General features: G+C 43.0%; 2 protein-coding genes, 3 long non-coding RNA genes, 5 other non-coding genes and 5 pseudogenes across 13 annotated transcripts; 7 read left to right on the top strand and 8 right to left on the bottom strand.

Moving 5' to 3' along the window:
- Positions 1-39258: 39258 nt before the first annotated feature.
- On the bottom strand, positions 39259-39422 carry LOC112130792 (U1 spliceosomal RNA). Its single transcript, XR_002912998.1, has one exon. It is a non-coding gene; the product is annotated as a U1 spliceosomal RNA (small nuclear RNA).
- A 16373-nt stretch (positions 39423-55795) lies between these two features.
- LOC129057814 (uncharacterized) lies at positions 55796-65961 on the bottom strand. Its single transcript, XM_054548799.1, has 5 exons — positions 65719-65961; positions 63016-63093; positions 61343-61398; positions 56772-56845; positions 55796-56289 (listed from the first exon to the last, which is right to left on the bottom strand). Exons 1-5 carry the CDS (start codon positions 65959-65961, stop codon positions 55796-55798), a joined length of 945 nt encoding a protein of 314 aa, XP_054404774.1.
- LOC112130802 (U1 spliceosomal RNA) lies at positions 65262-65425 on the bottom strand. Its single transcript, XR_002913009.2, has one exon. It is a non-coding gene; the product is annotated as a U1 spliceosomal RNA (small nuclear RNA).
- Positions 65962-82109: 16148 nt separating the features above from the next.
- Positions 82110-82278, top strand: LOC112130812 (U1 spliceosomal RNA). Its single transcript, XR_002913020.2, has one exon. It is a non-coding gene; the product is annotated as a U1 spliceosomal RNA (small nuclear RNA).
- A 2053-nt stretch (positions 82279-84331) lies between these two features.
- Positions 84332-95752, top strand: LOC129049432 (uncharacterized). Its single transcript, XR_008512495.1, has 3 exons — positions 84332-84566; positions 94692-94918; positions 95516-95752. It is a non-coding gene; the product is annotated as an uncharacterized LOC129049432 (long non-coding RNA).
- Positions 95753-114995: 19243 nt separating this feature from the next.
- LOC100434175 (neuroblastoma breakpoint family member 6-like protein) lies at positions 114996-120333 on the top strand. Its single transcript, XM_054528561.2, is given in 4 exon segments — positions 114996-115173; positions 115303-115304; positions 117427-117527; positions 120104-120333. Coding segments are annotated over 4 exon segments (474 nt in total). The 3' UTR covers positions 120297-120333.
- A 4291-nt stretch (positions 120334-124624) lies between these two features.
- On the top strand, positions 124625-152994 carry LOC129047434 (uncharacterized). Of its 2 annotated transcripts, XR_008512494.1 has the most exons (5): positions 124625-125441; positions 127587-127694; positions 128480-128598; positions 141636-141722; positions 152481-152994. It is a non-coding gene; the product is annotated as an uncharacterized LOC129047434 (long non-coding RNA). The 2 variants fall into 2 exon arrangements; XR_008512492.1 differs by lacking the exon at positions 141636-141722 and having other exon boundaries at positions 152481-152993.
- LOC100434558 (protein FAM91A1-like) lies at positions 134452-137301 on the top strand (annotated as a pseudogene).
- An 8351-nt stretch (positions 152995-161345) lies between the features above and the next one.
- Positions 161346-161419, bottom strand: TRNAN-GUU (transfer RNA asparagine (anticodon GUU)). The gene has a single exon. It is a non-coding gene; the product is annotated as a tRNA-Asn (tRNA).
- A 1837-nt stretch (positions 161420-163256) lies between these two features.
- Positions 163257-163328, bottom strand: TRNAE-UUC (transfer RNA glutamic acid (anticodon UUC)). Its single transcript has one exon. It is a non-coding gene; the product is annotated as a tRNA-Glu (tRNA).
- A 29-nt stretch (positions 163329-163357) lies between these two features.
- LOC112132565 (uncharacterized) lies at positions 163358-164064 on the bottom strand (annotated as a pseudogene).
- Positions 164065-168147: 4083 nt separating this feature from the next.
- On the top strand, positions 168148-219580 carry LOC100435674 (myomegalin-like; annotated as a pseudogene).
- Positions 219581-224174: 4594 nt separating this feature from the next.
- LOC100436043 (neuroblastoma breakpoint family member 3-like) lies at positions 224175-239548 on the bottom strand (annotated as a pseudogene).
- Positions 239549-244904: 5356 nt separating this feature from the next.
- Positions 244905-248593, top strand: LOC103889732 (profilin-1-like; annotated as a pseudogene).
- Positions 248594-260717: 12124 nt separating this feature from the next.
- LOC129049428 (uncharacterized) lies at positions 260718-274984 on the bottom strand. Of its 3 annotated transcripts, XR_008512488.2 has the most exons (9): positions 274475-274984; positions 273930-274075; positions 269457-269728; positions 265031-265177; positions 264777-264875; positions 263166-263307; positions 262617-262740; positions 261646-261703; positions 260718-261202 (listed from the first exon to the last, which is right to left on the bottom strand). It is a non-coding gene; the product is annotated as an uncharacterized LOC129049428 (long non-coding RNA). The 3 variants fall into 3 exon arrangements; XR_010141665.1 differs by having other exon boundaries at positions 262617-263307; XR_010141666.1 differs by having other exon boundaries at positions 260718-261703.
- Positions 274985-288358: the final 13374 nt, after the last annotated feature.

The raw sequence follows: 288358 nt of genomic DNA, 5'->3' as shown, positions 1-288358 counted from the left end.
TAGTTTGGAAACACTATTTTTGTAGAATCTGCAAAGGGTTATTTGGGAGCGTACAAGGCCTATGGTGAAAACGTAAATACCTTCAGATAGAAACTAGAAAGAACCTTTTGGAGAAACCGCTTTGTGATGTGTGTATTCTTCTCACAGACTTACAAGTTTCTTTTTAATGAACAGTTTAGAAAAACAGTTTTTGTAGAATCTGCAATGGGATATTTGAAAGCACTGTTAGGCCTATGGTGAAAACAGAAATAACTTCAGATATAAATTGGAAAGAAATTTTTTGAGAAACTGCTTTGTGATGTGGGCATTCATCTCACAGAGTTAAACTTTATTTTGACTGAGAAGGTTGGAAACACTGTTTTTGTAGAATCTGTGAAGGGACACTTGGAAGCACATTGAAGCTTATGGTGAAAAAGGAAATATCTTTGGATAAAAATCAGAAAGAAGCTTTTTGAGAAACTGCTTTGTGATGTGTGCTTTCATCTCACAGAGTTAAATTTCCTTTTGACTAAACAGTTTGGAAACACTGTATTTGCAAAATCTGTGAAGTGATATTAGGTAGCTCTAAAAAGCCTATGGTGAACAAGGAAATATCTCCAGATAAAAACCAGAAAGAAGTGTTATTTGATACTACTTTCAGAGGTGTGCATTCATTTCACAGGGTTAAATGCTTCTTTTGATGCAACACTTCAGAAACACTGTTTTTATAGAATCTGTGAAGGAATATTTGGGAGTTCATTGAGGCCTATGGAGGAAAAGGATATATCTTCAGAGAAGAACTAGACAGAAGCTATCTGAGAAACTGCTTTATGATGTATGCATTCACCTCACAGAGTTAAACCTCAGTTTTGATTGAGCAGTTTGGAAACACTGTTTTTGTAGAATCTGCAAAAGAATATTTGGGAGTGCACTGAGGCCTATGGTAAAAAAGGAAATGTTTTCAGATAAAAACTAGAAACTTTTTGAGAAAATGGTTTGTGATGTGTGCATTCAACTCACAGAGTTGAACCTGTTTTTTGATTGAGCAGTTTGGAAACACTGTTGTTGTAGAATTTCTGAAGAGATATTTGTGAGCCTGTTGAGGCCTATGGTGGAAAAGGAAATATCTTCAGAGAAGAACTAGACAGAAGTTTTCTGAGAAACTGCTTTGTGATGTGTGCATTCATCTCAGAGAGTTAAACTTTTCTCTTGATTGAGCAGTTTGGAAGACTGATTTTGTGGAATCTGCAAAGGGATATTTTGGAGCCCAATGAAGCCTATGGTGAAAAAGGAAATATCTTTGGATAAAAACTACAAAGAAGCTCTTTCAGATGCTGCTTTGTGCTGTATGTATTCATCTCACAAAGCTAAAATTTTCTTTGGTTCAGCAGTTTGAAAACTCTGTTATTGTATATTCTGTGAAGCGATTTTAGGTAGTGCAAAAAGGCCTATGGTGAACATGGAAATATCTTCAGATGCAAACTGGAAAGAAGCTTTTTGAGAAACTGCTTTGTGATTTTTGCATTCATCTCACAGTGTTAAACCTTTCTTTTGACAGACCAGTTTGGAAACACTGTTTTTGCAAAATGTGCAAAGCAATATTAGGTAGTGCAAAAAAGCCTGTGGTGAACAAGAAAATATCTTCAGATAAAAACTGGAAAGAAGCATTACGAGAAACTAGTTCCTGATGTGTGCATTCAACTCACAGAGTTAAGTCCTTTTTTTGATGGAACAGTTTGGAAACCCTGTTTTTGTAGAATCTGTAAAGGGATATTTGGGAGTGCATTGAGACCTAGCTCAAAAAGGGAATATCTTCAGAGAAGAAATAGACAGAAGATTTCTGAGAAACTGCTTTGTGATGTGTGCATTCATCTTAAAGAGTTGAATCTTTATTTTGACTGAGCAGTTGGGAAACACTGTTTTTGTAGAATCCACAAAGGTATATTTTGGAGTGCACTGAGGCATATGGTGAAAAAGGAAATATCTTCAGATAAAAACAAGAAAGAAATTTTTTGAGAATCAGCTTTGAGATGTGTGTGTTCAACTCAGAGTTCAACCTGTTTTTTGATAGAGCTGTTTGGAAAAACTGTTTTTGTAGAATCTGTGATGGTATATTTTGGAGGACGTTAAAGCCTTAGGTGATAAAGGAAATATCTTCAGATAAAAACTAGAAAGAAGCTTTTTCAGAAACTGTTTTGTGAAGTGTGCATTCATCTGACAAAGTTAAACCTTTCTTTTGACTGAGCAGTTTGGAAACACTGTTTTTGCAGAATCTGCCAAGGGATATTTGGGAGTTCATTGAGGCATATGGTGGAAAAGGAAATATCTTCAGATAAAAACTAGAAAGAAGCTTTTTGAGAAACTGCTTTGTGATGTGTACATTCATCTCACAGAGTTAAACCTTTCTTTTGATTTATCTGTTTGGAAACACTGTTTTTGCAGAATCTGTGAAGGAATATTTAGGAGTGCACAAGGCCTATGGTGAAAAAGGAAATAATTTCAGATAAATATTAGAAAGAAGTTTCTGAGAAACTGCTTTGTGAAGTGTGCATTCTTCTCATGTAATTAAACCTGTTTTTTGATTGAGTAGTTTGGAAACACTGATTTTTAGAATCTGCAAAGGCATATTTTGGAGCACACTGATGCCTATGGTGAAAAAGCAAATACGTTCAGATAAAAACTAGAAAGAAGCTTTTTGTGAAACTGTTTTGGGATGTATGCATTCATCTCACAGAGTTAAATATTTCTTTTGACTGAGCAGTTTGGAGACGCTGTTTTTGTATAATCTGTGTAGTGATGTTAGGACGTACAGAAATGCCTATGGTGAACATGTAAATATCTTCAGATAAAAACTGGAAAGAAGCGTTATGAGAAACTGCTTTCTGATGTGTGCATTCATCTCACAGAGTTAAATCTTCTTTTGATGGAGCAGTTTGGAAACACTGTTTTTGTAGAATGTGCAAAGTGATATTTGGGAGCACATTGAGGCCTATGGTGGAAAAGGAAATATCTTCAGAGAAGAACAAGAAAGAAGCTATCTGAGAAACAGCTTTGTGATGTGTGCATTCCTATAACAGAGTTAAGCCTTTATTTTGATTGATCAGTTTGGAAACACTGTTTTTGTAGAACCTGTGAGGGGATATTTGGGAGCACACTGAGGCCTATGGTGAAAAAGGAAATATCTACGGATAAAACTTGAAAGAAACTTTTTGTAAAACTGCTTTCTGATGTGTGAATTTATCTCACAGAGTTAAACCTTTCTGTTGATTGAGCAGTTTGGAAACTGTTTTTGGAAAACCTGTAAAGAGATATTAGGTAGCACAAAAAAGCCTATGGTGAAAAAGGAAACATCTTAATATAAAAACTGGAAAGAAGCATTATGAGAAACTGCTTTCTGATGCTTGCATTCATCTCACAGAGTTAAATCCTTCTTTTGAAGGAACAGTTCAGAAACACTGTTTTTATAGAATCTACAAAGAGATATTTGGCAGTGCACTGAAGTATATGGTGAAAAAGGAAATATCTTCAGATAAAATCTAGAAAGAAGCTCTTTGAGAAACTGCTTTGTGATGGATGCATTCATCTCACAGTGTTAAATGCTTCTTTTGACTGATCAGTTTGGCAACACTGTTTTTGGATAATCTGTGAAGCAACGTTTGGTAGCACAAAAATGCCTATGGTGAACAGGAAATATCTTCAGTTAAACACTGGAAAGAAGAGTTATGTGAAATATCTTTCTGATATGTGCATTCATCTCACAAAGTTAAATCCTTCGTTTGATGGAACAGTTCAAAAACACTGTTTTTATAGAATCTGTGAAAGGATGTTTGGGAGCACATTGAGGGCTATGGTGGAAAAGGAAATATCTTCAGAGAACTAGGCATAAGTTTTCTGAGAAACTGCTTTGTGATGTGTGCATTTGTCTCACAGAGCTAAACCATTCTTTTGTTTGAGCAGTTTGGAAACACTGTTCTTGTACAATCTGCGATGGGACATTTCAGAGTGCATTGATGCCTATGGTGAAAATGGCAATATATTCAGATAAAAACTAGACAGAAGTTTTTAAGAAACTCCTTTGTGATCTGTGCATTCATCTCACACATTTAAACCTTTCTTTTGATTGATCAGTTTGGAAACAGTGATTTTGTAGAATCTACAATGGGATATTTTGGAGCACATTGAAGCCTATAGTGAAAAAGGAAATATCTTTGGATAAAAACTAGAAAGAAGCTTTTTGAAAAACTGCTTTGTGATGTGTGCATTCATCTCACAGAGTTAAACTTTCTTTTGATTGATCAGTTTGGAAACACTGTGTAGAATCTGCAAAGGGGTATTTGGGAGCGCAAGAGGCCTATGGTGAAAAAGAAAGTAACTTCTGATAAAAACTAGAAATATGCATTCTGAGAAACTGCTTTGTGATGTGTGCATTCTTCTCACAGAATTAAACCTTTCTTTTTACTGAGCAGTTTGCAAACACCATTGTTGTATAATCTGCAAAGATATATTTCTGAGAGCCCTGAGGCCTATGTTAAAAACAATTATCTTTGGATAAAAACTAGAAAGAAGGTTTTTGAGAGACTGCTTTGTGATGTGTGCATTCATCTCACAGTGTTTAAACTTTCCATTGATTGAACAGTTTGGACACAGTGTTTCTGTAGAGTCTAAAATATCCAAAGGCATATTTTGGAGTGCATTGAAGCCTGTGGTGAAAAAGAAAATATCTTCTGATAAAAACTAGAAAAGAGCTTTATAAGAAACTGTTTTCTGATGTGTGAATTCATCTCTCAGAGTTAAACGTTACTTTTGCTTGATCAGTTTGGAAACACTGTATTTGTAGAATCCGTGAAGGGATATTTGAGAGCACATGAGGCCTATGGTGGAAAAGAAAATAACTTCAGATAAAAACCAGAAAGAATCTTTCTGAGAATCTGCTTTGTGATGTATGCACTCATCCCACAGAGTTAAATTTTCCTTTTCACTGAGAAGTTTGGAAACACGTTTTTGTATAATCTGCAAAGCAATTTTAGGTAGCGCAAAAAGGCCTATGGTGACCAGGAAATATCTTCAGATTAAAACTGGAAAGAAGCATAATGACAAACTGCTTTCTGATGTGTCTGTTCATCTCATGGAGTGAAATATTTCTTTTGATGGAACAGTTCAGAAACACTGTTGTTATATATTGTGCAAAGGGATATTATGGAGAGCATTGAAGCCTATGGTGAAAAAGGAAATATCTTCCGATAAAAACTAGAAAGAAGGTTTTTGAGAAATTCCTTTGTGATGGGTGCATTCAACTCACAGAGATAAAGCTGCTTTTTAATTGTGCATTTTGGAAACACAGCATTTGTAGAATCTTCAATGGTATATTTGGAAACGCAGTGATGCCTATGGTAAAAAAGGAAATATCTTTGGATAAAAACTATAAAGAAGCTTTTTCAGAAACTGCTTTGTGATGTGTGCATTCAACTCACAGCATTAAACCTGTTTTTTGATTGAGCAGTTTTGAAACACTGTTTGTAGAATCTGCGAAGGGAAATTTGGGAGCGCAATGAAACCTATGGTGAAAAAGGAAATAACTTCAGATAAAAACTAGAAAGAAGATTTCTAAGAAACTGCTTTGTGATGTGTGCATTCTCCTCACAGAGTTAAATGTTTTTTTTCATTGAGTAGTATGGAAATGCTGTTTTTGTAGAATCTGTAAAGGTATATTTTGGAGTGGACTGATGCCTATGGTGAAAAAGGAAATATTCGGATAAAAACTAGTAAGAAGTTTTTGAGAAACAGCTTTGTTATTTGTGCGTTCAACTCACAGCATTAAACCTGTTGCTTGATTGAGTAGTTTGGAAACATTGTTTTAGTACTATCTGTGGTGAGATATTTTGGAGTGCATTGAAGCCTATGGTGATAAAATACCTCCAGATAAAAAGTAGGAAGAAGATTTTTGAGAAACTGCTTTGTGATGTATGCATTCATCTCACAGAGTTAAACCATTCTTTTGACTAAGCAGTTTGGAAACACTGTCCTTTCAAAATCTGCAAAACGATATTGTGTATTGCAAAAAAGCCTAGGGTGAAAACAGAAATATCTTCACATAAAAACTGGAATGAAGCGTTATGAGAAACTGCTTTATGATGTGTGTGTTCATCTCACTGAGGTAAGTCCTTCTTTTGATGGAAGAGTTTGGAAACACTGTTTCTGTAGAATCTCTGAATTGATATTCAGGAGTGCTTTGAGGCCTATATTAGAAAAGGAAATATCTTCAGGGAAGAAGTAGACAGAAGCTATCTGAGAAAATGCTTTGTGATATGTGCATTCGTCTCACAGATTTAAAACTTTCTTTTGATTGAGCAATTTGGAAACACTGTTTTTGTAGAATCTGCAAAGGTATATTTGGGAGGATACTGAGATCTGTGGTTAAAAAGGAAATATCTTTGGATAAAAACTAGAAAGAAACTTTTTGAGAAACAGCTTTGTGATGTGTGCATTCAAATCATAAAGATAAAAATGATTTTTAGTTGAGCAGTTTGGAAACACTGTTTCTGTAGAATCTGCAGAGTGATATTTTGGAACATAATGAATCCTGGAATGAAAAAGAAAATATCTTTGGATACAAACTAGAAAGAAGCTTTTTGAGAAACTGCTTTGTGATGTGTGCCTTCATCTCACTGAGTTAAACCTTTCTTTTGACTCATCAGTTTGGAAAAACTGTTTTTGCAAAATCTGTGTAGTGATATTAAGTACCGCAAAAATCCCATGGTGAATAAAGAAATATCTTCAGATAAAAACTGGAAAGAAGCATTATGATAAACTGCTTTCTGATGTATGCACTCATCTCACAGAGATAAGCCTGGTTTTGATTAAGCAATTTGGAAACACTCTTTTTCTAGAATCTGTAATGGGATATTTGGCAGTTCATTGAAGCCTAGGGTGATAAAGGAAATATCTCTGGATAAAAACTAGAAAGAAGCTTTTTGATAAACTGATTTGTGATGGGTGCTTTCATTTCACAGAGTTACACATTTCTTTTGACTGAGCAGTTTAGAAACGCTGTTTTTGCAAAATCTGTGAAGTGATCATTGGTAGCACAAAAAAGCTCATGTTGTAAAAGGAAATATCTTCAGATAAAAACTGGAAAGAAATGTTATGAGAAACTGCTTTATGATATGTGCATTCATCTCACAGAGGTAAGTCCTTCTTATGATGGAACAGTTTGGAAACACTGTTTTAGTAGAATCTGCAAAGGGATATTTGGGAGCACATTGAGACCTAAGGTGGAAAAGGAAATATCTTCAAAAAGAATTACACAGAGGCTTTCTGAGAAACTGCTTTATGATGTGTGCATTCATCTCACAGAGTTAAACCTTTCTTTTGATTGAGCAGTTTGGAAACACTGTTTTTGTAGAATCTGAGAAGAGCTATTTGGGAGCACATGAAGCATATGGTGAAAAATTAAATAACTTCAGATGAAAGCTTGAAAGACGCTTTTTGAGAAACTGCTTTGTGATGTGTGCATTCATCTCACTGAGTTAAACCTTTCTTTTCATTGATCAGTTTGGATACAGTGTTTTCATAGAAACTGAGAGGGGATATTTGGGTGCACAGAAGGCCTATGATGAAAAAGGAAACAACTTCAGATAAAAACTAGAAAGAACCTTTCTGAGAAACTGCTTTGTGATGTGAGCATTCTTCTCACAGAGCTTAACGTTTATTTTGATTGAGTAGCTTGGAAACACTGTTTTTGTAGAATCTGCAAAGGGATTTTTGGAGCACACTGATATCTATGGTGAAAAAGGAAATATCTTCAGATAAAAACTAGATGGAAGCTTTTTGAAAATTGCTTTGTGATGTATGCAATCAACTCACAGATTTAAACCTTGTTTTTCATTGAGCAGCTTGGACACTCTGTTTTTGTAGCATCTGCAATGGGATATTTGGGAGAGCACTGAAGCCTATGGTGATAAAGGAAATATCCTCAGATAAAAACCATAAAGAAGCTTTTTGAGAAACTCCTTTGTGATGTGTGCATTCATCTCACAGAGTTAAACGTTTCTTTTGATTGAGCAGTTTGGAAGCAGGGGTTTTTTAGCATCTGCAAAGGGATATTTGGGAGCACATTGAGGCCTATGGTGGAAAAGGAAATATCTTCACAGAACTAGAAAGAAGCTATCTGACAAAGTGCTTTGTTATGTGTGCATTCATCTCACTGAGTTAAAGATTTCTTTGGATTAGGCAGTCAGGAAACACTGTTTTTGTATAATCTCCAAAGGTATATTTTGGAACACACTAAGGACTATGGTGAAAAGAGGAAATATCTTTGGATAAAAACTAGAAAAAAGTTTTTTGAGAAAATGGTTTGTCATGTGTGCATTCAACTCACAGAGTTAAACCTGTTTTTTGATTGGGCAGTTTGGAAACACAGTTTTTATAGAATTTGTGACTTGATATATGGGAGCCCATTGAAGCCAGTGGTGATAAGGAAAATATCTTTGGATAAAAACTAGAAAGAAGGTTTTTGACAAACTACTTTTGAATTTGTGCATTCATCTCACAGAGTTAAATCTTTCTTTTGATTGAGCAGTTTGGAAACACTGTTTTGCAATATCTATGAAGTGATATTATGTAGCAGAAAAAATCCTGTTGTGGAAAAGGAAATATCTTCAGATAAAAACTGTAAAGAACCCTTATGAGAAACTGATTTCTGATGTGTGCATTCATCTTACAGAGTTAATCCTTTTTTTTTGATTGAGCAGCTTGGAAACACTGTTTTTGTAGCATCTGCAAAAGTATATTTGGGATTGCCCTTAGGCCTACAGTGAAAAAGAAGTGTCTTCAGTTAAAAACTAGAAGGATTTAAGAAACTTCTTCATGATGGGTGCATTCATCTCAAAGAATTAATCCAGTTTTTTGATTGAGCAGTTTGGAATCACTGTTTTTGTATAATCTCGATGGGATATTTTGAAGCACACTGAAGCCTCTGGCAATAAAGGAAATATCTTCAGATAAAACTAGAAAGAAGCATTTTGAGTCACTGCTTTGTAATGTGTGCATTCATCTCACAGCCTTAAACATTTCCTTTGACTGAGCAGTTTGGAAACACAGTTTTTGTAGAATCTACTAAGGTACATTTGGGAGCACACTGAGGCCTATGGTGAAAAAGGAAATATTATTGGTCAGATAAAAACTAGAAAGATGATTTTTGAGAAACGGCTTTGTGAGGTGTGCATTCATCTCACAGAGTTAAAACTTTCTCTTGATTGATCGGTTTGGAAAGACTGTTTTTGTAGAATCCATGAAGGCATATTTCAGAGTGCAAGGGGCCTATGGTGAAAAAGGAAATATCTTCAGATAAAAAGTAGAAAGGAAACTGATTGGGGGTGTGTACATTCAACTCACAGAGTTAAACCTGTTGTTTGATTGAGCAGTTTGGACACACTGTTTTTTTAGAATCTACAACAGGATGTTTTGGAGGGCACCGATGCCTATGGTGAAAAAGGAAATACCTTTGGATAAAAACTAGAAAGAAGCTTTTTTAGAAATTGCTTTGTGATGTATGCATTCATCTCACAAAGTTAAACTTTTCTTTTGACTGAGCCTTTTGGAAACACTGTTTTTGCAGAATGTGTGAAGGGATATTTTGGAGCACATTGAGGCCTATGGTGAACAAGGAAACATCTTCAAATAAAAATGGAAAGAAGCGTTATGAGAAACTGCTTTCCAATGTATGCATTCAGGTTCACAGAGTTAAACTTTCCTTTGATGGAACAGTTCAGAAACACTGTTTTTATAGAAGCTGCGAAGCCATATTTGGGCACGCATTGAGGCTGTTGGTGGAAAAGGAAATATCTTCAGAGAAGGACTAGACAGAGGCTATCTGAGAAACTGCTTTGAAATGTGTGCATTCATCTCACAGAGTTAACCCTTTCTGTTGATTAAGCAGTTTGGAAACACTGTTTTGTAAATTCTGAAAAGGTACATTTGGGAGCACACTGATGTCTCAGGTGGAAAAGGAAATATCTTCAGATAAAAACTAGATAGAAGATTTTTGAGAAACTGCTTTGTGATGTTTGCATTCAACTCACAGAGTTAAAACTGTTTTTTGATTGAGCCATTTGGAAACACTGTTTTTGTAGAATCTGTGATGGGATATTTGGGAGTGCATTGAATCCTACGGTGATAAACGAAATATCTTTGGATAAAAACTAGAAAGAAGCTTTTTTAGAAACTGTTGAGATGTGTGCATTTATCTGACAGAGTTTAAACTTTCTTTTGACTAAGAAGTTTGGAAACCCTGTTTTTGCAAAATCTGCAATGCAATATTAGGGAGCCCAAAAAGGCCTATGGTGAAAAAGGAAAATTATTCAGATAAAAACTGGAAAGAAGCATTATGAGAAACTGCTTTGTGATGTGTGCATTCATCACCCAGAATTAAGTCCTTCTTTTGATGGAATACTTGGAAACACAGTATTTAAGAATCTCCAAAGGGATATTTTGGAGTGCATTGAAGCCTAGGGTGGAAAAGGAAATATCTTCAGACGAGAACTAGACAGAAGTTTTCTGAGAAACTTCTTTGAATTGTGTTCATTCATCTCACAAAGCTAAACCTTTCTTTCCATTGAGCAGTTTGGAAACATTGTTTTTGTAGAATCTGCAAAGGTATATTTAGGAGTGCATTGAAACCTATGGTGAAAAAGGAAATATCTTCAGTTAAAAACTAGAAAGAAACTTTTTGAGAAACTGTTTGTGTTGTGTGCATTCATCTCACAGAGTTAAATCTTTCCTTTGACTGATTAGTTTGGAAGCAATGTTTTTGTAGAATCTGTGACAGGATATATGGAAGCACACAAGGCCTATGGTGAAAAAGCAAATAACTTCAGATAAAAACTAGAAGTAAACTTTCTGAGAAACTGCTTTGTGATGTGTGCATTCTTCTCACAGAGTTAGAAGTTTCTTTTGATGGAGCAGTTTGGAAACACTGTTTTTGTAGAATCTGTAAAGGAATATTTGGGAGTGCAGTGATGAGTATGGTGAAAAGGAAATACCTTCAGATAAAAACTAGAAAGAAGCTTTTTGAGAAGCTGCTGTGTGATGTATGCATTCATCTCACAGAATTAAAGTTTTTTTTTGACTCAGCACTTTGGAACACTGTTTTTGTATAATCACACAGTGATTTTATGTAGCACAAAAAGCCTATGGTGAACAAGGAAATATCTGTAGATAAAAACATGAAAGAAGAATGATGAGAAGCTGCTTTCTGACGTGTGAATTCATCTCACAGATTTAAATCATCATTTGATGGAAGAGTTCAGAAACACTGTTTTTATAGAATCTGCAAAGGAATATTTGGGAGCACAATGAGGCATAAGGTGGAAAAGGAAATATCTTCAGAGAAGAACTAAACAAGCTATCTGAGAAACTGCTTGGTGATGTGTGCATTCATCTCACAAAGTTAAACCTTTCTTTTCACTGAGCAGGTTGGAAACTGTTTTTGTAGAATCTGCAAAGGTATATTGAGAGTGCACTGAGGCCTATGATGAAAAAGGAAATATCTTCAGATAAAAACTACAAAAAAACTTTTTGAGAAACTGCTTTGTGGTCTGTGCATTCACATCACAGAGTAAAACCTGTGTTTTGGTTAGCAGTTAGGAAACACTGTTTATGTAAAATCAGTGGCGGGATATTTGGAAGCTCATTCAAGCCTATGGTGATAAAGGAAATATGTTCAGATAAAAACTAGAAGGAAGCTTTTTGAGAAACTGCTTTGTGATGTGTTAATTCATCTCACAGAGTTAAACATTTCTTTTGACTGAGCAGTTTGGAAACCTTGTTTTGCAATATCAGTGAAGTGATGTTTTCTAGTGCAAAAAAAAGCCTATGTGAATGAGGAAAGATCTTAAGATAAAAACTGTAAAAAAGTGTTATGAGGAACTCCTTTCTGATGTGTGCATTCCTCTCACAGAGTTAAGTCCTTCTTTTGATGGAAGACTTTAGAAACCCTGTTATTGTAGAATGTGCAAAGGCATAATTAGGAGTGCATTGAGGCCTATATTGGAAAAGCAAATGACGTCAGAGAAGAACTAGACAGAAGCTTTCTAGAAACTGCTTTGTGATGTTGCATTCATCTCACAGAGTTAAACCTTTCCTTTGAAGGAGCAGATTGAAAACACTGTATTTTACTAAAAAGGCATATCTGGGAGTGCTTTCAGGCCTATGGTGAAAAGGGAAATATCTTCAGAAAAAACTAGTCAGAAGCTTTCTGAGAAAATCCTTTGTGATGTGTGCTTTCATCTCACAGAGTTAAACCTTCCTTTTGGTGGCGCAGTTTGGAAACACTGTTTTTGTGGAATCTATGAAGGGATATTTGGAAGCATATTCAGGCCTGAGGTGAAAAGAAATACCTTCAGATAAATCTAGAAAGAAACTTTCTGAGAAACTACTTCGTAATGTGCGCATTCATTTCACACAGTTCACTTTTTGTTTTTGATTTAACACTTTGTAAACACCATTTTTGTATAACGTGTGAATGGATATTTGGGAGTGCTTTGAGTCCTATGGTGAAAAGGAAATATCTTCAGAGAAAAACTAGAAACTTTCTGAGAAAGTACTTTGTGATGTGTGCATTCATCTCACAGTGTTAAACGTTTCTTTTGATGGAGCAATATTTTAACCCTGTTATTGTATAAATTGCAAAGGGATGTTTTGAAGCGAATTGAGTCCTATGGTGAAAATGGAAATATCTTTAGGAAAAACTAGAATGAATCTTTCTGAGAAACTGTTTTGTAATCTGAGCATTCATTGAAGCCTTTCTTTTGATGAAGCAGTTTGGAAACACTGCATTTGTAGAATCTGCAAAAGGACAATTGGGAGCACAATGAGGCATATTGTGAAAAAGGAAATATCTTCAGAGAAAAACTAGAAAGAAGCTTTCTGAGAAACTGCTTTGTGATATGTGCATTCATCTCACAGAGTTAAACCTTTCCTTTCATGGAGCAGTTTGGAATCATTGTTTTTGTAGAATCTGTGAAGGGATATTTGGGAGTGCTTTTAGGACTGTGGTGAAATGAGAAATATCTTCAGAGAAAAAATGGAAACTTTCTGAGAAACCTCTTTGTGATGTGTGCATTCATCTCACAGAGTTAAAACTTTCCTTTGAAGGAGCAGTTTGAAAACACTGTATTTGTAGAATCTGTGAAGCCATATTTGGGAGCGCTTTCAGGCCTATGGTGGAATGGGCAATACCTTCAGATAAAAGCTAGACAGAAGCTTTCTGAGAAACTGCTTTGTGATGTTTGCTTTCATCTCACAGAGTTAAACCTTTCTTTTGGTGCAGCAGTTTGGAAACACTGTTTTGGTAGAATCTGTGAAGGGATATTTAGGAGCTCATTGAGGCCTATGGTGAAAAGAAATATCTTCAGATAAATCTAGAAAGAAGCATTCTGAGAAACTTGTTTGTGATGTGTGCATTCATCTCATGGAGTTAAACTTTTCTTTTGATGCAGCAGTTTGTAAACCCTGTTTTCAGATAATCTGCGAATGGATATTTTGGAGCACGTTGAGTCCTATGGTGAAAAGGGAATATTTTCAGAGAAAAACTAGAAAGAAACATTCTGAGAAAGTACTTCATGATGTGTGCATTCATCTCAAGGAGTTAAAACTTTCTTTTAATGGAGGAATTTGTTAATCCTGTTTTTGTATAAGCTCCAAAGGGATATTTCGAAGCAAATTGAGTCCTATCGTGAAAAATGGAAATATCTTTAGGTAAAAACTAGTATGAATCTTTCTGAGAAATGGTTTTGTAATCAGAGCATTCATCTGACAGATTTAAATCTTTCTTTTAATGTAGCAGCTTGGAAACACCCTATTTACAGAATCTGCGAAGGGATATTTGGGAGCATATTGAGGCCTATTGTGAAAAAGAAAATATCTTCTGAGTAAAACTAGAAAGAAGCTTTCTGAGAAACTGAAAAGTGATGTGTGCATTCAGCCCATAGAGGTAAACCTTTCTTTTCTTTTCTTTTTTTTATTATTATTATTATACTTTAAGTTTTAGGGTACATGTGCACAATGTGTGGGTTAGTTACATATGTATACGTGTGCCATGCTGGTGTGCTGCACCCATTAACTCGTCATTTAGCATTAGGTATATCTCCTAATGCGATCCCTGTCCCCTCCCCCCACCCCACAACAGTCCCCAGAGTGTGATGTTCCCCTTCCTGTGTCCATGTGTTCTCATTGTTCAATTCCTGTCTATGAGTGAGAACATGCAGTGTTTGGTTTTTTGTCCTTGCGATAGTTTACTAAGAACGATGATTTCCAATTTCATCCATGTCCCTACAAAGAACATGAACTCATCATTTTTTGTGACTGCATAGTATTCCATGGTCTATATATGCCACATTTTCTTAATCCAGTCTATCATTGTTGGACATTTGGGTGAGCAGTTTGGAATCACCATTCCTGTAGAATCTGCAATGGGATATTTGGGAGCACATTAAGGCCTGTGGAGAAAAGAGAAACACCTTCAGAGAAAAACAATAAAGAAGCTTTCTGAGAAACTGCTGTGATGTGTACATTCACCTCACAGAGTTAAAACTTTCTTTTGAAGGAGCAGTTTGAAAACACTGTATTTGTAGGATCTGCAAAAGCATATTTGGGAACGCTTTTGGACCTATGGTGAAAAGGGAAATATCTTCAGATAAAAACTAGACAGAAGCTTTCTGAGAAACTGCTTTGTGAGATGTGCTTTCATCTCACAGAGTTAAACCTTTCTTTTGGTGGAGCACTTCAGAAACACTGTTTTTGTAGAATCTGTGAAGGGATATTTAGGAATGCATTGATGCCTATGGTGAAAAGAAATATCTTCAGATAAATCTAGAAAGAAACTTTTTGAGAAACTACTTTGTAATATGTTCATTCATCTCACAGAGTTAAACCTTTCTTTTGATGGAGCACTTTGTAAACACTGTTTTTGTGTTTACAAAACATTCATCTGACAGATTTCAACATTTCTTTTCATGGAGCAGTTTGGAAACCCTAAATTTGTAGAATCCGCAACAGGATATCTGGGAGTGCATTGAGGCCTATTGTGAAAAAGGAAATATCTTCAGAGAAAAACTAGAAAGAAGCTTTCTGAGAAACTGCTTTGTGATATGTCCATTAATCTCACAGAGTTAAACCTATCCTTTTGAGTAGTTTGAAAATACTATATTTTACTGTGCCCATATTTGGGAGTGCTTTCAGACAATGTACAATTCCTTTTATGAACTCTTGTAAGTGCTGCTGTATCTACCCATTGTTTTTGTTTTGTTTTGTTTTGTTTTGAGACAGGCTCTTTGTCTATTTCCCAGGCTGGAGTGCAGTAGCACGATCTCAGCTTACTGCAACCTCTGCCTCCTGGGTTCAAGTGATTCTCCTGCCACAGCCTCTCAAGTTGCTAGGACTACAGGCACATGCCACTGCACCCAGCTAATTTTGTATTTTTAGTACAGAAGGGGTTTCACTGTATTGGACAGGCTGGTCTCAAACTCCTGACCTCAGGTGATCCACCCACCTCAGCCATCCAAAGTGCTGGGATTACAGGCATAAGCCACCAAGCCCAGGTTCTACCCATGTTTAAATAAGGCTAATAGTGTCTTTGAACATATGTATCATCTAAAGTGATGTGATTATCTAGTACAACCTTAGCCAGTGAATGAATAGCTTTTTGTTGAGCTGTGAAAGAGGCTACAGTTTCATCAGCAATACTTTTTTCTGTCTTTCTTTCTGTTTCTTTCTTTCTCTTTCTTTCTTTTTTCTTTTTCTTTACTTTCTTTTTTTTTTTTTTTAAGACATGGTCTTGCTATGTTGCCCAGGCTAGATTGCAGTGGTGCAGCCTCGGCTCACTGCAGCCTCAACATCCATCACTCATGCAATCCTCCCACTTCAGCTTCCCAAGTAGCTGGGATTACACAGATGCACCATCACCCCCGGTAAACTTCTGTATTTTTTTAGTAGAGATGGGGTTTCACCATGTTGGCCAGGGTGGTCTTGAACTCCTGACCTCAGGTAATCTGCCCTCCTTGGCCCCCCGAAGTGCTGGGATTACAAGCGTGAGCCACCATGCCTGGTTCTTTTTTGAATGTTTGGAAGACTTCAGCTGTGAGGCCATTTGGTCCTGGGCTTCTCTTTGTTGGGAGGTTCTTCAGTCCTTTTAGTTGTTATTGGCCGTTCAGGCTTTTGGTTTCTTCTTGATTCAATTCTGGTCGGTTGTGTGTTTCTAAGAATTTATCCATTTAATCTAGGTTATTCAATTTGTTGGTATAGAGCTGTTAATAATAGTTTCTTATGATCCTTTTTACTTGTGAGGCTTCTGTTGTAATACCTCCACTTTCATTTCAGATGTTATTTGAGTCTTCTCTATTTTTTTCTTAGTTTAGCCAAGTGTTTGCTAATTTTACTTTTTCCAGAAAAACAACTTCGGTGTGAGAGGCCTACGTTGCATCACCACCGGAGGCCTGTAGTTCCCAATCAGCCTGGGAAGAATAGTAGGACGTTGTCTCTCCTAAAAAGAGAAAGAGAAAGGAAAAGGAAAAAAAAAAAAAAAACTAAACAATTCAGTTTTGTTTATTTTTCTGTAGTATTTCTATTCTTCAGTTGATTGACTTCTGCATTGATTTTTGTTTCCTTTCTTCAGTGAACTTCGGATTTATTTTGTTGTTTTTTCCTGGTTTCTTGAGGTGTAATGTTTATTTGAAGTCTTTCTTCTTTTTTAATGTATGCATTTATGGTTATAAACTTGACTCTTAGAGCTGTTTTTGCTGTTTCCAAAGATTTTGTTGTTTGTTTTCACTTTCGTTTGCCTCAATCAAATTTCTCTTTTGATTTGTTCTTTGATCAATCAGTTGTTCAGAGGTGTGTTGTTTAATTTCCAAGTATTTTTGAATTTTCCAGTTTTCCTTATGTAGTTAATTTTTAGTTTCATACCATTGTGGTCAGAAAAGATAATTGATTGGATTGGAATCATTGTTAATTTGTCTAAGATGTACTTTTCATTATTTTAATTAATGTATAATAGTTGTACACATTTTGGGGATACACATGATATTTTGATAAACGTATACAATTTGTAATGATCAAATCAGTGTAAGTAGTATATCTGTCACCTCAAAACTTTATCTTTTCTTTATGTTAGGAATATCCCAACTCCTCTCTTCTAGTTATTTTAAAATATACAAGAAGTTATTTTGAATTATAGTCTCCCTAATATACTATCAAATACTAGAACTTATTCCTTCTATTTAACTATATTTTATATGCATTAACTGATATCTTTTCTTCCTTCTCCCCATCTCCTCAGCCTCTTGTAACCACCAATACCACTAATTTTTATATATGATATGACACACAAATTCAATTTTTTCTACTTGTTTAATTTTATATGATTACAAATGTGTCACATCAATTGCTTAAAAAGAAAATCCTCAATCATTTGTTGAAATATTATGTATTTTTAAATACATTGCTTTTTCAAGATTGTCAAAAATCTGTTCTCAATGCATGTATTGGTTTATATTTGGACTCTATTTTCTTTTGATCCATTTAATTGATCACATACCAAAGCTCTGTTGTGGCCATTACAACTCTATGATTGTTCTTTAAATCAGGTGGAGTTAGCCCTCCGATTTTCTTCTTCATTATACAGGCATTTTGGTTATGCTAGTTCATGTTAATTTTAGAATCAGCTGACCATTTTCTACCAATGATGCATGCTGAAATTTTGAGTCAGATTGCATTGAATTCATAGATCAAATTAGGGGAAATGAACATCTCAACAATATTCTTACACATGAACAAACAATCTCTTTCCAGTTATTAGGCCTGCAGTATGTTCTCTGTGAAATATACTCTAATTTTTAGTCATATTCATATTTATGGATTTTATACACTTGACATTATTGTAAATGGTATTCCTTTTACATTTAAATTCTGCCATGCAATTGCATAAATACAATTTATTTTTGCATATTGATCTTATATCCTGCTAGAAACAAATGCTTTTCAGATTCAGGTTTGATCTGCCAGTGGCAATATCTTTGGAAACTTGCATATTTACCAGGAATGAAGAATCTTTCTCATTTCAATTGGAGCTTTATCACCAGCCCAAGGGAGAGGAAAGTCCTAAAGCATATCAAGTTCTGAGGTTGGAAAGAGTTGTACTTTGTAGATAAATGCATGTGAAATGTTCTGTATGTTTGCCAATAAGTTTTCATTAAGATTATTCATGCAGTTGATAAGGCTGCCCATTTGCACTTGTGTTTAGCTGCAATACTATAGTTGGAAAATTTAGAAGCCAATATTCTCCCTTAGTTTAAAATTTAATATTTGAGAATTTACTCCAGCATTATGTAGTGCCAGAAACTTTGGAATGATATGCAATGATATGTCCAGAAAATATGAGTTTGTACCTGATCTGTATTAGTTTTATTTCTGATGTGATCTACTATAAAATGAGACCTTTAAGAGCTTGAAAATAATTAATAATGGCATGCTGAGGAGATTAGTTTGTGAGATATTCAGTAGCCATAGGAAACAGTAGTTCCTACTCTGTATCTCAAGTGAGAGTCCACTCTTCAGTATGTCAGCTTCAAGACTCTGATCTGCAGTCGAATTTGCAGCCCCCTGCTGTGTCAGCTTCATTACTTCAAGGGAGGGTGAATGCCTCCAGTTCCTTAGGTCACAACTGACACATGTAGCACATTTTGGTACCTCTTCAGTTACTGACCTTTATGCCCACTCATGTCAGGCTTGCTCACCTGAGTGATTGACAAGATCACATTCCCAATGCATCAGATCACTGTGTCACAAAAAAAAAGCATTTATTTGTCATTATGTATTTCTCCTGAATTTCAACCTTGATAGGCTAACATGGTTCACAAACAGCTTTAAATTTGGTTTCTCAAATGTCTGTCTAATGGTTTACAAAAGTCCAGTTAATCAAATGAATTTATCTTACAGTCTGGTTTCTATTGTTCCATGCTGTGCCTCTATGACATAAACCAAGAGTCAGTATATAAAAAGATTTATTCCCACTGATTTATAACCAACCAACAAATAGTATGCCTGTTATATATAGTTCTGTGCATTGGGTTGCCAGTCTCCTTCCTTCTTTTACCTGATTTTTGTTGGAAGTGGAGATGATGCAATGTTATGGGTCACTTCTATTAGTGTCCCTGGACTACAGTTCTACCATCTATTTTTTAAGCTGTTTTGCCTTGTTATTATAAGATCTGCATATCTGTGAGCATCATTTATGTTATTAATAGTTAACATCTATGGTAGTCACTTCTTTGGTTAAGTCAGAGACTAAAATCTGAAAATTAGAAATTCATTCTTTATTTCAGGTGTGTGCATGCTGTTGTGTTGATCCCTCTCCTCTCCCAGAAAAGTCATTGTAGGCCCAAGTTGATGAAGGGACAGACTGTGAAAGAATGGATGCAGAGCATGGACTAAGTATGCAGTGCCCACTGAATCGAAAATGTTGCCGAAGTTGCTTTTCTGCGATTGTTTAACATTCCTCTGAGTCACCTTGTCTGCTGCTTAAAAACCCCAAGGCATTTTCTTTACTGTCTTGTGGCCATTGTTATAAACTCCACTCTGCTCTTCCTATGTCAACTACCACACAGTCTGTTTCATTGCATGGCCCTAAAGGCAGAGCCATTTTTCCAACTTTAAACACACTAAGGGTATCCTGTTTCTGCAAAACCGATGGATGTTAGTGGTTCTCTTTGTTGTTCTCGTTGCTGGTTTTTTTTTGTTGTTGTTGTTTTTTGACGAATGAGGCCATAATTGGAGTAATGTTAAAAATATTTTTTCCTCCAGAAGTTATTGGATGCTGCTATATACAATATTTTTTCTGTCAGTACACTATAATGTATCCCAGCTATGCATTTTATATTTTCTAAAACTTCATTTCTGAGAAGGCCCTTCATGAGTTTTTAAAAATTCATGGCCCACCCAGCAGCATTATTACGTCTTTTGGAGTCTAGCCTCATGGTCTTTCTGTTGATTTTCCTGCCGTCAACATGTAATCTGTGAAATGAAAAAAAGGGAGGGGATCCAGGCCAAGACTTGGTGACATTCACTTATGACAGTCGGCAGTCAGACACTGTGTGCAGAGATCCTCCAGATCCTGTTTGACCAGCATCTTTGGGAGGTTAAGAGCCCAGCCCTGTCAGAACCACTATTCATTATCATTGACCCTTTCACCAGAATGCACCTGTGGGTGTCGGCTACTGATTTTCTCACCTCCAGGCAACTCAGGCTGAGCTGGGAGCAGAAATCTTAAGCTCTTGTCACTAAGAACTCTTCTGTGCTTCCTCTGTATCACCCACCATAACTAGCATAATGCTTTACTCACAGGGGCTCAGGAAATGCATTTGTTGAGCTCAACAAATTGAGAATCCAAGTTGCTAGATAAGCAGAGATGTTATAGTGTAGAGAATTGGATAGGGTAAGCAGAGGAACAAAACAGGTTGCCATTTTGTTGTTGTTGTTGTTGATTCTAAGAGTACAAAAATTGTGACTGGCAACTGCTGGGGAATCCTAAGGCAGGACTTTAGTCCCTGACCCCCCTACATGCTCACTACATTCATGGAAGCTGCTTTACTCCTTTCCACCTTAGGTATTTAATCTATAATTAGAGGATAAAATACACAATTTCTAAATGCTAGTACTATGACTGATACAGAATTTATTTTGGACACAGGTGAATCTTGAAGTCTGCAAAGCATTTCAATTACCAAACAGAGGCCAGGCGCAGTGGTTCATACCTGTAATCCCAGCACTTTGGGAGGCTGAGGTGGGTGGATCACCTGAGGTAAAGAGTTTGAAACCAGCCAGGCCAATATGGTGAAAGCCCATCTCTACTGAAAATATAGAAAATTAGCTGGGCATGGTGGCATACACTTGTAATCCCAGCCACTCAGGAGGTTGAGGCAGGAGAATCACTTGAACCCGGAGGCAGAGGTTGCAGTGAGCCAAGATCATGCCATTGCACTCCAGCCTGGGCAAAAGGGGTGAAACTCCATCACAAATATGCATATATATATATATATATATATATATATATATATATATATACATACATACATATATGTGTGTGTGTATATATATATATATAACTAGACAGAAGATAGGTCATCTGTGATTACTATGTCAAGGACAATTTTAGAATACTTGTTAAACTCACCTCTTTCTTTTCACAGCTGGCCAGGACATAGTCAGTAGCTACTGATACCTTGAATACCTTGGCTGTGTTAACTGTTTTGACCCAACATGGAGCGAAGATGTTGGTTGTACCTTGAGATGCTGACATCTGGCTGAAGTCCAGGGTCACTGGCCCAGGACAGATTATTCAGCTGTTTGAAAAAAAAAACAGAAGAGAGACCAGGCCATCCACTGAGGTAATCTCCATGCAGCATGGACCACTGGTTCCAATGAACCCATCATCAGTATACTTCTCAGGAATCGCTGGTCACTAGACTCAGAATTCTGTGAAAGCTGAGATCATATCTTACTGATCTCTGTGTTCATGGTTTCCAGCTCGGGTCTAGCACTGAGGGAGTTCTCAGCAGAGTGTTCATCAATTATTGAATAAAAGCAATTGCAAACCTCCTCTCACCTGTATTCCTGTCCCAAATGTCCTGTCGGGGGTGCTGAGATTTCTCCCAGGATGCAGCAAATCCCTTTTCTTAGACCAGCCCTTGGCTTACACCATTCATGCCCCAGGATCCCTCTCTGTGGGACATTGGTGGAAAATGAGTCTGTTCTGAAGAAGTCCTCTTATGGTCTCCCCTGTCATTAGGAGTAATGTCTTCACCTAAACTCCCACTCTCTGGGTTGCCACAACACCCCAATGTGGGGGAACTTCCATATTTTCTTAAAATGCTATGTTTCTGTTCTTTCTCTCATGGGCTTGAGTTCCTTTGGGGAGACATTAATATCTGAATCCCAAGTGTTTAACACAGTGTAAAGAAAATTAAACACCCAATAAATATTTATGAGATATCATTTGGAAACCTCCTTCAACTGTAAGTACAGAATAATATTATAAGTATCACTGCTTTGTATACTAGCAAGGGACACTTACTCTGGCACCTGACCTAGGGCAGAGCTTTTTATGTAAGAATGGATGTCTCCAACCCTTCTCCCAGCATAGTTATTCCCTCTAACCCACACTGACCTGAAGAGCATCCACTGCTATGGCAGCCCCAATGTCGAGGCTCCTGGGTCTGGGACGGGGCTCATGGTCGCATATTCCCCCTCGTGGAGTTGCTGCTGCCCCTTACTATAAACCAGCTCTGATCCACCCTGTGGCTCTCCCTGGCCAGGGGCAGGAGACTCTTGTGGAGTAAATTTCTCTCTCAGTCCCCACTGCTCAGCTCAGGCTGCTCCTTGAGGGCTTGGATGACGATAGGCATTGCCCATTTCCCCTGAGTCTTCTATCCCAATTTGTCCTTATTCCCCCCTTCTTGGGTTTTCATTTACCAATGGCTTGTCCTTTGTGGGTTGTTCTCATCCCCTAAACCTGCTGACTTTCTTTCTTCCATCTGTTCCCTCAGTTCTGGGCTTCCACTGTGTGGACTCAGCTCAGGCTCCTGCAGGAGACACACAGAGTCAGGACTCAGCTCAGGCTCCTGCAGGAGACACACAGAGTCAGGTCTCAGCTGCAGGTCCTGGGTGGCATTAAAAACCATCTCAGTTCCACAGAGACTCAGAGAAAACCCAGTAGGAAGGGACCTCAGAGAGGAACAATAAGCCCCTACCTTACTGAGGAGGAAAGTGAAGACAAGAAAGACTCTCCCAGGCTCCCTCACCACATGGTGGCAACAGATTGACCACACAAGCCTTGGCTTCAGCCTCCAGGTCCAAAGCACCTAACTCACCCTCCAGGAACTCACTGCTGCATTTCAGAAAACTTTGGATCAAAAACAGCAATTTCCACTGTGAAAACAAAGTAAAAGGGTGTTTCCTTGGACAAACGCTTTATCACCGTTCTATAGTCCTAGTATTTATACTCGGTCAGTTATCATTCGCTGGCTGGTAGATTGGGGCAGGGAGCACATAAAGATTAAATAATGCTTAACACAAGCCTGCTTTCCCAGCCTGGGATCTCAGCTCCTCCGTTCTTCAGGGAATTTCCTCTGCTCTAACTGCGGGAGAGTCTCAGCCCTGATGTGGCTCATTTCTCCATGATGATACCTGTTATTTTCTTCCTCTCTTGGAGCTAAGAGAGGGCAGAGATTGGTTCTGGGTCTCCACAATTCTAGGCTTTCTCCTAAACCAGCCAGGTCAGCTGAAAGCAGTCATGACAGAGAGGTCAGGTCAGTGAAGAGAGTCCCAGGGGAGCAGGGGGTCACAAGGACAGCCCCTCATGGAGATGGTCAGGACCATGACATGGGCAACGTTTGACCAATTCTGCTGGTGATGATGTGTCAAGGATTAAGGAGAGGATGCTGCCATAAGGAGAAAGGGGAAGAGCAAAAGGAGCAGGAGAAGAAGGAAAATAAAATGATTTCTATAAAGGTAGAAAGAAATGAAGAGCCCAGAGGCAAGCCCTGTGTCACAGAGGGTTAGTTCCAGGTTGTGGATCCTAATCAAGAAATTCCTGCTGGACTTTGCTCAGCCCAATTTCTAAAAGGTTTTGGATCAGTGACTTTGTTACTTCCACATTCCCCCTTTGTGAACAAGAATCGCTAAAATCATTTTTCTATGTCTATCCCACCATTGCACACTGAGGGCAGATAAGCTGTTTGTTCAGTTTCACAGGTTGATAGAGGGAAGGGAATTATGTCAAGGAACTGGACTTAATGGACACCCTCAGAAGCCTCATTCACACTTGGTGTAGATGACTAAGATAAGATTTTAAACTTTTGATCTGATGTGGTCTACATAACATTTTTCACTTTGAACTAATGCTTTAATGACATGAAATTTGGAAACCTTAGGGGAGAGGGTGAATGTATTTTGCAAATGGGGGAATGTGAGTGTCTGACTGTGGTAGACAGAATTTCTGAAATGGCCCCCAAACATGCCACACCCTTGTCTCTAAAGCCTGTTAAGGTGATGAGACATCATTCCTGTGATTATGTTGTTATATGACAGTTATATGACTTTAAGATGGTGAGGTTACCTGTGTAAACTGGATCTAATCACATCACTGCAAACCTGCCAGTGGTTTCTCTAGCTGTCAGGAGAGGGTGATGTCAGAAAGAATGCGAGCTTGAGAAGAACTCCATGAGCTGTTATTGGTTGGAAAATGGAAAAGGCCAGGTGAGAAGGAATGCAGGTGGCCTCTGGAGTTAGAATGTCTCCTGGCTGACAGCATACAAAAAGAAAACCCAGTCTTTCAACCCCCCAAAAATGAATTCCTCCTGCACCTGAAGTGAACTTGGAGAAGTAGCCTGAGCTCCACATAATTACATAGCCAGACACACCTGGATTCAGCTTCCTAAAACCTTTATCAGAGAACCCAGCCTCTGTTCCAGACTTCTGTGGTTTCAATCTACTAGTTTGTTGCATGTGTTAATAGGCAGCAATAGAAAACTAGTACAGATGCCTATCTCTACTCTTGATTTAGTATTTCAGATACATAGATGCTAATCCCTCGAAGAGAAAAAAAAAAAAAGCAAAGAACTACAGCAAAAATCTTGCACTCACCTTTATGTCACTATTCTGGAGCCCTTGCAACCTGAAGAAGATAATAAGAGGCATTCCAAGCACGTGAGGAGTATCTCTAATGTTACCAACCAAATTTCTGAAAGAATAAAGATGGTACAATACTAACTCCACATAATCTTATGTGCAAATTCATCATCTATCTCTATTTCTCATAGCAGATTTTTTTTCTTTTTTAGCTCATTCATTTAGGCTTGCCAGATGAGGTTTGGTAGCAACTATCAGTTATCAGTAAAAATGAAACAACTCATGAAGAACAATGAACAGGACTATTATTATTAAGTTCCTCAAAAAAGTCCCTAAAATGCAATATTTCCTCTAAATGTCACAAAAGTAAGACAATGATTCACTATTAAAAATCCCAAACTAAGAAAGGTTGAAATTTAATGATGTCGGTTTTCCAAATTTTTATTTTGTTGGGGCCCAGTCATGGGCACCAGAGATTAGGAAATGACTGTGCAGAAGCTTGAGAAAATTTGGGGCAAGATTAAAATATTCTAAAATGTGACACTGCTGATGGCTGCACAATTCTACAAACCTCCTTAAATGATTACATTGTAGATTTAAAATTGGTGAGTTTTATTACAAGTAACTTTTTTTTTTTTGAGATAGAGTGTCACTCTGTTGTCCAGGCTGGAGTTCAATGGCGTGATCTTGGCTCACTGCAACCTCCGCCTCCTGGGTTCAAGTGATTCTCCTGGCTCAGCCTCCTTAATAGCTGGGATTATAGGCACATGCTACCATGCTTGGATAATTTTTGTATTTTTAGTAGAGACGGGGTTTCACCATGTTGGTCAGGCTCATCTCAAATTCCTGACCCTGTGATCCACTCACCTCAGCCTCCCAAAGTGCTGGGATTACAGGCATGAGCCATCGCACCTGGCCACAAGTAACTTTTTATATGAAATTTCCGGTTTCAATTCTGACATATAAAGAGGTGGGAAGTCACCATTTGTCCTCACAACAAGAATAAAGCTGAACAAACTGAAAACCAACAACTCTTCTTAGATGGCCAGAGAATTGAGGTCACTGCCACCCCGAAAACTAGAAAGACAGGCAAACACAAGGAGTCACAGCTTACCAGGAACAGAAGCGGCTGGAGCTAGCACCTGGGAGCAGCACTTAAATAGTATTGACAGATTACTGGAAGCTGAGGGTGGCCTGGCTTGAGCATTAAAAACTCTCTGAGAACCAGTCGTGGGGGGATCTCACACTTTCCTAAGTCTGACCACTAGAAACCCAACAAGGTTCTCATGGTGAAGATCAGAAAAAATCCCCGAGGATTGGCACTGCCAACTTCGGGACATATTGTAAAGCTACAGTAACCAAAACAGTATGGAGTTGGTGAAAAAAGGTAAAACAGACTCATAGATTAGTGGAACAGAAAACAGAGCCCAGAAATAGACCTACATAAATATAATAAACTGATCTTTGATAAAGGTGCAAAGGCAATTTAGCAGAGCAAGGATGGCCTTTTCAACAAATGGTGCTAGAACACCTGGACACCCACATGAATAAATAAATAAATGTACACACAGATCTTATAACTTTCACAAATGGATCTTATAACTACATGTAAGGTTCAAAACTACAGGACTCCTAAGAGATAACATGGGAGATAAGCTAGGTGACCTTGGGTTTGGTGCTGATTTCTTAGAAACAGCATTAAAAGCGCAATCCATGAAAGAAACAAAATTGAAAAGTTGAACTTCATTACAATTAAAACCTTCTGCTCTGTGAAAGACACTGTTAAGAGAATGAAAAAACAAGTCACAGACTGAGAGAAAATATTTGCAAAATACAGATCTGATGAAGGGCTGGTGTCCAAAATAAATGAAGAACTCTTCAAACTCAATAATAAGAAAGTGAACAACCCAATTTAAAAGTAGGCAAAAGATCTGAACACCTCACTGAAAAGATATACAGATAGCAAATAAGTATATGAAAGAGATACTCAAAGTCATTTGTCATTAGAAAATTGCATATGAAAACAATGAGATAACAGAACACAGCTATTAGAGTGGCTAAAATCTGTAAAAGGTGACAATCCCTAAAGCTGTCAAACAAACAGAGCTACAGGAACTCTCATTCATTGTTGGTGGAAATGCAAGATGGTACATTCACTTTGGAAAATAGTTTGGGAGTTTTTTTTTTCTTTTACAAAGCTAAACATAATCTTACCCTATAATCTTACAATGGTAGTTTGACCTACTTAGCCAAATGAGAGGAAAGCTTATGTTCACCCAAAAACCTGCACACAAGTATTTACAGCAGTTTTATTCATTATTGTCAAAAACTGGAAGTAACCAAGATGTCCTTCTCAACAAGTGAATGGATAAACAAATTGTGGTGTATCCATACAATGGAATATTAGTCAGTGATGAAAAGAAATGAGCTATCAAGCTATGAAAAGACATAAAGGAACATTCAATTCATAACACCTGAAATAAGCCAGTCTGAAAACCTACATACTGTATCATTCCAACTGTAAGAATTCCAACTCAGAATTCCAACATTCTGAGAAAGTCAAAAAGATAGAGATAGTGAAATGCTCAGTGGTTGCCAAGGGTGAAGGAGGGAAAGGAGGGATGAATTAGTGAGACACAAGGAGTTTTCAGCAGTGAAACTATTACACGATACTGTATTTGGGAGTCATGACACTGTAATTTTCAAAACCCAAAGAATTGTTTTAAAAAAATAAGATAAAAGACAAAACACTTAATGTAAACTATAGACTTCAGTTGATGATAATTATCAATATTCGTTCATCCAGTATAACAAATGTGCCACAATACTGCAAGATACTAATGGGGGAAATTGTGTATTGAAGGACAGGGAGGCACATGAGAACGTGCTATAGTAGCTGCTCAATTTATCTGTAAGCCTAGAACTGTACTATAAATTAATATCTATTAATTTTTCTAAGTTAGAATGTGAAAGCTCCAAATTCAATTTTTGGTGGCATCCTGACATCGTGTGGTTAATACTTGAGATGCACCAACCTGGAGTCAGAGCATTTGAAGATTTCAATGTCTGTGCCTTCACCCTCTGTGCCTGGGAATGCCCCTGGAATCCAGATGGCAGATCAGTTAGGTCGTAGTGGCATCAGCACTCCAGACAGTGTAGGTTCCAGTAAGGACGGGTGAAATCACCTTGGAGGGCAGAACTTGCTAAATAGTTGGAACCACAGATCAAAGGAGAAGGAGACAGGGAGGAACTGCAGGCTACAGAATGAGCTCTCTGACTGAAAGATAAAGGCAGCTTCAGAGATTTTGGCAAATTTTGTGAGAGAATTAAAAGTCAGAAAAAGAACTTAGATTACAGTGCAAAGTGGTCTATTTAAAAAGAAAGAGAAGGAAGGAAGGAAAGGAGGGAAAGAGGGAGGGAGGGATGGAGGAAGGGAGGGAACTTAGATGAAGACTAGAATATCTGCGAATGGGCTTAAACCATCAATGGTTTCCATTAATGACCACATGCTAACTAATTATACCACAGAGATACCATACTGTAACATCAAATACAGTTAGCATGGAGTGGGAAGGTGTTCCCCAACCTCTCCTTTCTCCTCTGAAGACACATTTTCTTCTGAAGAACAGAGATATTGAATCTTGCCTTTGGGTAAGTTTAGGCATCCACATGAATGAGCTGGGGCACCCGACACCAGATTACACCAGGCCACGACCTTCCCTGCTGCCCCTTGTCTGCTTCAGAGGCTGCCCCGCTGCAGATGGGGGTCTCAGCCCCAGGTCTGATGTTGTCCATTTGCCTTCTCACTGGGCTTCTTTCCTTGCACTGACTTCCACTCTCCAGAACCCAATGAGTGGCCATGGGAAAGACAAAAACTGGTCATGCCCCTTTCTCTCTGACACCTCTTGATGCCTGCAGAGGTGAGCTCCAGACCCACTCCATGAGTAGCGACTTGAGACTTGCTCACAATGATGTCCCTGTCCAAGAGCAGGGACTGGCACTTAATAGCCACACCATGAAAGCTCAGTGAAAGAAGGCATCCACCACAAGGCCCTGGAGGCTGAAGAATTCCACTGTGGTCCATAACATTTTAGTCCCAAAAGAGCCAGTTATGAGATGTGAAAGGCTTTTGAAATTGGCCATTCTTTTAAACCATTATGCTGGCAGCTGCACCAAGTTTCCCCATCCTAGACACATCTGGAGGGCACCATCTACAGCCATACCCACCTCTCCACATAGGACAGTGCAGCAGTGTTAGTTTGGGGGATGCCAGAGGGCAAGGAAGGGGTGAACCATGAAAGCTGAACAGGAGAAAGCAGGTGGAAGTGGGGCAGCAGGGTGGAAACAGAGAGAGAAAATAAAGATGGGGTAGAGAATGGGGGAACTCAGGGGGGAGAGAGAGAGAGAGAGAGGGAGAGAGAGAGACCTAGCCACTAAGGAAGGAAAAAGTCCAGAAGAGAACACTTGTCTTCTTAAGTAAAATAACTTACACCTAACCAGGTGCAAGGGCACTGCATGTTGTGGGTGGCATGCCCTGGTCATGCTGTGATGTTTAGGGGCCACGACATCTACCCTTTGAGTCCAAATTATCAAATAGGGAGGGGACTCTGTCCCTATCTAGCTGGCAATGCCTTGCGATTTTACCTTTTGGATCTGGCAGCTCTCCACATCTGCTCACTTTGTGGGAGGCAGCTCTTGACACACCAAATCAGGATGATTCAAAAATCAGAGCCTTGGAGACTTCACTGGAAGCCCTGGACAGTGGGAGCTGGTGGCATCCGGAGGGTGGAATCCAAGAGGTAGCAGTGCTGAGGCTCCCCACACCCTCAGGAGGATGGAAAGGGGCAATCTCTTGGTGAGCACCTACTTCCCCAGGAACCTCTGCCTAGATGGAAATGGGCCCCACACCTAGCTTTTCTCTGGACAGGCCCTAGCCCGGCATCCAGGGTACCGGCTGAGTCCTAGGCAATGCAAATGTCTGTGTGCTGACCTTGTGGTGGCTGGAAGGAAGCACCATGATCCTTGCACTTGGAACTGGAATTGCAAAGATGATGGCTCCTGCTGCTTTCAATTTCCTTGGACTTTGGCAATCAGATTTAGCCTTTTGGAATGTGAACATGACTGTTTTGGGTCACCCCAGGTATGGGGTGGCCTCGGATCTGCCGGTGCTCCCCAGGCCTCAAGGACTGGCTGATGTTCATCGTCTCGGTTGGTGTCACTGCACTCACACTCCCCAGCAAAGATCCCCCAAAGTGTCCTGACTAGAAACATATTCCTCAACTTCCTCTCAGCTCGTGGTAGCCATTCTTCTGTTAGTGTAGGCTGCGTGTGGGAGGCTGGTGGTGGGTAGGGTGGGAGCCTGGAGAAGGAAGAGGAATGGTAGCCAAAAAGGAGCAGAGAAGGAGGAGGAGGCAGGAAGTATGGAAAGCTGGAGGGAGCTGGGGAAAATGGGTGTGGGGGTAGTGTGAGGAAGACAGGGAGCAGGAGAGAGAGGGGATTGGAAACAGAAGAAGAGGAGGAGGAGAAAGAGGAGGAGAAGGCAGAATAAGAAGAGAGGAAATTCCAGCATATCCCAAATCTTGTTCTGGAAATGGTCATCAGTGCTCCATGGATAAAGGGAAAAGGAGAGTTGCAAAGAAAAAGAAAGAAACCCCAGTGGGTAGGGGGTCTCGGCAGAATGTTTATTTCAGGGCAGGAAACTCTGGCAACCCAGGCAGAACTATTGGCTTTAGTGGAGGCCTAAATATAGCTCTTCTCTGTCCCTAATCCCGAAAGGTGCTTAATCTCATTCTCTGAGCTAGAAACCTAAAGAGAAGGGCAGAGAGAGGTCAGTCTGGGGTGACTCCTCCTATTGTAGATTAAAAGTACTCAAGACCTGTGTGACAAACAGAAAAAAATACCTGCAAAGGAAATTCTGGTGACTATGGAGGCTGAGAATTCACTTGTCAAATACCCATAACTGAGAAAATTCCCAACAGCTGATTCCATGAGTTAAAGGTGAGTACTCTGGACTGTGAATCAAGCGATCCGAGTTCAAATCTCGGTGATACCTTGTTGTCTGCTGGCCTTTTACTCTGGAGCCAGAAGCCACTCTGGGAAGCAAACTCCCCCCTCAAAGACAAAGTGAAAGGGATGTGGTTTACATTTGCCTTTCGTACCAAGTCCTGGGTTAGAGAAAAGAAAGGAAGGTTTGGGTCCCGGGGAAGGAAGCTCTGCTACTGCAAATCCCCTAGTTGCTCTTGCTCCGGCCTCGCAATGCGTCCCCTGCGATGTCCCTCATCCTCTCCCTTTCCCTACTCAGGGGCCGGGGTCCCAGAAACCGGCTTCTCACAGAGGCCTGCTCCACAGGGAAATTGTCCAAACATCCCATCGGAGTCACCAATCCTGGTACCAGTTCTGGGCGAGGGTCCTGGCCCCCTGCAATCGGAGGCCCGAACCCCGCAGCCAGAGCCCCAGCAACCGAACAAGTCCCCGTCCCCTCTCAGGGCCTCCCTGGGCCTCGGGGTGAGAGATTTCCTACACTAAAAGGGCTTCCTCCCCTCAGTGCTAGACCCCGAGATTCCTTTCACTCGGGAAATCTCGTAATCGCATCCACTGTCTTTTGGTAAGTAAACGGTGGCGTGAGAAATTTTGATGGGGTTAGCTCAGTCATTGGTGATTATGTCTCAGTTTAGGGTCGACGGTTTGAGACCTAACTTAGGAGTAACACTGTTTTATTCAGATGGCCCATCCTCTTCTGAATGGTAATTTACTCTGTTCTTCATATTCAGATTTCCATGCCGAATTCCTAGCTCCTACGTCTCTATTGCGGGCCCTAAAAGTCGCTGTTTCACTAAGCTTTGGAACCCGACTCCAGGAAATCTCATTCTTTCATCCCAAAATTTCAGCCGGAAAGAGAAATCTGCGCGGCGGCCTCTTCAAGTGCCTGGCCCCGGAGCGCAGGTTCTGATCCTCGGTTACCGGGCAGGGCTCCCGCAGGACCACGTGTAAGAGGAGCCTGAGCAGCTCCGAGGATTGAGTGCGGGACGATGGGGGCTCCCCCTCGTCCTGCCAGTACCTTGCCCCAAGAAGAAGATGCCTTAGGACGCGACGATGAAAAATCTTTTCTTCTGCTTGGCAGAACATTTTGGATGCGGCTCATGGAGGGTCTTGAGAGCAAGCTAAGATGTCCCTCCAGGCGCTCAGGACCATCGCTCTGATTTTCATATTTTGCAAATACGAAAATTTTCGGCGGTTACGAAGGACTGAAAAACACCGCAGTCCTTGAGGGGCTCAGTTTGTAGGGCATGCGGAGGTGTGGGGGTGAGGGACGGGAGAGAGGTGCCTTGTTGGCTCCTTGGAGTGGACTGATAGTAAGGAAAACACACAAATTCCATTTCCCCTTGCAGGCTGGACTGCAGGGCCTGGGATGGAAAACTGGGCCGTCAAAGAGCAACAATATGTAGAGATTGGCTGCATGCATTGAAAGTTGTTATCCCTCACGCCTGTAATCCCAGCATTTTGGGAGGCCGAGGCGGGCGGATCACGAGGTCGGGAGATGGAGATCATCTTGGCCAACATGGTGAAACCCCGTCTCTGCTAAAATACAAAAATTAGCCTGGCGTCTTGGCGCCTGCCTGTAATCCCAGCGACTCCGGAGGCTGACACAGGGCAATCGCTTGAACCCGGGAGGCGGAGGTTGCAGTGAGCTGAAGCTGAGATTGTGCCACTGCACTCTAGCCTGGTGACAGAGCAAGACTCCGTCGCAAAAAAAAGAAAAGAAAGAAGGAAGGAAAGAAGAAAACAAAATTGTTATCCCTAGAGAGAACTGTAGGGGGGACCAGAACACTGCTGTCATTGCTGTTCACCACCAGCTTTAGAGCATATGTAACTGATAACAGTGTACAATGCATCAAAAATCCTTCCTGTTTACAACCAGTTATCACAACTAGCTACAGATTTCTTTGTTCCTTCTCCACTACCACTGCTTCACTTGACTAAACTTAAAGGAAAAAAAATTGTTTTTACATATGATATTGTTTAAATTGATCCTCAGCCCGTCCTCCTCAAGTAGCTGGGACCACAGGTGTACAACACGGTGTCTAGCTAATTTTGTAGAGACAGGGGTTTTGCCATGTTGGCCAGGCTGGTCTCGAACTCCTGGACTCAAGTGATCTGCCTGCCTAGGCCTCCCAAATTGCTGGGATTATGTGCTGGCCTCCATGCCCAGCCATCATTTGTATTTTGAATTTAAATATTTTATAGTCATAAGTATCACTCTTCAAAGATTCTGAGTTCTGTAGCATGTACATGGTGGGGTTCAGGACACACTATTCCAAAACATAACACCTTGGGGCATTGAATATTCTATGCTAAAGGAATTTGAGAAAACAACAGAAGCAGGAAGGTCACTGTCACCCTCCCCCTGCCCTTCTTCCCTAAAGCAGATCATAAGGCTCTCATGTGAGAGGTGCTCTCTCTGTACCCAGAGGAAATGTGCATTGTTGTGTCTGAAGACACAGTGACACAGAGTCTGAGCATACAGGCCTGGCTACATTTCCCCCAGTTTATTACCATTAGATCATACTCCTATCATCATATCTCACTTCTCTATGACTATCCACTAGTCATCAAATCTACCATTAAAAAAAAAACAACTTGAAGTTTAGGTGTTTCTTCAGGCCTTCATTTCCTTCGGAAGGCTCTTCTTCTGTCATGTAAAACTTACATTAAATAACTAGATATGCTCTTCTCTTGTTATCTGTCTTTTGCTGTAAGGTTCTCTGCAGTGAACCTAGGCTGGGTGAGGGAAAGTCATATTTCCTCCCTTACATGTACAAATGTCTTCCACTGTAAAACTGTAAAAATTTTATTGAGGCAGGTTTGAAGCAAGAAATTGAATCACTCTTCCCCTTTGGGTGAACTGAATAGATGAGCTAATAAACCCCCAGTTCCTCCCAGATAGAAATACTTCTCTAGCTCATTCCCTGAAGCTCCTTGAGGGTCAAACCTGCTGGAGACTGAGGGGCCTTCCTGGGACCTCCCAGCCCAGGAGATTACTGCTGTTGAGAGGATTGCTGCAGTCTTCCTGCGAGGGTGCACAGCCGCTGGAAAGTATCACTGCTATAACTTCAATACAACAAATTTTCATCACATCTGCTCTTTTTGTTTATTTTTTTTTTTTTGGAGATGGAGTCTCGCTCTATCACCCGGGCTAGAGTGCAGTGGCACAATGGCAGCTCACTGCAACCTCTGCCTCCTGGGTTCAAGTGATTCTTCTGCCTCAGCCTTCCAAGTAACTGGGATTACAGGCACACTGCCATGCCCTGCTAATTTTTGTATTTGTAGTAGAGATGGAGTTTCTCCATGATGGCCAGGCTAGTCTTGAACTCCTGTCCTCAGGTGCTCTGCCCACTCGACCTCCCAAAGTGCTGGAATTATAGGCATGAGCCCTTGCACCTGGCCACATCTGCTCTTTGGGCAGTGTTGCAGGCATAATACAAGAGCTAACATGCAAATAAGTAATATATGAACACTCATCAACTGTGCCTGACATGCCAAGTGCCACATGTCAGGCACAGCCAATGAGTGTGCATAATTACTTATTTAGTCTTTACCACAGGCCAAGGTCACACCATCATCTTCATCTCCCATATGAGACAACTGAGATGCAGAGATGTTAAGTTACCTGCCCAGGGTCACCCCGGTCAGATTTCTTTCACTGTCATACTTTTTCTATGTCAAGTTTTTCTCACTGTCATAATTTTTGCAAGAGCACTTTCATTAGGAGCAATATAAACACAGTGGTTCTGAGAATGTCTTCTGGTGCCAGGCTGCCTTCACTTCAAATTCCTGCTTTCACATCCTCCTTCCCTGGCTAAGTGACCCTGAGCACTGCATCTTGCTTCCAACCTCCATGCTTCCCTTGTTCATTCTTGGACATAAGCCAGGCTAAATATGAGAGGAGTTTAGTTCCAAGTCTAAGTGTGAAACAAAGATGACAGCCCTTTCCCGAGACAAACCTCTTCCTTTCTTGGGGATCAGACCTCCTTAGCAACGTTAACAAATTAGGCATGAGATTGGAAATTATGGCTCACGAGCCATGAAGCCAGAAGCCACAAGATTCCTAAGCTCCCCAATTGTGCCTATAGATAACAATAGATAACATCATTATTGTCAAACCTAAGATTGGTGTTCAAGGTATTTTTCAGACCCTGCCTTATGATGGACTAGCTGGCACACCCAGACCAATAAACTGGCTCATCTGGTCCTGTGGCCCCCACTCAGGGACTGACTCAGTGCAGGAAAATGAGCTCTGACTCCCTGTGATTTTCATCCCCAACCCAACCAATCAGCTTTCCCCATTCCCTAGCACCCTGCCCGCCAAACTATCCTAAAAAAAAAAAAAAAAAAAAAAAAGTGCCCTCTGAATTTGGGGGGAGACAGATTTAAGTAATAATAAACCTCTGTCCTGGTCACTTAGCTGTCTCTGCATTTATTAGATTCTTTCTCTATTGCAGGAAGCCTGCTGTTCTCCATTGGCTTTTCTGGGCAACCAGCAAGATAAACTCACCAGTTACATTAATAAAAGAGAAACACAAATGGTACATATGCTTGAAAAGAAACGTAAGTCTGTGTATTTTTTTTTGAAGAAACAGGAAAGGAGGAGGAATGATATGACAGGCAATACACTATCCTAAATATTTTCATGATTCTCCTGTCTTCCCCATATCTTTCTTATCCCAACAACTGCTCCCTAGAAACCTTCAACTTAAACACAGTCCTGCCAGAACTAGGTTTGTCCTTCCCTTGCATTTTCCTCTCACCTGCCCTACACCCCTTCCAAATCTGTTCTTTCACTTCCAGGTCATTGAGTTTTTCCATTTAAAAATATGAAAGATACAGAAAGAAGAAGATAACCAGTCATCCATATTCCCAACACCTGGAATTAAGTACTGTTCACATATGTACATATTTTTTCTTCCAAATCATTTTAAAGTTACTCTCATTTTTTTTTAAATTATACATGCTTAGCATAGACCATACCACCAATACAGAAAAGGTACAGATATGTAAAATTTCTGATCACCTTAAGTTCAAAATAACTTTTGTTAATATTAGGGCAACACTGATTGAGTCATGTTCTTCTGGTATATCTACAGAGAGAAGAATGTATATTTTAGCTAGACCGTCCCCCCCATGCCCCTGCAAAAGAAAAAACAGAACAATAAATAAAGATATATATGTATATATATAGAGAGAGGAGCTATATATTATATATATGCATATATATATATGCTTTTGTAATATTGAGCTTAGATTCTATTTTTATTTTACAAATATTCCATTTGGGCCAGGCGCGGTGGCTCACACCTGTAATCCTAGCACTTTGGGAAGCCAAGGCAGGCGGATCACGAGGTCAGGAGATCCAGACCATCCCGGCTAACACGGTGAAACCCCATCCCTACTAAAAATACAAAAAATTAGCCGGGCGCGATGGTGGGCACTTGTAGTCCCAGCTACTCGGAAGGCTGAGGTGAGAGAATGGCCTGAACCCAGGAGGCGGAGCTTGCAGTGAGCCGAGATGGCACCGCTGCACTCCAGCCTGGGCAACAGAGCGAGACTCAGTCTCAAAAAAAAAAACAAAAACAAAAACAAAAACAAAACAAAAACCAAATATTCCATTTACTAGTGCATGAATTTAACTGAAGACAAAGAGACAGAAACAGAAATGAAGGAATTCCTGAACTCTCAATCAAATTTAGAGGGACACTTTTCTAAAGGATTCCTCTAAAGCTAAACATACGTTAAATTAAGTAGAATCCATCATGATTTGCAGTGCTTTTTGTTTGTTTGTTTTGTTTTGTTTTGTTTTTGAGATGGAGTTCTTTTTTATTTTGTTTTTGTTTTTTTTTTCTCTGTTGCCCTGGAGAACAGAGCAGGCTGGAGTGCAGTGGCTCGATTTCAGCTCACTGCAACCTCCACCTCCCAGGTTCAAGCGATTCTCCTGCCTCAGCCTCCCAAGTAGCTGGGACTACAGATGCGTGCCACCACGTCCAGCTAATTTTTGTATTTTTAGTAGAGATGGGGTTTCACTATGTTGGCCAGGATGGACTCGATATCTTGAACTTGTGGTCTGCCTGCCTCAGCCTCCCAAAGTGCTGGGATTATAGGCATGAGGTACTGCACCTGGCCTTTTTCTTTTTTTTTTTTTTTTTTTTTTTTAGAGCAGCATCACTTACTCTGTCACTCAGGCTGGAGTATAGTGGCGCGATCTCCACATACTGCAACCTCCACTCCCTCCCAGGTTCAAGAGATTCTCCTGCCTCAGCCTCCCGAGTAGCTGGGATTACAGGCACCTGCCACCACACCCAGCTAATTTTTTTGTATTTTTAGTAGAGATGGGGTTTCCCCATGTTGGCCTGGCTGGTTTCAAACTCCTGACCTCAGGTGATCCGCCTGCCTCAGCTTCCCAAAGTGCAAGGATTACAGGCGTAAGCCACCATGTCTGGCCTGCAGTGGTTTTCTTACTACTTTTTACAATCAAATTGATTAAGGCATTGGTTGAATATGGTTCAATGCATCCATTTCAAGTTTCATGACATGTCTACTACTCCAGAAGGTCTTCTTGTGCCCTTTGCAGTCAGTCCCCTCTACTCCCTGACCCCAGCAATTAATGATGTATTTTCTGTCACTATACAGGTTAGTTTCACCTGTTCTAGAAATTCACCTTGATGGCACCACGCAGAATGCACTCTTTTCATCACTCAGCATGAGGTTTTTGAGATTCACCCACGTTATCTCATGTTTCCATAATTTGTCCCGTCTTACTGAGGGTAATATTCCATTGGATGAATATATCACAATAGATCCATTCACCTCTTGATACATATGAACCGTTTCCAGTTTGGAGACTATTGTAAACAAAGCTGCTAAGAACAACTTCTTTTTGTTAATATTTGTTCTGTAAATTCCATTTGTCGTTCTTTAGTATTAACTTATTTTGTAAAAGGATGTCACCTTCACAAGTGCAAAATTCATTCAAATGTTACAGAGACCTGAAGCAGAAGTCTACATAATTTCCTTTCTTATATTTCATAATTAAGGGGAAAAAATTTTATCTGGGATATTGTTTCCTATCAGCAAATCCTTAATGTAAGTCACACACCATGCTAGCTGTACTATTAGACTATCTTCTGTAATCTGTGCAATAACTCTAAGAATTACTTCAAATTATTATTTTCCTGTAACACTTTCCAACTTGAAGCCTAGCAAATTGAAGGACCTGGCCCAAGGTCAAACAGAAGGCAAGTGGCAGCGCCAGGACTGGAAGAAGGCCTTCCCAAAGGCAGACAGAAGCTCACGTCTTTGTCAGAACCTCGGTATTTCTGATGCGCCTGGAAGCCAATATGCAAGTCGTTCTCAGCCACTGGATTGGTGGGCTGCCTTTGCTCAGAAACTCCTCGATCAGAAATCCCAAGCGTATGTTAGTCCTGAAACAAGGGACATTTCTTAAAAATTCTAAAAACCCGTTCCTCATCAGTAACGCAATGAAAGTTGCTTTCGTCTTGGTTCATATATTTTATATTTGAGCAAGGCAATGTCCGCTGCTGGGGTTAGAAGTAAATGGCTCGTCTTCATCAAACTAGATCAGTCCGTAGCAAGTACGGCTTCCACTCGCAGTGTCCTGAACACTGGCTGGGCGTCTTTTGCGTTCTAGCCGGTTTTCTTTGGAGCTGCAGGTTTCTGCACTGCACCCAGGTCGGGATGGCAGAGGCTTCTCGGGACATGGGGATCTATGCATGCAGTCCCCGGGGTAGCCACCACAGGACGACATAGGCCTTCCTGCTGTGGTCCTCCTTGCCTTTTCCGTTTGGGCCAGGTAGTTTCTATTGACCAGGACATTACAGATCAGAAGTGGGTGGGGTCAGAAAACACACCCTGGGAGAGGCTGGCAAAATGCCCAGAACCGCCATCACTAGGCCTGGGGTTTTCTTCCGTAGTGGAATTCTCGTGTTCATGTAGCGCAGGGAGGATCGCAGCGCATTTCCGCCAAGACTGGTGAGACTGCGGTTCTGACCTGCGGGCCTCGATGAATTGCGTTAGGACACCTGGGCGCCGGCAGAGCCGTTCTCCTACACAAAGTAAGCGTGTTAAGTCTACAACCGAACGGGGACACTAAGATCCCCAAAGGCTCTGCTTTCATCCCAAAGAACAGTGCCCGTCTGCGTAGTTTCTACCTGGCTCTATGAGGTGAGAACACATTCCCCGCTAGCACAGAAATCCTGAAGCAGAGGCTGTGTAAAATGTGACAGGGGGCTAGGGAAAAACACGAAGATTTTCACAGAGCGTGAGACCCCAAGAGACTGGAGACCATGGATCAATTTCTGCAGTAAGCAGCCTTATGTACAAAGGGAAGAGCTATGCAGCCTTCGCGCTAGTTAACTTGTGATAAACAGGCTTACAATGGCTGACACTTGTTCCTTCTCCAGTGAGAAGGACAACGACATGCCACTTCCTGTTCCCCAGCCATCCAACTGTAAAAATAACATGACACCACCCATATTATGCAGTAGTAAAAGTATCCCTTCACATACAATCTGCTTTTTCCAGCACAAAATTCAGGGGAAAGCGCGAATGCAGTCCCCCACTACCACAAATTATGCAGTCGAGCTTCCCACATTTGGGGAAATCGTAGGGATCAGCACATCCGGAGTGCAATGGATAAGCCTCGCCCTGGGAAAACCACCTTCGCGATCATCGCATCTTCCCTGCCAGGTAAGTCTGAGATCATACACCTCCGCCCTGCCACAGCTCCATACGCCTCGCCCTTTACACGCACGGTCACTTCCCACTCGCATACCCCCACCGCCCCCCCCCACCCCCATACCACCCCGAGCCCTCCTAGCCCTGACACATAGCTGGGAATATCACGTCCAACCGGCGGTCCTGGACTTACTCCCACAGCAGAAGAAATCCTTCGAGGCGAAGCAGCAGCCCCTGAGCTGCCTCATCTACACAGGAATCGCCCTATCCGTGATGTCACCGACAGCGCCTTTCCCAGTCCCGCTCTGCTCTTCCGCTCCACCCTCTGCCACCTCAGCCGATCAACCCGCTGCCGGAGCCGGCGAAGGAAGTGACGCCTGCCTCTCCCTCTTTTCCCTCCCATCCCCGCCCTTGGTCTCTCCCAAAGAAGTAGGTTCTTAGTCTGTGATGCCAAGGACCCCTTTGACGGCCAGCTGGAGCCTGTGCGCTCTTCTTTAAATAATGGCTTTTAATGCGCAAACTAGAAAGTTTAGGATTACAAAGAAAACCGGTTCTTTTCACATAGGGTTATCCTTGTGTGTAGCATTCCGCTTGACATTGGAAGTCGTTCGATATCAGAGAGAAACTGTATCTATGAAGCTAGAGAGGCTGCTCAGATGACTGCAAACCAGCCATCCTTACTTCTTTTATCACTGCGAGTGTTATAAAGACGGTTGTCCAGTTTCATGAATCTTGCAGGGTTTTTTCAAATACAGCAATGTACAAAAATGTGCTGCCCCAGCAGAGCACACTGGACACTCAGGCATGGTGCTGGAGTTTGTCATCTCTTCCACTGCCTTCTCTAGACCTTAGCGCTTACCTCATGTTAACACTTTATATGCTGCAAAGACAGAAACAAAGTCATCCAAATTTGGCAAAAATATTTGGGGGAAATTTTATTTCAGGTGTTTAACTGATTACTTTTAATATGTAGGCTACAAAGCCAAACTCCGACAATACTCCACAGATTTATTAATGGTTTCCACCCCCGTCTCTGCAAATCTATCAGGCAAGTTTTTCCTGCCTTTTACTTTCATATAAACTGAGTCATACAGTGTGTAGTGGGTTTTGGGGGGAGTGTTACTGCCCAACAGGTTCACCTTGCCTGCTGCCTAGACAGAGCCAATTTTTCAATACAGGGGAATTGCAATAAAGAGCTGCACTTTTTATTTGGTGGTTGGGGGCCAGTGAGTTGAGAGTTCTGATTGGTCAGGTCAGAGATGAAATCACAGGGAGCTGAAGCTGTCCTCTTCGGCTGAGTCAGTTCCTGCGTGGGGGCGACAAGACCAGCTGAGCCAGGTTATCAGTCTAGCTGGTGTCAGCTGATCCACTGAGTGCAGGGTCGGCAAAATATCTCAAGCACTGATCTTAGGTTTTCCAATAATGGTGTGATCTCCAGGAACAATTTGGGGAGGTTTAGAATCTTGCAGCCAGAGGCTACATGACTCCTAAACCATAATTTCTAAACTCATGGCTAATTTGTTAGTCCTGCAAAGGCAGTCTAGTCCCCAGGCAGGAAGGGGGTTTGCTTTGGGAAAGGGATATTATCATCTTTGTTTCACAGCTAAACCATAAACTAATTTCCTCCCAAAGTTATTTTGGCCTGTGCCCATCAATCAACAAGGACAGCTTGGATGTTAGAAACAAGATGGAATCAGTTAGGTCAGATCTCTTTCACTGTGATAATTGTCCCAGTTTTAATTTTTGCAAAGGCGGTTTCAGAAGCAGAGGCATAGGTTTGACTTCTTTCACTCAGTCTTATGTCTATGAATTTTTCATGTTATTCATATGGTTATTTGTTTCTATGTGTATTCCTTTGTAGGAATATACATTAACTTATTTATTTATTCTACTGTTGTTGAACATGTTGACCTAAAAGAAAGAGGCTGAAGCACAAAATATAATCTAGAGTTTACTTGAGCCAACATGAAGACAGCTGCCTGGAAGGCTCACACCCAAGGAACCTTGGATCTGAGCTCCCTTTGGCCTTTGTCACAAGGAGGTGTTTAAAGGTCAAAAGCAGGGACACACAGTGGGCTGATAGAAAGGTGCCTGTCAGGAGTTCTCATTGGTTTACAGAAATAACATTGATTGGTGATTGGCTATATGTTGTTAAGTTATAGGGTATGGGGGTATAGTGATTGGTGTAGCATTATTAGGTTAATTTACAGCTACTTGAGGTGATGCAAGCAGTTTCTACAGATGAATACATAGCTCAGCGCAGCTCAAAAGGAAGGAGCGGAAAGTGGTTGCTGTCTCAATTTAACCTCTCTCTGGGCTTGATCATTTGAAAGTGCTCACCTTCCTCAGATAAAACATTTTTTAAAGACTTTCTTCTTGAAAGCATTGATGATCAAAAGCTCGGTCAAGGTGTCTGTCTTTGCCAGAAAGGCTTATTCCCGGATAGTCCTGTCCCAGGCAGGGGGCAGGGGAGGAAAGAAGCCACCTCACTGAGGAATTTTTAAGAATGCCCAAAAGTCCAGTTGAAAGGGCATTACAACCAAGCATGGTGGTTCACACCTGTAATCTCAGAACTTCAGGAGGCCAAGGTGGCTGGATTGCTTGAGTCCGGGAGTTCCAGACAAGCCTGGGCAACATGGTAAAACCCCATCTCTACAAAAAACTCAAAAAGTAGCCAGGTGTAGTGGCACACACCTTAATCCCAGCTACTCAGGAGGCTGAGGTAGGAGGATTGCTTGAGCCTGGGAGTTTGAGGCTGCACTGAGCTAAGATCACACCACTGCACTCCAGCCTGGGTGACAGAGTGAGACTCAGTCTCAGAAAAAAAGGAAAACAAAAAGGGCGTCATAAAGTGGCAAAAAAAAAAAAGAGAGAGAGAGAGAGAGAGGGGCCTCAGTTAAGTCTCAGCTTCTGTCACTTGTTGAATCATCTCTAGTCTTCAGAATACCATGAAATTAGTTTTCTCAGAAGTAAAATGATGAGAAATACATAACAATAATGACATTGCACTTCATCATTCCATGCCCTAAGACATTTATAGGGCCATGGATGGTGATCTTTTCAAGAGACAAAAATAAACGCTGGTGCAGAACAGGTAAGTGCGCTATAATTTGAGTACATCAGCTTTTGGGCATTAAAATCATGGGTCAGAAATTTAGAGCAAGAGGGCAGGTTGGATCCTGATAGCAGGAGGGACTGTTTTTCTTTTTTTTTTTCTCTCTTTTTTTTTTTTTTTGAGATGGAGTCTCGCTCTGTTGCCCAGGCTGGAGTGCAGTGGCACAATCTCGGCTTACTGCAAGCTCCGCCTCCCATGTTCACGCCATTCTCCTGCCTGAGCCTCCCCCGTAGCTGCGACTACAGGCACCTGCCACCACACCCGGCTAATTTTTTGTATTTTTAGTAGAGACGGGGTTTCACCGTGTTGGCCAGGATGGTCGCGATCTCCTGACCTCGTGATCCACCCGCCTCTGCCTCCCAGAGTGCTGGGATTACAGGCTTGAGCCAACCCGACTGGCCGAGTGTTTTTCTTTTAACTTTCCAGTAGCATCATGGTGTTTACCACTGTTATTTCAGAGTGAAGTGACAATTTTTTGTTTGGTTGGTTTTGTACTTTTTATTTTTATTATAATTACTTTTTAAGACAAGGACTCTGTCTTCCAGGCTGGAGTGCAGTGGCAAGATCACAGCTCAGTGCAGCCTTGACCTCTAGACCTCCAAGGCTCAAAATGGCTCAGCCTCCCAAGCAGCTGGGACTACAGGCACACATCACCACACCCAGTTTATTTATTTTTTGAGACAAGGTCTCACTCTGTTGTCCAGGCTGGAGTGCAGTGGCATCGTCAGGGTTCACTGCAGGCTCGATCCAACTCCTGAGCTCGAGTCATCCTCTCACCTCATTCTCCTGAGTAGCTGGACTACAGGTGGGCACCACCACACCCAGCTAATTTGTATATATTTTACAGAGTCAGTGTTTCACCATTTTGCCCAGGCTAGTCTCAAACTCCTGGGCTCAAGTGATCCTCCTGCCTTGGCCTCCCAAAGTGCTGGGATTACAGGCAGTTATTTTGACAATACGATTATGATGGTTAAACTGAGATGTGAGGCAGGAAGGTTAGGGTGAGTCAGATAGATTCGATAAACAGGTTTTGCTTGATATGACCCTGAGTTGCATCGTGAGTGCAATCAGGAGGAATACAGGTGAAATTTAGCACAGGATGTACCAGTGGTTCATTACGGTCAAAAGTGGTTTGTGGTTCTGAGTGGCAAACCTGGAACCTTGTCAAATTTCCCACAGCAGTAGTGATTTGTGAGATTCTGATCAGAGAATTATCCCTCCCTGCTGTAATCAAATTAATTAGGGACAGTAAAACAGAAATCTGATCATAGGTATTTTGCTATGTGTGTATGTATACATATATACACATACACGCAATAGGACCAGTGTGTCATATCTTAAGATAATATGCATATAGGGTGATTTTATGAAAACCACCAAGAGAGGACCCCTACAACTTAAAGGAGCCCTAATGGTGTATGTATTCCAGTCAACAGAAAGAGACTAACTCTTTCAGGTGCAGTGAGCACTGGAATTGTAACTGATTATACAGGCCAGTATCTTGGGTGAAAGCAGACTACCACAGATGTCAGCTACTTGCCATCTCTGTCAGAAAGATTGAGTTACCTTTAAGTGAAAATCTCCACTGACAGATGTCCACTCTGGCAGGGTTGCCTTTTACAAGAGAAACATGAATCCATGTGTCAACGCCCTTAAGTTTACTGGCACAGATTGGTCAGTAATACCTGTTGTGAGTCAGGTGCAGTGGCCCATGCCTGTGGTCCCAACTCTTTGGAAGGTTGAGGCAGAAGGATGGCTTGAGCCCAGGAGTTCAAGGCTATAATGAGTCATGATTGTGCCACCGTATTCTGCCTTGGGGAATAGAATGAGATCCCATCTCAAAAAAAATGTATAAAATAATAATAATACCTGATGTGGTCCCTTCCAACAGTCTTGGGGGGAATATTTTATTTGATGTTGTTTCTAGTAAACAACATCTCCAGGTTATAGGCCATGATTTTTAGTATTTTCATCTCCCAGGAGTTCATTATGAAAAGAATCCTTATTAATGTGGAGTTATTAGTAATTTTTGAGATATCTTAGCAGTAACGGAGAATGTCACCTTTAAAAAATGCAGATTCATAAGCGCCTTCATCTAACCGCTGCATGGGTCTTCCTGTTATTATTTCAAAGAGAGAGAGTGTGGACATTTTCCAGAACCAGTGGGAGATCCTTGGCCAAGAAAGGTTAAAAATTTCTGTTAGCTTTGCCAATTGAGTTTTTATTGTATCATTAGTACATTCCATCAGCCCAGAGGATTATGGGTGATAGGCACAATGGAAATGTTGGGACATAGGCAAAACGTTACAAATGGATCCAATTACCTGACCAATGAAGTGTGTTCCTCAGTTGCTACAGAGTTCAGATGGCACTTCCCATAAGGAATTACCTTTTCTTTTTTTTTTTTTTTTTGAGATGGAGACTTGTTCTATTGGAAGGCTGGAGTGCAGTGGTGAGATCTCAGCTCACTGCAACTTCCGCTTCCTGGATTCAAGCAACTCTCCTGCCTCAGCCTCCTGAGTAGTGGGACTACAGGTGCGCACCACCACGCCCGGCTAATTTTTGTATTTTTAGTAGAGATGGGGTTTCACCATGTTGGCCAGGATGGTTTCAATCTCTTGACCTCATGATCTGCCCGCCTTGGCCTCCCAAAGTGCTGGGATTACAGGGGTGAGCCACCATGCCCAGCCAGGAATTACCTTTTCTAATCACAATCTACCTACTACTTGGGCTGTGGCTCACTGGCATGGAAATGCTCACCCCAGTGAGCACACACAAATTAGCACCAGAAAGTATCTGTGACCCTGAGATGGAGACAGCTGGATAAAGTCTAACTGCCATGTCTCAAAGGGTCCTAATGTTAAAATGTCCCTGTGACCCATGAAGGGGCTTTCCAGGGTGATGCTTGGGACAAAGAGTACCACAAGAATAAACATTTTCTGCAATCATAGGCAATGATTTTCAATACCATTGCTTTCCCCATGCTAACATTTTATCTTATTTCCAATGAGTCAGCTTATGAAGTACTGTAAAAAGGGTAGTTGAAGTCTAAGGGGTGGATCAGTGTATCATTGGGCCCATACCATAAGCCTGTTTCTGGAAGAACCTTGTTCCCTTTATCCTTCCAGAGATCCCTCTCCTGCTTGGGAGCTCCCACTTATGCTTCTTTTTTTTTTTTTTTTCTGGGAGTCTCACTCTGTTACCCAGGCTGGAGTACAGTGGCGCAATCTCTACTCACTGCAACCTCCACCTCCCAGGTTCAAGCGAATCTCATGCCTCTCCCTCTCAAGTAGCAGGAATTGTAGGCATGTGTCACCACACTAGCTAATTTTTGTATTTTTAGTAGAGACAGGGTTTCACCATGTTGTCCAGGCTGGTCACAAACTCCTGACCTCAAGTGATCCACCAGCCTCGGCCACCCAAAATGCTGGGATTACAGGCATGAGCCACCTTGTCCAGCCCACTTGTACTTCTAATGAAGTCTTCAATGGGTCATAAGTCAGCAAGGTCATTTCGAGAAGTTCTGTGTCTGATGCCACCTTCAGAGCTGCATTCTTAGCTGCAGCATCAGGAAAATGATTGTCCTTGCTTTCCGGAATATCTAGTTTTGAATGACCAGGAATTTTGATAATGGCCGAAGATTTGGGTTTTCAAATTGCTTCTAAGAGGTCAGAGATTTATTAGGCATTTTTGATGGCTTGACCTGATGAAATCAGATATCTCTGTTGCTTCTAAAGCATTCCAAAATCATCACCTACTCCAAATGCATCTCTGCCATCAGTGTAAATGTTAGGCTGAGGTGGAAGGATTGATTGAGCCCAGGAGTTCATTCAGGTCCAGACTGGAAAACACAGCGAGATGTCCTCTCTACAAAAAAAAAAAAAAAAAAATCAAAGAATTAGCTGGGCATTGTGGCATGCACCTGTGGTCCCAGCTACTCGGGAGGCTGAGGTGGGAGGATTGCTAGAGCTGAGAGGTTGAGGATGTGGTGGGCCATGATGGAGCCACTGCACTCCAGCCTGGGTGACAGAGTGAGACCCTGTCTCAATCAATCAATAAATAAATCTCAACCATTTAAAATATCAATGACAGATTTATTTGGCCTTTTAAGTGCATTGCTGAATTCTCCAATCTACATATTGGGGAACGACCTGGGTAATGGCAACATGGAGGTATTTGGCCAAAATGCAAACCCTTTCATTGTCTGCTTTAGTCTGTTTTTAAAAATCCTCTAAATGATTATTCCAATTGGCCCTTTTTAACCATTTAGTGGCCCTGCCTTCTTACACCAGCATGTGAATTAATTGATAAAGATCAGAATATCCAGGCTCAAAAGTTTGGACAATTAAGTCAAATGTTCTCCCAAACCCTATAGGATTTTGGAGGCTGCTTTTGAATTAGAAAGGGAAAATTCATGTAAATTTTGATCAGGGAAGTTGGTTTTCTTTTTTTTTTTTTGATACAGAGTCTTGCTCTGTCACCCAGGCTGGAGTGCAGTGGCACAGTCTAGGCTCACTGCAACCTCCACTTCCCGAGTTCAACAGATTCTCCTGCCTCAGCCTCCTGAGTAGCTGGGATTGAAGTCATGTGCCACCATGACTGGCTAATTTTTGTATTTTTAGTATAGATGGGGTTTCACCATGTTGTCCAGGCTGGTCTCGAACTCCTGACCTTGTGATCCACCTGCCTAGTCCTCCCAACATGCTGGGATTACACGCATAAGCCACTGCACCCAGCCCAGGGAAGTCTTTTTATAATATTCTTAATTCACATTTTGGTGAAGCAGTATACAGAATGATAGGCTCCCCTCTTCCTGTGGGTTTTACCTTGAAAGGGGCTGTCAGAACAGAAGTTTCAGGGAAGGGGCCAGAGCCCTGGGGACTTCCCTCAGGTGATGGTGATGGAAGAACAGGTAAGGCAGGACCGGAGGGCTCAGGTAAGGGAGACTATGCAGATGCAGGGGCAAGAGGAGAAGGAGCAGTTGGAGGTGAAAGGGACAAAGCCTCCTCAATATTTCTCAATTCAGAAAACGTGTCGGATGACCTCCCTCAGCTTACTTCCTCACTGGAGGCAATTTTCTCAGTTCTTTTAGAAATTTCTGTATCATTGGAAGTAAGTCTCCCATTTAATTTGGTTCTAAAACCAAATTTTTTGGCCGGGCACAGTGGCTCATGCCTGTAATTCCAGCACTTTGGGAGGCCAAGGTGGGTGGATCAAGAGGTCATGAGATCGAGACCATCTTGGCCAACATGGTGAAACCCTGTCTCTACTAAAAATACAAAAATTACCTGGGCATGCTGGTGTGTGCCTGTAGTCCCAGCTATTTGGGAGGCTGAGGCAGGAGAATCGCTTGAACCTGGGAGACAGAGGTTGCAGTGAGCTGAGATCGTGCCACTGCACTCCAGCCTGGGTGACAGAGCGAGACTCTGTCAAAAAAAAAAAAAAAAAAAAATTTCCAATTGTGCACACTAATACATTATTTTAAGCATTTCAACAGATCCCAATTTTCTTCATTTTCTGCTTATGACTTTTCCTGGTTAGGTGGGTCCAGTTTCTTGGATATTTACAAGAGGATGCTTCATAAATGGTATACATAAACCCAGCTGGTGTTTCTAAAGGTGGTAGTTTCTTCACAGTGTGCTGAATTTTGAAGCTTGATTTCCCATAATTCAGGAGCTTTTCAGACGACCAAAGCCTGCGATGTGTTTTGGGTCACAGGGCGGTGCTTATGCAGTCACTCCAACAGATAACACCAGCATTGTGTATCACTGTCTCAGTGGTTCCCACTGTTTCTAACCACCAGGTGGCCACAGAGTGCATGTGCTATGGGGGACTCATCCCACATACATCCTCCCAGAAGAGCAGGAAAGGGGGTTGATAAAGCTATTCTTCTGATGGGGAGTGTCCTACAAGGCCACCTTCACATGGTGAGTAATGACCCTGACACCTCTACAATGTCCTCGGTCACTTGGAGCACCTGAATGGGTCAGTGGGAGCAGATCACTTCTTTTCTTCAGGGCAGGGGAACACACCTCGGTGCACTTTCCAGTTAAGAACTAACAGGAATTAGTCACAAATGAAAAGCTAAGTCCGAATGTTCAAAACAACATGTTACATAAAACGAAACTACCAGGGCCTACCTGCTAATATCTTGACCCAGAACTTCCTGCTGAGGAACAGAGGCAGAAAAGGCAGAAGCTCTCTGGGGAGCCCTTTGCCTGACTGTGACCCAAACCTTCTGTCCTGATGCAGAGGTGGAAAAGGCAGTTATTTCCCCCTGAAACTCAAATCTCTTACCCACAGGGTAAAGACAGAAAACCTCTGTTCTAGAAAGGGAGAGCTGGAAAGGACAATCAAGCAAACTCCAGGCCTTCAACCAAAGAGTGGGAATGTCCAGATTTCAGGAGGATTCACCACTTACTACTGCCCAGCTGTTTCTCTCAGAGTCAGAATTCGAGGGCTTCAGATCTGGCCAGGCACCCAGTCCAGGAGGAATGTGGTGTGATCTGAGAGATGAAAATACATGCACCCTTATAGACTAAGACAGACTGTAAGGTTAAGGAAACAAAAGTTAGCTACAGGTCAAGGGTTCAGGGCTCATTTGGCATGGCAACTTGCTGAATTCCTATGGCTACAGGAAAAACCACACTCTTGCTAAACTCCTTAACATTAGGAGCTAGCAAGCAAATTGTCAAAATCTTCCCAGCCCTTCTCAACTGGATTTACAACCCAGATCACTAGACCTCTGATGGGACAGAGGCGTGCCCTTCCATTCTTTCCTGATAGGCAACTGCAGACCTCAAGCCAGTTTCAGCCATGTTACAGGGACTGCACACAAACCGAATTCATGTCCAGTAGTTCACCTTTTGACATGAAAAGTCAATTTCTGCCTTATTTTAATGCTAAAATCCCTTCCCAATGTGAAGATGGGGTGCATGTTACATATATGTTTACCTGTTGCACATGAGCTTAATACTCCTCAGAAATGGTGTTTCCCCAAACGTGCTGAATATGTATAACTCCATTGTGTGATACACACCCTGTGAGGCACAAAAACCAACCTGCCCTCTCTCTCTCTGAAGAGAAAGTACCTCTTCAAAGACACACACTGGAGACTGTCTATTCCTGGACTGCAAACTTACATCACCAATAAAATTCTTACTACTATTTAGCCACCCTGGAGGCCTTTGAGAGGACAGTCAGATGGTCAGAGATGAGTCACTCTGAATCATGCTCCCAGGGCCAAAAACGTTGACATAGAAGGCAAGGGGCTTAAGCACAAAATATGATTTAAAGAGTTTGTTTGAGCCAATGTGAGTGTAGTTGCCCAGAAGGCTCAGACCCAAGCAATATTGGATATCGGTTCTATTTGGCCTTTGTTACAAGCAGGTTTGTAAAGACCAAAAAAGGAGTCAGGGAGTTGGCTGGTAGAAAGTTGCTTGTCAGGAACTCCCACTGGTTTACAGAAATAACATTGATTAGCTATACATTGTTCAGCTACAGGGAGTGAGAGATGGTGTCCAGTGCAGCATGTTTAGCTTACTTTATAGCTAACTGTGGCAATAGCAAGCAGTTTCAGTGGATGCATACATAGCTCAAAAGTGAAGAAGTGGCCGGTGATGGAGGCTCACGCCTGTAATTCCAACACTTTGGGAGGCCGAGGTAGGCGGATCACCTGAGGTTAGGAGTTTGAGACCAGCCTGGCCAACATGATGAAACCACATCTCTACTAAAAATACACACACACACACAAAAAAAATAGGCAGGCATGGTAGTTCGTGCCTTTAGTCCCAGCAACTCAGGAGGCTGTGGCAGGAGAATCGCTTGAACCTGACTGGAGGAGGTTGCAGTGGACCAAGATCCTGCCACTGCACTCCAGCCTGGGCAACCAAGTGAGACTCCATCTGAATACAATAAAAAAAATTCTTTTAAAACTTAAAAAAATTTAGAAAGCAGGAAGTAGGATGTGGTTGCTGTCTCATTTTAATGCCCAGGTCTGGGCATGCTAAGTTGAAAGCACTCATTTTCCTCACATGAAAAAGTTCTTTTCATTTCTTTTTTTTTTTTTTTTTTTTTGGAGACACACTCTCGCTTACTGTGCCACCCATGCTAAAATGAAATGGCATGATCTCTGGTCACTGCAACCTCCACCTCCAGGGATCCAGCAATTCTCATGCCTCAGCCTCCCCAGTAGCTGGGATTACAGGTGCCAGCCACCATGCCTGGCTAATTTTTGAATTTCAGTAGAGATGGGGTTTCACCATGGTGGCCAGGCTGGTCTTGAACTCCTGACCTCAGATGATCCACCCGCCTCAGCCTCCCAAAGTGCTGGGATTACAGGTGTGAGCCACCATGCCCAGCCAAAACCATTAATTTAATCTACAGCTAAATCTATTATTTTTTCATGTTACAAATTCAACAAGAAAAATTTTCCCTAATGAAACATCACATTTAAAGCATAAGTAGAAAAAAAAAATGTAATAGACAGTGTCTTGCTCTGTCATCCAGGTGAGAGTGCACTGGTGCAACCACAGCTGACCAGCCTGGAACTCTGGGCTCAGGGAGTCCTCCCAGCTCAGCCTGCCTTCTAATTTTTCAGAGACAGCATCTTGCCCTGTTGCCCAGGCTGGTCTCCAACTCCTTGCCTAAAGCAATCCTCCCACCTCAGCCTCCTGATTTTCTGGGATTACAGGTGTGAGTCAACCAGCCTGGCATTGCAGGAAAAAAAAAAAGTCAATAAATTATTCTTTATTTTATTTTATTTTGAGTTGAGGTCTTACTCTGTCACCCAGGCTGGAGTGCGGTGGTACAATCATAGTTCACTGCAGCCTGGATCTACTGGGCTCAAGTGATCCTCCTGCCTCAGCCTCCCAAGCAGCTGGGACTACAGACATGAGCCACTGTGCTGGCTAGTTTTTTAAAATTAGCTCACTTTTTTAAACTTGTAGAAACAGAGGTCTCACAGGCTGGTGCTTCCCAGGCTGGTATTGAACTCCTGGTTGCAATCCTTCTTCTCTTCTCAGCTGCCTAAATTGCTAAGATTACAGGTGTGAGCACCACACCCTGCTTAATTTTCATATTTTAATTTTATATACGTAATTATTACTGTCCTTAAGATAATTGGGGCAGTAATCTCTTTAAAGTTTTAGAGACTTAATTTATCTTTTCACTCCACTGGAAGAGTATGCCAATTGGTTTCATAAGAAAATATATTTATAAATTAGAAAATTTCTTTCCACCAATCTAGGGTGCATTCAAAAGCAAATAATTGCATTAAGTAACATCTTTTAAGGTGAAAACAGATGCAATGGTATCTATTAACAATGCTTATCAGTAAGGGAAACAAACTGAAAAAATGAACATCATTAGATCCTTGGAAAACCCTCACTGCTGAAAATCTGAGTGATTCGGTGATACCCTTTTGAGTCTGGCAGGGCATTCTCTCTCTGGAGCATATAAAAGTGAGTAAATCATTTCTTTTCATCCATTTTCATTAAGAGCTGAACTTCCTTAATTTTCTGGAGATTATTAAATTTGATTTGTGGCCAGGAGGAGTGGCTTATGCATGTAATCCTAGCACTTTGGGAGGCCAAGTGGGCAGATCTCTTGAGTTCAGGAGTTCGAGGCCAGCCTGGCCAACATTGTGAAACCCTATCTCTACTAAAAACACAAAAATTAGCCAGGCATGGTGTTGCATCCCTGTAATCCCAGCTACTCAGGAGGCTGATGCACAAGAATTGCTTGAACCCAGGAGGCCAAGGCTGCAGTGAGCCAAGATCATGCCACTGCACTCCAGCTTTGGTGACAGAGCTCAACTCTGTCTTAAGCAAAAAAATTTTGATTTGTATAGTTGTGAGAAGTGCTTATGTTGCTGACTCCATTGCTTATTTGTGATCATATAAATCTCTTTTCTCCTTTCTGTAGTGTGATTTAACCTTAATCCTTAAAGGACATGTATTTCAGCTGGTTAGAGTTTTTTAGCTGGTAGAAACCTGAGTATACGAATCAAAGAAAACTGCTCCTTACATGTCACAGACTTAGTTTTATTTCTGCACTAAGATTTCTTTTAGGTACAGTAATTTGTTAAAGCCAAGAGCTCCTATGAAAAGAAGTTCAGTGGTGGGGTTTTGGGGTGGGCATTTAGTAGTAAGATCATCTTTATAATAGAGATGCCACTGTTGAAGATATTGACAGCTATTGGGCCCCAAAAATTGTTACCAAATGTTGGAAAGACAAAATATGAGCAAGTTCTCATTGCTGCAGTCTCAAATATCAGGAAATACCATTATCCTCAGGACAATGAATAGACAATCAAAAGAGACTCACAGACTAGATCAGCTGTCATGCATCACCAAACAGGGACTGGATCCCTGTCAAACACCACTCAACAGAGATTGCCCTCAGAAATTCACTTCATAACATCAAAGCCAGACTGATGCCACTGATGGCAGAAGACAATGATGCGAGAAAGAGAGAGAGGGAGATAGAGAAAGGAAGGACTTGCCCAATGACCATACTTAGTATATAAAAGCAAAAGAGCTCAATTTCTGCTCATGAAAACAAGAATCAAGGGAACAAGAGCCAATATCTCTAAGGATCCAGGTCTGCACCAGGTTCCTGTTAGGTGCAGGATTCTGTTGGCTCCAATGATGGGTGTCAGACGGATTAATTTTTATGGACATAGCCTTTGAAAGAAATCAGTGGAGGAATGATACAGAGACACTTGTCTGCATGCTCATTCTCCATTAATATAGAAGGAAACTGGCATTAGATTGTTTTCATCAAATAAAAGTAAAATCAAGATTTATAAAGCAAAGAGGAAAGGGGAGGAGAAAAAAAATGACTGGGACTATTGTGATTTTGCTCCCTTTGGATAAGCAACTTGGCAGAAAGCTATCAAAGAGGTCACTATGACCTGTCTTCTCTGGACCAATGTGACTTGGTCATCACAGGGAACAATTACAGGCTGGGCACAGTGGCTCATGCCTGTAATATCAACACTTTGGGAGGCTGAGATGGGCGGATCACTTGAGCTCATGAGTTGGAGAGCAGCCTGAGCAACATGATGAAACTCTGTCTGCACAAAAAATACAAAATTTAGCTAGGCATGGTGGTGTATGCTAGTAGTCCCAGCTACTCAGGAGGCTGAGGTGGGAGGATCACCTGAGCCTGGGGAGATTGAGGCTGCAGTGACCCATGATTACACCACTGCACTCCAGCCTGGGTGACAGAGTAAGACCATGTCTCTCAATAAATAAATTAAATTTGAAAAAGAAACAGGGCCAGGCACGGTGGCTCACACATATAATCCCAGCACTCCGGGAGGACAAGATGGGAGTATCACTTGAGCTCAGGAGTTCGATACCAGCCTGGGCAACATAGTGAGACCTCATCTCTAAAAAATACATATTTTTAAATAAATATATATAATAAAATACATACTATATTTTATTATACATAATATATAATTGTATGTATTTATCTTATAATACTAATATGTATATATTTTATTATATATATAATAAACTAAAAAGCAACAATTACAGATATTGGAGGACTTTAAAATATCTCAGCTAGGTGCAGTGGTTCAGGCTGGTAATCCCAGCACTTTGGGAGACTGAGCCAGGAGGATCACTTGAGCCCAGGAAGCTGAGGCTACAGTGAACAATGATCGTGCCACTGCACTGCAACCTGGACAACAGAACAAGACCCTATCTCAAAAAATAGAATAAAATGTCTTAGAAGTTTAGCTGTCCATCCTATGCAACTGAATATCTGTGTGTAATGTCCACCATGTCCTTCTGTTCTACCTCCCCCTCACTTAAGCCAGAAGGGCATTTGTGCCCTTATTAGAATATCACTGGCACATGGCCGGGCGTGGTGGCTCATGACTGTAATACCAGCAAGTTGGGAGGCTGGTCAGGAGATGGAGACTAGCCTGGCCAACATGATGAAACTGTGTCTCTACTAAAAATACAAAAATTAGCCGGGCATGGTGGTGCAGGCTTGTAAGCTGAGATCACTCCACTGCACTCCAGCCTGGGTGACAGAGAAAAACTGTGTCTCCAAAAAAAAAAAAATGGAAAGAATATCATGGGCACATGTATAGAAAGTTTGTTAGGCCGGGTGCAGTGGTTCACACCTAAAATCCCAGCACATTGGGAGGCCGAGGCAGGCGAATCTCTTCAGCCCAGAAGTTGGAGTTCCTGGGGCCAACCTGGGCAACATAGCAAGACCCTATCTCTAAAAAAAAAAAAAGAAAACAAGTTGGATTTGATGGTGCACACCTGTAGTTCCAGCTATTCTGGAGGATCACTAGTGCCAGGGTGGCAGGGGCGGTGAGTTTGCAGTGAGCTGAGATCATGACACTGCACTCCATCTTGGGTGACGGAGTGACACCTAGTCTCAAAACAAAAAGTAGCAGAAGGGAGAAAATTTGATGTGTCAGCAAGTAAATCAAGAAAGGGACATTATTAGAGTTGAGAAATAAATTGGAATGTGATTTGGTACCTTTCCCACAGAAGATAAGTTTGCTGAATGTGCTGAAATTAGAAGCATTATATAAGGCCGGGTGCAGTGGCTCATGCCTGTAATCCTAGCACTTTGGGAGACCTTGGAGGTGCCTGAGCCCAGGAGTTTGGGGACCAGCACGGGCAACAATGAAACCCTTTCTCTACAAAAAATACAAAAGTTAGCTAGGCCTTTCGGATGCGACAACTGATTGTGCCACAGAGACACAATCCTAGTGGCTTAGGACTATGGGAAGATATAATCTCCCCCGTTTATCTAGTGATCGATAATGCATGAACGCTTTAAAAGCTGGAGCAGGCGGCCGGGCGCCGTGGCTCACACCTGTAATCCCAGCACTTTGGGAGGCCGAGGCGGGCGGATCACGAGATCAGCTGATCGAGACAATCCTGGCCAACAAGGTGAAACCTCTGTCTCCACTAAAATCCAAAACATTAGCCGGGCGGGGTAGGGCGCTCCTGTATTGTCAGCTACTCGGGAGGCTGAGGCAGGGGAATCGCTTGAACCCGGGAGGTGGAGGTTGCAGTGAGCCGAGATCGCGCCATTGCACTCCAGCTTGGGGACAGAGCAAGACTCTGTCTCAGAAAGAAAAAAAAATGGAGCAGGCGTCCTTCAGTGGGCTCTAACTACCAACCTTTAGATTAACAGCCGAACGCGCTAACCGATTGTGCCACAGAGACACGCAGTGTACCTTCTTCTGGGCGCTATAGGAAGGGTGCACTCACCAAACACTCCCCAACCCTCCCATCCTTAGAGCCCACCGGACAGTACAACTGTGCAAAGCTTTGGAAAACTGGAGAGATTAGAGCGGTGAATCGTGTTGGTCTCATTGGAGACCCGCAGGTTGGGAGATTCTGGAACCAGGACGACCTTGCCCCTCACCTGCATCAGAAGCCCCCGGAAAAGCCCCGGCCCCGACCCGGACCTGAACCGCCTGGAGGCCCAAGGGAACCTGAACGGCCGGTGGGCTCCCGGGATGGCTCTTCCCGTTCTTTGCGCCTCCCTCACCCAGTGAGGGAGCCTGTGCCCACCCTGCCCAGTCACTTTTGAGGCCACTGCGGAACTTCCGCTGCCATCTTCGGATCCTGTGTCCCGCACGGGGGCTCCACCAGGGCAGGGATCGTGGTGAGGATCGCTCATGGGTCCCCTCAAGGGGAGCAGGGTCTGGCACTCACCAGGGCGCACGACTAGGACTTGTTGAATTAATCCATTGTCGTCTTTAGCTTTTAGTCCTTTGAAGAGCCCTGAAAATGGAAATCATGAAATATTTTACCATGGAGAACTTTTGATTTGTTTTTTTGTTGTTGTTTTTGTTGTTTGTTTGTTTGTTTTGTTTTTGAGACAGGGTCTCGCTTGGTCGCCTAGGCTGGAGTGCAGTGGTGCAAACACGGCTCACTGCAGCCTTGACCTCCCGGGGCCATCGTCGCCTTTAGCTTTTAGTCCCTTGAAGAACCCCGAGAATAGAAATCATGAGATTTTTCCATGGGGATGTTCTTTTTTCAAAGCGTTTATTCACGTTGATTTCTAGGCATCCCCCGGGGAGGGAAACGGGCAGGGCCTCCAGTGCACCTTCTGCGCTGTGGAATCGCGGGGGCTCAACTGAGCAGTGGTAGGGTCCTGGGGCGGGAAGGCAGGAGCGGGGGAAGGGAAAAGCAAAAGCAGGGAAAGAAGCCGCGGAGCGGTGGAACAGACATCTAGACCTCCTAAAAGTCTCGTGCAGAGGCACAGGCTGGATCTTCTTTAGGTGAGAATTGTTTGTTGTTGTTGTTGTTGTTGTTGTTGAAGCAGAATGGGGAGCAACTGAGGGGAAAATTCAGAGAGAACATGGAAGAGCTCCAAACGCCAGGACCTATAACTCCCCAAGAATAATATCTTCCAGAAGAACTAGACAGAAAACTAGGCGTCTGGGAACCCTGAAATCCCTGGAGGAGTAGCATCATCATGACCCTCTGTGTTCCTTTCGGCAAAAGGACTTGCTTCGCTTGTTTGTACAATTGTTTGTGTTTGTTAAATAAATAAAACCCTTTTCATATATCTTTGAAAGTACATTGGCTCTATTATTGTAAGATTACAAATAATGCTGCAATCTTCATTCTTGTACACTTCTCATTGGCCACTGGTGTGTTTCTATAGGGTAGAGGCCTGGAGAGCAGTTGCTCCAGCATAGTGTTTACATATTTTTTATATCATTCCATTTTCTTTCCTTTTTTGGCTTATTAGCTGTAACTATTTCTTTCTTCTTGTCCACTGCTCCCTGACTTCTTTTCCTGCTTTTGCTTTTTCAGTGATGGCTTTAGGGTTTTCAGAATACATCTTTATCAGTGCCATCTAACGACATTCTACCTCCCCTTCTGGCTGTTATGCTAGTGTCGTCATGTAATTTGATTTTAGCCATGTTATAAACCCCAGAATCCATTATTATTGCTTTTGTTTAATTGGTCAAATTATTTTAAAAGATTTATATAATAAGAACATATATATTTAACTATGTACATACCAATTTCCAGTAGTCTCCATTTCTTTGTGTAGATCCAGATTTCTGTCTGGTATCTTTATTCTTAGGCCTGAAGGACTCCTTTTGCATTTCTTGTAGTGTGGGTTGCTGAATTCTTTTTTTTTTTTTTTCTTTTTTGAGATGGAGTCTCACCCTGTCACCCAGATTGGAGTGCAATGGTGCGATCTCAGCTCACTGCAATGTCTACCTCCCGAGTTCAAGTGATTCTCCTGCCTCAGCCTCCTGAGTAGCTGGGATTACAGGCACACCCCACCACACCCGGCTAATTTTTTGTATCTGTAGTAGAGACGGGTTTTCACCATGTTGGCCAGGCTGGGTTGGCCAGGCTGGTCTCGAACTCCTGACCTCATGATCCACCCACCTCAGTCTCCCAAAGTGCTGGGATTACAGGCATGAGCCACCGCACCTGGCTCTAATTCTTTCATTTTTTTTCTATGTCTTTAAACATCCTCATTTCAGTCACATTCTTGAAAGATTTTTCATTTTGGCATAGAATTCTAGGAAAACTTTATTTCTTTCAATGCTTTAGGATGTTGCCACTTTGCTTTTGTAAAACTGGCATAAAGTGGGCTTCCTGTACTTGTTATATAATTTTTGAAATGTGTATTTAAATTAATAACATTAAAATGGGCTGGACTACAGGGCGGGGTGGATCACGCCTGTAATCCCAGCACTTTGGGAGGCCAAGGTGGGCAGATCACGAGGTCAGGAGATTGAGACCATCCTGGCTAACACAGTGAAACCAAGTCTCTACTAAAAATACAAAAAACAGCCGGGCGCGGTGGCGGGTGCCTGTAGTCCCAGCTACTCCAGAGGCTGAGGCAGGAGAATGGGGTGAACCCGGGAGGAGGAGCTTGCAGTGAGCGGAGATTGTGCCACTGCACTCCAGCCTGGGCAACAGAGCAAGACTCTGTCTCAAAAAAAAAAAACAAAGGGCTGGAGGAGGTGGTGCATGCCTGTAGTCCCAGCACTTTGGGAGGGAGAGACAGGAGGATCCCTTGAGGCTCAGAGTTGGAGACCACTGTGGGCAAGATAGCAAGACCCTGTTGCTGTCTCACATATATATATATATGTATATATATGTGTGTATATATGTATATATGTGTATATATATATACAGTATATATGTGTATATATAGAATATATACACATATATATACTGTATATATATATACTATATATACACATATATACGTGTATATATATATACTATATATACTATATATACACATATATATACTGTATATATATACTATATATATATATGTACACACACACACACACACATACATAAATCAACGTCCTAGATTCATCTTAACTTCCACCAACAGTGCGCTTAAAGTAAAATGTGCCCAACCTGAGGGTCAAACCTACCTGCTAACGTGCAATTTGTGTTTGTGGGACATTCTCAACAGCATTTGCTTCCCTAGCATAGTGGTTTTCATGTTTTCCTCACACCTGAATGTCTTAAGTGCAAAACCTGTCAGAAATCATTTCCTTTGCCAAAAGATTCTAAAATACTTTTTTTTTTTTGAGATCAGCTCAGTGCAACTTCCACTTCCCATGTTCACAGGATTCTCCTGCCTCAGCTTCATGAGTAGCTGGGACTACAGGCCTGTGCCAACACACCCAGCTAATTTTTGTATTTTTAGTAGAGACAGTTTCACCATGTTGGCCAGGATGGTCTCAAACTCCTTACCTCAAGTAATCCGCCCACCTCAGCCTCCCAAAGTGTTGGGATTACAGGGGTAAGCCACTGCACCTGGCCTAAAATACTCTTACTCCAAGTAAAAGTGCATTAAAAACAAACTTCTCAGTTGCATCCCTGGAATCCGTAGAAAGCCCAAGAGAGACAATCAAGTGCTACAGGATCAAGCACTAAACAGGGGAGTACAAAGTGTGGCTTCCTCACTAGGAGTCAGGGCAAAGTTAACTGCCTTGGTTTCCAATGGAGCCCGGACCTTTGTTCACCTGCAATGGGAGGACGCAGCCCAGAGGAGGTGGACTTTCTCTTCATGGTGCCTTCAGATAGGAAATCTCCTAGGATTTCTTTCTTTCCCTTTGATCTACTCCCAATGCTCCCTTTCTGTTTCTTCAAGACCTTTTTTGGATCCCTACTGTGCAAGACCTAAGGAGCTGGTGCTCTTCCCTACCCTCCCTGCCTGGGTGTCTTCAGCATCCAAGCTCACCCAGAATGTTACTTCCTGCCAGAGACAGCAAGAAGACCAAGGAGGGCGGCAGGTGCAGTGGAACCACAGCATCACCGTGTACCTGTGCCTCATGGGCTCCGAGCAAATTGAATAAATGCCCCCTGAAGCTTTTCTGCAGGTCACAGGGAAGGGGAGGGTGGCTGCTGACCTGGCAAAGGAAGTGTCAAGAAGTGTCGGGAGGACCTGACTGTACCCCTGGACCTTGAAGACAGGCCTGGCTAGGCTGATTTTAATGGGTAGGCCAAAGGAAAAGGCTCAAGGGCAACCCAAACCCCAACCCTGAGATTACAGCTTTCAAATGTCTGATCATTCTGATGATGGTCAGTAGAATCCATCCCACCTTTATCAGGAGACTCCTTTGCCAAAATTCCAAGATCTGGGATTCCTGCTTGTTGCCACAGAGAAAGCCAATCACCGAGATGATTACAGCCAAGGAAGGCACTTTAATAGGGTGATGCAGTAGGGGAGATGAGAACTCAAGTCTCAAATCCATCTCCAAGACCAACCAAAACCAGAGGTTTTGATGGCAGGGAAGAAATGTAACAATGTGTAAGAAAACAGGAACTAGGGAGGAGCAAGGAAGCCATCATGATGAATGAGGGGTCCCAGCATCTCACTGTCTGGATGAATTTCAGTTCTTTGATAGCTTTTTTGACAGGCCTGAAGGTCTTTTCCTGAGGAAGGAACTCAGATAAAACAAATATTAAGTTTCAAGCTTTAAGACCATTTGTAGGTTTATCCAAACAAGCTACATATGGGACTGTTGGGTGGTTTTCAGATCAAGAAAGAAAAAGATTGTGCAGACCAAAGCACAGTTAACCAAAGAAAAAACAATTTTCTGACCAATAGGATGTATGGGGCCAGAGAATGACCAGCCTATAGAAGAACTGTTTTTTGTCCTGAGCATAAGGGAAGGACAAAGTTGCACCAGCTAAGGTGCAATTAAGCTGCAGATGGGCAAAAATCTGAATTTTGTTTCAGAGCCCTGGGGTCTTCCTCAAAAGTCTCCTTCCTTGAAAGAGGAACCCTGTCTTGGTTTCTGCATCTCTCTGAGTCCTTTTGGAGGTTGAGAATCCTGAGTTCTTGGTGGTTGGCCCCCTCTAATCCTGAGTTAGAAATGTAACCCAGTACCCAGGCCCCAGCTCCAGCGACCATTTCCCCCTACTTTGCTCCTAGCAAAGCCTATTTCTAGGTCAGTGGTGAGGTACAGGCAGGACAGGGCAACTTGTTCTGAGATTTTTTGCCCTGGAAGGCCTTGAGCACTGTGGTCCTGCAGAACCACTGTCTCCCTCTTTTGGAGAAAGCAGGGAGGAAATGACCTTTGTGGAGGGAATCGAGGGCTGCACCTGCATAGAGGAGCTGAGGCAAGCAGGGCAGTTCCAGTCTGTAAATGTAAAGGACATTTGTCATCCAAGAGGCTGGGCTGTTATTATTAATTTTGAATTTTGTCAAAACAAGCTACAGGGAAATTTTTCTTCTTACTTGTAAGAACCTTACAAGACCTTTCGTCTTATATTCCAGGGAGAATTGCTGCATATTACACAAACACATAGGTGAGACTGCCATTCTGACCTGCAGGCCTTGATGCCCTGGCACAGGGGCACCAGGGCACCAGCAAAGCCCTTCCCCTACAAAGAGCAAGCATGTTATGTCTACAACCCATCGGCACCAGTCCCAAGTACAATTTCTCCTTGGCTCTATGGACTGAGTACCCGTTCCCCCCAGCACAGAAATCCTACAGACTCCCATGAATGCTATAGTGAAAAGCAGGGTCTGGCTAGGTGTGATGGATCACACCTGTAATCCCAGCAGTTTAGAAGGCTGAGGCAGGATGGATCACTTTAGTCCAGGAGTTTGAGACCAACCTGGGCAACATGGTGAAACTTCAACTCTTAAAAAAACAAAACAAAACAACAACAACAAAACAAGAACAGAAACTAGCTGGCTATGGTGGCTTGTGCCTGTGCTACTCTAGAGGCTGAGGTGGAAGGATTGCTTGAACCAAGATGCCACCAGATACAGTGAGACCCTGTCTCAGGGAAAAAGACAAACAGAAAAAAGAGGCTGTGTAAGAGGTGACACTAGGGACAGAGGATAAACACTAAGGTTTTCAAGTAGTATTAGAAGCCAGTAGGCCTTGGGGACCATTGAGCAATCTACAAAGCAGGGAAGCCTAGATCCCTGAGCTCCACCTGCCAAGTACCACCACAGCTAACATGAGAGACCTCCCCCAGAGAGACTGAAATTTGCCTCCTGAGGAAACAAGTGACTATAGACATCTGTCCCAGGACAGTAAACAAGAAAACAAGGTCTCACAAAAACAAAAACAGCTGACCACACCATACAATCAGTGAGACCGAGCCTGTGACTATAGGTGAAAAAAAAAGGCTGTCTATTATTCATACCATGAAGGACCAGGGGAAAGTGTGAACACAGTCCCCTACTACTGTTGTGGGAATCAGGAGAACAGAGAGACCAATGGGTAAAACAGGAGGATTTTATTGAATGCACTCAGGCCCAGCAGATTAAAATCCAAAGGCTGAGCCCTGAACAAAGACAAGGCTTGACTTTTATACACATTTCTGAAAGGGGGTTGGCTAGTTTGAATGGCACAGTGGGAATTTAAAGGCACAAAACTCACGGGGCAGGCAAGAGGGCTTACAGAAGCAGAACAAAGGCAGCTAATCAAACTGTGACAGGTCTTGCAATGCAAGCATAGCTGGTGACCTTGCAGCTGTACTGAAGGGAAATCAGGAACTTAACAAAACTTGAATAAAGAGAAATGGTAAGGGGGAAAGAGAAGGTAGTAAAGGGATTTGTTGTTTTTTCCTCTTACCCTTGCTAGGGGCAGACTGTGTTGAGAGAGTCTCTGGAACTCATTCCTCAGGGCTCCAGCTTTTCAGACAGTATTATCAAGGATCTGCTAGGGCTCTATCTATTGCTGGCCTTGGAGTCAGTCAAGTACTGTGAAGCTCAATTATGCAGCTGAGCTTCACACATTAGGGGAGATAACAGAGAACAGCACATCTGGAATGCAATGGATGAGCCTCAACCTTAGGATGAACCACTACTGGTGACCATAGGATTTCCCCTATCAGGTAAGTGGCAGTCCCCATACCTCTGCCCCACCACAGCTCCATATGCCTCACCCTTTACACACACGGTCACTTGCCCTGAGAACCACTCCCACCAATCCCCAACCACCCCTAGCCCTCCTAGCCCTAACACACAGCTGGGACTCTCACATCCAGCCAGCAGTCCTGGACTTGCTCCAACAGCACGGGAAATCCTCCATGGCAAACAGCAGCCCTGTGCTGCCTCATCTACAGAGAAATGCCCTATCGGTGATGTCACCAACAGTGCCTTTCTTAATGTTCTGGAGATTATTAAATTTGATTTGTAGAGTTGTGAAAAGTGCTCATATTGCTGATTCCATTGCTTATATGTGATCATATAAATCTTTTCTCTCCTTTCTGTAGTGTGGTTTAAACTTAATCCTTAAAGGACATGTATTTGAATTTTTCAGATGGTTAGAAACCTGAATATACCAATCAAAGAAAACTGCTCCTTAAATGCTACAGATTTAGTTTCCTTCCTGTACTAAGATGTCTTTTAGATATAGTAAATTTTTTAAAGCCAAGAGCTCCTATGGAATGAAGTTGGATGAGAGGTGGGACATTGAGTAGTAAGATAACTCTTGTAACAGGGATGCCACTCTTGCAGATATTCACAACTATTGGGCCCATAAAATTTTTACCAAACATTGGAAAGACAAGATATGAACAACTTATCATTGCTGCAGTCTCAAATATCAGGAAATACCATTATTCTCAGGACAATAAATAGACAATAAAAAAGACTCACAGAGCAGATTAGCTGTCATGTATTACCAAACAGGGACTGCATCCTTGTCAACACCACCCAACAGAAATTGTCCGTAGAAATTCACTTCATAACATCAAAACCAAAAACCCACACTGATGGCAAAAAATAATGATGCAAAAATGAGAGAGAGAGAGAGAGAGAGACCTGTCCTATAGCCATACTTAGTGGGTAAAAGCCAAAGAGCTCAATTTCTGCTCATGATACTTAATAGAACAGATGGAACATGAGCCAATAACTCAGTGGGTTCAGATCTGCACCAAGTGCCTGTTGGATGCAGGATTCTACTGTCTCCAATAATATGTCTCAGATGGACTAGTTTTTTGTTGTTGTTGTTGTTTTGTTTTGTTTTGGGACAGTGCCTCGCTCTGTCACCCAGGCTGGGGTGCAATGGCATGATCTCAGCTCACTGCAACCTCCACCTCCTGGGTTCAAGCAATTCTCCTGCCTCAGCCTCCCCAGTAGTTGGGATTACAGACACACACTACCACATCCAGCTTTTATGCTTTTTTTTTTTTTTTTTTTTTTGTATTTTTGGTAGAGACAGAGTTTCACCATGTTGGTCAGGCTGGTCTCAAACTCCTGACCTCAGTTGATCAGAAGTAGGTGAGGTCAGTTCAAAACAGATGAATTTACAGTGCCATTTGAGAAGGGGTATTAAGGAATTTGCCAGGGTACTGACGTGTGTCAGGTGCAAACTGCAGGTTGAGAGAGAGCTAAGTATTTTCTGTCCATGAAGGTGATAAGCGAGGGCCTGAAGAAAGAGGGACCGGGGAGGACACTGGCTCCAGAAATAGGAAAGGGCTGCTTGGGGGTGGGAAGGATGGGTTGGGGTGCTGTCTAGAAAGTTGCCTGGCAATGGATGTAGGATGTGGAAGTGAGACATCAAACAAGAAGCTGCCATTTAAATAAAGTCTGAAGAAAGACTAGATATGTAAACGGTAGGAGATAGTAGGGAAACTGGACCCCGCTGCTCATAAAACTTCCCGCCTTATATTTCAGGGAGGATCGCAGCATATTTCGGCCAAGACAGGTGAGACTGCTGTTCTGACCTGCGGGCCTCGAGGAATTGCATTAGGGCACCTGGGCGCCGGTAAAGCCGTTCCCCTCCACAAAGTAAGCGTGTTATGTCTACAACCCAACGGGGACACTAAAAGCCCCAAAGGCCCTGCTTTCACCCCAAAGAACAGCGCCCCTCTGCATAGTTTTAGCTGGCTCTATGAGGTTAGAACACATTCCCCGCTAGCACAGAAATCCTATGAACTCCTGAGGGGCTGCGGTTAGAAGCAGAGGCTGTGTAAAACGTGACTCTGGGGGGATAGAGAAAAACACGAAGATTCTCACAGAGCTTGAGAATCCAAAACACTGGAGACCACGGACCAATCTCTGCAAAAAGCAGCTCTGCGTGGAAAAGGAAGAGCTGTGCGGCCTTCGTGCTAGTTTGCTTGTGTTTAAGGCTGACCCTCCCTATTTCTCCTCCGGCGGGGAAGAAACATCTTACTTTCTATTCCCCAGCCTTCCACTGTAAGAATAACACGACCAAGCCACAAACCAATGATACAAAAGAGTAACACTTAGAGCACAGCCTATTCTTGAAACTACAAAATACCAGAAGAAAGCACAAACGCAGTCCCCCACTACTACAAATTATGCAGTGGAATTTCCCACATTTGGGGAAATCGCATGGGTCAGCATATCCCGAGTGCAATGGACAAGCGTCGCTCTGGGAAAATCACCTTCATGTTCATGGTATCTTGTCTGCAACATAAATATGAGGTATCGCACCTCCGCCCCGCTACAGCCTCATACGCCTCACCCTTTACACTCACGGTCGCTTGCCCCGCGCACCCCTGAGCCATCCTAGCCCTGACACACAGCTGGGACTCTCAGTTCCGACCAGCGGTCCTGAACCCGCTCTCACGGCAGGGGAACTCCTTCGTGGCGAAGCAGCAGGTGGGGAAGCAGCAGCCCCTGCGCTGCCTCATCTACACAGAAGTCACCCTATCCGTGATGTCGCCAACAGTGCCTTTCCCAGTCCCCGTCTGTCTTTCTGCTACTCAGCCTACCAACCCAATGCTTGAGCCAGCAAGGGGAAGTGACATCTGCCTCTCTCTTTTTCCCTCCTGCTCCCGCATCTGTTCTCGCCCAAAGAACCTGGTCCTTAGCCTGCGTTGCAGAGCAAACTTTCGACGGCCGGATGGAGCCTGGGCACCCGTCTTCAAATAATGGCTTTTAATTCGCAGACTAGAACGTATAGGACTACAAAAGAAACCGGTTTTCTTCACATGTTTATCTTTGGGATGTAGCATTCCGGTTGAAATTGGAAGCCGTTCAATGTGAGAAAGAAACCATATTTATGAAAGTAAAGAGACTGCTCAGATGACTGCAAACCAGCCTTCCTTACTGGTTTTATCACTGGTAATGTTATAAAAACAGTTGTCCAGTTTCATGAATCCTGTAGTTTTTTTTTTTTTTTTTTGATGTTGTTTTTTTTTTCCCCAAATTCAGTATTGTAGAAAAATATGCTGATCCACAAGAGATGATTGGACACTCTCAAACGTGGTGTTGGACTTTATCATCTCTTGCACAGCCATCTCCAGACTTAGTGCATACCTCATGTTAGTTTTTTATATTCTGCAAAGACAAAACCAAAATAATCCAAATTTGACAAAAATACCTGGGATACATCTTATTTGAGATGTTTAACAAATGTCTGGATCATCTTTTCTTATATATTACGCAGGAAACACTGTGAAGTAAGCAAAGTTGGAATGCCCAAGTAAAAGACCATTTGAATATTTACAAGTAGATTTGAGACAGGAATAATACAGGGTGGTCACAGGATAACAAATTCTAGGCAGCAGATTTACATGACTTGAGGCTATGGGCTGATAAGATGCTGAAAAACCAGGGTGTGGACCAAGCTGGCTAAGACTGACTGGACCCAATGTGGTGCTGGATTTGATGTAGGTTTTACCTAGGCCCTCATTATATGCTCATTAACATAATAAATCTCACATCCACCAGTGCCATGTCAGTTCTGAGACTAATATTTGATATAAAAATGGATGGCACCACAGTTCCGAGAAATCTCCACCTTTACCCAGGAATTTTCATGACTATTCCACTCCTTGGTTAAAGAAACCTATCGAGATGAAACCCTAGAACCCATTGTTCTCTCTCGGGTATGCCTGAACGCCCCTTTCTTGAGTGTGTACTTTTTGCTTTGCAATAAATCTCTTCTTTCACTATTTGCTAACTCATCCTTGGCTTGATTCTCTAGATGGTGTCAAGAGCCTGGACACCACAGCTGGGGTTGAGATCCCACCAGTGTCTGGGGACCTTCCCCAGCCCACCAGTATCAGATTCTATTCCATTGCTCAAATCATGAAACATTGAATGGAAAGTTCTCCTTTGAAGACTATAAACCAAAGATTCTGTAGCATAGTGGCCAGTTAGACCACTGGAAGGCATGGCAAAATATTGAAAATGAGGGATTAGGTGATAGTGCAGTAACTGCTGAATGCAAAATACTTGATCCAGGCTCCATTCCCTGGAGACTGACTGGGAGACACATTGTCCAGGTAGTAGTGGAGAAATACTTTCTGGGTATCTGACCAGCCTTTGTGGAAAGAACTGGCACCATCCTGCAGATGTAACCACCTGATGGGTTCTTCCTGCCCACTGTACATACAAAATCAATTCATGGAGACCATGGCATTGCAGTAAAGAGTTTAACTGAAACAGGCCAGCCATGACATGTGGGGGACAGAGTTATTACTCAAATCAATCTCACTGAAGGCTTGGAGGTAAGGGGTTTTTCAAAGACACTTTGGTGGGGAAGAGGCTAGGGCTTGGGTGGTGCTGATTGTTGGGGATGAAATCATAGGGTTGTGGAAAATGGCCCTCCTACACTGAGCCAGCTTCTAGGTGGGGGCTAAGGGACTGGTTGATTTTTGGGCCAAATGGTGCCATCCAGTAGTCAGAAATGTAAAAGCCTGAAGAGACATCTCAAGAGGCCAATCTTAGGTTCTACAATAGTGATGTTCTTCACAGCAGTAATTGGGGAAGCTGCAAATCTTGTGACCTCTGCAATAATGGCTGGTAATTATTTAACGAGGCATACATCTTAGCAGAATTCAGGTCCCTTTCATCCTCCTGACTTGGTGGCCTTTCATTAGTGTTACAGGGGTAATTTAGTTTTGGGGAAGGTTATCATTTTAACCAACATTTTTGGCTGTCCCCAGTGTTTTTGGCACCAGGGACTGGTTTCCTGGAAGACAATTTTTCCATGGAAGGGGGTGGTGGATGGTTTCTGGATGAAACTGTTCCACCTCAGGTCATCAGGCATTAGTTAGAGTCTCATAAGGAGTGCACAATCTGGATCCTCACACGCGCAGTTCCCAATAGGGTCCAAGCTCCAATGAGCATGTAATGCTGATGCTGATCTGACAAGAGGCAGAGCTCAGGTGGTAATGCTTGAAAGCCTGCAGCTCACCTCCTGCTGTTTGGCTGGGTTCCTAACAGGCCATGGACCAGTACCTGTCTTGTGGCCCTGGGGGTTGGGGACCCCTGATTTAAACTATAAACCCAATTTTTCCCAAAAATAGCTTGGGAGAAATTGCACAGGAATGAGCAAAGACAGCTAGCCTGTGAGGCTAGAACCAAAGTGGAGTCAGCCATGTTAGATTTCTCTTATTGTCAAAATTTTGCAAAAGTAGTTTCTGAGGGACTACACAGGACACTTGTTAAAAGCATGAGATGGATTTTATTGTATGTACTACAGTAGGCAAGAGAGACCAGCAGAAAACCGAGCTCAACTCCAAATCAGCAAGAACAGTTGAAGATTTATAGCCAATCGGCAAGATAAGAAAGTCAGTGGATGGAAAATTACTAAGAGGAACTTGATTAGCTATCAAAGGTGGTTGGGAGGACTCTTGCTAAACTAGGCTCAACAATATTCTTTTCTAAAACTGGACTTGGCAGGCCAAGAACTAATAGAGAAAAGGGCTCAGAGGAACCTACTAAGGTTTGGTCAAAGATGGAGTCCTTGTCAACTCTACATTGAAGCTTCTGCAAATAAACGAAGACCAACCAAATGAAAAAAAAGGAAAGGCTATTTATTCTGAGCTTCCTATAGCAGGGAGTCAGCCACTGTTACTTGTGTTTTGGCAGAGACTTGAAGGCAGTCAGAAAAGTGGGAAAGCTTTTTAAAAAGAAAGGCTTCAGGTATGGTTCGACTGGAGGCTGTCAGCATGGTGAAGCTGTAGATAGATGAAAAAATCAAAATATTTTACCCCAGAATATATTTCGTTGGCATATTTTAAGATGGCTGTCAGAGAGCCAGCAAACAGAAGTAACTCTGCAAAACTGTCTTTTATAGGGGAAATTTACACCTGCAGAGAATCTGCATTAATCCAGCCTTCCCTTGTCAGGTGAGAAATACAAATAAGCCCTAGTCCCTACAACCAACTGAACAGACTCCCTCTTGGCTGACAGGACCGCAGAGAAACCTTGAAAGCTGTTTCTGGCTGTGGCAGGGTAGGAGGTCAGACACGCCCCCTTAAAACCCCTCCCCCACTAACTGCCGTTATGAGGCAGGGGAACAGCAGAGGGAGTTGGAAGTAGGATAAAAGGCAGAATGAGTAAAAGCAGAAACAGAAGCAAGGTGATGGGGTGGGAGAGCAAGAAGTAAGATAAAAGGCAGAAGTTGGGCAGCCAAAACAAAAAGTAAGATTTAAAAAAGCAAGCAAGGCCGGGCACAGCCGCTCACATCTGTAATGCCAGCAGTTTGGGAGGACAAGGCAGGTGGATCGCCTGAGGTCAGGAGTTCGACACCAGTCTGACCAACATAGTGAAACCCCTTCTCTACTAAAAATACAAAAAAAATAGTAAGGCATGGTGGTGCACTCCTGTAGTCCCAGCTACTCAGGTGGCTGAGACAGGAGAATTGCTTGAACCCAGGAGGCAGAGGTTGCAGTAAGCCAAGATCACACCACTGCACTCCAGACTGGACAACAGAGCAAGACCTTGTCTTAAAAAAAAAAAACTAGCAAGCAAGGACCCCATGGCCAGCAAGATCCAAACCAATAAAGGGGCAGCTCTTCAGAGATAGGCATGTGCATTAGAGAGAAAAAGTATCCTTAACATGACTTCATATGATAATCAGCTCATTAAAGCTCATGCATATGGACTGCATATCATGTCTGTACTTAAAATTATGGGATGGAGGCAACGTTCAAGCACACAGGGGCCAAAGTAACTAAGCAACCCACCTATCAATCAAATGGCAAACCCTGGCTAAAGACTAGGCATACTTGGCCTGGCGCGGTGGCTCATGCCTGTAATCCCAGCACTTTGTGAGGCTGAGGTGGGCGGATCATGAGGTCAGGAGATCGAGATCACCCTGGCTAACACGGTGAAACCCCATCTCTACTAAAAATACAAAAAAATTAGCTGGGTGTGGTGGCAGGCACCTGTAGTCCCAGCTGCTGGGGAGGCTGAGGCAGGAGAATGGTGTGAACCTGGGAGGCAGAGCATGCAGTGAGCCAGGATCGTGCCACTGCACTCCAGCCTGGGTGACAGAGCAAGACTCCATCTCAAAAAAAAAAAAAAAAAAAAGAAAAAGAAAAAAAGATTAGGCATCCTTGTGAAGAGAAGAAAAAAAAGCCACACATAAAAAGACCCAAAGTACACCAAACTACTACTGCTCTCATCTCCCAGAGGTCAGCCCACTCTCCCCACTCTGAGAGTGTTACTGTGCTTAATAAACTTGCTTTGCTTTGCTGCTTTGTGTGTGTCATGTAGAGTTCTTTGTTTGGGACACCAAAAGCCTGAAACTGCACGGTACCATCTGGTAAGAATTAGGCTTTTTTGGCCGGGCGCAGTGGCTCACGCCTGTAATCCCAGCACTTTGCGAGGCAGAGGCGGGCAGATCACGAGGTCAGGAAATCAAGACCATCCTGGCTAACACGGTAAAACCCCATCTCTACTAAAAATACAAAAAATTAGCCGGGCTTGGTGGCGGACACCTGTAGTCCCAGCTACTCAGGAGGCTGAGGCAGGAGAATGGCCTGAACCCGGGAGGCGGAGCTTGCAGTGAGCCAAGATCACGCCTGGCACGCACTCCTGCCTAGCGCGCACCCCCAAGCCCTCCTACCCCGTCACACAGCTGGGAGTCTCAGTTCCGACCAGCGGTCCTGAACCGCTCGCACAGCACGGTAACTCCTTCGTGGCGAAGCAGCATGTGGCGAAGCAGCAGCCCCTGCGCTGCCTCATCTACATAGAAATCGCCCTATCCCATTCTCAGTAAACTATCGCAAGAACAAAAAACCAAACACCGCATATTCTCACTCATAGGTGGGAATTGAACAATGAGAACACATGGACACAGGAAGGGGAACATCACACTTCGGGGACTGTTGTGGGGTGGGGGGAGGGGGGAAGGATAGCATTGGGAGATATACCTAATGCTAGATGACGAGTTGGTGGGTGCAGCGCACCAGCATGGCACATGTATACATATGTAACTTACCTGCACATTGCGCACACGTACCATAAAACCTAAAGTATAATAATAATAATAATAATAATAATAATAATAATAATAATAAAAGAAGAAAAAAGAAATTAAAAAAAAAAAAAAAAAGAAATCGCCCTATCAGTGATGTCTCCAACAGCGCGTTTCCCAGTCCCCTTCTGCTCTTCTGCCCTACTCTCTGCCAACTCAGCCGGTCAACCGGCTGCCAGAGCTGGCAGAGGAAGTGACGTCTGCTTCTTCCTCCTTTTTCTCCTGCCATTGTCCTTTGAGGAAGTTAGGAGAGACCCCGCACCTGGTCTCCCCCAAAGAGTGTGGTACTTGATCTGTGTCCTGCAGACAGCCCTTCTGGCGGCCAACAGGAAGCCTGTGCACCCTTCTTCAGATAATGTCTTTTAATGCACAGACTTGAACGTTTAGGATTACAAAGAAAAATAGTTGCTTTCAAACCTGTTTATCTTTGCGATGTAGCATTCCGCTTAAAGTTGAAAGCCATTCAATGTCAGAGAGAAAACGTATCTATGAAACCAGAGAGGTTGCTCAGATGGGTTACAAATGAGCCATCCTTACTGGTTTTACCACTAGAATTGTTACAAAGACAGCTGTCCAATTTTATGAATCTTCAAGGGTTTTTTTGTTGTTGTTATTTCAAATACAGTGTAATACAAAAATATGTGGCCCCCGCAGAGATGATTGGGCACTCTCAGGCATGGTGATGGGCTTTGTCATCTCTTCCACGGCCATCTCAGAACCTTAGTGCTTACCTCATATTAGTATTTTATATTCTCCAAAGACACAAAATAATCCCAATTTAACAAAACAAACAAACAAAAAAAAAAAAATCTAGGGTATGTCTTATTTGAGGCCCTTAACAAATGACTGGATCATCTCACTTGTGTATAACCAAGAAAACACTGTGAAGTAGAGCAAAATTGGAAAGCCCAAGTCAAAGACCATTTGAAAATTTCAAGTAGATTCTAGTCTGTTGCTCAAATCACAAAACATGAAATGGAGGGATCTCCTTTGGAGACCATAAAGTCTGTGACATGGTGGCCAGTTAGATTACTGGAAAACATGGCAAAATATTGAAAATGAGGGATTAGGTGAGAGTGTAGCAACTGAATACTAAATGCTTGATCCAGGTGCCATTCCCTGGATACTGACAGGGAGACGCATTGTCCAGGTAGTATTGGAAACATACTTTCTATAGGGTAAACCACAAATAAAATTCCAAGCCCCTCAGCTATTTGAATGCACCCCTCCTCTCAGCCAGGGTCATTCCAAAGTTAACCTGAAAAACTAGTTCAGACCATGATGAAAAGTAGGGGTCAGATATGCCTCATTATACCCTCCTTCCTTTGGAATTCAGGCTCAATTGACCAGCACATCTGACCAGGCACAACTGGCATTACAACAGAGATCTTAAGACTTTTTGTAGCAATAAGACACCAAATTCCAGCCTGACTCTAGTGTAGCATTACATGACAGATAGCAGGCCCTGAAAGAAATAAAAATATTTTACCCTAAAATATATTTTTTATCATATTTTGAAATGTCCCTACAAAGTTGTCTCTTGTGGGGAAAGTCTACATGCTATAGGGAATCCCTTTCCAGGTCTTTTCCCTAATCTAGGCACCTCTTTAAGTCTGATAAGAAATATTTATAATCAATTCTTTCTGAAGCCTGCTACCTGGAGGCTTCGTCTGCAAAATAAGAACAACCTCTTAACACAGAGACTCCTTCTATGGATTCCAGGTCTTTAGATAAACTCTTTCAAACAATTGCCAAAGTATCAGAAAATAATGGCTGGTAACTATTTAATTATGCATATATATTAGTAGAATTTAGGGGGTGGGCACAGTGGCTCATGCCTGTAATCCCAGCACTCCTTCAGGAGGCTGGCAGATTGCCTGAGTCCTGATTGAAACCAGCCTGAAACATGGTGAAACCCCATCTCTACCAAAAAAAAAAAAAAAAAAAAAAAAAATTAGCCAGGCATCGTGGTGAGCACCTGTGGTCCCAGCTACTCAGGAGGCTGAGTTGGGAGGATTACTTCCGCCTGGGAGGAGAAGGTTGCAGGGACCCAAGCTTGCAACACTGAACTTCAGCCTGGGTGACAGAGGAATGGGCCTTCACTAGACACTGAACCTGCTGGCAACTTGATCTTAGACTGACCATCCTCCATAACTGTGAGCAATAAATTTTTGTTGTTTATAAGTTACTCACTCTGTGGTATTTTGTTATAGCAGCACAACTGGATTAAGACATTAACCTGACCTTAAGAAATCATCTCAGATCAGTCTTGGCTTTGATGGGAAACAAGGGGCACACTCGGATGTGTGATTTAAAGAGAGTTTTGTTTTTGTTTTTTGTTTTTTGTTTTTTGAGAGGGAGTTTCACTCTGTCCCCCAGGCTGGAGTGCAGTGGCTCAATCTCAGCTCACTGCAAGCTCCACCTCCCGGGTTCATGCCATTCTCCTGCCTCGCCTCCCAAGTAGCTGGGACTACAGTCACCCGCCACCATGCCTGGCTAATTTTTTGTATTTTTAGTAGAGATGGCATTTCACTGTGTTGGCCAGGATGGTCTTGATCTCTTGACCTCGTGATCTGCCCACCTTGGCCTCCCAAAGTGCTGGGATTACAGGCGTGAGCCACTGCATCTGGCCTACAGAGAGTTTTATGAACAGAATATTTATAAATATATGGACAGGATCAAAATAACCCAACAAAGGACAGAGAGGCGCTCAGAATCTGGAATCAGCAGAGAAGTAGTATTGCCTCTAGGACTGAATTGTTGTATAAGTCTGCTCAGGTTGCCATAACAAAATACCATACACCAAGTGGCTTAAACTATAGAAATGTATTTCTCACACTTCTAGAAGTTGGGAAGTCCAAGATAAAGGTGCTAGCAAAGCGGATTTCTTTCTAAGATCTCTTGCTATGGCCTGTAAGTGGCTGTAGTTTCACTGTGTGCCCATGTGACCATTTCTTTGTGCACCGGGGGGAAGGCAGATGAGCAAGCTTTCTAGTGTCTCTTCTTATAATGGCATTAATCTCAGCATGAGGACCCCACTCTCATAACCTCTTTTAAACCTGATTACCTCTCAAAGGCCCCAGCTGCATAAACCATCACATTGGGGATTAGGGCTTCAACATTTAAGTATGGGAGTTGGTGTTCACAATTCAGTCAATTGGAATGGAAATTGAAATGGGAAAGGAAAACTATAGTTACTAGAGAGACCTACTGTCTTGGGTAGGATCACTGGACAGGACTACGGTCTTTGGAGAAATCAGTGAGTGACAACTGACAAAGATTCTTTCTGTGAAAATAAGTAATTTAAGATGTAAGTTGTTGGAACTCCAAATTATTTTGAGCCTTAAAAAAATGTGAGTATGGGCCAGACACCATAGCTCACACCTGTAATCCCAGTGCTTTGGGAGGCCAAGGCAGGCAGATCACCTGAGATCAGGAGTTCGAGACCAGCCTGACTAACATGGAGAAACCCCATCTCTACTAAAAATACAAAATTAGCTGGGTGTGGTGATGCATGCCTGTAATCCCAGCTACTCAGGAGGCTGAGGCAGGAGAATTGCATGAACCTGGGAGGCAGAGGTTGCAGTGAGCTGAGATCACACCATTGCACTCCAGGCTGGGCAACAAGAGTGAAACTCTGTCTCAAAAAAAAAAAAAAAAGAAAAGAAAATGTGAGTATGGAGTCTAAGTCACATGAGAGGCACCTGTAAACTAGGCAGTTGTAACGTTTGTTTCTCTGATTATACATTGGCCTTCTTCCTTACATGCATTGTTTTCTTTTTTTTTTCTTTTTTTTTGAGGTGGAGTCTTGCTCTGTGGTCCAGGCTGGAGTGCAGTGGCATGATCTCGGCTCACTGCAACCTCAGCCTCCCGGGTTCACACCATTCTCCTGCCTCAGCCTCCCTAGTAGCTGGGACTGTAGGTGCGTACCACCATGCCCAGGTAATTTTTTGTGTTTTTAGTAGAGACGGGGTTTCACCATGTTAGCCAGGATGGTCTCGATCTCCTCACCTTGTGATCCACACACCTCAGCCTCCCAAAGTGCTGGGATTACAGGCATGAGCCACTGCACCTGACCACATGCATTGCTTTCTAACATGTTATATAAATTACTGAAGGGTGCCAGGGAAGATTGCTTCCCTCTTCACTGCTGATTTTCATTATTGATTAACTTCCTTCTTACCTTGCTCTCATAAAGACTTCATGGCTGTTGCATTGTCTTAAGATGCAATGTTAAATACACTCCTTTAAATTGAAAAGGAAATGTGAGCCAGCTATAAAGAAAGAAAACAAGTAGTATGGAAAGAGAAAAAGGTCGGGCACAGTGGGGCTCATGCCTGTAATCCCAGCACTTTGGGAGGCTGAGGCGGGTGGATCACTTGAGGTCAGGAGTTTGAGACCAGCCTGGCTCACATGGTGAAATCCCATCTCTACTAAAAATACAAAAAATTAGCTGGGCATGGTGGTGGGCTCCTGTAATCCAGCTATTCAGGAGGCTGAGACAGGAGAATCACTTGAAACAAGGAGGCAGATGTTGCAGTGAGCCAAGATCATGCCACTGCACTCCAGCCTTAGTAACAGAGTGAGACTCCCTCTCAGAACAAAAAACAAAACAAAACAAAACAAAACAAAACAATTCTGCAACTAATTAATTTTTTGTAACTCTTAAAGCAGCCTTGTATAGAAAATGTTGTGATCCTATTAAATTTTTTTTCTTTCTATGTAAGCAAGAACTTGACTTTTGACTTTGCAGCACTGACCCCATTTCTCTGGACTCTGTGTGCCCTGATTGGCTATTCCCAGATTTTAGTTTGAATAAACTCTTTTTTAATTTTTACCATTAGTTCCCACAAGCAGAATGAATAAATTTTTAACACTGAATTCTGAACCTTTCAATTATTTCAGGTTGACATCTCCTTGGTCAAACTCTAATCAGGCTCTTCTGAGTCCTCTTCTCACTAGGCCTCAACTATTGAGCTTCTGTGTTCCTCTCTGCATTGTTCAATCTCAGCAAGAATCCTTCTCAGTCAATTTCACCAGAATTCCCCATCTTCAATAGCTGATCACTCATAATATCTAATAGGGCTCCTCATCCTTCACCATCTGCTAGGTGATGTCTGATCACCCTGCGTTCAGCAAGAATCCTATATGTTCGCTTAGCCATGTGGGAAACCCGAAATATGCCACCCCAAAATACACTCCTTTGGTATATTTTGAGATGGCTATTTAGAGGGGCTGCAGATGTTACTGAGGGGGTCTCACCCCAAAAAGGGACTCTTTCCTGTTTAGTATTGCAAAGCCAATGTATGAAACCAAGGGTGAGCGTCAAGCAGCGCAGGCTCTATTCAATCGCATTGGAGAAGTAGGAGCATAGCATGGAATTGGAGAAGTAGTATAGCTTGCAAATCACCTTCTGAGCTACTGAGAACCAGGAAGTTACAAATATAGAGGATCTTTAATGAAGGGAATGAGCAAGGTGAGGAATATTCATGCTTTTGTTAGGAAGGGATGGAGATTTTGCTAGAATCAAGGAGCCACTTCATTTCTGTCCTCTCTTGGTCTCTTCTGTTCATTGTCACAGTGATTGTCAACTGTCATGGGCTGATGGGAGTGCTATTTAGCATGGAAATTGGATTAAAATAAAGCTAGATGTTTTTCAGAGGTTGCGTAAGCTGCCATCATGGATTTCACCAACTTCGGCTGGTTTAGTCCCAAGAAGAAACTTCTGACCACAGACATCCTGTTTCTTAAAAATAAGCAGAGTTAAAGGTGAGTAGGAATTCAGCCATGTCACATAGGCACTGCAATGGGCAACAACATCTGGGTAGAGGTCCAGGTAAGTGATGTAGGCAGTGCAATAGGTAACACAGTCACAGAAATACCTATGAAAAGCTGTCCTTTTGTCAGGGAGATTAGCATGTGTAGAGGAAGTAAACATCAACTGCAAATAGGCTTTCTCTGAGACCTTCTTGTCTGCTTTATCTGGATCCAGGTAAGATTAACTCACAGGAAAAGGAAACAAAAGGTCTCATACTTTTAAAGGTCTGACAGAGAAGCTTTTTTTTTTTTTTTTGAAACGGGGTCTTACTCTGTCACACAGGCTGGAGTGCGCAGTGGTGCAATCTTGGCTCACTGCAACCTCTGCCTCCTGGGTTCAAGCGATTCTCATGCCTCACCCTCCCAAGTAGCTGGGATCACAGGTGCCCACCACCACACCAGGCTAATTTATTTATTATTTATTTGTTTATTTATTTATTTATTTATTTTTTGAATCAGAGTCTTGCTCTTTCAGCCAGGCTGGAGTGCAGTGGCGCGATCTCGGCTCACTGCAAGCTCTGCCTCCTGGGTGCACACCATTCTCCTGCCTCAGCCTCCCTAGTAGCTGGGACTACCTACAGGTGTCTGCCACCATGCCTGGCTAATTTTTTTGTATTTTCAGTAGAGACAGGGTTTCACTATGTTAGCCAGGATGGTCTTGATCTCTTGACCTCATGATCCAACTGCCTCATCCTCTCAAAGTGCTGGGATTACAAGCGTGAGCCACCGCACCCAGCCTGTATTTTTAGTACAGATGGGGTTTGCCATGTTGGCCCAGGCTGATCTTGAAATCCTGACCTCAAATAATCTGCTCACCTCAACCTCCCAAAGTGCTGGGATTACAGGCATGAGCCACCACATCTGATAGAGGGCTGCTTCTTGAGAGACTTCATCTGCATCACAACACAGCCTTTGCTCACCATGTCTTTCCTCCCCTCAACCTTCCATAACCTGTGGCCACCACCCCCTAAGAACTCTAAGCCTAGTTATTCCTTTATGTGCTGCATATAAACTTCAACCATATGGCCTTCTTTGAGGCATTTTTTTTTTTTTTTGAGACAGTGTTTTTCTTTTGTTGCCTAGGCTGGAGTGCAATGGTGTGATCTCAGCTCACCGCAACCTCTGCCTCCCAGATTCAAGTGATTCCCTGCCTCAGCCCCCTGAGTAGCTGGGATTACAGGCATGTGCCACCACACCTGGCTAATTGTGTATTTTTAGTAGAGACGGGGTTTCTCCATGTTGGTCAGGCTGGTCTTGAGCTCCTAACATCAGGTGATCGTGATCCACCCACTTTAGCCACCCAAAGTGCTGGGATTACAGGCATGACCCACTGTGCCTGGCCTGAGGCTCATATTTTTATGTGACTCTGTATTAGTCAGGGTTCTCTAGAGAGACAGAACTAATAGGATAGATATACAAAGGAGTTTATTAAGTATTACACTTAATTTTTTTGTCTTTTTTTTCTTCCTTTTTGTGGAGAATGGGGTCTTGCTATATTGCCCAGGCAGGTCTCAAGCTTCTGGGCTCAAGCTCTCCTCCAGCCCCTGCCTCCCTGAGAGCTGGGATTACAGGCATGAGCCACCGCGCCTGGCCAGGAGTTTATTAAGTGTTAATTTACACAATCACAAGGTCCCACAATAGGCTGTCTGCAAGCTTAAGGAGCAGGAGAGTCAGTTCAAGTCTCAAAACTGAAGAATTTGGAGTCTGATGTTCCACGGAAGGAAGCATCCAGCACAGGAGAAAGATGTAGGCTGGCAAGATAGGCCAGTCTTGCCTTCTCGTGTTTTTCTGCCTGCTTTGTATTCATTGGCAGCAGATTATATTGTGCCCACCAGATTTAGGGTGGTTCTGCCTTCCCCAGCCCACTGATTCAAATGTTAATCTCCTTTGGCAACACCCTCACAGACATGCCCAGGATCAATACTTTCATCCTTCAATCCAATCAAGTTTGTGAGAAACAAATTCACCCATCTAAACCCAAACAATGAACTCAGAGACCCAGAGAACAGCGGAAGTGAGACTTTTAATGATGTTCTTGCAAGATCGGGTGTTTGGCATGCAGGCACACCCAGCAGAGTTTCAACAAGCAATTTATGCCCTAGTGCACAGGTCCCTCCCCCAGTTCCTCATAGGCTGAGTACTAGCCTTCCACAATCTTCCTAGACATCACCTATTGATTGTTCTTCAAGTACATTCTTTAGGGTCTTTCTGCTGCATTTTATTGCACAAAGCGTCATGACTCTCAGGATTTTTCAAACATTTGACTTATGGCCCTAGTGGCTGCACTTAGCTAATAAGAAAGTGTACAATTAACTATGTTGCAAGCTAGCTTAAACTAAATTTCTTGGTGGAGTGGGGAAGGAGTAGATGAGGGGGTCCCCACCGATAGATGCCTGGCCACTGGGTGAAAGGGAAAGAAGGAAGGTGGAGGGGGTTGCTCAGTACATTCTGCTTCTTTATTTCTTTATCTCCAGGTAGCCTGCCTAAACCTATACCAAGCCACTTAGAATTGAAAATAGATCATCACATATAGGTTATTTTCTACAATTCCCTCCTTTTTCTTTTTACCCTTTTTAGTTTCATTTTCACTTAAATTGCTTTTTCAAACTGTTCCAGAATTGTTTATCTTTTTTTTTTTTTTTTTAGACGGAGTTTCGCTCTGTTGCCCAGGCTGCAGTGCAGTGGGATGATCTCAGCTCACTGCAACCTCCACTTCCCAGGTTCCAGTGATTCTCCTGCCTCAGCCTCCCAAGTAGCTGGGATTACAGGCGCACTGTAATTTTTGTATTTTTAGTAGAGAAGGGGTTTCACCATGTTGGCCAGGCTGGTCTTGAACTCCTAAACTGAGGTGATCATGATCACCCGCTTCAGCCTCCCAAAGTGCTGGGATTACATGCATGAGCCACCATGACAAGCCAGAAGTTGTTTACTTTCTTCCACATAGGAGGAGGAGTTTATTTGGTTTCTAATAATAGTAGGTTATTTTGTTGGAACATCAGGGGCATCTGTTTACTGAGAGTTGTTTTAATAAACCTTAGTGTTATATATATATATATATACACTATATATTACATATATATAATATATATTACATATATATTACATATATATAATATATATTACATATATATAATATATATTACATATATATTACATATATATAATATATATTACATATATATTATATATAATAGTAGTGTTAAACCCCTTACACAAGTAATGATGCAACATCCTATGTCAATGACAGAATCTGATAAGTTGGAAGAGTATACTGTAGAAGATACATACTTCACTTTTTTTTTTTTTAGATGGAGTCTTGCTCTGTCGCCCAGGTTGGAGTACAGTGGCGCGATCTCGGCTCACTGCAACCACCGCCTCCTGCGTTCAAGCAATTCTCCTGCCTCAGCCTCCCGAATAGCTGAGGTTACAGGCGCCCACCACCACCCCTGGCTAATTTTTGTATTTTTAGTAGAGACAGGGTTTCACCATGTTGGCCAGGCTGATCTTGAACTCCTGACCTTAGGTGATCTGCCAGCCGTGGCCTCCCAAAGTACTGGAATTACAGGCATGAGCCACCACCCTGACTCATGCTTCACTATTGAAACAAACATTTTTGTGTACAGAAGAAAAAAAAATCTCACAGTTAATAGTGTCAGAGATAGTGAAAATACGAAACAAGAACTGCTTACAAGAAAGGAGCACTCAGCGGACCAAACCACTGCCAGAGCCGGCGGGGAAGTGACTTATGCCTCTCCCTTCTTTACCTCCTGTCCCCTCCCCTTGTCTCCTGCAATGAAGCACCTACTTAATCTGTGTCCTGTGGAGGTCCCCTTTGGCGGCCAGCTGGAAGCCCATGCACCCTTCTTCAAATAATGGCTTTCAATGAGCAGACTAGAACGTTTAGGATTACAAAGGAAACCGATTCCTTTCAAACCTGATTATCTTTGTGATGTGGTACTGTGTGCATATCTTCTTTAAAATGCATTAAAGACCACTGCACTCCACCCTGGGCGACAAGAGGTGACTGTGTCTCAAAAAAACCAAAAACACTCCCCCCTCACCCCCAAAGCATTAGACGTCAAGGCTGGCAGGGATGTCTGTTCTCTTGAAAGTTCAATATAATTATTCAATACTTTAAATTCACTGTAGTTTCAATCCATTGGTATGGAAAGTGTTTTGAATTATTGTACTGATTTTTTTCTATCCTCTTTCTGAAATGCATGCTAATCGCGTTTGGACCTTGGACATCTGCCTTCCTGAACATTTCTCTCCTGTTTTTACATTCTTATTTTGGTTTGTGGGAAATATTCTTGACATTATCTTCAACTTAATTTTTGTTCTTGCTTCTACTATTTTAGTTTAATTTCCAAGTATTTTGATATTGAACTTTCAAGAGAACAGACATCCCTGCCAGCCTTGACGTCTAATGCTTGGGGGGAGGGGGAGTATTTTTGGTTTTTTTGAGACACAGTCACCTCTTGTCGCCCAGGGTGGAGTGCAGTGGCCTTTAATGCGTTTTAACGAAGATATGCACACAGTGCCACATCACAAAGATAACCAGGTTTGAAAGGAATCGGTTTCCTTTGTAATCCTAAGCGTTCTAGTCTGCTCATTGAAAGCCATTATTTAAAGAAGGGTGCACGGCCTTCCAGCTGGCCGCCAAAGGGGACCTCCACAGGACACAGATTAAGTAGCTGCTTCATTGCGGGAGACGAGGTGGGGACAGGAGGTAAAGAAGGGAGAGGCATAAGTCACTTCCCCCGCGGGTTCCGGCAGCGGGTTGGTCCGCTGGGTGGTGTTGGGTGAAGCGGAAGAGCAGATGGGGACCGGGAAGGCGTTGTCGGTGACATCACGGAGACGGCGATTTCTGTGTAGATAAGGCAGCGCAGGGTCTGCTGCTTCGCCACCTGCTGCTTCGCCACGAAAGAGTTCCCGTGCCGTGGGAGCAAGTCTGGGACCGCTGGTCGGACCCGAGAGTCGCAGCTGTGTGTCAGGGCTAGGATGGCTCCGAGATGCGCGTGAGGCAAGTGACCGTGCATGTAAAGGGTGAGGCATATGAGGCTGTGGCGGGGCGGAGGTGTGTGAACTCATTACATACCATGATCACGAAGGTTCTTTTTCCAGAGCGAAGCTTGCCCATTGGACTTTGGGATGTATTGACCCCTGCGATTTCTCCAAATGTGGGAAACGCGACTGCGTAATTTGTGGCAGTGGGGGACTGGGTTTGCGCTTTCTCCTGGATTGTTGTTTTAAGAGTAGATTTTGTTTGCTGTGGAAGCGTATACCAAGCGTTAGTATGAACTAATAAACAGATGTTTATTCCCGTCTGTAACTTATGCTCAAAGTAAAGATTTTTCCAGGTAGTGGTTGGTTCTCACGCTTGTAATCTCAGCAGTCTGTGCTGAGATGCCTTGATAACTTTATGTTAATACCGCTCTGGAGTTTGATGTCAGTGTGGGTAAATATGGCGGACCCGTCTCTACTAATCTCTTAACTTTTTTTTGTTCTATAGAAATAAAACTAAGCTTTTCTTTTCCCTATGGGAGCCCATTGTAAACATTTATCTACAGCAAACACTCCACTGGAGTGCATGGTGGGATCCCGGCTTACTGCAACCTCTGCCTCCTGCGTTCAAGCTATTCTCCTGCCTCGGCCAGCGAATACTCAGTCTCCTAAGTAACCGAGATTACAAGCGCAGGCCACCAGAAAATTAGGCCCGGCTAATTTTTTGAATTTTTAGTAGAGACAGGGTTTCACCATGTTAGCCAGGCTGGTCTTAAACTCCTGACCTCAAGTTATCCGCCGGCCTGGGCCTCCCAAAATGTTGGGATTACAGGCCTTAGCCACTGCGCCTGGCCTGTTCACAGACTTTACAGACACATTTTGTTTACAGGCTTTACAGGCACGGTTCAGTTGCAGTTAGCATATATTATATTTGGCCCAAGACAAGTGTCTTTTTTTTTTTTCCAGTGTGGCCCAAGGAAGCCAAATTTAGACAATCCTGCTCTAGAGGGTTTGATTCATGGTTCCACTGGGTTATGCTTATTGCCTATAATTCCATTTGATATTTTCCAAATTTGATTTTTTTAAAAGCGTTTTCCTGAAGCACCCTAAAGCTTTCCTAATAATATGGGAACATAAGCCCGATTGGATGTATCAAAACCCAGCTGGAATCCTGCAACTTCTAACCTTACTGTTAGATCAAGAAGCAAAACACCCACCAGTCCAAGGGTCAGGGAAGCTGAAGATCATGCCCAAGCTGTAACAATGCCCTTCCCAGTATACAAAAGCATGTAACAGCCACTCGAATTCTATCTTCCAAGTGTCTCCTGTTGCCCAGGCTAACCTAGAGCTATCTAAAGATGGCAAATCTAGGAAATGTGCATTCAGCTTAGCAAAACTGACACATTACAAATCCACCACAGGCCACTTCTTTTCAACGTGGCATCAATGTACACCTTCCTCCTCCTCCTTCTCTTTTCCTCCTCTTCCTCATCCTCATCCTCTTCTTTCTCTTCTTCTTCCTCCTTTTTCCTCCTTGTAAAACCATACTTAAGGTTCAAATAAAGACAATAGGAAAATCATACTTTTTCTCATTCAGTGAAAATATGCCAACCCTTTCCCCAACAGGATAAAGTCTTTTATTTGTCTTTGAATGATGTTCACTCCTTTTTTAGCTAGATCACATTCCATATTTGCTATCCTGTAACCTAAATATTGAGATTTCTAAAAGTTAATTATTAATGAATATGCTAGTTAGGATGATGGAAGAGAATTCTCAAGAAAAGTATTGGTTAATATATACCCAAATGTATTCATCTCAAAATAATGAATAAATACTCCTAACTATTACAAGTCCTCATTTCTGCAACTGTCACTGGCCCTAGCTGGTATTTGTAACTATCTTCACATCTTGCACTCACAGCCATTTCCTTTGGGCCTGGGCCAGTGGACATGAGCATGAGAAAGGCCAGAACCAGCGGTGCTCCTCACCGCACCATCCTCGGGTCTCCAGAGGTGGGATCCCAGGCAGGGACCTTTGCTGAATTCTAAACTAGCTCTGGGGATACAAGAACAGCTGCCTTTGAGAAACAGTTCAGGTCTCCATATTCCAGACTTCCTAGTAGGACTAAATGCTTAATGTTCACACGGGAATTCATGGTTCTCCTAAAACCCTGCGGTGGAGTGCCTTCCTTCACCGAGCATTTATTGGGCGCCTACTAGGTGCTAAGCTGGCTCTGGGCAAAGGGCTGCAGCCTGTGCAAACTCCAGGTCCCTGTCTGGTGGATCCCACCTCTGAGGGCCCGAGGGCGACGCGGTGAGAACACCACGGGTTCTGGTCCTTCCCATGCGCTCGTCCGCTGGCCCCAGGCCCGGTGGAAATGACTGTGAGCGCAAGGTGTGAGCGGGGCTAAGAATGGGAAAGCGAGTGACTTCCGCCGGAGAAGCTGCAGTTGTCGCCTACAGAGGGGCCAGCGAATTTTGAGACGGTGAAGAGCAGGCAGGGGAAGCAGTGAAGAGCAGACGGTGAGGAGCAGGCGGCCGTTTGGCCGTTGGAGTCCCCCAGCTGACTCTGCCCGGGTAGAACCTCCAAAGTGCCCAAAGACTCGACTCTTGGCTTCATTGTCTCCCGTGTTCTGGGTTTCTGGAGTGCGCGGAATTGGACGGGCCACAAATATATGAGATTATCTGCAGCCAGAGGTTAAAAAGCCATTTCTGGTATCAGCAAATGAGTTTAAGACACAAGCCATTAGGGTCTCTGTGGCGCAATCGGTTAGCGCGTTCGACTGTTAACTGAAATGTTGGTGGTGCAAGCCCACCCAGGGATGGCACCTTTTACTTAGGCAAGATTCACACTTTCTGTTTAAAGACTTTAATCCTGGGAATCCTCCAGACCTCTACTAGCTTTAAATCCGATGCCAAAATATGCTGCACGAAGGCTTAAGTTCCATAGAAGTTCCTAAAAATAGGAATATTTCAGCAAAAGTAATTTTTCAATAGAGCCTGAGCCTGGGGCTTCAGAGCTTACGCCATAGCCACTGCACCTATTTCATCACCTCCTGAAGCTGGGTTTTTACAATTGCACATTCCTGGAAATCCAAAACTCCCAATAGTTGAAAACAAGAAAACCCCAGTCTTCACTTGTGATGAAGCCTCAATTTCTGGGTTGAAATCTTGGTTCATTCATGACGTGACTTTTAAAACGTAAGTGTATTTTCTGTACCTCAATTTCTTCGTCTATAAAAAAGAGCAGCCGGGCGCGGTGGCTCACGCCTGTAATCCCAGCACTTTGGGAGGCTGAGGCGGGTGGATCACGAGGTCAGGAGTTCAAGACCAGCCTGGCCAAGAAGGTGAAACCCCGTATCTACTAAAAATACAAAAAATTAGCCGGGTGCAGTGGCAGGTGCCTGTAATCCCAGCTACTAGGGAGGCTGAGGCAGGAGAATCGCTTGAACTCGGACGGCAGAGGTTGCAGTGAGCTAAGATCATGCCACTGCACTCCAGCCTGACGACAGGGTGAGACTCCTTCTCAAAAAAAAAAAAAAAAAAGTGCTTTCCTTGGCCGGGCATGGTGGCTTACGCCTGTAATCGCAGCACTTTGGGAGGATGAGGAGGGCAGATCACCTGAGGTTAGGAGTTTGAGACCAGCCTGACCAACATGGTGAAAATACTCTACTAAAAATACAAAAATTAGCTGGGCATGGTGGCGGGTGCCTGTAATCCCAGCTACTCGGGAGGCTGAGGCAGGAGAATCACTTGAACCCGGGAGGCAGAGGTTGCAGTGAGCCAAGATTGTGCCACTGCACTCAAGCCTGGTGACAGAGCAGACTCCATCTCAAATAATAATAATAATAATAAATAAATAAACAATGCTTCCCTCATGGATTAATCTAACATTTGTGAATCCAAAAGTAAGTGAGACAGGTCTCAATAAATTTAGAAAGTTTACTTTGCAAAGTTAAGGTGGCACCCATGACAGCTTCAGGAGGTCCTGGCAACATGTGCCCAAGGTGGTTGGGTACAGCTTGCTTTTATTCATTTTAGGGAGACAGAATATATTGATCAATACATATAAGATTTACACTGCTTCAATCTGGAAGGGCGGGACAACTCAAAGGATGGGGGGCTTCCAGGTCATAGGCAGATTTAAAATTTTTCTGGTTAGCCATTGGTTGAAAGAGTTATTATTCCAGAAGGGAATTTCTGGGTAAGATAGGGGGTTGTGGAGACCAAGGTTTTATCATGCAGATGAAGCCTCCAGGTAGCAGGCTTCAGAGAGAATAGATTGTAAATGTTTCTTATCAGACTTAAGGTCTGTGTTGATGTTAATGCTGTTTGGATTTTCCTGAGTTCCAAAAGGAAGGAGAGTATAATGAGGCATGTCCAACTTCTTCCCATCATGGCCTGAACTAGTTTTTCAGGTTAACTGTGGAATGCCCTTGACCTAGAGGAGAGGTCCATTCAGATGGTTGGGGGGCCTTAGAATTTAATTTTTGGTTTACACATTTGATGAGAAATAAACATAAAGCATTTAAACACCTAATAAATGTTCATTAAATGTTAGCTGCTGTAACTATTTTCAGTGGCATCATCATCACCACTTTCATATTTTACCTCAGCCTTTTAAACAACTGCTTATCTTTTTATGGTATGGATGAGCCAGTGTATATTTAAATGGCCCTCAGCTAATGGACACAAAATTGTGTCTCATGCTTATTCTTATAAAAAATTACTCAGAGAACATCCTTATACAAATATCTTTCATCATTTGTGCAAGGATTTCTTAAAACAGACTTCTAGAAATGGACTTGCCTTGTCAAAATATTTGTGCCTTTCCAATTTTTCTAATTGATACTTAATTGACCTCTAAAGAAGTTGGGCCTAGTCATATTCCCACATCCTAAGAGAATGCTCCTTCCTTGGCCACACTATCTGACATTTAATAGCAGCACAAACTCTTCACTTTTGTTTGGGGAATGTTATTGCTTGCTGGTCTCACACACAGCCCTGAATCTTACAGGTAAGGAGCTGGTGCTACGCTGTTCTCCTTTGTTCTCCTGACCCCTGAGAATTCTGGGAAAGTGGTTCACAAGAGACTTGAGGTTAGATTCACCTGACTGTAAAAGTGCTGACAATGGGTGTTCCCACTGTTCCTGTGACAGGGAGCCCAGACTTCAGCTGCTGAACAAGAACTGAGACCTAACCCTCCAGAGTGGGACCTTTAATTTGGCACAGAGTTGGTCCTTAGCCAAATAAAAATTGAAAAGGGGAGATTTTAAATTTTCATCTAATTGAGACTTTATATAATGGATCTTTTTCTTATTTTATTGTGGCAACAAGAGGAGAGATTGCATTCTTGGGTTTTTATTGTGGAACTTAATAATACTGGCTATTCTACTGCTCTTGTGGAATTGTTTGGTCTATGCTGGTTCATGGTACTTGCTATGAAACACTGTCTGGTGAGCTGAATAGGCAAGTAGCTAAAGAAAATGTCATAAGAAACAGAAATAGGAGTTGAGTCCAATCTCTCTCCTGCACTGCAAGATTCTGTTGCAGTGGTCCCTACACCTATTGCCATAGCATGCCCCCGCCCCTCAAGTTTTCTTTAAAGCTAAGAAAATAGAAATAGAGGATGGATTCTCAAATAGATATAACTAGAGTTAAGTAAAGTCTTATTTTGATTCTTTCAGAGGTTTGGATATCATAGTTATCTCAGGCTGCTGTAACAAAATACCATCTACTGGGTGGCTTAAACATTTATTTCTCACAGTTCTGGAGGCTGAGATGTCCAGGATCAAGGTGCCAGCAGGTTTGGTTCTTGGTGTTAGTCCTCTTCCTAGTTTCTAGATAGTGATTTTTTTTTATATAGTATTTACCCTGGCAATAATAATCTTATTTTTCCATTTGGTTAGTTTTTCATGTATCTATTACTTAATACTAGCCAGTTTCTCCCCAGTTCTGTAAATCTCCCCTCAAGACATAGAAAGACACAATCATTTTGGTTGGTTTGCTTGCTTGTATGTTTCTTCAAGAAATTTTTCCTGGCTGGGCATGGTGGCTCATGCCTGTAATCCCAGCACTTTGGGAGGCCCAGGCAGGTGGATCACCTGAAGTCAGTAGTTCGAGACCAGCCTGGCCAGCGTGGTGAAACCCCGTCTTTAATAAATATATAAAAATCAGTCGGGCATGGTGGTGGGCGCCTGTACTCCCAGCTACTAGGGAAGCTGAGGCTGGCGGGCACCTGTAATCCCAGCTACTCGGGAAGCTGAGGCAGGAGAATCCCTTGAACCCCAGAGGCAGAGGTTGCAGTGAGCCGAGATCACGCCCTTGCACTCCAGCCTGGGCAAAAGAGCGGGACTCCTTCTCAAAAAATGAAAATGAATAAAAAATAAAAAAGAAGAAAGAAATTTTTCCTGGCACATTTCTATCTGTTACATTCTGCATGACTTGCTCTTCAGGCTTATCCCACAGCTGTTATCATAATATCTCTCTTTACTGCACCATCTTGGGATTTCCACTGCCTCTCTCTTTTGTTAGATCCCCTGCTTCATGGATCTCAAGGGGGTTCATTCCTCACTCACTTCTTCCTTTTGATGATGCATATCCTCCAAAACCTCCTATAAAGTGGTTACCTTAGAAATAAACTTTTTGAGACACTGCATGTCTGAAAATGTCTTTTATACCCATATATTTAATTGATATTTTACTAGATAGAGATACAAAAAGATAGGTTGAAATAATTTCTCTCTCAGATTTTTAAAGGCACTGCTTTGTGTGTGTGTGTGTGTGTGACAGAGTCTCACCTCACTCTGTTGCCCAGGCTGGAGTGCAGCGGTGGAATCTCAGCTCACTGCAACCTCCACCTCCTGGGTTCAAATGATTCTCCTGCCTCAGCCTCCCCAGTAGCTGGAACTACAGGCCCAGCTAATTTTTTTATTTTTGGTAAAGATGAGGTTTTGCCATGTTGGCCAAGCTGGTTTTGAGAGAGGAGACCACTCCTCATATTGTCTTATATTTAATTTCTTGTTTGCTGAAAAAGTGGAGGTTGAAAGAATGGGCAGAAGTGAAAATCACGGTCAGACAACCGGAAGCCACATTTTGGGCCTGGTTGTTAAAATTCAGCCCCTGACCTCACCACCTGTGCTATCTATAAATTCCAGACATTGTATAAAAAAGCATTATGAAACTCCCTTTTCTGTTCTGTTTCTGATTACCGGTACGTGCAGCCCCCAGTCACGCACCCCTCACTTGCTCAATCGATCATGACACCCCTCACACAGGCCCTTTAGAGTTGTGGGCCCTTAAAAGGGACAAGAATTACTTATTTGGGGAGCTCAGTTTCTAGGATGTGAGTCTACCGATGCTCCCAGCTGAAAAAAGCTCTTACCTTCCACAATCCGGTGTCTGAGGGATTTTGTCTACGACTCCTGCTACAGTTTCAAACTCCTGACCTCAAGTGATCTGCCTCCCTTTTCTTTGCAAAGTGCTGGGATTACAGGCCTGAGCCAAGGCTCCCAGCCCTTGTTGTTTACTGTTTTCCATAGTCATTTCTGAGAAAGAAAAAAGTAACCCTTTTCTGCTCTCATCTAGAGCTGGTCTGACAAACACTTAGGCCATGATGTTCCATGGTTAAAACTAAAAATTTCATAACACCAATATCAGGCAAAGTTACCCTCTCACTAACCTGAAAGAAATACTATTTCACAATCATATTTGAGCACAAACAGAACACTGTTCAAACCATAATATGATCAAACATCCCAGCTACTAATAGTGACTGTTAATTATTTTATTTTTTATTTTTTTGAGATAGAGCCTTGCTCTGTCACCAGGCTAGAGTGCAGTGGTGCAATCTCAGCTTACTGCAACCTCTGCCTCCTGGGTTCAAGCGATTCTCCTGCCTCAACCTTCCGAGTAGCTGGGACTACAGGTACCCACCACCACACCCAGCTAATTTTTGTATTTTTAGTAGTGACTGGATTTCACCATATAAGCCAGGCTGGTCTCAAACTCCTGACCTTGTGATCTGCCCCCCCTCAGCCTCCCAAAGTGTTGGGATTATAGGCATGAGCCACTGCACCCAGCCTTTATTTATTTATTTTTTTTCAGACAGTCTCTGTTGCCCAGGCTGGAGTGCAGGAGCTTCATCTCAGCTCACTGCAACCTCTGCATCCTGGGTTCAAGAGTTTCTTCTCCCTCAGCCTCCCAAGTAGCTGGAATTACAGGCAAGCCCAACCATGCTTGGCTAACTTTTGTAATGACTGTTGATTCTTTACCAATTATGTGTTTAGTCCTGCAACCTTTTCTCCCACTTTCTGGATAAAAATATCGAGATTCCCAAAAGAATTGTCCCACAATTTCCCCATAGTGTTTGCTGTCTCCTCTGTTGCAATGAGCCAATATACTCAGGTTTGACTATAGGTTTGTTCCTGATGGTTATACACTGGAGCACATCAACACCATAGAGAAGATGGATGCCATTCTGATTCTTCGTTATTTGCCTCAAACTGTTCTCCCATCTCCCCTCCCAAAAGCCTACAGAATCTTCTACTCATTCCTATTATTTTGAAACTTCTATTTTCATCCACCATGCTGGGTACTCAGTGTGCTCTTTCAATATAGGAATTTATATTTTAGAGGTATCATTCCAAAGATGTTTATGCATATAAAATTAAAGGTATATATTTATTTCCTGCAATTACCATCACCCTTTTGATACACTTTTGATGTATAATAAACCATCCCAAGCTTATTGACTTAGAATAACAATAATTGGCCCGGTGCGGTGGCTCATGCCTGTAATCCCAGCACTTTAGGAGGCCGAGGTGGGCAGATCACGAAGTCAGGAGATTGAGACCATCCTGGCTAACACAGTGAAACTCTGTCTCTACTAAAAATACAGAAAGTAGCGGGGCGTGGTGGCGGGTGCCTGTAGTCCCAAGCTACTTGGGAGGCTGAGGCAGGAGAATGGCGTGAACCTGGGAGGCGGAGCATGCAGTGAGCCGAGATAGCACCACTGCACTCCAGCCTGGGCTACAGAGTGAGACTCTGTCTCTTAAAAAATAAAAAGAGAATAACAATAATTTGTTATTTTTAGTGATTCTGTGAGTTGGCTTGGAAATTCTTCTGGTCCAAGCTGATTCATTTGGGGCTGGATGGTCTAGGATGGCCTCACACATCTGGGGTATAGCTGGATTGGTTGGAAAAAGTGGGATGCATGGATCTTTTTCTTCATGTGATCTCTACAGCAGGCTAGCTTGGGGGGATCTTCAGATCACGGCCTCAGGATTTCAAGTGAAGCAAAAAGCAGGTAATCCCCCCATGTGCAAGTCTCTCTTCTGCCAGGTTTGTGAAGGCACCAACATTTGCCCAAAGCAAGTCACATGGCCAATCCCAGATTCAAACAGAGGAGAAATAGATTCTCTTGATGAGAGAAGCTGCAAAATATAACCACTGTTTTTTTCAATCTATCACAGTATACCATACTGGATTATCAGTAGCTTCCTCATTTTTCTTTCTTTCTTTCTTTCTTTTTTCTTTTTGAGATGGAGTCTCACTCTGTCGCCCAGGCTGGAGGGCAATGGCGCCATCTCGGCTAACTGCAAGCTCCGCCTCCTGGGTTTAGCCGTTCTCCTGCCTCAGCCTCCCTAGTAGCTGGAACTACAGGCACCCGCCACTACGCCTGGCTAATTTTTTGTATTTTTAGTAGAGATGGGGTTTCACCGTGTTAGCCAGGATGATCTCGATCTCCTGATCTCATCATCTGCCCACCTCGGCCTCCCAAAGTGCTGAGATTACAGGCGTGAGCCACAGCACCTGGCCATGACACAAGTTTAAAAGAATAATTTTTGTTTGTTTGTTTCAGATGAGTCTCGCTCTTTTGCCAGGCTGGAGTACAGTGGCGTGATCTCGGCTCACTGCAACCTCCGCCTCCCGGAGTCCAGCGATTCTCCTGCCTCAGCCTGCTGAGTAGCTGGGATTACAGGTGCCCGCCACCACGCCCGGCTAATTTTTGTAATTTTTGGTAGAGAAGGGGTTTCACCAAGTTGTCCAGGATGGTCTCAATCTCTTGACCTCATGATCCGCCCTCCTGGGCCTCCCAAAGTGCCGGGACTACAGGCGTGAGCCACTGAGCCCGGCTAAAATAATAATTTCTATTTTATTGTTTTATTTTATTTTATTTTATTTTTTGAGATGGAATTTTGCTCTTTTGCCCAGGCTGAAGTGCAGTGGTGCGATCTCTGCTCACTGCAACCTCTGCCTTCTGGTTTTAAGCAATTCTCCTGCCTCAGCATCCCGAGTAGCTGGGATTACAGGCACCAGACACCATGCCCGGGTAATTTTTGTATTTTTAGTAGAGTTGGGGTTTCACCATGTTGGCCAGGCGGGTCTCGAACTCCTGACCTCATAATCGGCCCACCTCAGCCTCTCAAAGTGCTGGGATTACAGGCATGAGCCACCTTGCCCGGCCTAAAAGAATAATTTTAAAACATCTTTTTTTGGTCAGGCTTGGTGGCTCACAACTGTAATCCCAGGATTTTGGGAGGCCAAAGTGGGTGGATCACCTGAGGTCAGGAGTTTGAGACCAGCCTGGCCAATATGGTAAAACCCCATCTCTACTAAAAATACAAAAAACTTAGCCAGGGGTGGTGGTATGCTCAAGTGGTCCCAACTACTTGGGAGACTGAAATGGGAGAATCACTTGAACCTGGGAGGAGAAGGTTGTAGGGAGCCGAGATTGGGCCACTGCACTCCAGACAGGGCAAGAGAGAGAGACTCTGTCTCAAAAAAAAAAAAAAAATGGCAAGCAAGGACCCCATGGCCGGCAAGATCCAAACCAGTAAAGGAGCAGCTCCTCAGAGATAGGCATGTGCATTAGACAGAAAAAGTAGCCTTAACATGACTCCATATGATAATCAGCTCATTAGAACTCATGCATATGGACTATGTATCTTGCATGTACTTAAAATTATGGGAGGGAGGCAACGTGCAAGCACACAAGGGCCAAAGTAACTAAGCAACCCACCTATCAATCAAAAGGCAAACACTGGCTAAAGATTAGGCATCCCTGTGAAGAGAAGAAAAAAAAACCCCACATAAAAAGACCCAAAGTACACCGAACTAATACTGATCTCATCTCCCAAAGTTCAGCCCACTCTCCCCACTCCGAGAGTGTTACTGTGCTTAATAAACTTTTGCTTTGCTTTGCTTGGCTGCTTTGTGTGTATCATGTACAGTTCTTTGTTTGGGACACCAAGAGCCTGGACTGCACGGAACCATCTGGTAAGAATTAGGATTTTTTTTCCTAAGGGTTAACAAACCAACTCTTTGGAAAGACTTGCTTCACTACTGTTATCAACCAACGGCCTGATACTTTCCCTCCCTTTTGTGGTTTTGACAAAGCAAGCAAGCAGCATTCCCTCCTGATAAGAGACCACCAACCTAGGAATGATTCTGGCCAGACTACAGAGGTGTACAGTGAGGGTTTTCATGTCCTCTGCATCAGCTTTTTATGTCAGAGGGCCTCAAACTCCACTCTCAGATGATTGCTAATGCCACCATTTTATGAACGAAGCTCAATTGCACTTCTGCACATTTTTCCTCTTATAAATATTGATATTGGAATACTATTTGGTATTGCTCCCATGAAAGATACATTTGCAGAATGTACTCAAATTAGAAGCATTATATAAACACTATAATGTAGCAATGGCGCATCCAGTTCTCTACACTATAGAAATATCTGTGGTGTAGACATTTCCACAATGACCAAAGATATGTGTACAAGAATGGTGACTGCAGCATTCTTTGTTACCCTAAAACCATGAAACCAACCTCATCTTTTTTTTTTTGAGATACAGTCACACTCTGTTGTCCAGGCTGGAGTGTAGTGATCTCAGCTCACTGCAGCCTCCACCTCCCAAGTTCAAATGATTCTCCTGCCTCAGCCTCCCGAGTAGCTGGGATTACAGGTGCGTGCCACCACGCCTGGCTAACAAAAACATTTTGAAAAGGGTTAAATAAATAATGCACAAACTAAGGAAAAATACTGTTTTCAAAAATGATGGAGAGGATCACTATGATGATGAATGATTCCACTGGTCACATTATTGATAGAGCAATCAGTAAATCCAGGCACATCCTGGAGATACTACTGGACTCCTATTACTAAAATATGAAAAAACAGAGGCATGTAAATTACTCGTTTAATCGTATAACCGACTGAATTAGAATTTTATCACACCAGAAGTGGGTTCCTAGGTCTCTGTTTCAGGATTCTTCAGTTACACAGGGTAAACCCGCCATTTCAGGAGATATCCGGTTAAGAATCTGGTTGGGGAGCTGTGCTGGCCCTTGTCATGGATCAGTCACAAATTACTGGCTTGGGGCTGGCCCTTGACATGGATCAGTCATAAATTAGTGGCTTGATACTCTGGGAAGATAAAATCTCCCCATTTATGTAGCGGTTGACAACACATGCATGCTTTACATGTTCCAGTAAGCGTCCCTGGATGGGCTCAAACCACCAACCTTTCGGTTAACAGCCGAACAAGCTAACCGATTGCGCCACAGAAACAAGCACTGTTGACTCCACTGGGCGATATAGGAAGGGCGCACTCACTAAATTTCCTCCGTCCCTTCTATTCTCAGGGCCTGCCTGGCAGGACGACTGAGCAAGTCCTTGGAAAACCAGAGAGATAAGAGCGGTGAATCGTGCTGGTCACCTTGGACACCTGCGCGTTAGGAGATTCTGGAGCCAGGACAGCTGACTGGCCTTCGCCCGCCCTGCCCCTATCCTGCTTCAGAAGCCCCCAGAAATTACACCGTTGGCCACCCAGCCCGAGCCGCCTGGGGTCCCAAGGGAAGCTGAACACCAGGTGGGCTCCCGGGATGGTTCTTCCCGTTCTTTGCGCTGCCTTCACCTAGTGAGAGAGCCTATGCCCATCCTGCCCAGTCGCTTTCGGGGCCGCTGCGGAGCTTCCGCTGCCATCTTCGGATCCTGTGTTCCCCACGGGGGCTCCACCAGGGCAGGGATGGTGGTGAGGGTCGCTCGTGGGTCCCCTCGCAGGGAGCAGGGTCTGGCACTCAGCAGGGCACACGACTAGGACTTGTCGAATGAATCCATCGTCGCCTTTAGCTTTTAGTTCTTTGAAGAGCCCTGACAGTGGAAATCAAGAGATTTTTTTCCATGGGGAAGTTCTTTTTACAAAGCGTTGATTTCTCGGCGCCCCGCGGGGCGGGCAACTGGCAGGGCCTCCTGTGCACCTTCTGCGCTGTGGAGCCGCTGGGGCTCAGCTGGGCGGTGGTCAGGTCGTGGGGCAGTAGGGCGGGAGTGGGGGAAGGGAAAAGCGAAAGCTAGAAAAGAATCCGGGGAGTCGTGAACCAGACATCCAGACCTCCTGAAAGGCTAGTGCAGACGTACAGTCGGGATCTTCTCGAAGTGAGAATTGTTTTTGTTTGTTTTTCTATTGCAGCAGCATGGGGAAATAGAGAGAGAACCTAAAAGAGCCCCAAACTCGAGGATCTATTGCTCCCCAAGAATAACATCTTCCAGAACTAGACAGAAACTAGGCGTCTAGGAACCCTGAAATCCTTGGAGGAGTAGCATCATCCTGACCCTCTGTGCTCCCTTTGGCAAAGGACTTGCTTCCATTGTTTTTTTGTTCAATTGTCTGTTTGTTAAATAAATAAAACCCTTTTCATATATCTTTAAAATTACATTGATTCTATTGTTTTATGATTACAAGCAATGCTGCAGTCATCATTCTTGTACACTTCTCATTGGCCACTGGTGTATTTCTATAGGGTGGAGGCCTGGAGAGCAGTTGTTCCAGCATAGTGTTTACATAGCTTTTATTTCATTCCGTTTTCTTTCCTTTATTGCTTTATTAGCTATAACCCTTTTCAGTGGCTGCTTTAGGGTTTCTGGGATACATCTTTAATTTACCACATTCTGTTTTCAAGTATAATTATACCTCCCTTTCTGGCCTTTATCCTAGTGTTATGTATTTTTACTTTATGCATTATAAGCTTTGTGATTATCATTACTTTCATTTATTATGTCAAATATTCTTAAAAGATTTAAATTATAAGAAAATGTGTAGTACATGCTTTCTAAATGCCATTTCCAATATTCATTTTTATATAGGTCCACATTTTTATCTGGGATCCTTTTGCTTCTGCCTGAAGGACTCAAAATTTCTTGTAGCGTGAGTTGGTGAATTCTTTTAGTTTTTGTATGTTTTTCAATGCCCTTATTTCACTCACAGTTTTGAAATTTTATTTTTGCATAGAATTCTAGGTTAACTTTTTTTCTCTAGTACTTGAAAAATGTTGCCATTTATGAAACATTGTCATTATAATATCATCTTTCTTTCCTGTGTTTGTAAGAATGGCATAAAGCTGATTCTTGTGGTGGTTATATAGTTTTCAGAATGTGTATTTAAATTTAAAATATTAAATTTTACTAAAAATCTAAAAATATTCATCATGAATGTCCTAGATTCATCTTAAGTTCCACCAACAGTCCACTTAAAATGCGCCCAACCTGAGGGTCAAACCTACCTGCTGACGTGTAATTTGTGTTTGTGAGACATTTTCAACAGCATTTGCTTTCCCCAGACTAGTGATTTTCCTCACATCTGAATGTCTTCAGTGCAAAAGGAAATGTTTTTCTTCGCAAAAATACTTTCAAATATTCTTACTTCAAGTAAATTCATTAAAAACAAACTTCTCAGTTGCATCCCTAGAATCCATCGAAAGCCCGGGAGAGACAATCAAGTGCTTCAGGATCAAGAGCTAAACAGGGGAGGACAAAGCGTGGCTTCTTCACTAGGAGTCAAGCCAAAGTCAACTGATTTGGTCTCCAATGGAGATCGGAACTTGGTTCACCAGCGACCGGAGGATCCGGCCCAGAAGAGGGACTATCTCTTCATGGTGCCTTCAGATAGAAAATCTCCTAGGATTTCTTTCTTTCCCTTTGATCTACTTCCAACTCTCCCTTTCTATTTCTTCAAGACCTTTTTCGGATCCCTGCTGCGAAGGACCTACGGGGCCGGTGCCCTTCCCCACTGGTCCCTCTCTGCCTGGTGTCTTAGGAGCCCCGGCTCACCCTGAACATTACTGCCTGCCGGAGACAGCTACAGGACCAAGGAGCGAGGCCCTGTGGTCGGAACCACAGCGTCACTGGGCACCTGTGCCTCGCGGGCTCCTAGCAAATTGAATAAATGCCCCCTGAAGCTTCTCTGCAGGTCACAGGGAAGGGGAGGGTGGCTGCCGACACAGCAGAGAAGCTTCAAGAAGCGTCGGGAGGACCTGGCCCTACCCGTGGGCCTTGAAGACAGGCCTGGCCAGGCTGATTTTGTCCGGCAGGCTCAAAGAAAAGGTTCAAGGGTGGCCCAAACCTCAACCCCGAGATTAAGGCTCTTAAATGTCTGACGGTTTTGAGACTCTTCAGTAGAATCGATCCCGCCTGTATCAGGAGACTCCTTTGCCAAAATTCAGAGACCAAGAAAGAGAAAGATTGGGCAGATTAAGTCTGTAATTAACCAAACAGGAAACAGAATTTTTCTGACAAATTTGATGTGTGCTGTGAGAAAAAGACTAGCCTCTAGGAGAATCTGTTTTTTTGGCTTGAGTGTAGGGAAGAATGGAATTGCCACCAACAATGACGTGTTGAAACGGCAGGTTCATCAGGCTGTAGATGTGAAGGAATTAAAAATATTTTACCCCAAAATACATTTCTTTGACATATTCTGAGATGTCTATTCAGAAAGCCAGCTGCAGAAGTAGCCCTGCAAAGTTGTATTTTGTTGGGGATATTTGCATCCGTAGGGAATGTGCATTGATGCAGCCAAGTCTTTCCTTGCCCAGATCTAGGAAAGATTAAGTGAGAGTCTGATAGCTGTAAAGGTCTGAAAGAAATTTTAGGGTTTATTCTCTCTGAGAGCTGCTAACTGTAAGGTTTCATTTACATATTAAGACCACCTTTGCTAGCAAAGGCTCTTCTTCTCTCCCTCCCATGACCTGTCTTGCTCACAATAAATGGATATACCTCTGACTCTGATGGTACCTGGTTTTGGCCATGCTTTGAGCCTTCAGTCATTCTGTTACCTCGAGATGGTATATAAGCCTCTGCATCCCATTGTGGGTTTCATTCATGTCCGTGTGAAGAGACCACCAAACAGGCTTTGTTTGAGCAACAAGGCTGTTTATTTTACCTGGGTGCAGGCGGGCTGAGTCTGAAAAGAATCAGCGAAGGGAAATAGGGGTGGGGCCATTTTATAGGATTTGGGTAGGTAAAGGAAAATTACAGTCAAAGGGGGTTATTCTCTGGTGGGCAGGGGTGGGTTCACAAGGTGCTCAGTCGGGGAGCTTTCTGAGCCAGGATGAGCCAGGAGAAGGAATTTCACAAGGTAATGTCATCAGTTAAGGCAAGAATTGGCCATTTTCACTTCTTTTGTGGAATGTCATCTGAACAGGCCATTTAAATTTCACTTCTTTTGTGATTCTTCAGTTACTTCAGGCCATCTTGATGTCTACTTGCTGGTCACAGGGGATATAATGGCTTAGCTTGGTCTCAGAGGCCTGACATTCCTGTCTTCTTATATTAATAAGAAAAATAAAACAAAATAGTGTTGAAGTGTTGGGGCAACGAAAATTTTGGGGGGTAGTATGGAGTAATAATGGGTGATGTTTCTCAGGGCTGCTTCAAGTGGGATTAGGGGCAGTGTGGGAACCTAGAGTGGGAGAGGTTAAGCTGAAGGAAGATTTTGTGGTAACGGGTGATATGGTGGGGTTGTTAGAAGGGGCATTTTTCATATAGAATTATTGGTGATGGCCTGGATACAGTTTTGTATGAATTGAAAAAAGAATGGAATAAGACAAGGAGAAAAACAGGTGTTAAAGGACAAGAATTGGGAGGACCCAGGACATCCAATTAGAGAGTGCCCAAGGAGGTTCAGCATAGCCCTGCCGTCAAAGATTATTTATTTACTTTAAGAAGGAGTTAAGAGTGGCAATTTGGGGATAGCACCAGGAGCTATAAGCTGTGATGGCTTGGAGAAACAGTGTAAACTGGCAGTGTAAACAAGAGCAGGGCATTTATGAGTAGTTGAGAACGGTGAATAAGAGTAAGACTAGACAGAAGATAGTAGGGATGACAAGTTTTTTGGGGTGCAGTCCAAGTTGGTCTGGTGTCTGGAATGAGACTGGGGCCTAATAAAAAGGAACATCTATACAGGAGCTTAAATGGGCTGTACCCTGTAGCATTCCAAAGACAAGCCCGAATTCTGAGAAGGCAAGTGGTAAAAGTATTGTCCAGTCCTTTTTAAGTTGGTGGCTGGGCTTGGTGAAGTGTGTTTTTAAAAGAGCATTAGTCCGTTTTACCTTTCCTAAAGATTGAGGACCCTAAGGGGTATGAAGGTTTCACCGAATACCAAGAGCCTGAGAAACTGCTTGGGTGATTTGACTAATAAAGGCTGGTTAGCTATTGGACTGTATAGAGGTGGGAAGGCTAAACTGATGAATTATGTCTGACAAAAGGGAAGAAATGACTGTGGTGGCCTTCTCAGACCCTGTGGGAAAAGCCTCTACCCATCCAGTGAAAGTGTCAACCCAGACCAAGAGGTAGTTAAGTTTCCTGACTCTGAGGCATGTGAGTAAAGTCAATTTGCCAGTCCTGGGTGGGGGCAAATCCCCTAGCTTGATGTGTAGGAAAGGGAGGGGGCCTGAGAAATCCCTGAGGGGTAGTAGAATAGCAGATGGAACACTGGGAAGTGTTTCCTTGAGGATAGATTTCCACGATGGAAAGGAAATGAGAGGTTCTAAGAAAAGGGCAAGCGGCTTGTAACCTACATGGAGGAGGTTATGAAATGACGACAGAATAGAATGGGCCTGTGAAGCTGGAAGGAGATTTTTTCCTTGGTCTAAGAACCATTTGCCTTGTGTGGGAAGAGATTGATAGATGGAAGTTTCAGCAGGGGTGTATGTGGGAGTGGCCAGATGTGAAGGAGAAAAACTGCCCTGAGGGATAGAAGTTGGAATGCTAGCTGCTTTTTTTAGCTAACTTAACAGCCTAAGCATTGTCCTGAGTGATGGGATCTGATGCCTTTTGATGGCTGCTTTTTTAGCTACCTTATCAGCATAAGTGTTGTCCTGAGTGATGGGATCTAATGCCTTTTGATGGCCTTTGTAGTGAATGACTCCAGCTTCCTTTGGAAGTAAAGTGGCTTTGAGAAGCATTTTTATTAAAGAGGTATTAATGATGGAGGACCCTTGCACAGTGAGGAAATCTCTTTCAGCCCATATAACAGCGTGGTGGTGCAGAATATGGAAGGCATATTTAGAGTCAGTATAAATATTGATGCATAGTCCTTTTGCAAGAGTGAAGGCCTGAGTTAAGGCAACCAGTTTGGCTTGCTGAGAGGTAGTGGAGGGTGGCAGAGTGGTAGCCTCAGTGGTAGGTGTGGAAGATACTATAGCAAAACCTGCCTTTGCTGGTGAGTGGCGATTAGGCCTGGTGGAACTGCCATCAATAAACCAAGTGTGTTCAGGGTGAGGAACATGAAAGAATATGGGGAAATGGAGTGAATGTCAGGCAGATCAGAGAGATACAGTCATGGGGATCGGGTGTGGTATCAGGAATAATGTGGGAGACTGGATTGAAGTCTGGGCCAGGAGCAATGGTAATTGTGGGAGACTCAACAAAGTGTGAGTATAGCTAAAGGAGCTGGGGAGCAGAAAGTATATGCATCAGGTGGGAGGAAGAATATAGATTTTGGAAGTTATGAGAACTGTAGCGAGTGAGTTGAGCATAGTTTGTGATTTTTAGGGCCTCTAAAAGTATTAAGGCAGTGGTAGCCACTGCACACAGACATGAGGGCTAGGCTAAAACAGTGAGGTCAAGTTGTTTGGACAGAAAGCCAGACATGGTCCTGGCTCTTGTGTAAGAATTCTGACCCCACCAACCATGCCTAGGAAGGAAAGGAGTTGTTTTGTAGAAGGGATTAGGGTTTGGGAGATTAGCCAGACATGGTCAGCAGGGAGAGCACAAGTGTTTTTATGAGAATTATGCCGAGATAGGTAACAGATGAGGAAGAAATTTGGGCTTGACTGAAGTAATGGGGGCTGTCTGTGACACTTTGCAGCAGCACAGCCCAGGTAATTTGCTGAGCCTGATGGGTGTCAGGGTCAGTCCGAGTGAAAGCAAAGAGAGGCTGGGATGAAGGGTGCAAAGGAATGTAAAGAAAGCTTATTTGAGATCCAGAACAGAATAATGCATTGTGGAGGGAGGTATTGAGGACAGGAGAGAATATGTGTTTGGCACCATGGGGAGGATAGGCAAAACAATTTGCTTGATAAGGCACAGATCCTGAACTAACCTATAAGGCTAGTCTGGTTTTAGGATAGGTAAAATGGGGGAATTGTAAGGAGAGTTTATAGGCTTTAAAAGGCCATGCTGTAACAGGCAAGTGATAACAGGCTTTAATCCTTTTAAAGCATGCTGTGGGATGGGATATTGGTGTTGACTGGGGTAGGGGTGATTACGTTTTAATGAGATGGTAAGGGGTGCATGATCAGTTGCCAAGGAGGGAGTAGAGGTGTCCTATATTTGTGGCTTAAGGTGGGGAGATACAAGCGGAGGATGTGAAGGAGGCTTTGAACTGGGGGAAAAGGTGGCAATGAGGTGTGGTTGTAGCCCAGGAATACTCAGGGAAGCAGATAATTTAATTAAAATGTCTCAACCTAATAAGGGAGCTGGGCAGGTGGGGATAGCTAAAAAGGAGTGCATAAAAGAATATTGTCCAGGTTGGCACCAGAGTTGGGGAGTTTTAAGGGGTTTAGAAGCCTGGCAATCAATACCTACAACAGTTAAGGAGGCAAAGGAAACAGGCTATTGAAAAGAAGGTAATGTGGAGTTGGTAGCCTCTGTATTGATTAAGAAGGGGACGGACTTACCCTCCAGTGTAAGAGTTACCTAAAGCATCTGTGATGGTCCTGTAGGCTTTTGAGGTGATCGGGCAGTGTCAGTCTTCAGCCACTAAGCTGAGAAGATCTGGAAAGGAGTCAGTCAGAGAGCCTTGGGCCAGAGTTCCAGGGGCTCTAGGAGTGGCTGCCGGGTGAGTTGAACAATCTGATTTTCTGTGGGGTCCCACACAGATGTGACACAACTTAGGAGGAATCCTGGGCTGCGGGCATTCCTTGGCCCAGTGGCCAGATTTCCTGCACTTGTAGCAAGTTCCTGGGGGAGGCAGTCCTGGAGGAACCCCTGGCAGTTGTGGTTCAGGTGTTTGGAGTTCTTGTGTGCTGGAGATGTGGCTGGGGTTTGTCTGAGAGTGGAGGCAAGGAATTGCAACTCAGAAATACATTGCTACTTGGCTGCCTCTACTCTATTATTGTACACCTTGAAGGTGAGGTTAATTAAGTCCTGTTGTGGGGTTTGAGGGCCAGAATTTAATTTGTGGAGTTTTATTTAATGTCAGAAGTGGATTGGGTAATAAAATGTATATTGAGAATAAGGCGGCCTTTTGACCTTTTAGGGTCTAGGGCTGTAAAGCCTCTCAGGGTTGCTGCCGAATGATTCATGAACTAGGCTGGGTTTTTCATATTTGATGAAAAAGAGCTTAAATGCTAACTGATTTTGGGAGAGGTTGGATAAAGAAAAAGGAGCATTAACCTTGACTATGCCTTTAGTTCCAGCCACCTTTTTAAGAGGAAATTGCTGGGCCGGTGGGAGAGGACTAGTCGCAGAATGAAACTGTAAGTCAGACCGGGTGTGAGGAGGGGAGGTGATAAAAGGAATATAGGGTGGGGGAGCAGAGGCTGAGGAAGAATTGGGACCTAGCTCAGCCTGGTGAAGAGCAGCCTGGGGAGGATGGGAGAGGTCAGATGGGTCTGTAGAAAAGGAAGATTAGAAAGACTCAGTGATGCTTGGGGTTGGGACTGAGAGGACAGGCAGGACGGAAAGAAGGAGGACTTGGGATGAGTTGCATTGGGAACAGAGACTAGGGAGGGAACAATGTGTAAAAGAATGCCTGGATGTCAGGCACCTCAGACCATTTGCCCATTTTAAGACAAGAATTATATAGATCTTATAGGATGGAAACATCAAAAGTGCTGTTTTCTGGCTATTTGGAACCACTGTCAAGTTTGTATTGGGGTCAAGTGGCATTGTAGAAGAAAATAAGGCATTTAGGTTTTAGGTCAGGTGTGAGTTGAAGAGGTTTTAAGTTCTTGAGAACACAGGCTGAGGAGAAGAAGGATGAATGGAGGATGGAAGGTTGCCCATAGTGAATGAGGCAAGCCCAGAGAAAAGAGAGAGTAGAGACAAGGAGAGAAGGGGTGGGGGGTGCTTGCCCCCTACAAAAGCGGTACTTGCTGCTAAGAGTGAAGGACCAAGGCAGGCATCCCTGCAATGATTAAACACCAAGGGAAGGCTGCCTTCCTGAGTCCGTAACCAGCGCAGGAGTTTTGGGTTCACGGATAAAATGCATCTCCTTTGTCTACCAGAAAAGGAAAGGAACTGAAATTAAGAAAAAGGAAACATTGAAGTGTGGCGCCAAGATTGAAAGGAGAAAGAGGTTGAGGGATAGTAAGAGAGCTTGGAGAAGAGAGTAAAAAAAGGCTGCTTACTGGATTTAAAATTGGTGAGATGTTACTTGGGCTGGTTAGTCTGAGGACCAGAGGTCGTAGGTGGATCTTTCTCACGGAGCAAAGAGCAGGAAGACAAAGGATTGATCTCCCAAGGGAGGACCCCGATCTGAGTCACAGCACCAAAATTTCACTCGCATCCATGTGAAGAGACCACAAACAAGGCTTTGTGTGAGTGACAAGGCTGTTTATTTCACCTGGCTGCAGGCGGAATGAGGCCGAAAAGAAAGCGAAGGGAGATAGGGGTGGGGCCGTTTTGTAGGATTTGGGTATGTAAAGGAAAATTACAGTCAAAGGGGGTTGTTCTCTGGTGGGCAGGGGTGGGTTCACAAGGTGCTCAGTCGGGGAGCTGTCTAAGCCAGGATGAGCCAGGAGAAGGAATTTCACAAGGTAATGTCATCAGTTAAGGCAAGGATTGGCCATTTTCACTTCTTTTGTGGTGGAATGTCATCAGTTAAGGCAGGAATAGCCCATTTAAATTTCACTTCTTTTGTGATTCTTCAGTTACTTCAGGCCATCTGGATGTATACCTGCAGGTCACAGGGGATATGATGGCTTAGCTTGGGCTCAGAGGCCTTACAGTGGGTAGGATAGGTTAATCACTCTGTGGTGCTCCCCATGTACATGTTCATACATTTTATGCATTTTCTCAAATTAATCTGCCTTTTGTGACTTGATGAGGAGACCACCCCTCATATTGTCTCATGCCCAATTTCTGCCTCCAAAGAAAGAAAAAGTAAAAATTAAAAGGCAGAAATGAAATCCACAAGTAGACAGCCCAGTGCCACACCCTGGGCCTGGTAATTAAAGATCGACCCCTGACCTAATTGGTTATGTTATCTATAGATTACAGACATTGTATAGAAAAGCACTGTGAAAATCCCTACCCTGTTTTATTCTGATCTAATTACTGGTGCATGCAGCCCCCAGTCATGTACCCCCTGCTTGCTCAATCTATCACGACCCTCTCACACACACCTCTTTACAGTTGTGAGCCCTTAAAAGGGACAGGAATTGCTCACTCGGGGAGCTTGACTCTTGAGACAGGAGTCTTGCTGATGCCCCCCACCAAATAAACCCCTTCCTTCTTTGACTCAGTGACTGAGGAGTTTTGTGTGTGGCTTGTCCTGCTACAGAAGCTGCAGTGAAGAACCCAGGATCTGATCAGCTGTCTTAAGGGTAAGAATTTTTTTACCAGCCAGGCTCCCAGCCTCCTTCTCTGTCTGGAATCTGATCAAGTAGACAGTAAAAATCACTGTTTCTTTCTTTTCCCTCTCCAAAATCTTGATTAATTGGAGAAAAGGATTTATGTGACTAGTCTTGGGTGTAGTGACTCTGGTGTGCTTTTTGGTTCTTTGTGGTACCAATTCATATTGTTTAATCCCTTTCTTCCCAGAAATTGTCCGTTCCTTTGTCTTTGTCTCTAAGTGTTATTCTGTCATAAAAGGGGGTACTGGTTGAGGTTCCTTCTCATCTTATTTTATGTTCTTGAGAGCTTGACTTGTGACCAAGTTGGAGCACTTTCTCTTGGTTTCTGCTATCAGGTAAGAGGTGGTAATTTTCAAGTCATATTAGGTGGCCTGTATGAAAATGGCTGGGAACCCGAACAGTTTTTGTTTGGACTATGTCAAGCTCTTGGGGTTTGTCTTAAGAAGTCCCATCCCTTCGAGGCTTTTGCCATCTCAATTCTTGTGGCCTGGTTAGTCCTAGGAAAGCTCAATCCCAAGAGGGCCTACCTGATATCACAGATTCACAGGTCTCTGACTGGAAGCCCCCACAAATTTGTGGGTTACTGGAGGCAAACATCATCCTTAACCATCTGTGGCCTAATCCTTACATTGAACTTTTTTCTTGGAGGGGAATCTTTGGGATTGCCTCTTCTATGCCCATCCCAGGAAGTTAACCTGGAAAATGACATCCTGGGCTTTCCACAAAGAGTCTATTTGGTTGAATTGCTATTGGAATAATTATGCCATTGGATATTCTAGTTGCCAATGGCCTGAAGATGGATCCCTTAAATTAGACACCTGAATTTAAAAAAAAAAAAGATTTTAGAGATCTCTTATTTTGAAACAGTTGATAGGAAGATCAAATTAAAAGAAAGGCACATACTAGTGTCATGGCTACCCTTAAAAATTATCTTGACAATATTATGTGTTGTGTAGGGAAAAAAATTCTCTTGACTAAATTAAAGAGCAAAATTTGACACAAAACAAAGTTAAACTTCTTCATAAGCTCAAACTGCCTGCTCTGGATCCCTTCCAGGATTCACAGTAAAGTCTGCTCTACCTTGCAGTTCAGTACCTAAAGTTCTGTGCTTTTGCTGCCATAGCCTGGGTTCAATTTCCAGCCAGGGAACCAGTTTATTTTGGCTTGATATTTGTGTGACTTTTGACTTTTTGGAATACTCATTTATTGATTCTTTTCCTGTTCATGGGCAGCTTTTTTTTGTTCATTTGTTTGTTTGTTTATTAAGACAGAGTCTCACTCTATCACCCAGGCTGGAATGCAGTGGTGTGATCTCAGCTCACTGCAACCTCTGCCTCCCAGGTTCAAGTGATTCTCCCACTTCAGTCTCTCAAGTAGCTGGGGTTACAGTCACCCACCACCATGCCTGGCTAATTTTTGTATTTTTAGTAGAGACAGGGTTTTGCCATGTTGGCCAGGCTGGTCTTGAACTACTGACTTTTAGTGATCTGCCCACTTCAGCCTCCCAAAGTGTTGGGATTATAGATGTGAGCCACCACTCCTGGCCATTGGCAGCTTTTGATTTCCTGTCCTTCCAGCTTCCAAAGTTTCTGATAAGAAATCTGTTGATAATCTTGTTAAAGATTTCTTACATATGATTGGCTGCTTTTCTCTTACTGAGTTAAAGATTCTCTGTTTTTGACTTTTGAAAGTTTGATTATAGTGGCCGGGCATGGTGGCTCACACCTGTAATCCCAGGACTTTGGGAGGTCGAGGCGGGCAGAACACGAGGTCAGGAGATCAAGACCATCCTGGCTAACACGGTGAAACCCTGTCTCTACTAAAACTACAAAAAATTAGCCAGGCGTGGTGGCAGGCGCCTGTAGTCCCAGCTACTTCAGAGGCTGAGGCAGGAGAATGGCATGAACCTGGGAGGTGGAGTTTGCAGTGAGCCAAGATTGCGCCACTGAGCTCCAGCCTGGACGACAGAGCGAGACTCCATCTCAAAAAAAAAAAAAAAAAGAAAAGAAAGTTTGATTATAATGTGTTTTGGTATAGGTCTCTTTAAGTTTATCTTACCTGGAGTTTGTCTGGCTACTGTGTTTGTATTCATGTCTTTCATCAAATTTGGGAAATTTTCAGCCATTATTTCTTCAAATATTCTCTTTCCCTTCTCTCCCTCTTCTTTAGAAATTCTGCAATGCAAGGCTGGGTGCTATGCCTCATACCTGTAATATCAGCATTTTAGGAGGCCAAGGCAGGAGGATCCCCTGAGGTCAGGAGTTTGAGACCAGCCTGACCAACATGGAGAAACCCCATCTCTACTAAAAATACAAAATTAGCCAGACATGGTAGTGCATGCCTGCAATCCGAGCTACTCAGGAGGCTGAGGTAGGTAAATCACTTGAACCCAGGAGGCAGAGGTTGTGGTGAGTCGAGATCGCACCATTGCATTCCAGTCTGGGCAGCAAGAGTGAAACTCCATCCCCCAACTCCCCACCCCCAAAACAACAACAACAAAAAAGGAATTCCACAACGCATATATTGGTCCACTTGATGGTCAGTTAGGCTCTGTTCACTTTTCTTCAATCTTTTTTTATTTCTATTCCTCAAACTGGATGATTTCCATTGCCTTATCTTCGGGTTCACTGACTGTTTCTTCTGCCTGCTCAGCTTTCCTCAAATTTGTCTTTGAATCCCTCTAGTTAATTTTTTATTTCACTCATTTTATTTTTCAGATACAGCACTTTTTTTTCTTTCCTTTTTGATTTTCTATCCTTTATTTATATTTTCATTTTGTTCATGCGTCATTTTCTTGTCTTATGCTACATCTTCCTTCAGTTCTTTGGGCACCTTTAAGACAGCTGTTTCAAAGTCTGTCAAGTAGCACTTCCAGCAGGTTTTTTTTTCTCCCTTTCTCTTTAATTATTTATTATTTTTCTTTTCATTTGTTCCCCCATGGCCTGATCTTAACTTGACTATCAGGCATTTTTCAGTGAGAGTTTCTGTTGGTTCATTTTTTATTTTTATGTATGTTTGTTGTTGTTGTTGAAAACTGGACATTTTAATCTGCTAGTGTGGTTAACTCTAGAAATTAGATTCTCCTCCTTCCTCAGGGTTTGCTGTTTTTCTGTTATTGTTTTGTTTTTTTGATTATTGTAGGTTGTCTCTATGCCAAGGATCAGCCTGAGGTATAAGTTTATGGTCTTCACAGATGTTTTCTGAGCCTGAACCTTTCCCTGGGTGTGTGGTCACTCCCTAATTTTACCTATATATGCAGTTATTCTTGAATATTTTATCCTTTAATGTCTGGCTCCCAAAAGGGGAAAAAGAGAAAAATTGAGGGAGGGTGAAAAAAGGGTACCATCCCTTTAAACTTTCTGGAGGTTGCTTCAGCTTAGGGTGAGGACCTTGCTACAAATGGGGGAAGGTACAACAGTAGCTGCCAGACTCTTTGTCTCTGTGCTGCAATCAGCCATTAGAGAACAGAGCCCCAATGTAAGTGTGTGTGTGTGTGTGTGTGTGTGTGTTTTGAGATGGAGTCTTGCTCTGTCGCCCAGGCTAGAGTGCAGTGGCATGATCTCAGCTCACTGCAGCCCCCGCCTCCTGGGTCAAGTGATTCTTGTGCCCCAGCCTCCTGAGTAGCTGGGATATAGGTGCCTGCCACCACACCTGACTAATTTTAGTAGAGACAGAGTTTTACCATGTTGGCCAGGCTGGTCTTGAACTCCTGACCTCAAGTAATCCACCCACCTTGGTCTCCCAAAGTGCTAGAATTACAGGCATGAGCCACTGCACCTGGCCAGACCCCCAATATTTGGAGACAGCATCCTTTTTGCCCATTCTGGATCCTGAAAGATGTGTGCAGCTTACTGTAGGAACACAAGCTGACTGCCTTGAGGGTAGTGTTGGGTAGCTGCTATTGTGCTAAGGGCTGAAATTGACTGAAATTACCTACAATTTACCATCTGGGCCTTCCTCTGGAAGTTGCAAGCCTTCAGTAGGCTCCAGAGTTCTGACATATTTACATCAGACAGATCCTGCCGCTGCAGTTGTTGTGTAGATTCCAGGTGCTTCTCATTCCACCATCTTCCCAGGATACCCTCTGACCTTCTGGATTTTAAATTCAGTCAAGCTGTTCTGTAACAGCTGGGGTGAAAGCCAACAAAGATCCTGCTGAGAAAGCTCCCTGGAAAAAAAATGTTCAAAAGTAACACAAATATCAAACTGGAAAGAAATTGATTTAGGAACCGAACCCAGGTTGTCATGGTGAAAAAAGGGGCAGAACCTTAACTACTGAACTGCAGCCTGGGGTATGAGGTGACAACCATCATTTTTTTATCTTGATTTGGCTAGCAAAGGTGGCCTTGTTATATAAATAAAGACCCTCAGGTAGTCAAAACCTTTATTTTCTCTTTTTTTCTCTCTCTTTTTTTTTTTTTTTTTTGAGAAGGAGTCTCACTCTGTTGCCCAGGTTGGAATGCAGTGGTGGGATCAAGGCTTGCTGCAAGCTCCACCTCCCAAGTTCATGCCATTCTCCTGCCTCAGCCTCCTGGGTAGTTGGGACTACAGGTGCCAGCCACCACGCCTGGCTAATTTTTTTGTATTTTTAGTAGAGATGTATTTTTAGTAGAGTTTCACCATGTTAGCCAGGATGGTCTCAATTTCATGACATCATGATCTGCCTGCCTCAGCCTCCCAAAGTGCTGGGATTACAGGCGTGAGCCACCACGCCCAGTGAAAACCTTTACTTTCTTGATAGCTGCTTATTTATTTATTTATTTTCCCTGCTCTCCCTCTTTTTAATTTCTTATTATTTATTTATTTATTTTTCTGCAGTGATTTATCCAATTCAGAGGACTTGTCCTTGTAACTTGGAACTTTCCTTTGGATTTGATCAAGTCAGATAGAACTGGTCAAACCCAATGGGGAAAAGAAGGAAACAACAATAAAAACACAAACAAAAAACAAAAAACAGTTCAGAAAATTAATGATCACACAATTTATATGATTCCTTAGCACTCTAATGGTAAGAAGAAATTATGATCAGTTGGTTGTTAATCTTAACTTTAGTCATTTAGGAGAATTTCCAAGACAAAACCCAGATTCAGTTAGTTACCTAGGAATGGGGCCCAGGCTGAAGACTGATCTATACCATCCTAGAAGCAGGAAAAAACTCAAACTCTCCTTCCCTGTTAGAAGTGAACTGAAACCCCAGAAAGGAATTGCCTGCTCTCCATCATCATGGAAGCAGGAAAACTTGTCTTCATTGTTGGAAGCAAGTAAAACTCCAGAAATGAGTTGTACAGCAAAATAAACCTTGGATCTCAACCAAATTTTGGGAAGTCAGGGATTCTCTGGAGGGGGTGGATCTCTGAGGCCTCAGCAAATTGTCCTATTGGTTTGAGCAATAAAGATAGCTAAAGCTGATACCAAGTACAGATAGGAGATTTGTCAAAGTTCAGGGCACCTCTACTCAGAATTCCTTCATGGTTATCAATTGTGAACCAAAAAGTATGTGAGACAGGTCTGAATTGATTTAAAAAGCTTATTTTGGACTCTTACTCATAGGTAATTCTAGTCTTCATAGAGGTATAGCAGCCAGGTGCAAATTGTGGGAGCCTGGCAATAATTTTGGTATAACAGAGATTAAATAATTTATCTAAGCAATAGCTTGGCAAATTTGGGAGCCAAGTTGTAATCCTGGAAAGATTAATGCTTGGCCTGAGATGTAATAGCCACTCCTGCAGGTTGTCTTTTAATGTGGGAAGTAAGTTCTAGTGTGTTTCTGTAGTGTGGAAATTTTAGAAATAATATTCTTGTCACATTTGACAATATCCATGGCTGATCTAGACAAAATATCATACAGTCACTGTTTAGCCCTGATTTGCATATGAGGCTTTGTGCTGGTCATCTGGTAACTTTTCACTCAGTAGTGGGGATGAAGTAACTGAAACTCCAGAAAGAAGAGTTACTAGATACCTCAAAAATGATTAAGATATTAGAAGCCCTGGTCTTAGGGGTCCAAGGAGGAACAAGGTTTGTGGGTAATAATCTGTATATATCTGATAGGAAGCTACAAGTAGGAATCTTAGGACTTTGAGGTGGGTGAAGGTTAGAGCCTGGATTAATCAAGGGCCTGTGGCTTCTAACACCAACAGTTGCCTGTACTCAGCCACCTTCAGCAGTGCTATCTGGCTCCAGAGAGCCATAGCATTCCAGGAAAGGAGAGAAGGCTGCACAAAGCCCTGGTGTTTGTGTCGCCCCATCTAGACAGTCATAGTAGCATGCAGGGACAAAGTGAAAGAGAAGAGTAGGCAGAGACAATGTGAATCTATTCACCACATATTGTAAATGCATTTAAAATTATTGTTAGCCCATATTTGCAGGTAGCACTAATTATGAAGTTGTTGGACTGAGGACTTTATTTATTTGTGACTCTCACCATCATCAAAGTCAGCAATGAAGACTTTCTTCCTCACTGAATCACTGACATGTTTTGGATCTCTCTGACTTCCTAGTTTGCTGACCTCTGGCCTTTAGACCCAGACTCTGGCCTTTAGGCCCATGTTATTAGATTAGTCAACCTTTATAATCTCCCCATTTTAAGGTTAATTTAATTGTATCTGCAAAATCCCTTTGCCATACAGTGTAACATAATTATGTAATTAGCAACCATAAGAAAGCTGAAGTGACTTTTAAACCAACCCAATTGTCCCATAGAACTGATGTTAACGGTTTCTTTTGAATAAACATAGAAATTGACCCTTTCAGTCTTGAAATTTGAGAAAGTTACATTTGTATTATCTGAATTCCTTTCTCAGGAAACCAACCATCGCGCCTTCCAGATAGTATCAAAGAACTGAAATTTACCAGAGTACCACATCTGGACAATGAAATGTCAGACCCCTTATCCCATCATAATTGCCTAAGTGACCACCTGCTTCCTGTTGACCAATTCCTCTTTCTTACCTCTCCCTGATTCCTGTTTTCCTGCATGTAGTTCCATTTATTCCCTGCTATCTAAACCCTGAATTTTCATTGGTCAGGAAGATGGATTTGAGACTGATCTCCCATCTCCTAAGCTGCAGTACCTGATGAAAGCCTTCTTCCTTGGCAATGCTAGTTGGCTCACTGATTGGCTTTCTGTGCAGTGAACAGCAAGACTTGAATCAAACCTCTGGTGTTTCAGTAACAACTATCCTAACACCAGACAAAATAAACAAGAGACTTTAAGACAAAAAAAGTTACTAAAGACAATGAGGGCTATTTCATAATGATAAAAGGGTTAATCCATCAGGAAGAGAGTACAATTATAAATACACATGCATCTAACAGAGCCTCAAAACACAGGAAGCAAAAACTGACAGAATTGAAGGGAGAAATAGACAATTTAACAATAGTAGATGGAGATTTTAATACCACAACTTTCAATAATGGATAGAGCAACTATGCAGAAGATCAATAAAGAAATAAAAGATTTAAACAACATAACCTACCAGACATCTATAGAATACTCCACTGAACAAAAACAAAATACACTTCCTCTCAAGTACATATGGAATGTTCTAGAGAATAGACCATATGCTAGCCCTTAAAATAAATCTTAGTAAATTCAAAAGGACTAAATCATATAGCTTCTGATATATCTCATAAACAAATACTATCACACACTACTATCACACATGTAGGGTATGCAGTTTGTTGGTCCTGCTTCCTTCTGTTTGTCATCAATGTGGAGGTGACCATGGTTACATATGTGTAGGCCAGTAGCCCAGGAAAGTCAGGCAGCTGAAGGGAAAGGACAGATATTTCATAAGAGTCTCCCTATCTCTGTCTCAAAAAACCAGGGAGGAATTGATACATAGGAAGTGAAGAGGTAAATCAGGGGATGACTTCTCTTCTGCCTATCTATGCCTCTCTTTAAAACCTCAGTTTCTATCCCACTAAACCCCATTGCACAGGAATACTGTTGATCATCACCAACCACCACAGACTCATGAACTTGATTTTTACCATGCTCTGTCGGAGAATATAGCCTCAGGCCAATGGCTTTGGCTCAGTGCAAATCATTAGTGTTCTATAAAACTGCTTCAAACATATAAAATAGTAACAGTTTATAAGTCATTCCAAATTAGGAGGCAACTACATGTATTTAAAGAGATATACATAAATTATTTCAGTGATTGTGACAAATTGGAAAGAAAGCATGTGGAGTTAGAATGAAAATCATAAGTGACAAGCACAAAATATGTATATAGAGATTATAACACAAAGCAACCCACATATAGAAGAGGAGAGTGGGGTTAGGAATTATGAATATCAAGCTTGTCATCAAGTTAAGTGAAAAGCCAGCATGGGCCAGGTGTGGTGGCTTACACCTGTAATTCCAATACTTTGGGAGGCCAAGGTGTGAGAATAACTTGGGCTCAGGGGTTTGAGACCAGCCTGGTCAACATAGTGAGACCTCATCTACACACACACACACACACACACACACACATACACAATAGCTGAGTGTGTTGACATGTGCCTGTAGTCCTGGCTATTCAGGAGGCTGAGGCAGGGGGTCCTTTGAGCCTGGGAGTTTGATGCTGAAGTGAGCTGTGATCACCCCATTGCACTCCAGGTTGAGCAGCAGAGCTAGACCCTGTCTATTAAAAAAAAAGCAAAAAAACAAAATTAACATGCTTCCCCAGTGGGGGAAAAGATGCCAGTATAACATTGGTTTGAAGCAAGAAATATATTAAAACATTGACCAAAATCCTTTTCTTATTTATTTTGTTTTTATTTTTTGAGACAGGGTCTCACTTTGTCATCCAGAATGGAGTGCAGTGGCATGATCTTGGTTCACTACGGCAAAAAACACCTGGACCCAAGCTTGCAGTGAATGATCATGGCTCACTGCAAGCTCCACCTCCCAGGTTCATGCCATTCTCCTGCCTCAGCCTCCAAAGTAGCTGGGACTACAGGCACCCGACACCACGCCCGGCTAATTTTTTGTATTTTTAGTAGAGATGTGGTTTCACTGTGTTAGCCAGGATGGTCTCGATCTCCTGACCTCATGATCCACCCGCCTCAGCCTCCCAAAGTGCTGGGATTACAGGCATGAGCCACTGTGCCTGGCCCTATGCCTGGCTAATTTTTTAAATTTTTTTGTAGTGGCAGGGTTTCGCCGTGCTGCCCAGGTTGGTCTCAAACTCCTGAGCTCAAGTGATCCAACCACCTTGGTCTCCCAAAGTGGTGGGATTACAGGTGTGAACCACTGCACCTGGCCTCTAAATCCATATAAATCAATTATTCACACATCAAGCAGAATATTCAGCATTTTTTTTCTTATAAATGATGTGGAAAACTGGAGAACCAAAGAAGAACGCCAAGACTATCTAAAAGTGTTAAATTTTTCATTAGGAAGAAAATGACTTCATGACAGTCCTTAAGACAACCATAGAACTTGGGGAAATATGTATTCCTTGATATTTACTATGCATTTGCAATAATAAACAATGAAAATATGGTTGAATTTTAGAAAGAGATAGGCCTGTGGTATTGTCACAAGGGTATACAAATACTGAGAATGACTGCTGAGGCAGTGCTCTCCATTGGTGGTGACCTTCAGAAGAGACCTGTGTTTCCACATGGCCTAGACACCTGGAAGGCAGAGATCCTAACATTCCATGACATCCCCACCTTCTAATTCTGATTGTGACTCCAGACCATTACCTGGCACTGGGTCTTACCACTGGCATTCCTATCAGAGTCTGAACCACAGACAGTACCTTAGAGTCTAAGCTCAGGCACCTTGTGCCTTGTTTTTGTGGCTAAGGATTCTCAGAGTTGTGGGATGCTGAAGAAGTTTATCCCAAAAGTAAGTTATGAATCAGATCTGCTTTCTTTTGACTCATTTAACTCCTTTGTTTAATGTAAAGAAATTTTATTGAGGTATAATTTACATACTATAAAACTTACCCATTATAATTGTACAGTTCAATAATTTTTAGTAATTTACCCAAGTACTGTAACCATTACCATAATCAATGCATTTGTTTTTAATTTATTATTTGTCTGGGTTTATTCTCCCTAGGCTCTGATTCTACTTCCTCCACAGGCTTCATCATGGCAGTATCTCCCACCACTTGTTTTTGTCCAAGGGCAGAAATGAGCATCCTGGAAACCAATCAGTACTTGTGCTCTGAACTGGAAAAGTGCAAAGAGAACTTCGGAGACCTCACAGAGAAATTCCTGACATCCAAAGCTACTGCCTACTCCCTGGCCAATCACCTGCAGAAATATAGTAGTTCCCATAGGGGCATGGTCACCAAAGCCATAAATGATGTCCATCTTTCCTCTGTGAAATGAAACACTGCAGACTTTATTCTCTATCAAAATTAATTTTATCCTAACTACACTCCCAGAAAGGTAGAAGTGGGCATTTTATTCTCAATTTGCCAAGGACAGAAAAACTGAGGCACAAGGTGTAAAGTTTGCAGGGCGAGTGTAGTGAGGAATAGAGACTAAAACCTTGGTTTAGGCATGAAACTGTCTTTCCCCTCTCAGCAATGAATATCAGATTCTACAAACATGTAACATCACTGTTGGTTAAAAGATCTCAGGATTCAATTTAAAATTTTTAAGAGCACCCATTTGCAAAGCACTTTGCCAATAGTGCCACAGCACCAGGGATGAAAGAACTAATAGTATACCCTATCTGCCTTGAAGGAACTTTACCTATTCTCAACTGAGTCACAGATATGTGGAGATGTGAACTTCAATAGCAGACAAGGAGAAAAGTCTTTATGATACCTGGATCAAGATTCTCTTCCCACATAAGTTCAGATATGCCATTCCTCATGTTCTGGTTAGATAGAGGATATTTCCAGAAAAATGAGAGATTTTGTAACACCATTTCTGTCTCTCTCTCTCTGAGTATCAACTTTACGGACAGCAAGCAACTGCAGGTGGACGTCCAGAATCAGAGCTATGAGACATATGGCCAAAATGAGAACAAGGCCAAATGGAACAGACCACCATTCTCAGTAGAAGGCCAGGCCATGTTAGGGACTGGCCCTTTCCTCTCCACAGTTAGCTCTCACATTTTTAAATCCACTGTAAAATCCCAAACCTGTTACTATTAGGGAAGGGAAGCTGTAATGACAAGGAAACATGGGAACAAGGGCATAAGAGGAACAGAGATATTAGAAGAGGATTCTGGTAAACATTGAAATTGAGTTTGCTTTCCAATTTCTACAATTATTTTAAAATAAATCATTGTATAGGGGGTGGCTAAAAGTTGCATCTAACTTACTGTCATAGAAAAGTAAAGCCAAAAACCCACTTATTAAAGAAGTGAAAAGATGAGCTTTGGTGTGTGAAAAAGCTAGTTTTTTAAAAAAGAAAAACCTTCATTCATTATAATTGTAGGAAAAAATTTCTCAAGCTAGAGAATAAGAAAGATACTACCTAAGAACTTAGTATAAAGGTATTATTGTGCAGTGATTAAAGAGCATATACCCTAGGGCCAAATTTCCTGTGTTCAAATCTAACTTATCATCACTGTGCCTCAGTTTTCTCATCTGTAATGGTAACACAGTAGGAACTACCTCTTTGGATGGTGGTGATGATCATATGATGATAATTCTTAAAAACCTACTGCAATGGTACCATGACAAACACTATGTGTTGGTTCTCCCTTTAAAACACCACCTACTACCTTTTGGGCATATATCATGTGGATCTTTCTCCTCTATATAGAGTTTTACACAGCAGTATACAGATAAATGTTTAAATCTTTGAAATATTTTGGGATTGTTGAAACTCTTGAAACAGGAGGACCATCAGTCCTACAGTTCTTAGTATCTTCCCAAACACACAGGAAGTCATTATTTCATGCCCTTATGTTCACGTTTTACTTAAGAAGCTATAAGGCTTGGTGAATTGGCCTTAAGATTTGAAGTCATGGCTGGGTGCAGTGGCTCACTTACTGTAATCCCAGCACTTTGGGAAGCCAAGGTGAGTGGATCACTTGAGGTCAGGAGTTCAAGAGCAGCCTGGCCAACATGGTGAAGCCCTGTGTCTACTGAAAACACAAACACTAGCAGGGTGTGATGGGGCACACTTGTAATCTCAGCTACTTGGGAGGCTGAGGCAGGAGAATAACCCAGGAATCAGAGGTGCAGTGAGCAAAGATGGTGCCGCTGCCCTCCAGCCTGGGCAACAAAGTGAGATTCCATCTCAAAAAAAAAAAAGGAAGAAAAGAAAAAGATGTGGAGTCAGACCCCATGGGATGTGAATTCTGACTGCCTCATTCCAGTTGAATCATCTTGTCAAGTTACTTTATTGGCCTGTGGGCTTTTCTTTCCTCATCTCTAAAACAGGGAGTAGTTGAGAGACTGAGGATTAAAGATATGTAAATCCCAATGTAAAGCCTGGTACTGGGGATACTTGGATACTTTTATCCTTGAGATAGACCCTGCCTCCTGCCCTGCAGGCAGTGACCACAGCAGCATGTCCACCCTTCCATGATGCAGGCATGTCTGTCTTTTCTGAGTGTGAAGAGTGCAAAGACCTTATAGAATCTGTGCTGGAGGAGGAGCTGCAGTTTCAGGAGAGGGAGCTGGCCCAATTGCCAAGGCCAGCTGCAAGGCTCCGGTAAGGAGGTACCTCTGTGGGAAGTGTATAAATACTGTTTGAAGTGGGGCAGCTCAGGCAGGTAGAACAAAGAGCAAATTTGTGCATGGAGAAGGGCAGAAATGTGTGACGCAGGCACAGAACTAGATTAAGACACAATGAGGCTACAGTCTAGTTAGGTCTCTAGAGTTTTCTATTAAATAGCATATTAGTAAAATGGAGACAGCTGTCTGCACTGGAATACTAGCAATGTGGCTTCTATTCGTGTGTCCTTGGTCAAATTTACTTCACTTTTCTGCATGTCATTAACCTAGGCTACCTCATTTGTAAAGTGGAAATACTGACAGTATCTACCTTAGAGGGTTATGAAGATTAAATGCACAATTGCAAGTAGTTAAAACCATCTCTAACACATATAAAACTCTGAACAACTATTTTCTGCAAGTATTATATTTGTTCCCATTTATAGATGTGGTGATTGTCATTAACATTTCCTATAAGAGATATTTTCAAACTTTCCAAAGTGCCTTTCATGATAAGAATATTCCCCTTCCAAACTTTTAAAAAAAGTATTATACTAGGTGAAGTATTAACTGGTAGGGCTATTGGGTAGATAGATGATTGAGCAGCTGTTGTGTGGAAAATGAATTATTAATTCACTCAGGACCAGCATTGACTATCCTTAGAGGGTTTCAGACATAAGGTAGATTGTACCATTTGAAACTTCTTTTAATCCTGTGTTGAAATGAAATCATAGAAGTTCAAATGTGTAAAACTCACCAAAGCAGAGATATTTGATTGAAGGGGGGATAGGCCTGGAGCCCCTGTTTCTCCACAGTGTGTGTCTTTACTTCCCCTGACACTTTCTAGTAACTCTATGGAATAGAGTTTAAAAGAGGACCTGAAGATAACTACTTAGAAGAATAGCAGGGAGAAAATTCAAGCATTAGATGGGGTAGATGACTAAATGTTCAGTCCAGGTCTGGGATTACATGGCTCTGAACATTAACTGAATAACTACTTGTATGTGTACATACTACTGGGTGCTGTAAGTTGGGTAATAGGTGGCACTGTCTTTAGACTCACAGAGCTCACACTCTACATTGGAACCCATGTGTATTAGTCCATTCTGACACTGCTATAAACATGTATCTGAGACTGGGTGATTTATAAAGAAAAGAGGTTTAATCGGCTCATGGTTCTGTGGGCTGTACAGACTTCTGCTTCTGGGCAGGCCACAGAAAACTTACAATCATTGCAGAAGTCAAAGGGGAAGGAGGCATGGTCTTCAAATGGCCAGAACAGGAGAGAGAGAGAGAGCAAAGAGGGAGGTGCTACACTTTCAAACAACCAGACCCCATGAGAACTTACTCTCTATGACGAGAGCAGCAAGGGGGAAATCCACCTCCATGATCCAGTCACTTTCCAGCAGGTCCCTGGTTGGATTAGAGTCCAACATGAGATTTGAGTGGGGACACAGAGCCAAACCATATCACCATGAGAAATATTTAAACAATAATTAGAAAAAAAAGAAATCCCCATAGAGTAATGAAATTACTACTCAGAATTTTACTTTTTTTTTTTGAGATGGAGTCTTACCCTGTTGCCCAGGCTAGAGTGCAGTGGTGTGATCTCAGCTCACTGCAACCTGCACCTCCCAGGTTAAAGCGATCCTCCTAGGTCAGCCTCCCAAGCAGCTGAGAGTATAGGTGCACACCACCATGCCAGCTAATTTTTGTATTTTTAGTAGAGATGGGGTTTCACCATGTTGTCCAGGCTGGTCTCAAAACTCCTGACCTAAGGTCATCTGCCTGCCTCGGCCTCCCAAAGTGCTGAGATTACAGACGTGAGCCACTGCGCCCAGCCAGAACTTTAGTTTTAACTGCCTTCTTATTGATTATAGTCTATCTTCATGTCATTCAAAAGAATACTGCCCTTCTTGACCTTTTCACTGATTTTTCTTTTTAACTTTCAATTAATACCAGAGATACCTGTCCAACACTTTTTAACCTGGATTTTTTTTTTCTGCCAGTTACTGCATATGAAAATGTACCTGGGCTAAAGTGGGGAACCAAAGGGGCATCTTTTTAAAGGAAAATTAGTAAAATAACAGACAAACCCAAGGCTGTTTCTTCATTCCTTCTACCACAGGCAAGTCACACAACTTGTACAAGAATTCATCTTGGGCCAGGTGCAGTGGCTCATGCCTGTAATCCCAGAAGTTTTGGACACTGAGGTGCATGAATCATTTCAGGTCAGCAGTTCGAGACTAGCATGGCCAACATGGCAAAACCCCATCTCTACAAAAAATATACAAATTATCCTGGCATAGTGGTGGGCACCTGTAGTCCAAGCTACATGGAAGGCTGAGGCAAAAGTATTGCTTGAACCTGGGAGGTTGAGGTTGCAGTGAACAGGGATCATGTTACCGCATTCCAACCTGGGAGACAGAGTGAGACTCTGTCTCAAAAAAAAAAGAAAAAGAATTCAACTTGGGAGTTCCTTACAGGGATTCTAAGAGATCTCTCCTCTGAAACTTCTATAACCTATTATTCACTACATGCCTTCATACATTTTACTCTTCTTTCCCACCTTAGGATACATGATCCCTTAATTCAGGCTCAGGCTGAAGAACTGACCCACTTATGACAGAAGATACAGGAAGGGAGAGGTGTCTGCTACCTTTTCACCCAGCATGTAAAGAACACAGTCAAGTCTTTTGAGGACCTTCTCAGGAACACTGGCATTGCCTACTACCAGAGACAGAGATTCTGTGAGCAAATGGTGTGAGGAAGCCAGCTGACAGAGATCCTTGTCAGAAAACTTCCCACAGGTAAGTTGGCTACAGGCTCTGAAGACCCTTAGCTCCTCCCAAGTGCCCCAAAGTGGGGAGAAAAAATGCAAAGTTATCTCCACTGTAGATTTTATTTTAGTTTTGACTATGGTCCTTAATCTGCATTCTGTTGTTTCCTCTTTGGAGCACTCAGGTAATCACTTTTCATATTCTTTCAAGAGTCCTGAGTTTTGTTTTTTATTTAGAGACAGGGTGTTGCCTCTTGCCCAAGCTGGAGTGCAGTGACACGATCTTGGCTGACTGCAATCTCTGCCTCCTGGGCTCAACCAATCCTCCCACCTCAGCCTCCCAAGTAGCTGGGACTACAGGTGTGTGCCACCACGCCTGGCTAATTTTTGTCTTTTTTGTAGAGACAGGGTTTCTCCATGTTGCCCAGGCTGGTCTTGAACTACTGAGCTCAAGTGATCCACCTGCTGTGGCCTCCCAAAATGCTGGGATTACAGATATGAGCCACTGTGCCTGGCCTGAGAGTTCTTAGTTTCAATCAGTAAGAGAGATAGAGTATAGTGGATTACTTCATCTTGATGAGCATAAGAACTCACCTTCATTTCTGGAAGATATTTTCACTGGATGTAGGATTCTATTTGACAGTTTTTGTTTAAAAAAAGTGTTTGGAAAGGGATATTCCACTGTCTTCTGGCTTACATTGTTTCCAATCAGAAGTCTGCCATAATTCTTATTTTTGTTCCTCTGTACATAACACGTCATTTTTCTCTGGCCGCCATTGAGATTTTCTGTTTATCACTGGTTTGAAGCTGTTTGGTTAAGATAAGAACTTGTATAGTTTTATCTTTTAGATATTGTTTTACTTTATTTAGTTTCTTGCATGTTTATAGTTTATACTTTATTTAGTTTCTGCATGTTTATAGTTCTCATCAAATTTGAATAATAAAGACATATATATGTCTTATCTATGGCATATACAATATATTATATTTGGCATATATATACTAAATATACATAATGTATTTTCTATTCTTTCTCTCTATCCTCTCCTTCAAAGACTCCAGTTATATTTGCATTAGCTGCTTTGAAATTTTACGACAGCTGACTAATGGTCTGTTCATTTTTGTTGTATTTTTTTTTCTCTTTCTTTGTTTCTTTCTATTTCCATGTCTTGGAATTGACTAATCTTTCTTTAGCAGCATCTAATCTGCTATTAATCCTATCCAGTGTATTTTCATCTCAAACTTTATTTTTCATCTAAATTTAATTTATGTCTTTTTTTAAGGTCTTCTATGTAACTCTTCATCATTTCATATTTTCCTCTAGCTTCTTTATTTTATTTTATTCTATTTTTTGAGACAGAGTCAAACTCTGCTGCCCAGGCTGAAGTGCAGTGGTGAGATATAAGCTCACTGCAACCTTCACCTCCTGGGTTCAAGTGATTCCTGTGCCTCAGTCTCCTGAGTAGCTGGGTTTACAGGCAAGTGCCTCCACACCCAGCTAATTTTCATATTTTTCAGAGAGATGGGGTTTCACCACATTGGCCAGGCTGATCTCGAACTCCTGACCTCAGGTGACCCACCCGTCTTGGCCTGACAGAGTGCTGGGGTTATGAGCATGAGCCACCACACCAGCCTAGCTTCTTTAATACAAGTACAGTTATATTTGTTTCAATGTCCTTGTCTACAGATTCTGTCATCTGTGTCCTTTCTATTGTTTTTTAATTCTCACCTGGTGTGTCCTTTCTAAGTCAGTCTAAGTAGATTGATTTTTTTTCCCTTCTCATCATGGATTATAGTTTTCTGTCTCTCTGTATTCCTAACATTATTTGATTTGGGGTTAGACATTGTAAATTGTAACTTATTGAGTGCTGGACAGTTTTGCATTTTGTGTTAAAATTCTTTTAGCTTTGTTTTGGTATACAATAAAGTTACTTAAAAACAATTTTCATCTTTTCAAGCTGGCTTTTTAATTTTTTTAGGCAGGATAAGAGCAGCTATTAGTCAATGGCTATTTTTTTCCCACTATGGAGGCAATATGACTTTTAAGAAAATAGACCTTATTTTTTAGAGTAGTTTCAGATTCACAGCAAAATTGAGCAGGAAGTACAAAAAGTTCCCATATACCCCCTGCCTCCACACATGCATATCCTCCTAGACTATCAACATCTCTCTCCAGAATGGCACATTTGTTACAGTTGACAAACTTACATTGACATGTCATTATCACACAAAGTCCATAGTTTACATTGGGGGCAATAATCTTTTGAAGATTCTAAGCCAGTGATCTCCCACAGATTTGACACCAGGGACTGGTTGCATGAAAGACAATTTTTCCACACACAAGGTGGGGGTGAGGTGGTAGGGGTTGGGAATTGGGTGTTTTCAGTATGAAACTCTTCCACTTCAGATCATCAGGCACTAGTTAGAGTCTCATAAGGAGCATGCAGCATAGATCCCTGGCATGTACAGTTCACAATAGGGTTTGTGCTCCAATGCTAATCTAATGCCATTGCTGATCTGACAGAAGGCTGAGCTCAGGTTGTAATGCTTTCTCGCTGGCTGCTCACCTTCTGCTGTGCAGCCCCATTCCTAACAGGACATGGACCAGTGCTGGGGGTTGGAGACTCCTGTTCTAACCAATGCTCCCTCTATTAAAAGGGATTTTCACTCTAGCTGATGGAAACACCAAGTGTTGCAAGCTCTGCCAGAGCCACAGAGATTATTCCTTTTGGAAAGTTCTTTGTCTTGCTTTGCATAATTTCCTCAAATACATGTACTAATCAGTACTTAGCTGAAGATTGAAGACAGATATCCAAGGCATTCTATCTGTACAGTAACCTAGTCTCTAGTCTGTCATGTGATGTCTAGCCACCCTGACTTCTTCAAACTTACTACCAGGCTCTGCCTGGGTCCTCCCTCCCTGCTCTATAGTTGACAATCTCAAGCAGCAAACTGGAGCAATCATAGGGCTCACCTCTTTTATTTATTATAGTACTGCACTATATCCAATGTTGAAGCTAGAGTTTAAAATACTTTTTCCAGTTTCTTAGTTGTTTAAAGTGAAGGACAAATCAGGTCCCTATTACTCCAAATTAGCCAGAAGCAGAAGTCTCCATTCCATCTTCGTAGTCAGAAAGAAGAGTATGACAGAAGGCAGCTTGTTAGAATGGGAAGACCCATGGGCTAAGAATCAGCATTACGTAGGCTGTAGTCTAGGTACTAGACTAGTCTCAGCACTGTATTTACTAACTTTGTGCAATGATTGATCCTTCTTGAATTTCTGTTTCCTCATTTGTAAAGTGGGTCAAATCATAATTCCACAGCTGCTGTACAGATCAGTTGAAGTAGTATCTTAATGTTCATGAGTGTATTTCTCTTTCAGGGTTATTTATTTATTTATTTTCAGGTCCCAATAAACTGTCCAAATCTTTTGGGGTTAGTTCAGGCACTGTATATAGTAGAAGCTGGTGTTAGAAAAGTTGATTTATACTGGAATATTTTTCATAGAATCAACCCCAATGCTCACTAACAAACTGAGAAGAAAGAAAAAAGAATTACCCTCAAGAACATCTGAGGAAGCACAACAGGGACAGACTTGAAGGCATCTGAGCAGTCCTCTGGTTTTGGAGTAGAGATAGGACAAGGCTATTTGTCCTCTCAGAGACTGGAGCAGGTTCTCTGTGTGAGTAGCAATGGGACAAACAGTCATGGTCTGGCAACCAGCCTGTAGCAGGAAGGAAGGTTACAACTGGAGAAGTCCAAAGGGCAGCTAGGCAGCAAGTATTCTTTGAGCTGGGGAATAAAAGACATTTTAAACTTTTTGCTCTGCTTCAGGCAGCTGATGTCATAGTGATGATTCACCACATCAGGAACACCCTGTCCAGTGGGCCCAGGCAAGCCTGCCACGCCATTTCTCTAAAAACACAACCTGAGGCCTCCTGCAATAATTCTCACAAAGCATTCTGAACACATGTGTAAAGTGTTATGTCCCTGATCATATAGGCCCCATGTGTGCAATGTGTGAAATGGGACCTGCTTAATTTCTGAGTAGCTCTTTCTAATTTTGGTTTGCAGAAAATCACAATGGTAAGAGAATTCAAGACAGGAAAAAGCCACCAGCTCCCAGGTAACTCTAAATGATGAAGGGGCTGATAATGGACTGACCAAATATAGAGAGGATTCCAGAAGCAAGCACTCAAGAGGTGAAAGATCCCAGATCTAGAAAGCAGAAATGGCTGATTGTTCCTTTTTTTGTTGACTGATTGTACAATGTGTCCTTTTAAAAATGGTTCTCTGTTCTCTTTGCAGTTCTTGTATTGGTTCCTAGTTCCTAGTAATTTCTCACACTTAGTTAACTAGTCAGTCTTACCAAAAAGTAAACTAACCAGAAATCCCTGGTTTCTGTATCTTTAAAACCTATAAGGTTCCAAACCAAAGTGAGATGCCTATCTGGTTTCTGCACAGTTGTCCTGAATTATGTTGGCAGATATTTTATAGCCAGAAATTTACCTTGAAAACTAAATTGAAACCATACCAAGCATTTAGAGCTAGGGGTCTAAAATCTGCAAAAGCCCTGGGAGGTTGCATTGTCTCAAGAGCCAGCATTCAATGGACCACTCCACATCATATTAAATAAAATTTGGACACAGCATTTTGAAGCCAATAGTATGGGTCTCTGTGTCCCGTGTGCCCTGAGTGTACTTTAGAGTATTTGTTGAGTCTGCTGCCTTATCTGTGTGTTATGAGGTCAATGCACTGATGACTTGCTGTTTTCACTTCTATACTAACTCTAGGCACACTCTACTCCCAGTCAAAAGTGGATTGTATGCTTCCTCTTTGATGTGACGGTCACTTTGGTTTTGGTGCCTCTTCCATGAGCTTCAGATCAGAGCTAGTTAGGAAGCTGTGGTTCCAGGCTGCCTTGGTTTAATACCTTGTCTTGCCTACTCCACCAGGCTCAGGAGGGAGGTCCAGGAGGAAGAAATGGATGAAGTCCTGGAGGACTCACTAGATGAACAGTATTTGACTCATTCCAGCCACCATGACTTCCACCAGCTTCCCAGCAGCAATGCCTTCCTCTTTGATGCACAGGAAGACTCCTCTCCTCTGCATATCGGCAGAGAGTTCTCCTGTGTAAGAAAAATAAAGCTCCATCAATCTCTCAGTAGCTCCTACATTCTACATGCTCACCACCTCTGTCTAAACTGAGATGTTATTCTCTGCAGGCAGGCCCTAAACATTCACTTTTAAAAAGTGATTAGGCTGAACACAGCTCTGGGATCAAGTCTTGAGTACAGGTCCCTGGTGGGTCAGGTAATTTGCTCTATTCCTGTCCTCACCTCAGTCCCTCTGGCCCCAAATGGTATCTGCAAGCTGGTATACTCAAAGCAGGCCAAAATGGAGAGAGCAAAGAGATTATGGTAGACTCTCTGCCACTACTGCTGCACATGTACAAATCCATTTAACAGATCTTCTTCTTTAAAATGGGACATCTTATCTTTCCTGAAATATATATATATAGAGAGAGAGACAGACAGGGTCTCTTGCTCTGTCACCCAGGCTGGAGTGCAGTGGCATGATCTCGGCTTACCACAACCTACAACCCGGGGTCAAATGACCCTCCCATCTCAGCCTCCTGAGCAGCCGAGACCACAGATGCATGCCACCACTCCCGGCTATATTTTTGACTTTCTGGTAGAGACAGGGTCTTGCCTTGTTAACCAGGCTGGCCTCAAACTCCTGAGCTCAAGCAATTCACCCACCCCTGCCTCCCAAAGTGCAAGGATTACAGACGTGAGCCTTCCTGAAATATTCTTGATAATTATAGCTCCTGAACTGTTTTCCCAAGCTGTTCTAGCCATCCAAAGAATGTTGGCAGCCTTGTCCATATGTTTGGAGGTGCAATTATAATGGTTCCTGGGTTTCAAGCTCCAGTATCCATCTCCCCTCAGGTGCTTGCTTTCCCATAAGGTTCCATCTGACTACTAGAATATCAGGGGATTTCCATAAAGACAAGACTTTGATCTTGGCAACCCTTTGGTAAACAGCCAGGGTTCTCAATCTTTGTGCAGCACCAAGGTATTTTCAAGATCGCTGTTAGTTTAGTCTCAGTGTTGTAATTCAATCTAAATAAACAATGAGGCTATCTGCTGGAGAAAAGGCTGAATCTAAGAGTAATGCCACCAGCATGCCCTCTTCCCAGAATAACTCCATACTAGCCATTGGAGCTTCATTAGGTATATAAGAGCCCTTTGGATTGGTAGCCTCACTGGTGTGAGTATAGATTAAAACCTTGACCTATATCTCCTCTCCCTTACTTGAATGTTTGACTTTACTTTGGGGGCAAAAGTTTGGATTGTTAGGGGACTATATGCTATATATGCTCTCCTACACAATAGAAAGAGATTATATTAATTCACTCATTGAGCTTTCATAGTAATATAAACCATATTAGGCTTCTCATTTTGTCAGGGATGGGTATAAGTATATGGCTTTTATGACTCATACCATCCTCTGACAAAGGCATCCTTATTTCTCTCTCTAATTTCACAATAAGGTGCAGAAGAAGGTCTTTGCCATCTGTTAAAGATGTTCAGGACCAGGTACAGCACACCTATAATCCCAGCCATTTGGGAGGCCTAGGTGGGTGGATCACTTGAGGTCAGGAGTTCAAGACCAGCCAGGCCAACATGCTGAAACTACATCTCTACTAAAAATGCAAAAATTAGCCAAGCATACTGGTGCACACCTTTAGTCTCAGCCACTTGGGAGGCTGAAGCATGAGAATCCTTTGAACCTGGGAAACAGAAGTTGCACTGAGCCAAGATGGTGCCTCTGCACTCCAGCTTGAGTGACAGAATGAGACTCTATCAAAAAACAACAACAAAAAAAGATGTTCAGGAGAGAGATTTTGTAGAGAGGAAGATATTCCCTAGTACCTATAAGTCATCTCAAGGAGGTGGTCATACCTTTCCTAGTGCTAGAAAAGCCCTACTCACAGACCTTCAGCGTTTTTCTACCTCCTCTCAACCTGCCTTATACTTCCCATATCTCCATGTGGGAGGCATCCCTGTGGAGTTTGCTTAACACTTGGCCATGCTTTGTTTGAAACCTTAAAAGATCTTAAAGAAAGTTGCCTTATGTTCCCTGATGAGAAGATGAAGTTGGCAAAAGAATGGTGAAAGGCAGGGATCTTGATGAGAGACCCCTGACTACCCCTTTAGTGATCGGCATTCTTTATTTCCCATCTCATTCCATGTCCTGGTGGAATGGCTGCAGAAGATGAGATCCAGAGCCAGCGGCAGCACCTGAAGGAGACCCTTTTAATCAACAACTGCCTGTGAGAAAAGCTGGAACGTCATCTCAGCAGCTTTGATGAAAAAAATGGTAAGAGAGGCCCAAGTTGGCCTGCTTCTGGCAATATATATTTTTCTAAAGTCATGTGACTGGGGCAGTTTTATAGATTTCAAGCACTTTGACATACTTTACTTCACTTATTCATTACAAATGTCCCAGCTAGAGAGGTAGGGCAGCTACTATCATTCCTATTTATAGGTAAATAAATAGGCTTAAAGGTTTGCCTCCATCTAGGAAGTATCTACCTCTAAAATCATTCTTGTCATTCCTAGGCTGTCTGCTGTCTTCTGTCTGCTGCTGTACACTGCCTGCTGTCTCTCTGCTTCTTATGTGACTGGCATTCAGTAGAACCCAGGTTTCTGAGCACCTCATGTAGCAGAATGAGAGTCTCCTCTGCTGCCATCCTCATCAGCTTCCCTTATGTCTTGGTTACTCTTCATTTTACCACCCAAAGGTGGTTCTCTCCAACCCCCCTCCTCTTAGACTGTTCTCACACAGAGGCCATCATTTCATAACATTGTGCTGGGCCAGAAGAACCATAACCAGGTCCCTTCCCATACCAAAGCAGCAAATATTTCAGAAAAGCCTCCTTCATATTGCAGCCATTGGACATGATAATACATGTGATATGCTGGCATTTGTTGAGAATCATGAGAAAATTAAGCTTCTGCCCCATTACACTAAAGTTCCTGCCCTGAGTCCCCATGCTTTTCTCCCTAGGCTAGGATAGAGAGGAAGAACATGAAATGTGCAGAAAGCATTCTCTTAAGCAGACGTGTATAACTTGCCTAAATTGTAATTATTTCCTGGAACAGAATGCACCTCTAACCTCTACAGGCAGATCATAGATTCCATTTTCCAGCTGCATAATGAAAACAGAATTCTCAGAGAATACCAGAGACTTCCCCGACTTGCCTGAATCAAATTTCCAGAGGTAAGTGGTGAAAGGCCACAATATGAAGTCACTCTCAGATGGGTCCCTTCTCTTGTCACACTCCACTGTAGAAACAAAAGAGGAAGGGGAGGCCAGAGCTGCTCAAAACCTTATAACCCACAATTCTCATAGTCATTCTCAACTTAGAGAGGGCTGCTTTCTAGACGCACCCACTCCAGGCCCCCAGACTGCCAGTCTCCAGGAATAAGTAGCTCTGAGAAATAGAGTATTTCAGTGCAAGCCACACTCCACTATTGCAAATTGGAGAAGAGAAGGACAAATTTAAAAGGTGAAAAGATTTAAGAGAACAACATGGTGAAACCCCATCACTAATAAAAATACAAAAATTAGCTGGGCATGGTGTCACATGCCTGTAGTCCCAACTACTCAGGAGGCTGAGGCAGGAGAATCATTTCAACCTGGGAGGCGGAGGTTGCAGTGAGCCAAGATTGCATCACTGCACTCTAACCTGGGTGACAGAGCAAGACTCCATCTCAAAAAAAAAAAAAAAAAAAGCAAGAAAGAAAGAAAGAAGAAAACAATTATTTTAATTGAATACAATTCATCAAGATTAAATCAATTTTCCCCTAGAGTACTGAAAGAATAAGCAATCATAATTTAGATTCTAAGTTACTGGTCTTTCAGAAAGTGTGAAAACCAAAACGGTGCCATAAGCCAAAAAAGGAGCAAAAGTCCTAATTTTCAAACTGATGAAAATAAAGTACTAAAAAATTGAAATCATCATAGTTCATCTTGGTCCTTGGCAAAATACAAATTTATTGATTGAAATTATAATATCCTAGCTACCTTATTGTGCCTAGCCCTTACCACTGAGGAGAAAAACCAAATGCAAACAAAAGTATGTTCAAATTGGCAAAAATGTTTACAAACCTGCAAAATCTCTTCAGCCTATCCCTTAAACTCCAGACTTGGTATTTACTAAGCTCTGCTGTGTACAGTACCCACCTTAATATCCATTCTTGCACAAGTTCTATTAGGTATAAGCCAAGATCACATGGGATTTTTTTTTTTTTTTTTTTACCCTCTCATGCCTATGGTTTGCTTTTGCTTCCAAAGACCCTTCTGAGTAAGGACTGTCCTCAGACTCCTGGCGTCACTTAGTCACAAGCTTGCCTGAGGCTCAGAGCTGGCAATACCTGGGAGTTTATGTCAATCCCACAGCACCCAGCAACCCTGCCTGCAAAGTATTTACCCATGATTGACAGGTGCAGGTGTATGAAAGCCCAGCTCCTTGACTTGAGGGGTGCCTTTGTGGTGAATTAGCTTTGGGAAAAGGGAATCCAGAGGCCAACTTTGTAAAAATCCAGATAGGTAAATGGAAAGAAATCTTTGCCTTGGAAGTCCAATTGAGAAAGATACTGATTTACTTGAGACTGTGAAAAGAGAGACTAAAATCTTTACTTTCTCATGGGAAAGAAGCCTATGGTGAAACAGAAACAAAGAGAATGGTGGGAAATAGGGTGGGTCTACTCAGCAGCTTTAGACCATTCTGTCATATTATAAAGCCTGGTGAGGTTTTAACTAACACAAGTGCCAGGACTCTACACATAGAGATACTGATTTAAATGCTTCCAGGTCGGTGGAAGCCACTAGTAGTCTTAAAAAGCTCCCAAGTAATTTTCACATTTGGCTAGAGATGCAAAGGACCATCTATCTACTAGCATGCCAAGTGGCCAGCATAGGAGTGTCCCAAATGTGCAGCTACCTCATTGCAAAGGCTTAACACCACCCATTGATGGAATTTGCCTTCCTCTCTCCATGGTCTTGTTTGCATAGCACGGAGAAAAAGAGAAGAGAAAAAGAGGTAAATGGATAGATTGAGCCTATAATTTGCCTATGTATAGCAGTTTCTCAAACTTTTCTGACCACAAGATGCAGTGAGAAATATACAATTCTTTGTGATCAGTTTTAAAAAAATCTTTTACTATGTGTAATCCACCCTACCTAGTGTTTAAATAAAGCCTGTAGTAATAAGCAGTCCACTATATTGATTTCACAACCCATAAGTTGTTCAGAATTGCAATTAGAAAATTTTTACTTTGGGCCAGGTGTGGTGGCTTGTGCCTGTAATCCCAGCACTTTGGGAGGTTCACCTGAGGTCAGGAGTTTGAGACCAGCCTGACCAACATGGAGGAACCCCGTCTCTACTAAAAAAAACAAAAAAAAATTATCTCGGCATGGTGGTGCTTGCCTGTAATCACAGCTACTTGGGAGGCTGAGGCAGGAGAATTGCTTGAACCCTGGGGGTGGAGGTTGTGGTGAGCCCAGATTGCATCATTGCACTCCAGCCTGGGCAACAAGAGTGAAACTGTCTCAAAAAAAAAAAAAAAAGAAAAAGAAAGAAAGAAAAAAGAAAAAAAATTTTTTCATTTTTGCTCAGGCTTTTTATCAAGCAAAATCCAAAAAGAATATTTACTGTAAAAGAATATTGACTATAAACACCTTTCTATGAATCCTTATTTCTGTCCCAGCCACCAAGACCCAATAATCTCTAGAGCCCATTAGTGTTCTCCAGATTGAAGCCTTCCCTCTAACTGCTCCTAAACTCTGTGATGTAGTGGAAAAGTTTTGAGGCCTCGATTCACATCCCAGGTTTTTCACCTACAGATCATATGGCCTTAGCCTCTTGACACCATTTTCTCCTTATGCCAAAGATTGACCTGTACTTGGGTGGTATCTGAGCACCCTGTTGGCTTTGACATTCTAGGGCTCTTCCCTTGGCACCACTCTCTTATTTAAAAGGAATAGGATGTGGACTTAGGAGGGTTATTTCTCTGCAAACTATCCTCTCTTTCTTATGACAAGCTATTTTTGAATGTGCGTATTTGAGGTTAACAAAATCCCTTCCTGGGAGGTGTGAAAGATCTTTATTTCTCTCCAGAGGAGTATTATGGAGAGTCAGTTGATGCTGAGGAGGTGGTAGAGACCTAGCTAACTCATCTGCAGTGGCTTTGAGCAAGGCTATTGGAATCATAAGTTGGCTGGGGTCCTGTGTCCTACACCACAGGCCAGCTAGTTCATTTCAGGAGACTTTCTTTTCAATCTATTATTACTATCTTCTTCTAGACTGTAGTTCACTACCAGACATTATCCACTTAGCTGCATTCAGTTTGCACCTGGCCTGTATCACCACTTAGCTCTCACTCTACCCTCAGTTAGGTATCAACAAGACCTCACCAAAGATTATTGTTTCGTTGTATGTGTGTGTGTGTTTTTGTTTGTTTCACGTAACAACTAACGTTGGAACTACGAAAAGCTCTTCTCTACTTTTAACAAAGCTTAGTCACAAACAGTTTCCCAGTTGATGAGAAAAACTAAAACAACAGAACAACTGAAAGTCCAAATCTGAAAGCTCCATCTCTGAGAAGCAAATTTTACAGCCACTCCAGATTTGTATTCCAAATGGATAGTTTGATTGTAGAAATCACATCCCTTCAGCATGCAAATGTGATAACTGCCTAAGAGACAGCGATGCCTAGATACATAGATAATCCCCTTTCCCCCATCCTATGTATAACTGGAGTCAACAGCAGCTAGAGGAAAATGGCAAGGACTTGGAATCAAGATTAAGTTAGAATAACAGTGCTGTAGACTGTTTATCAGCTCTTCAGCATATGTCCATTTTCCTTGAAGGATGAGCATTTAGAAACCTCTGACAATAAAGTTTATTTTACACACATTCTCTTGCCTGATTTTTTTGGACAAATCACAATTATAAAACTTTCTTGCTCCAGCTAAAAGCAGGAAACTCAGTCACATATGTGTTCACCACATGTATACCACAGAATGGTAGCAGCCAGTCTGGTTGCATCACTTGATTCCAAAATTAAATGTTAGCACTCAGTAGTGAAACTACATGTATCTCCAACTCTGGAAGCCCCAGGCAAGATACTCCTGTTTCCTGCAAGGAAACAGATCTATAAGCAGGGCAGCAGTCTCACACATGTACATTCCTGGGAAACCCAAGGAAACAATGATAGTGATGCAGGACAGGCGAGCCCCAAAACTGCTTTGTAGCCTGAGAAATTTTTTGCAGACTGTAGGTTCCTTGGCTTTGCCAAGGAAAGAATTCAAGGGCAAGCCACTGGTGAGAGAAAGCAACCTTTATTGAACTGGTGCTGCTTTTTGCAGAGCAGGGCTAACTCATAGCTAGCAGCCCAGAATTGGTGCCTGTGGGCTGCTAGCTAGTTGTATTTAGACCCACTTTTAATTACATGCCAATTAAGAGGTAGGTTATTCAGAACTTTCTGGAAAGGGGGCAGGGAGTGTCCAGAACCATATAAAGTAACTTCCAGGCCATTGCCAAGGTGTGTTGCCATGACATTTGTAAACTGACCATGGTTCCAGTGGTAGCGTCTTTATGCTCATAAGCAGTGAGGGCAACTAGAGGTCACTTTCATCATCATCTGCTGGTTTCAGCAGGCTTGTTCATGGTGCCCTGTTTTGACCAGATCCTGCTCTCTTCAATGGGATTGTGACTGGAAAACAAGTCCTTCTGGTCTCTTATCTCTTTTCCCCATCTGAGATTATATACTCCTTAATCTTAAGGGGCTTGCAGAAGGGTGGAGGTTCATCTTCTGTAACTGATTCCTGCTGATGTTATGGGCATAGACCCTGCCTAGCATTGGAGAAGTAAATTCTCTGGATACCTGTTCTAAAAGGTCCAAAGGCAGGATGTCTTTATTTTCTGGGTCAGAAGAGGGGATGGGTTGAAAGCCTTGTGCCAGCATCATCTTTACATGGAATTATTGTAATCTAGAAGACACAAACTTTACAAGGAGGTTAAACAAGCAAGGACCAAAGATTAGTAATAACAAAATATCTGTTAAAGGTCCTAGGAAGGGTAAAAACCAAGTGTCTGCTGGTAGAGATTCCTTTATTGAATTCCATCAGCAGGGCAAAGCGGTAAGAGAGAAAACATTATAATTAGGAGTAAGAGAAAAACTTTCATGTTCATCCACAGCATCATGTTATTAATATTTATCTGTTCGTTTGCAAAACGATAGCTTTAAGTCTTCTGGGAGTTTGCACGTATAGGTCATGGGATCTTGCTCTGACATCTGTGAGGACTCATAAGAATCTTTGAGGCTGGGCACGATGGCTCATGCCTGTAATCCCAGCACTTTGGGAGGCTGAGGCAGGCATTTCACAACGTCAGGAGTTCAAGACCAGCATGGCCAACATGGTGAAACCTCGTCTCTACTAAAAGAACAAACAAACAAAAAAAAAATTAGCCAAGCATGGTGGCACGTGCCTGTAATCCCAGCTACTCAGGAGGCTGAGGCAGGAAGACTGCTTGAACCCAGAAGATGGAGGTTGCAGTGAGCCAAGATGGAGCCATTGCACTCCGGCCTGGGCAACAGAGCAAGACTTCATCTAAAAAAAAAAAAAAAAAATTAACTTTGGAGTTTAACAGCAGTGGGAGTGCTTAATAATGCCTGATAGGGTCCCTTCCCATTTTGGTTGTAATTGATTCTTCGGGGATCCTTCTTTCTAAGTTTTTAGTAAGAGTAAGTCTCCTGGTTGAATGGGGGAGTTAATCCTTTTCCTTGTGGGAGGTTACGTTTCATTTCCATATGATCGAAGGGCCTTTTGAACCCGGCCAAAGTTGATAATCTATGTGTCTCTTCATCAAACAGAAGGTCTAAAGATAAAAAGGGCCTTCCGAGCTGTTCAGGCGACCCAGTGCTCGGTTGGCCCGGACCGCGCTTAACTGTTGGGAGCCCAGGCCATGGGGCAGCCCGGGCCTTCTGCAGCATGAGGCGCCGGGACTCCCGTGGCGCTCCGCTGATGGGCTGCGGGAAGGCAGGCTGGAGGCTTAGTGTGGGTCGCGGTCGCGGCCCCCGCCGCCGGCCGTGGCGGCGGCATCATGAACATAGACGTGGAGTTCCACATCCGGCACAACTACCCCTGGAACAAGTTGCCGGCCAACGTGGGACAGTCATTAAGTGGAGATGGCTCATCATGGAGGTCTTCATCTTTGTCTTCACATCAAGTAGGCTGAGGAGGAGGAAATACAGGAAGTCTTGGTCTTGCTGTTCAGAGTGGCAGAGGAGAAAGAAAATCCCAGCCGTCTTGGAAATTCACAGAGAGAATATGAAAATCAGATTGTCCTGTACAGTATCTGCAATCAGTTATGATACAGAAACAACTTAAACCTGTCAAGAAAGATGAACGCAGATACTATGAGGAACTGCTAAACTACAGCCGAGATCATCTCATGCTGTACCCTTACCATCTATCGGATATTATGGTGAAGGGCTTGAGGATAACACCATTTTCATATTACACTGGGATTAGGGAGGATATTATGAACAGTGAGAAAAGTTATGATTCATTGCCCAATTTTACTGCTGCGGACTGTCTAAGGCTTCTTGACATAGGAAGAAACCAGTATATTGATCTCATGAATCAGTGTAGATCATCAAAAAAATTCTTCGGAAGGAAAACAGGCCGTGATCTTCTACCAATAAAGCAAGTGGAAATTGCCATAGAGATATGGTGGGTGGTGCAGGCTGGATATATCACAGAAGATGACATCAAGATATGCACTTTGCCTGAGAAATGTGCTATTGATAAGATCGTCGATTCAGGCCCTCAACTCTCTGGATCACTAGATTACAATGTAGTACATAGTTTGTATAACAAAGGATTTATTTATCTGGATGTACCAATGTCTGATGACAGTTGTATAGCAGTTGCACCTCTTGAAGGTTTTTAATGAATTGAGTGCTTATTTTGATTTTTTTTGAAACTCTACTCTATAAGATTTGTTTCAATAGATGAGCACACAAATGTGGCAGAGTTTGCAAATGTCCTTGAGATTGACTTATCCCTGGTTAAGAATGCTGTTTCAATGTATTGCCTATTGGGCTTTGCCCATAAGAAAGGACAAGTAATAAATTTGGATCAACTTCATTCATCATGGAAGAATGTTCCATCCATAAACAGATAAAAGAGTACCTTAGATCCATAGAAGATGCTCTTGTCATGGGATGGAGGGGAAAGTAGGAGGCCTGTACAAGAAGCTTCATCGGCGACTGACACTGATACAAATAGTCAAGAAGATCCAGCTGACATAGCCAGTGTAAAATGCCTGAGTCTGTCTACAGGACACACGAAGCGCATGACATTCCTGTTTGACTCCACTCTTATTGCCTTCTTAATGATGGGAAATCTTTCACCAGTTCAGAGCACTGGTGAAGGAGAAGCACAGAGATGTTTTGATCATGCACTTACTCTGAGAAATAAAATACTGTTTCTGCGTCATAACAAAGATCTAGTTGTGCAAACTGTACAGCCAGACCAACCCAATTATGGTTTTCCTCTGGATCTCTTACGCTGCGAAAGCCTTCTTGGTCTGGACCCTACAACTTGCAGCAGAGTTCTAAATAAAAATTACACGCTACTTGTTTCCATGGCTCCCCTCACCAATGAAATCCGGCCTGTCCGCAGCTGCACCCCTCAGCATATTGGACCAGCTATCCCAGAAGTCAGCTCTGTCTGGTTTAAACTGTACATTTATCATATCACTGGACAAGGACCACCATCCCTTTTCTTGTCCAAAGGTACAAGACCTCGAAAACTGCCAGATATATTTCAGAGTTATGGTCGATTGCTAATAACATCTTGGGGTCATGATCCTGGAGTAGTTCCTACCTCAAATGTGCTCCCGATGTTGAATGATGCTTTAACACATTCTGCAGTTTTAATTCAGGGGCATGGTCTGCATGGGATAGGAGAAACTGTCCATGTCCCATTTCCATTTGATGAAACAGAACTACAAGGAGAGTTCACTCTTGTCAATATGGGTGTTCATAAAGCATTGCAGATACTAAGGAACAGAGTGGACTTACAACGTCTCTGCGGATATGTCACCATGTTGAATGCTTCCAGCCAACTTGCAAATAGAAAACTCAGTGATGCTTCTGATGAGAGAGGAGAACCTGATTTAGATTCTGGCCCAGATGTAAATGGGAGTACAGAGTCATTTGAAATGGGCAGTGAGGAAGCAACTATAGATTCAGCAACAAAGCAAACCTCTGGAGCCACAACAGAAGCAGATTGGGTTCCTCTCAAGCTGTGCTTTGGAATTCCACTGTTCAGTTCCAAATTAAACCGGAAAGTTTGTTGGAAAATTGCTATACATGGCCTTTGCAGAAAAGAGAGGCTTCAAAACCTCTTACATTCCAGTAGAAAACTCTCTCTGCAAGTCCTTAACTTTGTTCACTCATTCCAGGAAGGTGCTTCAACACTGGATATTCACACAGAGCCCAGTTTTTCAAGTTTGCTTTCACAGTCATCGTATGCTGACATGGGTTTTCCACTTCCTGCAAAAAACTTAATATTTAAAGGTGGTGTCTTATCAGAAGGGAGTAGATGGTCACCTTCCTCACTTCTTATTGCTAATCTCCATTTGCAATAATTTGGTTACACTGTTTGTTGCTCACATTTTCTGCCTTTTTTCTTTCTTAACGTTAGCTTTATAGTGTCAGCCACCAAAAAGCATCCTGCTGCTGTGGAGCAATTCTTGCTTAACTAATATTAAAAGTTTGGGGAACATATTCATGTTTTCTGAAGTTTTGCTCATTATTGCACACTTTTTTGCAACAAAGTGCTTTTTAGCAGCCAGCACTGTATTTTTTACCTTGAGACAATCTACATTTCTTTTATAAAACTAAGTATATACTTTATAGGTTTTATGATGACTCTTATATTTATAAGCAATCACTATGAAAATTGCAATGATAATTTTATATGTTAGTTTATCAGACATAAATCTTGTTTAACTTTTTATTTTGTTACCTATACTTTGGGGGATCAGGGGAAGAGATGGCACTCTTCCTCTGAAAAGGCTTCTTGGTACTTAAAGTAGTAAAACTATAAAACAATAAACATCCAGTATTGAGAGGTGATATGATAGGGCATTATGAATTCCTAAGGGTGTCTAAATTACGTATGTCAGCTGGACATTGTAGAAGGTATGTAAATCAGCATAGTTATGTATAACTTAACCTTGGTTTATAAGGTCTTAACTCAGATTATGACTATTCATTGACATCTCATGAGAAGCTTTAGAAAACTTCCTATTGTTAAACACCATTTATATGTGGACTTCTGTTGTCACTGACTTGGGCTTTATATTTTCATAGAGTCTTTATTGAAAAAATAGAATTTATTTTCCACTCTTGTAGCTATAGCTGCTGCACATTTTCACCCTGATTTTTTTTTTTGTTTCTTACCTTTGATGTTTTCAAACCAACGATTGTGATTTTAGGTTAGAATTACATATTAGAAGCATTAAGACTATGTCTTTGGATCAGAATGCTTTAGTGATAAACCTACTTTGAAGACATACTCTTAAGCAATCTAGATCTTAAATTTATGTGAATACTTCTTTAGAAAATGATAAAGAAAAATGGAATTACTTCAAAGTATTTCTTGAGTCACTGATTCTTTTAGCATCTCAAATGTTAATTAGAATAATTGGAATCACTTTTTAGACTTTTCAAGTCATCATCCTTGGGAAGTTTTTGTAGTATTACAGTTCAGTTTAGCTCCTCTTATAGGGTAATGGTTTGCTGGTTTAAAACTGTAACCAAACAAACTGGTCAGACAACTTATATCTAAAACACTTAAAACGTTAGAAAGTTTGGGAATATTATAACCTAAGCATTTTTGCTGATAACTTTTTGTTATTTATAGACATTTGTGTATTTAACATACTTACTTCTGGAAATATATGCCTTTCCTAAAACTTAACCATACATCCACTACCATGGCCTATCTATAGAATTGAATATTTTGGACCATGTTATCTGTGGCACAGTCAGTGCTGTGTTTGAGGTAAATGCAGTAATGGTTAGTTTTCTACTTTGTCTTATAGAAGGTAGAAACCATGTGTAGTTATGTTTGTCTATAAAAGAAAAAATACTTATATTAAATAATTTCTTATGACTGTGACTTACTCACTTATTTTTCCAATAATTGATATTGTACATTCTTAGTGCCATTAGGTATTTATGTATGTAACTTTTACAGTTTTTCAGCTGAAAGTTGTATTTTTTTTAATCAGGGCTCTTTAATCTCATTTTAATTTCCTTTGTTTGAATGAACTGTAGTTATTTTCTTTATTCCTATATTAACCATCTAAACCAACTCTAATGACATGTACACTAATAAAGAATTGAACATTTGTAGTTGTTGGCAGTGAGCCCAGTTGCTGGTGAATTTAAAGCTTAAAATATGGGAGTGATTTGCTGCTATATTGCTTTTGAGAGATAAAGGAGGAAGAAATGGAACCTAATAGTGATCATGAATTTTAGGGAAAGTACTGAAAAACCATGGGGTTCCCTATGATTTCTTGTGTTGAAAGAGGCAAGAGTAATCATCTGATTCTGAGCTAAATACCTCTCATACTCTTAAGGAGGGAGAGTGCATTTTTAGAGCTTTTACCAAAATGTGAAAAGCTGATGTTTGCACTTTGCTTTGTGAATTTAGCTTCACTTTACTTGCACATTAAATCATGTAATTCTTAAATCTTACAAGTATTCATCCATTTCAACAAAAACATAAATTTCAAATGCAGACTTTGTTATTTGCCAAAAAAAGACTCATGAAAAATTTATCCAATTATTTTCCAAATAGTTAATTTCTTTTGGCTTTTTTCCATGTTCCTTCCTTTCTTTCCCCACTTCCTTAATGTAATTTAAACATTCTTTAGAAACCAAGAGAAAAAAAGAACAAATAACAAAAAAGACATAGAATTTAATATTGTACAATTTCACATCTAAAATGGGTTTGAAGAAACGCAACTTTACATCATTAAAAAATATGATCACCTGATTTCCTTTATTTCTTTTTTAAATTATGTAATCAGATGATTTTATATTTTGGGGGGGGCAGAATACTGGTTTCTTTTACTTGATGTTTTCAGTTTTCTCTGGCATTCAAGTTTCTTTTTTGTGTTCAGTGTTACAAATACAATTTGTACTTAAGAATTTTAAAATACCAAACTGGAAATGAGTACAGTGGATCATTTTCTGTTAGGATGTTAATATTATACAATGAAATCTATAAAGTGTTGTCAATTTGATTATTGAAACATATAACATGTTTACAAATAAACTGTGGTGTTGATGAAGTTAAAAAAAATGGGGGGCCTTCCATAAGTCATTTCAAATGGACTAAGCTTTAAAATTCCCTTTGGAGCCATCCTTACATGCAAAAGGGCTATGAGTAGGAGAAAAACTCAGGCCTCTGAGGTCCCCTGAAAGAGTTTTGCTAATGTCACAACTGGCTTTCTATGTTATCTGAAGATTGAGATCTCCATGAGGAGTGAAGATAGGTAACGCTTACGGCTGAGGCATTACCTCACTGGGTCACCTTAGCTGGAAAGGGAGGTCAGTTATCCCCTTGCAAACCTTTTGGTAATACAAATCTTGGGATGATTTGTTTAATAAGAATTTAGACACTTCCAGTTCTTTTCCTGTCCTTGTGGGGAAAGCTTCTATCCACCTGGCAAAAGTGTCTATAAATACTAGCAAATATTGTAGTCCCCTGTAAGGTGACATCTGGGTTAAATCTGTCTGCCAGTTTTTGCCATGGTATGTTCCTTGGTGTTTTACAGGTTTAAGCAGGGATTGGGGTATGGGGTGGCTTCCTGATTGGTAAATCTTTTCATAGTTTGGAACAGTCCCTTCCCCAAGAATATTTAGGAAACTAATTTGAATGGAAAATCCTGTCCCAAATGTGAGGAATCATGAAAATATTTAATTATTTCCCATTTGTCAGCCTCAGGAATAGAGTTTGTTCTTTTCTAGCAACCATCCAGAGGGGTCTCACTGGAAGCCTTTTACTCAGTCCCTTTAATTTCCTTAGGGGTATAGTATGGTGCCACTGACATGGATGGAATACCTGGTAGTAGCGCAGCAGCATGAAATAGCAGGGTTTCCTTAGCTGTGGCCTTAGCTGCGCTTTCCAAAAGGGAATTTCCTCTAATAAGAACAGTGTCTCCCTCTGGTGTCCCCTGCAGTGAATACTTATTATTTCTTTGGGAGTTGGACAGCATCTAAAAGTTCCAAGATCTGAGTAAATTTGTATGGGGGATCCCTTGGCTCATGATATTCCTCTTTCCTTTCCTATGGCTGCATGAGCATGAAGCAACAGGAGCCCATATTTAGAGTCAGTAAACACATTGACTCTTGAGGGTTTTTTGTTTTTTTTTTTTTTTGAAACGGAGTCTTGCTCTGTCGCCCAGGCTGGAGTGCAGTGGCATGATCTTGGCTCACTGCAAACTCTGCCTCTCAGGTTCAAGTGATTATCATGCCCCAGCCTCCCATGTAGCTGTGATTACAGGCACCCACCACCATACCCGGATAATTTTTGTATTTTTAGTAGAGACGGGATTTCGCCATGTTGGCCAGGCTGGTCTTGAACTCCCAACGTCAGGTGATCCACCCACCTCGGCCTGCCAAAGAGCTGGGATTACAGGCGCGAGCCACCACACCCAGCCTTAAGTCTTTTCACAGTTGGAAGGCCCTGATTAGAGCAGCTAATTCTGCTTTTTGAGCAGAGTCTGAGAAGGTAAACCCTTGGCCTCAGTGACTTCTTGTTAGCTAACCTTCCTTTCTTACTCCTTCATGAATAAAGCTATTTCCATCTCTAAACCACTCAACAGTCGGGTTAGACAACAGCTTGTCTTCAAGGTTGGGCCTTCTAGAGTAGATCTCTTCCATGGTTTCCACCCAGGAGTCAATGAGTTGGGGATCTGTTTCTTGGGACATGAGGTCCAGCAACAGAGTAGCAGGGCTTAAAAATCAGCATACTTTAAGGGTAACATCTAGGGTGTCAGGCAGAAGAGCCTGATATTTAAGTAACTGGCCCCATGTTAGCCATTGGTGTACTTTTGCCTTTAGGACCCTCTGTACTGTACTTCATGGGGTGGTGTGGGGTGGGGGTGGTATGGCATCTACTTTTTGTCCCAAGGTAAACTTACTGGCTTCTTCTACCAATAGAGTGATGGTAGCCACAGATCTCAAGCTTCCTGGTCACCTGGCTGCAACCTGGTCTAGCTGTTTAGAGAAATAAGCCACTGGTCCAAGGTAATTCCTAAGCCTTCGAGTTAGAACATCCAAAGCTGTCCCTTGTTATTCATCCACATAGAGGGTGAAAGGTTTTTCTAAGTTTGAGAGTCCTGAAGAAGGGGCTGTCCCTGGCTTTTCTTTTAAGGCTAAGAATGCCTTTTGACAGGTTCCATTCCAATTCAAACGTTTGTGACCAACCCCTTTTGGAGGTTCATAGAGTGGTTTTGCTATGAGCCCAAACCTGGGAATCCAAACCCAGCAGAATCCAGCTATTCTCAAAAAGGCTTCTTAATTTGAGGGACCTGGAGTGCCAGGATGGTCTCTTTTCATCCCTGGTTCAAGATCCTGGTCCCAGGAGTGAGCATGTGTCCCAAATATGTGACCCTTTGGACAGAAATTTGGGCCTTTGGGGGGACACCTGATACCCTTGTTTTGTTTCAAAATTAAGGACTTGAATCATATGTTTCTGAGTCTTCCCCTAGTAGGGCTGGAAATTAATAGGTGATACACATATGGTAAGAGGCATCCATTAATTTACTGTAGTTTCCTTACCTCTTTTGCCAATGCTTTGCCAAAGAGATGGGGACTATCCTAAAGCCTTGGGGACAGGACAGTCCAGGCAAGCTGAGATGCAGCATGAGTATCTGGATTAGTCCATTCAAATGCAAACATGTATTGGGTATCCAGATGTAAAAGTATGTAAAAGAAAACACCTTTTGAATTGAATACTATGAACCAATGAGCATCTTCAGGGACTTGAGTTATTATTGTATAAAATTAGGAAATATCAGGTGACTGGAACTACTGCCTCATTAACTGCCCTAAGATCCTGAACAAATCTATATTCCCCATTTGGCTTATAAACAGGAAAAATGAGGGTGTTACATTGTGACTGATAGGATTGTAATAATCCATACTTCATTATCAGGGGATGGATGCCCCTCAGAGCCAAAGGTCTAAAAGGATACTGGATTTTTTTTTTTTTTTTTTTTTTTTGAGACAGAGTCTTGCTCTGTTTTCCAGGCTGGAGTGCAGCGGCCCAAGGTTCACTGCAACATCTGCCTTCTGGGTTCGAACAATTCTCCTCCCACAGCCTTCTGAGTAGTTGGGATTACAGATGTGCACCACCATACCTAGCTAATTTTTGTGTTTTTAGTAGAGATGGGGTTTTGTCTTGTTGGCCAGGCTGGTCTCAAACTCCTAGCTTCAAGTGATATGCCTGCCTTGGCCTCCAAGTGTTCTGAGATTACAGGCATGAGCCACCACACATAAAAGGATATTTTTTTTCCCATAGATAATTAACACTGGGTTTCAAAATAACCTGGACTGGGAGAACATTTGCAGTTCTTCCAGGAACTACCATGTCACAAGCAGACGGGTCTACTTGAGAAGTAATATGTGGTGGAGGGAACGTCTTTTCTTTGTCTGTGTTAAGACATGAACTTAGAGCTAGGAGAGGTGTCCCTTCCCAGCCTGTGGCCTTCTCTTGAGGTGCTCCAAATTGAACTGCAGCCTGTTATTGGGAAAGTAAGTCTCTTCCCAGTAAAGGCATAAAGCACTCAAGACTAAGCAAAAATCTGTGGGAAAACATATGGTTCTCCACAGTGCAACTAAAAGAATGGGTGAATCTCCTCACTTTTAGCTGGTCACCAATCCTCATTACAGTACAGGAGTGGGAAGACAGCAGCCCCAAGGATGAAATCAGAACTGAGAAGGTGGCTCCCGTATCCAATAACTCAATATTTTTACCCACCAAGTCAAGAATTACCTGAGGCTCTTCTGTAGAGATGGCAAGGTGTCTGGTGGAAGCTGTAGGGAATCTTGGGCCCTGTCAGTCCTCTGTTCTCTTAGCCGTTAGGGGTCCGGGGATCTCAGACTCCCTTTGGAGACTGAGGCAGTCTTTCCTCCAGTGGCCCTCTTGCTTACAGAAGGCACACTGATTCCAGCCCAGGGGATGATGAGCTGGCTTTTGTCTGGGCATCCCAAAGCCACTCTTGCAACACTTTCTCAGGATGGGCAGCTCAAAAGCAGTAGGAGGCTGAAAGCAGCTGCAAACAATTGCACTTTTTGGCTATTTCCTTTGGTTTTCTCCTCTTCCTCTGCCCTGTCCCTATTGTTGTAAACTCCAAAGGCCATGTTTAAGAGTTGGCCCATGGAGTTTGGGGTCCCATTCCTGCCTTTTGCAACTTCCTCCTAATGTCAAGCATAGATTGAGTAATAAAATGCATGCCCAGAAGAGCCCACCCTTCCGGGGTGTCTGGGTCTACATTAGCATATTTCCTGAGTGCCTCAACCAAGCAGCCCTAAAACAGAATGGGATTTTCATCCTTCCACTGAGTTACTTCTCTATCCTTGTCATAATTAACTGGCTTAATCACACACCTTTTCATACTTTCTATTAAACAAGTTAGCATGTCATTTCTATGTTCAAGTTCTTGGGAACACTTCTGGTAATCCCACGGAGGGTGTGTATGTGGAACTGCATCTCCCCCTACATAAATGGCATGACCTTGGATATGAGCAGCTACCCTATCTGCATATTCACAGACCAGTACCCAGAATCCCTCACTTCTCCTCCAGTACAGCAAGTGGACAATAATATTTGCAAGTTGTGCCAAGTTAAATCAAAGGACACAATCAACTTAACAAAATCCTCTATAAACTTCCTTAGATCCTTCAAAAACCAGCCACATTTCTCCTTGAACAAAGCCAATTTAGACATAGGAAATGGCACATATACTCTGATTGTTCCCCTATCTCTGCTAGCTACCTCCCACAATGGACACAGATTCAATTTCAGGGGCTGATATAGCGCTCCACTCCTGGTGGTTCTGGTTGGGCTTACTTCCTTGGGCAGTGGGGGATATAGGCTGGAGCTAGCTCAATAAAAGGGAGGGTTTCCTGATGACATTGAGGTGGAATCCTGCACTGGAGAACTGGCAGGACCCCTTGCAGAACTGGGCAACTGAGAAGACCCTAGGGAGGGCATGGGCCTTCCAGGGGGTGCCACTAGGAAGGGAGCATCAAGGATATCCCGCGCAGTTTCTTGGTGCCTGGAAGTAACACGAGCCAGACACATCCAGCAGTTGACTCTTAAGTCAGAATTCTGGTAAGGGGCCATAGAAGCCTGGACATAAGGAATTTCTCCTCACTTTCCTTCCTTTTTACTGAATAAGTCCAATTGTAAAATAGTATGATAAGGTAAAGAACCAGTTTCAGGCCAAATTTCTTCTTCTCCCCAGAAAATTGTTTCTTTTTCTTTGAGCCATCTCATTTGAATTTGCTCCAATTGCTTTAAAGACACCCTAGTGGAGAGTCCTTTGGGATGCTCACTGTTGTCCCCATGTCTAACAAGGTTCTCTCCTACACCCAGAAGTTTTTCTGAGTCTCCCAAAAGCTCGGTTACTTTCCCTTTCAAATTCTCACCTCCTGCAGAGAAGATGTAAGTACAGGTAGCAAAGCGTTATGAAAGTAGATTATGAAATATGAATGTGAAGTAAAATGATGGGTCTGAATTCCACAGAGAGTGAAGAAAGCATTTTAGTTTGGGCAAAGAGGGGTTAAAAGAAACAAAGTGATCATGGAAGGGCAGAAGGGAAGGCATGAACAGTGTTGTTCGCTGAGGTGCCAGAAAATCTATCCAGCAGCCACAGAGACTGAAGAAAAATATTTGGGCAAAATGTTTGGGTGGCTGCTGCTTGCCTGCCACTATGGGTAGTTGTCACTTGGGTCAGGAGTCCAGGAACCCCTGGTTCCTGTGACCAAGAGTTCAATATGGGCTTGAGCAAGGTCCCATAGGAGGGGGCCTGGCTGTAATGGAAAATTGTAATCTTTTAATTTGAGGGCAGAGAAGATGACATCGACACTCCTCCACGGAGGGGCTCTAATCCACCATCCTATAGGGAATGTCAATGCTGAAAACCACAGAGCATCCAGGGAGAGGTCAACAGTGACAGTAGAACTCTCACCACAACAAAAAGCCAAAAACCCAGAAAACGCAAGTGTCAGCCAGTGAGGGTCCCCACACCAAATACTGAAACCCTACGGGGTAGCCAATGGTGAACCCCAAAGGCCAACTTGGGGGCCACTGAACAATGTGACTTTGGCATGTCGGGGTCAACACAGTAAGGGACTTTTCACAACCAAGTGTCCTGCCTTAAACACTTCTTGACTGTCCTGTCCTGTCCCGTGTCATGTCATGTCCCATCCCATCTTGTCTTGTCTTTGTGGTCACCAGACAATGCAAGGAAGGACAACCCCAAAATTGGGGCTTAGCCCAGGAGAGTTCTTGGCTTTGCCCAGGTAAGAATTCAAGGGCAACCCAGTGGTGAAAGAAAGCAACTTTTGTTAAACTGGTACTGCTTCTTGTGGAACAGGGCTAACCCATGTGCATTGTGTGGGTTGCTAGCTAGTTGTATTTATACCCACTTTTAATTAGATGCTAGTTAGGAGGTGGGTTATTCAGAACTTTCTGGAAAAGGGATGAGGAGTTTCCAGAACCATATAATGTAACTTCCTGGCCATTGCTATGGCATGTTGACATGGCATTTATTAACCGTCATGGCACTGGTAGGAGTGTCTTCATGCTAATGAGCAGTGAAGGCAACTAGAGGTAGCTTTTGTCTCCATCTGCTGGTTTTAGTCAGCTTCTTTACTGCACCCTGTTTGGACCGGATCCCTCTCTGATCAACCGGGCCACAACTGCAAAATAAGTCCTGCCACTTTCCTACCTCAGTAGAATCTCTGCCAAAGAATGATCTTGAAAGTTTGCTGTTTACTCATGATCTGGAAAAATCTTCCTGTATAAGCCAAATTCCCACCCTTGAGATTTCTGAAGGACCAACAAGTAAAAACAATATACCCCAATGGGACTGTTAGGTTTCAAATAACTTACTCTCCTTTGGATTTCTTTTTCTGAAAACAAATTCTTCATACACATTGACTTGTCTTTTGCAATCCAATGTAAAATGGGACATCTTCCAAAGCTTTGAAACATACAAATTAGCCTCAAACTTTCCTACCAGACTTCCAGGCTAGAAGGCTGATTCATGTAAGAAGGACTAAGAAGACATTTCACCCATATCCTGGGTAACAGGAGGGGATCCTTTAGATAAGTTTGTACACCAGACTGGTAACCTACACTTTCTTCTAGCAGTGAGAGGTACTGAGATCTGTCACCCCCTCCTGCAAGTCCGAGACCCAGAGAGAGCCAAATTCTAGCCTAGAACTCAGCCAGTTCTTCACAGACTCCCATGTTTTACGTTTTCCTCCACAATCATTTACTTTGAAAGATTTCAAACCTACAGAAAAGTTGGGAAAAAAAAGAACAGCTCTACACCGTTCCCCAAAGTTCAACAATTAACATTCCGGTACCTTTTTTCTCTGCCTACACACACCTACACACACATTCATATTTCATAGTAAATGCAGACCAAAAAAAAAAAACTTCACTTCATCCCTAAACAGTTCAGCATGTATTTCATCAGATTAAGGACTTTATCCTATATAATTATATTACAATTCAATTATCAAATCTAAGGATATTAACATTTATTCAATAATATTATCTAATATATAGTCCAGATAAAAATTTTCTAATTGTTTAGAAAATGTCACATCTATACGCATATATGTGCATGTATATAGATATTTATGCATATATAATGTGTACATGTGTGTCTGTATGTGTATATATAACACATATGCACATTACATATGCATAAATGTCTTAATTTAATGATATTTATATGCAACAATATCTTAAAGATATATACATATCGTTAGCTGGAAGCTGCCTCTATCCATATTTTAAAAGTTTCTCCATATTTAGTGAACTGTAACCTAACTGGATGTATAAACAACCTGTAACCGACTCTTGTGCCAATGACTGAGTTTTAGGCAATCAAAGGTGGCCAACTGTTCAAACTGGGTTCAAATAAGACAAACTCAGAGCTGTAGCCAATCCGATTATTTTTGTACCTCACTTCTGTTTTCTGTAAGTCACTTTCCCTTTTCCATCCATAAATCTTCTACCACATGGTAGCACTGGAGCCTCTCTGAAACTATTCTGGTTAAGGAGCTTTCTGATTCAGGAATTCTTCTTTGCTTAATTAAACACTCTGTGTGTGTGTGTGTGTGTGTGTGTGTGTGTATTTTATATTATATACACATGTAATATATATATGTATGTGTATGTATAGTATTTCTTTAAGAGAGTGAGAGAGAAGTGACTTGTGGTACTGATGTTGCTTCCCCAGGTTCCAAATAAAGTTCCTCAAGTTCCTCAATTGCACTTTACTTAACTAGAATTGTCCCTCCATTTCTTTGTTCTTGTTGCTAAGTTTTTGAAGTGGATAGGCTAGTTATCTTGTTCAATATCCTGCATTCTGGTCAAACTAAACATCTTTGGAAAGAACGGAATGTAGGAATTTGTGCTTCTTACCACTCAACTTGTCAGAAAGCAAGTGATGCAAGAACAAAATATTGTGAATATTTTTACATTGAAAGTATTAAAGAAAACTCAGCATCTGCCAGCAAGTTCATGGTGTGCCATGGTGGTATAGTGATTGGCACTTTGTGTTGTGAATGCAGAACCTTGATTCCAATCCGAAATGGCAGTGTGTGGCATCTTTTTGGGTAGAAACTGAGCTGTCTTTTGGGTTGCTTTCAATCCATGCACTGACTAAGTCCTTTAGCAGGATTTACCACTGACTCCTGCAATGCAGTGCAGTCAGGCAAAAAGGAGACCCCACATTGCACACATCTAGGGCCCAGGACATGCCCTATATCTCACCATGAAGCAGAAAATATCCCAAAGGGTAAAATGCCACCTTTCAATCCACCATGTTGATAGCTTCCACTAATGCAGCGGTGTGGTCATAACTGGTTTTTACTGTTTCTCACAATGGCTGCAAGCCTTATTTGTGACTAGAGAACAAGGTTTACCACTGACTTGCCAGCGTGATACAGCCAGGGCCATCAAAACACACCTGCACTAGGTCATTGGGAACTTTGGAGGTGCCTCACATCTGGGCATGTGTTGAACCACCCCACAAGGTGAAACGCCTCTTCTCAAGGAGACTTGTCTGTAGTTTCCACTAATGAAATTGTGTTGTCATAGCTGTTTTTCTGGTTGAGATATTAGGAGGGATTTTGTGAGGGGTGAGTGGGAATGAAAATGAGCTTTTACTGAGTTTAAAATAAAATCTAAACTCCTTGCCATGGTCTACACTGGCTTGTCTCCATCTTCCATCCTCCACCCCCCATGTTTATGCTAAAGAGCAGACTATTGAAATGTAATTCACACAGTGTAAAATTCAAACATATTAACTAGGACAGGTTATTAAATACTGACAAATGAAATCATCACCCAGATCAAGTTATAGAAAATTTCCATCATCCCAAAAAGGTCTGTAGAGGCCAGGCACAGTAGCTCATGCTTGTAATCCCAGCACTTGGGAGGCCGAGGTGGAAAGACTGACTGAGCCCAGCAATCTGAGACCAGCCTGGGCTACACGGCAAGACCCCCAACTCTATAAAAACTTTTTTTTCAAATTAAAAAAAAAATTTTTAAAGGTTCATAGAGTCCCTTTCCTGGCAATCCCACCCTTATCCCCTTCCCTTTCCAGGCAATCCCACCCTTCTCCCCTTAGTTAATTACTATTCTGACATTTATCATCATAGATTATGTTGCTCTCTTCTTGAAACTCACATAAATTCACTTTTTGTGTTATGCTTTTTCTTCATGTCTTTGAAATGCATCCATATTTTTCTATGTATCTAGTTTACTTGGGTGTTGCTGGTGAGTGTTATTCCAATATGTGAATACACCACAGTTGATGGACAATTTGGTTATTTCTAGTTTGGACTATTATGAAGAAGGCTGCTGTGCATGAATATTCTTGTACAAATCTATTTATCAACAAATATTCTGTGTTTTCTTAGATTTTGTATTTGTCTCTATTTGGCATCTATTCATCACAGGACAATTATAATAACTATATATTCTTATTTTCTTTATTTTTTTCTTAAAATAATTTATAGATGTATGCTTGGTATACTAAAAGCTGTACATATGTAATGAACACAACTTGCTGAGTTTGGATATAAGTATAGACACATTAAATCATCACCACAGGTCAGGCGTGGTGGCTCATGCCTGTAATCCCAGCACTTTGGGAGTCCGAGGTGGGTGGATCACGAGATCATGAGATTGAGGCCATCCTGACTAACATGATGAAACCCCACCTCTACTAAAAACATACAAAAAAAAATTAGTCGGGCGTGGTGGTGGTCGCCTGTAGTACCATCTGCTCGGGAGGCTGAGGCAGGAGAATGGTGTGAACCCAGGAGGCAGAGCTTGCAGTGAGCAGGGATCATGCCACTGCACTCCAGCCTGGGCAACAGAGTGAGACTCCATCTCAAAAAAAAAAAAATCATCACCACAATGTATACAATAAAACTATTTAGCTGGGCACAGGAGCTCACACCTATAATCCCAGCACTTTGGGAGGCCCAGGCTGGTGGATCACTTGACGTCAGGAGTTTGATACCAGCCTGCCCAACATGGTGAAATGCCGTCTCTACCAAAAATACAAAAATGGTCAGCATAGTGGCGCACACCTGTAATTTCAACTACTTGGGAGGCTGAGACACGAGAATCACTTGAACCTGGGAGATAGAGGTTGCAGTGAGCTGAGATCGCACCACTGCATTCCAACCTGGGCAGCAAAGGGAGACTCCATCTCAAAAAAAAAAAAAACTATTTACCACCTCCAAAAGTTCTCTCCTGACCTCTTTGCTTACTATTATTATTATTTTGTTTTATATTCTAATTGACACACAATAATTATTCATGTTTATAGGAGTACATATGATATTTTGATACATGCCTACAATGTGTAATGATCAAATCAGGATGTTTAGGATATCCATCATCTCAAACATTTTATCATTTCTCTGTGTTGGGAGCATTTGAAATTCTCTCTTCTTAGCTCCTTTGAAATGTACAATATACTGCTCGTAGCTGTAGTCACCCTACTGTGCTGTTTATTTTCTGAGATTCCACCTAACCCCTTGATGTTCCAACTGCTGTGGTTGTCTAAAACTTTGTCCTCTGTTCCTTTAATCTAGGAAGACAGTTTGGTTTTGTATTGTAATTTAGCTAATCCAAGTAAGGGGGAGCAAAGTTTGTTCTATAAACTAAAAATAAAATCCTAAGTCCCCCAACTGACTAAATGGAACCCCCATTGGCCAACGGGACCCTAGGCAAACCTTATAAACTGAGTCCCAGGCCAAGAAGGAACAGGAGGCCAGACAAGCCCCATTATATTCCCACCCTTTTGCAATTTAGACAAAACTGACCAACATTAATGTTATCACAGAGATCATAAGACTGACGGAATGGACTCTTTATGGCAATAAGACACCAAATTATAAATAGGACTTAGGACCATTCCAGGCAAGGATTGATTAACTCACACACCCCGTACATGCAAAGAATAAACTATGTTCTAACTGCCACAAGGCTTTTTTTCTAGCAGCTAAACAAGCACTGGCCTTGAGAATAGGGAGTGCTGAAGCACTTGCTGCTCACCCCTCACCAGATACTGAACCCCACTGTTCCACAAGCCAGAACTACAGCCTTGACTGACAAGAGACTGATTTCAGTAACTTTCTTCTGATGAGAAGACCAGCGACCATGGACTGGTTCTGTCAGTTTTACAGTATCTGTGCATTTGAGTGCCTTTGTGTCCTGAAAAGACCTTTGTGTTAGGGCCTGATTGTAATGCATTTAAATGCTAAGTATCCATAACAAGGTGAACAAGGTTGTATATTACATGAATGTTTGTTCAATAAGCATGCATCAGGACCCCCTTCATAAATATTCATGAATCCTCCTGTAACTTGTTGAATATGTTAGGCCAACCCATTCAACTTAAATTCCTGTCTTGCCCCTCCCTCCTTCAAAGTGCCCGCTCTGGGCTTCCTGCGATTCCCAGCCTGTCAGGATGACCACCTCACATGCTGTAATCCTTTATAAGAAATAAATTCTCCTCTGTAACCTCACAAATTGTATGGTTTTTCAGTTAACAGCTCTCTGCTGAAAGTTTGCAAAATGGGAAACTCACTACATGCCATTCTTCCACATGTCAGCCTGCTTTTTGTTCAGTCTTCCAGAACCTTCAAATTATATTTTTATATATATATATGAAATAAATTTTTCTAGTTTATAGTCATTATCTGTGGGAGAGTTGCTCTGGAAGCAGCAAACAGCCATTACCAGACACAGAACACATTCTGTCAGTAATGGCAGCCCAGCAAATAGGGCAGGAGCCCCACCCAGGTGTGGATTGATACATGGCTGTATAACCTTGAGCAAGCTGCTTAGTCGACCTCTGAAGTCAGTACTGCTGTATGAGAAATGGAGATATGAGAAGAACCAGGAGTGCTAGGGTGCCCAAGGGAGAAAAGAGTAGGTAACAAGATTTTTGGTCAGGAGCATGAGAAACAGGCAGAGGGTCGCCATTAACTCCCCTTCTTCACCAGAGTTTTCTGGCACCCAAGACTACAGAAATTCTCCTGCAACTGGGCCTTGGGGCACATCGCAACTTCCAGTAACAAGAGCTAAGATTGCCTGTTTTGGATGCCATAGAAAACATATATTCCCTGACAGGGAATTGAAACTGGGTCACGGAGGTGAAAGGGCTGAATCCTAACCAGTAGACCACCAGGGAAACACCAGCAAGTACTTTTCATTCCTCTTTCTTTCCAAAGGTTTCTCCAAAAGGTGAACCTGCCTGCAATGCCCAGGAAGCCTGCCAGATGCACAAGTCAAAACTGATCTAGAGAAGTATGCTGTGCTCCCTGAGAAGTGCGGAGCCACTGGAACCACAACCAGCTTCAGACAGGAGCCAATGAGGCCATCAAAACCCTCAACAGAGGCATCTGTGAGTTCATTTTAGTGGCTGCAGATACGACGCTGCTAGAGAGCATTCTGTACCTCCCACTGCTGTGTGAAGACAAGAATGTGCTGGGCCTGCCTGGAATGTTTGCACACTCCAGGCAGGCCCTGGGGCGGGCCTGTGGGGTCTCCAGTCCTGTCATAACCTGTTCTGTCACCATCAAAGAAGGCTCACAGCTGATCCAGTCCATTCAGCAGTCCATTGAAAGGCTCCTAATCTAAACCTGTGGCGTCTAAACCTGTGGCCTCTGCTGCACAATCTCTGCTGACTCCTCCCCCTGAGGTTATTTTCAGCTACTTTCTATTGCTATAAAATATTATAGTACTAAATCTGGTTTCTGGGGTTTTGTATAGTTTTTGTTCTGTTTTACAGGGTTGTTTTCCCCCTTCTCCCTGCCCACCCTCTCTCTGCCATCCTTCATCCTCTTATCCTCTCTATTGAAAAATGAACAAATGTTCAGAGCAGAGGAAGTTGAGTGGTGGCACCAACAAAGGCAGGAAGAGCCAGGAGAACATGATGGGAGTGGGGATACAGACCTGGTTCTAGCTGCCAGTCACTAACTTTCTACTGTGTGCAGGGTGCGATGCAAGTAAACACCACCCACTATATATCCCCTGTGCCTGGCATAGAGAATCATTCATACATGTTGAAATGATCGAGGGGTTTGCTTCTAGGGGATTATATATCATTTTGGGAGGAAGCAGGTCTTCTGTGAGGCTCTTTGGTTTATGTCCAAGTGTCATTTATTAATGTAGCCCTGCTGTTTGCTTTCAGTATGTATGTTCTTCCTCCACCTCACAATTGTGCCCCCGATAGTGGCCAGGCAGCAGCATACCAAAGAGATGTGCTGCAAGATTTCAGAGGTGGGTGAATGAGACACAGGAAAGTGGACTCAGGTCTTGAAAGATCCAGGAGTGGCCAGGGCAAAGAACATGAACTGGCGCTGGAATGAAGGATTCTGGGAAGGTTGTGGAGACCTGGCTGGTAGCTAGAGCAGAGATGATGCAATCCAAGGAAACATCTCTCTGGTGAATCAAGATTTCTTCAGTGGACGCTTAGTCCCAGCTCTGATAGTCCTACCCCTGTTTCCTGTCACAGTGCAGGTCATATGTATTCTTTATCACATGAGGAGATTGCTAATTAATGTGTCATTTATTTTGTGAGCATCCTAATAATTATATTCATATTCCAATTTAATAAAAAAAAAAACTGATCTAGAGATGCCCCTTTTCAAGGTGACAGCATGGCTCTGGAGAGATGGCCACAGGAACCATGGCAGTGGACCAGGTTGCTGGGAGAAGGCAAAAGGGGAGACACCCAAGCTGAGAAGGGGCTAAGCATCAGCCCCTGAGACCACCAACAGCAGGCCTGAGACCCATACAGGAAACCAGACACCCTGGATGAAATTTCTTTCAAGCAAGGCCCGTGGTCCCTGACAGAGCACCAGATTTTTCCCACTAAAACCTTTCGCATCTGCCCTGGTTCCATCTTAGTTGGAACTCTTTGTTCTCATCCTTGCAATACACAGAGGAAAAAAAATCACAGGTTTTTGATTGTTTTAAGATAAGGTCTTCCTCTGTCACCCAGGCTGGAGTGCAGTAGCGTGATCATGGCTCCCTGCAGCCTCAAACACCTGGGCTCAAGTGATTCTCCCATGTTAGCCTCTGGTGCAGCTGGGACCAAAGCTGCTCCACCACAGAGACATGGTTTTGCCGTTTTGCCCAGAATGGTCTCAAACTCCTGAGCTCATGGGATCAGCCTGCCTAGGCTTCCCAAAGTGCTGGGACTACAGGCATGAGACACCTTGCCCAGCCAACCAGAATTCTTTTTGATGCCGATATTTTACTCAGACTCCACATCTAGGTAGGAATTCATGTTTTCAAGTAGGGAGGTTGCTCTACACAATCCTGTCCTTTCCTGATCACTGAATTAGAGTAAATCACTGTCCTGAAGAAGGTACGCTTGGCAGAGTGGGTTGGCCTGTCTTTCCACCCTTTCTTGACTCTGCCCTCACCTTCAAGCCTCTTTCTGGCCTGTGTTCAAGGTCCAGAAACATGCTTAAGACCTCTCTGTGTGGCTCCTCTTGAAGAGTCAGGAAGCCCATACTTCCTGTTCAGCGGGCAGAGAAGCTTCAAGCCGCACAGTTTTGGGTATTCTAGGATCCCACAAGGCACAAATGTGCAGTGGCTCACGAAGTGAGTTTGTGGGTCTCCAGATACCTGCAGCCCTTTCTGCTCCTGTAGAGTAAAGGGCAATTGCCTTTTTTTTCTGTCCAGGAAGGACATCAAAATGTTCTGACTCAGAAAGACAGTGAGTCCTCTCCTCTGGGTCAGTGGGGAGGGAGAGAGAGAGAGATTTCAGAAGGAAGAAAGCAGAAAAAGATGTCACAAAATTGCCTAATCAAAAGTTACCATGATGCCTGCCTCATGTGGAGCTGGTCTCCCAGTCTCTAGTGAGGAGACATAGTCCAGTCCAGTCCCAGTCTCCAGTCTGAGCCAAAGCAGAACAAAGCTGGACACTGCAGCCTGACATCCAGCAAACATTTTGTCACTTTCCCCAGGGTGGGAGCCTTTGAACTTTGGATGTGAAGGAAACATGGTAACCACTGCAATAAGAAAAGCAACTGCTGGAGAAAATGGCACTTTATTCCCCAAACTTGTTTTTACACTCATGTCTAAGAAACACCTTAGAAACAACATCAACATCTTTCAGCAAAAGGAAATTCTGCCTGTTGACCTTTTGCTGTGAGACAAACTTGAAAACTTCACAGACACTGCCTTTCTCTGAAAACTGCCCTTACCTCTTTGTTATAATTCACTTCAAGACCTGTTGAGTAGGAACATTAAAATGGCAAACAAAAAGATTCAAGTATTATGAAAGAATGCAATAGAACTGCCCTTAAAAAAAAATCTCAAGATGGAGGTGGAGATCCTGCGATCACGAAATCTAAATAGGCTGCTCCTGTGTCCTTCAGTGGTGATGGCTCTGAAACCCTTGTGTTTTATAAACTTAGTGGCCTGGTCTTCAAATGAATTCAATGCAGGCCAAGAAGCACAGTTTGGCCTGGGTTGGATGTTCTACATTTTCAAGCAGTCAAATGCCTTGAGACACAGCATTTGCTACAGTACCTGCTAAAACTTGAACGTGTGAATAAATATAGCTTAAATTGAGTTGAATAAACTAAGCGAGAGTGGCAGTGAAGGATGCCCTTTGGAAGACTTCGAGGTGCTGAGGCTGAAGGGCTGGCAAGGAAATAGCATATGGGTCAGGCCCCTCGGCCTGGGGGAAGCGCTGGCAGGGAGGGTCCTTTGGTTCCTGGGAGGACCCGAAGCGTGATCGCCTGTCAAGAGCCAAGAGATCTGATGGCCAACGCTGGGGAAAAGGCTCCCAAGGCTCAGTCAGCAGCCCTGCAGGGGCGGCGTCCACACTCCTGTGCGGCACAGGGCACTCAGGGCTCCGACGCTCAAAACCCACCAGCTCCTGAAACTTCTGGGAGCCGGAGAGAGTCAGCTGGGAGAATCCCACACAAGGGCACTCCATTCCTGGAAACCCTGCATAAGATGCAGGATCCCAAAGCCAGATTGGGGGTCCCTAGGGTCTATGGTTTCAGGGCTAGGCATGGAACCATAAATGAGGGTTCAGCCTGTCTGCCTGAGGGATTGTGTTTCCTGGCGTCTTTTCCACTGAAATTTTGAAAAGCCATCGAATTTCTTATATTGGAAATTCTAGTAGTTAAAAACAGCAGGCGTTAACATTTTCAGGAATATGACTTCTGCCAGGAACTGAGGGGTTTCTGTGGTGTAGTGATTACATGTTCGCTTCACATGTGAAAGACCCCCAGTTTGAAATCGAGCGGCAACACCCTTGCTTTTCTGAAGGTTGGAAATCCGTAGGTGATTCTCAAGAAACATGAAAGGAATGCGATTACTAATCAACAAATCTGCTCACAGTGAACCACACCTCATTCCTTGTCCTGCTAGTCAGAGTGGTGAGGAGGGAAGGGCACATTTGTCACCGGGCAATCATTTCAGCAAGGGAGGTTGAGGGCAACACAACACTGTTAAGTTTTAGATCAGGAAATCTCACAAAGTTCTCTTCATTCTCTTCTAATGCCCGAATTTCTCCATGGGCTGACAATGAATAAGTGATTACATCTTTGATAGCTCAGGAGTTATTTCCTGGGGGTCCTGCCTGGCTGCCCTCCTTCTAGGAGCACAGTTGTGGAACAGGTTGATTTGCCTGAGAAAACCAATCTGAAGCTGCATCTGGACCTCAAGCCAAGGATATGGAGTCAATATTCCATATTCACACCAATGAAGAATAGATAGATAGATAGATAGATTTTTGTTATTGTTTTTCTTTTTGTTGTGTTTTTTTTTTTTTTTTTTGGAGATGGAATCTCACTGTTGCCCAGGCTGGAGCACAGTGATGCCATCCTGGCTCACTGCAACCTCTGTCTCCCAGGTTCAAGTGATTCTCCTGCCTCAGCCTCCCGAGTAGCTGGAATTACAGGTGTGCACCAACATGCTTGGCTAATTTTTGTATTTTTAGAAGAGATGGGGGTTTCACCATGTTGATCAGGCTGGCCTCAAACTCCATACCTCAGGTGATCCAGCCACTTCAGCCTCAGAAAGCACTGGGATTACAAGTGTGAGCCACTGTGCCCCACAAAAGTAATATTTTTAGGCTGAGCTCTGCAGCTCACACCTGTAATCCCCGCATTTTGGGAGATGGAGGTGGGTGGATCATCTGAGGTCAAGAGTTTGAGACCAGCCTGGCCAACAAGGTGAAACACCGTCTTTACTAAAAATACAAAAATTAGCCAGGCATGTTGGTATGTGCCTGTAATCCCAGCTACTCCAGAGGCTGAGACAGGAGAATCACTTGAACCCAGGAGGGAGAGGTTGCAGTGAGCTATCATGCCACTGCACTCCAGCCTGGGTGACACAGCGAGACTCTGTCTCGAATATTTTTATATTAACAATGCTTACATTTCCCTACCCCCAAATAACCTTTCTCAGAAAACTGCAATTGCCCAAACCACTCTCCACAGGCTTCAGGAACCAACAGTTTTAATAGACACAATTCCTGATGTCTGGTGTACAGGTCCCGGAAGGCTCTCACCCACTTTCCCACCCTTGTCTCCTGCTTTTGCCTTCTATTCTCCTTGACAGGTTTGGGGTCACTGCATCCAGGGCTTGCTTTGCCTTCTTTTCTCTGGAGGGAGCGCTTAGGCACTTAGGTGCCAGACTGCTGCTTGGAACCACTGAGTGACCAGCATTGGTGTAGCTGCAGGCCAAGGCATCTGAACCGTCAGGGATCTGCCTTTTACCCAGGTCAAAGGTCCAAGGACTCTCCTCACAGATTTCTGCCAGCCCACTCCAGATATACACATCTTCCTGCAGGTTCAGTTTCTGCTCAAGGCCCAGCACAAATGTCATGGATCAACTGTGACTTTATGATTTTTTGCCAGGACTTCATGGATCCACCAGGAGTATAGACAAATGTGAAAAGATTACTAGTTCAAAGGTTATAAACCCATAGAAACACACCAGAATTTACCTCCCACTCTGGAAGGTGAGTGGGGTGGCTGTATGGGTTGTTGCTGCACTTCAGGCCAAGCACTAATTCCTTCGGTATCACAACCCCGCCCCCAAGGCAGACACGTTGATGAGGAGAAAATGTATTACTATCTTTTATTCAAAAAACACCAGTGGGGCTGGGTGCAGTGGCTCACGCCTGTAATCCCAGCAGCAGAGGCGGGTGGATCACCTAGGGTCAGGAGTTTGAGACCAGCCTGTCCAACGTGGTGAAACCCTGTCTCTACTAAACACACAAAAATTAGCTAGGTGGGGTGGTGGGTGCCTGTAATCCCAGCTACTGGGGAGGTTGAGTCAGGAGAATCGCTTGAACCTGGGAGTCGGGGGTTGCAGTGAGCCGAGGTTTCACTCCAGCCTGAGTGATAGAGTGAGACTCCTCAAAAAAAAAAAAAAAAAAAAAAGGCCAATGGGATTTTTCTTTCCCACATTTCCTCAGCTCACACTGGCCCTGCTCCTGGCTGCTCAATCTCTATGTAGACCAGGCTCACTAGGTGAGTAATAAAGACTCCAACAGATGCAACAAATGAGGTTATGTTGACAGTGAGAAACTGCATGTTTTGGCCAGAAACTGAACCTAGGGAAGAGGAACAAATTCCACCTGAATCACTAATGCTGTTAGTTTAAAAAAGTCTGCTTAGCTTATGATACATTCAATACTTCTAGATCTGATTTTGTTCACCATTCACATTAGGCATAGGGTTCATTTTCCAGACTCCTTTACAGACATGCAAATCAGCTGGTTCAAACTGAATGCAATGGCTCAATTGTTTTCAGTTGAAAACCCTGAACCCCTTCATTTTTCTGGAGTTCCATCTGGGATGGACGGGAATGCCAGCCTGCTGCAGAATTGTTTCCAGGCTAGGCACAAAGAAAAGGATTGGTGGCAGACTCCCTGAATTGAGGAAGTGAAGCTAAGTGTCTGGGGAGAGCAAGAAAGAGTTCATAGTACAAAGATCCAGTGAGGAGAGAGCTGAGCAGAGAGAGAATCTGGGCATATGTACAGTTTCTGCCACCAGTATTCAGCGGAGCACTAGCCAGTGCATGATTGTGAAAAGAGTAGCTGACTACTGTCAGGGAAAGAAGCATCCAAGAAAATCATGGAATTGCATCTGATACTCACATAGCGCAGAAAACAGTATCTGTTCACACCAGCCAGACTGGAATTATGCATAATTCATAAAGCTTTCATAATGGGATATAATCAGCCTTGGCCTGAGCACTACTCCTGAACCACATAAAAGTTCATAAAAACAAGATCCAAAAATGTTTACAGGTCATTTAGGTGCACCCCAGAAAAAATTCAAGATGATTTATAGGAATTATAAAATATAACTTCCTGCTCACAAGGGAAAAAAGAAGGAATTTAAAAATAGCTAGTATGCAAGAAGGTAAACTTCACAATGTCCAGTATCCAATTAAAGAATTCCAACTATGCAAAGAGCCAAGAAATGATGACCCATAAAGAGGGGAAATAATCAGTTAATCAAAATTGAACCAGACCTAACATAATGTTAGAATTAACAGAGAGGACAGCCAGGCATGGTGGTTCACGCCTGTAATCCCAGCACTTTGAAAGGCCAAGGCAGGCAGATCACTTGAGGTCAGGAGTTCCAGACCAGCCTGGTCAACATGATGAAACCCCATCTCCAGTAAAAATACAAAAATTAGCTAGGCATGGTGGTGCATGACTCTAATCCCAGCTACTCGGGAGGTAGAGGCAGGAGAATTGCTTGAACCTGGGAAGATGTTGTGGTGAGCTGAGATCATGCCATTGCACTCCAGCCTGGGCAACGAGAGTGAGACTGTCTCAAAAAAAAAGAAAAAATAAATGAACACAGAGGGCTTTAAAACAGTTATTATGACAATATTCTACGGGTCCAAAGAATTAAGCAGAGGTATCAAACATATAAAAATGGTCAGAATCAAACTTTAGAGATTAAAAATTACAACATCTGAGATAATAAATTCACTGGATACAATTAACAGCGGATTAGACACTGCAGAAAAAAATATTAAGAAACAAAAAACCATGAATGATTGAAATATCTAAAATACAACCCATGGTAACAATTTTTTTTTTAAATGAACACAGCATCAGTGAATGATAGCGCAAGTTTAAGACATCTAATAGACAAGTTAAAGGAGTCCTCCAGGCAGAAGGAAACTGACACAGGATGAAAATCTGGATGTACAAAAAAAAAAAAAAGAACACTAGAAATGACATCTACATAGACAAATATATAATTTTAACATCTGACTGTTTAGCCCGGCCTGGTGGCTCACACCTGTAATCCTAGCACTTTGGGAGGCTGAGGTGGGTGGATCACTTGAGGTCAGGAGTTCGACACCAGCCTGGCCAATATGGTGACCGCTCCCCGCCCCCCACCCCGGCACTCTACTAAAAATACAAAAATTAGTCTGGCGTGTTGGCCCACGCCTGTAATCCCTGCTACTCAGGAGTCTGAGTCAGAAGAATCACTTGAACCGGGGAAGCAGAGGTTGCAGTGAGCTAAGATTGTGCCGCTGCACTCCAGCCTGCCCGATAGAGAGAGACTCGTCTTAAAAACAACAACAAAAACACATCTGACTCCTTAAACAAAAGTAATAAAGATGGATTGTAAGGTTTATAACACGTGTAAAGTAAAATGCATGACAATAGCATAAACGCAGGGAGAGGAGTAATGTGAAGAGGTATGATACCAGTTGAAGGCAGACTGTGATGGGTTAACTTTTGTGGAAAGCAAGGCAGAATTTTTGAAGTTTCTTTCTTCATATACTTTCAGGTTCCCATACAAACAACCTAGTTTATTCTGGAGGGATCTTATTTTATAGGAGGCTTGGAGGGGGACCTTTTGCTTTGTGTCCTCGTGGGATGCACAAGACACAAGGATAATGGAAGAGCTTTTCACTTTTAAATATAGTGATGGGCCTGAGGAGAAACAACTGCAGTTTGTTTTTTTTTTTTTAATGAGATGGGATTCTCACTGGTCTTGAACTTCTGAGCTCAGGCGAGGTTTCCCCTCTTTTAATAGGCGTGAGCCACCGCACCTGGCCACAGCTACCAACATTTAAAATCACGTCCCTGGGTGGGCTCGAACCACCAACTTTCCGGTTAACAGCCGAACGCGCTAACCAATTGTGCCACAGAGACAACCTCGGTTGGTTGCTTTCATCTCAACATAGATTAAGCAATCACTAAACTCTAGAGGTTGCCATTCGCTTTCTGCAGGACAAGTGTGCAGACTACAAAGCTTCGGAAAACCGGAGAGGCTGAGTCGACTAATCCTGTTGTTGCACGTTTGAAACGCGTGCATTGCCTGACTCTGAAACCAGAAGGGCGGCCGAATGGCCTTCACCCTCCGTTAACCCTCGCCTGCTTCAGAAGCCAGTGCCTCTGGAAATGCCTGGATCTGCGACCCCAGCCTGCGCGTAGTAGGGCCCAAGGGAAGCTGAATGCCCCGACGGCTCTCATGGTAGCTCTTTCTGTTTTTTGCGCCGCCTTCAGACAATCATCTACTCCACTTGCTCTCCCCTCACTCAACACGGCTTCAGTAGATGGGGTCGGTGGGGCGGGAGCGGGAAAGAGGCAGGGGAGTCAAAAGGGAAAACGTGAAAAGGAGGAGGGAGAAAGCAGGGGAGACCAGGACGAGACAGTGGGACAGCCCAGGATGTCCGTGCAGAGGGCACCGGCTGGATGCAGAGAAGATGGGATAGGTATCAGAATGGAGAGGGAAACGGGGAGAAGAAGTGAGAGAAAATCACAAGAACCTGTAACTGTCCAAGAATAAAGAAGTAAAAATCGCATAAATGTTTTTACATTAAAAAAAATAGTAATAATCGGGGGATCGGGCGCGGTGGCTCACGCCTGTAATCCCAACACTTTGGGAGGCCGAGGTGGGTGGATCACTCACCTGAAGTCAGAAGTTCGAGACCAGCTGGGCCAACATGGTGAAAGCTGTCTCTACTAAAAATACAAAAATTAGCTGGGTGTGGAGGCACAAGCTTATAGTCCCAGCTACTCGGGAGACTGAGGCAGGAGAATCGCTTGAACCTGAGAGGCGGAGGTAGCAGTCAGCCGAGATGGCACCACTGCCCTCCAGCCTTGGCGACATAGTGAAATTCTGTCTCTCAAAAAAATATATGCAAATAAATAAAAGAGGGGTGGGGAATCAAAACAACTGCAGTAGGTGTGGGGCGCGTTGGGATTCTATAGTGGTTAGTACTCTGCGTTGTGCCTGCAGCAACCTCTGAATGGAAAACGGGGAGTGTGCCCAACTGCTTGGTAGAGTGTAGACATTGTGCTATTTGAACTGTGGTACCATCGCTTCGACGTCCTAGTGCTGATTTTTACACCTGCCTTTTCTGCTTAGGGCACCGGCCACAGTTTTCCATTTGTGCCCACTCCACCTGCTGTCTTTGTTGGGTCAGTGAACATCGCCTCCCTCTACCGCTCAATCAGCAAACCAGACCGCCCTCGAGGACCTCACCCGCAGTTCACCCTCCTCCCAACTTCGCGGGCGTAGCCTCCAGTCGCCTCTTCCGAAGGCCTAACGAGCATGTTAGCTGTGAACGAAGGTGAGGAGTCTCCGCTGACTAGCTGGTGCCCGTGTCCAGGGCACGCCCAACCGCCACGACTTGGCTTGGCCTCTCTCTTAGTTATTCGCAGCTCAGCCTGATAGGCGCCTGCGGGACGGCGACGGCAAAAAGGGTGGGCTTATTAGGTGCAGCTCCACAGGGGCTGGCATCTCTGCACGGCTGTGTACACTTGAACGAAACGCTCAGTCGCTCTCTAAAGCCGCTTCTGCGGACGACGGACACGGAGATAAATAGGAGCCGTATGTCGTGAGAGGTGATCCACCACGACTTACCCTCCTTCTCCCCGGGTTTGCACCTCTCTGTGGAGACCATTCTGCATCTGGCCCTTGGAGCAGGCCAACTGACAGCGTAGTAAAGGGAGATTCCTGCGGGAGGGCGGCCAGTGCAAATCGCTCCCTGAGCGGGAATCGAACCCGGGCCGCAGCAGTGAAAGCGCCGAATCCTAACCACTAGACCACCAGGGAGATGAGGAGGGTTACTTTCTCTCCTTTCTTCAGTCTGAATGGACAGTTTCCCTGCGCTCTGGGAGGACTTGGGCCTTGTGAGTGTCGCTCTTTGCTCCTGGAGTCCTCTCACAAGGCTGTTCCCTCCCTGCTTTCTTCAAAAACAGCCTGCAGGCGACACACCGAGGGCTCCTGGAGGGACACCAAGGCCATGAGTCCCGAGTCCTGGAGCGAGTTGCAGCGACCCGGCCGCAGCTCACCACTGGCCTAAAGATGCGCCTATGCGAGGCGGCAGCAACTGACAAGACCGTCGCGGGTCGCCAGGTCCAGAGCCGCGCACCAGGTTGCCAGAAGGAGGCAGGAGCCGGGAGGCACCCGGGGTGAAACGGAGGCACCCTCTGCATCATAAAGGAACCAGACCCTGGCACCCTCAACATCATAAGGAATCAGAGGGATGCGGAAACCGAGACGGGCTGGATGGGAAACTCTTCTCAGGAAGGCTCCGGACCCCTCACCTGGTCTCCGACCTTCCCCTGCAACCTGTGACACCATTTTCCCATCTTAGGCGATGGCAACGCTACCCTTCCGTTTGCTCCGGGCAAAACTTTGAGAGTTCCCTCTGATGCTGGAATTTTTTCCTCAGATCCAAGATCCAATTGGTCACCAATTCGTGATTTCCCATCGGCCAAGTGCGCGGGCATTGATCTACACGCGAGTTTCTCCACCTCCGCGGAATGGCTACTTCGGGGTAGGGGAGGGGCCCTCCCGCGGTGGATTGCAAGGTGTTAGGCAGCATCCTCGCCTCCGCTGACTAAATACATGCCAGGGGCTTAACATTCTCCCTCCCTGTTTCCCCCAATCGTGGCCTAGTGTCCCAGCGGGGATGGGAGACGCGTGTGAGGGCGAAGTTGCCGCCTGTTGAGAACCATTGCTGCCCACGGTCCTGCCCTCTGAATTTGTGTGGAGGACTCTCCAGGTGAAGGCTCAAGGGTGGATCCAGCTCGAGACACCCTCGCTCGCCCTCACAGTCGGACCTTAAGATTTGAGGCTTTTAATATCTCCACATCATGAGATTCGAAACCTTTAGGTCTTTTCTTCTGTTCTGTTCTCCAAATCAGCCTCTTCCGAGCCTGTTGACAAGGGCCAGCCAGGCAGAGGGCTGGGCTCGCTCAACGAGGCTCCTCTCGCCCCTCCTGGAGCTTCAGGCCTCTTTCGGTTGCAGAAAAGCTTTACGGGCCAATTCGTTCGGCATCCCCGGGGGCAGGTGAGCGGTGCACGAGGAAGAAGAGGGTTTGACTGCGGTTCTCCACCCCCCGGCGCCCAACCTCACCCCAGTGCGCGCGCTCTTCCAGGCTCCTGCTAGTCCCACTCGCCGGGAGTTAGGTCTCGGGTCAGCCTGAACTGCCGAGACGCCCAGGCCCGGAAGGACACGAAGGGGAAACCAGCTGCTCACTTCGGTCTTGTCCGGAAGGGATCCCTTTCTGACGGGAAAGAAGGGCGGCGAGAATAGACTCCTTACCGTAGTAAGATACTATATTATAAACAAAACCTAAGGCCATGCCTGGCAAGGTTAAGTCATGCACCCCTGAACTTATAAAATAAACTATGTTCTAATTGTCACAGTTTTTTTTTTTTCTTCTTCCTTTTTCTCTCTAGCTAAACAAGCACTGAGCTTGAAATAAGCAATGGTGAAGCACTTGCAGCTCACCCATTTACCATAAACTGACTGAGCCCTCCCTACACAAGCCAAAACTACCTCTTTGATTGGACAAGAGACTGCTTTCAGTAACTTTCTCTTGATAAGAGACCACTGGCTGTGGACTGCTTCTGGACAGTTTACAGAGGCTATGCACTTGATTGTCTTTGTGTCCCTGCTTCACTTTTTGAAGCATAGGGCCTAATTATAATGTATTTAAATGTTGTCTCCACCCCAAAGTGAACATGGATTGCATGTAACAGGCATGTTTGCTCAGCATGCATGCAGCAGGATCCCTTCACGAATATTCAGAGCTCCTCCTATTCCCTGTTGAATATGTATATGTGGCCAACCAGATCAACATAAATCCCTGTTCCCCCCACCCCTCCCTGGAAACCTACTTTTCGGGTTTCAGCAGGAGGGTATGCCTCCCAGTCTGTCAGAATGGCCACCTTGCAGGCTGTAATCCTTTATAAAAAATAAAATCTCCTTTCTAAATTTATAAATTGTGTGATTTTTCAGTTGACAGCTTTCAGTTGTCAGTCAAGTCACTGACTGGGAAAAGTCATTTGCAATATATTTATTTGAAAAATGACTCAATTCCTGAATATATAAGAGAACTTTCATAAATCAGTAATATAGAGCTAAGCCAAATAAAATCGGGCAAAATATTCAAATAGGCCTTTGCAAAGGAGAATTTCTTATATGCTGGAAGCCATAAGAAAATATGCTTCATAGTATTGCTCATTAGGCAAGTACAAATAACTTCCACACTGAGATACCACTAACCACTCACGAGTGTATGGCTATTTTTTTTTTTTTTTCTGAGACAGGGTCTCACTCTGTCACCCGAGCTGAAGTGCAATGGTGTGATCTTGACTCACTGCAACCTCCCCCTCCTGAGTAGCTGGAACTACAGGTGTATGCCACCATGCCTGGGTAATTTTTGTATTTTCTGCAGATGGGGTTTTGCTATGTTGGCCAGACTGGTCAGAGAGCATAGCTACATTTAACAAAGTTAGTACACCAAATGCTAACAAGAATTTGGTGCCACTTCAACTGTCATTGCTGGTGAAAAACATTCTAGAAGACTGGCAATTTATACTAATGTTAAACTTACACTCAGGTCATGACCCAGCAATTGAAGTACTTCCATGAATCTCAAGTGCACAAAAAGACTGCTATAAGAATATTCATCACAAGAATTCAATAACACCAAAATTGAGAAGTGACCTATGAAACTACTTGGATATGTCTCATGAGCATAACGAATATAACTGCAGAAAAAAAGGCCAGATACAAAAGATATGTCCATTCACTCATGTGAACTTTAAGAACAGGCAATTGTAACCTATGGGAATAGACATCAGAATAGTGATTAACTAAGATGACACAGGGTGGGAATTGCCTGGAAAGGGGCTCTAACAGGCCTTTCTCAGATGATGGCAATTTTCTGTAACTTGAGCTGGGTGGTGATTACATTTACCAAAATTAAACAAATTGCACTAAAGATTTGTGCACTTTATGTGAACTGTAGTTTATTTACTGTTCTCATTGCTTGAACCCAGGAGATGGAGGTTGCAGTGAGCCAAGATTGAGCCATGGCACTCCAGCCTGGGTGACAGAACAAGACTACATCTCAAAAACAAGAATAATAGTAATAATTTACTGTTCTCATAAAAATTAACGGATGAGGAATGGAGGCAAGCCAGTGTAGACCATGACAACTAGTTTAGATTTTATTGTAAACTCATTAAAAGCTCATTCTAATTTTATGTTTTTAAAAAATCCAACTGATACAGCCGTTTTCCCTACCAAAAAAGACTATAACCGCATTATTTCATCAGTGGAAACTACAGACAACGGGCCCTTGACAGGCGGCATCTTCACCTATGGGAATTTTTTCTGCTCCATTGTGAGACAAAGAGCATGTCCAAGTTTTCATTTTGGCCAGGCCACCCCCTAGTTTATGCACTGTGGGCTAAACTCCAGAAGCTGGCCCCCTTCTGGGCCAGCGGTTTACTCTGCTCTCTGGAGGCTTCTAGGATTAAAGGCAAAGCAAACGACAGATCTTGTAGCTACAATCACAGGATAGAAAACACTCCTGTGACTCAGATTAGAACCTAGGTTGCGGCAACCACAGCTACAAGTATTAACCACTACATGACCACAAAGCCTGCGGACAACCATTGTACTTCTTATTTTTTTTAATGTAAAAACACTCACACTATTTTCTCTGCTTTATTCTTGGATGTCTGCAGATTTTCGTGCTTTTCTCTCTTTCATGTGTTTCTCCTTTTCTCTCTCCTCATTCTGCTACATAATTTTAAAAAACCTCATCTCTCAGGATCCAGCCACTGCCTCTACAACAAGCCTCCTGGGAGGTCTCGTTGTCCCAATAACACTGCCTTCTTCTGCTCCTTTTTTTTTTCTTTTCTTTTTTTTTTTTTTTGACGGAATATCGCTCTGTCACCCAGGCTGGAGTGCAGTAGCCTGATCTTGGCTCACTGCAACCTCTGCCTCCGGGGTTCAAGCGATTCTCCTGCTTCAGCCTTCCAAGTAGCTGGAATAGCAGGTGCATGCCACCACATTCGGCGCATTTTTGTATTGTTAGTAGAGATGGGATTTCTCCATGTTAGCCAGACTGGTCTTGAACCCTTGACCTCAAGCTATCTATCCGCCTCTGCCTCACAAAGTGCTGGGATTACACGCGTGAGCCACCGTGCCCGGCCAAATTTCAGGCCAACACCTGTTGATACACATTGCCAGACACACGGAATCTCTCGCCGAACACCGATGGGCCCACAAAACACGCGGAGGCTGCAGTTGCTGAGGATGCTAGCAAATTCGGTTCACGGTGTCTGGGGTACAGTCCCAAGGGTCTACTGGCCACCTCTGTGCAAGGACCAGTCTCTGCCACTCCCCTCATCTCCACGCAGATTCTTCCCCACACACCTCTCTTTTCTTTGGGCCGCTGAGGCCTCTTGGACCTCTGAGGTGACTGCCCCGTCCCCAGCTTCTCTCCTTCCAGGAGCTTCATTTCTTGATCCTCTCCATAGTGGCTCAGCGGTAAGCCCAAGGTCCAGCACGCAAATCAGAAACCTGATGGTTCTTTGGGTTTGCAGGGATCCGCCCAGAGAATAGATGAAAGTTAACAGGTACCAATATCAAAACTGCAGTGACTCATCAGAAACACTTCGTGCTTGCCACTTTGCTGAGCGGTTTGCTGAGTCCAACAACTGCACGGGTCCTGGGTTAGTCTCCTGAATGTCTTTTGCCCCTACTTTGGTAAGTGTTGTCGTCACTTTACCTTGTGGTAGCCAAGCCCCTAAGTGCACTATCACTTTACCTTGTGGTAGCCAAGCCCCTAAGTGCGCTATTAGCTCACGCAGTATAATTTTGCAGGGAAGACGGGTAAAGAGCCATAGTGAAGTGAAGAACTCCTATTGCATTGGCCGGGAATTGAACCGGCTCTCCCGCGTCGGAGGCGAGAATTCTACCACTGAACCACCAATACCTCTCTCTAGCAACTCGCTGGAGGGTTACTGAAAAGAGTACCCAGAAAGACTTAGAAAGTTCCAAGTGGCCTTTTCAAGTGTCGACTAAAACCTAACAAAGACATCCAAGCCAAATGTTTTTATAGGAAACTTTTACTAAACAAAGTTATAAATATCAAAATAGCTCATTTGTCGGATCAAACTCTTAACTCTGAAAAAGGTCTTTCTACCTGCATTACAAACCCCTATAATAAAACATCATAAATTCATTCATTTTTTTTTTTTTTGTCTTCTAATTCTAAATCTTCAATTGTCAACCTCAAACTGCTGCCTTAGTGGTTCTGAGAAGGTAACCTAACTGGTAGTTTAGGTAAGTAAAGTTCAAATCCAGGGAGCAAATCAGCAGAAGCAGAATTAGAAGAAAGAGGAAATAAAAGGACAGAATCAAGGTAGAGATAATGAAGAAACAAAGGTTGGTTCACTGAGTTAGTCTTTTGTCGCTGTTTTTTTGGCAAAAGAGTAATGATTGGTCTTGTAATCATTATAATACTATTATTTGTCTGCTTCAAGATGTATGAAGCATTTGAAGGAAATGTGATATAAAAGGATTAATAATGCCTGCAGTCAATATTTCATTGTTAGGGAGAATCCAATTTCCTAAGTTAATATGCTTTGATGTATTAGCTATGTAAGTAGTAGACTAATTTAAGGAAATATTGACGGTCAAAATATTAACATACTAGTCTTTTGATGAAGTTCAACTAGTAGAGATTTATTTCCTCAGTTTCCTGGAGAGATTAAACTGAAAAGAAAAATCCAGAGTTTGCCCCACCTGTTGGGATTGGGAGTCATTATGACTTTTTCAAAGATAGGAGCTGTGTGTGACATGGAATCATGCTTCTTCTCTAGCTGAGAAGCCAAGCTAGGTCCAGGTTGAGTCATAAACTTGAGCCCAACAAGGAAATCACCCTTCACATTGACCTCGCAGCACAGCATCTCCCAAAGAGTAGTGCACTGTCCTGGGTGTTTCAACGATCACTAAAACCTGTTTCTAGCCCTGCCTAGCACACTTAGGCTTGCAGACAGCTACCTTCTCCTTCTGTCCTCGCATGGTGGGGAGAGAGAGCACTTTGGTCTTTCTTCCATTTCTTATAATGACACTGATCTCATCATGGAGATCCCATGGTCATGACCTCATCTAACTGGTGAGGACCACCATCCATCCTATTTGCCAAGCCAGATCTTTCTTTGGATAAACTCTCTCATTTTCACAACACAACAATTTCAGTTCAATTCAAAAAATAGTGTTTAAGTTTATTGGATACTCCACCAGCTTACTGCCAGTTTATTACCACACTTTTCCATCTATCAGCTCTTGTGTTCACTAACATAAACAGACAAAAAACTGGACTCCCAGCCAGGTGCGGTGGCTCAAGACTGTAATCCCAGCACTTTCAGAGGCTGAGGTGGGCGGATCATGAGGTCACGAGATTGAGACCATCCTGACTAACACGGTGAAACCCCGTCTCTACTAAGACTACAAAAAAAAAAAATCACCTGTGGAACTTAAGTAAAATGTGGATTCATAGGCCTTAGCTCTACAGCTTTTTAAACAAGCACCTTATGGGATTCTGCTGTTGGTATTTCTCAGGTCTGCAGCTAGTACAGCAGGGATTGAATGACTTCCCTGTTAGACCCTGAGCTAGCCTTACCATATATGCAATTTCATTTAAGCATCTGCTAACTCCACTAGGTAAATGTTATCATCCTTATTTTACATAAAAGGAAACTGAGGCTCAAAGAAGTTAAGTGAATAGACTTGTTATAGCCATGTTTGCCTTCACTCAAACCTAGTATGAGTTTGTTGTTGTGGAAAGAATTTATCTGGAATGTCTTGGTGAAAATTAGCTGTTTGGTCAATTTTATTTCTTCAACAAATATGAATGATTTATGTGGTAGGCACTTGCGTAGGCACTGGGGATACGGGGTGAATAGGACAGACACAGTCCTGCTCTCAAGAAGGTTATCTCTATTATGTGAGCCAGACATAAAGCAAACAATTATCTAAGTACATTTTGACTGTATTAATAGTCCTGATTAATGTTATTTATTTATTCTGTATTCCTAAGTCCCAATGGTTTGAAACTGACTGATGATAAATAATAGAACTGCAAAATTTATAACAATAAATTTGTTTAAAAAAAGGTCTTATTTTTTAACAGTGTAAGTACTCTTGTTTATTCCAGAGGCTACTAAAAATTAGAACATATGAGGCTGTGTGGCACAAGTAAAGAAAACTAGCCTGCATGTCTTGAGACCAAGGTTTCTAGTGATGGTGCTGCCACCAAGAAGCTGTGGAAGTTTGGGCAAGTCTCTTACTCTTCCTGAGCTGTGGCTTTCTTGTATATAAAATTAGGGAGCAGTTGTAGGTCTCAGGTTACTTCATGCTCTGGGGTATGTCTGAGTTTATTGTGGGCTGAGATGTCGGTAAGAGGTACTATCAGGAACTGTTGTCAGGACCAGACCTAGCCCTCAATTATGTGTTTCCTGCAGGAACACCATGCTGAGACTTTGCCTTGAGAACGCAGAGCTGAAAGAGCAGATGGGAGAAGCAATGTCTGATGGATGGGAGATCAAGGAAGACAAGGAGAAGGGCAAGGTGATGGTTGAGACTGTGGTAGCCAAAGACGGTCTGAGTGAGAGTAGCCTTCAGGATGAGTTCAGAAAGCTCCAGGGAAAACTGAAGAATGCCTACAATATCATCAGCCTCCTCAAAGAACAACTTGTGCTGAGTAGCAAGGGAGGGAATAGTAAACTTACTCCAGAGCTCCTTGTGCATCTGAGCAGCACCACCGACAGAATAAACACAGAACTGGTTGGTTCTCCTGGGAAGCACCAACACCAAGAGGAGGGGAATGTGACTGTGAGGCCTTGCCCCAGACCCCAGAGCCTTGACCTTGGGGCTACCTTCACAGTGGATGCCCACCAAGTAAGTGTGGGCTTAGATGGAATGGAAAACAATTGGAGAAGGGCTCAATATGTCAGTGTTTACCATAAAAGTTTCTCCCATGTGAATCAGGAGGTACCAAGAGAAGGGTCTCTTTGTACCACAAACAATAGTAATAATATTCTGCCTACATTCAGATTTTAGAAAGACTTTTATAACATAAATATTTCTTGAGTACTTAATTTTTCAGATAACACACTAGGCATTGGCATGGGGCAATAAAACCAATGGCTGCCCTTGAGATACTTAATATGGTAAGGAAAGATGGCACACAAACAGGTAATTTTAACAGGATGTTGTAACTGCTGTAACACAGGGATGCATCAGTTTATGAGGCAGCCCAGACAAGTGGTATGTAATAACATCCCTTCCTTATCACTGCCATTTTTTTGTCAAAGCTCATCACAAGTGTCTGTTCCTGGGCCTCAGACAGATTATTGGGATCCTCTCTAGGCAAGGAGCTATGCTGAAGATTCAGTAAAATGGAGAATACAGAGATTCTGAGAGAATCAGTGGGACACAATGTGAGGGGAGATGTGTGGAGGGTTCCACTCCTTCTCTTTTTGACCACCGAGAAAACATTTCCTGAGAGCTCCTCTGTAGACTTGACTGGCACTGTGCTGTGTGCTGTGGATACAGATCTGAAGAAAACATTATCCCAGCGCTCCAGGAGCTCCATCTGGAAAGCAAGTCACTGCCAAATGGTATCAGAAGTTCTGTGACAGACCTGAGTAAAGTCCACAGGGTTCAGAAGGGGCGGTGGTCATCACTGCATGGGGGTGACCTCAGACTGTCCTGATCCCTTTCACAGTTGGATAACTGGTCCCAGCCTCATGACCCTGGGCCTCAGTCAGCGTTTAGCCTACCAGGGTCCACCCAGCACCTGCGCTCCCTGCTGTCACAATGCAAACAATGCTATCAAGATCTCCAGGAGAAGCTGTTGCTATCAGAAGCCACTGTCTTTGCTCAGGCTAATGAGCTGGAGAAATACAGTTATACTTAGTAAGTAAATATGACTTACTAGTAAAGAACTAGCCTGTGTGTCTTATAAGTTCTGTATGTTCTATACAAACATAACGTGGTTATTGAGCACATGAAGTATGGCTAGTGCAACTTGGACATTTGGTTTTATTTAATTTTAGTTAATTTAATATAAAGTGGTCCTATGTGGCTACTAAGTACCTTATTGGACAGTACAGGTCTAGGGTCTTGGGACTCTAAATTAGTTTAGCTCCATTCAACATTTATTGAACCCCTGCAGATAAAGCACTTGCCAGCTTCAATGGGGCTGCTAGAGATGATAGTGTACAATCCCTGACTTACAGATATCTGGTCCCCATTAAAGCCTGGGTTATCAGAAGGGGAGATTATCAATGGCAAATGGAGGCTCCTCTTGTGGAAAGAAATTCTGCTTCCTGGAGCTTGTGGTCCGTTCTCCCACCAGTTCAGAGAAGATTCTCTCCCACTGTGAATCTGCCCTCCCTGCCCCAAAAGGTTAGGTTATGTGCCATTGAGTCTGAGGGCATATGTGGGAAATTCAGACATTCTGTAACACCTGCTGTCTCTTCCCAAGCAGGTGAATCCTTGGTGAAGCAGGACAGCAAGCAGGTCCAGGTGGACCTCCAGGACCTGGGCTATGAGACTTGTGGCTGAAGCAAGAATGAGGCTGAACGGGAGGAAACCACCAGTCCCTGTAAGAGCACAGGATGTGGGGCTCACCCCTCCCTGGAGTCAGCTGTCACATTTGGGTGCTGTTGGCCAATTCCACACCTGACAAGTAGCAGGGAAGAGGAGGACAGGAGGTTAATAGGAGAACTCTTGCCCAAAATGAGGCTGAGTATAAGCTTGAATTTCTACAATTAGTTTTTGGCATACTGCTAATAACAATAATAATAATAATATAAAGTTCCATCCAACTGATTATTATAGAAATACTAAGGCCTACTTAGAGACCAGATGAGGTTTTGGAAACATGCAAACCCTAAGTTAAAAATAATTTTGTTTTGCATTATAAAAAGACTACAACTATAGGGCCACCCAGCACATTGAAAACCAGAAGAGAAGAAAAACACAATCTCTCTCATTCTTGAGGCAGTGTAGTGTGGCAGTTAAGAGAAAAGATCCTGGGGCCAGACTGGTTGGTTCAAATCCCAATTTGTAAACTTTCCTATGCCCCAGTTTCTTCATATGTTAAAATAGTAATAAAGGAACTACCTACCCCGTCAGGTACTAATGTCAATTAAATGGGTAAATTCTCATAAAATGCTTTAGAACAGTGCCTGGCATCTGGTAAAATGCCATGGATTAGTTCTCATTCTGACTACCACTGCCCTAATACACTGATGTTAACATGCTGATATATTTATTCAAAGTCTTATTTTCCTATGGCTATTTTTTCACACAGTTGTAACCCAATACACTTTTAAATTATAGTAAAATTTAGAGAGCATTTAACTTTCAGCATGCAGGAATAGCTTGTCCTACATACTTGTGGCCATCCTAAATAGATAAGTCCATGTGAATGTCTTAAAAAACATCAGTGTGTGTGGAAGGAACACAGGACATTGGAGGATTTGAATTCTGTCTTTGCCATGTGCTAGTTTGAGTGATCTAGAAGAAGCTAGTTTACCACCTCCCTTTAAGTTTTGGTTTCCCCAGTCAGTAAAATAGAAAGTGATGAAACCTAACTTGTAAGTATAAAGAGGATAAGAAAATTTGTATTTGAATGCCTACTACAGTGTCAGGGTTGAATAAAGTACCACTTCAACTTTTCCCTAGTGATTATTGTCCACATGACCAAACCTGCCTCCTCTCAAAGGCAGTGGCCACAACAGCACATCCAACTTTTATTTAGGAAGACATCTTTGTCTTTTTTCGGAGTGTGAGGAGCACAACAGCCTCAAGGAAATGGTCCTGATGGAGGGGCTGTGCTCTGAGCAGGGGCACCAGGGCTTAACGCTGGCTAATTCCTCTGAGAGGAAGCCATTGGAGAACCAGCTAAGGAAGCAGGAAGACTTCTGGGTATATGGAAAGTCAGAAAACATCTCGGTCCTATGAAATGACATCAAAGATCTGAAGGTCCAGCTGCAGAATGCCAACAAGGTCATTCAAAACCTCAAGGGCTGGGTCCGGTCTCTCTCGGTTACAAGTGATTATTCATCTAGTCTGGAAAGACCTCAGAAGCTGAGAGCTGTTGGCACCCTGGAGGGGTCTTCACTTCATAGTGTCCCTGAAGAGGATGAGGTGTGGCTGTCTGATGGCACTGGGGCTTTCTACTCAACAGGGCTTCAGGCCAAAAAGGACCTGGAGAATCTCATCCAGAGAGTACCCCAGCTGTAGGCCCAGCTCCCAAAAAATGGACTAGAAGGGAAGCTGGCTGAGGAGCTGAGATCAGCCTCGTGGCCTAGGTAAGGATGGCACTGTTTGGGCACTTTTTTGATTGAAAATGTGTAAGTTCATGCTTGGCATAGGGTAGCTCAGGCAGTTGGAAGAAAGAACATGTCTGGGTATTCACAAGGACACTGATTTAAATGGTAGATGTAGGTCTGCAGAAAAGACAGGTAGGCAAACAGGAGGGCATAGGATGATGTCTCAGTATCTGGGAGATACCAGGTCTCAGGGATTTCCTCTTAGGGATATATTAGTAAAGTAATAGTATACATGGTATAGTATAGTAGTAATACTGGAATCAGACTGCCTAGCTCTCATGCTTACTACCCAGGCAACCTTCTTAACCTTTCTGAGACTTTGTCCTTACCTATTAAATGAGGATGATAAGAGAACCCACCTCAAAGGGTGGATATTAGGTTTACATGAATTAATACAAGTGCTGGCCAGGCGTGGTGGCTCATGCCTGTAATCCCAGCACTTTGGGAGGCCGAGGCCGGAAGAACACCTGAGGTCAGGAGTTCAAGACCAGCATACCCAACATGATGAAATGCTGTCTCTACTAAAAATACAAAAATTAGCTGGACATAGTGGCACATGCCTGTAATCCCAGCCACTCGGGAGGCTAAGGTAGGAGAATCACTTGAACCTGGGAGGTGAAGGTTGCAGTGAGCCGAGATGGCACCACTGCATTTCAGCCTGGGTGACAGAGCAAGGCTCTGTCTCAAAAAAAAAAAAAAAAAAAAAAATACTTAATACAAGTGCTTAGAGTAGTGCCTAGTATATATTAAGCTCTCAATGCTATTTGCCATAGTTATAAGTGTTATTGATACTTTGTGTTGAAAACACAGACATTCATCTTGGTGTGTCCTGGTTATCTATTGCTAAGTAATAACCACTCTAAAACTTAGTGACTTCAAACAACACTTTATTATGCTTCATGGTTCTATGGTTTGACTGGGCTCAGCTGGGTGGTTCTCACCTAGGGTCTCTTGTTTTGGGTCCCATCAGTTGATGGTATGAGAGTTTATGTGATGGCCGTCATTGCAAAATACAGTCAGCCACAGTATCATAACATAGAAGAAATTCAGGCATCAGGTGGTGGTTAAAACAGAAGACATGAAAGGTTCTCTCTAGACTTAGGATGAAATGATTCTAATTATTCATTGAGTAACAGCTGTGAATCTCTGTGATACTGATGCTGTAAGGGATTAAAATGAAGAACTATCTTTATTCTCACAGACTTTGTGATTTATCTAGGGACACATAATTTATATATATTATTAATATATAATATATTATAATTAATTAATTAATATATATAAATAATATGTCCCTAGATAAATCATAACAGTTGAAGAACAGTGGCATGGTAAATTTTGTTGTTGTTGTTTTGTTTTGTTTTGATACAGAGTCTCACTCTGTCACCCAGGCTGGAGCGCAGTGGCGCCATCTCAGCTCACTACAATTTCTACCTCCCAGGTTTAAGCAATTCTCCTGCCTCAGCCTCCCCAGTAGCTGGGATTACAGGCATGCTCCACCATGCCCAGCTAATTTTTTGTGTGTTTTTAGTAGAGGAGGGTTCACCATATTGATCAGGTTGGTCTCGAACTCCTGACCTTGAGATCTGCCTGCCTCAGCCTCTCAAAGTTCCGGGATTACAGGCGTAAGCCACCACACCTGGCCCATACTAAGTTTTTTAATGCAATACTTTATCAAGGTAGAATTTACTCTTAAATACCTCCTATGGCTTATGTGCCAGAATTCAGCTTGGGGGAGTTCCTTAGAGATGTTCTCATAGAAATCTCTACAGAAGCCCCCATAACTCCATAACTTAGCATCCACTCTTTCCATACTTACTCTTTCCTCTTCTGTCCTGCATTAGGAAATATGATTCCCTGATTCAAGATCAGGCCTGGGAACTGTCTCACCTACAGCAAAAAATACGAGAAGAGAGAGGTATTTGTTATCTTATCACCTGGCATGCAAAAGATACAGTAAAATCTTCTGAGGATCTCCTAAGGAGCAATGACATTGACTACTACTTGGGACAGAGCTTCCGGGAGCAACTCACCCAGGGAAGCCAGCTGACAGAGAGGCTCACCAGCAAACTCAGCACCAGTAAGTTGGCCACAGGGCTTTGGAATACTGTCAGTCACCCCCACAGTTCCAGCCCCTGGTGGCCACCACATCTCCACTGCAACTTTTTAACCTAGGGTCCTGTTTCTATTTCATTTCCTGGGGCTAATACAGGATCAAGACTGCTCAGTGGGGAGCATGGAGAGGAACACACAGGGCTGGACATGCCATGGTTACAACTATAGAAACTTCACCACTCGTGGAATGTGACCTGCGGGGCAGGGGCAGCATCTATGTGATGCTAAGAGGGAGTAGGGGACATGAGATGGAAGGGCCTTGTTATAGGAGGAAGAACCCTGAACTAAGAATTGCAAGACCCAAGCTCTAGCCTGGATGCTGCCACCAACCAGCTAAACGCCTTATCCTTGTGGTGTCTCCATTTATGGCATGGCAGTGTACGTGAAGGTACTCCATATATGGATAAAGTGCCATGCTCTTTTATACATGGTTTAGGCACTGGCTGCAGTAGTTCAAGGGCTACATTGGTTATTATTGGGGTCCTCTACTCAGAATTTCCAGAGAATATCCAAAGGAGTAAAGTAGGATCAGACTTGGGAGCCACCTAGCCCACCTCTTGGTGGCAGATGCAGAGGTGGGGCAGGGCTTCTTATCATCTCCTCAGAGACCAGTGCAGGCTCTGCATGAAAGCTGTGGTGGGGCATATGCATTGGGGAGCTAGTCTGCACCAGGACACGGAGGCTGGAGTGTCCCACAGGGCAGCTGGGCAAGGGCCTCATGATTAATGGAACAAAAGACATTTTAAATGTTTTACCCTGATTTAGGGCAGAGGAAGTCATGACGGTGACCTGCAGGTCAGGGACAGTGGGGTCACTTCTCTAGAGACACAAGCTGAGGTCTCCCAGAATAACTGTTCTGGATGCACATATGAAATGCTCACTACTCTGTCTCCAGATAGGCTCCTGCGTTTGTAATGCGGGAAGTGGGACCAGCCTAATTTCTTATTGTTTCTTTCTAAATTTGGTTTGCAGAGGATCACAAAAGTGAGAAAGATCAAGCTGGACTTGAGCCACTGGCCCTCAGGTAATTCAGAGGGTAATCTGGGAAAGAGATTGGGACTGAGGCCCAAAGGGTCAAGGGTGGCGGCAACTCCACAAATCAAGGAGAATAAAGGAAAGTGCTGAATGTATTGAATTCATGCATTCATTGAACAACTCACTGTTGTTTTTAACTAAATTCTTTCTTCCCTTTTGGTTTAATCACATTGGCACATTAATTCTCCAGGCTTAGTAACCTAAAAACAGTCTGAGCTAAAAGTGAACTAACTAGGTTTCACGAGTCTTCTGCCCCACTAAGGGTCCCACTTTCCTGCTGTATGTTTAATAAGTAGAATGAGCTTTTTGCAAAGTTGGCCTGCCCCAAGTTGGGTTGACAGTTAGTTTAATAGTCACTCAATTGCCCTTGGGGAAAAAAGGAATTATATAACAGGACCTGGTGAAAGAGACCTAGATGGTGTAGATCACCAGGAGGCTGGAGTGCCTCAGGACCCAGTTCTCAGTGAGTTGCTTCATATAATGATCAATGAAATATGGGCTCAGAGTCCATTGTAGCCACTAGTTGGGGTTCTTTGTGTCATGCTTGTGTCTCAGACTACATAAATGCTTCTGAAAATATCTGTAGTGAAGGACACAGTGCTATTTTTTGTTTTGTTTTTATTTCTAATCCATCATAGAAACATACATGGTCTGAATTCAGTTAACTACATGATTCCATTTATCACGCTCTTGGATATTGGAACAATGGTTTGCTCTGCGTTTCTCAATGCTTGCTTTCAATTTTTATAATTGTCTTGTTGGAGATGGTAACAAACAGTTCACAGGCTGCAACTGTTCCAGGGATCATACTTTAAGCAACAGTGCCTTAAAAGGTGGGCTAGCTATGTCTTTGCTTGTCCTCAGCATATTATGTGGCCAAAGCACTGGGTAGCTATTCTTTCTCCATCTACACCCCACCTATGCTCCATCACTAAGCAGAGGTGGGTTATTTCCATTATTCTCTGCAGGCATGGTCCCCTTGGCTTACTTGGATTTTCCTATGAGCCACAGTCAGGACAGGTTGGTTTGGGTGAACTTGGTTTTACCTGTTGTCCCCCTTCTCCCCACCAGGCTCAGCAGGGAGCTGCAGGAGAAGGAGAAAGTGATTGAAGTCCTGCAGGCCAAGGTGGATGCTCGGTCCCTCACACCCTCCAGCAGCCATGCTTTGTCTGACTCCCAATGCTCTCCCAGCAGCGCCTTTTTCCTGTCTGATGAGCTGGAAGCCTGCTCTGACATGGACACAGCCAGCGAGTACACACACTATGAAGAGAAGAAAGCTTCTCCCACTCACTCAGGTAGCCTCCACTTTCCAGGTGGTACCATCTTTGTCTAGACTGAGTGGAGACCTCAGGAAACAGGCCTTATAGCTCCACCATGGTGTGTATCAGGCTGAGCATGGCTGTGGGGCCAAGTGCCATGCACAAGAACCAGTGGATCAGGATCTTTGCTCTGCTTCTGACTCTACAAGTTACCTCTGTCACCCTGGCCTCCATGGGCGTGTACATGCTGTTGGGAACAAGGTGAACCATTGTGGGGAGAGTGAGAAGATCACAGCCGACTCTTCTTCCTCAGTGACTCTGTCGGATAGATCTTCTTTAAGATGGAAAACCTCCTTCATCTCTCCTACAATGATCTTGCTACTTATTCCTGAGCAGTGTTCCCTAAATATATGTGGGTGTCCACAAATGCTGCTAGTCTTGCCTGATAATTTTGGCGTTGCCATTTTCATGTTCCAGAGCTCAGAGCACCACTGTCATCCCTAAGGTGATTTACCTCACTATAGGATCTGTCTGCAAGCAAGAAAATTAACACTGCTAACCGTGCTTGTGCTTGGTTCTTTCCCTGAAAGCAAGACTCTAGCCCTGGTACCCCTGGCTAAATATAAGGCCAGGATTCCAGTTCTCTGTAGAACATCAAACATTTTCTTTCATTCATGGGTTTTATAGATTCCATCCATCATTCGAGTCATTCTGCTGTATTGTCTTCTAAACCATCATCAACCAGTGCATCTCTGGGGGTTAAGGCCGAATCCAGCAGCAACCCCATCAGCTTGCCAACTCCCCAGAATCCCCCCAAGGAGGCCAACCAGGCCCATTCATGTATGCAACAGCCAATGGGACAGAAGCTTCATCTCCTCTTTCTCTGCTGCCTGTTTGATTTTTCTTCAAGGACAGAGGTTTGGACTGTTAGGGGCCTAAATGCATCAAAACCTAGACAGAATCAAGAAACCACCCTCATTCACCAATTGTGTCTGATTTAAGAAAATATTTTAGAAAATAAGTAATCCACATGAGGTTTTGATCCGCACACCAGCTTTGACCAGTAGTTGGCTTACCATTTAAAAAGAAACATTTTTATTGGTTTTCTCTCATTTTATCCTGGGAGCAAAGAGGAAAAATGTTTCTCCCAGGATTACAACAGCCATAGGATGAAAAGAAATTCACACCTACTGATCCACTGTATGTGTTACCCATTAAATCTCCATGGAGATGCTCTCCAAGAGATAGTGCTACTTATTTCATAGCCAAGGATGCTGAGAACAGCCTCAGACAAGGTTCTGTTCATAGTACATTACCATTAATGGATGTATGAATGGATTGGCAGTCCTTGATATGTACATAGTGCATATCTTGGGGGCAGTTAAAAGGGTGCATTTCATTTACAAGTCCAGCTTAGTTGCCAGAGGGTACACTGCTCATTCACAGCCCTGTACCAGGGATGGCAAGGAAAAGGCAAACCTTGTCTTCACCTCCTACCTCCTACCATAGCTGGCTGGCTGCCTTCAGTGTGGTTTGTTGTGAGGTTTGACTTGAGTAGAGGTGCTCCCAGAAAGCACAATGCTTTTTTCTGCTGCCTTCATTTCCCTGAGGGCAATTCAACCAAAATCTTAAGGAAGAGGAACTGTTCCAAAGCTTCCTAAGCCTGGTTTCAAAGTTTCTAGGCCAGAGTGGGCAGCAGCTGGACCAGAATCATGAAGAAAAGCTGTGCTTCCAGAATTGTAGACATCTGCTTAAATGTTTTGGGTTCGAACAGAGCAGAAGATGAAGAATGGAGGATTTAAAAATCAGAATGCCTCCTCAAAGAATGCCTGGGCTGTGTTACCTGGCAATTTGAGTGTATTTGCAGTTTTGATCTGAAATGGTGTCAGCACCATTGGGTTTTGTTTTAGGATGTAATCATTGTCTTCTACATCAGACATTCTCTATGGGTCAGCCTTGGTTTCTGCCCCCCCTCCATTTGCTACCTGCCCTTTAATTGCTTTTAGGGAAGAGGAAAAAATTTCAAACATTGAAACTTGACAGGGCTTCTAAAGATCTATCCGACAGCGTCACCAAGGAAAAAGAGTCTGCCGTGATCTTCTCACTCTCCCCACAATGGCTCACCTTGTACCCCACAGCAAGTACATGCCTATGGAGGCCAGGGTGACAGAGGTAACTTATAGAGTCAGGAGCAGAGCAAAGATCCTGATCCACTGGTTCTTGTGCATGGCACTTGGCCCCACAAGGTTTCTAAAAACCTGTCTGTAGGTGGGCTGCCTAAAGATCACCAGGGAAGACTTCTTTTTTAATACAAATTTCCTGTTCCAAGAATTTATAATTCTGTAAGTCTACATTAAGGCCTAGACAGAATCCAGAAGGCCTAAAGAATCTACATATATTAAGAGTTTTTGCTATGTGATTTAAATGCCCAGAAGGTTATGCAAGCCATTTTGTCTAAGCCACTCTACCAAGGCATCTATTTTTAATTTGGTGATTGAACATGTTGATTTGGAATTCTGAAGTTTGTTTCCATCAGAGTCCTGAACTGCATGCACTAGTAATGAAAATTTCCCCACAGCCTTTGTTCATCTCTCTCCTACTCAGGATGGGACCTGATACCATCAGAGAGGAGTTCTAGGTGGAGAAAGAGTCTTGTCCCAAGGCCAAGGACTGATACACACTGGGAGCAAAGCCCCAGGGGCCCTTGAGAGCATTCAGGCTCTCTGACTTATCCATGCCCAGGGTTGCTGGCATGGGGCTCAATAATGCCACCTTACCTTCTTTAGCCAATTGCTTTCAAGATGAACGCAGAGGTTGTATGCAGGATAGCCCCGGCAGGGGAGAAGACAGAAGGTCAGCCAGGCCAGCCTCTCTGGTAGCAATGGTCACTCTTGGCTGTCTCATCCTGTACCACACTAGGTAATAGCCACTCTGCAGGGTGATGTCTGGTTCTCAATCTTTTGCTCATTCTTTTCTCTCATTTTGATGATGTGTCTCTTTTCTCCCTAACTTTCTGTTTCTAGGCATTTTCACTCCACACCCAAGCTGACTAGCCTTCCTCAGGCACCATTGCCCTCAGCTCCATCCAGCTTCCTGCCTTTCAGCCCACTGGCCCTCCACTCCTTGGCTGCTGTGAGACACCAGTGGTCTCCTTGGCTGAGGCTCAGCAGGAGCTGCAGAAGCAGTTAGGAGAAAGTGAGAACTTCTGCATTTGTGTGCTTGTGAATGGCAGCCCCACACTGTGTTGCTCTGCATGGATTGGGCTGGATGGCAGGGTTTAAAAAAACAAAATGGGTACATATTACAAAGGGAAGACTGAGGGAAAGCTCTGCTTGCTTATTTTTTGGAAATGCATTTCCTGTTATTTCTCTGATGTGTGTGTCTCATCAGTTAACATGTAGACATGTTCACGAGGCTCTAGACCTGGTGCTCTCACACTGTAGACAGTGTAGGATACCACCAAGTATGCTGAATCCCTGACAGACTGGTGGACTACTCATTGGTAGGGGATGGGAGAGAGATGTTATGCTTTGCCTATGCAGGATGAAGTGGCCAAGAAAAAGATGGCCACATTCAGTGGGCTCCTTTGTGTGGCTATTACAGTTTTCTGCTGTGAAATGCTGTTAATCAAGTTCAGTTCCTAACATCATTAGGTTGGAGCAAAAAGGGTAATGGTAGAGGGATTCAGAAGAGGAAATGATGAGCCCCTTTTTCTACTGCACAGGGTTCATCCCTGCCCTGGGACAGGTGACACATAGGCAGCTTAGAACCACAGTGCCAGCTATGGCATCTGACTGTGAATCCTATCTTCTGACTCCCAAAGATAATTGACCTTATGTAGTTATGTAGACTGTGGACAGTCATCTTTTAGAAAATGCTTTGATATATTTGTAGGCTGGATGCTCATCATAAATTTAGTGTGCTGATGTTCATTGGTAGCTTAGAAAAAAATGACAAACCTTCACATGAATTTGCTCTCTCATAGCACCTTAAGCACAACAGTTAGAAAGCAGTTTGAATGAACTTAAACTCACTTGTCAGGCACTTTTTGTGCCTGTAAAGAAGCTTAGGTGAGCCAGAGACTGATAGGGTCACCATGCCAGCAGTTTCTAGTGATGCAAGACAACAGCCAAGAATTTGCATCCCCCTCCCTGTAGCCCCAAATGTCATGTGGACAAGGCTATTTCTTTCCTTCTTCCTTTTTTATTTTTATTTTTTTTTTTTGAGACAGGGTCTCACTTTGTCACCCAGACTGAAGTGCAGTGGCATGATCTTGGCTCATTGCAGCCTCGACCTCCTGGACTCAAGCGACTCTCCCACCTCAGCCCCCCAAGAAGTTGGGATTACAGGTGTGTGTCACCACACCTGGCTAATTTTTGTATTTTTTGTAGAGATGGGGTTTTGCCATATTGCCAAGACTGGTCTAGAGCTCCTGAGCTCAAGTGATCAGCCCACCTCAGTTTCCAAAAGTGCTGGGATTACAGGCATGAGCCACTGCACCCAGCCTAGCCTATTTATTTTGTCAACCCAGCAAATGGATACTTTGTCTAGTGCAGGGAACTCTAAAGCTCAGGGAAGTGAAGTTACTTGTTCAAGGTCACTAGTAAGTGGGAGAGATGGGCTTGAATCTGGACTTCTGCTCCAGGTTTCATGTTTCTGTTATACCTTTTCTACTTAGGATGGCTTTGTCATCATCCTGCTTAGAGTATGGGGCTGAGCTCAGCTGATCAAACTCTGGGGAATCCTTGCAACAACTTTTTCCCTCTCTTTAGAGACCACTAGGAGGTGCTGGTGTTTCTGACCTAAAACTTGTTACTTTAGCAGTTGTGGCACCAGCAATGGATGGGCAAAAATGTGCCCCAAGACAAATGGCAAGAGTATTTTCTAGCTTCCATTTCTTCCCCTTGCCTCCTTTTCCTTTATCTATCCACATTTGTCCATTTGTCTTTGCCCAAAGGGAAGGATGGAAGGAGAGCACTGTCCATGAAAAAGGGTCTATTGTTTTGAGTTAAATTTGAATTACATCAAGTCTGAGGCCATTGACTGGAGTTCAAATGGTCCCAGCCTAGATGAGGAAGATTGTAGCCCTTTCTTTCTCCACCTGAAGTCAAGGTCCTCTCCAAGGGACCATTGCTTATCCAAGCTCACTGTTTGCTTTGAGCCAATTTTCCATGTGGACAGAGGTGCATGGTGGCCTCTCAGGTCCCTGGGTTAAAATCTTGTGCAAGACTGTATGGTATCTTTGCATGGTTTAGAGCATGTACTGTGTATTGTGTGGCCAATGGACTGGAACACGAGAATACCGATCATTGTTACTGATAGACTTAAAACCTCACATGGCCTTGATTAAAAAGTAAGCTGACTATCTACAATCACTGATTTCTTCCTTTGCCTTGTGTTTGGATGGGGTTGAAGGCAGTTTGAAAGAGGCAGGAAATCATGTATTTGTTGCATCCCTTCAAAAATGTAGCTGCTTAAATTTTTAATCTTCTTCCTTAACTAAGTGATCCTGATGAACATCTAGTATTTTGCAAATTGGAGGAGAGACTCATCACAAGACTTCTCAAACTTCTGCCTATTAGAATCACCTAGAATACATTTAAAACATCCATTATTCAAGATGTATCCCATATTGATTATGGCAAAATCTCTGGAATCCAGGAATCAGTATATGTTTCCATACTTTCTCAGGAGATTCCAATATGTACCAAAATTTGAGAACCAGCTACAAATGGGGCTAAAAGCTGGCAACTGGCAATTACACTAACCCCTCTGAGGAGTTTGGCTTGGTTGGAAGAAACAATGACCTCACTCCTGTTGCTTAGGAGGAGCTACCTGTCTATTCTGTTGCCCATGTTCATAATCCCTGAAAGAAAGCATGCTTCTGAATTTTCTCCTAAATTGCATCTCTGCCCACCTCTTTCCCTATCTCCTCTATGCTGGGCTTCTTTTTACAGAGAAGTGGAGACGAAGGGGCTCAAGGGAAAGGCCTATGATTTCAAAAGGTCTATGAAAGTACCAGCCTATGAAATGAAAGTCCTACCTGCCTCTGTGGAAAAGTATTCAATGATTCTTTAGACAGGAGTGATGACATTTTGCAGCTCTTTGAGTCAAGTTGGATGGGATCCAAATAAATACTTGCCTTACATAGGCCCTTCCCCAGCCTCAGCAAAGAGTTCTTCAGTCTGGAGGAATTAGAGCCACCATATCCAGCTTGACATCATGTCCCCTTTCTCTTCTGAAAAATTCCAAGGTGGAACTGGCATATTGACTGGTTAGTTTCAGGGGAAGGCAAGTACATGTAGACAAACAAACATTCATGTTCACAGGTAAGCTCAATCCTGTATGCCATTGCACTCACAACTTGTAACTGTGGGAGTGAATCCTACTTTTAGAACTTTCCTTGTTGTCTGTCATGAAGGATTGTAGTAGAAGCCAGGAGCAGGGCCACTGGACTTTTCCATTGTGTATACTGATGACTTTAAGATACTTTATTCTCTACCTCTTGTGTCTCCTGCTAGGAAATACAAAAAGTGAGAATTACAACCTCTAGGTTACAAGCCTTAGTCTAATTGGTATACCACAGTGAACTGGGATCTCTGACATTCCACAGGTCTCCTTTTAGTCTCTATTCTTAGTAATCACACACTTCCTTGCAAATCCTTCCCTTCTGACACCCCATTTGCTTCTTACTCATGTTTCTTTCTGCCCAGATGCCAGCACTATTCCTCCTGCTTCCACAGCTACATTGCTGAGCAAAGACTTGGAAGCTGGCTCTTCCCACTACCTCAACTCTGCCAGCCTGACTCTTCTCCAAGAAGCACCATAGAACTGGGAAGAATCCTGGAGCCTGGATACCAGGGCAGCAGTGGCCAGTGGGACATGATGAGGCCTCAGAAAGGGAGTGTATCTGGGGACCTCAGGCTCCTCTGTGTACCAGCTTAACTCCAAACCCCCAGGTAAAGCACAAAGTGGAGATGGCAGCCTTTGAAAAGAAGTCTCATTCAGAGTCTACTCTTTTCCTACCCAGGCAGGACTGTTTCATCCCTCCTCCATCCCTGGCTCACAGAGTGGGGAGTATAAAATGCAAGACCTGGATCAGGGCTCAGTCCTTTCCATGTACATTTCTTCATTCTCCTGCCCAGGGCCTCAGAGCTCTGTAGGGATATGGGAAAGTCAGGGAGCCACCTCTTGTGCTCTCATACTCATGTCCTTCTGTCTCTCTGCAGCCTGGCCTCTTTGCAGCCCACTCTCTTAGACCCCTCCAGAATGCCAGGCATAGATGGGACTTTGTTCCATCAGTCAGGAGTTGTCACAGGAAAGGATGCAAGGGTGCAGCTCCCCAACCCTGCACATATATCCTGTGAACAAAATTCAGTCACAGCAAGTGGAGAGGTATAGCTAAGCTCATAAATGCTGGGATGCCACTCATTTCCAACAGTAAGACAATCATAATTTTCAGGAAAAGACTGAGCCCAAAGCAAAATGGTTCAGTTAATATCTGATGTAAGCATCCCTCTGACTTTTCTGCATCTTTGTCCTTTGTTTGGCAGGGGGAGGGGGGTGGTGTCATCCCCTGTCTAATCTGTCTTCAGATCTCTAGATCCTTCCAGGCTATTCTTTCATCTTCCATATTAAAAGTGATTTCAGGGAAGCATTCAGTGTCAGTCATTAACCACATAGGGTGAGCGTAAGATCACATACTTTTACTTTAGGCCTTCTTTCTAAGGGTGGGAGGAAGGGCTTTGTCCCTTGCTAAAGAATGCTCACTCATGTGTCAGTAAGAAGAAAGGTAGAGTGAGGTCTCACCTATCATCCTCATAGTCACACCCAGGAGGTGGCCATACCTTTCCAGCTGCTAGGCAGGTCTTGTCCAGAGCCCTCAGTTATTTTTCTAAAACATGTGGAACTCTCACAAGACCCCTGTGTGGGAGGAGGCCCATGGAGATTTTTTAGCAAGTGACTGTTATGTGTTTGAAAGCACATTGACTGTTTAAACAAAACTACCATTCCTTTGGGTGCCCATATGAAAGCACACAGTTGGCAGAAGACTAGTGATATTTACAGGTCTTGCTGCAAGGCCCCTGGCTAAGCCCCACACCCATCAGTAACCAGGATTCTCCATCTCCACCTCTCTCCATGTCCTGTTGGTTTGGCTACAGGGGCTGACCTGCTGGAAGAGCATCTTGGTGAAATCCAGAACTTGTGCCAGCACCTGGAGGAATCCATCTGCATCAGTGACCACCTACGGGAGCAACTGGAACACCAGCTGAGCTCTACTGCCCATTGAAGCAGTAGGAGAGGCCCAAACATTCCTGTTTCTGGCTCTATTTAGGGACCTTTAGGCAGAGCTTCACAGATATTCTTTACTTCACTTGCTCCTTATAAACAGTCCAGCAAGGGAGGTGGGCAAGTACCGTTATCCCTACTTTCTGAATATATCTGAGTTTAGAGAGTAACTCTCTTTAAGGCAGAACTAGGTCTGGTCCCCAGAGTCACCTGACTTCTCACCCCATACTTAATCTGCTTATATACTGCCTGCTGCTGTCTGTGCCTTTGTTGTGTGATTGATAAGTGGTGGAGCCAGGTCTGTAAGGGTCCTCCCAACTCCACCCCTGGCCACTTTACTGAGGTGGCCTTTCTCCTTATACTCTCCTTCCAAGCTACTGTCACATGGAGGCCAGTCTTTCCATATGTTTTTATCCTGCCTATACCATAGCAACAGCTGTTTAGGGAGATTGAGACTCCTGCACCATTGCAGTTATGGCACATGATGATGCACGCAAAGAATCCACTAAGAAGAGGCACACAGAAAACATGTACCCAGCCCTCCATGCTTCATTCAGGGCCAGGCCTTGAGTCCTTGGGGTTTTCTGCTAGGTTGGGGCAGTATCTTTGAGAGATAAAGAATTGGAAACTTTTGGAAGCTTCTGTTACCTGAATGTGTACTTTCTGGGACAGGATCCACTTCTAACTTCTACAGTCAGGGCCTGGAGTCCATACCTCAGCTCTGCAATGAGAACAGAGTCCTCAGGAAAGAAAATCGAAGACTTCAGGCCAACTGAGTCATATTTCCAAAGGTACGTGTTCAAAACCCACAAACTGTGGTCACTCTTAAGTTTCGTTCTTCCCTGGCCACACTAATCACCAACTGGAGAAGCAAATAGAAGAAGGTAGGGATAACAGAGCTACTCAGATCGACCAACCCAAACTCACAGCTGTTCTCAGTCTACAGAAGGCTGCTTTCTAAGATGTCCCAACTATGGGCCCCTCAGACTCCTAGTCCCCAGGAGTAAAGAGCTCTAGGAAATCCATCATTTCTGTACAACCCACCTGCATATATCCAGAGTCACCAGCTATCAATCTGGATACCAGTCTGGTATCTGTTCTACCTCCCTTTACTCACAACTGATTTGGAACCAATAAAGGAGGGAGTGCAAATGCCTATCTTCCCTCTCAAGTTTCTCCAGACTTCATTGCAGCAGCGTGTGTCGCTCCTGGCCCTGCTCTGCCAACCCTCTGCCTCCTCACCACATCCCTCACTCATAGACTCAGGGCTCCTCTCTGATCAGTACTCCTATGACTCCATGCCAAGTGGCACCAGCAAATGCCCCCCAGCACTTTCCCAGCCCTAGCCAGGGGGCACTCACAGGTGGGCATCATTTCTTGTGTGGCTGGGAGACAGCTGACCTTGGTGTCCGTCTACTTGATCAGATCAATGTATTATCAATAACAAAGTATTTTTATTCACAAATATTCATTGAACCACCATAAAAAGACTGAGAGTAGTATCCAAAAGGATTAATCGCAGAATGAAGGAATGCTTGCGGAAAAGGAAAAAGCCACCAAGAGATATTTCTAAATTAGCCACCTAAATTAATTAATTAATTAAATTAATTGATTTCTATATTAGCAAGAAAATTTGAAAGGAAAGATCACTGCTGGGGGACGATAACAAAAGTTAACAGATAAGAAAGAGGGCAGAACTACTAAGCTACCATTGCATGCTTGGAGAGAATAGAAGAGACCCCACAGGTGAGAAGACAGTAAGAGATTTAAATGGGTACAATTTGTCAGGCTCAGGTGAATCTTTCCCAAGAGGACTTACTGAGCCTGCAGCTGTATTTTTAGAGTCTCTTCAATAATCTTTGACAACTTGTGAAGATCAGAGAAGTGCTGCAAGTTCAAAAAAGAACAAATATCCCAGTTTTCAAAATAATGAAAATGATATATTCCAAAAAGAAATCTTGATGTTGATCTTTGTCAAAATTCAAGAATGGATTATTGAACAGATGGTATGTGAGCACTTGGAAAATGGTGAACATTAGAAACCAGAATTTCTCTAAGAGCAAGGTAGGAGAGATTAAGTGGGATGAAAGGTTTTGCAAAGAGAGAGATGCACCATTCTCCAGGCTGTGGGGGATGTTGAGCCAGCATGATCTTCCCCACCAACATAAGGCCTTCCTTCCCTGCTCCTTAGCTGTTTGTCAGGGCGGATGTGCTTGGGGTCATCTTCCTGCTGAGGTCTGACCCCATGATAATAAATCAATCATCCATGTTCCTCTCACCAGAGCACTTCCAGGAAACAGAAAGCCTGAGGGAGGCTCTGCTGTCCTCTCGATCCCACCTTCAAGAGCTGGAAAAGGAGCTGGACCACCAGAAGGTGGAAAGGCAGCAGCTTTTGGAAGACTTGAGGAAGAAGCGGCAAGAGTTCTTGCATTTCAGGGAGGATCGTCTTTCCCTCCAGGAAAATGACTCCAGGTAAGAGGGGACCCATTGACAGAGTAGATAGAATTCTTCATTCTTACATTCATTCTTACATTCATTCTTACATTAGAAGAAGGGATATTGGCAAGAAAATTGATGTCCTCTTTTGGAAACCTCAATGTTCCCTCTGCTATTCCTGATTTTTGTGTGTCAGTTGTTGGATGGGAAGGCTTCTGCTTTGAACAGAAGAAAGTTCTTCTCTGGGAATGCCTTGTCACTCCCAAGTTGAGAGAGTAAAACTCCATTATAGAAATCTTCAGTATATCAGAGACACGACAAAGAAGGGTTCCCATGCTTCCAATTAGGTATAGGACATTAGTCTCACCATCACCTAGGAAGCTTCTGTACTGGCTGTGATGCTAGGTCCCAGCATAAGCCCTGTAACTGCTTGTCAGAATACAAAGAGCACTATAAGAGCAGTAAGGAGACTGTGCTGGTGTATCTGTTCTGCTCTGAACTAATGTAGGTAATGGTGTGTTTTCAAGCAAAATTACTTGACCTCCCTCAGCCACCATTTCCACACCTGCAAAATAAAAGTGATGGTCTTCATGACCCCCTGAGTTGACATCTGGGGCTCAGATGTAACCCTACCCATAACCCTTTATGAACCCCTGGGTTGACATCTGGCTCTCAGCTTATTGCTCCTGTGTGACTGAGTGGCCCTGCCATTTCAGTGGGCCTTGCCACTCCCTGGTCAAACTGCAGCACAAGCTGGTCCTCCTGCAGCAACAGTGTAAAGAGAAACAGCAGCTTTTTGAGTTCCTCCAGTCAGAGCTACAAATCCATGAGGCACTTTATGGCAATTCCAAGAAGGGGCCGAAAGGTATGTGTTCTTCTCCCCTTACCCCATGAACTTTTTGCCCTTGCATAGGATGCTAGTGAGCTCTTTCCACTGGGAGTTGTGGAGATCATGGGAAGTTACAGAGTTCTGTCTCAGAAACCCCCACCCAAGCCTGGGGCTCCCAGTAGGAACTCTCATGCACAAAGCCCAAGGGACAGGTTGGTAGCATGAGCAAGATCCAGCCTGATCATTCTTAATTACTTTAAGAAAATCTGGACATTCCTATTCTAGACATTCCTATCTGTGTCTAGATTATAACTTTTTTTTTTTTTTTTTGAAATAGAGTCTCGCTCTGTCACCTAGGCTGGAGTGCAGTGGCATGATCTCGGCTCACTGCAAGCTCTGCCTCCCAGGTTCTGGCCATCCTCCTGCCTCAGACTCCTGAGTAGCTGGGACTACAGGTGCCCACCACCACGCCCAGCTAATTTTTTGTATTTTTAGTAGAGACGGGGTTTCACCATGTTAGCTAGGATTGTCTTGATCTCCTGATGTCATGATCTGCCCACCTCGGCCTCCCAAAGTGCTGGGATTACAGGCGTGAGCCACCGCGCCTGGTGATTATAACATTTTTTAAAGCAAAAGAACTGTCCTAATGATATCATTTGAAAAGGCCTTTAATATTGTCAGTGATACATACTGACAACCCATTCAGCCCAGTGTAGCAGGCAGTATGCTCCCACCTTGACCCTTTCCCTACTGACATCTGGCTCTCAGCTTATTGCCCTTTCATTTAACTTTCATAAATCCTGATTTAGTTTCCTGATTTTCTAAAGAGAAGGTGAACTGGAATTTGAAGAAATACAGGGGCTTACCAGACTCAGTGAATAGCTTAAGTACAAAGTCATGGTGAGTGTTGAGTCAGTGGGGACCAGCCTGCTCACAGGAGAAAATTAAAAGACACGAAAACAAAAAAACCTTATAGAAATACCACTAATAGGACCTAAATTTCAATCCTGGATTTAAATATTAAGGACATTTATTGAACACTTTGCTGCCTGCTGAAATAATAATCTAATATTTGGGAATTTTGATATATTTCTTCATTCTTCTTTAAATGGAGAAAAGTACTCATAACATAATGTTAATAAGTCACAGCAGGCTGGGACAGAGGGCTGACATCAATGTCATGAAATTAAGCAAAGATAAAAAGCAAAATCCTGAGCTCGATTAAAAATATCAGTGGTAGAAATATAGGACGAGTGTCGAAATATATGACAGGCAGCCATTCATGGACTTCAGGGTTTGGGGTTTGGTAGAAACATGTTCACACAAGTACGGCATAGGCAAAATGATGCTAGAAATACCAGCTCAAAATAACACTACAGTAGTGTAAGTGTGATGTTCACTTGTGGAGACTATGTCTAAAATATTGTTAGATTATGGGGCACCATCTTTGAAAAGGGCATTGACACACTAGGGAACATAATGAAGACAGGGTGCACAATGGTGTGGACCAGAAATCTTGAACTGGTCAAAGAAACTAAAGAAATTTAGGCTTTCAAAAGATCTTGAGGACATGAGAACTGGCTTCAGATATTTGAAGAACTGTCAGGTGAAAAAGAACTCATGTATTTTATGTCCCTCCAGAGGGCTAAACAAAGAGTGAAGGGCAGTGGAATTTAGATTGGAATTATCATAAATCCTGATTTAGTTTCCTGATTTTCTAAAGACAAGGTGAACTGGAACTTGAAGAAATACAGAGGGGCTCACCAGGCTGGGAGAATAGCTTAAGTACAAAGTCATGGTGAGTGATGGGTCAGTGGGACCAGCCTGCACACAGGAGAAGCTTGGGGTTTGGGGAGTGAGAAGTCAGGATGGTGGAGCAGAGTCATCAAATCTTGAAAGCCCACAGGTCAGGGGGAAAGTTGACATTCTGTATACTAGATAATGAAACTAAGTCTGTTCTTTTTCAAAGAAGATAAACATATGATGAAAACAGAGCTTTAAGAAGTTAAGTCTCAGGGGATGTCCTGGAGGTGGGAGACATTAGAATCTGGGAAACCTATTGGATGGGTCTAGTGATATTCTGGCACATTAAGAGATGACAGTCTAATATAAGGTGCTATTGGGAAGATGAAAGGGTATAGATAGATTTAAAAAACATCTCTTTAAAAAATAAGCGAAATTTAATGAGAACTTGGATCGAGAAAGAGAGAGAGAAACATCACAAAACTTTGGGCAAAATTCAAGAGTAGATTATTTACCAAAGTCTCTAAAACTACTTCATCCTGAGCTACCTTTCCTTTCATGCTTTTCTCCCTGCCTTTTAGGACTCATTTCAAAGCTACAACCACTAAAGCTCCATAATCTCTTATCTGTAATTTCAAAATCCAGTAAGATCTACAAATTAAATTTTTCAAATAGTCATTTAGTGACAAAATCTAGATGAACTGACAAGAGGATATTCATAAGTCTTTATTTATCTACTTGGAATATTCACATAGCTCATTGCAGAAATAGTTATATGTTTGATTAAGGACTGCGGCTCACCTGCAACTGGGTACATGTTATATATGATATATGCACCCTGTTGCCTTGCTAAAAACTAAAACAAAATTTACCTTTTGAGATACATTTGGCCTTAAGGCTTTCAGATAAGGGATTGTGGCCTTATAGAATATTTCTTAGATCTCTTCATCCCCAATACAAAGAAATAAACTACATGTGGTGAATGGAGGTAAATATATATACACGTATATATTTATATATACGTGTGTATATGTGTGTGTACATATATGTACATGTAGATATACATATATACACATATATAGTATGTATATGCACACAACATATATATATACACACTATATATAGGTGTTTATATGAACACACACATACATATATACATACATACATATATACATGTATACATATATACATGTATACATATGTACATATATACTTGTATACATATATATATATATATATATATATACATACACACACACAGAGAGAGAGAGAGAAGTTGAAAAACTCACTTAGTTATCATCCCTGGTCTAAGGTGCCCAACTCATATCCTCACATGCTACCAAAAGGCCTCCTCCTTCTCCTCTTTCATTTTTGAGAGTGCCGACTGTCAAATCTCTTTCTCCTTCATCCCCTACCCTTCTCTAGCTCAGTGCTGACCTTCTACCTTGGAGGATCCTATACTTTAGCCTACAGGACTAAGGTTACTATGGAGATGAAATATGGACTTATCCTCATCTTCCAATCAAATGCTCTATAGGTGCATGTGTGTAACTTAAACCACAGGGAAGTTTCAGACTGGATGTGTGCCAGCTCAGTGCCATCCCCAGACCACACACAGAAATGGTGACATCTCCATCATAGATGGGTTGCATGAGACTCAGATGATAGTGGGGTCCTTGGCAGAAAAGAATGTCACAGGGGAGGGTTCTGACAAGTGCTTGGAAATACTTGGGTCAATGTTACCAGACTCCTCTTCTCTCTTAGCTTACAGCCTGGATGCCTGTCACCAAATCCCTTTGAGCAGTGACCTGAGCCACCTAGTGACAGAGGTACAGGCTCTGAGAGGGCAGCTGGAGCAAAGCATTCAGGGGAACAATTGTCTGTGACTGCAGCTGCAACAGCAGCTGGATAGCGGTGCTGGCAAAGCCAGCCTCAGCCCCTCCTCCGTTAACCAGAACTTCCCAGCCAGCACTGACCCTGGAAACAAACAGCTGCTCCTCCAAGGTAGGAAGGAAAAGGGACTTAGAAAGCCCTCAGCCAGTGGGGAGATCACCAGGATGTCTGCAGCAGAAGGTGCAATCTGCCTGGTCTATGCTCCTTATGGTCAGGTTGAAATCAGAGTTGCTCTAGTCTAGCAGCCTGAGTGAAAGCGTGGGATTTAGGCCAGACCAGGCTCCAGATTCTGAGTTTACCACTTAAAGGTCATTTGATTTGGGCAAGGTGTTTAAAGTCTCAGAGGTTTAGGCCTTAGTTTCCTTATATTTAAGATGAGGATAATAATAATATATACCTTATATGATTTTGAGCATTAAATGAAATCGCTTACAAATGCTTGGCACACTAAGAATTGCTCAATAATTAGCAGCTGTATATGTTCGTATCTTTTTCTTGGATTTGCTTAGTGCTTTAGTATTAGCCAAGTGTTTTCACATATAGAATTTCATCTGAAGTAAAGCAGGTTTTGCTGTCTCTGTTTCACACAAGAAAACTTAGGTCTTGAGATATTAACAGACAAGCAAGGGTTTAGAGAGGTTATAGACAAAGCCAGGATCAGAACCAGATGTTGTGATTTTCAGTCTGTGTTCCTTCCAGCTCACTGTGTTCTGTCTCAGTATTGCCGATCTTCCCAGATTCTCTAGTCCCCCTTTCCCTCACAGGTGGGCAACTCAGTGTGTGGCAAAATGTTCCTGCCCTTACAGGGCTCTGGGGAAGTTCTGGATGGTGGGCAATTTATTTCGGGTGGCCATCGTTCACTTTCTCTACCCCATCCCTTGCCTGCCTTTTCATATAGGCATGTTTGACCAGGTCCCCCTTCTCTTCTCGATATCCCTCATCAATCTCACTTCTCCCAGTTTTAATTGAAATGTCAATGGTGTCCCCCTAGTCTTAAATCATTCAATTTCTACTTCCTCTGTCTTTTTTTCCTTTTGATACACCATTTAGTACACCATCTCACCTCCTTGGCCATACCTTCAATTTTATTCAAATCAGGAACCACTTCTGTTCGGTTTCTCCAAAGCTGAGCTTTCACTCTCCTGCCAGCTATTTCTTGGTCATGTTAATCTTTATTTTTCTCTGGTTCTTGTAGATGCTTATTTATCTGACAGTAACCTTATTTGTCAAATGAAGGTGACAATAACATGATTATGCTGTTTTGGCAATTCAATGAAAAAACACATGTGGGCCGCCACGCAAACCGCCTGGCTGCCAGGAACTTCTCAGATTACATTAGGTGGACGCCTTGCCCTCCTCTGGGCTGTGCTGATGGTTGTGGTGTTCAGTTATGTCTCCAACTCTTCCTTCTAACCAGACCTTCCCTTCTCACTGGCTTCCCATACAGCAGCCAAGACTCAGCCCCACTGGCACAGTCCCTGCCTCTCTTTCTCTAGCACCCCCGAGGCCTGAGCCAGAAAGCAGGCACTGGGCAACACTTGCCTGAGCAGGACCTTTTCTACCTTCTTTGTGGTATTTTCCTATTCCTCCACCATAGGGTTGCTTTTTAGTCTCCAGCAAGACAACGTTAACCCACCAAGCCTTCCATCTCCGTTATTCTCACACAAGTACATTTTTTTCAGTATTACCTCAATAGAATGATGGCTAGAATGTTGAATTTAGTCCCCCATGAATCCATTCATTATTTGATTCTACATTTTAATATGTACTATGTATATTTATACATATTACATTTAGTTACAAGGCATCATATTAGATACCACACACAGATTATACTCAAGACTTGGTTTATAAAAATACACCTAATAATTTTTCAAAGTAGAGGTTACTTTCTCATGGAACATCCCTCAATTAAAGGAATATCTTTTTGTTCTGAAGAATGGAAACATTCTGAACTCAGTGACTCGTGAGTTTTTGCTTTTGCTTGTGGGGTATGCATAATTCTGTAAGAGGAGAGTCCTGCCACCTTAGGCCTCAGTAGGGATGGCTAGGTGTGCATGTGCTTCACGTGCAGTGTGTTCCAGGGCTCCTGAAAACTGTGGTTGCCTTTACTCCCTAGATTCAGCTCTGTCCCCTCCAGTCTGGGATGTTGGTATGAATTCCCCAGCTCTGGTCCTCCCCAGCTCTGCTTCCTCTACTCCTGGCTCAGAAACAGCCATAATCAACAGAACAAATGCTAAATATGGCAACTAAAGGGCCCAGGGACTGATGATGGAAAGTGATTATGCAAATAACTTTTTGTTGTCTCTAAACATATTATCTGTATTTAGAGAGTTTTCTCTGCATGCCCCAAGGCCTTTAGCCCAACTCACTGTGCCTTCTGTGGCTGCCTTTCTCATCATTATTCATCCTCCAATAGTTTTCCTATTGCTGTTTTTGCTTCATTGCACCATATCTCTCCATTCTTGAAAATGTTCTCTGTATCCAGCTTGATTTCCTTGTCTGTGTCTTCTCTACCCAGAAACTTATTATTTATTATGATTTGTCCTATTTCATTTGCCAATAAGGAAAAAATTGTCCCTGGAAAATTTGTCATTAAGATATAATGTAAGAAAGATAATAAAAATATGGAAGCCAGAAGATCTCTATGGACTTTACCCCACCCTTGCATATTCCAAGGCTTCCTTTCTTGCTCCCAGCTTCTTCCTTTTCTTGTTCCCTACCTCTTTTGAGTTGGAGCAAACTGAGGATAACATTATGAATAACAGAAGATTCCATTGTGTTGTCATTTTATTTTTCAGGCTTGGATTTGGATACTTCTCCAGTAATGAAGACCGCTCCCAAGATGGAGGGTGATGCTACTGATGGCTCCTTTGCCAATAAGCATGGCCACCATGTCATTGGCCACATGGATGACTACAGTGCCCTAAGACAGCAGGTTGCAGAGGGCAAGCTGCTGGACAAAAAGATAGTGTCTCTTGTGAGATCAGCATGCAGCTTCCCTGGCCTTGATGCCCAAGGCACAGAGGTAATCACACCTGTAGCTTTAGGTGCACTCCTTCCTTGTGCTCTTTATTCCTTCGATGTTAACTCCTTCACCCACTATCTTTGTTTTTTTTTCATGCTTTGCCTTCCTCTTCCATGTATAGCAGCCAGGCCCTTTCTTCTCTATCTCCTATTTTCACTGTAAGTTCTGCTCTGTTCCAGATGTAGCTGACTGGATATTTCCCCTCAGCCCCACAGAAACACGTGGCATTGCCTAGCAGCCTTTGGTAGCTTATTATCTACCACAGTCATGCAGGCACATGACCATCTGTGGGCAGAGTTGACTCAATGGGATGGACAGAAACTGAAGGATTTACAGGTGTATGGCCCCCATATGTGGAAGATGTGAGAAGTCTAGCAGCCATGGCATCTCCTTGTGCAGACTGCATAGGGGGAGGGAAGGCAGGCAGCAAAGCTTATAAGAGCACCTTGCCAGTGAGAGAGACCAGGCACCAGTGGCTGTGCTGTCTGAGCTGCTGGGGACCCATGGATGCATAGGAGCAGCCCTGCCTCCACGGAACCCCACACTAGAGGGCAAGACACACACCCAAGTAGATAAGCACAGTAAGGGGCTACAGGCACAGTATGAGAAGTCATCCCTGTGCTGTGAGAGTGCTGAGGCAAATGTGGTCATTTATCTCAGGCAAGGAAGGTAACAGGTTCATAGAGGACATAGCAAGTGGGGTGAGTTTTGAAAGCCTTGTGGGTTCTGCAGGTGGAGAAAGGCATGCCCGGTAAAGGGAGCAGCACCTTAGTTCTGAGAGCTGCAAATGTTTGTGCGAGGGCTTCACAGGTTCAAGCAGGCCCATGTTCTGTGCCTTACTCACAAAGAAAGCTTGAGCCCATGCAGGGGGAAGAAAGTAATATCTCCACTTCTGTGGTGTTACCTTTCCCCAGGTGTTTGGCAGCAAAGGCATTCATGAGCTTCAGAGCAGCACCAGTGCCCTGCACCATGCCCTAGAGGAGTCAGCTTCCCTCCTCACCATGTTCTGGAGAGTGGCCCTGCCAAGCACCCACATCCCTGTGTTGCCTGGCAAAGTGGAAAGATGTCAGTGTCCTTTCTTGGTTCAAACCCTGTTCTCCTGCCCTCCACTACTGTTCTGTCTCCTCAGTGTCACAGCTTTTCCAGAAAATCAGGAACCACACAGTGAGTTGGGATAGACAGGAACTTAGAGGAGTGTCCCTGGAGGGACATCTCTGGCCCATGGTGGCTGCTTTCATTGCAGCTCTAAATACATCCCAATCCCTGCCAGCCCCCTGGCCCCTGGATAAGAAATCAAAGAAGAATAGGAAGGGGTGTGGAGAAGGTGGAGACATCATAACCCTGGCAATCCATAATTGTTCAATTTCTTTAACTCTCTGAAATTTGGCTGAGATGAAATTCAGTGAAAGCTTCAGCACCCATCTCCCACCCCTCAGGTCCCATGGTCAAATGATCACAGAATGCCCCCATGAGACTGAGACTTTTTAGCCACTTCCTGGAATCCCTGCATATCACTTAAGCTGGCATCTCTGGACCAGGCCTGGGGAAATTCAGCCACCCCTCAGGATCTGCTCAGAGCTCAGGCTAACTCTGATTGGCAGACCCTCATGTAGGTAGTTTCAGGATCCCCTCCCCAGGGATTCTAACTCCAGATCAATGTCACCGATACCTTTTGGATCCAACTATGCTAATTCCAGGGAGAGGGTGTTTTGCCATCTTCATGTTGGCACAAATATTTACAAACTTGCAAACTTGCCTGAGTCCAGATCTCTCTCCCCGGCATAACATTTCTGAACTCTCAATCTTACCTGTGAAGGGAGAGTGACAGAACTGATATCAGGATTAAAGCAAGGTCCTCTTCAGGTCTGGGAGTTTTATACTAGCCTGAAGTGAGGTTCTCTTAAGCTACAGGTGTGTAGGCCTGTGCTAGTCTGCATAGGGAATTCCAGAGTCTCAATACTCCTGCTTAATGGCCTCATCCTTAACTGTCCTCAGCTGGAAGTATTCGAGGCTGTGAAGGAGGAAATCCATTTCAGGAGAGTGAAGAAGATTGTAGAATCCTTCTTTTCACTGGAAAGAGCCACAAAGCACAAGGCACTTTAGGCCTTCTGCCTGTTCAGTAAGAGTCTGTTCCCCTTATCCAGGGAGAATCGACAGAAAGGGAACTTCTGTAACTGAGAACCAAAGTATCCAAACAGGAGTGGCTCCTTCAAAGCATAGCTGAGCATCTGAAGACCACCAACCAGCAGAAGGAGAGCATGGAGCAGTTCATCATCAGCCAGCATAGGTTCCCTGAGAGGGAATGGGGGAAGAAACAGGCAGTCTTCCCAATGCCCCACTTGTGCTGCAGATGAGCAGTGACCAGGGGGGCTTGCAGATGTTGGGAGTGGAGACTGATTTGATGTCCCCAAACCTCCTGTGCCATGAGCAATTGTGGATACAGAGGAGGGGAGGATGGGGTGGATAGCAGGAGACTCCAAGCTGAATGGCCAGAAAGAAATAAATGCTTTAGAATTCTCATGCTAAGCAAGTAGGGTTAATTTCTGCTGGTGATTTCTACTCTGTGGTGCTCTTTTGTTGTTTCAGTAACCAGAACACACGATGTTTTAAAGAAGGCAAGCACTAACTTAGAGGTAGGGAAACTACTGCACCAGTCAGAGGCACCAAGCCTGTCCCCAACCTGTCACCATCCATTAGCATATTTTGTAGGTGACCCTTGGGCCTGCTTTGGCCTTCCAGGAGAAGATTTTGGGTCCACTTGCAAGATCACAGGTCCTCAGTGAGCATCCTGCTAGTTTCTGTTCCCATCACTCTCCCACCCCATCAGCTCCTGCCCCAGTATCTTGGTTCACTCTCACATTGTCATCATCTCTCCTTTTTACTCCAATTTTTCTTCTTTGATGCCAAGTCAGGAGACTGGAGAAATGCAATTCAGCTCACTCTCAAAGTCATTAGACATTCAGAAGTCTGCCTCTGAATGAGCTTTTGGTAGAGGGATCTTGAGGCCAGTTATGTGGTCTACTCTTCATGAAAAAGTAAAAGCAATTTGCAACCTAATAAACTGATTTCACTGCACACTCCTGTGTTAAGAACAGCAATTTGATTTTGATATATCTTTAAGTAACATGACAAAAGAGATCTGTTGGGTCTCATTGGTCTAAAAGAGAATTTGTTAATAAATAACAACTGAATCTTAAGGGGAAAAATGTTATATATGTACCAGATATTATCTACATTTACTTAAAACACTAAGTGTTAACCATTCCCTAGGAAGTGCTTTGAAGAAAAACTTGAGGTATATGAATGGTTTAAAAATCAGAAACTAAACCTTTTAACATGGATTTCAAAGCTTTGCCATAAGCAATTGAGCATATTCCTAGAAATGTTTCTAAACCGTAACCTGAGAGAATGTTGATCTCCATAGTGTGAAAATGACTTGGGCCAGTTTAACTTGCTCTTTTTTTTTTTTTTTTTTCACTAACTCCCTTTTGTTTTTCTCTGATAATTCTTGTCTTTCCTAGGCCTCTTTAGAGCAACACTTACAGGATTGCCTCTGTAAAGCCTTATTCTTGTCCCTGGAAAGGTAACCCAAAAAGTCTCTCATATCCACTAAAAGGTAACCCAAAAGTCTATAGTATCCACTGGCTTTCTCCAGTGTGGAAGCTTTCCCCTCCACCTCCCATAGATCACTGGAAAGGACCTGAGGCCTTGGTTCTAATCCCTGGCTTATCACTAACTGCTGTGTGGCTTTGGCTTGTCCTTTAATCTCTATGAGACTGCTGCACCCTCATCTGCCAAAGATGGAACTGGACTTAGTTGAGCTCTGAGGTCCCTGTGGACTTGCCCCTCCACACCCTCATTATGGCAACTGGACATAAACTTAACAGAGGACTTCCCTGCAAAATGTCCTCTTCTTCCTACAACAGGCTGTTTCTATATGTGCATGTTTCATGCTAAGCACTTCTTTCTTGGGTGGAGATGGCAAAGGCCTCTTTCTGCTGAGACAAAGTGATTTGGAGAGTCACCTGGCCCCTGAAGAGGGAGTGGTAGGATCCAGCCACCTAGTGTGCAGTGAATTGGAGCAGGGATCTCAGCACACAAGGAGGTGGGGAGGCTCCCCTTAACCTCGGGCACCTGTTGCTCTTCCAGACTGCAGTGCACGTTCTTAGCTCATCCTCTTAACTGGCTCTCACCGTGCTCCTGTCTTTGGTCACCCTGTAGCTCTCACTCCAGCTTCAGGTAGCCATCAGTAGGGCCTGGCAATATACACTGATTTGGTTTGTTTTATTTTTGTCTGCAGGTGAAATCCCTAAGAGCTCTGCCATGTACTCCTTGTGACCCTTGCCTTCCAGGAACCATGCAAGAAGCTCTCCACCAGAAGTCCTTAAAACAGCAGGAAAGGTGGGCCTGTCCCCCTTTTGTGCAGCTACCTATCTGCTGAGGAGCTTCTGGGCCTCATTCCTCCAAGTCCACTGGAGGGTCCAGAAGAGGGGGTCAGAGATGTATCCTGGTGGAGCTGGGAGAAAGCCAGAAAGCCTTTCTGACAGCTATGGAATACCATTAGCCAAGGTCCACTTGGCCCAGCACTAAGCAAAAGATGCATAGTTTGCATAGAAGGTTTTGTGATACTGCTTCTCAACAGCCCCAGCAGCTTGGGAACTAGCAACAGCACATTTCTTGCCTCATCAGCTGTCCTGAGATGGAAAACTCAGTGGATATAGGACCCTGATTCTGATGAATGGGGCACATGGTCCCAATGCTGGCGTTCCTCTGGCAGGTTCTAAAAGCACACTACTGAGCAGCATTGCCCTGCTGGACACTGCTGGTGGGGGCTCAGTGAGCACTACTCACAGATCCACACCTGACCCTGTTGGGTTAAGTCAGACTGGGCCTTGGTCTGCACTGTAGCACTTGCGTTCTTTGAGTTCACATCACGAATGTGGTGACTTCCCAGATACCATCTCAGGCTTAACCTAGCACATCCTATTTCTTTTCTTCCATGATATCCAAATTAGATGGACCTCACTTCAAATACGCTGTCCCATTTTGTCACCCTGTCTTACCTCAGAGAAATTGGGGACTGATGGCCAGACCAATTCTGTTGAAATTCTTGCATACAGCAAACCTGTGCTGATTTTTAAGTGGCATGGGAGAGGCCACCAGCCACAGTAAAGCCTAGTCTGTGTCTTCACAGTGTTGAAAGAATGTGCTTGTGTGTATAAATGTATGATATAGATTTATATATGTTGCCATCGCCATATATTGAAGGCCAGCATAACTGGTGGACAGGGTAGGTGAGAGAAAATGAAAGTCTTTTTGGTGATTATTAAAGCAAAATGTGTATAAAGAAATAAATAGTTTTTCTTTCACTGCTTTGTTTCCCATTTCTGCACCAATCCCTTGACAGTATAAAGAACTGGAAAGAGAAAATGGGAAAGACAAACTGTGTTTAAGAAGTGCATAGTCTAATGCTTGAACTCTGACTTTAAAAGATTAAGGCTTTCCTTCTTTGTCATTTTGTAAGAATCCCCAGTCTGAAAATATGAAAGAATGATTCTTAAACTGGTGTACCTTAGAAGCAGCTGTGAAGATTACAGGAACTACCTCCTGGTCTCCAATCCCAGGAGATTTAGTTGGTGTGAGCCCTAGGATCTGCATTTTTTAAATATAAGCACCCCAGGTGATTCCATTACATGTGGGCTGCAGATCACAGTTTAAAAAAACAGTGTTCTATAACATTGAATCAAAACTAAAACTACATTTAAGAATCTTAAATCAAAATATGTCATTCCATTAACATTTGTAAAAAAATTTTAAAATATTCCTTGGGAAAAGTTCCTAGCTACATGCTTTTGATCCCCAAGATTAAAATAAAGCTATCACTTCACAATTATTTACTAGAAGCATTTAAAAAATAAACAGGTAGAAGGTGGAGTAAGATGGTAGAATAGAATTCTCCAGCAATGGTCTCTCTGAAGGAACACCAAATTGAACAACTATCTATGTAAGAAAACAATTTCACAAGGGCTAACCAGGTGAGAGATCATAGCAGCTGGTTTTAACATGATAACAAGAAAAGATGCATTGAAGAAGGGAGGACGGACAGTTTTGCATTGCCTATGACACCTCTCCCCCAACCACAGGAAATGCATCTCCGAGAGAGAATCTAATGGCTTGGGGACAAGGAGGAAAGTGTGGGACTTTATACTGAAACTTAGTACCAGTCTTGCCATAGTGACACACGGCACTGGACAGAACCCCACAGCACTTGATTCCAGGCTGGTGCCCACAAAAGAAGCATTTAGACCCACTCTGGGCCACAAGGGAATCAGATGCCCCAGCAGGAAGAACCTACCAAAGTTCTGGCTGGCTTTATCTCTGGAAATTTATTGGGCTACAAATAAATTTCAGTGGCAGCCAGGCTGTAGTTCAGAGGTGACAGCATGCTGGCAGCCCTCACAGCCCTCGCTCATTCTCGGTGCCTCCTCGGCCTCGGTGCCCATTCTGGCCGCACTTGAGGAGCCCTTTGGCCCGCCACTGCACCATGGGAGCCCTTCTCTGGGCTGGCCCAGGCAGGAGCTGGCTCCCTCGGCTTGCGGGGAGGTGTGGAGGGAGAGGCATGGGTGGAAACCGAGGTTGCGTGAGGCACTTGTGGGCCAGCTGGAGTTCCGGGTGAGCGTGGGCTTGGCGGCCCCGCAATCAGAGCGGGGCTTAGCACCCTGGGCAGCAGCTGCGGAGGGTGCGCTGGGTGCCCCAGCAGTGCTGGCCCACCAGCGCTTTGCTCGATTTCTCCCCCGGCCTTAGCTGCCTCCCGGCGGGGCAGGGCTCGGGACCTGCAGCCCTCCATGCCTGAGTTCCCCACAATGGGCTCCTGTGTGGCCTGAGCCTCCCCGAGGAGTGCCGCCTCTGGCTCCATGGTGGCCAGTCCCATCAACCGCCCAAGGGCTGAGAAGTGCGGGTGCACGGCGTGGGACTGGCAGGCAGCTCCACCTGCGGCCCTGGTGCGAGATCCACTGGGTGAAGCCAGCTGGGCTCCTGAGTCTAATGGGGACTTGGGAGAACCTTTATGTCTAGCTAAGGGATTGTGAATACACCAATCAGCACTCTGTATCTAGCTCAAGGTTTGTAAATGCACCAATCAGCATCCTGTGTCTAGCTCAGGGTTTGTGGATGCACTCTGTATCTAGCTAATCTGGCGGGGCCTTGGAGAATCTTTATGTCTAGCTAAGGGATTGTGAATGCACCAATCAGCACTCTGTGTCTAGCTCAGGGTTTGTAAATACACCAATCTACACTCTGTATCTAGCTTATCTAGTGGGGACGTGGAGAACTTTTGTGTCTAGCTCAGGGATTGTAAACGCACCAATCAGCACCCTGTCAAAACGAACCAATCAGCTCTCTGTAAAACAGACCAATCGGCTCTCTGCAAAATGGACCAATCAGCAGGATGTGGGTGGGGCCAGATAAGGGACTAAAAGCAGGCTGCCCAGCCAGCAGCAGCAACTGGCTCGGGTCCCCTTCCACACTGTGGAAGGTTTGTTCTTTTGCTCTTTGCAATAAATGTAGCTGCTGCTCACTCTTTGGGTCCACACTGCCTTTATGAGCTGTGACACTCACTGCAAAGGTCTGCAGCTTCACTCCTGAGCCAGCGAGACCACCAACCCACCAGAAGGAAGAAACCCCGAACACATCTGAACATCAGAAGGAACAAACTCTGGACATGCCACCTTTAAGAACTGTAATACCCACTGTGAGGGTCCGTGGCTTCATTCTTGAAGTCAGTGAGACCAAGAACCCACCAATTCCGGACACATAGTGGCCGCACTCCTTGGGCAAGCCCTGATGCTGCATAGGTCTGGAAGACCCTGGACTTGAGGTGTAAGCCAGTATGAGGGCAGCAGGGCAGCAGCTATGGGAATGCCTGTATCACCCCTCCCCACACTCCAGGCAGTGCAGCCTGAAGAGGGATTCCTTTTGCTTGGGGGAAAGAAAGGGAAGTAAGCTAGAGGCTTTACCTGGGAATGTAGAGAACAATCCCTGAACTTCCCCAAGTCCACAGGGCTGGGGACCTAGGAATCTATAAGAATTGCAGTGTACCTGGGCTTAGGGTGCCCTGTAGTACAAGAGTGGCTGCAGTGATCACCAGCTTAGGGAACTCATCAGCCCACTTTGAATTCCTGGAAGGTCCTCTGAAGGACAGGTACAACCAAGACCTGACTGCAAAGGCTGGAATAAATACCATATTCTTCAATGCCCAGGTATTGACCAACATCTACAGTATCAATAACATTTAAGTCAATATGACCTCAACAAATGGACCAAGAAAGGCACCCAGTGACCAACCCTGGAGAGATGGAGATGTGTAACCTCTCAGGGAATTCAGAATAGCTATTTTGAGAAAGCTCAATGAACTTCAAGAAAACACAGAGAAACAATTCAGAAATATATCAGAAATTTAACAAGGATACTGAAGTAATAGAAAAAAATCAAACAAATCCTGGAGCTGGAAAATGCGTTAGTGGGTCTCAGTAGAACTGATCAAGCAGAAGAAAGAATTAGTGAGCATGAAAACAAGCTATTTGAAAATACAGTCAGAGGAGGAAAAAGAAAAGAATGAGAAGGAACACAGAATGCTTAAGAGATCTAGAAGAGGGCCTCAAAAGAGAAAATCAAAGATTCATTGGCCTTAAAGAGAGGGTTGAGAAGGAGCAAAGAGTAGAACCCTTACTCAAAGAAATAATCTTTTCAAAAAAATACTTTAAGTTCTAGGGTACATGTGCACGATGTGCAGGTTTGTTACATAGGTATACATGTGCCATGTTGGTTTGCTGCACACATCAACTCGTCATTTACAGTAGGTATTTCTGCTAATGCTATCCCTCCCCCAGCCCCACACCCCACAACAGGCCCCACTGTGTGATGTTCCCCTCCCTGTGTCCATGTGTTCTCATTGGTCAACTCCAACTTAAGAGTGAGAACATGCGGAGTTTGGTTTGCTGCCCTTCTGATATTTTCCTGAGAGTGATGGTTTCCAGCTTCATCCATGTCCCTGCAAAGGACATGAACTCATCCTTTTTATGGCTGCATAGTATTCCTTGGTGTATATGTGCCACATTTTCTTTATCTAGTCTATTATTGATGGACATTTTGGTTGGTTCCAAGTCTTTGCTTTGTGAATAGTGCCACAATGAACATAGGTGTGCATGTGTCTTTATAGTAGCATGGTTTATAATCTTTAGGGTATATACCCAGTAATGGGATTGCTGGTGGATCAAATGGTATTTCTAGTTCTAGGCCCTTGAGGAATCACCATACTGTCTTCCACAATGGTTGAACTAATTTATACTCCTACCAACAGTGTAAAAGCATTCCAATTTCTCCACATCCTCTCCAGCATCTGTTGTTTCCTGACTTTTTAATGATCATCATTCTAACTGGCATGAGTGGTATCTCATTGTGGTTTTGATTTGCATTTCTCAGATGACCAGTGATGATGAGCATTTTTTCATATGTCCGTTGGCTGCATAAATGTCTTCTTTTGAGAAGTGTCTGTTCATATCCTTTGCCCACTTTTTGATGGGGTTGTTTTTTTCTTGTAAATTTGTTTAAGTTCTTTGTAGATTCTGGATATTAGCCCTTTGTCAGATGGATAGATTGCAAACATTTTCTCCCATTCTGTAGGTTGCCTGTTCAGTCTGATGATAGTTTCCTTTGCTGTGCAGAATCTCTTTAGTTTAATTGGATCCCATTTGTCTATTTTGACTTTTGTTGCCATTGCTTTTGGTGTTTTAATCATGAAGCCTTTGCCCATGCCTGTGTCCTGAATGGTATTGCCTAGGTTTTCTTCTAGGGTTTGTATGGTGTTACATCTTACATTTAAGTCTTTAATCCATCTTCAGTTAATTTTTGTGTAAGGTGTAAGGAAGGTATCCAGTTTCAGCTTTCTACATATAGCTAGCCAGTTTCCCCAGCACCATTCATTAAATAGGGAATCCTTTCCCCATTGCTTGTTTTTGTCAGGTTTGTCAAAGATCAGATGGTTGTAGATGGGTGCTGTTATTTCTGAGGGCTCTGTTCTGTTCCATTGGTCTATATCTCTGTTTTGGTACCAGTACCATGCTGTTTTGGTTACTGTAGCCTTGTAGTAGAGTTTGAAGTCAGGTAGCATGATGCCTCCAGCTTTGTTCTATTGGCTTACGATTGTCTTGGCTATGGGAGCTATTTTTTGGCTCCATATGAAGTTTAAAGTAGTTTTTTTTCCAATTCTGTGAAGAAAGTCATCAGTAGCTTGATGGGGATAGCAATGAATCTATAAATTACCTTGGGTGGTATGGCCATTTTCACAATATTGATTCTTCCTATCCATGAGCATGGAATGTTCTTCCATTTGTTTGTGTCCTCTTTTATTTCGTTGAGCAGTGGTTTGTAGTTCTCCTTGAAGACGTCCTTCACATCCATTGTAAGTTGGATTCCTAGATATTTTATTCTCTTTGAAGCAATTGTGAATGGGAGTTCACTCATGATTTGGCTCTCTGTTTGTCTGTTCTTGATGTATACGAATGCTTGTAATTTTTGCACATTGATTTTTGTATCCTGAGATTTTGCTGAAGTTTCTTATCAGCTTAAGGAGATTTTGGGCTGAGATGATGGGGTTTTCTAAATACACAATCATGTCATGTGCAAACAGAGACAGTTTGGCTTCCTCTTTTCCTAATTGAATACCCTTTATTTCTTTCTCTTGCCTGATTGGCCTGGCCAGAACTTCCAATACTACATTGAATAGGAGTGGTGAGAGAGGGCATTGTTGTCTTGTGCTGGTTTTCAAGGGGAATGCATCCAGTTTTTGCCCACTCAGTATGATATTGGCTGTGGGTTTGTCATAAATAGCTCTTATTATTTTCAGATATATTCAATCAATACCTAGTTTATTGAGAGTTTTTAGCATGAAAGGCTGTTGAATTTTGTTGAAGGCCTTTTCTGCATCATTTGAGATAATCATGTAGTTTTTGTCATTGGTTCTGTTTATGTGATGGATTACGTTTATTGATTTGTGTATGTTGAACCAGCCTTGCATCCCAGGGATGAAGCCGACTTGATAATGGTGGATAAGCTTTTTGAAGTGCTGCTGGATTCAGTTTGCCAGTATTTTATTGAGGATTTTCACATCGATGTTCATTAGGGATATTGGCCTAAAATTATCTTTTTTTGTTTTGTCTCTGCCAGGCTTTGGTATCAGGATGATGCTGGCCTCATAAAATGAGTTAGGGAGGATTCCTTCTTTTTCTATTGACTGGAATAGTTTCAGAAGGAATGGTTCCAGCTCCTCTTTGTACCTCTGGTAGAATTTGGCTGGGAATCTATCTGGTCCTGGAATGTTTTTGCTTGGTAGGCTATTAATTATTGCCTCAATTTCAGAACCTGTTATTGGTCTATTCCAGGATTGAGTTCTTCCTGGTTTAGTCTTGTGAGAGTGTACGAGCCCAGGAATTTATCCATTTCTTCTAGGTTTTCTAGTTTATTTGCATAGAGGTGTTTATAGTATTCTCTGATGGTAGTTTGTATTTCTGTGGGATCGGTGGTGATATCCCCTTTTTCATTTTTTATTGTGTCTATTTGATTCTTGTCTCTTTTCTCTTTATGAATCTTTCTAGGGGTCTATTTTGTTGATCTTTTCAAAAAACCAGCTCCTGGATTCATTGATTTTTTGAAGGGTTTTTTGTGTCTCTGTCTCCTTCAGTTCTGCTCTGACCTTAGTTATTTCTTGTTTTCTGCTAGTTTTGAAAGTGTTTGCTCTTGCTTCTCTAGTTCTTTTAATTGTGATGTCATTGTGCTGATTTTAGATCTTTCCTGCTTTCTCCTGGGGGCATTTAGTGCTATAAATTTCCCTCTACACACTGCTTCAAATGTGTCCCACAGATTCTGGTATGTTGTGTCTTTGTTCTCATTGGTTCCAAAGAACATCTTTATTTCTCCCTTCATTTCGCTATTTACCCAGTAGTCATTCATGAGTAGGTTGTTCTGTTTCCATGTAGTTGTGCAGTTTTGAGGGAGTTTCTTAATCCTGAGTTCTAATTTTATTGTGCTGTGGTCTGAGAGACAGATTGTTGTGATTTCTATTCTTTTACATTCACTGAGGAGTGTTTTACTTCCAATTATGTGGTCAATTTTAGAATAAATGTGATGTGGTGCTGAGAAGAATTTATATTCTGCTGATTTGGGGTGGAGAGTTCTGTAGATGTCTATTAGGTCCACTTGGTCCAGAGCTGAGTTCAAGTCCTGGATATCCTTGTTAAGATTCTGTCTTGTTGATCTGTCTAATATTAACAGTGGCATGTTAAAATCTCCCATTATGATTGTGTGGGAGTCTAAGTCTCTTTTTAGGTCTCTAAGAACTTGCTTTATGAATCTGGGTGCTCCTGTATTGCGTGCATAAATATTTAGGATAGTTAGCTCTTCTTGCCGAATTTATCCCTTTACCATTATGTAATGGCCTTCTTTGTCTCTTTTGAGCTTTGTTTTTTAAAGTCTATTTTATCAGAGACCAGGATTGCAACCCCTGCTTTTTTTTTTTTTGCTTTCCATTTGCTTGGTAGATCTTCCTCCATCCCTTTATTTTGAGCCTATGTGTGTCTTTGCACGTGAGATGGGTCTCCTGAATACAGCACACTGATGGGTCTTGACTCTATCCAATTTGCCAGTCTGTGTCTTTTAATTGGGGCATTTAGCCTATTTACATTTCAGGTTAATATTGTTATGGGTGAATTTGATCCTGTCATTATGATGCTAGCTGGTTATTTCACCCATTAGTTGATGCAGTTTCTTCATAGCGTAGATGGTCTTTACAATTTGGCATGTTTTTGCAGTGGCTGGTACTGGTTGTTCCTTTCCATGTTTAGTGCTCCCTTCAGGAGCTCTTGTAAGGCAGGCCTGATGGTGACAAAATCTCTCAGCATTTGCTTGTCTGTAAAGTATTTTATTTCTCCTTCACTTATGAAGCTTTGTTTGGCTGGATATGAAATTCTGGGTTGAAAATTCTTTTCTTTAAGAATGTTGAATATTGGCCCCCACTCTCTTCTGGCTTGTACAGTTTCTGCTGAGAGATCCACTGTTAGTCCGATGAGCTTCCCTTTGTGGGTAACCCTACATTTCTCTCTGGCTGCCCTTAACATTTTTTCCTTTGTTTCAACTTTGGTGAATCTGACAATTATGTGTCTTGGGGTTGCTTTTGTCAATGAGTATCTTTGTGGTGTTCTCTGTATTTCCTGGATTTGAATGTTGGCCTGCCTTGCTAGGTTTGGGACGTTCTCCTGAATAATATCCTGAAGAGTGTTTTCTAACTTGGTTCCATTCTCCCCATCACTTTCAGATACACAAATCAAATGTAGATTTGGTCTTTTCACATAGTCCATATTTCTTGGAGGCTTTGTTCATTTCTTTGTACTCTTTTTTCTCGAATCTTGTCTTCTTGCTTTATTTCATTAATTTGGTCTTCAATCACTGATATCCTTTATTTTGCTTGATCCAATTGGCTATTGAAATTTGTGTATGCTTCACGAGGTTCTCGTACTGTGGTTTTCAGCTCCTTCAGGTCATTTAAGCTCTTCTCTACACTGCTTATTCTAGTTAGCCATTCATCTAACCTTCTTTCAATGTTTTCAGCTTCCTTGCAATAGATTAGAACATGCTCCTTTAGCCCAGAGAAGTTTGTTATTACCGACCTTCTGAAGCCTACTTCTGTTATGTTGTCAAACTCATTCTCCATCCAGTTTTGTTCCCTTGTTGGTGAGGATTTGTGTTCCTTTGGAGGAGAAAAGGCATTCTGATTTTTGGAATTTTCAGCCTTTCTGCTCTGGTTTCTCTGCATCTTTGTGGTTTTATCTACTACTTTGGTCTTTGATGTTGGTGACCTATGGATGGGGTTTTGGTGTCGATGTCCTTTTTGTTGATGTTGATGCTATTCTTTTCTATTGGTTAATTTTCCTTCTAACAGGCAGGACTCTCAGCTGCAGGTCTGTTGGAGTTTGCTGGAGGTCCACTCCAGACCATGTTTGCCTGGGTGTCACCAGCTGAGGCTGCAGAATAGCAAATATTGCTGCCTGATCCTTCCTCTGGAAGCCTCATCTCAGAGGGACACCCACCTGTGTGAGGTGTCTGTTGGCCCCTACTGGGAGGAGTCTCCCAGTCAGTCTATATGGAAGTCAGGGACCCACTTGAGGAGGCTGTCTGTCTGTTATCAGAGCTCGAATGCCATGCTAGGATAACCACTGCTCTCTTCAGAGCTGTCAGGCAGGGACGTTTAAGTCTGCAGAAGCTGTCTGCTGCTTTTTATTCAGAGGTACTTTGCCCCCAGAGGTGAAATCTAGAGAGGCAGTATGCCTTGCTGAGCTGTGGTGGGCTCTGCCCATTTCAAGCTTCCCTACCCCTTTGTTTACACTGTGACCATACAACCACCTACTCAAGCCTCAGCAGTGGCAGAACCCCCTCCCCCTGCCGTGCTTCACTGTATCAGGTTGATCTCAGACTGCAGCACTAGCAGTAAGCAAGGCCTCATGGGTGCAGGACCCACTGAGCCAGGCAGGGGAGGAAATCTCCTGGTCTGTCAGTTGTGAAGACAGTGGAAAATGCACAGTATTTGGTCAGAAATGTATGGCTTCTCCAGGTACAGTCACTCACAGTTTCCTTTGGCTAGGAAAAAGAAATCTGCCAACCCCTTGTGCTTCCCAGGTGAGGCAATGCCCCACCTTGGTTTGTCCTCCATGGGCTGCACCCACTGTCCAACCAGTCCCAATGAGATGAACCAGGTACCTCAGTTGGAAATGCAGAAATCACCCGTCTTCAGCCTCACTCTCACTGGAAGCTGCAGACTGGAGCTGTTCCTATTCGGCCATCTTGGAAGCAACCCTCTTTTTTTTTTTTTTTTTTTTTGTATTTTTGGTAGAGACAGGGTTTCACCATATTGCTCAGGCTGGTTTCAAACTCCTGAGGTCAAGCCATTCATTAAAACAAACCTATATTTGTTTCATCTGAGTTTCTTTCTCAGGAAAGGACTCTCAGGCCTCTCAGAAAGCATCATAGACCTGAAACTCAGCTGATCACAGCCTCTAGACAATAAGATGTCAGAACCCTCACTCATCATGAGTGCTTCCTCACCACTCCCTAGTTCCTCTTTTCCCACACACAGTTACATTTCTTCCCTGCTATAAAAACCCCTAACTTTAGTCGATCAGGGAGATAGATTTGAGACTAATCTCCCATCTCCTCAGCTGCAGCACCTGATTAAAGCCTTCTTCCTCAGCAATACTCAATGTCTCAATGATTGGCTTTCTGTGTGCTGAGCAGCAGGACCTACACTGAACCCCTGGGGTTTTGGTAAAAATACATGTACCCTTTTAGAAACTGCAATTTATGGGTTGTGGTATGTTGAGAAATTGGAATGGCGTCAACTTGGCCAATTCTGAGAAAACACACTGTGCTTAAGTGTCAGGGCCCTGCCTCCTGACCTCGACAGTATGTGGTTGATTTTGAGTCACAGCAGGGGTGTATGGCCTGGTTTGAGTGCTTTATAGAAATGTAAATTATGACTGATTTCTTTGTATTTTAAATCCAACAAATCTCCATTTCTGGTGAGAAAATCTTGGCAATACCGACTGAAAAAAGGCATAGAAATATATGAAGAAGAAAATAAAAGACTCCCTGCCTCCCAATCCCACTTGCTTGGTGTCAGCCATTATTTGTTACATGGAGGAAGGTGGCAAGGCACCCAGGAAGTCCCAAGTCCTGTTCTGACAGTCATCTGGCCTCCCTGGATAAAGGGAAAAGAGGGAAGGTAAAAAGAATATAACACTACAGTTTGCAGAAATTTCCCCTTGGTACAGGAAATGCTGGTAAACTGAGAGAGTATGTTTTCCAGGAGGGAGGCCTCAAAGGGCTCTTCTCTGGCCCTAAGCCCAAACTGGATTTTGCCTCATTTTCTGAGGTGCAAATGAAATGATAAAACTTGATCAAAGGAGAGGGCAGAGAGAAAGAAAGAGGACGACTCCTGTCTCGCAGGTCCACCTTCCTTGGTGCTGCTTGAGGGATCAGAAGAAATGCCTTAACATAGGTGCATGAGAACTATGGCTGCTAAGTGTGAACTTAGTTACCTCCAGTTATAAGCTAGTGTGATGTTCCATGGTGTAATGGTGAGGGCTTTGGACTCTGAATACAGTGATCAGAGTTCAAGTCTCAGTGGGACCTTTCCGTATAGTTCCAGTGAGGTTCCTCTCTATTGCTCCCTAAGTGGAATGGGGGAAATTGCCCCAATCGTGGTCATGGACCCTCCAGGCCACTGGCTATATGCAATTGGAGTCCTGGACCCAGTGACCCAGCAAGAACCCTCCCCTCTCAGGGTGACCCTGGGCCTCCAGGTCAGAGGTCTCCTCCACTAAAAAGGCTGCCTCCCCTCAATCCTAGACCCCGAGTTTTCTTTTACTCATGTCACTGGGCCACTGCCCTGTGTCTCTTTGGAAGAAATTACCTACATGAAAAACTTTACTTCCAGGATTCCCTAATTCCTTCATCCCATAGGATGGTGCAGTTTTTAATCTCCTGATATTGGGTCCAGTTCTAATGCGCACGTTGCTTTTTGTTTTCATGGGATCCCCTCCAACCAGTTACCAGTGGATTCCTGTCTTGGGGTCTCTGTGGATGGCAACTAGATGCTGCTCTTGTCTGAACTCCTGACACCTCTCTCCAAGGAATTGCCTCCCTTAGCCTCCTAAATCAGTCAACATTTAGATTTGAGCCTGGAATCCTGGCATCTGTGGAGAACAGAGGTTCCTCATCCCTGGCCAGCTCTCCCACAGTGAAGGGGGGAGGAGGAAAGCAGCTGTAAGGGGCAAGTCTGGGGCCCTGGGCAACCCCCTTCTTCCTGCCCAGACTCTGCTCCAAGGAGAAGTTGCCTTAGGACCAGATCAGATGGAAACTCTTTTGTTCTCTTCTCATCAACAGAAAAATTTAGACAAGAACTCTGGAGGACCTTCCTAGCTCATACAAATGGTGTGGCCAAGTCTCTCCAGTTTTGGAAATGTCCAAGGTTACCAAGTGTTTTGAGGGCTCACTTTGGAGCCTCTGAAAAGGAGGGGTTAGGGCCCACAGAAGGTACCTGAGGGATGCAGGGGAGAGAGGGGAAAAAGCAGACAGAAGGGAGGAGAGAAGGAGGGAGGGGGAGAAAGGGTGTGTGAGGGCCAGGAGCCAGGATTCACCCTGACAGTTCAGTGACTGCTCCCTGCCCCCAAGGTTCCCACTGTGGCACCTTCCAGCAGGTGGTTTCCATCTTTTATTTATATCCTAAGAACTTGGCTTTACGGAACAGTCCCACCCTATTTTTCTAGCATGAGTCCTGGCAAAGTTTCTTTTCATCGTTTGGGGGATGAGATGGGGGTATATAGGTTTGCAAGTGACTAGGAGCTAAGTCAGGACCTTGTGAAGCTGCTCAGAGTTAACTGTCTAGTAGCCTCCTTTCCCCCTTCCCTTGCAGGATGATTGCCTGCAAGACAGGACCTGGAGGAGGCCAGGGCACCCAAGGCCACAGAAACACCCAGGGATGAGTCCCAGCTAGAGATGCCTTGGCTGAGCTCACTGTGCACTTCCAGGGCTCACAGGGGTCTGTCCAGGAGGCTAAGCAAGGGGACCAGGGAGGTTATGCAGAAGGCTTCTGCACAGCAAGGCAGACATTCTTCTTGGAGCCCCCAACCCAAATCAGGTCTTCCACCTCCTCTTCCTAAAGACCCTTTACTGCAGCTATTCTCTTACTAGAACTACAAGTTTATAGGACATAGATTTCAGTGCTCTCATCTAGCCAACCATCTTCAGGTGCCAATGCCCAAGGTAACCTCCCTCCCTACCAAGACCTGACTCAGGACCTTACCTTAAGGAGAAGATGTCCTGTTCTTTCTTTCCCACAAGAACTGCCCTGGCCCAGACTCCATTTCTGTCTGGTGACCAGGACAGTCCCCTCGCCAGTCTCACAGGTTGGGGAGGGCAGATTCTCCTCAGCTCCCTGCCCCTGAGAGACCCCAAGAGTCTTGTGTGGCTTCAGCCCACAGAGGGATATCCATGGCCCACATCTCTCAAAACTCTCCCCTCCCACTCTGAATCCACCCTCTACTGCATGCTCCCCTCACAGAACAGACATGTTTGTTTGTTTGTTTTGCCTGTCCTTGTTTTGCCTGTCCTTGTTTTGCCTACCCATATCCCAGATTGACTTTTCTGTCTTAGAACTACCTTTCCCTCTTTGGACAATGTTTTCCTGGTACTACACATGAAGATATCCCGCTCTCCCCTGTTCAAGGAGAGAGTGCCTGACCTAAGCTGGGCCCATCAGATCCAGTACTTACCTGGAATAGGGAAAAGATGGGGAGAGTGACCAAAGATTACAAAAATCTCTGAAGCTTATCCACTTGAGAGAGAGACCCTGAAGATACTGGCCTTTCATTCCTGCTATGTATATCCAATGTGACTGAACTCTGAATAACATATACAAGTTATAACAATGTAGTAATTGACCCAGCAAACTAGGACATAAGCACGCTAGAGGGTAAGGTAGTGAGAGGCATGTTTGGGGGTGGTGGTGATGAGCAAGTATGTGAAGGAGAGATAGTGCCTAAACTTGAAAATCAAAAAGTAATAATATATATTTAGACATAAGGAGATAAATAACTAAATAATTGCTTCTATGTGATGAAACTCTGGGAGTACACAAAGGGACTACTGTTGTACTAAACAAATTTTCAAGTATAAATAACTTTGATAAAGTATCCAAATAAAAAAATTCCTTTCTCATATATGTATGTGTATATATATATACATACACATATATATTTGCATTCTTTTTATTTTGAATATAAATTTTTATACAGTCATATTAATCCCTCTTTTCATTTAAGGATTTGAGTTTGATGTCATGCATACAATGTGATCCCACTGTATGACTACAGAAATGTTGGCAAAGTAAGTTCAGAGGAAATGGTAGGCAAATACTTCCCAGTTTTGGCCAGAAGATGGAGAAGAAAAGAATTCTCATAAAATGTTAAAAGTATGACTTGTTATATCTTCTTTTCACAGTAATTTAGACAGAAATTAGCAAAATCAGAAATGCATAAATACTTTGGTCTGACAGTTCCATCTCCAGGTGTCTACGGAGAAATAGACAAGCGATGCATGACAGATACATGTGTCAGTCTGGTCCCTGCAGTTGTGTTTGTAATAATACACATTGGAGCAATTTCATGGCCACCGGTTAGAGAATGTTTGAAGAATGATCCATTCATATCAAGAAGGACATTTCAAAGATCTAAGCCTGATGGAAATGCTGGAGGCCATGACGCTGATAGGAGCTCAAGCGTGTTGACCAATTACTACGTGACAAGCATTGGCTCCACGCTCATTTAAACTTTGAACAACCTCAGTGTTCTGATTTAGCCTATTGGACAGCAAATTTGACAGAAATGGAGGCATAGAAAATTAATGTGTTTAACTTCAAACCCTGGCAGATTAGGTTTTTCACCCAGAGCCTGTGGCTTCACCATAGTTGTGATTCAGGTTCCATCATTTTCCACTTTAGGAATTTCCAGTATTCCAAATATGAGAAGCTGAGAAAACAAACAAACTCAAAACGCTAAAAACCAGGATAAGTAAGGGTAGATGTTTGTTGGGTGTGGTTTAAAAATGGACTTTTTTTGCCTCAAGCAACAAAGAGGAGCCTTGGAAAATAGACAAGAGACAAGAAGAAGAGAAGATTTAAGAGATATTTGGTCCAAGGAAGAGATTCTTCAGATGGAAGGTCATGTCAGCTAGAAACATTAATGTGACTGGATAGGCTCAAACCACTGACTTTTCAGTCAACATCTGACAGCACTAACCTAGTGTTCTAGAGACACTGCTTATTAAACAGTGAAAGCTGCTTCTCAATTGTGTCATCCATAATTGTCAAATATTGCCATTTAGTAGCATAAGGAAGTATTCTCTGTTGCCAGGCTAGAGTACCCATAACTCTTCTGTTTTGTTGAACATTCTTCCCCACCACAAACCCTCTTTAGAAGACCGGGGGCTCCTAAAATATTGAGGCTGAGAGTCCTGTCCTTGTGAATGTTTGGGCATTGACCCAGGGCCAAATCAGTGGGAGACTCCTCCACGCATATGCCAAGTTCCCAGGTGACAACTGCAGTCTCTGGATCTGAGGTCATCCACTTTCCCATTCCTAGCTCACCTCGCCCATCGTGAAGCCTGGTTAGTATTATGAAAGACCCGAGTGGGCAGGTGCCCGCAACAAAGACAGAACCTGCCGTGTGCCCATCTTGCTGATCCCTCCATCCTTCTAGACAAAGGCTTCATGAGCCAGGGACCTTGGGTTTGCTCACAAGACAGCCCCTCACCTAGTATGCATTAGTTCATTATGTATATGTATATGTATATGTATATGTATATGTATATGTATATGTATATGTATGTGTACATGTATATGTCCTCAGGTTGTATTCCTTAAATATATATATGTAATTCCTTAAATATATAATTTTAATACAAAATTTTTAAAAGATTCCTTTAATACACATTTACAATAATATCAAGAAATATAAACTATATAGCAAAGATGTGAAAGCCAGCCAGGCTCTCAATAGCATCAAGAAATGTAAACTACATAGGAAAGATGTGAAAGCCAGCCAGGTTTGGCTTCAAATCCCAACACTTTGGAAGGCTGTGGCAGGAGGGTCACTTGAGCTCAGAAGCTTGAAACTAGCCTAGGCAACATAGTGAGAATTCATCTGTATTGAAAATCAGAAAAATTATCCCGCTGTGGTGGTATGAGCCTGTAGTCCCAGGAACTCAGTGGATGAGGCCCTAGGATGTCATAGTCCTGAGAATTCCATGCTACAGTGAGCTGTGATTGTGCCACTGTACTCCAGCCTGAGTAAGATCGTGTCTAGAAACAAAAGAAGAAAAAAAAAAGATGTGAAAGCCTATATATTGAAGACTAGCAAGTATTGCTGAGAGCACTTAAAGACCTTTGGAATACAGAATGCTCCTTCTTACATTTCAAGATTGCTTTTGTTTTGGGGGGACACTTCCTATTTTTTAAGAATATGAAGTTCTTCTTAGGCATTCCTGTAAAAAAGGCTACTTTTTGATAGGATTGTATTGAATCTGTGGATTGCTATTCATTGTATTTTTATCTTAACCATGTTACAACTTCCAACCAATGGACACAAGATATCTTTCCATTTATTTAGCTCTTCCTTAATCTCCATGAGCAATGTTCTGTAGCTGTCTGTGTACAAGTACTGCACCTCCTTGAAAAAAATTATTCCCAGGCATATTATCCTTACAGGTGCTATTATAAATGAAGTAATTGTGTCAATTTTCTTCTCAGATTGTTCATTGCTAACACAACTGATTGCTTGCTGAAAGTTTGCTGAATTCACTTACTAAGTCTGGTAGTGTATGTGTGTGTGTGTGTGTGTGTGTGTGTGTGTGGTCTCTGTGTGCATGTATGTGTGTTTGCATTTGTATGTATTATTTGGGATTTTCTATACATAGGATCACACCATCTGCAAATTGAGATCATTTTGTTTTCTGTTCAAAAATATGTTTTCTCATGTTTATTTTTGAAAGATAATTTGGCCAGGTGTAGAATTGTAGACTTCAGTTTTTTCTTTTTTTAAGTACTTTATTGCAAACTTCTTGTTTGTAAAGTTTCCTATGAGAAATCTTATGTCATCCTTATATTTAGTGCTCTGTATGTAACATGTTCTTTCCCCTTTTATTCCTTTTAAGATTTCCTTTTCATCACTGTTTTGATGGATTTGATTAAGGTGTTCCTTTGTGAAGTTTTCTTCATGTTTCTTCTTCTTAGAATAATCGTATTTCTGTAATATTTGAAGTTTATAGTTTCCATGGAGCTTCTAAATCTTTCATCCAGTATGTTTTAAATATCTTTGTTTCTCTTCTCCACTACACGCCCTTCAGGGATTCAATTTAGCCTTACACTAGGATGTTTAACGTTTTTATGCTGATGGTCTTTTTATGTTTTCAAGTCATTTGTTACAGTGTGTTTCATTTATGTTAGTTTCAACTTCTATTCCATCTAGTTCAATAATCTTCTCTTCTGCAATGTTTAATCCAGTGCCTTCTTCCATTTCAGACTGTAAATCATGGTTTTTATCCACAGAATTTGATATTTAAAAAATCTCCAACTGCTCCATTTAATTAAAATATAATTATACTAACTGCTCTAATGTCCTTTTCTTCTATTTCCAACATGTGTCAGTTTCAACTAGATTATTAGATTCTTCATTATGTGTTATGTTTTCCTGCTTCTTTGGCTGCTTGATATTCTTTTATTTTGGTTTATTTTTTTTTGGTGGGGGGAATGGAGTTTCACTCTCATTGCCCAGGCTGGAGTGCAATGGTGTGATCTTGGCTCACTGCAACCTCCGCCTCCCAGGTACACAAGCGATTTACCTGTCTCAGCCTCCCAAGTAGCTCAGATTACAGGCACACTCCATCATGTCCGGCTAATTTTTTTGATTTAGTAGAGATGGGGTTTCACCATGCTAGTAAGGCTGGTCATGAACTCCTGACCTCAGGTGATCCACCTGGCTGTTTTATATTCTAAGATTTGATGCTGCAGCTTTGGTGTCAATGCTCAAATGTGCCCAAAGACACCACTCGACCTCAGTGTCTATGCACACCCAAGCTTTTGTGACAGGACAGGTAGAGAGGGCAGAGATGAGTGTGCTACAACATGCTGGTAGAGGGCACCTCAATTTTGCTTGGGGCTTTCCTATGCTTCATACAAAAATGTGTCTTCCTTAATTTTTCCCATAAGAACCACCCTACTTCATGCCCTGTCATTCTGTCAAAACACCAGGACAGTCCTCTCACCAGTCTCAACCACCCAATGGATTGACAAATGTCCAAATATGATTCAGTGGAGAAGGCATTCTCTTGTCAACAAATTGTGTAGAAACAACTGGACATGCATATCCCCAAAGGAAAAAAATTCACCTGAACCTCAATACCAACTCAAAAACTAACTCAAAACGGATTATGCAACTAAATATAAACTAGAAAACTAGAAAAAGTATAGCAGAAAATATAAGAAAATCTTCATGACACAGAGTTAGGCAAAAGTGTTCTTTGTTATCAATAAACACAAACCATTAAAGAAAACATTGATAACTTCAACTTTATAAAAATTAAAAGTTTTTGCTCAACACAAGACAGTAATAAGAGAACAAATATAAGCTGCAGATTGGGAGAAAAACAGTGGAAATCACAAATATGACAAAGGGCATGTGTGATAGTTACTGGTACTTGTCACTGTGACTGAGCACCATGGTACCGGGACATTTGGCCAAACATGATTCTGGTTGTGTTCCAGAGAGTGTTTCGGATACGATTAACATTGGGATGGGCAGAATAAGTGAAGCAGATTACCCTCCTTAATGGGGGTGGGACTCATACAATCAGTCAAATGCCAGGAGAGAATTAAGAGGCCTAATGGAAAACAAATGCTTTCCTGGGTATCCAGCTTTCCTTGCATCTTTGGAATTTCAGCCTCCATAATCTCAGAAGCAAATTCATATATATATACACACACACATATACATTTCATAGGTATGTGGCTAAGATTGTATTTTTAAAAGTTCAGCCATGAGATGCTTGGTGAAGCCAGCCAATGAATAAGGGTGTGTTCTATTATACGATTCAGTCTTCTTTTGTGCACAATTGAAGTTCTGCATTTGAAGTAGGAGGATGGGAGAGAGTAAGTCCACCTAGGATGATAACAGCTGAATTTCTCAACATACACTTCAAAGCCCTAGAGGTTAACTTAGAGAGTCAAAAATTCCACCCATAATCCTGCCCCTACACACTAAGGTTAGGGAACACTGTGGCTCTCAGGTGACTTTATTTAGCCAGGTCTGGGAGCCACACAACAGCAGAGGGAGCAGAAAACACTATGCAAATGGAGGCCAGGACAGCAGTGAGGGCCTGTTAATGACAGAATACAGGTAAGACTATCCTCAGAAGCAAGTGTGGAGAAACACACATCATGCCTGAGACCTGGTGGATTAAAGCACTGGCTACTGGGGAATTGAAAGGCAGGGGCTTCACCATGCAGAGGACCAGAAGTGCCAATCTTGGAAGTGCAGAACTGCTGGGAGATGGGGAGGAGTGGACCATGGAAGTATCCTCTGGAGACTCGTGGTGAAGAGAACAAATGAATGAAGTAACTGGCAGAAATTAGAGTTCCTGGTAGAACAAAATAGAATCCCACAATGAGAACATACACCATGTATGTCCCCCAAGGAAGACAATGTTTCCTAAAAACTCAAGAAAAATCATTTTGGGCAAGCACCTTACATCCAGTAATGTGATCCATGTTTTAAGACCGTGAGAAAAGATTATTAAACATGGTAAACTCAGTGAGACCCAATTCCCTCAGGAGGACTCTGTTAAGGATGAGTACCACTCAGCAAGTGATGACTGTGACATTCACTTTTGAATAGCTCATGAGCATTAATATATTTAATTGTGGATCTAAACTAAAAACCAAGGTGGGGACAAGATGACAATCACAGAATGTCACTGGTATGTGTTAAGTTCAAATACTATGATGAGAAGTAGCAGGCAAAGAAGGTAGGAAAAAGAAAACACATTCTGTAACTGTCATATGGAAATATTTGATGCTGAAAGTTATAGCTTAAAATGTATAAACCAAATATTAGAAGTGTGTCTAGTTCAAAGGGGGGAAAACTATCAAAAACATTTTTAGCACAATATTAAACATGAGCTCTACAACCCTTCCTAAATGCCAGAGGCATACGCAGACACACACACACACACATTCACAAAGAATATAAATAATTGGAACCAAGAAAAGTAGTAAATACATTCTGCTACATACGGTAAACATAGCCTACAATGTGGAAGAGATTAGAAAATAAACAGGGAAATGAAAATGTTTTTATTAATTCACATCAGTACCCATGAAAAACAATCAGCATAATAAAAGATTATAACACTGAATGTAAAAAACAATCCAGCAGTCCAGACTGATAGGCAAAAGTTTTTAATTGTATAGATTAAAATTAACTTTGGACAAAAGTTAAAGCTCAGGCAGAGAATTTTTTTTCAACAACAGACACTAGCAAAAACAAAGGCACAGTAAAAATTGAGACAGAAAATTTCCAGTGTAGAGATATGAATCTAATGATAGACATAGGCAGGGATGATTAATAAATGATAAAATGTTTAGAGGATGATCATTAGAATACAGGACATTTATACTTTCAAAAACCACTTTCCCAAATACTTCATTATAAGTAAGGTGTCTCTAAAAGGGGCAGATCTCCTAGACCCCTCCTTAACCAAGTAACCAGTCCTGATGTCATGATAATGGTGATGGACAAACTAGACCTCCTCTGCCCGCAGATGGGCTGAGGTTGGAAACTCACAGCATTGACTCTGCAGTGTTCCTGGCAAAAGGTTTAGGCTGAATTTAATCATGAAGACATTTTCAGACAGCTTCAGAATGTAGACCATTGAGCCAGATGGCTGACCTGTCCTCTACAAAAAAGTCCATCTCACCACAATCAATGACAACAACAAAAAGATGAGGAAATATTTGGGGTTCAAAATAACTAAAGAAATGTAGCTACATTATCTTTTTACTTTTTTTTGAACCCAAAATGTCTCTTCTCCTTTTTGTTGTGTGATTCGTGGTGACATGGACTGTGTGAAGGAGACAGGTCAGTTGTCCTGCTCAGTGCTCTACATTATGCAGTTGTCTGGTGATTACCTCCTATGAAACTCAGGCTAAGCGTTTTCTGCAAGAACATGGCATTGTTCACATTCTGCACCGGCAGATTCCGAGGTAACATGCTGTCTCCTGCCAGTGGCTCCTGACTCCTGTTCTCTACAGGATAGGAATTGAGAGGAGCATGGCTACAGCCTCTCAATGCTGTTTGTCCATCTAGCTGTGGTCTTTCTAAGTATTGATATCAATTGGAGGCTGAAGGACTGTAGCTTCTCTCACCAAAGGAGCCTACTGGGCTACAATTGTCAAGAGCAGTCAGTGGTTCTGAAATACAATCCTCAGCCAAGGATCCCTCCTCTGTTACAGATGGATCAGCTAAAAGAAACCGGTACTGAAGATACAAAGAATGGGGTTAGGTTCACTGAAACTAGGGTAACACCTTTGGATGAGCTAAACACAAAGATGACACTGACCTTGAGCAGGTATAGAAGGTCAGAGACATGCCTGCAAAATGAAATCCCTGAGGAGTTTTGTAGCTATCCAGAGATATGTGGTTCAATTTAGAATGTCTGACAGATCACTCCTGGCATGTGCTGCATAGTTATGTGAACATGTCACACCTAACTTGGGTCCAATGTCTTCAGACTTAGCACAGGTTGCCACTGGCATGGTCTGAGAATAGGAATAGAGCCATGCCCACTGACCCATCCTATGCCTGGGCTTCGAAATGGAACTATAGTTTCATTCAAATCTACATGTGCCCATAGGTCCTGCCTGCAGCAATGACATCTCTCAGTTTAGTAAGGGCTGCTTAGTGCGGGAATATGACTCCCATCTGGAAGACCAGGTGGAGTCTTATCACCATCAAAGTAAAAAACCTATTGTCCAGGTCAAGGGCCAAGCTGCCGTGCTGTTTCTTAAATGACTAAAAGGCACTTCTCTGGTGCTGGAATGAGTCAGGTAGTTCAAAGTTAGTTGGAGGAGTCGAATAACATCTATCCAGTGAGTCCTGCAAGACTTCAGGCCCTTCCACTTCCATCAGCACCCCATTGAGCCTGGAAAAGGAGACAAAACTAAAGAAGCAGCCAGGGAAAATCAGACACCACAGAGCCCCAACTAGATTTCAGGGGTAACATAAGGAAGTGGTTAAAAAAGAAAAAGGATAGATCCATTAATGAGGTAAAAATTTATTGCCTTTATGTTGAGATAGAACAGGGACTGGTAGAAAACAATGAAAGAGAAAGACAGAGAGAGAGAGACAGACAGAGAGAGATAGAGAGAGAAAGTGAGCTCAGTGAATTGGCCAGGTGACACACTGATAAGGGAGTAAAAGGACATTCTGAGTTAGTGCCCTCATGACACACAGCAAAAGAGTGAGCTCTTTAGTTTTCCATAAAACGTGCTCAAAATTTGATGCAGTCACCGTGAAAGTACAGCTTTTGAGGTATGGTTAACCTATGGTACATTAGTAAATGATAAGGGGAGGAAGAAATGAAAACCTAAATGTCTACTACAGTGAAAACCAACGGCAATGACAGTAGGAGTAATTCAGCCTTCATTGAAAACATGAAATTAAACATACCCTGTTTTCCCTGGATCTGTCGTCTCCAGGTGTTAACACAGAATTAAGCGTCCACAATTGCTAAAAGTTACCTGGGGCATGGTGGGTTCTGATCTTCTTCCTCTTCTTGGTATTTTTCAATTTCTGAAATAAATTCAGACATGGACAGACACATTAAGCTGATTCCCCTACACACATAACAATCCACTGTCTAATCCTCACACAGGGACTTCAGGCTCCTCAGCATAAGAATAGGACACTGTGGAGATATATTTCAGGAGGCCTGAAGGCTGCTCATGATAGAGATTCCTTGATTTTTGTCCCAGAAACTAAGGGTAAAATGTCCCTATTCTGGTAGATCGTTATCACAATATCATTTGTCCCAAATTTGTGCAAATGGTTATGCCATATCTTTCCAATCAATTTAAAGCAAATGCCCTCAAATGATTTCTAGGAGAAAAACTGCAATAATCAGCCCTGTTTCATCAAATACTCAGGTTGTTCATGGTTGTGAGGATTTTGACTGAAAAAGGAAATCTACAAACCCTTGAGTCAAAATCATAGTTCTCTGAATTTGTCACATCTGCCCAGGTCCAATGTCTTCAGAGTAGAATCAGAGTGCCACAGGCATGGCCTGAGATGAGGAAGAGAGCCATGCTCACTGACCCATCCCATGTCTGGGCTTCCAGGTAGAACTAGAGTTTCATTCAACCTATGTGCCTATAGGTCCTCACTGCAGCAATGATATCTCTCAGCTCAGTAACGGCCACTTGGAGCAGGAATATGAACTCTATATGGAAGACTCAGTGGATCCTTATTGCCTTCATAGAAAGATACTTACCATCCACATCAAGAGAAAAGCCAACATGTTGTTCCTCCAATGAGGAAAAGGAACTTCCATAGGGCTGGCATGAGTCAGGCAGTTCAAGACAACTAGAAGGAGTCAAATAACATCTATCCAGTGAGTCCTGCAAAATTTCAGACTCTACTACCTCCAGCAGCTCTCTGCTGAGCTGCAAAAGTAGAAAAAGTAAAGAATAAGCCAGGGAAAATCAGACACAACACAGCCCCAACTAGATTTCACGGGTAGCATAAGGAAGTGGTTAAAAAAGAAAAAGAATAGATCCGTTAAAGAGGTAAAAATTATTGCCTTCATGTTGGGTCAGAACAGGGCCAAATGGAAAAGGATGAAAGAGAAAGACAGACAGAGAGACAGAGAGAGAGACAGACAGAGCTCAATGAATTGTCCAGGTGACACACTGATGAGGGAGTAACAGGACACTCTGAGTTAGTGTCCTCAGGACACACAGCATACAGTGATCATGAAAAGAATGCACTCAATAATTTTCCATAAAATGTACTCAACTTTCCATGCAGTCACCATGAGAATACAACTTTTGAAATATGGTCGACGTACCATAGGTTCGTAAATGATAAGGGGAGGAAGAAATGGAAACCTAAATATCTACTGCAATGAAAACAAACAGCAATGTTAGTAGGAATAATTCAGGCTTGGTTGAACAGATGTAGTCGATATTGTCGGCCCGCTCTGTCTTCCCTGAACAAAGAGTCTCCAGGTGTCAACACAGAAGTAGCTGTTCACAATTGTTCAAAGTTACCTGGGGTATGGTGGGCCTTGGTCTTCTTCATCTTCTTGGTCCTTTTTAATTCCTACAATAAATTCAGACAGGGATAGACAAAATAGGCCAATTCATCTACATCCATAACAGTCCACTGTCTAATCCCCACACAGGGACTTCAGGATCCTCAGCATGAGAACAGGACAATGGGAGAGATATACTTCAGGAGGCCTGAAAGCCGGTCATGATAGAGATTCTTCAGTTGCATCTCAGAACCAAGGGTGAAATACCACTATTCTGGTAGATCATTATCCTAAAATCATTTATCCCAAGTTTGTGGAAACAGTTATGCCTTATTGTTCCCATCATTTCAAAGAAAATGCCCCAGATGATTTCTAGGAGGAAAACTGCAGTATTCAGCCCTGTCTCATCAAACGCCCAGCTCGTTCGTGGTTGCAAGACACTGAAATTAGAATGAAGGAGAAAATCTACAAACCCTTGAGTCCAAATCATAGTTCTGTGAATTTTTCACATCTGCCTGGGTCCAATGAGCTGAGAGTGGGCTCAGGTTGCCACAGGCATGGCTGGAGACTAGGAATAGAGCCATGCTCACTGACCCATTTCATGTCTGGGCTTCCAACTGAAACTACATTTCATTACAAGCTATATGCGCCCATAGGTCCTGCCTGTGGCAATGACATCTCTCGGATCAGTAAGGGCCACTTAGAACAGGAATATCACCCCTATCTGGAAGACCTGGTGGAGGCTTATCACCTTCATAGTAATGTACTCACTATCCACATCAAGAGCCAAGCCAAGGTGCTGTTCCTCCAATGAGTAAAAGGCACTTCTGTAGGGCTGGCATGAGTCAGACCGTTCAAGATAACCGGAAGGAGTTGAATAACATCTATCCAGTGAGTCCTGCAAGATCTCAGGCTCTTTCTTGTCCAGCAGCTCCCTGCTGAGTCTGGAAAAGTAGGAAAAAGTAAAGAATAAGGCAGAGGAAATCAGAAACCACACAGCCCCAGCTAGATTTCATGGGTAACATAAGGAAGTGTTTTTTTAAAAAAAAAGAACAGATCCAGTAATGAGGTAACAAATTATTGCCTTTATGTTGGGATAGACCTGGGTCAGGTATAAATGGATGAAAGAGGAAGAGAGAGAGAGACACACACACACACACACACATGCACACACACACACATGCACACACACACATGCACACACACACACACACATGCACACACACAGAGAGAGACAGAGATATAGTGAGCTCAGTGGATTGGTCAGGTGACACACTGATGAGGGAATCAAAGGACACTCTGTATTTGTGCCCTCAGGACACACAGCAAACAGTGATCATGAAAAGAGTGGGCTTAATAACTTTGCACAAAATGTGCTCAAGTTTCCCTGCAGTCACTATGAGAATACAGCTTTTGAGGTATGGTCAACCTTCACTAGGTTAGTAAATGATAAGGGTAGGAAGAAATGAAAACCTAAACATTTAATGTAATGAGAACCAAAAGCAATGTCAGTAGGCATAATTCAGACTTGTCTGACAAGATGAAATCATTTTTTTCAGCATGTACTGTTTTCCCTGGACTTGGCATCTCCAGGTGTCAACACCAAATTAACTGTCCACAATTTCTCAGACTCACCTGGGATCTGTTGCCTCTTGGTCCTCCTTTTTCACTTGATCACAACGATGTCCTGCAAATAAATTCAGATGGGGCCTCTTACATTAAGCAGTTCTTCCTTGCACACAGAAACCTTCCTCTGTCCAATCCGAACACAGGGACTTCAGTCTTCTCAGTGTGAGAACAGGAGACTTTGAGAGAAATATACCAGGAGGCCTGAGATCAAGTCTTGAGAGAACTGACTTGGTTCCTTTCTTGAGCCTTGGGCAAAATTCCCCTGTTTTGGAACGTTATCTTCCCAATGCGCTCTGTCCTAGGTTTGTGTACACAAATGAGCAATATTTCTCCCAATAGAGTTTAGCCAAATAGTTCTAACACCTTGTAGGAGAGATACGGCAATATTCAGGCTTCTCTCATCAAATACCCAGGACTTGATAGCTTACGAGATTGTGGACACTGAGATTTGATGGAGGGGTGCAATGTACCAGCTCTTGAGTCAAAATGAGACTTGGTTCTACACAGAAGCATCAGCTATTATGTCTTTTGTGGGTGAAAAGTCAGCCATTTATCTAGAAAACATACCAGCAAGATGATGGACAGATGAGCTAAAACAAGCCAACTTAGAAGACACAGAAAATGGGGATAAATTCTGTGAAATCTGGGTCACATCTTCCACTGAGAGGTAGAGAAGAGTGACACTGGCCTTAGGCAGGTAAAGAACTGCACAGACATGCTTTGGGAACAAAACTCATAAGGAATTTCATAGCTGGCAAGAGACATTTAATTCAGATGAGCTGATCTGACAGACAACTCCTGGGCATGTGCTGCATAGCTTGGTGTGAGTTTGCCACACCTGCCTTGAGTTCAGTGTCCTGACAGTCGATCCAGGGTGGCATGGGCATGGCCTGAGACTAGGAAGAGAGCCAAGCTCACTGACCCATCCCATGCCTGTGCTTCAGACTAGACTCCAGAGTGATTGAAATCTACATTGATATATAGGTTCAGCCCACAGTGATGGCAACTCTCAGCCCAACCAGGGGCACAAGGCCCAAAGATTATGGGGTCTACCTGGGACATGAACTGGAGCTTTATCACCTTCACAATGGAGTACTCACTGCCTATGACAAGAGCCAAGCCAACTCGCTGTTCCTCTAATGAGTGAAAGGTGCTCCTGTAAGACTGGTACGAGGCTGACTTGTCAGGAGGAATTGAGAGAGTCTAATAACCTTCATCCCAGGACTCCTGAGGGGCTTCCTCCTCTTCAGACTCCTGCAGATTCCTGACGAGCCAGGCAGGACAGGGATGACAGAAGATTTAACCAACAGAGATTAGACAACAAAACCTCCCAGATGTTATGATGGGAGACAGAATGGAGTGGTCACAGAAACCAAAGACATTTTTCCTTCAAGAGAAATAAAACTATCCTTCTAAATGCAGGGTAGAGGGTGTCTGCTCTGGGGACAGAGCAAAAATGGGCAGCACGTGCTCGGTACATTTGCCACAGATAAGCCAATGTAGGGCACCCAGACTCTCCCTGTAAACTACCATCATGACTTGCAGCACAGAGAACTAACACTGGGCTTCAACTACTTTGCATAAATTGGATTGAATTTTACATGCAGCATTCAAGTGAACAGAGCTCTTGAGGCAGTGCAGACACAGATCTTGTTTATTAAGGGCCCCATTTTTCCAATATTTTGATATAATACATTTATTTTTTCAATTTCTTTTCTTGCACAAATACTAGCAAACATACTAACAAAAAATGGGCAGAAAGCATATATACATCTCTCCCTGGATTTAAACACTCGGGAGAGAACAGGCAACACCAAGAAATCCCTGTTTGAGGGTCTGGAGTGGACTTCCAGCAAACTCCAACAGACCTGCAGCTGAGGGACCTGACTGTTAGAAGGAAAACTAACAAACAGAAAGGAATAGTATCAACATCAACAAAAAGAACATCCACACCAAAACCCCATCTGTAGGTCACCATCATCAAAGACCAAAGGTAGATAAAATGACAAAGATCGGGAGAAACCAGAGGAGAAAAGCTGAAAATTCTAAAAACCAGAGCACCACTTCTCCTCCAAAGGATTGCAGCTCCTTGCCAGCAGTGGAACAAAGCAGGGTGGAGAATGACTTTGATGAGTTGACAGAAGTAGGCTTCAAAAAGTCAGTAATAACAAACCTCTCTGAGCTAAAGGAGGATGTGTGAACTCATTGCAAGGTAGTTAAAACCTTGAAAAAAATTAGATGAATGGCTAACTAGAATAAACAGTAGGGAAAACCTTAAATGACCTGATGGAGCTGAAAACCATAGCACGAGAACTACGTGATGCATGCACAGGATAAGTAGCTGATTCGATGAAGTGGAAGAAAGGGCATCAGTGATTGAAGACCAAATTAATGAAATGAAGTGAGAAGAGAATTTTAGAGAAAAAAAGAGTAAAAAGAAATGAACAAAGCCTCCAAGAAATATGGGACTATGTGAAAAGACCAAATCTACATTTGATTGGTGTACCTGAAAGTGACAGGGAGAATGGAACCAAGCTGAAAAACACTTTTCAGGATATTATCCAGGAGAACTTCTCCAACCTAGCAAGGCAGGCCAACATTCAAATTCAGGAAATACAGAGAAAACCACAAAGATACTCCTCGAGAAAAGCAACTCCAAGACACGTAATTGTCAGATTCACCAAAGTTGAAACAAAGGAAAAAATGTTAAGGGCAGCCAGAGAGAAAGGTCGGGTTACCCACAAAGGAAGCCCATCAGACTAACAGCAGATCTCTCAGCAGAAACAATACAAGCTAAAAGAGAGTGGGGGCCAGTATTCAACATTCTTAAAGAAAAGAATTTTCAACTCAGAATTTCATATCCAGTCAAACAAAGCTTCACAAGCGAAGGAGAAACAAAATGCTTTACAGACAAGCAAATGCTGAGAGATTTTGTCACCACCAGGCCTGCCTTACAAGAGCTCCTGAAGGAAGCACTAAACATGGAAAGGAACAACCAGTACCAGCCACTGCAAAAACATGCCAAATTGTAAAGACCATCAATGCTAGGAAGAAAGTGCATCAACTAACAGGCAAAATAACCAGCTAACATAAAAATGACAGGATCAGATTCACACATAACAATATTAACCTGAAATGTAAATGGGCTAAATGCCCCAATTAAAAAACACAGACTGGCAAATTGGATAAAGAGTCAAGACGCATCAGTGTGCTGTATTCAGGAGACCCATCGCATGTGCAAAGACACACATAGACTCAAAATAAAAGGATGGAGGAAGATCTACCAAGCAAATAGAAAGCAAAGAAAAGTAGGGGTTGCAATCCTAGTCTCTGATAAAACAGACTTTAAACCAACAAGGATCAAAAGAGACAAAGAAGGCCATTACATAAGAGTAAAGGGATCCATTCAACAAGAGGAGCTAACTATCCTAAATACATATGTACCCAATACAGGAGCACCCAGATTCATAAAGCAAGTTCTTAGAGACCTAAAAAGAGACTTAGACTCCCACACAATCATAATGGGAGAATTTAACACCCCACTGGCAATATTAGACAGATCAATGAGACAGAAGCTTAACAAGGATATCCAGGACTTGAACTCAGCTCTGCACCAAGAAGACCTAATAGACACCTACGGAACTCTCCACCCCACATCAACAGAATATACATTCTTCTCAGCACCACAACACACTTATTCCAAAATTAACCACATAGATGGAAGTAAAGCACTCCTCAGCAAATGTAAAAGCATAGAAATCACAACAAACTGTCTCTCAGACCACAGTGCAATCAAATAGAACTCGGGATTAAGAAACTCACTCAAAACTGTGCAACTACATGGAAACTGGACAAATCTGCTCCTGAATGACTACTGGCTAAATAACGAAATGAAGGTGGAAACAAAGATGTTCTTTGAAACCAATGAGAACAAAGACACAATGTATCAGAATCTCTGGGACACATTTAAAGCAGTGTGTAGAGGGAAATGTATCACACTAAATACCCATAAGAGAAAGCAGGAAAGATCTAAAATGGACACCCTAACATCACAATTAAAAGAACTAAAGAAGCAAGAGCAAACAAACTCAAAAACTAGCAGAAGACAAGAAATAACTAAGATCAGAGCAGAACTGCAGGAGACAGAGACACAAAAAAAAACCCTTCAAAAAATCAATGAATCCAGGAGCTTGTTTTGTGAAAAGATCAGCAAGAAATCCCTGTTTGGCTAGTTCACCTGGCTCATCTGATTGCAAGTTCCTATCTTGACAGGACTACAAAATTAAAACCAATACAAGGGCCACAAATAACGCACAACATTGTTAATAAGGACAATTTGTAGTTGGGTGAAAAGAAGAAATAGTTCTATACATCACTTCCCCTTTTTCTCTAAATCTACAATCTCCCGGTGTCACTATTGAATTAACAGCCCACAATTCCACAGCATTACCTGGGAGACACTGGCCCTTTTTCTTCCTCTTTCTCATCATCACTTTCATTTTCTGTAAATAAATTCAGAGAAGCAGGTCACATTAAGCAATTCACACTTCACATATAACCAAATAAGTGTTCAGTCATAGCACAAGGACATAACTATTCTCAGTGCAAGAATATGGATTCTGATAGGAATATTCTAGGGTGCCCTAGATTAAGTCTGATGAGAAGTAGATGACCCTGCTTTCCAGACCCACAGGCCAAAATCTTCCTCTATGGGTAGACCATAATGCCATATTCCCTGGCTGAGTCTATGCAAAGCAAAACAAAACTTTTCCCCAAAATATCTCCAAAAATTGCTCAAACAATTTTCTAGGAGTGTTGCTGCAATACTGACTTATATCCCCAGGTAACACGGACATTAAATGTTTAGAGGCGTCTATACATGAAACTTGACTGATAGATAAATTTGAATAGCTCTTGCTTTACAAAGAATCTGTGATTTGGGAGGCCGAGGCAGGTGAATCATTTGAGGTCATAAGTTCAAGACCAGCCTGGCCAATATGGGGAAACCCCATCTCTACTAAAAATACAAAAACTAGCCATATGTGGTGGTGTGCACCTGTGGTCCCAGCTACTCAGGAGGCTGAGGCAGGAGAATCACTTGAATCTGGGAGGCGGAGGTTGCACCAAGCCAAGATGGTGCCACTGCACTCCAGCCTGGGTGAGAGAGCAAAACTCCAAAGCAAAAAATAAAAAAATAAAAAAAAAAGAATCTATGATGCTACAAAGAAACATTGGATCAGCCATTGCATTGATGGGGTGGAGAACCAGGGTCCAGCCTTGCTTTATGGAAATATATCAGCAAAGTAAAGAAGAAAGTTTCCTTCCCGATTTCAAGATGACTGTGCAAAGTAGCTAGGTAAGCTGACTTAAAGGAGATCGAGATTAAAGCTGAGAGCAGTGAAGCCTGCAGAACAATATTTTCAAATACACAGGAAAAGCTGCCAGCTTCCTTAAAAAGGCATAGAAACTCTGTGTACATTGTTTAGGGACAGATGACCTAATCACAGGTGACAAGAGATACTGAGTCGAAGCTAGGAGGCCTGACAGATATTTCCTGTGCTCCTCCTGCACTCAGGTGACTATGAGATTGTCACACTTGCTTGGGGTCCAGTAACTTGATACTGGGGACTGGCAGACAAAGGCATGACATGAGCTGAGAAGGACACAAAAAATCCCTGATATCTGTGTTTAGAATCCAATCGTAGTTTTTTATTCAAACCAATTTGTGTATATAGAGCCTGTCTTCAGAGTTTGTCTTCCTCAGCCTAGAAAGAGGTATGAGACGCAAGGAAAATAGAGGCTACCTGGGAAAATGTGTACAGCATCCTCTCATTCATCATGAGAGGATGAGTCAGTGAGAGTTGGATCGACTTTGTCTTCCTCAAATGTGATTTTGTTGTTCCTGTGAGGCTGGTTGGAGTCACAAGGGCCGTGGCCATTTGAACAAGTGATGGCACATTCCTCCAGCGAGTCCTCAGGGACTTCCTTTTCTTCAGCCTTCTGCACCTCCCTGATGAGCCAGGTGGGATCGAGATGACAGAAGATTAAACGCAGAGGGATTGGACCCCAGGGAGTCCTAGCTGGTTTTGACAGGAGGCATAAGAGAGTGGTCCCAGAAAGCAAACAGGAGGTTCCCTTTAAGAGGGAACAGGCAAACCTCTTCTCTCTGCAACAGAGCATGGCTGCCAAAGGAGCCAGAGAGGAAGAGAGCAGCTGGTGTTCACTGCACTGGACAGATAGGAGCTGAGGTGGATGAAGACTCAGCTATCCCTGTATGGTACAGACATGACACTTGGCACACATAGAGAAACACGACAGATGCCACACTCTGTGTCTAAGCTGGGTTGAATTTAACATACTATGGCCAAGGGAATGCAGGCTTTTGGCCCACTGTAGATGCCAGAGAGGGTGTGCCTCCTAGACCTTTTTCATATGTTACCACCCATTACTTGCTCCTGAGTATTCAGTGTTACCTGGGGACACATGATTCCTGTACTTTCTCAGCCTCCTCAACTTCAACATCTTCATCCTCATCTTCATCATTTTCTGTAAATACAGAAGTGTTCATTCAGATATTTCCCACTTCACACTCTGCAAGCACAGTCAGCCCAATGTACACAGAGACATGAACACCTAGGCATGGGTTACCGTTCAACTGAAAGCTCTCATGTTTTATCTTTAACAAAATGCCCTGGAACGGTTTCCTGATCCATCAGGCAATGCATTTCTGATCTGGAGGGCCACCATCAAGATGTGGCCAAATATTGAAAAGATTTTTTGCTCCACATATCACTGGAGGCTTGTGCAGCCTCTCTCTGGACTTCGGCGACTGTTTCCCCCATCCCACCACAGATCTGATTCCCAAGCACAGGCTTGGTGTCCTGTCACCGTTCGCATTTTGAACCTAATTCTTTCTCTTAGGAGAGGACAAGCTTGTCCCACAGTGCGCTATGCATCAGGAGACTTCGCAGGCCCTCCACGTGGCTTCTGCATTTGACATTCTCTCCATGGGGAGTGCTCCAGTCTGAAGCACTTCCTACCACCAAAAGCCCCTACATGAAGTGCCTTCTCCAACATGACAAGGTGAGGAGCTTCATCTCATTTTGAAAAGCAGTAGTAAGTGTTCCCACATTTGGATGCTTCAGTCCCTAGCAAGAGACAATCTGTCTGCCTTTGCAGATGGAGAGAGACAAACTTGGGAAGGATAAATCACTCACTCACTGACAGTTACTAAGAACATTGCTGAAGAGACAGCATGGGAACCTTCATTCTTAGTCCAGAGCTCTTTTCACTCTAACAAGCGCCCTCCAGTCACAGCCTCCTTCCTGTCCTTTAAAACTAGATAGTTGCTGCCTCTTGCTCTAAAGATCACCTTCCATCAAGGAAGGAGGGACAATTGCAATACTGTGACCTCCAACCCCATGGGTTTCCCATCTCTATTCTTACCCAGGAAGTCCTCGTCATGTCATGGCCACGTATGTTTAGTGGAAAAAAACACCACCGATACAACTGTCATTGAAAGTATGGAGGTCTGGAGTCTCTCATAAGCCTGGGGTTTTGGGTCATCAGGGCCTATGGCCACCTTACCTGGGATGAGCTTTTGGACAAGGTGCTGTGCCAGCCTACACCCCTCAGCCAGCTGTTCTTGGAGGTACTGCCCCTGGGAGTTGTCCAGCTCATCCGGAGTGAGGAGGGACTGGAGATGCTGATTCAATGAGTGGGAGGCATCTCTCCCTTCCTGTAACTTCTCCCGTAACGGGGTCATCTCTCATTCCTGAGAGTGGACTGGGACTTTGTATCGCCTAAGGTTACATAGTAGAGAAATTTTTTTTTTTTGAGAGATTCTTTAAGAATCTTTAGGAAGATTTTTTTGAAAGCAAATTATAGTAATTAAAGAAAAAAGAAACCCTAGTAGTAAATGTGACAAAGGATATAATCAGAAAATTTATAATGGAAAAAAGTTTCATTCATTCATTCATCTTTTTTTTTTTTTTTTTTTTACATATGTATACATGTGCCATGCTGGTGTGCTGCACCCACTAACTCGTCATCTAGCATTAGGTATATCTCCCAATGCTATCCCTCCCCCCTCCCCCCACCCCACAACAGTCCCCGAAGTGTGATGTTCCCCTTCCTGTGTCCATGTGTTCTCATTGTTCAATTCCCACCTATAAGTGAGAATATGCGGTGTTTGGTTTTTTGTTCTTGTGATAGTTTACTGAGAATGATGATTTCCAATTTCATCCATGTCCCTACAAAGGACATGAACTCATCATTTTTTATGGCTGCATAGTATTCCATGATGTATATGTGCCACATTTTCTTAATCCAGTCTATCATTGTTGGACATTTGGGTTGGTTCCAAGTCTTTGCTATTGTGAATAATGCCGCAATAAACATATGTGTGCATGTGTCTTTATAGCAGCATGATTTATAGTCCTTAGGGTATATGCCCAGTAATGGGATGGCTGGGTCAAATGGAATTTCTAGTTCTAGATCCCTGAGTAGAGAAAATTTAACAGTGGAATTGGATAAGTGATCAGTTCTAATATTATGACAGAGATTTCTGAGACAATGTCCTCAAGGAGACCTCCAAGCAGAAGGTCAGCATATGTTTAAAGAAATGTCTGTGGCCAAGAGAAAGAATAAAAAATGGTTTACAGCCTTCCTCTATATCAGAGAGGGCTCCTGTAAGATCCTCGATGACATTCCATTCATCTTTCTCTTCTGTAAACAAAAGTAGGTGTCTTCCTAATTCAGTTTCAAAACAACATCCTTTCAGTTCCTTACTCTGGCCAGGGACATCTCCATGTGAAAATACACATAGTGTATCTTGCGGCGACTAGATACAAAGCCATGTACAGAAATAAGGCCAGGTACAGATGGGGAGAATTGAAGAGACGAAAGAAGAAAACAATGACAGGGTCCAGAAGGCAACATTGATTGAGTGAAAGAATGAGAAGGAGCAGTCAGGAGGTGATTCTCACTAAGGGTAAGTGGGGTGGTGATGGCACATGATTTTGAGTATACTGAATGCTGCTGGGTGGTTCCCACTCCTTTGGTTAATTTTGTGTTATGCAAATTTCCCCTCAACAATTACTTGTTTGAAAAAGAGAAAACAAGGCTCTGAGAAACAACTGCAACCCATAATTTATTATTATCCTTGTTCTCTGTTTGATAAATATTTGGGTGTCAAGAGCCTACCATGGCAATTCCTGCCTTTCCCCTGGCCCAGCTTAGTTCTTACTTCTCCCCGCTGAGCGGCTGTACTTCAGAGATTTACACATCTGCCCACCTGCCTGCCCCCACCAGGCCCCCTCACCTGAGCTCCTCAGCTTGCCCGAGCTGCTCTGCAAGCTTCTCCTCCTTGAACTGCAGCTCATTCCTCAGCATAGATTTTATGTGGTCTTTGCACTCTTCACATTCTGAGAAAAGACAGACATGCCTGCCTCAGTGGAAGGCTGGACATGCTGCTGTGGTCACTGCCTACAGGGCAGGAGCCAGGTCCATCCCAAGGACAAAACTGTCCCCAGTACCAGGCTCTAGGCAGGGATTGCCACATATTTATTCTTCAGTCTCCTGACTTTCTGGCATCTGATCCTCCAAAATTTAGGGACGAAGAAAGAGAAACTCAAGGGCACATCAAGGAAGTTGACAAGATGATTCAACCACAATGAAGTGGAGTCAGAATTCACAGCCACAGAGGTTTGACTCTGAATGCGGGGCCACTTTCCCAAGCCTTGCAGCCTCTCCTCTAAAACACTGCACTGGGGCATGAAGTAGTGATTTCTTGTACAGTCAGGAAGGCCCCCCAGGACTATGGGACTGATGGTTTCCCTTTTACTGGGAATTTCAAGGACAAATATGTCAAAGATTTTTAAAATCTTTGATTTTTAAATCATATCTTCAGATATGATTTTAAGAATCACATCTGAAGCATAAAGTATGAGGCATAAGACCATAAGGCCATGAAGGGAATATGCCCAAATGCTAATAAAGTTTGTGTTAATTTAGAAACAGTGGAATGAAGAACTAATTGATAGTGTTTACTCTGCACCAATAAATGTTCTAGGAGATTGGCAAGAAATAGCTCATGTAATTCATTGCAGCAATTTACAGAGGTAGGTATTATTGTCGTACCCTGTGAACAGATGAGGAAACTGAGGAACAGACTGAGGGACAGATAAGACAAGCAACTTGGATGGAGCCCAGGAGACAGGCCCAGGGTCCCTGCTCTGCACACTGTACTTCTACTTCCACACAGTCTCGGGTGCGATCCTCTTTGGGAACAACAGCCTGTGCCCCAGGAAGAAGGACTTCCCTCTCAACAGGGTACTCTCTACTTTTTTTAAATTATAGATTTATTTATCTATTTATTTATTTATTTATTTATTTTGACGAGTCTTGCCTTGTCACCCAGGCTCAAGAGCAATGGTATGATCTTGGCTCATTGCAACCTCTGCCTCCTAGGTTCAAAGGATTCTCCTGCCTCAGCCTCCTGAGTAGCGGGGATTACAGGTGCCGCCACCACGCCCAGCTAATTTTTGTATTTTTAGTAGAGACGGGGTTTCTCCATCTTGCCCAGGCTAGTCTCAAACTACTGACTTCGTGATCTGCCCAAGTCAGCCTCCCAAAGTGCTGGGACTACAGGAGTGAGCCACAGTGCACGGCCTCTACTCCCTGCTCTTGATGCTGTCACTTATATATACCACATGTTCTATTAGGAGCAGACTGCTCTTGAAGCCCTTCAGAGCGGGTACTGGGTACTATCACCAAGTTTCCCTCAGGGTCACTAGAACAGAACTTTGCCTATTGGGCCTCAACAGAAGCTTGAACTGAATAAAAGTTCACTTGTCCAGACATTTAGAACAACAGACTAGATGTTATTTGTCTGCAGGATTTTATATAGTACAGAGAGGATTCTTGAAAACATGATTTAGCCTCTTGGAGAAAACAGGTCATTTTGTGCCTGTGTCAGAAATCAACAACTGGGATTTTAACTCTAGTCCCACCCCCAGCTGACTGCAAACATGGAAAGTTGCTAAATACTTTGGTACCTCTGTCTTCCAACTTTAACAAAATGTTAAAATACCCATTTCTATTTTCTTAGATGTACGGGAAGAATGAAATTATTTTTGATGGAGACAGCATTTAGTTCCTCAGAGAGAAGATAGGACATCATTCATCACTTTTGGGATGGTGAGCCTATAGAATTTATGGTATTTGTTCTGCTGGTTGGCCAGGAGTAGGCCACTTGAGTTACAAGAAATTTCTCTTTGATGTTTCTGAACTGCTGTTTGTTCTCTGCCAGCTGGGGGCACAATTTCTCATTGATTTCTAGAATGTTCTTTTCTGCCTTCTCACTAGACCAAGGGACGGCAGATATCACCATGCTGATGTTTGTGGCAGAAGAGGTGGAGCCAAGGACTGGGGAGAAGAAATCCAAACACATGATAGGTTAAAAACTGGTGAAATCCAATAGGTTTAATCAGGACTGAGGGATGTCAGTAACTGAAATTCTTAACTTACTATTGAGAAAAACGTGATCACTCCCCACAGCACTTTAGGATCCTTCACCACAAAAACAAGGTTCGAGGTGCCTGAACTCAGAGCTGAAGGCACTCATTACCAGTAGGTCAGACTCTGACAAGAGTAAGGAATATTGTGGTCAGCATGCCAGGTAACAGTCTGCAGTTGCAATAACAGAATTAGAAGATGAGGGTGTCATGGAATCTTAGAAGCTCTGCGTTGTAATTGCCCAGGCTTTGCTGAAACACAGGCACCCTGGTCTCACCTGAGGGTCACCACCAATGGGGATTATTCCTTCAGCATTCACTCTCAGTATTCGTGTACCCTTGTGACAATGCCACAGACTCATCTCTTTCCCAATACATCTAAGCATATTCCTCACTGTTTATCTCTTGTCTGTACAACATCATCAAGGCAGAAACAGTTTCCCAACAGGTTATATTTTCTTAATGGTAGTCATGAAGTCACCCCACCTGCTCTAAGTTAAAACAGATCTTAAGGATTTTCCACAAGTCTAAGGTATCAAACTTTTAGCCTGCCCTGATGTCCTCTGGGTCTTCTGCAGTTTTTTCTGTATCCACTAGAAAGTGAATGAATAATTCATTTTTTAAAAATGTTTTCTTTCCTGTCTCAGTATTCTTCTTGCTGCATCCAATTGTTACGTTGATTTCTTTTTTTCTTACTGGGGCACCATCCTGGCTTTTCATTACACTCTAGACAAGTATGACATCCCTACCTCCAAAACTCTTCCTCTATATGGGGTGATTTGTTTTTTAATGTCACTGAGCACTACGTTTTATACTTGTCACTTATGGATGTCATTCTAGTGCCACAAGAGCTCTTTTCAAGGTATCAAGTGATCAAAATCATTTATATAGGGATCTCCTGAAAACATGTGTGACCATCTATCTTGGGAATTTTTGTAAACCTGATGCTATTTTGTTGTTTCCGTTTTGTTTTCCCATATACTGAAAAGAACAGGGCCACAAGCAGTTCTTATGGAATATGGTTTGATATATATTTTGTTGAGTTGGACTAATACCATTGATTTTTGGTTGCATTCCACTAACTGAACATGGCAAGATCAAGGTTATGGTCAGGGTTGCTTGCTGATCCTCACTGTTGCTGTGCAGTAGAAGGTGAGTTTGAGGTGAGAGGCATGAGTAGGAAAGAGTGATCCCCTGAACCACCTCCTCACTTTCTCAGCTTTCATCCCACCTAGGTTTTGTGAGCCTGGAACTTGGGAGACTGTTCTGTAGCCCAGGTCTCCTAAGATTGGCTGCTGGACTTGCCTGAGTTGAGGGTGCAGTGGGTGTGACCCTGGGCTTCCCAGAATTCATGTGGAAGTGAAGGAAGGAAGACTGGATCAATCCCATTTGAAAGCATCCCTCTCTGCAGCCTGCACCATCCTCCAATGACACTGTAAGGACACTGCTTTGAGATGTATCAAAGGCTTTAAGTCAATGTATTTTCTGGGGTCTGGGAGACCTGACATTCTGTTTCAGAATGAAAATCTGTCAAGTTTATTCATTTTACAAATGATAAAACTGCAGGTTCACAAAGTTACATGGCTTACATGAGGTCACACAGGGATGAGTTTTCAGCACTGCCAATAAAAGCAATCACAATAATTATTCAGTAATTATTCATAGAATCCATATAATTCAGTAAACATTCACATAATTATTTAGTAATTATTCATTGACCAATTCATACAAGGCATTTTGCTCAAAACTGTGCTCATATTTGGACATTGTATCTTCACCATAATCCTTAAGGTAATGCTATTATCCATAAGTAACAGGTAAGAAACCTGAAGAAGAGGGATAGCAAATCATGTATTTGGCCATATTTCCATTTTTTGGTTTTTGTGATGCTGGAAGAATGACCAGAATGAGTCATGGGAAGAGTATTCATTCCTGTATTATTTTCCAGGACAGAGGTGTGCCCTCCTAGAGTACTGGGGCCAAAATTCAGAAGTGTCTGTAACCTTGCTTTAACAGTATGGGAAATAACCTCTATCACCTGGAATTTCCCTGGAACTTTGGAATGTACAAGAGAAGTATGAGACTTGGGTCTTCCTTTGGCTGTGTTTAATTCACTCTTCTATGGAAGATCAATGATTCTCACTAAGACTTCTGCCTTTTTATAACCACAATATATGTTTTATGGAGAATATTTTATACTTCGCTCTATTTAGAAAGAATAAATATGAGCAATTGTTTAGGTTTTATGTCATGGACTTAATATTTTTCTGATTTCTGTTTTGAGATTAAATTCTCATGTAAATAGAAAAATACTTATTATTTCTTATAAGGCCAAGTTTGTTATTAGTTTGAGTTTTTGAAAATGAAGCACAAACTTTTGATTTTATCTTTGTCCCCAACAGCGCCACTCATTGTCTATCATTATGACCTGGACTTGCCCCTGCACTTAACCTAATCCTGCTGAGCCATCTCCATGCACTGTCCAATTCCATCAGTGATTCTGGCTCCTCCCAACGCTCCCTGAAATGGATGCAGGGATCAGGACATCAGACACATTCCAGACACAAAGGCAACCCAGACTGTAGAGCGGGCAGCTGTGTTCCCACTCCCCTAATGTTCCAGTGATGTCCTAAAACTGAAAGGAACACTTTCCCTTTTTAAGGTTGTGTTCTTCATGTCTCAATGCCTCTGATCTAGTGAACACAACTGTCCTGTAAGTGAAAGAACTTGCTAAATTTCTGGATTCTTGTTAGGTGGCTAGAATAGGTTTATAAGACTTCCTTACTTACCCATGACTGATAAAGTCTGAATTCTTAGCAGTATGATTCTTTTTCTTGTAAGATGAGCAGCTTAGGAAAGATTGGTCATGTTGCTCTGCAAAAAGAGGTAAACAATTTCTACTCAAAGCATGCTTGAATGTGAAGCTAGGGCTTCCGTTCTTCCAAAGTTGGACTGTCACTGCCTCAGGCATGTGTCCCGAAGTGCTTGTGTCTCTGCTGTACTCAAAATAAAGTTTAAATGGAGCCCAGCAAGCCAGATCTCCTTTACTTCTAGGTTCCCACAACAGTTTCTCCTCTGCTTTAGAGAATGCATTGAAAATATTCTTGTTCTGGTGTTGTGTTTTGGCTTTGGAATGATGTGATGCAGCTCAGTGGGTCCTACACCCAAGTTGATCGGAGTAAGAAACACCTGGGAAAGTCAGCGCAAATACAAGTTCATTGTCCTCCTTGCAGGGATTTGGATTCAGAGGGCTCAGGTGGGGCCTGGAATGTGTCTGTTAACGTGACTCAGATGTGCAATTTGGGGACCCACTGATAGCATCGACCTTACAGTTTATGGGATGATTCTGTTTTGCTGATGAAAAAACTGAGGCATAAAGAGTCTGTAACTTTCCCAAGTTCCCTTTGCTGTAAGTCCTGGAGCCAGATCTCAGGTGGAGCAGCCTCTTCCCCATCACCTTCCCACATTTTCAGCTGGGTTAGTTCTTTCCAAGTATGTGTTTCTCTCCCCTATATCTCATTTCTGAAAAAAGGAAAATTTCTGGAATGTAATTCTTTCATCTAATACATTTCCTCACAACTTGCTGCCAGCATCATATTCTGGCCACTTACTGTTAAAGTGAGATTCCCTTTTTTTTTTCTTTTTTGAGACAAGGTCTTGCTCTGTCATCCAGGCTGGAGTACACTGGTGATTATAGATCACTGCAACCTCGAACTCCTGGGCTCAAGCGATCCTCCTGCCTCAGCTTTCCAAGTAGTTGGAACTCTAGGCACACATCACCATTTCTGGCTAATCTTTTATTTTTCATAGAGACAAGGTCTTGCTCTGTTGCTCAGGCTGGTTTTGAACTTCTGGCCTCAAGTGATCCTCCCACCTAGGCCTCCAAAAGTGCTGGGATTACAGGAGTGAGTCACCGAGCCTGGCCCCTGAAATGCTTTTTTTTTTTAATTTTTTTTTTTTAATGAAAATACAGGACATGGAGATGTGGAAAGACACCTTGCTTTATTACTGTTATTATTATTTCTACAGTATAATTCACATATCACAAAATTCACCATTTTTAAGCATACATTTCAGTGTCTTTTACCATATTCCAAAGTTTCACAACCATCACCACTACCTAATTCCACAATATTTTCATAATGCCAAAAGCATGCCTGTATGGGCAGTCACTCTCCAATTCCCCCCTTCTTGCGGTCTCTGACAACCACTAATCTACTTTCTCTATACATAGATGTACTTGTTCTGGGCACTTCCTCTATATGGAATAACAAAGTGTAGTGTTTTCATCTGGTTCTTAGCATATTGTTCTCAAGTTTCATCCTTTTTAGCCTGCATTAGTACTTCAACTTTTTTATGGCCAAATAATATTCCACTACATGGTTATACCACATTTTGTTTATTCATCAACTGATAGTGGTTTCAGATGTTTCCACTTAACTATTATGAATAATGCTGCTATCAACACCTTTATACATGTTTTTGAGTGAACACCTGTTTTTCATTTTCTTGGTTGTAAACCTAGGAGTGCAATTGCTGCATCATATGTCACTTTATGTTTAACTTTTTTTTATGTTTAACTTTTTGAGGAACTCACACACTGTTTACCAACTTCAGTAGCTATGCCATTTTACATTCCCAATAGTAATATATGAGAATTCCATATTCTCAATAACTTTCCAAACATGTGTTATCTTTGTTTTTTTCCTAAGTCATACTAGTGGGTGTGAAGTGGTATCTCATTTTGGTTTAAAATTACATTTTCCTAATGAAAAACATTGAACATCTTTGCATGTGCTTCTTGGCCATTTGTGTGTTTCCTTTAGAGAAATCTCTACTCACAGCTTTTTTCCCATTGTTAAATTTGGTTGTCATTTATTGCTCAGTTATGTGAATTTCTTATATACTCTAGGTACTAGACTCGTGTCAAATACATAATTTGGAAATAGTTCTCCCATTATGTGGATTATCTTTTCACTTCCTTGACAGTGTCCTTTGAAGCATGTAAGATTTTTATTTTAATGAAGTCCATTTATCTATTTTTGGGTTGTTTGTGCCTACTTAAAAAATGTCTAATCCAAAGTCACAAAGATTTGTACATATGTTTTCTTCAAGACATCGTTTTTAGAATGAGAACTTTCCTGGCTTTTAGTGGAGGGCAGACATTGTTTATGCCTCCTGTCCATTACCGATGTTTCTCCTGATTGTTATTCATATGCTCACCACCCCTCCATGGAGCATCCCATGGCCTGTGACAGAACTCTGGGGACTGATATCCTTCCACTGACTTCGGCGCCGGTGAGAGCCCTGGTCATGTGATTCAGCTTAGACTTAACCCGACCCAGTTGCACATATTCCTCAGGGCCTTCAGAGTTGAAGTCGAGAGGCTCTCTGAGAACGCTTGCCAGCCCATGCTCTTTTAAGGCTGGAGCAAACTTCCTCCATCTATTCCAGACAGAGGGGACTGCAGGGGTAGGAGTCAGTCAAGACATCTCTGGTGTTAGAAAGTAGAGCTGTTTCAGGGTTTGGGGAAGGTTGTTCAATTGAACTAGGTCCTCTTTGTTTTTACTGTATGTGTGACTTCTTTCTAGAAAAAAAGGAAGAATATTTATGTTAGAACATTTTGTCTATTCTTTGTCAATTGTTTGTCTACAATTTTAACCCGGATAAAGGAGAGCTCAGTGTAAATGTATTCTTAAAAACTAATTATGGTTCACGTCCACTACCATGCGATCATATTTAAATCTATGAACTATCCTGTTACTTGGGTATTATCCTGCTCCTGAAGAGAAAACAAACTCAGAAAGATTGCAAAATTTCACTAGGTCACAAAACTAGTGAGGAGAGGAATAAGAATTAGAAACCAGTTCCTTTTGGCCTTCAAAGCTAACCATGTACCATTAGATCAAACTGATTTACATACTTTTGCTGGAATTAGTCTCAGAGTTCATGGTTCTTGCTTGATTTTCCCAAGGAAACTGTGCCATTTTAATATCATTTCACACTTTGAAATTTAAACTTTTTTATTATACTTTTTTGTCTTTGTTCTGTTCCATTTCTTTTGATTTCTTCTCAATGGATCCCTCTTATTTATATGCTAAATATCTGTTACCTATTTTCTGTCAATTTTCACATTTTTGAGTGTTTGTTTTCTCTCTGTTGTATGCTAACAGTTCTTCACTGAGATATAATTTGCATAGAGAATACCGCAAAAAACCTAAAAGTACAGCTTTATAAATTTTAATATAATTATACATTGTATAATAACACCCAGTTAAAGACAAAGAACATGTTCCCCCATGCCACAAGGTTCTTATGTGGTCCTTGCCTGTCAATACTCATCCCCCAAATGAAGAATATATTCTGAATGTTGTCACTGCCTTAGTCCCTTTGTGTTGCTGGAAAGGAATACCAGTGGCTGGGTAATTTATAAAGAAAAGAGGTGCATTTTGCTCATGGTTCTACAGGCTGCACAAGAAGCATGGCACCCGCATCTGCTCCTAATGAGGGCCTGAAGCTGGTGAAAGCCAGCAGGTGAAAAGGAACCAGTGTGTGCAGAGATCATATGGTGAGAGAGGAAGCAAAAGAAAGTGAGTAAGGTGAGAGGCACTTTTTAATAACCAGCTTCTACAGGAACTAAGAGAGTGAGAATTCACTCACTACCTTCTCCCAGGGTGGGGATTAATCTATTCATGAGGGATACACTCCTGTGACCTAAACACCTCCCATTAACCCCCACCTCCAACACTGGGGACCACATTTAAACATGTGATTTGGAAGGGACCAATATTTAAACTATAGAAGTCACCAAAGATTAATTTTGCTTATTCGTGTGCTTCATGAAAATGGAATCATTTTGGCCAGTCCTGGTGGTTCACGCCTGTAATACCAAGACTGCGAGGCTGAGGTGGGCAGATCACCTGAGGTCAGGAGTTCAAGACCAGCCTGGCCAACATGGCAAAACCCTGTCTCTACTGAAAATACAAAAATTAGCCAGGCGTGGTGGCAGGTGTCTTTAATCCCTGCTACTTGGGAGGCTGAGGCAGGGAAAGTTTGTTGAACCTGGGAGGCAGACCCAAGATCGGGCCACTGCACTCCAGCCTGGGGAACAGAGTGAGACTCCATCTCAAAAAAATTAAAAAATTGAATCGTTTAGCATGTTCTCTTGTTTTGACTTCTCTTACTCAGGTGGTTATATATGCCACTAGTTTGTTTGATTGTGTTTTTCCCTCATTTCATTTTGTTTTGGCCAAGTAATATCCTATTGATTGTATGATTATCACACAATTTGATATCCATTTTTCTGATGGGAGACAGGTTTACTTGTTGGCTGCTGTGCACAAGTAACGATGAATATTCTCATACAATTATTTCTGTGAAGATACATAATTATTTTCCAGGGTATCTATAGCTAGGGATAGAGTTGCTTGGTGAATGTGTAGAAAATGGACACAGAGTTTTGCAAAGTAATTGTATTATTTTACATTTCTATGAAAGATGTAGGCCATTTCCAGTTGCTCTACATTCCCACACACTTAATATTTTCAGTCTTTTATATATAGCCATTCTACAAGTGTGTAGTGATATCCTGTTTTGGTTTTCTCAGGCCTAATGTTCATTTAGATATCTTCTTATGGAAAATATCTTCTCAAATTTTTATGTTTGTTGATATACTGGGGTGTTTGTCATTTTCTTTGTAATCTATAGCAATTCTTTATATATTTTGAATGAGTCCACTTATATATACATTTTTTTTGCTATATTACATTGCAAACAATTATTCCTGATCTACAGATAGCTTTTAAGTTGTTAACAACATAATAAGTAGAAGGTTTTTAAAAATGAAGTGCAATTCGCTTGATTTCTTATTGTGGTGAGTGCTACAGTATCTAGTCTAAGAAATATTTTCCTATGTCAAGTTCATGAAACTATTTCCTATTTTTCCTTTACATGATTTCTAATTTTAACTTCCACATCTTAAGTTAATTTCAATGTATGATGGAGAGTGGTTGTTAATATTAACTTTTTAAAACAACAAATATTATTTCACTCAAAATCGTTTTACTTAAAAGTCTTTCATTTCCCAATGAAGGGCATTGGTGTCTTTGTTTTTAAAACATTTAGAAGAGGCGGTGGCAGCATGTTCTGACTCATGGGTGGGAATTGAACAATGAGAACACTCGGACACAGGGCAGGGAATATCACACACCAGGGCCTGTCGTGGGATGGGGGGCTGGTGGAGGGATAGCATTAGGAGAAATACTTAATGTAAATGATGAGTTAATGGGTGCAGCAAACTAACATGGCAAATGTACACCTATGTAACAAACCTGCACGTTGTGCACATGTACCCTAGCACTTAAAGTATAATAAATAAATGAATAAATATATATTTTTAAAAAGTGGCACTGCGAAGGCTGCTGCACAGCTAGCAGAGCCGTGGTGAGGAGGGCAGCGCCTGCCCCGAGCTCTCCGCCTCCCCTGCCCGCCAGCCCAGGCGGCCCCAGCAGCAGTGACCAGAGGAGCCCCTGCAGCAACGCAATGGCCAGGTGGATGCCTCCATCTACAGCCTTGTGGCGGACGGGACCTGTTAGGTCATGACCATCATGGGCAACAAGGACTTGCCCTCCAACTGGGCTGCCGTCTCAGGGAAAACCTTCGTCAACATCACCCCAGCTGAGGTTGGTGTCCTGGTTGGCAAAGACTGGTCAAGCTTTTTCATGAATGGGCTGACACTGGGGGGCCAGAAATATACTGTGGTCCCGGACTCACTGCTGCAGGATGGGGAATTGACCGTGGATCTTCATATGAAGAGCGTCAGTGGAGCCCGCACCTTCAATGTCACTGTCACCATGACTGCCAAGACGCTAGGCCTGCTAATGGGCAAAGAAGGAGTCCACGGTAGTTTCACCATTTCATAACAAAGAAATGTTATGAAATGGCCTCCCAACTTCAGCGTTCCCAATACTGACCTCCTTTGTTCCTTCCCCTCCACCACTCCCTACAGCTTTGCCCCACTTTCCTTCTCATACACACACCATTTTAATTTCGGGGACCATTACCCCACACACCTTATTGCTGCCAAAACAACATGGGCTGGGGGCCAGGGATAGATGGACAGACACCTTCCCCTACCTATACCCCTCTTGTGTGTGGTTGGAAAACTTTTTTCTTTTGAGGGATTTTTTGTGAATAAAAAAGATTCTACTAAAAAAAAATAACTGTACATATGTTTGAATGTATAGTTTGAATCTGTATTCTTTTACTTTGATATATTTATGAATACTTACAACAGTACTACCATTTTTAAATTACTTTAAAATCAGGTTTGAAATCTAGCAAAGTGCTCCAACTTATTGCTTCTTTAAGACCAACTTGCCTATTATAGGTTCTTTGATTTTCAAATACATTTTAAAATTAGCTTTTAAATTTCTCTAAAATCTCCTACTAGAAATATTAATCAGAATTGTGTTGATGTAATATGCTAATAAAATTGAGTCTTCCAATCAATGAACATATCTATTTCTCTATTTAGTCTTCTTTAATTTTTCTCACCAATTGCTTTTAGGGGCCTTGTACCTGCTTCATTGCATGTATTCTTAAGCATGGAATGATTCTGGCTATTAATCTCTATTACGTTTTATTGAATTGCATTTTCTAGCTGCTAATTGCTAGTACGGAGAAATTAAGGTGATGAAATCAACTTTATAAATGTTTAATTTAGGTACAACAGACTGCACCACTTTAAAATGCATAATTCAATGCATGTTTACAAATGTATACACTAATGGAACTACTGCCACAACCAAGATAGAGGAATTTATGCCCCAAAGTTTCTTGTACCCCTTTGCAGTTCATCAGTCTTTCAACCTTCGTACCCAAGGAGCCGCTGTCACTTCAGGTCCATTTGCATTTTTAACCATTTTCTATAAATGAAATTATACCTGCATTCTTTTGTATCTGCCTTCTTTCATGCATCAACGTAATTTTAAAATCCATCCATATGAGTATTTGCATCAACAGTTAATGCCTTGTAATTGCTGAGTAGTATTCCTTCATGTGGCTATACCATGTTTGTTTATACTTTCACTTGTTATTGGACATTTCTATCATTCCATGTTTGGGCTATTATGAAGAAACTATCATGAGCATCCATACGTGGCAGGCCAGATCTCACTAACACAGGCCTCCCTAACAATTGTTTCAGTACCGACTGAGTGGTTCAGTTAAATATTAAGAGGAAGGAGAAAAAAAAGCCAGTGCCCTTATACAAAGGCTGGAATGTAATAAAAGCCCACCAAGAGTTTTGCCTAGGCTTTTCCCGGACCTTAAAGCATGACAAAATAATGAAGGCATTCTTAACAGAAGTCATTTAGTATTAAATAAGTTTTATTGGGGGTCTGAAGAAACTCCCCAGGCCTCCAGAAACAAGTTTATTGGAGGTCTGAAGGAATTCCCCAAACCTCTGTGATTTAGCAGGAGACAAGATAAGGGTCCCCAGCACCTAGACCCATTTAGATTAAGTGAATTTACTGAGGCTCCAGAAGAAGGTCTTCAGGACTCAGACCTTAGTTATAGATTAAAAGAAGTTAATCACTTATGTATTTAGATGAATGCACACTTCCACATACACATATAGCTTAGAAGGTACATAAGCTCAGGAAAACTTTGTAATTTTGAGTTGGTTTGGTGATAATTTCCAGGCCTTTTCCCTGTAACCAGTTGCAGAAGTAAAAACTCTCTTCCTACCCAGTTCATCAGCATTTCATTACTGGGACACAAGAAATAGCAGCCTGCCCCTCAGTTTGGTCTGGAAACACACACACAGATCATTGTGCAGACACAGTGTGTAAGTTCCTAGGAATGGAATGACTGTCCATCTGATTGGTACATGTTTAACCTTTAAGAAACTGTTAGATTTTCAGAGTCATACCATTTTTCATTCTTACAAGTATAAGACTTCCAAGTGCTTTATATCCTCACCAACATGTGCTATTTTCAGCCTTTTTAATTTTAGCCATTCTCATGGATATGTAATGGTATCTCATTGTTTTATTGATTGATCTCCCTGATGACTAAACAGTAGAGCATCTTTTCCTATGTTAATTGACCATTCATGTATCTTCTTTTCCGAAGTATCCAAGTCTTTTGAGAAATTATTTCATTGTGGAGGGAGGAGCCAAGATGGCCGAATAGGAACAGCTCCGGTCTACAGCTCCCAGGGCGAGCGACGCAGAAGACGGGTGATTTCTGCATTTCCATCTGAGGTACCGTGTTCATCTCACTAGGGAGTGCCAGACAGTGGGCGCAGGTCAGTGGGTGAGCGCACCATGCGCCAGCCGAAGCAGGGGTGAGGCATTGCCTCACTCGGGAAGCGCAAGGGGTCAGGGAGTTCCCCTTCCAGGGGTGACAGACGGCACCTGGAAAATCGGGCCACTCCCACCCGAATACTGTGCTTTTCCGATGGGCTTAGGAAACGGTGCCCCAGGAGAGTATAGCCCGCACCTGGCTCAGAGGGTCCTACACCCACGGAGTCTTGCTGATTGCTAGCACAGCAGTCTGAGATCAAACAGCAAGTCGGCAGCGAGGCCAGGGGAGGGGCGCCCACCATTGCCCAGGCTCGCTTAGGTAAACAAAGCAGCCTGGAAGCTTGAACTGGGTGGAGCCCACCACAGCTCAAGGAGGCCTGCCTGCCTCTGTAGGCTCCACCTCTGGGGGCAGGGCACAGACAAACAAAAAGACAGCAGTAACCTCTGCAGACTTAAATGTCCCTGTCTGACAGCTGTGAGAAGAGCAGTGGTTCTCCCAGCACGCAGCTGGAGATCTGAGAACGGGCTGACTGCCTCCTCAAGTGGGTCCCTGACCCCTGACCCCCGAGCAGCCTAACTGGGAGGCACCCCCCAGCAGGGGCAGACTGACACCTCACACGGCCGGCCAGGTACTCCAACAGACCTGCAGCTGAGGGTTCTGTCTGTTAGAAGGAAAACTAACAGAAAGGACATCCACACCAAAAACCCATCTGTACATCACCATCATCAAAGACCAAAAGTAGATAAAACCACAAAGATGGGGAAAAAACAGAGCAGAAAAACTGGAAACTCTAAAAACCAGAGTACCTCTCCTCCTCCAAAGGAATGCAGTTCCTCACCAGCAACGGAACAAAGCTGGACGGAGAATGACTTTGACGAGCTGAGAGAAGGCTTCAGACGATCAAATTACTCCGAGCTACGGGAGGATATTCAAACCAAAGGCAAAGAAGTTGAAAACTTTGAAAAAAATTTAGAAGAATGTATAACTAGAATAACCAATACAGAGAAGTGCTTAAAGGAGCTGATGGAGCTGAAAACCAAGGCTCGAGAATTACGTGAAGAATGCAGAAGCCTCAGGAGCCGATGCGATCAAATGGAAGAAAGGGTATCAGCCCTGGAAGATGAAATGAATGAAATGAAGCGAGAAGGGAAGTTTAGAGAAAAAAGAATAAAAAGAAATGAGCAAAGCCTCCAAGAGATGTGGGACTATGTGAAAAGACCAAATCTACGTCTGATTGGTGTACCTGAAAGTGATGGGGAGAATGGAAACAAGTTGGAAAACACTCTGCAGGATATTATCCAGGAGAACTTCCCCAATCTAGCAAGGCGGCCAACATTCAGATTCAGGAAATACAGAGAACGCCACAAAGATACTCCTCGAGAAGAGCAACTCCAAGACACATAATTGTCAGATTCACCAAAGTTGAAATGAAGGAAAAAATGTTAAGGGCAGCCAGAGAGAAAGGTCGGGTTACCATCAAAGGGAAGCCCATCAGACTAACAGCGGATCTCTCGGCAGAAACCCTACAAGCCAGAAGAGAGTGGGGGCCAATATTCAACATTCTTAAAGAAAAGAATTTTCAACCCAGAATTTCATATCCTGCCAAACTAAGCTTCATAAGTGAAGGAGAAATAAAATACTTTACAGACAAGCAAATGCTGAGAGATTTTGTCACCACCAGTCCTGCCCTAAAAGAGCTCCTGAAGGAAGTGCTAAACATGGAAACGCACAACCGGTACCAGCCACTGCAAAATCATACCGAAATGTAAAGACCATCGAGACTAGGAAGAGACTGCATCAACTAATGAGCAAAATATCCAGCTAACATCATAATGACAGGATCAAATTCACACATAACAATATTAACTTTAAATGTAAATGGACTAAATGCTCCAATTAAAAGACACAGACTGGCAAATTGGATAAAGACTCAAGACCCATCAGTGTGCTGTATTCAGGAAACCCATCTCACGTGCAGAGACACACATAGGCTCAAAATAAAAGGATGGAGGAAGATCTACCAAGCAAATGGAAAACAAAAAAAGGCAGGGGTTGCAATCCTAGTCTCTGATAAAACAGACTTTAAACCAACAAAGATCAAAAGAGACAAAGAAGGCCATTACATAATGGTAAAGGGATTAATTCAACAAGAAGAGCTAACTATCCTAAATATATATGCACCCAATACAGGAGCACCCAGATTCATAAAGCAAGTCCTGAGTGACCTACAAAGAGACTTAGACTCCCACACATTAATAATGGGAGACTTTAACACCCCACTGTCAACATTAGACAGATCAACATGACAGAAAGTCAACAAGGATACCCAGGAATTGAACTCAGCTCTGCACCAAGCAGACCTAATAGACATCTACAGAACTCTCCACCCCAAATCAACAGAATATACATTTTTTTAGCACCACACCACACCTATTCCAAAATTGACCATATACTTGGAAGTAAAGCTCTCCTCAATAAATGTAAAAGAACAGAAATTGTAACAAACTGTCTCTCAGATCACAGTGCAATCAAGCTAGAACTCAGGATTAAGAATCTCACTCAAAACCGCTCAAGTACATGGAAACTGAACAACCTGCTCCTGAATGACTACTGGGTACATAACGAAATGAAGGCAGAAATAAAGATGTTCTTTGAAACCAACGAGAACCAAGACACAACATACCAGAATCTCTGGGATGCATTCAAAGCAGTGTGTAGAGGGAAATTTATAGCACTAAATGCCCACAAGAGAAAGCAGGAAAGATCCAAAATTGACACTCTAACATCACAATTAAAAGAACTAGAAAAACAAGAGCAAACACATTCAAAAGCTAGCAGAAGGCAAGAAATAACTAAAATCAGAGCAGAACTGAAGGAAATAGAGACACAAAAAACCCTTCAAAAAATCAATGAATCCAGGAGCTGGTTTTTTGAAAGGATCAACAAAATTGATAGACCGCTAGCAAGATTAATAAAGAAAAAAAGAGAGAAGAATCAAATAGATGCAATAAAAAATGATAAAGGGGATATCACCACCGATCCCACAGAAATACAAAGTACCATCAGAGAATATTAGAAACACCTCTATGCAAATAAACTAGAAAATCTAGAAGAAATGGATAAATTCCTCAACACATACACCCTCCCAAGACTAAACCAGGAAGAAGTTGAATCTCTGAATAGACCAATAACAGGAGCTGAAATTGTGGCAATAATCAATAGCTTACCAACCAAAAAAAGTCCAGGACCAGATGGGTTCACAGCCGAATTCTACCAGAGGTACAAGGATGAGCTGGTACCATTCCTTCTGAAACTATTCCAATCAACAGAAAAAGAGGGAATCCTCCCTAACTCATTTTATGAGGCCAGCATCATCCTGATACCAAAGCCGGGCAGAGACACAACAAAAAAAGAGAATTTTAGACCAATATCCTTGATGAACATTGATGCAAAAATCCTCAATAAAATACTGGCAAACAGAATCCAGCAGCACATCAAAAAGCTTATCCACCATGATCAAGTGGGCTTCATCCCTGGGATGCAAGGCTGGTTCAATATACGCAAATCAATAAATGTAATCCAGCATATAAACAGAACCAAAGACAAAAACCACATGATTATCTCAATAGATGCAGAAAAGGCCTTTGACAAAATTCAACAACCCTTCATGCTAAAAACTCTCAATAAATTAGGAATTGATGTGACGTATCTCAAAATAATAAGAGCTATTTATGACAAACCCACAGCCAATATCATACTGAATGGGCAAAAACTGGAAGCATTCCCTTTGAAAACTGGCACAAGACAGGGATGCCCTCTCTCACCACTTCTATTCAACATAGTGTTGGAAGTTCTGGCCAGGGCAATTAGGCAGGAGAAGGAAATCAAGGGTATTCAATTAGGAAAAGAGGAAGTCAAATTGACCCTGTTTGCAGATGACATGATAGTATATCTAGAAAACCCCATTGTCTCAGCCCAAAATCTCCTTAAGCTGATAAGCAACTTCAGCAAAGTCTCAGGATACAAAATCAATGTGCAAAAATCACAAGCATTCTTATACATCAATAACAGACAGACAGAGAGCCAAATCATGAGTGAACTCCCATTCACAATTGCTTCAAAGTGAATAAAATACCTAGGAATCCAACTTACAAGGGATGTGAAAGACCTCTTCAAGGAGAACTACAAACCACTGCTCAAGGAAATAAAAGAGGATACAAACAAATGGAAGAACATTCCATGCTCATGGGTAGGAAGAATCAATATCATGAAAATGGCCATCCTTCCCAAGGTAATTTACAGATTCAATGCCATCCCCATCAAGCTACCAATGACTTTCTTCACAGAATTGGAAAAAACTACTTTAAAGTTCATATGGAACCAAAAAAGAGCCTGCATCGCCAAGTCAATCCTAAGCCAAAAGAACAAAGCTGGAGGCATCACACTACCTGACTTCAAACTATACTACAAGGCTACAGTAACCAAAACAGCATGGTACTGGTACCAAAACAGAGATATAGATCAATGGAACAGGACAGAGCCGTCAGAAATAATGCCACATATCTACAAGTATCTGATCTTTGACAATGCTGACAAAAACAAGAAATGGGGAAAGGATTCCCTATTGAATAAATGGTGCTGGGAAAACTGGCTAGCCATATGTAGAAAGCTGAAATTGGATCCCTTCCTTACACCTTATACAAAAATCAATTCAAGATGGATTAAAGACTTAAATGTTAGACCTGAAACCATAAAAACCCTAGAAGAAAACCTAGGCATTACCATTCAGGACATAGGCATGGGCAAGGACTTCATGTCTAAAACACCAAAAGCAATGGCAACAAAAGCCAAAATTGACAAATGGGATCTAATTAAACTCAAGAGCTTCTGCACAGCAAAACAAACTACCATCAGAGTGAACAGGCAACCTACAAAATGGGAGAAAATTTTCGCAACCTACTCATCTGACAAAGGGCTAATATCCAGAATCTACAATGAACTCCAACAAATTTACAAGAAAAAAACAAACAACCCCATCAAAAAGTGGGCGAAGGACATGAACAGACACTTCTCAAAAGAAGACATTTATGCAGCCAAAAAACACATGAAAAAATGCTCACCATCACTGGCCATCAGAGAAATGCAAATCAAAACCACAATGAGATACCATCTCACACCAGTTAGAATGGCAATCATTAAAAAGTCAGGAAACAACAGGTGCTGGAGAGGATGTGGAGAAATAGGAACACTTTTACACTGTTGGTGGGATTGTAAACTAGTTCAACCCTTGTGGAAGTCAGTGTGGCGATTCCTCAGGGATCTAGAACTAGAAATTCCATTCGACCCAGCCATCCCATTACTGGGTATATACCCAAAGGACTATAAATCATGCTGCTATAAAGACACATGCACACGTATGTTTATTGCCGCATTATTCACAATAGCAAAGACTTGGAACCAACCCAAATGTCCAACAATGATAGACTGGATTAAGAAAATGTGGCACATATACACCATGGAATACTACGCAGCCATAAAAAATGATGAGTTCATGTCCTTTGTAGGGACATGGATGAAATTGGAAATCATCATTCTCAGTAAACTATTGCAAGAACAAAAAACCAAACACTGCATATTCTCACTCATAGGTGGGAATTGAACAATGAGAACACATGGACACAGGAAGGGGAACATCACACTTCGGGGACTGTTGTGGGGTGGGGGGAGGGGGGAGGGATAGCATTGAGAGATATACCTAGTGCTGGATGACGAGTTGGTAGGTGCAGCGCACTAGCATGGCACATGTATACATATGTAACTTACCTGCACATTGCGCACATGTACCATAAAACCTAAAGTATAATAATAATAATAATTAAAAAAAAAACTCTATAAACCCATAAAAAAAAAGAAATTATTTCATTGTGCTGTTTATCTTATCAGACTGCAATATATAGTATATATACGCATAACATATATAGTATATATATGTATAATGTATATATATAGTATATATATGTGTGTGTGTATATATATATATATACACACTTTAAAAAAACCTTTGTTGGAGATAAATATATCTCCTATATTGTGGCTTCTTTTTATGTTCTCTTAATGTTCCCTATTAGGAGAATGATAGATAATCTTCAAAAAGGTGAATATATATATACACACATATATGTGTGAGTGTGTGTGGGCGGGTGGGTGGGTATGTACACATATATATATCCTAAGAATCATTAATTAGACATATATGTGAGTATCTATTTCTGGATTCTCTCTTCTCTTCCACTGATATATATTCTATTTTTTTTCAACAAAACACATGATCTTGATTTTCATAGCTGTAGAGTAATTCTGGAAATAGGTAGTGAATTCATTCACCATTATTCTTTTATAATATTACCTTTTATTACTCTTGATCATTGACATTACCATATAAATGCTAGAATCAGCTTGTAAATTTCTACCAAAATGCCGCTTGGAATTTTTACTAGAATTGCATTGGATCTGGAGATCAATTCACGAAGAACTGACTTTTTAAACATAACAACTCTTCTGATCCATGACAAGGTTTATCTCCCCACTAATTTAGTTCTTTCATAATTTCTCAAAGCAATTTTTTTGTAGTTTTTGGTGTACTGGTCTTACATAGATTTTGTTGACTTTCTTTCCTTTTTTTTTTTTTTTTTTTTTTTTGAGACAGAATCCCACTCTGTTACCCAAGCTGGAGTGCAGTGATGCGATCTTGGTTCACTGTAACCTCTGTCTCCCAGGTTCAAGTGATCCTCCTGCCTCAGCCTCCCAAGTGGCTAGGACTACAGGCACATGCCACCATGCCCAGCTAATTTTTGGTATTTTTAGTAGAGACAGGGTTTCACTGTGTTAGGCATGATGGTCTCAATCTCCTGACCTCATGATCTGCCCACCTCGGCTTCCCAAAGTGCTGAGATTACAGGTGTCAGCCACCACACCCAGCCTGTTGAATTTATTTATAACCACAACATGTATTTAGATGTTACTTTAAATGAAATTGTATTTTTATTTCATTTTCCAAATGCTCATTGCTAATATACAGAAACACAAAAGACTACTTATATTGAGCTTATATTCTGTAACACTACCAAACTCACTAATTAGTTTTGGTAGATTTTTGTAGATTTCTAGGATTGTTAACACACAGAGACATTATCTGTGAATAAAGACAGCTTCAATTCTTTATTTTCAACCTTTTCAATACTTTTATTTATTTTTCTTACTTTATTGCATTGATTTAGAGCTCTAGTATAACGTTGAATTGAAAGAGTAACAACAGATATTCTACTTTTTTCTCTGATTTAATGGAAAAGCATTCAATCTTATGCCATTTAATATGTTACCTGTGGGTTTTTCAAATCTGCCCTTAATGGGGTTGGAAGTGTTGCCTTCTGTTCTTATCAGGCTGAGAGTTCTCTGGGGTTTGTTTTTATAAATCATGAAAAAAGTTTTCAATTTTGCCAAATGCTTTTACTGTGTAAGACAAGGCAATCATACAGTTTTTCTCTTTTGCCCTGACAATATATAAAATTATATTTTTTAAATATAAAAAAGATTCCTTGAATCAAGCTAGGACAGTTTTTTAATTATACATTTTTAACAAATATATTGAAATATAACTTACATGCAATTGAGATGCATTAAAGTGTATAATCATTAAAGTGTATAATTAAAGAGTATAATTTTAAGAGTTTGAGCACAGTATACACGAGTCAAAGAGAAAGGACAGAAAATACTAAGTATGTCTCAGCATATGTGGTCTATCTTGGTGAATGTTCTATGTGAGTTTGAGAAGAGTTATTTGTTAGCTGTTCTTAGATGTATTTTGCTTAAATGTCGACTTGGCTAACTTGTGTCATTGATTGTGTGAATTAATTTTGTTCTAGTGGGCAGTAAAATTACTGTCTGATCACATTGGACTTATGTGGACTTGGTTTATATTTTATTAAAGTGGATTCATGGAAAGCCAACAGCATTTCCCAAGACTCTCTAATTTGGTAGGACTCAATCACCAATCCACCCCTTTGTGGATTTTGTCAGGGTTTGGTTTTAGGCTTTACTAGGGCTGGTCTAGAATAGGCCTTATTGTAAAGTATGACACTTATTCCTAAAGCACAGCCTTTCTAGTGTCTCAGTTGGATACCTGGATGCTAATGAGGTGTTCATGAGTTCTTCCCAACCTGGATGGCAGGAACTCCATCATCCATTCCCCAACCCTCCTCCACCACAAGTACCTCTGGTCCAAACTCAACTTTATAGCAGCCACTCCTATGTTAAATCTGTTAGTCTTTTCCTTGTGCAGGTACAGTCCAGTCCTTGATAAGTATGCACATGGAACCCCACATGGACTTCGAGAGCTGCCCCTCTGAACAGCTGCCTCCTATTGGTGCCCTGCCCTGCAGATTGCAATTTCTTCAGTGGCCTTGAACTCTGATCTCTGCCTTCTCAGCTCAGTGGGGATGCCCTGCTCTGAGAGGACTCTAGCCTATTGTGCAGCTGCTGAGAAATTCTCCCCAGACAAAAACTAGGAAATCATGGGGCTTCCCCCTGAAGTTTCCTGTTGTACTGCCTGTTGTCCACTGTCTGAAAACAATTTTATGTTTGTTTATGGAGGCAGTCTGATATAATTTATTCTAACAGATAGAAGCAGAAATCTGTTATAGTATTTTAATTACTATGTCTTTATAGTATTATGGTAGGCAGAATCCTAAGATAAGCTGCAGTGATCTTTGCTCTTTTATAATCACTTCTTCCTGAGTGTAGACAAAGCTAGCGATGAGATATCACTCCTGTGATTGTGTTACAATTTATGGAAAAAACAAGTTAGCAGATGTAATTGAGATCCCAAATCAGTCAAATCTAAGATAGCGAGATTATCTTATGAGCTTGACCTAATGAAGGTGAGTTCCTTGGAGGGACTGAGGTCTTCCTGGAGAAATGTGAAGTGCCGGAGGGTTTCCATGCAGGGTGATTCTCCTCTGCTGGATGGAGAAAGCATGCAGTGGGAATGTGGGAGGCCTCCAGGAGCAGCAAGAGGCCCCTGGCTGACAGCCAGCAAGAAAACAGAGATCTCAGTCCTGCAGTCACAAGGAACTGAACTCAGCTGACAACCTGAGGAAACTTGAGAGGAAGTTCTTCCCCAGAACCTCCAGAAAGAAACCCAGCCTAATTTCAGCCTGTGAGGCCCTGAGAAGACCCAGCTAATCCAGGCCTGAACTTCTGATCTGTGGACACTGCAAGAAAGTAAATCATTGTTATTTTAACCCTCTAAAGCTTGCAGTAATTTAGTATGCAGCAATAGAAAATTAATACAAGTAAAACGGAGAAGACTTTGGAGTGGGGACAGAATGAAATGGTGGGAGAGGGATGCCTGTATGCTGATATGGTTGATGTCTGTATGGTTGAATTGGGTCTACCATTCCTCATCTAATTAGCTATGGTCTATTAAGGTGAGTAGCTATACACGAATATTAGTACTAGGTGAATCCAGAGGAATAAGATATTGCATTCTTGAGAGTAGATGAGAACACCCTGAATTGGTGGTCACCATATCATATGTCATATATCAGGTCCCTCTGGGAAGGCCAGAGGAAGATTTACAGGATACACTTGTGACAACATTGAAGGCTTCTTTCTTCCCCAAAGGGACCCAATCTCCCCTCAGTCAAGAAGCTCCAAGTCTCTGAACTGGATGCCAGGTTATAAATTCCCACTATACTGACTCCATCAAGCTTCTGTCCTCAGAACTAGAGTTTATCAGTAAAAGATAGACTCATGGGAGTCTAGGCATTTATTCTCTTATTTTATATAAATCAGCTAATGTACACAAACAAAACAGACTTTGAAGAAAGAAAGTCACAGTTACCACGGGAAAACAGCTTCGACATCACGAGTCATCATGGGTGTTCCACTGGGAGGACTTGATATGAGGCTTTCCTCCTCATGGGCTAGTACAGATATGGGGGAAATGTCATCAAGTACTCAATTCAGAGTGTAGCAGCTGGGGTTGTTGATTCGTTAGGCCTCCTACAGCTGGAGATGCAAGTAGTGCATTTTCATGGCCACCACAGGTGTCTTTAGGCTAGCATTCTTCAGAGCCAGAATCCAAAAAGCCACAGAAGCTCTGAGTATTTCCCTTTCCTCGGTCACCCACATAAACGGCTTCAGGTCCTTCTGGGGAAGGCCTGGAGGAAGATTTACAGCATACACTTGTGGCAGCATTGAAGGCTTCACTCTTCCTCAAGGGATCCAATCTCCCCTCCATCAAGAAGCTCTAGGTATCTGAACTGGATGCCAGGTCATAAATTCCCACTATGGTCTCTGTCCTCAGAACTAGAGTTTTCTAATTATTGCATACATTGATTTCTTAATAGATTTCCCATCCATTACATTCCCAGACACCTCATGATGATTAGTAACCATCACAGGTCCCTGCCTCTCAAGGAAATCCCTCCCACCTTGTTTCTAGATGGCCGAGTACCATGGCCTGTCCTCTAATCTTCCAGAACCCTATTGTTCTCACTGCCAGCAGGGAAGGCAAATCCATGCAGCATCTCCCGCCATGACCTCCAGCCTGCAGAGGAGAGGTGCCACAGGACCTTTACATGCACGCCGCTGTTCCCCTCACCTGTGCATTTCTTAACGCCTTGGTGAGGAGAATGTCTCTGGATCTTCCTTGGTGGGAGCTAAAGGAACAAAGGTAAATAATGCTATGGGACCCACTGAGAATTGAGGCTGTGGAAAAGTGGCCACTGAAGTAAGACAGATGCAGCTATTGTCAGATACTCAGTGCCAGAGCAGGGAGGGAGAGGAAAGAAATACAGACCTCACCTGCCTCTCACTTCCAGGCTCCATCAGGTGCCCCCCATTGCTAAACCTAACTAGAAGTGTGCATGCAGGGAAGCCAGGGATGCATTTTAGAAGGGTAAGCCCTGAGTGGCATAAGACAGGATGGAAACGAGTGGAAAGTGGATCTGTGGGAAGGAGGAGGGGATGTTATTGGGAAACAAAAGGAGAATACTAGCTAATAATGCTAGGTGACACTAATATTCCAAAGTCTGTGCTCATATTTGGAAAAGAAAGTTTAGCAAAAAGCACTAAACCAGGAGTCAAGATATTATATTTTCAACTGTTGTTCCAACAGCTGTATTATAAAAGACCAGTTTATTTCATGCCTTTCTAATTTGACCTAAAGTGCCAGGTGGCATTGGGGCTGGCACAGCCTTGCTCAATTATGTGTTGAAGAGTACACAGAGACTGCCAGGCTGAGGGAAGATGCAAAAGAATAGAAGAGATGCTCTCAGGGAACAAGAGACCACACAGCCCCAGAGTCAGGGGCAGCATCAGCCACTGTTGGCTGCTCATTTCCCAGACAGAGCCCACAAGCCTCAGCCATGCTTTGCTTCTGCAAGATGCTTCTTCACCTTTTCAATAAACCTGCCTGAATTTAAGCTGATAGGGGTTTATTTCTCCTTCATCATAAATGAAATTTTTCACCGCAACAATCTCCAATGAATTGTGGGCACAGCAGGCAGGTGCATCCCTGCTTCTGTTCCACTATCTCCCTTGTAGGTGGAAAAGGAGGAGGTACTGAATTACCTTGAAATGTTCCTCTCGCTCTGATATTCTGTGATTCTGGTTTCTTTTCAGCTACTTTGTTTTTGGAAGCATGTATCCTAAGGCATCCAGTTGAACAACCTTTGTCTACTGTGTCCAGGCATTCCTGGTGGTATTTCAGACAAGACTCTCTGGGGTTGCTGCACTCACAACCACTGAACCAATTCTATGACATCCATTTCATGGCCACATGTTTGCTCATTTTGTGTGTACATAAAGGGAGGGGACAGACAGCAAACTTGCATGTTATAAATTGTATCATCTTAAAAAGGAAACAAGGCAACACTTTGCAATAAAACCTTAAGATGCATTAAATTTAAGCCTGATGCAATAAAGAATGCCCATAAAATTCTTATCTAAAGAATGCTTAGAAAGTTGTTGAACAAGGAACATCATCATTTAAAGTGATATGAAGAAACCTTCTTAGCTAAGCATATGGCTAGATTAGAGAGAAAAATAAAGGACCCATCTCTTCCCTGGAAAAACTACTGATAGCATCTTTCAGAAAGCTCTCTGTGTTTGAGTACGCACCTTGATCCATAGGCTCACATTTGATCGCAACTGGTGGCTACTTCTTGGCATTGACATTGGATTCCCAACTAGTAAATCTTTCCAAGATCTGAGTTTCTGCAGATATGATATTATTTTTTTTGACCATCCTTATCTTCAAGGGCTACCAAAAAGGAACAAAGAATTTATTTACCTCCCCAAGGGAAAAGGTTTTACCAATGAGACACTTTCTTACCATGACCCCAGGGCCCCCTATGCCCTGTTCACTTGAGTGCCCTGTGTGGCCCGACAGAAGCTCATGCTGCTCACAGGATTTGTTACATAATTAACCTCCTTCCTGAATCCCAACTTCATGGTGGTGGTGATGACAGGTGTCCTGTATCCCAGGCTCATCTCCCTGAAGTCATCAGCCTGTCTCCAGTTAGAAAAAATTACATGTATATAGAGAGGCCTCTTTGGAAGTAGCAAAAGCTTTCTCACCTTCATACATTAATGGTTGGAATGTAAAATAGTATAAACACTTTGGGAAAAAATGTCTGGCATATTCTTACAGAACTAAACAACTACCTATTCTATGACTCAGTAATTCCTAAGCATTTATCCAAGATAAATTAAAACATATGTCCAGAAAATGATTTATACAAGAATTTTCATAGCAGTTTTATTCACAATAGGAAAACCTGGAAACATTCAAGTATCTGTCAATACAAGAACGGATCAATAAACTGTGACACATTCATTCAATGGAATGGCTAAAGGAACAAACTGTTGACACACAAAACAACATGGATGAATCTCAAAAACATTTTGAGTGCAATAGGAGCCATATGCAAAAGAGTGTGAGAAAAAAGATAAATAATAATGGTTTCAAGAAATGCAGAGCAGAGAGCCCAGAGGCAAAGACCCACAGGATGGCAGGTTGGTCCCAGGCTGTGGATCCTAATTAAGAAACTCCTGCTGGATTTTGCCCAGCTCCATTTCCAAACTATTTTCGGTCAGTGACTTATTTATCCCCTCCATGTTCCCTCATTTTGAACTAGAATCACTGTAGTTGTTATTCTATGTCTGTCCCATCATTTCAAATCAGGCGCAGATAAGCTATTTGTTCAGTTTCACAGGTCAAAGGAGGTAAAGGAATTATGTCAAGGATCTGTACTCAGAGGAGGTAGGAGCTTGAGAAGGACTCCATGAGTTATTATTGGTTGATGATGGAAAAGAGAGGTAAGGAGGAAAGCAGGTGGCCTCTGGAGTCAGAGTGTCTCCCGGCTGACAGTCAGCAAAGACAAAGGGCCCTCAGTCCCCCAGAAACAAGAATAGGAAGTCCTTCAGTATCTGTAGTGAACTTGGAAAAATAGCTTGAGCTCTAGAAAGAAATACAGCCAGCCCATTCCTGGATTTTAGCCTCACATGACTCTCATCAGAGAATCCAGCTGCTTCATTCCAGACTTCTGTGGTTTCAAACCACTGGTTTGTGGTAATGTGATAATAGGCAGCAAGAGAAAACTAGTACAGGTGCCTGTGTCTCCTCTCGAATTTCAATTTTAGATACATGGATGCTAACCCCTCTAAGAGAAAAAAATTTAATCAACCAATCAATCAATGAAAGAACTACAGTAAAAATATTGCCCTCACCTTTATGTGGCTGTTCCAGAGCCCTTGCCACCTGAAGAAGACAATGAGGGGTATTTCAGGCATGTGAAGAGTGTGGCTTTACTGTTATCAATCACATTTCTGAAAGAATAAAAATGGTTCAGTTCAGGCCATGGCTCATGTCTGTAATCCTAGCACTTTGGGAGGCCAAGGCAAGTGGATCACTTGAGGTCTAGAGTTGGAGACCAACTTGGCCAATTGGAGAAACCTTGTCTCTACAAAAATACAAAAATTACCCAGGTGTGGTGGCGGGTGCCTGTAATCCCAGCTACTCAGGAGGCTGAGGCAGGAGAATCACTTGAACCCAGGAGGTGGAGGTCGCAGGATTGGAGCTGAGATCGCACCATTGCATTCCATCCCGAGGAACAGAGCAAAAACTCCATCTCAAAATAAATAAATGAATAAATAAAAAATAATGATGGTTCATTACTTAACTCCACATATTATTATATGAAAACGTATCACCTTGATTTTAATAGCAGATTTTTTAAGATTCCTTTTCTTGCACTCACCAGACAAGGTTTGGTAGCAAATACCAGTCACCAGCACAGATGAACCAATTCAAGGAGAGCCATAAACAGGACTACCATTATGTTCCCCCCAAAACCATCCCTAGAATGCAATCTCTTCTCTACTTGTCACAAAACGAACATAATAGTCCACTATATAAAGTCCCAAACACAGGAAAATGTAAATACAATGAAGTCTGCTTTCCAAATATTTATTCTATTCACACCCAGTCATGGGGACCAGGGATTAGGAAATGACTACAAAGAGGTTCAAGGGAATTTAGGAAGTGACAAAACGTGCTAAAGTAGAACTCTGCTGATGGCGGCACAATTCAATAAATCAACTTAAATCATTGAGTTATACATTGACAATGGGTGATTTTTATAACAAGGAATTCTTTAAATGAATTTTTGGGTTTCTATTCCAACATGGAAAGAGCTAGGTGGTCATGACTTGTCCTCACAGCTAGAAAAAAGCTGAATGAACTGAAAGTCAACCCTTCTAGGGTGGACCAGAGAATTGAGGTCACAGGGAAAACTGCCACCTGAAAAGTGAGAAAGACAGGCTAACACACAAGGAGTCACAGCTCACAGGGAAGAGAAGCTACTGGGGACAGCAAGTGGGAGGAGCACTTAAATGGTATTGACAGATTACTAGAAGCTCAGAGTGGCCTGGCTAGAGCACTGAAAACTCCTTGAAAACCAGACTAAGGGGGAATCTCACACATTTCCAAGTTTTACTACAATGATCTCAACCAGGTTCTCATCATGAAGTTCAGAAAAACTCCCTGAAGTTTGGCACTACCAACTTCAGGACTTATATTAAGCTACAGTAGCCCAAATAGGGTGAAGTTGGTGAAAAGAGAAAACACACACAAATAGATCCATGGAAAAGAATACAGAGCCCAGAAACAGACCACTGATCTTCCATGAAGGATTAGAGACAACTTAAAATAGCAAAGACAGCCTTTCCAACTAGTGGTGCTAGAACAGCTGGACAACCACATGCAAATATATATATATATCCAGGTATGCATGTTCTACCCTTTATAAAATAAATCTTACATGTAAATGTAAGGTGCAAAACCATAAGAATCCTAGGAGATAACATAGGAGAAAATCTCAGAGATCTTGGGTTCGATGATGGCTTCTTAGATACAAAACCAAAAGCACAATCTACTAATGAAAAAAAATTAAGTTGAGCCTCATTAAAATTAAAAACTTCTGCTCTGTGAAAGACACTGTTAAGAGAATGGAAAAAGCAAGTCACAGACTGGCAGAAAATATTTACAAAATAATCTGATGGATAAACTGCTGTCCAAAATATATGAAGAATTCTGAGAACCAAACAACACAAAGCAAAAAAAAAAAAAAGTAGGTGAAAGATCTGAACACCTCATTAATAAGATATACAGATGGCAAATAAGCATATGAAAAAGATGCTCAAAATCATTTGTCGTGAGGGAATTGCACATTAAAACAACAATGAGATATCACTGTAAACCTATTAGAATGGCTAAAATGCAAAAAGGTGAACATGCCAAATGCTGTCAAAGATGAGGAGCAACCAGAACTCTCCATAGCTAGTGGAAATCAAAAGAGTACAGTCACTTTGGAAAAGTTAAGTTCCCTCAAAATCTTGCACATAAGTACTTAGAGCAATTTTATTCATAATTGCCAAACTTGGAAGTACCCAAGATGTCTTTCACCAAATGAATGAATAAACAAACTGTGTTGTAGCCATACAATGAAATCTGATTCAGTGATTTTAAAAAAACAAGCTATCAAGCCATGAAAAGACATGGAGGAACTTAAAGTACATAACGCTAGAAAGAAGTCAGTCTGGAAACCTACATACTGTACAATTCCAACTCTAGGACATTCTTGGAAAGTCAAAAAGATAGAAGTAGTAAAATGATGAGTGGTTCTCAGGGATGGAGGAGAGGAGGAGGCATGAAATGGTGAAGCACAGGGAATTTTCAGCAGTGAAACTATTTTGCATGATGCTGTATTGGGGATTTAGGATATTATGTAATTGCCAAAACCCATAATCTGTGGAACTCAAAGAATGAACTCTAATGTAAACTATGGACTTTAGTTGATAATGGTGTATCAACAGTGGTTCATCAATTGTAACAAATGGGCCACACTAATACAACATACTAATTAATAGGGGAAATTGTGTGCTGGAGGACAGGAGAGCCTAGGAGAACTCTCTGTACTATCCACTCCATCTTTCTGTAAACCTAGAACTGTTCTAAAAAATAATGTCTATTAATTTTTTTAATTAGGATGCAGCAGCCCCATATCAAGGTTTTGGTGGCATCCTGTTATTGTGTGGTTAGTACTTGGCATTGAAGTGCACCAACCTGGAGTCAGAGCAGTTGGAGATTTCAATGCCTGTGCCATTTACCTCTAACCCTGGGGTGCCCCTGGAATACAGCTAGCAGATCAGTTAGGTAGAAGCAGCCTCAGCAATCTAGACAGTGCAGGCTTCTGGTAAGGACAGGTACAAACCATCTGGGTGGGCAGAACTTGATGAAGACTAGGAACCACTGAGACTCAGCAGCTGCCTCAGTGGCACCCACAAATCAAAGGAGGGGGCTGGAAGGAGCTAAGGGCTACATGATGAGCTCCCTGCCTGCAAGACAGAAGCAGCTCCAGAGATTTTGGTAAATAATGTAGGTTTCAGTACAATGTGGTCTATTCAAAAAAGTAGAACAAGAAGGAAAGAAAAAGAGAGCATGAGAGAGAGAGAAAGAAAAAGGAAAGAAGAAAGGAAGAAAGGAAAGAATAGATGGAGGGAGGAAAGGAAGAAGGAAGGGAGGGAGGGAGGGCAGGTGGGCAGGAGGGAGGGAAAGAATAAAGAGAGAGAGAGAGTTGGAGGGAAGTAGGGTAGGAAGGAAGGAAGGAAGGAAGGAAGGAAATTAACAAATTTATATGAAGATGAGAACATCCAGGGGAACTTACACCACCAATATTTTCCATTAACAGGAACATGCTAACTAGTTATTAGAGAGAGACACACTACTATAAAACCATATACTGTTTCCATGGGGTACAACCCCTTCCTCCTCCTCTGAAACACATTCTGTCTCTGGCCCACTGTTGCCAGAGACACTGAGTCTTATCTTTGGATAAGTTCTGGTGCCCACAAGAATGAGATGAGATGGTGGACTCCAGAACACCAGGCCATGACCTTTCCTGCTGCTCCTTGTCCACTCCAGAAGCTACCCGGCTGCAGCTGGGGGCCTCAGCCTCTGGGTCTGACATAATCCATTTGCCATTCTCACTGGACTTCTCTCCTTGCACTGGCTCTCACTCCCCCAGGACCCAGTGGGTGACCATGTGAGAAGGACACAAACAGGCCATGCCCCTTTCTTTCTCCCCCTCTCAATGCCTGCAGTGGTGGGTTCCATTGGGTAGTGACCTGAGATTTACTCATTATGGGGCCTCTAGCCCAGACCAGGGCCTGGTACCTAATAGTCACCCCATGAATGCTCAGTGAAGGAAGGTGTCCACCACAAGGTCCTGGGAAACCAAGAATTCCACTGTGGCCCATAAATTCTAAGTCCTACAGGATTCTGGAATTAGAGATGGGAAAGGCCTTCAAAAGTGGCCACTCTTTTAACCTATTATACTGGCAAATGAGCCATGTTTCCCCATCCTGGACACATCTAGAGGGCACTGCCTAAAACCAGACACATCTCCCCACCCAGGACAGAGCAGGGGCCTTAGTCTGGGGGATGCGGATGGACAGGGAGGGGGTGAGCCACAAAAGCTGAAGAGGAGAAAGCAGGTGAAAGGGGACAGCAGGGTGGAAACACAGAGGAATGGAGGCAGAGAATGGAAGTTGAGAGGGGAAGAGACAGGAGAGGGATGCAGATCTAGCTACTAAGGAAAAGTCCTGGAGAGAACACTGTCATCTCCTGAAGTAAAATCACTTCCACCTGACCACAGCACTGCAGGTTGCAGGCAGCACAGGCTGTGAATATTTGTTCATTCATTTAACAAATATTTATTTAATATCAGTTTCATGCCAGGCAAGGCCCTGAGATGTTTAGGGACCTAGGCATCTTCCCTTCACATCTGAGTCATAATAGAAAGAGGACTCTCTGACCCCATCAAGCTGGCAATGCCTCGGGATTTTTACCTGTTGGATCTGGCAGCTCTTCATGTCAGCCCACACCGTGTGAGGCTGCTCTTGGTGCACTGAATGGGGAAGTCTCTACATCAGTGCCTCGGAGAGTCCACTGGAAGCCCTGGACAGTGGGAGTCGGTGGCACCCCAAGGGTGGAGGCCAAGAGCACACAGCACTGAAGCTCCAGACACCCTCAGGAGGATGGTAAGGGACAATCGGCTGGTGAGAGCCTGGGTCACCAGGAACCTTCGCCTGGGTCTAAATAGGATTTGCGTTCAGATTGCCTATGAAATAAAAGAAAGAAATCAAGGTTAACATTGAGATCTGGGGCTTCAGCAACTTGAAGGATGGAGGTGCCATTTACAGAGACTGGGAAGACCCAGGGAGGAGTAGGTTGAAAGGTGGTGGGGAACTAGGGTTGGTTGGGTTTCTGTCATATGTAATCAACAGTCCTGACCACCTGTAATCCTAGCACTTTGGGAAGCCAAGACGGGCGGATCACGAAGTCAGGAGATCAAGACCATCCTGCCTAACACTGTGAAACCCTGTCTCTACTAAAAATACAAAAAATTAGCTGGGTATGTTGGCAGGTGCCCATAGTCCCAGCTACTTGGCAGGCTGAGGCAGGAGAACGGCATGAACCCAGGAGGCGGAGGTTGCAGTGAGCCGAGATATCTTGTCACTGCATTCCAGGCTGGGTGACAGAGTAAGACTCCATCTCAAAAAAAAAAAAAAAAAAAAAAAAAAAAAAAACAAAAAAAACAGTCCTGACCAGCCTGGGCAACATAATAAGATCCTGTCTCTGAAAATAAAAAATGAAAAATTAGCCGAGCATGGTGGTGCACACTTGTTGTCTCAGCTACTCGGGAGGCTGAGGCAGGAGGATTCCTTGAGCCTTGAGTTAGAGGTTAGTGAGCTATGATGACACCACTGCACTCCAGCCTGTGGGGAAAAAATAAAGAGTCCTGACTAAATACTTGAGTAGCCACGGAAGTTTTCACAAAGTATTTGAGGCAGATCTTAGTGAACAAGAATTTGATTATTTCTGTTAGGGAATTAAGAGAGTGTGGGTGTAGTCAGTTAATGCTTATTGAACTATCTTTGGAATCTCATCTATTGGCCTATCTGGTCTATCTGTACACGTATATTCTATACACTGTCTCACTGAGCTTTCACTAGGTTATGCTACAGTAACAAAAGCCCCAAAATCTTAGCAGCTACACATACAAAGGTTTATTTTTCATTGACATATACATTTTGGCAGGTTGACTATGATTCTGCTCTATACAAGCTATTTTATTTGTTAGATGGTGAAAATTATGATACTTGGAGATTGCTGAATATGGTATTAGTATGTTATTCATTCAATCATTTAACAAATATTTATTCAATATCTGTTTCATGCCAGGCAAGGTCAAGTACTGAGAATACAGTGGTGAATAAGAGAGACAAAATCTCTAATTTCCAGGAGCTTATGTTGAAAATGAGATTGAACACATACAAAATAATCATAATAACAATAATGAATACTATATTTACAAATAATAGCTGTAAGACATCTTAGCACCTGTTTTAAATTAGAAAAATATAAAAATTATTAAAACTAAAATGGCCAGATGTGATGGCTCACACCTGTAATCCCAACACTTTGGGATGCCAAGGTGGGAGAATCAACTGAGCCCAGGAGTTTGAATCTAGTCTGGGCACCATAGGAAGACCATGTCTACAAAAAATAAAACATTAGCAGGGCGTGGTTGTGCATGCCTGTAATCCCAGCACTCTGGGAGGCTGAAGCAAGCAGACTACTGGAGCCCAAGAGTTCAAGACCAACCTGGGAAACATGGTGAATCCCCATCTCTACAAAAAATACAAAAATTAGCCAGGCATGATAGCACATGCCTATAGTCACAGCTACTCAGGAGGCTGAGGTGGGAGAATTGCTTGAGCCAGGAGGTAGAGGTTGCAGTGAGCTGAGATTATGCCACCACATTCCAGCCTGGCCAATAGAGTGAGACCCTGTCTCAAAAAAAAAATGCAAAAACTAAAATAAAATTGCTACAAGGTTAATACAGAAAAATGAGTTCATATTCTTAGGCTAGGCGTTGATTTCTTTTGTCTTTCTTTCTTTTTCTTTCTTTCTTTCTGTCTGTCTGTCTGTCTCTTTTTTTGTACAAGACAGAGTCTTGCTCTGTCAACCAGGCCGGAGTGCAGTAGCGCAATCTTGGCTCACTGCAAACTCCACCTCCCGGGTTCAAGCAATTATCCTGCCTCAGCCTCCTGAGTAGCTGGGATTACAGGTGCCCACCACCACACCTGGCTAATTATTGTATTTTTAGTAGAGAAGGGGTTTCACCATGTTGGCCAGGCTGGTTTCATACTCCTGACCTCGTGATCCACCTGCCTAGGCCTCCCAAAGTGCTGGGATTACAGGCGTGAGCCACCGTGCCTGGCCAGGCATTGATTTCTTAAACAGGACATGGTAAGCAGTAACCATAAAGGAAAAGATTGATGAGTATATTTCATTAAGGTTAACACAGAAAAATGTGTTCATACTCTTAGACTAGGCATTGATTTCTTAAACAGGACACAAAATCAGTAACCATAAAGGAAAAGATTGATAAAGTATAATTTCATTAAAATTAAGAAACTCCGCCAGGTGCAGTGGCTCATGCCTGTAATCTCAACACTTTGGGAGGCCAAGCCAGGTGTATCACTTGAGCCCAGGAATTCCAGACCAGCCTATGCAACATGGCAAAATCCCATGTCTACTAAAAATACAAAAAACAGCTAAGCATGGTGGCGGTCTCCCGTAGGTCCCAGCTACTTAGGGCCTGAGGCAGGAGGATCACCTGAGCCTTGGGAGGTCGAGGTTGCACTGAGCTGTGATTGTACCACTGCACTCCAGCCTGGGCAATAGAGTGAGATCTTGTCTCAAAAAGAAAAAAAAATTTAGAGAATCTCCATTCATGAAAAAACACCATTAAAAGAGTGAAAACGCAAGCTGCAGTTTGAAAAAAGAGAAATGCAATTCATATATATCCTAGAAAGGATGCATATCCAGAATAAAGTATTACAAACCAACAGAAAATCATATCAATGAAAACTGGATAAAAAGATTAAACAGTCACTTCATAAAAGAAGACATATAAATGGCAATAAAAGATACTCAATCTCAATACCAGGAAAACGGAAGTTGAACCCACATTGATATATTACTGTACCTCTACTAGAATAACAAAATAATTTTTAACTGACAAGCATCAGCAAGGATGTAGGGTAACTGGAATATTCCCTGCTAATTGGTAAAACCACTTTGGGAAAATGTTCGGCAATACGTAATACTAAAGTTTTATCATTCATATAGCTCTAAAACCAACAATGCCACTCCTACATATATACCCCAATATAGTAATGTTCTATTTCTTAATCTGTGGTGGTTCATTTAGTAAAAACTCATGACCTGTACTTTTTTTTTTTTTTTTTTTTTTTTTTTTTTGAGACAGAGTCGCACTCTGCCATCCAGGCCAGAGTGCACTGGCACGATCACTGCTCACTGCAATCTCAACCTCCCGGGCTCTGTTGGCCACGCAGTTAATTTTTGTATATTTATTAGAGATGGCATTTTGCCCAGGCTGGTCTGGAACTCCTGGGCTCAAGTCATCCGCCCACCTTGGCCTCCCGAAATGCTGGAATTACAGGTATGATCTACCGCGCCCAGACCACCTGCACATTTAAAATTGTGAAATTCCTCTGTATTCTTCAGTAACTTTTCGAAGATTTCTTTGACACAAAGTTCTCAGAAATCTTAAAGCTAGGATTTTAGAATAGAAGAAAAAGCTTCTGGTTCACTGGTGAAATTTTACTAATTAAATTTAAAAAACAAAAAGAAAGTTATTAATGCATATCACCACCTCAGAACAAAGATTAAAAACTACCAGCACATCAGTTTTCTTTAACTTCGTGAAGCAGTGGGATTCATTCTTTTGGCAAAGAAAGGATGAACACTGTAACTCAAAGAAAAGATACCACTGCAAGAAAAGGCCTTTCTTTTTCTCTCTTTTTTTTTTTTTTTTTTAGAGGGAGTCTCGCTCTGTCGCCCAGGCTGGAGTGCAGTGACAAGATACCTCGGCTCACTGCAACCTCCGCCTCCCAGGTTCAAGCGATTCTCCTGCCTCAGCCTCCCGAGTAGCTGGGACTGCAGGCGCCCACCACCACGCCTGGCTAATTTTTCGTATTTTTAGTAGAGACGGGTTTTCACTGTGTTAGCCAGGATGGTCTCAATCTCCTGACCTCGTGATCCGCCCGCGTCAGCCTCTTAAAGTGCTTCTTTTCGAAAGCAGCTCCACTAGTTAACTGGTTAACTCTTGGGTGAAAGGACGCCAAATGAGATGATTTAAGAAGCCTCAAGGAAAGAAAGACAGACAGGCACATGAAAATCACAGCAACTCTTTGGACTGCAAACACCAACACCACAGTCCAACCTACCAGAAATCCTGCGGTGAATTTGAGGCTTGCCCCGCTAGTCATAAGGTGATTCAGTGATGGCTACAAATGCTCCTCACGTGCATCCTGGACCTGGCACACCTGGCTTGCCCATCACCAGCCTGGAGACACCGCCAGAAGCACAATCCCTGAGGCCAATAAAGACCCCAACTTTGCAAGTCAGGGGCGCGAGCACTCTTGCCCCTCAGGTTCCCAGAAGGAACCGCCTCGCGGGTGGGGTGCGGGGTCAGTGTGCTCCACAGGACTTCCGAGGACGTGCCCCCGAAGCTGCTCCGTCCCTCCATCCCCTGGGATGCCACAGAACACCCGCCAGCGAGTTTCTTTCCCAGCGCCTATGAGGAGGGCTGCGGGCGGCAGCCGCAGGCGAGGAATCCAGCGCAGGGAAAGTAGGCCCCGGCGGGGCCCAGCGCGTCAGCCCCACTCGGGTGGCAAAACTTGCGGGGGCCCCCGCGCAACGCGCCTCAGCCCAGCTGTGCGCCCGCAGGTCCCAGACTCGCCGCCCGCCTGGCCTGGCGCGGCGCCCTCACCTCAGAACGCTGGGTGGACTTCGCAGTAAACCTTAACTTCCCATCCAGGCGGCAGCGGCGCGGCGGTGCCTCGGCCTTGCTCATGGCGCCGCAGGTCGCCCGTCCCGCGTTCCCAAAAGTACCAGGCTCACTCAGAAGCTCAGGCAGCCTCGCGACCCTCACCTATCCCTCCCAGCACCGCGGCTGTCTCTACCGCCGCCCAGAGCAGGCGTAGCAAGGACTTAAAAGGACACGGCCGCCTCTACCGCACAACCGGTTGGAGCAGGTTAGGGGCCGCAGGGGCTGAGAAAACGAGTAACGGAGGACGGAGTGCAGCGGGGACGGGGAAATCCCTCTCTCCCCTCCGCCTCTTTTTCAAAGCACCAGCCCTTGACCCTGCAATTCGCTGATTTCCCCGGCCACTTGAACCGCCCCTGCCAGGTTAAAGAGGCGGGAGACACACCCCCGTGGGAGCCAGGAGCAACCGGGCGTTTAGGACTCCAGGCCTCACGCTTCCGCATACTCTGACTTCCAGGCCCGGGCCGCAGACGCACAGGCTTCAGAAGGCAGCCCCAGCTCCCCCGAGTGGTGGCCTTAGGTCACTCGCAAAAACAGTAACCAACGTGTCGATGGCACTTGTATTTTCTAATTTAAATTTATAACACATTTCGCAGATGGGCTTCCGCTGAAATAAGCCTTTGAGAAAAAGAAAAACTTTTTTTTCAACAAGATTAGGAAACACCAAGACCTACGAAGTAAAGCCATGCCGTCCACCCAGCTAAAAACTTTCAAAACTTGAAATTTTATCTAAGGCAAATGTTTGCATAACTTTAGTTCGTGCCATTATTTAAAGTAAATTTCAATTAACAATTTCATTGCAATTGAATCCATCTTCTATAAGAAAACTAAGATACATCCCTGATAATCTACCTCTCCCCTCCTGTATTCCATCCATCAGCAAATCCTACTGGTTTTTACCTTCCAAATTTTCCTTGAATCTGTCCTCTTCTGTCTCCTCCATCACCACCCTAGTCTAGGCTACCTTCACCTGGGGAGTGCGGGTGGAGGGACTACTGACCTAGGCTCCCTGTGGTTTACCCATATCCCCTTTATCACCTCTCTAATCTCAACACAACAGGCATAGTGGCTTTTTCAAAATGTAATGTGAACCCTGTCACTTCCCAGCGCAAACCACTTAAACACCTTCCCATTCTCTTAGACAAAACCTCCTAACTAACCAAGCCCTGAATGGCCAGGCGCCTTGCCCACCTCTCCATCTCTTCTCACAGGTCAGACCAATTCCATTCTTTTCTCTCTGCTCCAGCCAAACTGGCCTCTTTTATTCCCTATTTACCCAGCTTCCTGGACTCCACAGAGCTTTTGCTCATGCTTTGCTCTGTACCTGAAGATTCTTCCAACCCTCATCCTTCTGACAACAGCTGTAGTCTCCACCTCTGAGAGGCAACTTCTGACCTCCCTACGGTGGTCCCTTACTCTTATCACATTGCATAAAACTGTAATCGAGTGGTTATTTTGGGGAATTTTTTACCATCAGCTCCATAAGTCCAGGATTTGGTTTTGTTTGGCTCATGGTTGTATTTCCACATTTGTGAAATACATATTTGTTCATAAATGAGAACGATAGATGTTAGAAATTGAAGTAAATTTGGCATAAAGTCAGAGAAAGGTAAAATGTCACAATCTGATATTTAGAGTCAGAATCTAAAAACTTCAGTTATATTAAAACTGATTTTATATCGTTTTAGGCTGGGTTGTCACAGGGATTCTTTGGGTAATCTTTAAAACTGAGTTCTCAGAGAGCATTGTATAAACACCTGAATTAATAGTGATAGCCATGGGATGGTCCACATAAAACTAATAATATTGGTTGCTTCAAGAGAGGAAGACCGAGCCAGGCACAGTGGCTCATGCCTGTAATCCAAGCACTTTGGGAGGCCAAGGCCGACAGATCATTTGAGCTCAGGAGTTTGACACTAGACTGGGCAACTTCGTGAGTCCCTGTCTCTATACAAAATACAAGCAAAATTAGCTTGGCATGGTGGACACCTGTAGTCCCAGCTATTTGGGAGGTTGAGGTGGGAAGATTGCTTGAGCCCAGAAGGTTGAGAGGCTGCAATGAGCCATGATCATGCCACTGCACTCCAGCCTGGATGACAGAGCAAGATCCTGTCAAAAAAAAAAAAAAAGAGAGAGAGAGAGAGAAAGAATCTTGACTGGTGGCTACTGGTGGGAAGGAGGTTTTTACTACATCCCCAACTGGACCTTTTTATTTTAAAGTATCTGAAGATAAATAAATGACACAAAAGAGTGCATACCATCCCATTTATTTGAAATTCCAGAAAAGGCAAAATTAATCTGTGGCAAAAAAATCATAACAGCAGTTCCTTCTAGCAGGGGATTCACTGGGAAAGTACGCAAGAGAAATTTCTGGGTGCTAAAAATGGTCTGTCTTGATAGGGGTATGAATTACATAAGTGTATTCATTCATCAAAAACATTCAGTTAACATTTCAATGAATGTAAATGTTACCTTAAAAACTATAAACATAATTAAAAATTTAAAATCTAGTAGCTAACACCTAGTTGAGAGCTCAGTGTGTATGGGGATTGGCCAAAGCTATAAATACACAATTTTGTTTAGTCCTCATACTGTCCTCACAAGGTAGGTACCTGCACCATGCATCCTCCATCTTCTACTCCACCTGTGGAGTTCCACGGTATGAGCAGTAGAGTAGTAGGAGCTGGAGCAGAGGTGGTGTTGGGTGAAACTCACACAGTGAAATTTCACTTATGCAAATGCTCAAGCACTTGTGAGAGGTTAGGTCCTCACAAGGTAGGTATTATTATCATAATCCCCTTGCATATGAAGAAGCCCAAATTTAGTAAATACTAAATAACTTGCCTTAATTTATGCCCCCTGGAAAATGGGGAAAGAGCTTTGAAAACCATCAGTCAAATGCCAGAAGTTATTAAACATTAGACCCTATAGCACTTCTCTGAAATTGTAATATTTTTGGTATATATATATATATATATATATATATATATATATATATAAAAAACTCATCTACTAGATCAAGAGCTTCAGAATGATTGAAATCATAGTTTGTTTTTTGTTTGTTTGAGGTTTATGTGTTTATTTTATGTCATTATTTTAAAGACTGGGTCTTGACTGGGCATGGTGGCTCATGCCTGTAATCCCGGCACTTTGGGAGGCCAAGGTGGGTGGATCACTTGAGGTCAGGAGTTCGAGACCAGCCTGGCCAACATGGTGAAACCCCACCTCTACTAAAAATACAAAATCAGCTGAGTGTGGTGGCACATGCCTGTAATCCTAATTACTCGGGAGGATGAGGCAGGAGAATCACTTGAACCTGGGAGGTGGAGGTTGCAGTGAGGCAAGTTTGTGCCACTGCATTCCAGCCTGGGCCACAGAGTAAGACTCCATTTCAGAAAAAAAAAAAAGAAAAGAAAAAAAAGACTGAATCTCACTATGTTGCCCAGGCTGCACTTGGACTCTTGAATTCAAGCCATCCTCCTGCCTAGGCGTCTTGAGTAGCTGGGACTACAGGCACACACTATCATGCTCTGTATTTTGTCTTAAGTTTCTAAGCAGTCCCAACACTGCACAGTAGCTGTTCAGTGTATTTTGAGTGAATGATTAAAAACAAGCTTGGTGTTGATTTTATTGCTACAATTTATATTTACATGTGTAATATTTATATTATATGCTTTCTATATATTTATATGTGTGTATGTATATAATCGGCACCAACTTAGCATTGCTGTGCTTAAGTGCCTGAGATGTATCTCAAATGAATAGGCCTGAGGAGAGAAGCTTGTGTCATTAGCTCTGACCCTGTACCCCTTTCTTTCACTCACCCTGAGCACATCAATTTATTTGGTGAAAGAGCTTACACTTTAACATCTCACTGAAATAGCTCATTCCAAAGAAAGAGCTAATTCTAACCTCTCACAAGTGCTTGAGCATTTGCATAAGTGAAATTTCACTGTGTGAGTTTCACCCAACACCACCTCTGCTCCAGCTCCTACTACTCTACTGCTCATACCGTGGAACTCCACAGGTGGAGTAGAAGATGGAGGATGCATGGTGCAGTACACAGCAGCATCCTCCTCAGAGAGAGTTTTATTTGCAGTAAATTCGGTGTGCAATAGGCAAAGCAACGAACAGTCAAGGTGAAGCAGGAGAGCAGCAGAGGGAAGTGAAAGTTGGATAAAGGGCAAACTGAGTAGGAGCAGAAGCAGGTTAAAGAGGTGGGTGAGCCTAGAAGAAAACCTAGGCAATACCATTCAGGACATAGGCATGGGCAAGGATTTCATGTCTAAAACACCAAAAGCAATGGCAACAAAAGCCAAAATAGACAAATGAGATCTAATTAAACTGAAGAGCTTCTGCACAGCAAAAAAAAAAACAAAAACAAAAAAACAAAAAAAAACTATCATCAGAGTGAACAGGCAACCTAGAGAATGGGAGAAAATTTTTGCAATCTACTCATCTGACAAAGGGCTAATATCCAGAATCTACAAAGAACTCAACAAACTTACAAGAAAAAAACAAACAACCCCATCAAAAACTGGGCAAAGGATATGAACAGACACTTCTCAAAAGAAGACATTTATGCAGCCAACAGACACATGAAAAAATGCTCATCATCACTCATCATCAGAGAAATGCAAATCAAAACCACAATGAGATACCATCTCACACCAGTTAGAATGGCGATCATTAAAAAGTCAGGAAACAACAGGCACCGGAGAGGATGTGGAGAAATAGGAACACTTTTACACTGTTGGTGGGACTGTAAACTAGTTCAACCATTGTGGAAGACAGTGTGGCAATTCCTCAAGGATCTAGAACTAGAAATACCATTTGACCCAACCATCCTATTACTGGGTATATACCCAAAGGATTATAAATCATGCTGCTATAAAGACACATGCACACGTATGTTTATTGTGGTACTATTCACAATAGCAAAGACTTGGAACCAACCTAAATGTCCATCAATGATAGACTGGATTAAGAAAATGTGGCACATATACACCATAGAATACTATGCAGCCATAAAAAAGGATGAGTTCATGTCCTTTGTAGGGACATGGATGAAGCTGGAAACCATCATTCTCACACAAAAAAAAACACCGCATGTTCTCACTCACAGGTGGGAACTGAACAATGAGAACCCTTGGACACAGGAAGGGGAACATCACACACCGGGGCCTGTCGTGGGGTGGGGGGAGGGGGGAGGGATAGCATTAGGAGATATACCTAATGCTAAATGACGAGTTAATGGGTGCAGCACACGAACATGGCACATGTATACATATGTGACAAACCTGCACATTCTGAACATGTACCCTAGAACTTAAAGTATTAAAAAAAAAAAAAGAGGTGGGTGAGCAAGAAGCAAGATAAGCAGAAGTTGACCAGCAAAAACAAAAGTGAGATTGAGTAGTGAGTAAAAGCTTATGGCTGGCAGGATCCAGAGCAAACCAATAAGAGGCAGCTCCTCAGAGACAGGCATGGGTATGAGAGAGAAAAAGTAGCCTTAAAATGACCCCATATGATAATCAGCTCATTAAAGCTAATGCATATGGACTGCATATCATGGGTGTATTTAAAATTATGGGATGGAGGTGACCAGGAAGCACACAGGGGCCAAATAACTAAGCAAACCACCTATCAATCAGAAGGCACATGCTGGGTAGAGATTAGGCAGCCCCAGAAAGAGGAGAAAAAAATATATATATATAAAATGACCCAAAGCCCAAAGTTCACCAAACTGACGCTGATCTCATTTTGCAGAAGTTAGCCCGTTCTCCCTTCTCTGAGAGTGTTACTGTGCTTAATAAGTCTTTTGCTGCTTTGCTACATGTGTGTTTGTTTGTCACGTCCAATTCTTTGTTTGAGACACCAAGAACCTGGGACTTCACAACACCAGCCAGTAACAAAGATATGTAAGCTTGGGAGGGAGGAAAGAAAGAAGGGAGCAAGAGGAGATTCAGACATGAGATGCATTCACCCTATGAGTTGAACCCCGGTCTCCAGCATGGGAGTTGACAATTCTATTACTGAACCATCAATGCTCCATGTGGTATAACCTCTCATGTTTTTTGTTTGTTTTGTTTTGTTTTTTCAAAAAGAGAATCTCTGGTGGTATAGGCAGGCATGAGGGGGCAGGGAGGATGGAGGTGGGAAAGTTCTATAATAGGCTTACACAGATATTTTTGGAAAACAGCTAACAAAGCAACAGGCACTTGAAGCAAAGGCTTGCCTTAAACCTTCCACTGTTTGCCAAGGGAAGAAATTTTGGAGTGAAATTTTCACTTTCTCTCTTGTGTAGATCTCTGTAAGACACAAAAGTTTGGATGACAGTCATTTTGATTCTTGGACTTTACTAGAGACTCCAAAGACGCATCTGAGGAGAAAAGCTCTGGGTCCCTGGGACGACTATGCCACTTGACATAGCCTCCTGGAGTGGCCAAAGAGAGTGTGGCTGTAAAAAGAAATATTGGAGTGAATTTTCACTCACTCCCACTTTTGTAGGTTTCTTAAAAACATGAGTTTAGAAACAAGATACTTGGCTTTTTCAAATGACTCAAAAGAGGTGTAGATGAAGAGAAGCTCGATCATCCCACAGATCTTTTGGAGTAACCTGGACACATCCCTAAATCTCCAGCTCCTGGGTCTTTGAAAGCCAGTTTGTCTCAGGGTTGGGAGGAAAGTGTTTGGAAAGCACCAAGGCAGGCGTTGGCAAAAAGATTACCTCATCAGTGAGGAAATGAAATTTCCAGAAGTTTTCACCAGATCTGGGACCAGAGACAAAGGCCTGGATGAATTTCCTATGCAAACCTTTTTTAGAACCTCCGCTTCAGAGTTCTTCCAGAGACTCTTCAAAATTAGATCTGGTGAACCCACTCCTGGTGGTGGATTGGTAGTTCAGCAGCAGAATTTTTTTCTCCCACGCGGGAGACTCGGTCCGACTCGCGGCCATGCAGGCCTTCTTACCCTTCAGGCAGGAAGGGCTACTACCTTTCTACCCAACAAAGTTATTATATTACCCAGGCTGTACTGCATTTATGGACCTTGGTCGTGGCAGCTACAAGCTAACCTGAGGGGCGTGCCACCTCTGGAGCATTCTCTGTGCTGGAACTAATCCCGGAATTTACAGTTCCTGTGCTCGAAGCCTGTCCTTGAAAGTGAGGGGTGTTTCCAGTAGGTTGCTGTAGTTTTGAATACTGGGAATTAAAACCTTTGCTACTTTCATCTAGTCTCCGGGGCAAACCCCTGGGTAACCCAAAGGCCATCAGACGGCTTCGTGTGCTGGGCTTTCCACTACCTTAGGCCACGTGTCACTATGGAGCGAAGATCAAGAAGGTCCGGGAAGGAGAGAAGCTGCGGGGTCCAGGGAGACTCTTTGGTGGTTGGTCGGAGAGACTTCAGCGGCCCAAGGAAAAGGGAAGCATGTGGGGAGGTATCCGCATAGAGATGAGGGCCTCGGCTGAGACAGTCTCATGCAGAGGTATGCCACCTTGGCATCCGTGCCTTCCGTGGGCCCGTGGGTGTTCCGGGAGGGATTCTGTGTCCCTGGTATTGTGTGTCGACAGGTGTTAGCCTGATATTTGTATTTTTCATGACAGAAAACGAACCACAGAATTTGTGAGTTTTGCTTTTTTTCTGGTTTTGCTTTATACCTCTTGGACGCTCCTTCCAAAGGATTCCGATCTGAGGGACATTGGGGTGTGACTATGGAAGACAAGGAGTGGTGAATTTTCATTCAAAAATCTTTGGCGGATTCCCTTGCTCTCCCGCTCCCCCGTCTAACAGTAGTTTAAAACAAAAGATCAGCAACATTTAGAGAGTTTTCTTTCTCTGCGTTCTAATGATAAACTTGATTTATTCAATTCCAAAAGTTTCCTTATGCTGAGGTTGTCTTTCTATATTTTGAGTATAAAACCATGGCCATACTATGTTGGACCCACCAAGGTTCTTCTCTTCACTTGTTTATTTGTACAGTCTCTTTGTAATCTCAGAGTTTCCTGAGTAAACTGGGAACTGTTATACATAATTCTGTGTTTTTGACCGTTCTTTGTAAACAGGAATCAGGATTGGGGGTGGGGAAGGAGGGAGGAGTAGAAGTGCTGATTTGTGTAAAGGAAAAATCATAGATTACTTATGTGACGGGGCAAAGGTTTTAAAAACTCTTAGCGTCCTCAGATTTCCCCTTATACTATTTGCTGAAGAAAATTATGTCCTTGACTCCCTTCCTTACCCTCTCCTGGCAAGGGAAGAGGTCCCCTCCCGCCTCAGGGTCTCTGTCCTCCTGGGGTTGGGAGAAGTGCATCCAACTCCCTCTCCAAGTGCTGGAGAGGAGGCTAAGCCTTTCCCATGGGCTGGGGGCCTTGCTGTCCCAAGGACGGCTGGGGGCCTTGCTGTCCCAAGGACGGCTGGGGAGGAAGAGGAGGCAGAGGCGGAAGAGGAAGCAGACTGAGATTTGTGAAGCAGCTCTTGCTACCGCGGGTAGAAGAGGGCGCGCGGGACCCAGGAGTCTCCGTGCGGAGCCAGGCCTCAGGAGCAGCCGCCTTGGTCCTGGAAGGGGTGCCTCCATCCATCTTGTCTCCAAAGACTGTAGGGAGACCTTCTCACCCGGTGGGAAAGCGACGTCTCCCATGCTTTCCCACCACGGACGCCTTATGTCCCTTTTCCTGCTAGTGTCTGACCGCCAGCCTGCGGAGGCTGCAGCTGCAACGGTTCCAAGCTGGGTGGAGGCTGCCTGCCCCCTAGCCAAGAGCCGCGCTAGGAGGCAGGAGTCGGGAAGTCGTGTGCAGGCCCGGAGGAGACCCAAGCTATGGGTCAGGCTTTTTTGCCAATAGCCAAATTCAGCGTGTAAAACAGAGAGCTCACATCTGTCTGTTTGTGAGCTTCGGTGAGAACAACAAGGAAGGCCCTCAAGATCCCTAGGAGGGCGGCGAAGGGTCTCTGGCGGCGATATCCGCCTCGGCGGTGAGCCAAGGTATGTCAGGAGAGAGTGCGAACCCAGCCCCCGGGTAGCACGAACACCACCGCAGACAAGGGCCCCGCGTGTGGGGAAATCGCAAGGGTCAGTGCAGCCGGAGTGCGGTGGACAAGCCTCATCCAGGGAGAACCCCCTTCCTGACCACTGTCTGTCCCCCGCCAGGTAAGAGGAGAGGAGGGACAGCACAGCCTCCTGTCCCGTAGCCGCACGCTCAGGGTCACCACCCTCCCCTCTGCTCGTCCGGCCCCATTCTTCCAAACCACTCTCCGCCAAAGATTCCACCGACAGTCACCCACAAGACAACCCAGCCGTCCTTTCAGCAGCGGATCCCGCCCCGCAGCCACCGCGCCCTCTCACCCCCGCGCTTCTACCCACCGCCTCTGCCCAGTCTGTGCACTTCACCTTCCTCGCTCCGGCTCCACCCTGAGCTAACAGTGGACAGGGGGTTCTTCCCCAACCCTTCTTGGGAGTACTGAATAGAAAAGGGGGGAGCGTGCGCAATTCCTTGGTAGAGTGTAGACAGACATTGTGGGATTTGACTGTGGTACCATCGCTTTGACGTCCTAGTGATTTTTACACCTGCCTTCTGTTTAAGACACCGGCCACAGTTTTCCATTTGTGTCTACTCCACCTGCTGTCTTCGTTGGATGAGTGAACATCGTCCCCCTCTACCACTCAATCAACAAAAGGGCGGTCCTGGAGGACCTCACCCGCCGCTCACCCCTCTCCTAACCTCGCGGACATCGCCTCTGGTCGCCTCTTCCGAAGGCCTAAGAAGCATGTTAGCTGCGAACGGAGGTGAGGAGGCTCAGCTGACCGCCTGTGTCAGCTGACAACGTGTGACACGCACAAACGCCACGACTTGGCTTGGCCTCTCTCTTAGTTATTTGCAGCTCAGCCCAATCGGCGCCTCCGGGACGGCGGAGACGGCAAAGACGGTGGGCTTCTTGGGTGCAGCTCCACGAAGGCTGGCATCCCTGCACGGCAGTGAACACCTGAGGGAGACGCTCAGTCTCTCTCTAAAGCCACTTCTGCGGATGACACGGAGATAAATAAGAGCAGTGTGTCATGAGAGGCCGTCCACCAGGACTTGCCCTCCTTTGCCAGGGTTTGCACCTAGCAGAGAGACTGTTCTGCCTCTGGCCCTTGGAGCAGGCCGGCTGACAGCAGAGTAAAGAAAGATTACTGCGGGTGGGCAGTCAGTGCAAAACAATTCCCTGACAGATAATCAAACCCGGGATGCGGTGGTGAAAGAGCTGAATCATAGCCACTAGACCAGCACGGGGACATGGGAGGGTCTTTCTCAACCTTCTTGCCTTGTAAGTGACTGTTTCCCTGTGCGCTGGGAGGACTTGGGCCTTGTGGGGGTCGTTGGTCGCTCCTGGAGTCGTTTCACAAGGCCTTTCCCTCCCTCCTTTCTCCAAAAGAGGAGCCCGGAGGCGACGCATCCAGCACTCTGCGAGGCCCACCAAGGCCACAAGTCCCGAGTCCTGGAGCGAGTTGCAGCGTCCAGGCTCCACCTGACCACTGACCTAGAGATGTGCCTTTGCGAAGCGGCAGCGCGTGAGAAACCGTCGCCGGTCGCCGGGGCCAGAGCAGCGCACCGGGTAGCCAGGAGCAGGCAGGAGCGAGGAGGCTCCCGGGGTGAGACCGGGGCACCCCGCACATCATAAAGGACTCAGACCTTGGCAACCCCGACATCATAAAGGACTCACACGGATGTGGAAACCGAGACAGGCCGGATGGAAAACTCTTTCCAGGGAGGCTCCGGGGCCCTCAACTGCTCTCTGACCTTCCCCTGCAACCTGCGACACCTGCCATTTTCCCATCTTAGGCGACGGCAACGCTACCCTTCCTTATGCTCCGGGCAAAACTCCTAGAGTTCCCTCTGACGCTGGAGTTTTTTCCTCAAATCCAAAATCCAATTGGTCACCAGTTCGTGATTTCCCGTCGGCCAAGTGCGTGGGCATTGATCTACACGCGAATTTCTCCACCTCGGCGGAATGGCCACTCAGGAGTGGGGGAGGGGCCCTCCGGTGGATTGTAAGGTGTTTAGCAGCATCCCTCGCCTCCGCTGACTAGATAGATGCCAGGGGTTCACATTCTCCCTCCGGGCTTGCCCTAGTCTGGCCTAGTGTCCCAGCGGGGATGAGAGAGTAGTGTGAGGGTGAAGTTGCCGCCTATTGAGAACCACTGGTGCTCATAGTCCTGCCGTCTGAGCTTGTGCAGAGGACTCTCCAGATGAAGGCTCAGGGGTCGATCCACCTCGAGACCCCCTCGCTCCCCCGCACAGTCGGACCTTAAAATTGGAGGGTTTTAACATCTCGACATCATGAGATTCTACCTTTAGGTCTTTTCTTCCGTTCTGTCCGCCAAATCGGCCTCTTCCGAGTGTGTTGACCAGGGCCAGCCAGGCAGAAGGCTGTTTTCGCTCAAAGAAGATCCTCTCGCCCTCCTGGAGCTTCAGGCCTGTTTCGGTTGGGTCTGCAGAGAAGCCTTAGGGGCCACTTCCTTCGGCATGGGGAGGGGGGGCAGGTGCGCGGTTCGCGGGAAAGAAGACGGTTTGACTGCTGTTCTCGACCCCCGGCGCCAAACCTCCACCCCGGTGCGCGCCCCTCCAGGCTCCTGCTGGTCCCACTCGCCGGTAATTAGGTCTCCGGTCAGCCTGAGCTCCCGAGACACCCAGGCCCGGAAGGACTCGTAGGGGAAACCAGCTATTCACTTTTGTCCTGTCCGCAAGGGATCTCTTTCTGACGGGAAAGAAAGACGGCGAGTCCCGTTCTGTTGAGTAAGCGGAAGAGAGATCAAAGGGAAGAGAAGAAAAATCCTGTGAGGTTTCAGGATCTAAAGTTACCATAAAGTCGACCTAATCTCGTCTGGAGGTCCTCCCGTGGCTGGCGAAGGTGAGTCGAGTCTCCGTCTTCAGTTTGTCAAAGTGGACAAAGCCTACGACAACGGCCAGTACCAGCTACTAGGCATCCACAGTCTTTCCAGTTGGTGGTACTGGAGCCTCCCTACCCAGGATTTCCGTGGATTCCAAAGGTACAACTAAACAGCTTTTGTTGTTGCAACTGCTCTTATTTGAAGAAAGGGCCGATCTGTTGAGAAGCACATGGGAAAACCACTTCCATAAGAGTATAGCTACTGTTGTTGAGACTGTCACATTCCCCCTCCTCTTCCTCCCTCTTCCTAGAAATGTGCAATGAAAATTAATCCCCACGATCAGCCTGTTGTACTTTCAATGTACAGTTGGCAGAACATAAGGTAACTCTAGGAGGTTCTGGGATGAATATTTGAAGTATGCCACAGTCATTTTTATTTACACGTGCATTCCAAAAATACATTGGACAAACACATCCAGTTCACCCGTGCCACACTTACAAAGATGGGAAAAGAGGGACTACATACAAACAAGTGAAAGATGTAATTGAATGGCTTTTAAATGTCTGCTGTTTCCACTGAAGTTCTTCTTCTCTGGATACACCTACCAGTGTCTTCTCTTTCTCCAAAATCAGACATTCAAGTGCCAGACCCTGAAATCAGTTTTCTGGTTCCAACTTGTTCTTCCCCATTCTGTATCTCTGCCCCTCCACTCTCTTCTTTCATATGCAGGAAAGTTCAGCTCTCCCTCAGTTTCTAATTTGCAACATCCCACTCGAAGAATGCAATGGCCAGCATCAAAAATTAGACAACTTCCATGGGACTCCATCTCTCTCTTAGTTGGAGCTTCTATAACAATGTACCGTAAATTGGGTGGCTCATCCAAAACAGACATTTCTCACAGTTCTGGAGTTTGCAAGTCTAAGATCAAGGTGCCAGCATGATAGGGTTATGGTGAGGAACCTCTTCCTGGTTGTAGACTGCCATCTTCCCACTGTATCTTCAGATGGCTGAAAGAGGGGGAAAGAGCTCTCTAGTGTCCCTTTTATAGGGGCACTAATCCCACTCAGGAGGACTCCACTCTCTGGATCTAATTACCTCCCAAAGGCCCCTCCTAATAATTTTAACACATTTCCTGGGGTAGGCAGGGGAAGGTTAGGGTTTCAATCAAGGTATTTTGGGGGGACACAAACATTAGGTCTCCTGTGATCTTTCTAGAAGAAGAAGAAATTATACATGACCCAAAGCTTTGTACATTTCACAGTTAGAAATAAAGAAAACTTTTTCTAAGATTTTGAAAGGCCTGAAACATGAGGCCAACCAACCCCATCACTAAAATCTGGACTCTATGCTGAGTGTTGTGGACTTTTTGCGTGTTCATCCTCCCTGCAGACAACTGAAGATTTATTCTCTCCAGCAAGTAGAAGAGAAGATCTCTTGAGAGAACCCACCCCCAATATTTCAAAGTAGGTTCTTTCTATTTTCCATAAGTGTCAGCTGGCTGAGAAATAAAAAGAGGCAGTACAAAGAGAGGAATTTTGCAGCTGGGCCACCAGGGGTGGCATCACATATCAGTAGGACCATGATGCCAGACTGAGTCTCAGACCAGCAAGTTTTCATTAAGAGTTTCAAAAGGGGAGGGGGTGTAAGAACAGAGAGTAGGTACAAAGATCACATGCTTCAAAGAGCAAAAAGCAGAACCACTGATAAGGGTCTAACAAAGATCACATGCTTCTGAGGGAACAGGGCAAAGGGCAAAAGCAGAACCACTGATAAGGGTCCAACAAAGATCACAGGGCAAAGGGCAAAAGCAGAACCACTGATAAGGGTCTATGTTCGGCGGTGCACATATTGTCCTGATAAACACCTTAAACAACAGAAAAAAGGGTTCCAGAGCAGAGAACTAGTCTGACCACAAACTTACCAGAGCTGAGTTTTCCTAACCCTAGTAAGCCTGAGGGTTCTGC

The sequence above is a fragment of the Pongo abelii genome, chromosome 1 (genome assembly GCF_028885655.2).
Source record: "Pongo abelii isolate AG06213 chromosome 1, NHGRI_mPonAbe1-v2.0_pri, whole genome shotgun sequence".
Classification (NCBI taxonomy): Eukaryota; Metazoa; Chordata; class Mammalia; order Primates; family Hominidae; genus Pongo; species Pongo abelii.
The sequence above is the reverse complement of the archived record's forward strand: the minus strand, read 5'-3'. Positions and strand labels throughout refer to the sequence as shown.

What these genes read in the sequence shown, in the direction of transcription:
- LOC129057814 (XM_054548799.1), bottom strand. Translation starts at nt 65,961, where the DNA reads ATGCTACATCCCAAAGATAAACATGTGAAGAAAACCGGTTTCTTTTGT. An exon ending in CAGGGCATCAAGGCCTGCAG is followed by an intron (nt 56,846 to 61,342) that starts GTCAGAATGGCA and finishes TTTTCCCCTCAG; the next exon opens with TTGCTCCCCATTCTGCTTCA. An exon ending in ACCTAAAGAAGATCCAGCCT is followed by an intron (nt 56,290 to 56,771) that starts GTGCCTCTGCAC and finishes TTCCATTTTCAG; the next exon opens with GGCTCTTCAAAGGACTAAAA.